This window comes from Vidua macroura, chromosome 4 (assembly GCF_024509145.1).
Source record: "Vidua macroura isolate BioBank_ID:100142 chromosome 4, ASM2450914v1, whole genome shotgun sequence".
In the NCBI taxonomy this organism is placed as follows: domain Eukaryota; kingdom Metazoa; phylum Chordata; class Aves; order Passeriformes; family Viduidae; genus Vidua; species Vidua macroura.
In genome coordinates this window covers 29,497,586-29,785,943 of record NC_071574.1, presented here as the reverse complement: position 1 = coordinate 29,785,943, position 288,358 = coordinate 29,497,586, and the positions used below count along the sequence as shown (strand labels likewise).

General features: G+C 43.3%; 5 protein-coding genes across 12 annotated transcripts; 2 read left to right on the top strand and 3 right to left on the bottom strand.

Moving 5' to 3' along the window:
* The first annotated feature begins 18,067 nt into the window (after nucleotides 1-18,067).
* Nucleotides 18,068-24,273, top strand: PPP1R3B (protein phosphatase 1 regulatory subunit 3B). 3 transcript variants are annotated; one of them, XM_053976612.1, is made up of 2 exons: nucleotides 18,068-18,120; nucleotides 20,869-24,273. In XM_053976612.1, exons 1-2 carry the CDS (start codon nucleotides 18,107-18,109, stop codon nucleotides 21,758-21,760), a joined length of 906 nt encoding a protein of 301 aa, XP_053832587.1. In that variant the 5' UTR covers nucleotides 18,068-18,106; the 3' UTR covers nucleotides 21,761-24,273. The 3 variants fall into 3 exon arrangements, with proteins under 3 accessions (XP_053832587.1, XP_053832588.1, XP_053832589.1); XM_053976613.1 differs by lacking the exon at nucleotides 18,068-18,120 and adding an exon at nucleotides 18,545-18,613; XM_053976614.1 differs by lacking the exon at nucleotides 18,068-18,120 and adding an exon at nucleotides 20,016-20,034.
* A 27,963-nt stretch (nucleotides 24,274-52,236) lies between these two features.
* ERI1 (exoribonuclease 1) lies at nucleotides 52,237-61,631 on the bottom strand. Of its 2 annotated transcripts, none has more exons than XM_053976342.1 (7): nucleotides 61,394-61,631; nucleotides 60,556-60,726; nucleotides 58,239-58,449; nucleotides 56,877-56,960; nucleotides 56,103-56,212; nucleotides 54,896-55,010; nucleotides 52,237-53,690 (listed from the first exon to the last, which is right to left on the bottom strand). In XM_053976342.1, exons 2-7 carry the CDS (start codon nucleotides 60,606-60,608, stop codon nucleotides 53,448-53,450), a joined length of 816 nt encoding a protein of 271 aa, XP_053832317.1. In that variant the 5' UTR covers nucleotides 60,609-60,726; nucleotides 61,394-61,631; the 3' UTR covers nucleotides 52,237-53,447. The 2 variants fall into 2 exon arrangements, with proteins under 2 accessions (XP_053832317.1, XP_053832316.1); XM_053976341.1 differs by having other exon boundaries at nucleotides 60,556-60,731; nucleotides 61,394-61,565.
* Nucleotides 61,632-63,536: 1,905 nt separating this feature from the next.
* Nucleotides 63,537-98,726, bottom strand: MFHAS1 (multifunctional ROCO family signaling regulator 1). 4 transcript variants are annotated; one of them, XR_008436738.1, is made up of 4 exons: nucleotides 95,540-98,726; nucleotides 69,192-69,318; nucleotides 67,259-67,698; nucleotides 63,537-65,749 (listed from the first exon to the last, which is right to left on the bottom strand). XR_008436738.1 is itself a non-coding variant. In XM_053975611.1 (3 exons), the coding sequence occupies exons 1-2, from the start codon at nucleotides 98,724-98,726 to the stop codon at nucleotides 69,188-69,190; spliced, it is 3,318 nt and encodes a 1,105-aa protein (XP_053831586.1). In that variant the 3' UTR covers nucleotides 63,537-67,698; nucleotides 69,163-69,187. The 4 variants fall into 4 exon arrangements, 2 of the variants coding, with proteins under 2 accessions (XP_053831586.1, XP_053831585.1); XR_008436739.1 differs by having other exon boundaries at nucleotides 67,534-67,698; XM_053975611.1 differs by having other exon boundaries at nucleotides 63,537-67,698; nucleotides 69,163-69,318.
* A 7,512-nt stretch (nucleotides 98,727-106,238) lies between these two features.
* Nucleotides 106,239-235,261, top strand: TNKS (tankyrase). 2 transcript variants are annotated; one of them, XM_053976851.1, is made up of 27 exons: nucleotides 106,239-106,763; nucleotides 113,911-114,135; nucleotides 134,766-134,861; nucleotides 171,932-171,968; nucleotides 172,832-172,907; nucleotides 190,815-190,909; nucleotides 193,926-193,992; nucleotides 194,421-194,607; nucleotides 196,584-196,705; nucleotides 199,204-199,295; nucleotides 199,387-199,465; nucleotides 208,776-208,947; nucleotides 210,139-210,218; nucleotides 211,230-211,375; nucleotides 212,330-212,495; nucleotides 215,150-215,369; nucleotides 215,637-215,746; nucleotides 218,247-218,435; nucleotides 219,750-220,023; nucleotides 220,663-220,745; nucleotides 222,188-222,308; nucleotides 222,949-223,046; nucleotides 224,424-224,498; nucleotides 225,740-225,845; nucleotides 226,709-226,895; nucleotides 227,660-227,816; nucleotides 229,838-235,261. In XM_053976851.1, exons 1-27 carry the CDS (start codon nucleotides 106,274-106,276, stop codon nucleotides 229,922-229,924), a joined length of 3,837 nt encoding a protein of 1,278 aa, XP_053832826.1. In that variant the 5' UTR covers nucleotides 106,239-106,273; the 3' UTR covers nucleotides 229,925-235,261. The 2 variants fall into 2 exon arrangements, with proteins under 2 accessions (XP_053832826.1, XP_053832827.1); XM_053976852.1 differs by having other exon boundaries at nucleotides 106,240-106,763; nucleotides 219,750-219,987.
* Nucleotides 235,262-235,332: 71 nt separating this feature from the next.
* On the bottom strand, nucleotides 235,333-240,993 carry DUSP4 (dual specificity phosphatase 4). The gene is made up of 4 exons (XM_053976853.1): nucleotides 240,600-240,993; nucleotides 237,720-237,856; nucleotides 237,084-237,303; nucleotides 235,333-236,946 (listed from the first exon to the last, which is right to left on the bottom strand). Exons 1-4 carry the CDS (start codon nucleotides 240,991-240,993, stop codon nucleotides 236,561-236,563), a joined length of 1,137 nt encoding a protein of 378 aa, XP_053832828.1. The 3' UTR covers nucleotides 235,333-236,560.
* Between the last annotated feature and the right edge of the window lie 47,365 nt (nucleotides 240,994-288,358).

Below are 288,358 nucleotides of genomic sequence, written 5' to 3'. Positions count from 1 at the left end.
CCAGGAGCCCAATTGGTGTCCTGGACCAGGATGTCCCCCTTGTCTCACGATGTTGCCCTGGAGCCACTGATTCCTGCTCTCAGTGTTTGCATTAAAGCCTCACCTACTTTGATTGCTCCAAGCCTGGGGTGAGAGTGCAGCCCACTGTGATGTGAAGCACATGCTGAAGCCACTCTTGAAGGAAGCAAACCTCATCCTCAGCCAATACTTTTCAGGGTCACTTCTTTAATGACTGAGTAGTACTGAGAGCTGCAGGGAGACAAAGGAGGCTATAAAACAGGCCAATCTGCCCTCCTCTCAGGCTATCACCAGTGATCTTACCTTACTGCCAGCAAGCAGTAAAGCCTTATAACCCTGGGACAGCCTGTGCTCCACATATTATCCCCTTTCTTGTTTCCCGAGGAGCTTTGAACAAAATTAAGGGGAAAAAAAAAAAAAGCCACAATGAAGAAGAAATTATGCTTAAGGAAGAGAGAACTGGGAAAAGATGCAGTTCTCTCTGAAACCTCACCCAAGGTTCAGTGATCAGCATTTCTTGAGCCAGACATGGTGTCTCCATCTAATAGCCCTTGATGGCTTTTTCTTCAAGGTATTCCTTTTTGAACTCTTGCAAACCTCAATATCCCACAGTGGAGACTTCCTCCTCTCAGTTCTGCACTGTGGAAAGAAACCAGCTCCCCTTGCTTCCTTAAAACAGGACACCCAAGAGCTTAACTGCGTGAAAGACAGTTCCTCCCTGCCTGCTCACGTCTGCCCTCTCAAGGCTGAATATACCTACTCTGTTCACGGTGTAGAAACCATCCCAGACCTTTAAAAATCCTTGGTGCTCTTTGGCTCTGGGGAGGCCATTGTTGTGCAGAGCATCTGAGACATGGGAACACCCTGGCTGCAGATAAACTGCAGCATTTCCATTTTGTCCCTTTCCTAGACATTCCAAAGGCCTGTCTCAGACAGGACAGGGGTTATTCCATGCCTTGACATCCCGAGAGCTGCAGCTAGCAGCCAGGTGCCTGTGAAATAGGGCATCCCTGCTGAAGCTGGCACATACTTGCATAGCTTCCTGTGGAACATCCTGCTGGGACATAGTGTGGCCAAGCCTCATTCTTCAGCCAGAAGAAGGTGCTTCTCATCAACCTGGGTCTGAGCCCAAGCCCAGTGCAAATCTCAGATGTAGGATTTCGTGTGTAGGAGAACTCCTTACATCCCTACCTGTGTGGACCTTACCTAGCAGATGGCAGGAAGGTGAGCAGTTGGAGCAAGAAGGGCACTAGCTCAGGCAACTGAGCTGTTTGCTACTGTAGGGTCGACATTTTGTGATGGGCTTGGTATGTGCTGCATTTAGTCTTTATTGTTGAGTGTCTGTTTGCCTTGAGCTTGGAACCAGCAGAGAAATCCCAATGTTCAAGCAAAAGGGAGGAGCACTCCATGAAAATTTGATGGGAGCGAGCAACATAAATAGACAGCATTTGTATTCCTCCCTGGAAAAACACTGCATAAATCCTTCTAAAAAGATTCCAAAAGTCTCATGCAGGACAGGCATTTTTGCTTTATTTCCTGATTCACAGCAGCTTTGTTTTTTGCCAGGTCAAACTGCACCACACACAGCTTCACACTGACTCGGCTTTTAGCCCCATGAAAAACACTGCTGCTGCCCAAAACACAGTACTGCCCAAAAACAGGCACCCAGGGAGCTGGGGCTGCATCCAGAGCATCTTGCTTAATCTCATGAATACCAGTCCCTACAAAAATAGAAACAATTGCCTAGTCACAGAGGAGCTTGCTGTATCAAGTTCCTAGTGCTCGCAGCAACCAAGTTAAATGAGTGTTATCTTTATGGCTGGTAGATTAAATTGTTTCTTTCCTGTAATGTTAAATAAATAAGGGACTTATTTTGTGATTTGGTGAGGTAGGAGGTTTGGATTATCTTCTTACCTTCATGACATACTGTGGCCACTTAATTTTTTGCATTGATTACATGGAAAGTGTGCTTGAAGCCAAAAATGGAGTGTTTTTGTTATACATAGCAAGTGTGTTGGCAGAGAGACTGGTTCAGCTAAGCAAGCAGCCCACATTATTTAAAACAATCCTAAAGTCTCCAGAGCTTAACATCTGGGACAACTCTGCCACTGCCATGTCAAACTCTCTGGGATGAGACTGGAAAACAAGTGGACGAGAGAGCCCTGTAGCCATGACTCTGACACTGCCTCAATTTCTCATAAGAAGTATTCAAATGGGCTTTCTGCTTAGAGGCTAATTCCGCATCTCAGGGCAGGGTTTTCATTTCCAAGATGTAGTCTTTCTTTCATTTAACTGCCAGAATTTTAATTTAATCAACTTTTAATGAATAAATGCAAAAGATTTTGCCTATACTACTGCTCACTCTGACTTTACCTTGTCTTGGGTGGCGTTGGTAAGATGCCCCACCAGCTCTCCCTGGAAAACCTGAGGGAAGATTTTTAAATCTCCTGTAATCTGACCTGTCTTTTCCAGTGAGATGCCCAGAAGCTACCAAGGTCCTGATTTTTTAAGTGTTCAAGGCTTTTCTTAGAGACTGTCAGTCTCCCAGGAGGTGCCCAAATGCATGGGGAAGTGCTGACATCCACCCTCCAGGGCACAGCCACCTTTCTGGAAGCAGTCTGTCTCTGCATTTTTCCTTCAGAGCAATGTAGGAGTGTCAGCATTGAACATTTGGTTGTTCCTTGCAGGGACTGTGCCACTAAATCCTGGGACATAAAGCACTGCACTAGTTTTCTTATTTCAGGGTGGCACCATGTTCCATTCTGTCTAGCTCACTCTGGTTTAACCCCTTTTCCTACATGCAGGGGTTGTTTGATACTGGCCAGTCAGTCTGAATCCCTTTCTCAAAACCTTTTAAACCCACAGGTCAACAGCCAGCCATAAGCCAGATTTAGACCCAAGCACAGGGTCTCCAAAATATCCTGCTTCCAGAAAGATCAAGCCCAGCAGAGGCAGCAGACCTCCTGGCAGAACCTCACCTCATCTCTGCAGTGCTATCAAACAAAGACATGGAGCATCAAGGCAATGAGTTGCTAGCTCTGCTTTCCAGGGGACCACTTGCTTTTCTCTTGCCCTGAGCACCCTTGGAATGTGCTCTTGCCATAGCAAAGGAAGAGCTTTGCAGAGAACAGTAGGCTTGAGACCTTCAGCATGGCTCTCCTGCAGTGAGTGGATGCTGCCAGTTCCTTTGGAAAGCCCTGGGGTTGGCTGTAGCAATATATCTACTGCAAACTAGAGCTTTGGGCAGCCACAGATTGCAGCACCTAGCACAAATACATGGCCCAGCTACATTCTTTTTCTGGGAAACAAAGATGTGTGAGCCTTAGGACTATGACTATTGGGCTCTAGCTTCATAGGCGTGTAGCTGTGCTGATCCAGCCAAATATGTTCCCTGTGGCCTTGTGGCTTTTTGGGAAGTACCAAGGGGCAGGTGACACCACCACGAGCAAACAGCACTGCCTGAGCTGGTTGGGAGGGAGATTGAGATGGCACATAGGATGCTGTCATACAGGAGATGCTGGGTGTGATTGTCATTGCATCCCTTGTGGCTGGGGTGAGACTCTGTCCTGAGCAGGCTGTGTGGTATGGATATACCAGGATAAAGAGAAGGCAGCCCAAATTTTCAGCATGTGTGAGCTGTCCACTCATCTAATATATGCTTCACCATAGTCTACAGCTTCCTCACACGGGGTAGAGGAGGAGCTGGCACTGATCTCTTCTCTGTTGTGACCAGTGGACAGAATCTGAGGGAACAGCATCTGAGGGGAGATTTAGATTGGATATTAGGAAAAGGTTCTTCACCCACAGGGTGAAGGCACTCTCAGGCACAGGGTGTGATTCTTGGGGCTGTCCTGTGCAGGGCAAGGAGATGGACTGGATAATCCTTTGTCATTGCTTTCCAACTCAGTATATTCTATGATTGTGTGATTCTAGCCAGGATATAAATTGCCTTATTCATGAAGAAAAAGCACATATTTAACCTTGCACCCACCAACAGGGCCCCCATCTCCAATTAAGGCATTCCCAGGCCTTTGGGGAGACAATAAAAGCAATAAAGGAGGCAGAAAGTAATTAGGAAAAGCTCAAGGGCTGAGAAACCTTCCCCCCTATTAGCTGCACTTGCATACAACCTGCCAGGCTCTTTGGTGTTTCAGAGATAACCCTGGGGTTACACACTCAGGAGCTCAGTCTGTCTGAGTCTGCCAGCACCTCCCAGTCTCAGTGAGAGCCCCAAACCCAGGCAGCCTCCAGGGCAGAGCACAGCACAGGCTCAGCAGGCATTCCAGAGGCCATGGTAAATAACTGTGTCTTATTAAAGCAGCCCCAGCCTGGCAGCAAAAAGTAAAACAGCAGGAGTGAGATTTTGGTCTTGCAGGACTACCATGAAACCAGCTGCCAGAGGTTTCCTCGAGTGTACCTGCCTAGCTCTGGAGGAAGGGATGAAGTACAATGCTCAGTCTCAGTGCAGACACTCGGGGTTTGGTGTTATGTAGCTGCTGCTGAGCCATACCAGCCCAGCAAGGCACAAACATTTCATCCTGATAGTACCTGAGAGACAATCAAGCACCTGCCAAGGCCTGGCCCCATCCCAGCAGGATGCCAGGGAAAAACATCTTCACAGAGGGGAGTCTGACCCCAGCCACCCAAGAAGGACATGAGATCTTGGTGGCTCCTCTCTCCAGCTGAAGCTGAATGTCTGGTAGGGGTCTGTGCTTACTTTGTGCTCCAGGGCTGCACAGGTACAGAGCTCACCACACTCTTCAGCAGCCCTGCTCAGCATAAATCTGGTACTTCTGGTACATCTGAGGCCTCGATATAAACTTGGAAAGTGTAGAGGCTCTTCCCAATCACTCTGCCTGACTTCAAAACACTGGCAAATAACATACCTCATTCGTGCAGTATGGACTGGATTAAAACATTGTAATATATGGTATTTCTGTGGGTGTTGGAATTAGTGGCATTTATCGAAAGCTTAATGTACTCCCTAACAATTCAATACCATTGAACATTATAGAATACAAGAGAATAGTTCTGGAAACTTCTGGAAAGAAATACTAGTCACATAGGGCCAGAGCTGCTAAAGAGCACAGTCACAGGCTCACCATCTCTATGTGATCAGCAGCAAGCACAAACTTCCTGCTCCCCATGCCATGAGGGAAGGGGATGCTCCAAACCAGGCAGGGAAAGGCCCCACTGGGTCTTGTACCACCTACCACAGGGGAGCCTCAAGACCCTTCTGCAGATCCCCTGTTTCACTGTCTCAATCCTACCACTGGGCAAAACAGAGGGACTTCTCCCATCAGCTCAGTGGACAGAGTTAAGGTGATTTAGTCTGAAATTCCTTAATGCTTCTTTTCCAGCTTTTGACCACACTCAGTTTCCTGCACTTCTGTGGAGTTAGAGAAGCTTTCTACTCCTTCATTCAGCCCTTGTTTCACTTTGGTCTTGAACACCACTACATGGGGAAGAGAGAATGGAAGCAAAGCAGACCAGGAGCAGATCTATATGCTGAGATACTGTTTGCAGTTGGTTTCCCAAAAATTTGAGTTTGTGGATAGGATTAATGGCAGAGAATTTTTGGCATGTTTACATTGTATCTCCACTGGATATGAAACAGGCACTTTACTCAATTGGACTCTTTGCCAGCCTTTCAGCCTCTGCTGAGCTGGGGCTCCCACGTTCCTCTTGCATTTGCAAGAAGGGAAATTTGGGTTTCTGCTGCCATCCTCCAGGCCTGCCTAGAGGAAAAGTCTGGTTTAGATTAAACTCTGCGGTGATAGAGAGCCTGAGGAAAGGGCTGCACAGAGGCACTTGCTTAAGGTACAGCTGCTTGTGCCTGAGGTGGATCAGCAGAGACCTCCCAGGAAGTCTAGACAGCCAAGGAAAAGGAAATCTTGCAGTCCCCAGAGGGATGACAAGGAAGCCACAGTGCTGCTTGCTGGAGGCACCTTCTGGAATGCATTTGCTCACCATGTTTGTTTGAAGCCTGGAGCTAAGACTGAACTAATCAGACATGAGCCCTGTGCACCTCAAAGAGCACCCACCACCAGCACAGGGGACTTGGCAACAATGCCCATGGAGCATTGTTTTTGTAGCCATCTTTCTTGGCTACAACTGCTCAGCGTGAGCACCCACTTGCTTTTTCCTCCAAGCTGAGTCCAGGCTGAGACTGAAAAGCATTAAACAACTTAAAAAAAAATTAGAGAGAGTTTGAATATCCTTTTTCATAAGATGAAAGGAAGAGCAAGATAAGGACAATGTTTACTTATAGGTTAGATAATAGTTTCCAATACTCACATGGCACATATTGGCTGGCTGTCACGTTGCTTGGTGCTGGGCTTATCTAACACACTGCTCCCAGATGTCAGCCCATGCCTGTCTCTTGCAGTCTCTAGATTGCTCGAGAAAGGAGTTTGCCTTACCTTATGCTGGGATATCTCAGACAACCAAGTAAAAAAACTCAGGAAAGCTCAGGAGCTTCTTTTGGATGATCTTTGGTCACTGTCAGACCTGGTCACTGAAACAGAAACTGGGTCACAACCTCTGGTAAAAGCAAAACCCATCCAGCATAGGAAAGACAAACCATGAGGGAACCTCCAGACACTGCTCCATGCTTTGGAGCTGAATTCTGACTTTGATCTTCCCCTGAATTTACACCTTGCTCTGATGGCAGTGTCTGGACTGGCTTTGGGTCAGACGCCTCAGCCCAAATTCCAGATTGCCTGTGGACAGGTCAATTATAAACAACACCACAGAGACCTGTGAGACACGGAAATGTAGAAAAACCATCTTTTCCCTCTCCCTGTGATGCTCCCCAAACTAGGCCAACAAAATAGCAACTCACAATGAGAATGCTATGGTTGGCTCAAATGCCAAAACCTCACCCAAAGAGGCAAAGACTGAGGCTGGGGAACTTGGAAGGGCAGCAGGGTGGGCTGTGCCTCATCACAGTCCTGGGACATCCCAGAGGGAGGCCAGGGAGGGCTGTGCACCTACTGGGGCTCTACTATGGTGGCCAGGCTTGGGGACCTCTCAGATGACAGTGACAGCAATGTTTTTGCATTTGACATGTGGGGCACATGCCACACAATTCAAAGGGCTGTGTGGTGTGCATGGCTGGGCAGGCAGGGCCACTCTTCATCACTCAAAGTTCCATGGAGGCCTGCTCAAGCTCTGGGAACTGCTGGGGAAAATGACCCCCCTGCTCCTGCAGCTCTGTGTAGGGCAGGCCAAGGGCAGTGTCCACAGTGCCTTTGAGACACAGCACATGTCACTCACCCCATGTGTCTCCTTGGGAGTGAAATGTGACACTGAGTGTGTGGGGCAGGTGTCATCTCCTTGCATACCAAGCCCCACTGCCCCAGCCCATGTATCCATATGAGGCTTTCCCCAGCTGCCCTTATTCCTATTTCAGGACCACTTGCATTCCTGGCTCTTATCAGGCTTTTTCTAGACACGTGAGCCCTCAAGCTCAAATACTACTAGCCACATCTGGGCCCTTCCCTGTCCAGGCGCTGAGCCAGCTGCACAGAAGTTGGGGTGCTAGTGTTGACAAAAGGGCAGCTTTTAGATGATAATTTGTTTTTTTTTTGCTCAAAGAATCACAGAAATCACAGACTCTTAGGCTGTTACTTCTCATGGCCCTGTGTCTTATCAAGCAGAGACTCATTTCACCTGCCACAGGGCAGGCACCTTTGAGTTTTATGCCAGTGCTGCTCACCAGTGCCTTTGCTGTTAGTTCCAGCTCTCCCGTTACAGGATGGTTGGAGTTACCAGAGCTTCCTGGGTTCCCCAACTGAAGCATGCAGGTGGGGAAGCATCAGGATGGCTGTCACTACTTGTATCCACAGGTGATTTCAAGTTATTTGGAAACCCCAAGGATTCGCTGAAAAACTGCCAGTTCAGCTTATGGCCAGACATACCAGAATGGTGCTGTTAATTTATTAGCTCCCTAGAAGCCTTGGTACTTTTAACACCAAATGGTCTAGTTTGTGATTGTCTCACCACCAAAATCAGAGACTATGGCTTTCACCTGCCTTAACATCTAGAGAATATTAAAAGACATGTAGATGTGGTGCTTAGGAACATGGTGTAGTGCTGGATTTGGCACTGCTGGCTTAAGGATTGGACTTGACAATCTTGAAGATCTTTTCCAACCTCAACTATTCTGTGATTCTACACAGGAGCCCTCAGGTAGGGAGGAGCTGGGCTGTCTTGCTCTGCTCTGCATCTGACCCTCTCTTCCCATAGAATTTTGCCTTCTGTGGAGATTTCTAGGGAGAAATTCCAATACACCTGTGACACTGAGTAAGCTTTTTTGTAAAACCTTAAGCTCAAGTGTTGTCCATCTCTCCCCTCACCCTATTTGGGAGAGAGGTATGGCAGACACCTAAGGAAAATAAATGCTGGGCAAGCCTGTAGTGATTTCTCTTGTGAGTACTTTCCCAGCCAAGCTGATTTGCAGATCAAGGATTTCCTGAAAAGGTGGGAGTGTCTTTGCAGGCAACAGTGGCATTTTGATTCTGTGAATATATATAGTCCCTTTTTGAACTCACATCAGTTTTTAGTATCCACAAGGTCCTGTGACAGGGAGTGGCACATTTTACATACACCTCCTTTACAAGTGGAAAAAGAGTGGTCTCTTGATAGCAGCTGATGGGTTGACAGGATCCCTGATATGATCTTCATTCATGTAGAATTCACTTCATTCAGAGTGAGCAGTGAAACAAACCAGCCAAACTTACTTAAGTCTGCAGTGCAGATGGCAGATGAGCATGTTGTGGGGAGCAGTGGTACCCAGCAGGAGCCCATCTGGGCTGCAGCGGGAGCTAAGACAGGCAGGAATCTCCAGAGGTGCAAGAGTCACATTGTGCACTGTGGGCAAAGGTCTGTGAGCCACTTCACTTGTGCACAGCCTGCAGAGAGGCTTAATTACTTCATGCAGAATAATATATCTCTATATTAGTAAGGGATGCACGTGTTTACCTTAGACTAGGATATCTTGCTGGATATTAAATGTTACATTAAATGCCATGCTGATACATGAGTTCTCCATGTCTTGTCTGCCTTTCATCAGACTGTATTTGCTCACTGTAGTACATACTCTTCATTTTAAGCACTATAGGGTTTTGCCTGCTCCTGTGAGAACATTGGTCCACTGAGATGAGTCTGTGAACTACCACAGACCGCATCAGGGGCCTCAGTAGCCATCAATGCTTTCAGGGGGCAACAGTTTCAAATGGGGAAATATAATCATTCAGTTGTGGATAGATATGTGCAGAATGGTGCTCTGGAGGTGTCTGTCCCATCCTCACTCCTTGCGTGAGGGACACTCACAGTCAGCACAGGATGTTTGGGCAAGACTGGTTCCCAAGGATGGAGGTGCAAGCACTGCTCTGGGCCATGTACTGCCATCCAGTTGTTCTGGAGCAGTGGTTTCCACCTGTCTTGTCAGAGGTCCCTGTGTTGCAGAAGTGCCTGTTGGCTCTTGTCCTTTCACTGGGTACTTCTGAGAAGGTTTGGCTCTGCATTCACTGTCTGCCTCTCACACAGAGTGGGGTACTATTTGTTGTTTCTCCTCTGGGCTGAAGAAGCCCATCTCCCTTGGTGTCTCCTTACATGCCACATGCTCCTGTCTGGTGGCAGCCACTGGGCTGAAGCCTGTCAACATTTATCTCACACTGGGGACACAAACTGGGCACAGTGCTCCACATACAGCCTTGGCAGTGCCTGGCAGCAGGGAACACAGCCCTGACAATGATTAAAGAGACTCACACTTTGGAATGACATGGAGAAGGCAATTAAACCTGGATGCTGTGCATATTGCAACCACGATGTCTGATCATAAGACAATAACACACTCTTAAGGGAGAGTGAGCTGCAAAACAAAGGAAGTCCGCTCAATAAATAGGATGTGTGCTCATGCAGATAAGAAATGCTGGGGGCAGTAGCACTTGGGTAGGCAGCGGTCAAACCCGTGACAGACTATGCACTGCAGCATCCATACCAGATGGGGACATTTCTGCCTTTGCAATGTTGGTGTCAAATGTCCTTCCCTCCCTGAGGCAGCTGCTTCCAACCCTTTATCAAGACATTTATTGTAATTATATTATTCACCTTTTGATATTACAGATTGCTTTGCACTTAAGTCCTAATTTGAAATTTATGCTTTATATTTTCAATTATGAATTGTATGTTGTAATTATGTACAAGCATTTTTATTGTCATATAATAGAAAAATAAATATTTTCATATTTGGAGGTGTTAAATGGAACACATTCCCACCCCTCCACACTACAAGGCAGCAACAAACCAGGAGCAGTGATGAGCTTGTCCCCCATTCGATGTGAGAGCTGAGGTTGTGAACAGCCAATGACTCATTCACTGAGCCAGTTCCACGATCAAAGCCCTTGGGTTAACCAGGGGCCACTGGTTGCTATTTGTAGCTGCTCTAGCTCATGTTTAAGCAGAGGCTTTAAAAATCTTGGAGGCAAGTTGAGTGCCAGGGTAACTCCATCCAGCACATGGTTCCCTGGACAGGAATGGTGCAAAGCCCCAGTCGTGCTGTTGCACAGACTGGATCAGCCCTGGCTGCCAGGGAAGTCACAAGCAGCTTGGGTTAAGCTTTTAATCAAACAGTACTTGGTAATTTAATTTGATTGAGCTAACTCTGCCTATCTCTTGGAGGACCAAAGCAAACTCCTTACTTGAGCAAACCCCACCAAAGGCACAACTCTAGAAGCTGTGGGACCAAGGGCTTTAAAGATTGTCCCAAAGCTGTCAAACAGCTCAAAACCACCTCATATCAGCCACAACCTGAGGTTCATTAGGCATTGTAAAGACTCCCAAGGAGAATCCACCCAACAGAGGGAGGGGAACCAACCAGAACTTGTAGGAAGCAAAGTCAGAAGACTGGAATTGAGTAATTTCAAGACTAAGCAATCAAAGAGAGCTGAGAAAGCTGGCAGGGTTTGAGGTGAGTCATTGCTCTGTGGGTCAGCCAGCTTAAATATACAGCCCATCTCCAGAATGTGATAGCAACTTCCTGTCTCTGGGACGTGCTCGTGAGGAGATCCAAAGCGCTCTGTGAGTCTCAGATGATAAGGTTACAGCCTCAGAAAATAGTGTTTGGTCTTTTCCGGGTCTTGCCTCACTGCGAGCCTGAATATCACAGAAGACTTTGTATTCTGAAGTAACCCTTAGATGAATGAAAATAATTAGAGCAGAGTATTTGGTAGTGTCTGCAGTTTTTCAGCACTGCACTATTAGTTTTGATGGCATGGTACTGCACAAAATGGCCTGTTGTGGTCTTTGGCTTTTGGGCAAAAACACCTAAGTTATCACTGCAGTTCCGGAGGTGAAAAAAAAATCAAAACCCAAGGTGTTTAGCTGCTATGCACTGTTTCACCTCTTCTAAATTTCTTTCTCCTTTAGTAGGAGTAGATAAGTCAGCAAATTCAATTCCCAGCCTATTTGTGCCGACTTTCAGAACCATAATATTTATTTCAACTTTGTGATTTTCCCGCAGCCCCTAGCTATTGCTGTTTTTTACAGTTTTGCTGGTGCCACTGGATTCAAATTGCTACAAGCTGGTCTCCTATTTACAAAGCCAAAGACCTTCTCTTTCTCTGCACCATCTTGACTCGCTTTCCAACACTTTAACTTCTGCTCAGGAATCAGTAGCATTCAGGGAAACTTGAGGGATACCACACCGTTTGCCTTACTTTTGGGAGGAGGTTGCATTTTCTTTACTCTGGTTTTCAGCCACAGCAGGGTCCCAGTAGCTGCTGATGAAGGGAAGCTGGGTAGATCAGTAATATGAGATGAGCAAACACTAGAAGAGGAGGAGAGCTGAAAAAGACAGATAGAAATGCTTGCAGGCTCCGTGGGCTTGGGACATGAGCTATTCCCAGCCATCAGCACTAGAACACTGCTTACTGTACCATTCAATGCCCTGACTCCCTCCTCCCCAGCCAGAGACAGAGGCAGCCTTCCTATGAATAGCTAGCCTGCTTTCCTGAGCCCGTTAGAGTTATTCCTGCCCTGGGTGTGCCTCTTGTCTGCAGGCACATTTCCTAAATTCTGCTTCATCCAATCCAAGTTTAGAAGTCCTTGCTGTGGTGCAAAGTTGCTGTGCATAATCCTGTTAGGTGGAGATGAGATTAGCTGGACCTTGTAAGATCAGGCAGGGAGAGAGCTGTCTCTGCAGGATCCTAAGTCCTCAGGAGACAAGGCAATGCCAAGGTACCTGCAGATATTGGAGGCATTTGTATGCTCCAAAACTGGGATCTCAAGTGATCTACTTAGTAGCATTTATTGTGCAACTTCAGAAGTACATGATCCCCAGAGAGGGGTAATTTTTGCTAGCAGTTAGTTTCTGCAAGAAGGAAACTTCAAGATTCTGGTTAATTGGGTAAAAATCTTTGAATAACTCCTGCCTACACAGGATTAAATTAAAACTTCCAAATAAAAAGGCCAGAGTACACTTGAAAAACATTTTCAAGAAATGCAAAGGCTGATGACAGGAGTAGCTTCAGATGACCTTCCCCAGTACCCTAAGCTTTTGCCTTAATCACAGACATTGCCTTTGCCACTTGCTCAGGTTACTGCTTAAAAGTCGGGCATCTTGATCCTGCTGATTTTCAAATTCTCTCAATAGTGAATGCACAAAGATAGGCAGGTCCAGAAAGCAACAGATCCCGTCTTTCATTGACACTAATCTTCAGATGAGACAAAATGCTTCATGGAGGGATGGACCAGCAGAGAGCCTGGATACTCAGAAAGACTCAGCTGAAGGGTATGAACCCCTAAAAGGAGCTTAGGATCATATTTATCATCAAGAACTACATGCACTCATCAGTCTGGCTTTTTCTCTCCCAGTCTTCATCAGCATACAAGTGGCTTTCAGGCAAAGCTCAGCCTCTTGCACAAAGATAAGCCCTCTGAGTCCCCAAGTCTAGATACATACAAGTTCCCAAGACAATTATTCCACCAAATAAGGTTTGCAAACTTTGTAGAGCACCAAAGTTAAAATATATATTGCTTCACCATAAGTTATGCATCTAGGACAGATCAAGTTCAGCCAGTTGGATACCTGTATGGTATAAAAAAGGCAAGCTGTCAATGTAGCTGGGCTGATTCAGCCTGCCTGAGAGGAGCTAAGCATTCCTCTGGAATTGCAATCACACGAGTGTATCCACTGAAACAGCCAAAATTCCTTTTCATATTCTTGCCACTCCAGCCCAGCCCTTGCTGTCTCTCTCCTGCAGGAGCACACGGAGAATTTGGAGGATTTGAGGTTCTAGTCCAAGCTGTAATTTTTATGCTCATTTCTTCCTTCCTGTTTACAGCTTTTTTTTTTTTTTTTTTTTTTTTACATATAGTATCTGCACAACCAGGTAGTCCTGAGTTCAAACAAACAGCAGAAGGGATGGAAAACCACCATGTTTCTCTGCAACAGCTGAAGCATAACAAAGAAATGTTTCTGTGAGGTCAAACCAGACATTTCCACAGTGCATGTTCACTAGAGGAAGGGAGACTCTCAAGAAAAAAAAAAGTAAGGATGTTGTGGCACCGCTTTATGCAATCTTGGGACAGACAACCAAACTCCTTTCTATTGTTATGATTTTTCCAGAACCATGCTCACGAGAATGAATTCTGTAGACTGCAAGAAGGCAAGGTCCTTGAGCAACTTTCTGAAAAGAACATTATATAAGTTGAAAAAGCAGGAGGTACCATTCTCTTCCTGCAAGGACTCACCCCCTCTTGGGTCCCAGTCTCTGGAGAAAAGATTTTTTTAACTTGGTACCCATCCTCACCTTAGCACTGATACAACATTTTCAACAAGCACATTGTATGTCAGGCCAAGGACTCATCTCTTTGTTGTTCCTGTCTGCCTGTCATTTGGTTTCAGTACTGTCATCTGCCCTTTGAGCTCTTCTTTTGCTGAAAGCCCATTCCCCTTTTTGTCTCTAAGTAGCAGCATTTGTTGTGGCTAATTTGCCTTCTTTCATTTCCCCATAATTTCCCTTTCTTTGCAACGATTTTAAAGGTCTTTCTTGTTGGGCATTTTGGATATTAAGAACCACAGTTTTGTAATACCCAGTCTTTCTCTACCACATACACTGGTACCAGGCCAGGCTTTGTATCTGGCCCACACCATCTTTGCTGTTGGCCTGGAAGGGCAGGTGCCATGGTGTTCAGTGGGCAGAGTACACATTCCTCAGAGTGTTTGACCATGGGTGCACACGAGATCCAAACGGAGTCATGCCAAGATAAATACCCCACCTCAGGCCTGCAGCCAGTATATTGTAGCAACTCCTCATTTCTGGATAGGAGAAGCAGGGGGGTCTCTGCCCTGGAGCACAGCTCCCCAAAACACAGTCAAGAGCCTTAGCCAAGACTGGGACTTTCTTTGATACTAGGGCACACTGAATGCTTTTTGCTTAATTGCCTGGGGCAGACACAGGAATTTGAGACCTACGGAAAAAAAAATCCCATCCCCCAACAGAACTTCTCAAGCCTGTCCTTTGGTGAAGCTATTTTCTATGTGATTTTCTATAGTGAAGCTGTTTTCTCTGACACTAGAGAAGCCGGACTGGGGCCTGAGGGGGCAAGGAGCTCCCAAGCAACACATCAGGCTTCAGCACATACTTACAGGTGATGGTGAGAGTTACCAAGTTGACTGCAGTTACCAAGTTGATGGTGAGGGAATCCATGTTTCCTACAGCTTTCTGTCATGTTAGCCATAGCTGGCCAAGGGGCTATCAGTGCTGGCTGGCCAGCAAGCACAGATTATTGATGAGTGGCCGCTGGCCAGCTAGCCTCTGCAGCCAAGCTCTGCTCTGCTTTTGCTCAGCAAGGATGCTCACTGCATCTGTCTCCATCAGCTGTTGAATCTCATGAAACCTAAAAGGAGTGGGAAGGGACTGCTGATGTGGGAGATGGCATGAGATATGGGATGGGGTGCGCCATGGCAGCAGCCTCTGCACAGCTCCCTATTACATCAGCCACTCCACTGGTTTACAGCCCTTGCCCTTGAGCCTTGGCCCTGTAGCCTGATGTGGTGTGGACACATTGCACAACACTCCTGGCCCCTCTCCCCTTTCCTGCTGGGGCTGCCCACTGGCCGGCTGCTGGGAAGTTGAGCTGTTGCAGCAGTCTGCAGAGTCCAAACATGGAGGAGAAGATGCTCCATCCACTCATGTCTCCAGCAGGGCACTGAGGAGGTGGCAGGATCAGGAAGGGTCCCTGAGGACCTACTCAAGCCTGCTGGTAGAGTGGCTCTTAAGGGAGCATGGCAAGGGAAGGAGGGCCCCTCTGGGGGATTGAAGCTCAGCCTCCCCTCAGGCAGCAAACCAGCAGGGCTGCATGCAAGAGGTGCAGGAGCCACCATGTCCTGTACCAGGATGTGCTGGGGTAAATACCCATCGAATGAGGAAGAAAAGCCAAGTGAGACGTGATGGGAGAATGGGACCCTCTTTCCAGAGCTGTCTGTCATGGATAGCACTAGTTCTTACAACACTCCCCCAAAGAGAAGCAATGTGCAGCTTCTTTCTCATGCCAGAGAGCAAGCTCTTCGCGTCCCTCTGCAAAGCAGTAGGGGCTTGGGGAAAGCTGTGGGGAAATCACAAAGATCACTGCCCAAGGCCATAGCACTGAGCTAAATATAGCCACTATCTTGGCTTCCCAAAGATAAGAGCATGTGTCCACAGTCTGCCACAATGCCCTGCCCAGACGTCCACCTACCTTTGCTTCAGGGGCAAACACGAGCCACAGTTGTGCAACACCCTGCCCTGCTTCACGACAAACAAGGGCAGAAATGCACCCTGGGCCACCTCATGTGCATTCCATGCCTGGCACTGCGGGCTGGCTGGGCAAAGCCCGCACAGCCCAGAGGCGATCCAGCATCTCCCTCGGCATCTCCATAGTGCCCAGCTGCCAGCAACACGCAGGAGAAACTTGTGGTGGACCAGAGTGACAAGTGTGTTTCAGGTCGGGGCTTCCATCAGTTTTGGGGCTCATCCCATTAAGTCCAACACTTCCACTCAAACCTCTCTGCACCAGTGACGCTGAGCCAGGATGTAGTGGCTCTGCCTGGAGAAGGGGCAGCAACACTGGAGGGGGGCCATGGGCCATGTTCACCTTATCCCACGTCTGTCTCCTGGGGAAATCTGAACATGGGTCCCTTCATCTATGCTGTAAGCCCTGTCATTAAGTAACACATGCTAAAATCCCACCATACCCTCAGCACATGAAATATTACTGTAAATCTGCAAAACTCCTTCAATGGGTACATCTTTCAGCTCTCTCTCCCCAGCTTTAAATGCTACCATTGATTTTATCAAAAAAGAGTTTACAAAACATAAAAAGCATGTTTTTTTTTCCCCCAACAAAACCCCTTTGCCTTGCAAAAGGGAATAAGGTTTTTAAATGGCAGCTTACAGCAGGAAGTCTCCAGCTTTAACAATAGCTGTCTGTGTTTCCACAAGTTAATGGAAAACAAATGTTGACACTTCAGTCCTGCTTTCTGCTTTGTAAGGAAGGTGAGAGAGAGCATTGCTTGCAGCTGTGTACTTAGAGGCCAGATGTGGCACAAAAGTATCCTCACTGGGGAGAAGGTAAATGCACCATTCCTACTTTCCAGCAGGTTTTACAGCCTCTGCTGCTTTCCAATTGGGGTGGCATTTGTCCACAGAGCCACTCCCCTGACAGGGAGGCCAGCTCCATGCACACTTTCCAAATTATTGAAGACACTGGGCTCTGTGCTGACATGGACTTGGGAGCACCCCAAAGGAGCAGAAATGGGAACTGGAGGCAGGAGGACACTTGGGAAGACCCCAAACCAGTCTATGACAGAGCATCGACTCACCTGGCAGATGTTTTCAGGATGTTGGAATCACCTTTCCAGCTCTGCACATGTGCTGGATAGGGATTCCCATGGAGCCAATTTGTTTGCCAGCCAGGCCCCCTTGGTGATTTTTCCTCATGGACAGAAGCCACCTCTACCAAAAAAAGGCATTTTTTTCCCCACTCCACATCGTAAATATTGTCTGGAAAGCAGGTTTTTGAGTATCCTCTGGAGATTTCTACCCAGGGCCAGCACAGCTCTGGCACTGTGGCCACAAGATAGGAGTGTGAGAATTGCCCTCCTCCCCACCTGGCCCTGAGCACCCAAACACCCTGGGCCAGCTCAGACAGGAAGACTGGTACCCCAAAAAGGCTTTCCTTTCTCAAGAGCACATTCCCGTGGGTTTAGCTGCTTACTTGTGGTACCTGGAAAGCCTCTGCCCTTCTCAGTTTTGGCCCCTCAGTTCAGGAAGGACACTGAGGTGCTGGAGCAGGTCCAGAGAAGGGCAACAAGGCAGGTGCTGGGTCTGGAACGTAAGTTCTTTGAGGAGCAGCTGAGGGAGCAGGGGCCGTTTAGTCCAGAGAAAAGAAGGCTCAGGGGAGATCTTAATCACTGTCAGCAAGTACCTGAAAGGAGCCTCTTCTCCCAGGTAGCCCCTGACAGGACAAGAGCACATAGTCTTAAGCTGCAGCAAAAGAAGTTTAGGTTGGACATTAGAAGGAATTTCTTCACAGAAAGGGTGGTTAGATATTGGAAATGGGCTGCCCAGGGAGTTGGTGGAGTCACCCTCCCCAAGTCTTTTCCCCAAGGAAAGACTGGAACTGGCATTTAGTGCTATGGTTTAGTTGGACATTGTTGGACTCAATGATCTCAGAGGTCTTTTCCAGCCAAATTCATTCTGTGATTCTGGACACAGGAACCGACGGATAGTGAGGGGCTGGAGGCAGCCGACGCCTGACACAGAGCTTGTCACTTTAGCACAAGGAGGTTGCCCTGCCGCGGGGAGGGAGCCCCGGCGCTGCCCAGGGAGCTGTCCCGCGGGGCGAGCCGCCGTCCCTGCGCGCTCCCTCAGGACCCGCCGCGGCCCCGCCCACCGCGCCGGCCACGCCCCCTCGCGTGCAGGGCGCCCGCGCTCGGAGCGCGCTGATTGGTTGCCGCCCAGCGGGGCGGGGCCTGACGCCCTTAAGAGGCCGGCGCGGGGCCCCGCGCGGTGCGAGGCGGTGCTGCCGGAGCGGCCCCATGCACTGCACCAGGTACGGGCGCGCCGCCGCGACCCCCGGCGTGGCCGCTGCTCCTCCTCCCCTCTGCCTTCCCCGCCTGCTCGGCTTCGCAGCCTCCTCGTGTGTGCGGGAGCGCTTCTGGCGCTCCCCGCCGCGGCCGTGCCGTTCTGGGGGAAAACGGAATCCTGCGGCTTGGCTCCTGCAGCCCCCCGGCTGAGCTGGCAGCGGTAGCCCCGGGGCGGCGGGGCTGCCTCTCCCGGGTCTGGGCGGCGCAGCTTGGCTGGTGGTGCGGAGGGGGCGGGCTGTAGCGAGTGAACACCGCCGGGCAGACGCCTGTGGGAAGCGGGCTGTGCCCGCGGGGAGGAGGCGGGGGGTGCGGAGCGACCCAGCGCTGCTTCGGCCCTGTCGCGGCTGCGAACTCTGCCTCTGCAAGTGCTGCACGCCCAGCCCTGTGCAAGGAGTCACCTGTCCCCAGGTAGCGTGGGAAGCAGAGCGGAGGCAACCGAAGGGGTTCGGTAAGAGAGGTGTAAGTAATTCCTTGGCTCTGGCTTAATTCTCCATCGTAGAATGGCAGGAGGGAGGAATGAGTGGCGACAGACATCCTCCTCCGGAGAGGGTAAAGCTACAGGAAGAAGTCCGGAGGCAGAGTCAATTTTGTTCTCCTTTAGAGGGGCGACGGAAAGGAAATGGCCCCTGTACCTGCATAGGGCTCTCTGCCTTGCACTTCTTGCTTCCTGGAGCTTTATTTCCTGAATGAGCTCTCAAAACTATATTCCTGCTCCCACCTCCAAAGCATCTGGAGTTCAAGGCAATCCTCCTCAGCCCCAAAAGGGGAAATCTACCTCTGGCTGAGAGCTAGGCATCAGCAGACTCTCCAGTGCAGAAAAAGTTGTCTGGGATATCAGATGAACTGGCAGTTCATAAAAGCACAGGGCTCACAGTTGATTATGAAAAGCTTTTGCTATAATTTTTAGCTTGGGAAAAAGCTCCAAGTTATGCAGCTGAGTGTTCTATGCCTCTGCATTCTAAAACTGAATAACCAAGGCTTACTATGAAACCTGGCTTCTCAGAAGTTACAGGAATTCAGCTGAATAAATTTCCCTGGGAAAACATGCAATGCAGATGAAACCGAAGTAAGAGAAGAAGCATTGGAAGCTGCATTAATTTAAAGGAGGAAATTACCTACATAAAGTGTGTATGAACAAAAACTTGGCAAAACCAGGTAGAGATGAGCAGAATAGTGTTAGCAGACAGGTGGATCTGAGGTGTCTGTTGTGCAGCTGCCCTTGAGCTGAAAGGAGGCACAGGAGAAGGAGTTGGCTGGTGGGTGTGTTGGGATGTGAGCCTTGGCACATGTGCTCTGAATAAACAGATGCCCTTGCTGAGTGGATGCTGTGAAAGGCTGCTCAGAGCTGCTGTGTTGGTGTTACAGGGTGGGGAGTTAAAGCACTGAATTGGAGAGTGTGGCTCTTGCTTTTTCTTGGCACGAGAGCAGCAATCAAGTACTAGAGCTGGCTGTGCATGGCTTTGGCAGCCAGAATTCTGCTGCATCACAAGGCCAGTGGTCACTGCTACTGTTGCTGCCTCATTCCTCTCTGTGTGGTGGGAGCAGCTTTTGAGCCTGGCCTGCTGCCAAGCAGGATTTTTATTAAGGGGGATGTGTGTAATAAATCCATCCAGCAGTTTATCCAGAGCCAGGCCAAAGAGAGTCTGCCAAAAGCATCCATCGGAATGTCAGTGGCAGGAGTGATAGGTGCAGTGTTCTGGGAGCTGCCTGCCTGCAGAGGTATCTCCAGGGCTACATCTGGCAGTGCCCTTTGGAGAGATGGTGCTGCATCCCTGGAGGCATGGGCTGGGTGCTGGAGAGGAGGCTGTAGTGGAGGGGCACATGGCCTGTGCCTTCTGGGAGAAGGACTTGCTTCCAAAGCCTCAGTGAACCTCGAGTAGGTGAGTTGTGTTTGGCAGATCCCTGTGGCTGTATGGATGTTTTCCAGGGGCTTAGGACAAACCCTATGGAGACTTGAGGCACAGATTCTGTGCTGGAGGTGAAACTGGCTGATGTGCCTTCTGAGCTGACACTTGTTTTAAAATGGAGTAGAGGGAAGGAAGAAAGCTCCAGAGCAGTGTTGGCTAAGCCTGTGCCCTGCTGCTGTGTCAGACTGTTGCTATCTTTACAATACTGCTTGGAGGCACTTTGGATGGAGCAGTTCTGGGGGACAGTGATGAGCAAAGTGTTTGGCTCAAGTGAGTGCTTTTTGGCTGACATCTGGGGTTTTATGAGAGGTGAAGTCAGTTTTGTATGGCAGCTTGGGACAAACTTGAGTTCCTATTCCTACAAAAGCTTGTGAAGCCCTGGGGAGAATCTCTCCTGGAGGGAGGAAAGCAAGCAGGGATACTGCTTTATGTAGCACTGAAATTTGGTAATCTGGGGATTTTGTGAGCATTGGCAGGATTGAGCCATGGGCTTTGCTTTGGATTGCAAATGCTCTGGAGCCTGCTATTGCTGGCCTAGTAGGACAGTGCCTGTGTGTGTGCCTTCAAAGGGTGACTCTGTCCCTGTAGCAATTGGAAGAGCTGTTCAAGGGCACAACAGGCTCTGGTCCTGCCACTTCTGTAGTGTTCTCACAGTGTCTGAAAATCACACCATGCAAGTACCTGCCTTTAATTAAGAAGCAAGCTTATTTGGGATGGCTTGGGGGGGAAGTGATATATCAACTGTCTGACAAAATTTGTATTAAAGTGCTTTTCTGGCATCAACTGACCCTTCTTCTTGTCTTCCAGGGTATTAGACTATTTCCCTCACAAGCAAGCAATGGCTGTGGACGTTGCAATGCAGCTGTACCTGTGCTCCCCACCCTTGCGAAGAGAGAAGTGTGCCTGCAAAATTGCTCCAAAGCCAAGCAAGCCACTGCGGCCCTGCATCCAGCTGAGCAGCAAGGCTGCGCTGAATGGCCCAGAAGAGGCAGCAGACTCCTTCACACACAACAAAGCGAAGAAGAGGGTGTCGTTTGCAGATAGCAGAGGCTTTGCTCTGACAATGGTGAAGGTGTTCTCGGAGTTTGAAGATCCACTAGATATTTCTTTCAACATCACAGAGCTGATAGACAACATCGTGGGTCTGACAACAGTGGAGAAGGACAGCTTTGTCCTGGATTTTGTTCAGCCCTCTGTAGACTACCTGGACTTCAGAAAGCGCCTCCAGACAGACTGTGTCTGTCTGGAAAACTGTATGCTAAAGGAGAAATCTATTGTGGGAACACTGAAGGTGAAGAACCTCGCTTTTGAAAAGACGGTGAAGATCCGGATGACGTTTGACACGTGGAAAAGCTTTGTAGATCACCCATGCCAGTATGTCAAGGATACGTATGGAGGGTCAGATCAGGACACGTTTTCCTTTGACATCAGCTTGCCTGAGGGAATTCAATCACATGAAAGAGTTGAGTTTGCCATTTCATTTGAGTGCAATGGGAAGGTGTACTGGGACAACAACAGGGGCACAAATTACAGGATCATACGGTCAGAACTGAAGTCTGCCCAGGAAGCTGTCCGTCCCCCACAGGCTCCTGACTTTGGCAGTGCATTTGACCGGTTTGGGAGCCCTCGGTGCTCCTATGGCCTCTTTCCTGAGTGGCCCAGTTACTCAGGCTACGAGAAACTCGGGCCCTACTACTGAGCCAAGGACAAAAGCCAGGCTGACTAGCAGTTGCTGGTGTGTCTGCAGGCCTTGGGGCTGGTCTGAACACAGGTGTATGAATAGGTGGAAGAAGTATGGCTCTGTGTAGCTTAGCATAAGCCTCCCAGCAAAACCAGATGTGCTCTGCTGGCAGGGGGCTTATAGTCAGTCTGGCTCTCCAGATGATCAGAGGACCAAGGACCGCTCATAGCTCTTCAGCACTTCTTCTTCCTCTTCAGTAAAGATGCCGGTGTCCAGGGAAGCACTACAGTGCTTACATTGCCTGTTCAAGCTGTGTAGTGGTGGCTGCTTTGTATTGCTTGCCTAGTATTAAAAGGCTCTTTCAAAATATTTCCTAGTATTATATTGTTAGTGGGCTCTACTACAGCTGCACGGTTCTCCTTGCAAAGCCAGCCTATGCCTGTCAGGAAATAGTGTGGTTGGATTGCTGGGAATGGAGTCCTCTCTTTGCACATATCCTTGTAGTGAGGCCCTTCCTACTGGAAGCAGAAAGCATGTTTTGGGAGTGAAAATGCAATGTGATGAGAGGAAGTGTGGCCCTGCAGCCTGCCGTATTAGGAGATGTGCGTGTGGCAGAGGATCTGATATGCTTAGTCACTGGTTGTTATATCAGATGATCTTGAAAATCTCTCATACCATCGGTGTTACCAAAAATAGAGATTAGCTGTAGCTGTGTGGTGCTTGTAACACAGCTGTGGGTTGACATCCTTGACTGCCTTCTTCAAAACCTTCCTGTTTGTTTAATCACAAGTGATCAATGATGCTTTTTCCCCTTGATGGATGTCTGAAGTTGGCTGTGCTGGACCCTGAAAATGCATTTCATCCTCCTGTGGACTGTAAACCAGAGTTCTGTCCAGCTGGGGCCCAGGGTCCTGTGCAGGAGACTCTGCTCAGGTATTACAGGAGCTAAACACAAACAGACCCCATGGTCATCTATGCTGTGTCCTGTAGAGGAAGGTTGTGCACCTACTGTGGTGGAAGTGCCTTGACTGAGAAAGGGGTGGTATGTGCAATCCCAGCAATGCTTTGGGATTAACAGGCTTTGGAACTGATGTTGCTTTTAAGATCTGGTAATGGTTTGTTACTCTGTGGCATGGACTGCTTGGCATATAAAGGCAGCACTCGCGTGCGAGGGTGCTGTGGCTGTCCTGGATGAACGTGCTGGGCTTCCGTCTCTGCTGAAGCAGTATCTGCCAGTTTGACCTGCAAATGCCCAGAGTTTGCATCTCTGACCATAAGAAGTGGCTCACCCCACCTATGCAAAGAACTGGCCATGAGGAGAGTGAGACGTGGGCTTATCCTGACAGCACCCCTGCATGTGAGACAAATCACAGATGTGAACCATCCCTGTGATTAAAGAGGTGGTTTGTCTTCTGGTTGTGTGCTGGGGTGGTGAGCTTGGCAGTGCCAAACAGCCTCACACAGCTTCTTGGGTGCTAGCCTAGCAGAATAACTTAATCCCTCAGCTCAAAGAGAGAGTGCTGAACAGTCTGTAGGAATAGAGGTCAAGGGAATGCTACTTTTTCTAGTGCATAAGCTTTACATAATTTTGGGTGCCTCTAGTAGCCTGTGGATGTGCTGGAGAGAAGCAACAGGCTAGACTACTTAGCTTTGTTAACATAGCTTTTAATTCTGGAGACTACTGTACAAATACTTAGAAGCTGTTTTACTCTAACCTAGAAGGGATACTGGGATCACTTGTTGGATATCAAAAGGGACAGGAGCTTGCAGGAAGAATAGCTGGCCTTCAACTGCTGCTTTTTCAAAATACAGAATCAGTATGTGTCTTCAGTGTGCCTGATCACTTAATTGAGGTGGTGAATCTACTTGCTAGCCCAGAACTCATCAAGTTTGGTTCCTCTGTTCAAACAGCTTCCCAAATCAGCCCTTAGAGCCTGCATCTGATCTCTCTGGAAGGGACTGTTACCTAGCTTGGCTTGGTTTTAAACGTAAGGCAAGTTTGTGTGACACTGATACTTTTTATTTATTTAGTGTATGGTGTTGATGTTGTAAGACACTGACTGTAGAAAAGTCATGTTCTCCTGGCACCTTCTTGTGCCCATGGAGAGCTATTTGTGAGCCAGAACAAGGCATGTGGGTCTGGGGTGCTGTGGATGGTGGTATCTCCTTATGGGCTTGTTTTCAGGCTGTGCCTTGGGTGTGCTTAGGGAGGAACATGGAAGATAAGCTAGAAGAGCAGTGCCATAAGTAAAAGCTAGGTTAGGAACTGACTATTTGATCAATAGCAGTTTAAAAAATTACTTGTGGCCTTTCCCCTTTTCCCTTTTTCCATTGCCAATGTGAACATAGAAGTGAGGGGGTTGCTCTCCTTGCTCTATGCCTGGAAGTGCCTTGTAGGATGTTTTGCATGTTTGTTTTTAAAAGATATTTTTGTACACAACATTCAAGTGGAAAATGCACTTTATAATTGCCATGTAATGACTCTTTTAAAAATATGGCTGTTTTTATCTGATTGTTAAAATAAAGGTGGAACAAAATGTTGGCTGTGTATCTTATTTAAGCACCCATGGGGCTGGGGAGGCGGTTTGGACACGGGTCCAGCTTCCTGCAAGTGGCCATTGGGAAGGAGGAGCACACATCCACCCTGAATTCTGCTGCCCGAAACAGGAAAGAGCTGCCTATTCCTGCTGCCTTCCTGCCAACACAAATGCTTCCATTGCCTCTGCAGCCCTGGGATGGGAGGAGCCCTGAACCTTTTCTCTGCTCCTAGGTTTCCCCACTAATCACTGTGTTCCCGAAGTACTCTTTACTCTTCCCCTGCTTGCAGTGCTAGGAACAGCCTTTTCGGGTTTCTCTGCTTTTGTTTTGAGTCAATCTCCATTCTCCCTCTTCTCCCCTTCCCCCACCACGGCTTGATCTGGGATCAGTGATTAACTCTGTCTGTGTACTGGGCTGTGATGGATGCTGGGAGAGGTGTTGCAGAAGAGGTGGGGGCAGACTCTTTTCTAATACCAGGATCAAGTGAAAATTGGACCCTTCGTAATGTCCACATACTTATCCCTGTTGTCACCACAATAAGAAGCACTAGCAGGAAACATGCCCCTTTGCAGAAAGAGAACAGCTGGTGTAAATGCCAGCCAGGGCCAGTTTTGCCATTTGAACTGGCTTTCACCACAAAGATTGAGCCTTGGTGATGCTCTGAAGGTGTTGTATTTCAATCAGCTACTGAGCTGGGTGGGATTTGCTGCTTACAGATAAGGTAAGATGGAAAGCAGTGGGGGAAGGGGAGGAAGATGTGTTTGTCTTGGTGTGTGCTGGTTTAAGCAGCTCTGTAGGCAGTGCTTCCCATCTTACCACAAAACCTTGCAGAGGGTGAGCTTGGCCTTTGCTCTATACGGCAATAAAACCGAGCACCTTCTGACTGTGGCTCTTTCCAAGTCTCCTGCTGTCATAAGATTACTTTTTTAACCACTGCGGTTCTTTTAATTAAGCATACAACACAGGGCTCTTTTAAAAGGTAATTGGATTGTTTTTCTGGCTGCATAAAAGAAAAAAAAAAACAAAACACCCTAAAATATATTTGTGTCCCTGCCTCAGGTGCTTGGGGTGGCTTGGCCAGGGCTGTTTTCACATCTGAATGCTGGCCCAAGCTCATGAATGAGAAAACTGCAGTCAGACATTTCCTGTAACAGCTTTGTGGTTGAAAACCCCATGTGAGGACAGTTTCAGTTTAGGATATAAGGGAAGTCCAAGCCATCTAGGGTAGCTGAGGAGATGGTGCAACATTAGAAAGGCCAAGGCAGCTCAGCTCTGGGGTTTCTCCCTAATGCCCAGGTGTTATATGCTAGATGATACAGATATTGCAATTGCTGTATTTATAAAGCCCTTGGTGGCAGGTGTGATTTTGTACTTGCTGGTTAATATACAAAGATTTCTTAGAATGCTCATGCCCTTGCACCCCCTCCTACAACCACTTTTCTCTCTGTATCCTGAGGGATTTCGATGCCACCTCTGGGTAGAGATAATTAAGCTGTGGTATCATGTTGGTCTTGGACGTGTTTGGAGGTTCAGGTTTCCAAAGTTTATGTTCCAGGGACAGTTTGGTTAAGGAGAGGATGGCAAATATTTCCCTTCTCCACATCCACCTCCCATTGGCCTGGGGATGCTGTCCTACAGGGGGGGCATCTCTGCTGAACCACTGCTGTCACAGCAGCCTCTAGGGCATTCTGGATTGCAGGTCCTGGGTTCAGTGACAAAGGTAGGATGTAGGCTCCCTACACTTACCTCCTGGCAGAGCAGAGTCTGAAACATTGTATGAGCACCCCACATTTTGCTTCAGATGTTTGCCAGGGGGACCCATGTGGGGATGCTCTGGGGGAAAACTGCCCAGAATGAGATAATATGCAGAGGGACATGTGTCTTCCAAATCATGGGAGTGTAAATGTGTTCAGATAGTACTTTGCTGCTGGACCAAATTTTTCCTTAAATGTTTAAATGTAGCTCTTAGAGTCACTTGCAGTGGAGAGTGACCTGTGGAAGATGCATCTGCCTTGGAACCAGAGGGCAGCATAAGAGGGGAGAAAACTAGAGCATGTAATTTCCCAACAGCAGTCAATGGTTCTTTGGTTTTCTCTCCAAAAAGCAGCAGCAAATTAGCCTCTCTAAGATACTGGGTCTTTGGGGGAAAGTCTCTTGACTACAAGGCAAGGGATAAATGGGATCAGCATGTTTCAGCATGTCCCCTGGAGCTCCCTACTGCTTTGTAGTGTCTCCCTTGCTCGGGCACTGCCCTTTTCTCTCTTACACACCATGATGCTGTTTCTGGTGTAACCATCACCAGACTCAAGCATCAACTTGATTTCACAATGTCTTCCACAAGCTAGTGAGTGGTCACTGGCAGGAAGGGCACTTGTGTGTAGTGGGAGGAGGCTGTGCTGAGGACACAGCTCTCAGCAGCACCAAGAGCACCCTGTACCCCTGGGAGCAGCACAGAGCTTTGCCAAAAAGCCAGCAGCATGGGGCTGGGTTGTGACACTCCCAAACTCCCCTGGTGTTTCCACAGACTTGTTCCTACTGGGCTCTAAACTATTGCAATAAACCATATTTATGTCCTTGGGGTCGTTTTTGATGGAACTAAGCTTCAAACCAGCTGCTCTGGCTCAGCAAGGTTCTACTGCTCTGCAGCCAGAGAAGCTGCCTAGCTTGTATTTATCCTCCCCCTTGGAGGGGTACCCTGCCAAACAGTTAGCTGTCTTTAAAGACTGGTTATTGACATTTACACAAGGCTTAAAGAAAGAAAAAGGGTGTCTTTGTGGAAAAATAATTGCAGCTGGCCTGTTCCTTTGGCACAGATAAGTCAGACCAGTCATCAGTTTAACTACTTTGGCTCCTGGAATGGGATTTGGGCAAACCCTCCCAGCCAATGCATTAGTCACAGATCTCTTCTCTGCTCTGATACTGCTATGCAGTCTCAGGAAGAGGGAAGACTCAAACTCCATAACTCAGGAGAAATATGTTTAAAAGGCGTAAGAAGAGGGTGAAACATGCATAAATGCTTTTATAGCTTCCACTGTTTCTGGTGTGGGAATCTTGTTGAGACCATGGTGGTGTCATCTACCTAGTGAATCCTTGACAGGCTCACGTGGGAGGTCTCCAAGATGTCTGCTCCAAGCAAAACCACTCTCACAGCTAACTGCAGTCATTCAAGGCCTCATCCATGTGGATGAACTCAATGATGGAGATGCCACCACATCTCTGTGCCCTGTCCCAGGGCTGCACTGCTCTCCTAGGGGAAAAGACTTGGTCCTCAGGAATCAAAGGACTCTGCACAATGTTGTAGTCTTGACAAAACACCTGGTTTCTTCCAGCTCCTGGTCACATTCAGATTCAGGCAAGTCCTAATACATGTAGTTTGGAGCAAGGGAGCAGCTACTATATGCATACAGCAAGTTACTTGCCATCCTCCAAGGCATCCAGCAGTAAAAGGCAGAGCCATATTCCCAATACAGTTGCTGGAAAACCCAGCTTCTAATCTAAGCAAAACAGAGCCCAGTTTCCCTCCCAACACTCAATATTTAGCAATTGGGAACTCATGATCTCTATACCTGCTTCCCATCATTATGGCCCCTGCCAGAACAAAACTGGAGCATTATCAGCTGAAGTCTAACTTCTCAGTGTTTGTGTGGTGACACCCCAGTGCTATGGAGACAGCCACTTTCACAGGCAGAAATATAACAGCGCTCTCCAGTCCACTGAGGGTTTTACGACCATTCCCCTTTTACATGGTGTTCCCTTGGACATCTGGCAGGTGTTGCTTCTCCTGCATTTCCCTACTTGCTGTGAGTTATTGCCATCTGAGTGGCCATCAGAAATGCAGTGTTTCTTTATCCATGAGCTTGGCAGAATGTGTCCTTGATGGTGTTGCAGGCCAGGCTTCAGGGTAGCTATAGGTGATGTAGCACCTTCCACCCCTCGTGCTACAGCACACTTGGTCATTGGGCTAGGACTCATTGGAATGGGTCTCCCTCTTGCACTGAGGACTGTCACAGTCCAGCTCCATTTTCTCCAAGAAGCTGTCTCTGAGCAGATCAAGTCACAAAAGGAGGCAAGCTAAAACCAAATAAATCTACCAAACCCTCTGCTTCTCCGCAGTGGCTTCGGCAGGAGAAGAGTTTCACTTCAGAGACCAGAACAATTGTCTCTTGAATGCTTTATAGCCATGCAAGCAATCATAGCAGACACACAATAACTTTTAAGTTGGTGGTCAACAAGATCTCTTAGACAACCAATGAATCTACACACAAATCTTTCAATTCTAAATGCCCTGCAATAACAGCCCAGTGCTGATAAACAGTGAGCCATAAAACCAGCAGGGATGCACTCCTGGGCGTTAACAGCAGGATGACTGAGCATTTTAGTAATTTTTCCTTTTTTTTTTTTTTTTTTTACAGGACAGCAATGCAGCAGCAAGGCAAGTTACAACAAACACTCAGAAATAATGCCTGGTCTAGTAGACATCCACAGGTGAATGATCCAGGCTGCAGGCCTCTACTGGAGTGCACAAGATGGTCTCACAATGTAGGGCTTGGGATAAGCCCCTCATACTGGTGTTATATGTGTATATGATAATTCGTGCAAAGAAAATTGTCGTATATTTTATAGTTATGTACTGTTAAGATATACTCTTATAAAAAGTTTTTTAAAACGCAGAAGTCAGCGATGGGGATTGCAACACAACGTCGAAACCACCTAGACAAGGGAGGGAGAACCTCATTTACAATCGAATGAACGTGGCCAGCCCGGAGATGGATCGTTCATCAAGGTGATCCGAGGAACTCCGGGACGATGAATACACGATAAGTATCTGAGATTGAGACAGCCAAAAAAACCGTATAAAAATCGCTCGGACAGAACAGTCGGTGTGAAGCATAGGGGACCCTCTCCTGTAGTGGTCAGACCTGTGTCTCACCCAGTGCCGATACCCGGGCGCAGCACTGACCCTTTTTGATTGGATAGTGGCTTTTCGTTGTTATTCTCTAAATTTTTATTTGGACCATTTAATAAATTTTCTTTAATTAATAAATTGGAGCATTAATTTATAACACTGGGTTACACAACCTGGCATCAGAAACACTCACTGCTCTTGCTTTCTGTGTGCTGGAAGGGCTAAATCTATCAAAGCTGTAGCTGGAGACAGCTTGGGAAAATCCTGCATCACATTTGAATGTCGGGGATGAAAAAGTGCCAGCATACTTGCACATCACGCCAAGCTGAGCCAGCAGAGGGTCTCAGGTTTCTTCTGTCTTTATACAATTAAGGTCACACTCAGCATTAAAGCACTGCCCAGATCCCCAGACTTTGCAGCTGCACTGCCACACTGAAGAAGGTGCAGCTCCTTTGAACACCTCTAAGCCACCTGTCAACTTAAGCCATGCTTTTCAAGGGGCTGGGAATTGGCTGCAGGTCACTCTTGACTGATCCCCTTGGTCTTCTGTGTCTCAGTGGTCCCTTTGCTGAGTGGAATCATGCTGGCATTCTAGCGCAGCACACACAGTTACTCATCTCTTCTTGCCATCAGCCAGCTCCCTACAGCAAAGCCCCCCCAGTGATGACAAGCATTTTCCCCCATCCTGGGTAGAAAGATCAAGGGAGAAAGACAATTAACAAAATGAGAGCTCTGCCAGAGTCTGGAAAAAGCGCCCATCTGGCAGGATCTCGCAGCTCCACCCTCAGGGAATCTGCATTTCTGACATTCAGTCTGCCTGCTTGAGGGAATACCCTCCTAGAATCAGCCACAACCAGAGAGACTTGTGAGCCAGTTCTGTACAACTTGGTCTAAGTAAGGGTCCTTCCAGCTCTATCTCCAGCCAAACAAAAGCAAAGGCTCTTCTCAAATATACAGGAGGTCATGAGCTAACCTGCAGCTGTATTTTCAGCTCTGCTGCTTGTGTTTGTGCTTGGCTGCTCCCTCCTTTCCAAATTCCAGAGGTGGGTTCGTTTCCTTAACAAAGAAGGAAGAAATTTGGATATGATCTTACAGGAAAAGATCAGATGCACCTTGCACCAAAGGAGCACTGAGAACAGCTAGAATCATCAAACTCATCTGAGCTTGAATCAGTAGCCAGATTTTTCGAAGGTGCAGGTGACCTAATAAGAGGAATGGGTGAGCAGTCACCAAGGTGGGTTCCCAGCTACAGTATAGACCCTGAGAACAGAAAATTTTGAATCCTGGAGACATCTCCGTAACTCAAACTTTTCCACTGATTGGAGAGAAAGATCTCTTCTCTGTTTGGTATGGAGCAGCTCTGCAGCCCAGCAGACCAAGCTGTAAACAGCGCCCCAGGGAACCAGACCACTCCAAACTGGTGCAGTTTTTGAACTGTAGGGATGAATCATCCAAATAACTTTCTTCAGGCTATACAGGGAAGAAATGTCACTAACCATTGAGATTGAAAATTGAGACCATATGCTTCCAGGATGTTTTTTGAAAGGAGTATCCTTGAGAAAGCTATTTGAGTGACTTCAAGGCTGGTTCCCAGGTCAGACCCCAGCAGAGCAGTCCCTCCTCTTCTGGTGCCAGGGGCTCTCTCTTGACTCTGGTCATTATTTTCACTGCAGTCAGTATCTGTCTTTTTCTGCACCACCTAGTGAAAGGCTGCAAGTCCTTCAAGGCCAAGACAGAGCTTGTGCTTTGTTTGTTTGGAAAAAAATGAATGCCAGAAAAAAACAGATGCCTGAGAACTGCCTCTGGCATCTCCCATCTGTGCATGAAGGCAACTCCTCCACAGCAGCAGCAGCCTCTCCTTCCACATGGCAGGTGTTGTCTGGAGCAGAGCCAGGTACAGGATCTATTTTCTGTTGAGCATGCAAAGGAGAGGTGGCTGCCTGGCACAGCCTTGTATTTCAACAGCTGATCTGATAACACAGAGGTGCTGGCCTCTGTTCTCTGTGCTTCATTCCCTGAAGAAACAGGGTGATCTTTACTTTTTCTTTCCATGAGGAAGCTGTTGGATATAACCTAGCACCTCAAAGGGGTTTTTTCACTGTGCAATTAGGAATTTGGGGATCTTTCACATTCTGAAAGGAGGCATTTTGCCCCTCTTGGGAGGCCTGTCCTCATCATGCAGCTCTCCATGTGCCATTAATGCAGCCACATGTGCCTGTGCCAGAGCCCCCCACAGCCTTGGCTACAGCACCCACATTTCCAAAGGACATGCACCAATGGCTGGGAATTTGGGAGAAGTCAAAGTGAGCCCTAATAAGGCAAAGCAGCTAGTTATTACTAAGCTGCTATTTCTACTGCAAGAAGCCCTGGAGCAGCAAAACTGTTCACTTCATATATGTTCATTAGCAGCATGGATAAGAGCAGCATTGATTGCAGGCTATAATTAGATCTCTGGGACCTTTTTGGACTGGCTTTCTCTGGTATTGTACTACTTTGAAAAGACTTCCAGTTTCTTTTCTGAATGGTTGGGATGGCATCTCCCTATTCAGCAGATTTGGGACCGTTTCTGTTTTCTCCATTGTGGCTCACAGAGCGCTCCCAACTTTGTGCCATAAGCCCCACGCCACAGAATTAGCAAAAGCTCCATTGTTTGACCACTCCTGGTCCCTTGAGTTGTAGAGTTGGCCAGACTACAGCTCTCTTCTTAGAACTGCATGGCCAAGCTGCCAGGCAGCCCTCCCTGCTTCACTTACCTTGCCAAGATGTAGTTTTGTGAGTACCTTCCTCTAGTGATGACTCTGATTCTCCTGGAATCATTTTCTTAGCATGTTCTGTGCAGCCAGCCTAAAGCATTCCCACAGGAAACGGATGCACTAAGCCAGCACTGAGCACGTACTCGGGGAATGGCGGCCTACATGGAAATTTTTACTCCTCTCTTGGAATGCTGGAAAACAGCCTCAGCATCCACTCTGAAAAAACAGGGGAGAAAGAGTCTAGGGAAAGATGCATCACATGAAGGGCTGGAGTTGAGATATCAACAGTTCATGGGGCAAATGGGACCCAAGGGTGTCTCTGCTTGTGGTTTCCCCTCCCAGTGCTGGTGTGCTGGAGACAACCACAGGGCCGGGCTTTGCCATGTTCACAGATCCTTCCTGTATCTTCTCGTGTGCTGCCCACTCAGCAGCTGGCAGGCAGGGGCAGAGGTGCCAGCAGCCCATCTGGGATTACAAAGCTAGAGGCAAACACGCACACGCCAGATCTTGGCTGACCTGTGTGCTGAAGGAGGGTATTTGAGGAAGGAAGTTTTTACCTCTGGTTTTGAACCCAGTACATCTGGTCCAGGCAGCTGCAGAACTGCAGATTGAGATGCAAATTGAGATCTGGGTAGGAGCCCAAGGAGACAAGAAGCCAAGAACTGCCAGGCTTTGGGATAACAAAAGGCACAAAGATGGATGGTGCCAGCCAGGTGAACGGACACTTGAGAGACACAGTGGGAGCCTGGAATTGCTGACCTTTTTGATAACAAAGGAGATAGAGAGGGGTGATGCCAGCAGGGAGGGGGCTAGGAGCAGGGACTCCTAGAGAGGAAGAGCAACACTTGCGTGAGGGTAGATTTTGAGGGTATAAAAGCCCAGGGATTCCATTGCTGGGGGTCCTTCTCAGAGGCACCAGCTCCAGGTGTTTCTGTGTTACTGTGCCATGAGTAAATGGCTTTATGGAACAAGACATCTGAGACTCTGCTGTGGGAAACCTGGGGTCAAGCCAGTGAGGAAACCTGGTCTGACTGTGTGTGAGTGAGGTGTGCAGGGAGTCACAGGGGGCACCTGTTGGGTCACTGGAGCCACCCACTGTGAAAGGGCTTCAGTCCCAGCAGTCTGGCCTTTGGGAGTGTGACTCTTGAGAGTCTCCTCTGAATGGTCGGACTGGGAACCTTCCTTAACACCCAAGGCCAAACCAACTGAGATTAAAGCATATTTTTGAGTGGCACTCTCTTTGAGGACAGAAATTCACCCAGGACTAAATGTTTTGGAGATGAGCCTTCTATAGTCTTCCTGCCTTGTCATCATAGATTTGTTGACCTCATGCTGATGTGTGACCTGAACCAGAAATGAGTGCCTGCCCCTTTGCAATACCTTCACGAAGCAGTACAAACTCTGACCCACCCAATACAAGTTAACTGTGCTATTTTCCGCAATGTCAACATGAATTTTATCTGTTGTTTATCCTTCAAAGCTATGCAAATCATTTGAAATAAGGTTATCTTTATGCCATAGCCTCCCCTTCCTTTCTCTCTCTATTCCCTGATCTTAAACTGCTGTTCTACCAGTTTAAAACTAAAGCAGTTTAATGTTAAAGCTCTGCTCTAACAAATGACTTTGTGAAACTATTTGCTTACGTTTTAAATTTGTTCTCTGTGTGAGATCTAAGCAGATCTGCTGAGGTTAGTGGCTCTCACAGGGGTTTATTGCCTGTTACTCCTCTGAACCCAGGAAGAACCAGTCCAGCAACAGGAGCAGGTGTTTTATTCTGGTGTTTTTTAAATTACCTGTATCAGCTGTTCACGTGCAAACCAGTGTCTAGCCACAAGGTCATCATTGGTAGAACACGGCTTGGCTGGACCTGAGAAACTTTATGCCTGATTTTCAGAGTCCAGCACAGGCTCTGACCCAGCTCATGCTGATTAGCAGCCAAAAATTTAACTAGCAGAGGCAACCTCTCTTCCAAGACAACCACGGGTTTTCGGCAAATTGATCTGTCAGGAGGAAGGGATGGCCACATCCATTTTGTTCCAAGGCATTTGACAAGGCAATGCTTAGTTTGCACTGGAGCCAAAGTCCATTAGTTTAGCAACAAAAAAGCTGGCAGCACCAGACTTTCTAAGGTAACCTGATAGCACTATTTAATGTCTACTGTGTCAATTATTAACAGAGTTCCACCCAATGCCTTATCACTGGGATGCTGGAAAAATTTACTTCCAAGGGCAGGTTTGATATGCTTTGCCTAACCTAGATTTTATAATTACCCCCCAATACCTTAGCCTTACTTACACTTTTAAATTGTCAAACATGATGTGGCTTACTGCCCTTCCATGAAAAGTAGAATGAGGGGAAGAAGGTCACTGCTCTGTGTCTGTTGGAAGAGAACAGGCTGAAGAGGAGGCAGAGAGGGCAGTTCCATTTTCTGTTGGTGTAGTTTGCACTGAAAATGCACACACCTGAAAATAAATTGAATGTTTGAAGGACATTTAGGCAGGGACATGTTTACAAGGTAAAGACAAATCCTTTTCTGGCCAGACAGTAACTCAGATTGTCTCTCTCATTCCCAGGCCACTCTCTCATACCATAAGACCATTCCTGTTCTCCTCTCCCTGCCTTGGTTTCTCTCTGGAAACCCACTGCTGCCAAAGAAGCACATCATACCCTCCTCACTTGTACTGGGGCAAGCCATGCTCTAGGTTGCTCCTGAGATGTCCACAGCTAAGTGGTACCCAAACATCTGGGTGCTCCTGCTGCCATGCAGGCTGAGCAGCCAATTATCCCTGACGTGAGAAACGTGACAGCCATGCTGCTCAAGGGCCTGGCTTCTCACCCAATAATTGGTTTGAAGAAGGAGAAAAAATTGTTTGCAAGAGTATCATGGAGAGACATCAGCACAGGGCTATTAATAACAGGCAAGACATAACCTGCAGGCCACATGTCACAGGGCTGCGTGGTGAGGCCATCGTGTGGGATGTGCAACTCGAAGTGCCTTCATGGAGAGGCAAACCTAACCCTCACTCCTGTGGACCTGCAGCTACTCAACCTTTACACTGAATATCCTGCTGCTTTGTGATGTCGTTTGGCTGCCTGACCCCTGTATCTGCTAACTCTTGGGGAAGTCCCTCTATCTTCAGGACTGCAGATCCAGGTGCTTTTTCCTCAGAATATACTGCATTTATTTGTGGCACCTCAAGAATTTTCCTTTCCCTGTTTTCTGGCCAGCTTCCTAATTTTTCCAGGGCAACTTAGGTTATTATTTCACACCATATTCAAAGTCCTAAGAAGTTACCTGAAGTGAGTGCGCTCACTTGCCATTGAGAGATGCCATCTCAAACTCCCCTTTGCAGAGCCCTCACCTTTGCATACAGACCACAGCTTTCTTTCCATGGGATCTGCTATCCAGCACCTCACATGTCGCTGGTGATATTATACCATTCCTCATAAATCATTCTCTCATGGAGTTCAAGTGTCTCCCTTTACTGCCAGCACTATGCTGGCTCCCACTTTACAGCAGTGAAAACAGATTTCTTAATTTCATTGTGTTACTAAGAAGTGGAATTTTTTCACAGTGTTTGCAAACTTCCCTTCTTCCCAGCTTTCACCATAACCAGGAAAGGGAGGAAGATATTACCCTAGTTTCATTTACTTGAAGAAGTGTTTGGCATGCAGCTAAAGAGCAGAACGTGGCACAGTTAAACAAGAACAGGGTATATCTATGGCCAGACTGCCTACAGGACCAAACAAATCTGCCTAGACAGACAGCCTCTTACTTTCCATGGGGTAGTTCCCAGGGAAGGCCCAACTGCCCATGTGGAAATCATCTTCCAGGACAGCTTCCTGTACTGGGGACATCCTCAGGGGTGACTCCATCCACATATCCACCCTGCTGAGACAAGATGCCCAGCACAGGGGCCCAACCAAACATCTACTCCTTTATGTAGAGGACATGGAAAGGGGCCAGTGATCTGGGAGGGACTGGCAGTCATGCTGAGGGACAGAAAAGAGAAGCCTAGGAGAGGCCAGAGAAGGCTGACAAGGAAAGGATTCTCCTTGGTGGTTTTGCTCTCCCTTCATGCCACTTCCAATGTACAATCACCAGGACAGCAGTGGTGGGTTGGTGAGGGGGTGTTCTTGTGGGCTGGTGGAGGAGGGGGGGACCTGGAGAAGGAGCCCCAAGGCCAAGAAGGTGGGTAGAGATGCCCCAGCACTATGGAATGGGAATTATGGGAGACTAAGGCTGAAGGAAATGGCAGTGAGAGGCCTTTTCTGTTTCCAGTGTGTGCCTTCACAAATCTGAGGAAGGACAGCACAGTTCACCAAGGCCATCCTACTCCACCACAGTGCTCCACATTAGAGGAGAGTGAGGAACTAGTGAGAGGTCACTCCTCTCCCCAAGACACAGCAGCAGCCACAGACAAGGATGCCTCAAGGTGAAGCAAGCTGCACATTTCTCACCTAACCAGCAAGCAGGACTGTCCATCAGAGTCCCCCAAGGAAAGGAGGAGAAAAATGCGTGTCACGCCCTGACCAGAAGCCAGCCAGCAGCTCTCAGTCACACCAGCTGTCATAGAACTGCAAAGTAACCCTGGGGCTTAGCTGAGCCAAACCCTGTTGCACCAAAATTATTTTAGTAAAGCATATGCAACTCTAAGTCAGAAGGTCCATGGGAAACACCCAGTGAGAGATGTAAAGTTTCCCCAAAGTTGCTTGTAGGGTGGGTTAACAAGCCTTTCCTCAGGTGGCCATGAATAGCCATCTAAACACAGGGTAGCAGAATCAGCTGTGGTTTTGCTGGAGCCAGCTTTTGCCTTTTTGGAGGCAAAAATTCTCCCAATGAACTAATATTAAGTTGCTTAGGACCAGAGTTTTCATGAAAACAGTCTGGGCCAAAGAATGGGTTGGTTAAGAGGAAAATTAAGATATTTAAAATGCCAAACATCAAGTGTTTGAAAACTGTGTGATGAAACATGTGGAGAAATCCAACCCAAAGTATCCCCTGAGTCTTGATTCACATTCTCTTTGACCTTCCATCCTGGTTTGGGGTGAGGAAAGAATACAAATATTGCCATTTTTGTGGTACAGGCAAATCCTTTCCCACAAGGGTGTTTGAATTCACCATGAGAGAGGCCTGAAGGCTTGTAGGGAGCAGTGTTGGCCTATTGCACAGCTATGGCTTTCTTCCCACTGAACCAAACCCAGGCACTGAACTTAGGCCTTTCATTCACTCTTCAGGGATTTTTTTAACCAAAAAGAAGGATTAGCATGGAAAAAATATTTCTGTGGGTACTGCATTGGAGTCTGGGGCTTCCTTGATTCATAGTGTTGGCAGAGCAAACCCTGGACTTCAAAGTTGGACCCATGCCTTGGAGTCTTTAAAATCCCACTGGAACTCAGGCCCCGCTTTCTGGAAAGGCTCCGTGCCAGGCTCTGAGCCTGCTGCTTCTTACCCAGGGCAGGGTTATTACTGCTTGTTGGCTCCAAACCTTTTCCCTGGTGAGGACAGTCATATTTTCCCCAGCTGCTGCAAGTTTCCTTTCCTCAATTAACCCTCACACCAGAGACAGCTGTGGACTCACAGGATACCTGTCCTCTCCCTCGGTGTGAATCCCCCAGAGGGAGATGGGGAGAAGACAGCCCTCCTTCTCACTGCTCCATGGCACAGGGTAACACGAGCATGTGCCAGTATTCCTCTCTCTGAGATAAAATGGACAGAGTCCATTGCAGACACAGAATGTATAGCCAGCCATGCCACCATTCTCCTGCCTCCAGCAGTGTCAGATCAGTGGTGCTGTTAAAGCACTGAAACCACTGTCTTGCATGGGAGTAACTAACTTCCATGCAAGATTCACAGGCCTTCACTATGAGAACTGATCCCAAGAATTCTGGCAGCGATCGGGGCTGAGACGCAGAGATGGGAAAAGCCTGGAAAGGTAAAGGAGGTGAGGTTTCCCAAGAGGCAAGGAAGAAATGGCATCTTTCTTCAGTGAGTTCGTGAGGTTGAGATGGCAGCCTGCAAAGACAGGCAAGGACACGCAGTGCTGGGCCTTGGTGTGGAGGATCTGTTCTGTGACCTTGCCAGGCACAGGGGTGAGGCTGACAGGTCAGTAATTCCCAGGGTCCTCCTTTCCACCCTTTCTAAAGATGGGTGCAATGTTCCCCTTTTCCTGTCACCTTCAGCTGCCTGCCATGACTCGTGGCAGGCGGATCGAGGGGTCAGTGCGGCTCCCAGCAGCCTTTGCACAAATGGTTTAATCCTGACAGAAGGAAGGTCAGACAGGAGACAGACAAGAGGGAAGCCTGGACAACTGCCCAAGACCACTGAGGAGCAGTCTGACTGGGAAAGATCAGCCCTACAAAGCTCTAAGGCCCAGCACTGCTTCTCTGGGTTTGGTCTTGCAGCAAGAGATGTGTGACAGTCTCCCAGCCCAGCTCACGCTGATGGACCTGAACGTGACCTCAGAGGAATGCTGCGAAGCAAAGGCATTCATAAGACACAAAGGCTATGGTGGACATTTTGGTGATGATCACCACGTTTTAAGCCTGTTTGCAATGTTTTCAGATTTGGCATTGTCCCCATGAAGTCGTCTAATGAGCCTGTGTTGGAGTGAGAATCTCACCATCTTCCATATAGGGAATCAAACCCCATGTCACTCCCTGCTCCCCTGCCCCTGTGTTTCTAAATCCCGTTTAAAAACAAGATGGTTCTGAGTTCAGACTTCCTTAGTGAAAGCCATATGAACTGTTGCTATCCAAAACAGTTTGTTTGAATTGCGTACACTGAAAGACTGTACAACTGGAATCAAAAAGCCAGTCACCTCAGGAGTGGTAAACCTGGCTGCAAAACTACTCCCTCTTCATTTCTGTTGCTTTCTTAACTAGTACCTGCCAAAGGAGACAAATGCTTTTTAATTACTAATTCCTCAGAGTTGCTAAGTAGACTAATACCAAGCTAGCTGAAGTCTGTCATATCTGCTTTTTAAAATATGTTTTTAAATAAGCACACTACATTTCCTTCAAAAAACATCTTTGCTGTGCAAAAGAGTAAAAGCCAGCAGTCTGTGTTTAATTGAGTCCCTCTATGTTTGGCTTGTGTGCACATTAGAAGACTGACAGAAGTATGCAAACATGGGAACAGGGCCAGCTTTTGCAAAGTTAATGAGGAAAAAAACCAACAGTCACCGCTTCCGCAGAAGCGCTGCCTCCCATGAACTGATACACAACCAACAAAGAGAAGAGAGAAGTGTGCTGACCTCTCCTTCCCTTCTCCCTCCAGCAGCACAGGGACATCGGGTCTGGGTAGTTTTTTAGCCCATGATGCTGTGAGATGGTTTGTTCAACTCTCCTGTAGCTATTTGTAGTCTTTCTGTCAGTCAGCTCTACCTTGGGCAAACATTGCTCCTGGGAAGGTCGGAAGTCTGCAGGAAGGTGAGAACTGCTGCAGTAGGCTGTCAGTCTGCTGTAGCAGAAAACAACTATGAAACTTCCCTTCCAAGGAAAAATCAAGGCTGAGCATATCAGTGGGAATTCTCCTCCAGGGACATCACACTCCATGAGACTTGGTGTAGGACCAATGGTGGTGAGAGATTCCTTGTTGCTCTGGCTCCTGAGAGCAGAAAAGCTAGACTGGAAGTGCAGAGATCAAGGATGTTTGTGTTGCTCTAAACACAAACACTTGACACTTGGCAAATCCGATGGCCCATTACAACAGTTTTCAGCCCTTTCCCAGGAAGAGGGCAGGGGAGGAAGTCTCAGTGCCAAATCTGAGATGACATGACCAAGTGCCAGAGCCCCACAGTGACTAGAGGTGAGAACAGGCTATCAGCTCCACAGGCAGGCATAGCAGTGTGGGACACAGCTGGGCTGCTCTGGTCAGGCACTTGTCCACCACGAGGCACCAGGGCTGCACAGGAGACCCCCAAGGAGGAGTCACTGTGCAGCTGACAGTGTGTCCAAGCTGTAAAACCAATGATTTGCCTCTGGCAGAATAAGTGTTCTCCACTCTCAGCTCTGAGCTCTTAAGCAAGGAGACCTCGCTGTGTTTCCCCGCTCAGAGTCCTTTTCTATGTTGCTGTGACGGTGAGCTAAAGACAGACCACCTTGCAGTCAAACACATGGCTATGAGCTGACCATATAAAGCAGAATTCAGTATGAGCACACCTACCAGCAACTGGAAGGCCTTCTCAAGCAGAAAAAGGCTCTCAAAAGCATTCAAAATCATCCAGAGCCCTACAGCCTTGTGTGGCAACACCAAGAAAAGAAATTCCAAAGAGAAGATTTACTATTGGACAAACACAGACAAGGGACTGGCCCTGAATTTCTTAACAACTCTGAAACTCAAAGCTTCATTCTCAGATGTTGTTTTCTCATGCACAGTCCTTAAACAGAGAGTTTTCAGCAGTACAAGCAGAAACTATTGCAGCTGGCTTAAGCAATTTGTCAGCATGGTGAAAATGCCTACAGAGAGACAAGGATCCAGTGGGATCTGTTTTCTGGAGGTTGCTGACCTCAGATATATCAGTGCTTTTCATCTCACACTGCTAGTTGTGCTTGCCTCTCCGTGAAAGATTGCCTGAACTTACTTCGCCAACATTTTGCTCCAGTTAGATCTGGAAAAAAGAGCGCCTGAATAAGCAATGACCTTTTTCAAGGTGAGACCTTCATTGCCACAGTGACATTTCCAGTTATTTGACATCTTGAGCAACAACAAAATGCATGCATTTATCCTCAGCTGATTCTTACAAAGTAAACAAACCAGAACAGAATGCTACTACAAAATTGCTACATCACAGGGGACTGCAAATATCTGAAAATTGAAATAAAGTGTAAGGTAAATGTGATTTCAATGCTTTCTGATATTTTCCTTGCTAGAGACCAAAAGACTTTCTGTATATTAACAAAGCAAAAATTCTCTGTTTCAGTAGTCCATAGACAAATCAAGAACCTGTGGTATCAAATATTAGCAAGTTTAAAAAAGAACCTAGGGCTGGGAAAAAAAAACAAAAAACTAGCAACTTGGAAAAAAATGGAATTTCAGGAATGATGAAAACTTGAAATTGGCCTGAGCATTTGCAGTGATGTTTATGGCTACACGTACTTTCCTGCTCTTTCTGGAGAATTGGCTACTAGCACTTCCATGACTTGGAAGCCTTTCCTCCAAGTCCTTGTTGGTTGACCTTGGAAATGTACTTGGAGTCATCTTGGACACCTAAGAAAGGGCCAGATATAGGCAGTGAACAAAACGATGAAGTTCCATGTCCTGCCTTGACTCTTTCCTCAATCCTTCCTCTCTCTGACCACAATCAGACCCTTCCTGCCTGACAGGACACTTCTCCCAGTGTCAAGAGCTCAGAAGCAGATTGAGTAAAAGATGAGAGCAGCATTATTTCCCCACACCTTGCCTGTAGCCATGGCTCAGAAGAAAGGCATGTCTCTCCATCACACATGCACCATTTATAACAGAAACCACCCTGTCCAAGGACTGTTCCTGCCTTACCAGTAAGGACTGTGGTTTTCTGCCAACTTGTATTTTTGGAGGCTGTTTACATATAATGACTGCTCAGATCACTCCAGTTTGTTGACATCTTTTTTTCTGGAGGTCCTCAAAGTGGACACTGTTCTTCTGAAACAAAGCTACAAACACCAAGCAGATGGAAACCAACCATCTCCTTTGCTCCCATCAACTGGGTGGGAGCTCATCAGAAGAAATCACCCTTGAGGGCAAACAACATATGGCTCTAGAACATCAAGGATACTTTCTGTCCCGTCCAAAAACAAGAGTGAGGCTGGATAAGCACCGCCAGGAATTGTCCTTAGAGGTGTGACCAGCTCTGCAGAAAACAGGGCAGCATCTGGGACAGAGGGTGTACCTGTGGACACCGAATCCATGGTAACATGGACTGCAGGAAAGGCTTAGTCACTGGCAAATATGTATCTGGGTTTAAGGTTTATGCTACAATTACATTTGCATAATATTTATTAATTTTCTTTTCCATCTTGTGCAATTTTGTTTTCTGAGTCCCTTAGCATTCAATGAACACTCCTTTTTATATTGAGCCTGCCAGTTTTGGGGTTAAGATGAACTGGAATGAATCCTATAGTGTTATATACAGAGGGTGTCCTACAGCCATCAGAAAAAGGCAAAGAGAAAGGAAGTGACACCTGGAGAAAACTTGCAATGATTCAGAGTCCAAGAAGTAGGTGCCAGCTAAGATCTCAGGGGACCCTGAGTGAATACCACCACCAGTGGCGAGATGGCATTGGGAAGAAAAATTGCTGAACTCCAGGAAGGTGTTTCAGATGTCCACCTGCAGCCAGCATCCATCCCCCCACCTCCAGTCTCCTCTAAAACAACATTGGCTGCTTTACTACTTTGGTATTAGCACCCTGGTGGAAGAATTTGTGCCTGATTTGCCAGGTAAAAAGGGAACCAGTTTGCAGTGATGCTGTCACACAAGGTCAAAGCCACCTGTGAAATAATGCAGGCCCCAGGCCAAACATAGAGACAAGTCCATAATGGCATTAGCTGCCAAATTTGCAAAGCCTTTGACTGCAGCACTATTATCTAAATTTAAGGGTAGCAGGACTGGTTGAATTATTCATTGCAAACAAACTCTCTGGCAAACCTTAGCCCTGCAACCTGTTCACAGATGTTTACAGGTTCTGTTATACAGAACAGTACAAACTGTCCACGCAAAACACATTGCAGCCTGGGAGCTGTCTGCCAGTCTTTACTTCTGTAACTCCCTGCCCCATGGGCTGTGCCAAGGGTGGTATCCCTGCTCCCTCTGGTACCTGTAAATCCTACCTATGGGCAGAAGAGAGATACAGCCTATAGGGAGGAGCAGGATTCTGCCTGTAAAGCACATGGCTGGGTTTCACCACTGTTTTCACAGATGCTTATGCAGGTGTTTGCTTGTATCCACTTTGCATTCTTTCTTGTTCTCCTCTGTGAGACCATCCTCTTTCTCTGGTGGGGCTTTTTAGCCTGTCTGAGGGACCAGACTGAAGACAGTGGAGAGTCCATTGTTAGATGCACTTCTCTTACTGCTGTCCCTCTATTTATAGCCAGCCCTCTGTCCCTTTCTGCCTTCAACAGTCTCATTGTCATTTCCAATTCTCCTGGTTAAATAATTAAAACAAAGCACTTCCATGCTTGTGGAAGAGGCTAGTGCTGTGCTACCAGTGTCGCATGCACATCCCTTTGAGGCCTTGCACTACCTTTTCCAGAGACAGGGCTCTGTTACCAGGAACAGTCTCTGGTGCAGAAAAACTGCTTTTTGAGAAGGAGGAGGGATGGAGCTGAAGGGAGTCCAGAAAGACTGGCTGCTCCAAGATTACAAAGGGGAAAATAAATAAATAATATAATAAATAATAACGAATTTTTTTCCTTCCATTTTTGAGGGCATTCTTTTTGCAGGGGAGGGACAGTTCCCTAGGCAACCCCTTTCACCTATCATCAGTTGTGTCTCAGTGTCTTGCAAGACTGGGTTCACTTCCCAGCACTCTGGTTTGCTTCACTTGTTTTCACACAGTTGCACAGAAATTAGCTCTGTCCTGCCCATGCAGAATGTACCTTTTCATGTTCCACCAAGAGAGACAATAGTCTCAGTCTTTGTGGTTTGTGCAGACAGCCACAGAGGTACTTTGGCAGGCAAAAGTTGGCCTGAGAGGGAGTGACACCTAACCCTGAAAGTATGAAGACCAGGCATCCCAAATGGGATTGAAAAAGAACCTTCAATCTTCAATCTAAGAAATCTGAAAAGCTGAAATCACTTCATCCTGGCTTAAACACTAGCACCAAGCCACTATCAAAAAATAAGCACCACACTTTCATCATTTCAGCAAGTACATCAGACTCTCCCCAACTTTGAAACAGTTCAAGACTTTCTAAAGGCCAATGGCTAAGCACCCCGACCTGTAGTTGAGGACTTTGGCAAGTAATTGACTTCCAGATCAGCTCCATTACCACCCCTGTGCAAAGTATAGTAGAACATGATCCCAACCTTAATCAGCAATTGAAGAGCAGTTGTCAGTATTGATTTTCATTGAAGAGCAGAAACAAAACACCTAAATCCAGATCTAGCTGTCTTCCTCCCATGCTTTTTGGGAAGGCTAGTGAGTGAGCTGAAAAGAAACACATTCCCATTTCTCAAAGCCTTTGATGTCTGGGAGATCATGTCTGGGTCTCACAATTGCATTCCCTCTCCTGGCTACCTGGAATCCCCATCTCTCTAGTGGAAGTTCTGTGGAAGCTTGGATGCTGCCCAGCACCAGGAACAGTTTCCACCTCCCAGCTGCCATATAAAGAGGCAGCAAAGACCAATGGGACAGTTCATCCTATGACAGTACATGCCTCTTCCTGTTAAGCTGACTGGGCCATGGAATTGCTCCAGGGACACCATTCCAGTGCCCTCACACAGGTATGAGCAGCAACGCTACTGGAAATGTCTCAGGCCTCCAAGCTGGCCTCCAGCTGCTGCTTCAGATGACAGGAAGTCTTGCAGGTCCCACATGCTTTGTGCAGACAGCTCAGATACCAGAGGGCACCAGACACCTATGTTTAGGTAGCTAAATCTTTCTCCTAGCAGGCCCTACAGGTCCAATTCTTAAAGAGCTTAAGATAGAGGGACTTACGTGTTGTTTGTGCCAAGCCGTTCTGAGACAGGAAGAAATAAAGTGGAATTGGAACAGGACTAGATTGAAAGCTATAACTCTATGGCAAATCCAGCAAGTGACAACCATTTCTAATCAACAGGCATCCTTCTGTCTTCTTGAAGAAACAACTCCCTAGTTGGTCTCCATTTACCATTAAACTCTGCTGAAAATGCATGTTCCATCATACTTCTGTACACCATATCTGGAAAGACTCAGAGACTCCTTTTCCATTTCAAAGCCTGTCATTTTAGGTTGTACCCTTCAGAGTGGATCAACAAAATTGTTTTGTAGTAGGACACTAAAGTCCCCTGCCATCTTTTGAGTTTTCTCTTGTGTTGGTAGATTCTGGAAGGATGGCTCCAAGCACAGCCACATGCCCTCTGTATTGTGTGGGATCTGAACAGTCCATCAGTGCCTTTACAGCATGTTAAATGGCCCACAGCCACCCTGCAGCCCAAGGATTTGTCTGCATATATGCTCCTAAGACAAATTTTCATGTTCTCATGAAACCAAAATAAATCAAACAATATGGATCGGAGGAGGATCCTGGCATAACTGTAATCCTGGGGTTTTCTTGTCCTGCCTCTGTGAATCATTAGGGTATACTCACTGTCTTTTGTCTCTTTTCTCTCAACAACTAATAGTTGCCAATCCCATTCCTTTATTAGCCAACCAGCATGTTTTTATGCCTTGAGATTTCAGATTTGCCTTGTCAGGGTTTAGGCTGTCCATTGTACATTCAATGTGATTATTCCTGGAAGTGTTCAAGGCCAGGTTGGATGGGTCTTTGAACAACCTGATCTAGCGGAAAGTGTCCCTGCCCATGGCAGAGGAGCTGAAACGAGATGATCTTTAAGGCCCCTTCCAATCCAAACCATTCTAGGATTCTATGAGCTGTAGGTGTGCTAATTTTGACAATCTGCTAACATATGTGCCATCAGCACCTGTCATTCTCAGACACCTCTAATTATTTCTTTGCGATGCACGCATGTCAGTGTGTCTTCCACTAATCTTTACAACTCCTGGCAGCATAAGAGGGTTGAAGAGCAATTGCTGATGTTCTTTGCAGTCATCACAAACACAGAGGGTTTTATGCTGTCAGCTGAAGTGACTGCATGCACTCAGAGCTCTTGGAAGTCTCAGTGGTAGAGCCAGGGCAGACTGCAATGCCCCATTGCTCAGGAAAGTGCTTGCAGAAGACACATCCTGCCTGTCCAGAGAGGACATGCAGAGCCAGCTGCTTTGGAGACCAGGAGCTTGTGTGGAATTCCCTTAGGCAAGGGCCTATCTTCAAGAGCTCAGCCAAAACTACAACAGCAGCGGCACAGCTTCTTCCTCTGGTGGCAGCCTATACTAAAATGTTGCCCACTGAAAAGAAACAGTAGAGGGTTTAGGGAAGATAGCAGCTGGGGAGACAAGGCAGCTGGTTTCCATTTCTAGCACTTTCCTTAGTCATTGCATAAACTTGAACAGCAATTTAATTCTATGCCTGGATGGATTTCCTCTTTAGAACAGGGCTAGTAACTTCCCTGTAAACCACGGTCAGTGTCAAAAAGTCACTATACTTGTCCATTTCCTTAAAGTAACCACTCAGCACACACTTTGGGAGGTTCTATGTCTGACAGCAAGGTAAGAGGCCATGGTCAGGACTACAGCATAGGGAAGCAGAGGAAAAAATAGGTAAAACAAAAGGAAAGCTGTATCCCAGACATGCAGAGCACAGCTGGTACAGGACAGAGTGGAAAGCTTGACCAGAAGAGCAAAAGTGGGACAGAAAGCAGACAGTTATACTTCAAGGTATGTATGTTACAGACTTTGTCCTGCCAAAAAAAACCCATAAATGAACAGAGCAGTGGTTGTCTGCCAGGTTGAAAGTTAGGTCTGGATAGAGGAACTGAGGTCAGCTAGAGTGCATGAACACAATTCAGTCCATTCTACACATACTCCAAAACTCAAAGATTAGGGGTGGGGGGAGCACTTTAAAGATTACAACTGCCTATATGGCTCTAGAGCACAAAGAGCTGGCTGAACTGCAGGATGTGCTCAAGGAGATTTTGCACAATTAAAAAAATATTCTGCAGATGGCAGAAGAGGAGGAACAGATGGAAAGCTCCCCACAGCAATGGCCATGTGGCTGCAGCCACCAGCTCAGTTGTTAAGATGTGAAGACATTTCATATCCAGTATGAACACAGTGGTATAAGCCAAGATCCATGCTCTTCATCTCTTGGACATAAAAGCTGATATTTCCACCTCAAAGCATTTTGCTCACTACCACAGCTACCAAGAGGGTCTGTGGCCTCTTGAGTCAAAAAACCAGCTCTACAGTCTTGAGCATGACTACCTTGGTTGAAGACAGAAGTTTCATCCAGTATGACCCATCTGCTACAACACCTACAGAAATGTTTTACGCACAGACTGAGCCAAGCACAGAGGAGTTCATTCACTCTCAGCCAAACCATGTCACTAAAAAACAAAAACTCCCGTGTCTATGTCAGTCAGCACCCACCAAGGTGAGGCAGGTCTCTTGGCAGGAGGACAGCATGGCAGCATTTCTTTTTTCTGCCTGAAAGGGAGGTAAATCATAGGTTTTTACAATGATTATGTTTTCATAGTGAAAGAGCACTGTCTGGAGATCATTCATTTTGGAAGCCTTGATCCAGCACTTGCAAGGATATCACCATCTCCCAGAATAGAGTGGAAAAAAACTTCCTCCTGCTATGTTGAAATCATATGTAGACCTCTTCATCTTCTCAATCCCTGAAATACAAAATTTTAAAGATTTTTATAAGTTTTAAAATGTTATTTTCCTCTTTCAAGGCCAACACAAAGTTTTCCATGCTTGAAGACTAATGACAATCTATCAGAAAAATCAAAGGCATTTGAACAGGTTTACTTGCAGAATCTAGTAAAGCATCACGCTACCTCCTCCACATGATGCTACACTTACCAATGCAGCTGTAGTGTGGAAACAAATACCAATCAGACAAATACCCACCACACATCTAATTTAACTGTCATTTAGTTTCAAAATGACCCTGTCCTTCCCATGATTTTTAATCTCTAACAGTGGCAGCACCTCCAGTGATGTGCATGTGATAGCATGCTTGAATAAAAGCGCCATTAAACCATGAGAATTTGCCACAATCTGTTTGCCATGACATGTGAAGGAAGGCAATAGAGTCTCCATTTACTTATACTGTCTTTATACTGTCTTCCCTACTGTTGGTGTCTGCAAAATGGCTGTGGCAGCATTCAGGAACCCCAGCACCACACTCCACAAGGCAGCAGTCCCTGATCTGATAAGGTTTCTGTAAAACCTGTGCATAACAGCAGGGCCAGCAGTGCAGACAGGATTGCAGCAGAGAGTACAGCTGCTTCCAGACATGGCTTGTTAAAAAAAAATCAGTACAGGCAGGGTCAGAGAAGGTCCATTTCATTTATGCAAAACAAGCAAGAACAAGGAGTGAACCGGCAAATTTCAGAGAAGCCAGCCCCAAAACCCAGCAAATGTGAAGTTTTTGAGAAGGGTCCAAAGAAGAAACATGCCCATGTGACTCTGAAAGGGAAAAATGAAGCATCAGCATAGCTGAAGAAAATGGCTCCCAGAGATCTGCAGCACACCAACAGATGTGCTTTGCAGGCACCACCACAATTCCCTCTGATGCAAGAAGCCTGATTTCTGCTTTAGCTGTGCCCCTCCCAGGCTTCACAGCTCAAATAAATGCTCCTTATCTTCAAGTCTGCCAGTTTACTGAAGTCTGCCGAGAGTGGTGTGACCCAGATTGTGCTTAAATACAGCCGAGCTCAGCACAGTAGCAGTCAGTCACCCTCTCTGGACACAGTGCTTGGCATCCCAAAGAGCCTGTTGTCAAAGTTCGGCTGTATCAAATGCTCAGACTATATGGACAGGTAATATCTGGCCTAGACTGCCTAGATCAACTAGTAAAATGTCACTTCTCCCATCTTTTTAGTCCTCTGTCATCTCAGTTCCTATATGCATTAATAGAAATGAATCACAAACGTAGGAGCGTTTTCAAGTGAGCAAAGGAGGGCACACTGAGTCTCACAGCTGGCTGTTACACCTGCCTCTAAATTACATATAAAATGCTTTCATGCTGCACAGAGCATAAGTATTCAACTTACTTACCAATTCAAGCTAGGAATTAATATGAAATAAATTTTGCTCAGCATGGGACTCTCTGGAAAGGTGTGTCATGCTCTGCAGCCCAGGTCCTGCATGCCACTCCAAACCTGAACACAACCACAATGAAGCAATTCCTGCTTATTGGGACATCCCTGGCTCATAGAGATCCATCTGGCTACATGTGCTCTTTAAAAATTAACATTGCTGAAACAGGGCAAATAAACAAAGGAGGTCAGAATCACCTGCAAGTACTTTACCAATGCAAGACCACTACTACCATTCACTTCAAACAGCAAAACCTTATAATTAGCACTAATTTAGCCAGGAAAGTAAGCAAAAATTCCACCATGATATATCTGCAAGCAGCACCACAAGATTTACAATTAAGATGTGCAGTCATGAGCACACCAAGTTAAGATCACAGGAGCAGGACATGGTGCTACCCATGGGCACTCCTGAACTGAGTGGCCAGAGAGGAGACAGATGCCTGACCCATGGAATCACATCCCCAATCAGAACACACCCAGGGGCCACCTCTGCCATAAAGAGGTGTTCAAGGCTCTTGCCATTCACTTGAAAAAGACTTTTTTCTATATGGGGCCGCTTTAGTGCAAAGCAATCACACTCCTTTAGTTTAAAGAGCACGCCTCTTAAGCTGCTTCAGGTTTTTCTCCCACAACACCAAGACTTCCAATTTAAAAAGGGCAAAAGCCAGTCAGCATTGGAGGCTGTGAATCTGAAAGGACTGAACTATAAGGAACCCAAGAGAGAAGCAACTGCTCAACCTCCAAAGCCGTGTCAGCATCCATACTTGCAGATCAGCACCCCGTTTTCTGCCGGAGGAAGGTGTTCTAGAACCAAGTGTTAGCCTGCTCCCAGCCATGGCTCTTCAGCTGAGGCCACAGCTCAGTACAAGGCAGAGCAGAAGCATGTACTGACCACACCCAGCTACCTCATGGATCTCCACCTAGGGAATCCTCCTGGTGAGATGTCACTGCCACCCCACGGGGCTGCCAAACATTAAGTCCTTGAGAAGAGGCTGGAATGGTCTTGGTTGCAGCAGAATGATGTTCTATACATCTAGCCCATCTCAAAAGCCTGCAGTCAGTAACTGGGTCTCCTCTACCCTCCACACATACGACTTCCAATTTCTTTATAAAGGGCCTGTCAGTTGTTATTAGAAAGAACATACACAGATCTTACCTGGCACAAACTTCTCTCCAGAAGAGAAAAATGTTCATTAGTGGAAGAAAAAGGGAAAAAGAGGAATTGAAAACAGCCATGGGAAGGGTGAGAGGGTGAGAGAAATGAGTGAAAAAACACTGCTTTCTCAAGGTCACCAAAGAGCAGTCAAGGCCTGCAGTGAAACGCCGAGAGCTCTCCAAGGGCATGAGAATGTAAGGTGAACTGAGGTTTTTACTTATTTCCACTGCTGAGAACAGCCCCCTCCTCACTGCAATGTTAATTTCCAACAAAATATGGAAACAAATACCTTGTTAGACCAAATTATTAAATTATCTTACTATTAGACAAGCTCAGGCAAAAGCAGTTTCTGTGGACAGCTGAGCTGCTGTGTGAGTGGCCCCTGTAGCCACACCCTGTAGCAACAAGGAGTTAATGGGAAGCTACAAACTGTTGTAACCTCTCTTTCCTATTTGCTCAGGCATTGGCTCACTGAGACAGAGAGGTTACTGCTCTTTAACCTGTCTGAGAAACCTTTTTTCCTAACATAACCCCAAGATTCTGTGAAGCCCTCTGACATTCATATAAATATATATTAAGAAATCTACTTGAAAGCAGTCATGTTGAAATTAGTCTGCAATCCCTTTGTTTAAAGTTGCTACTGTTCCACAAATACTGTCTGCAGTAGTAGTAGAATTGCTCAAGTACAGCTCCTGAAATGTGAAATAAAAAGCAACAGAACAAAGCCTCTAACTTGAACAAGGCAATCAATATCTGCATGCTTTTTTTCTGCATAAAAAAGAGATCAGATTGCTTTTTACATAGCTGTCAATTATTTTTTCCAGCATGGGAAGATTCCTCTAATAAATGAAAATATTCATTACAGCAGATGCTCTCAGCAAGCTTCTTTGGATGAACAAATGAGATCAACCTGAAAAAACACTGGCTGAATATGAGCATCACTAGTAAAATCACCAAACCATTTTTTTTTTTCCTTAAGTGCCTCCTTCCCCTGTGGTATGAAGTATCCAGGGAAATTTATTTCATTACTGAGTGTTGTGAACTAGTCACATGCATGGGATTTAAGCCATCCAGCCATGGCAATGTTGCTGGTCCACTAGAGAAGACAAATCATAAGCTGCGCTGATGCCAAGACCCCCAAGACTGTTGAAATAATCTCATGCTTTACAGACCAAATTCAGTACCTGACACGTTTAAAAATATGAAATTATTTTAGTAATTTTTTTTTTTACATTTCAAACAAATCAGCAAACATTGTTAAAATTCACTTCATCTCAAAATCACAGAATCAAATATTCTGTGAAAATACTTACACCTTACAGTTTTACATTAATCCATTAAAGATAAAATAGTATCTGGAATGATTCTACTGATTTCTGCTGCTCACTGATAGAAAACATCCAAACCTACTCAAGCAGTAAACAGAAAACAGTTATGATTTAACCCTTATCTCAAAATATATTTTTGAAGTTACTTAGCAAAAATAAACAACTCTGTACTTAAAATAAATTATGTACAATTACAACAGCTCTTAAGCTACCTATAGTATAATCTGTAAAAAAAAAGTTTCTCATTTGACTGTGAGCATGGTTCCAGACCTGTAAATAAAGAGTAGTGATAAAGTCTCTGGCTGCCACCATGCCCAGGGGAGATCTGCTGAACTAGACTCAATTTTGTCACAGAAACTTGCACAACAGTAAGTCAGACACAAAAAAGTAAATTACCACGGTACTTCAGAAAAAGAGGATACTACAGTTGCTACAGTGAAAAGCATGTATATAAGAATTTGCACAAAATAGGGGCTGACAGATAAATGGCATTTTAGAAGAAAGCATATCAGAGATTTATATTTTACCTTGTGAAAAACCATCAAGCAGGGCTACAAAAGGAAAAACAATTGTAAAGCTCAACAAAGTTCTCTACAAGAGAGAAACTATCTGCTTTCAGGAAAAAAAAAAACATTACAATAAAAAAACTTTCAGGGAAAAAAACAAAACATACCAAAAAACATAACTCTGAAGCAGTTATGACTGTCCAAATCTGTGACTCAAGAAAGAAATCATATGAAGCAACTGAGAATTGACTAATACTTCTCCCTCCTGCATGAATTTAAAATGGAAGTTTACACAGTTCCATTGATGCAGTTTAACAGTCAGAAGAGCAAAGCAGGGCTGGGAGGAGTTTGATCAGTCAAACAGTCAGTGTTCTTAACAAAGTTTATTAATTGGTTATTTTGTGTCCTGGATGTAGGTGGTAAAAAGGGTAAATTGTAATACAGGGATAGCAAATTTCTTTTTTTTTTTTCTTCAAACTTAGAGCAACCAAAATACATTATTCCACTTTTCAGAACAAGCCATTCTAATGCAAAGTTGATCACATTAATGGTGCACTTTGTAACAGCTCATGGAGACAAAGCAAATTTGGCCTCTTTTGTATATCATCTTATCTGAGGCCCGGGGAATAAGCAGAAGTTGCTAGCAATTAACTGTGGCCTTTCATAATAAAATTATATTAATCTTCCAATGCTAGATTTTGTAATAAAGGCATAACTTCATGGTGGCAGAAGCACAAGAAGATACCAAAAATAGCTGAACATGTCTTTAGCCATGAATGAGAAGCTTCTTGTTTCATTTTATGTAATAATCACAGAGCATGAAATTTTGACAACTTGGCATGTTTTGAACTTACTTTTACTTCACTCATTTTTAAGAGCAAATGGCTGATGATGTCTAAAAACAACATTAAATGAAGGGCAGCTATGTAGGAATAGGAGATGGGATCCTTAAAGTGAAAATCTAAAGAACCTTCTCTTTTGAAACAGAGGTTAGAGAAATACAATCATACTACATTAATGAAATTTTTATTCAACACCTAGCTCTTCCATTTGATGGGGAAATAGACAAACATATCCCTTAAAGAAGAACCCCAAACAACAGAGTACTCCTCTACTGCTTTAGAACTGATGAATGCACACCCATTTTTCCTAGACTTTGTAAAAAACCAAAAAATTGGTAGGAACCCTTAGCAGAGTGCCTTATCAGGAAGGGCCAGCCCAACCACTGCTCTTTCAGTTCTTCCAGGAATGGCTTATTTGTGTGCAATGAATAAGCAGATGCTAGATATCATTGGAGTACATCACAGTGAACAAATACTGCCCACAGGCTGGGGTGGAACAGCAGCACACAGGCCCAATCCCTCTTAGCAGGTGTTCAAATTACATGTTCTTAAAAGCTTAACACTTCATCTGGATTCCAGATATCAACCTCACTGCTAGCAAAGTTGGAAACAACAATGGAAATCATCAGTACAAAAAGAAATTGCTGTAATAGGCTTCAAAGAACAAACAGTTTCCATGCTCCTCTTTATTTCAACAGAGATGATTAGTTAAGGTGCTTTAGGATTCTGCATGGCAGACAAGCTGGCAGAGGTGGCCATTTAATAAGCTCTGGAGTCTTTAGCAGGTGTCTGAAGGCAGCTCCCGGGGCAGAGCCCTGAACTGCTAGTTTCTGTAGCGGGGCATCTGTGGAGCAGGGGCTCCCTCTAAGGGGACTGAGGAGGAGACTGTCATCAGCTGTCCACCGTGAATTCTCTCATTCACCCGCAGGTCACAGCCATCCTGAAGCATCCTTATAGCTATCCTTGCAATGTTTTTAGAGTCATCAAGTCCACTGTGAGGTCTCCCATCATAATTCATGCCCAGATTTTCAAGCATGATTGTCAGCTTGGTCTGGTTCCTAGGAACCTGATGGAGAAAGTGAGTAACATTCAAGGATTAGGTTTAGTACCAAGTCTTTTTAATCTAACACAGTGCAGTAGAAACACATGCAGATTTTAAGCCTACTTAAGTCACATATGACTTTCATGTTGCCTTCTGTCAGATCACTAACCATTTAACTTCAAAGCACCCTGGTGAGACAGACACTCTCATTTTTACAGAGAAGAAATAGTCAACAGGAGTTTGTCTAGACCTGGGATCATGTCAAGAGCCTCTGACCAGCATCAGCTCATGATACACTTGTGCTGGCAAGGGTGGAAGCCGTGACCTAGATAAGTTTAACTATCTTTATAAAAAACAAAAAACAGTGGCGTTGCAGAGGGAATCTGAGTTTGGTTTTCCTTTTAAATTCTAAGTGATTAAAGAAGCACCAAGTTCCTGATTCTCACTGGCATCAAGCTCCTGAATGCCTTCAACCTTCACAGGATCTGATCAGCAACCCTGATCAGCAACTTACAGCAACCCTGTAAGATTTGTCCAGCACAAAGTAAAGCTCTTCCCTTATTAAATGTTAATCTCTCTTTTATCTAGAGGTTACATTTACTATGAAAAGGCCCTTCAAAAGAAGACATTAGCTAGGCTGAAATCCCTTTAAAAAAATGTATTTTAGTGTAGGCTGATTGGGAATTTGCTAGAATCTCCAATAACTCATTTTATGGTAGTCTGACAGAAAGCAGCAAGATTCAGCACTTAGTATTACTTTTTAGTAATTAGTACTTATTATTTTTCTCTTGACAATTTGATTCCACTGTAGATACATGCTAATCTTTCTTTGCCTCCATTACACTGTCGAAAGTCAAGATTCTATGAGGGTAATGGTACAAATTAGTTTTGTAGTGTGTTGCATGAAAACAGGAAAAATAATCAAAAAATCAAGACTATTTTCAGCTGAACTGCTTGATCTAACAGGACTGGTATAACATTTTTAGACAATCCTTCAACGACCACAACCCGATTCTTAAAAACAAGATTAAAATCAAAATGCAGTAATTATATGATCTTCACTTAGTGGAGTGAGAGCTGCACATGAAACACATTTGAAAATCAGGCACCAGGTAACTAGTTTAAGTACTATAATTTTATACTACACAAGTAGAGATGACCAGCACAACATGTCATTCTAGATTTTTATATCAAAATTTCCCTTAAGAGAAACAGCAATTTGTACAAACCTTATAGAAGTTCCCATATGATTTGCGAATATTGATCCACTTTTTTGCAAAAGAAGGGTATTTGATACGGCTAATACGGCACTGGATGTTCAAAAATTTACTCATATCCCAAGATCTTAGAAAGTCAAAAGAGGAAAACATTAGTCATATATAATCCTCTGTTCTGCATATTGCACAGTGGTAGAACTAAAAGCTGTCTTGTCTCTGGTGATCAGTAGAATGAAAACAGTTTAGGAAAAGCTCGCTTGCTATAGTCCCGGTAAAGAATTTTTTGATATCAAATTGTTAATCATGGGGAAAAAAATAATGACAGGAGCAAGACTTTCACCAGGATAGTTTCAGGTCCACAACAGTTAGGACAAAAAATAGCAACAACGACTCCACCTACCACATCAACACTGAAAACTGCCAATAAATTAGATGCTTACACAGCCCTCGGGGAAGCAAGCGACACCTTAAATCTTCCTGATTATTTCAGTATGCATTTATCTCTCTACTTCAGGTAGGTTATTGAAACTAGACTGCACCTAGTTTTATGAGAAACCAGATCTCTATGAAAATATTAAGAAATCATAATCCTATTTATTTAGCAGCCTGCCTTCCTGAATGGAACCACCCCAACAAGTTTGTAAGCTGCAAGCTAAAGTACAGCTTTCTTTCCCCATCTCTTCTAGCTGTCTATGCAATCTCATCTACAGAGACTGCATATACACCTATACAACAGAGATTTCAATGCACCTATTTTCCTTAAGGAATTCACTGAGGGGATTCCTCTGGAGGGGAATTCCAGAGACGTTTAGGCCCAGTAATATAACCAGTCTTGGGTCAGCTTCGCTTTAGCATTTTCTTTTTTTAATTCACTGTTGCTTCCAAAGATAGCAATGTAATTATAGGTTAAAAATTAAAAATTGCAGAGTGTTGTTTTCAGGTATTATGTGCTGGATATAAATGGAGAATTACAGCAACAACAAAGTATAAAGTCTTCAGCAACACTCTGTTGCATACAGACCACTAGGAAAGAAACGGCGCCATCTGATGGATTTCATTTTGAATTGTTCAGTTGAGCTTTACCAATTTTACCAAAAGCTTCAAATCAAATAAAACCAGCAAAATGGCAATGTCCTGATTCATCTTTAGCAGTGCTCTCACAAATATTAAACATGGTTTTGCAGTTTTAGATTGGGCTGAAGGCTGCATAAGGACATACCCATCAGTCAACATGGAATAGCTGTACTTTGTTCCCAGTTCTCGTTGTCTCATCCACTCTATGACATTCTGCAGAACTTGAGAAAAAATATCAGCTTTATCAACAATGTCCTATGAGAACAGAAAAAAAAAACAAACAACAAAACAAAAAACCAACAAAGTAAGGAACATTTTTTCAGAAAAAAAAATCCCTCAGCATTAAGTGTATAAACTGTATCGGTATATGGGCAATTGAAAACTTGGCCTCATCAAAATCTTTATAAAACCAGATTACACATTAACAGATGACTGGACAGGTTTTTCTAAACTGAAAAAATAGCACCACAAAAGCACTGCTACAAGAGCCAACCTCCTAATAGCTTCTGTAAAGGTAACAATGTTAGTCCATAGTTGAACCTGGATTAAAACCTTTGAGATTGTTTCCCAGGCTCCTTCTTAAATTGCTTATCACAAGCCATTGCTATCCTCAGACTCTAAACTCTTCAGAACAAAAATATTAGGAGAGGAACTGATGCAATTCAAAAGGTGCTTTGCCCTACTAAAGATTAAATTTCTCCACATGAATTAAAAAGAGAATACTTTTCCCCACAAAATGACCAACTTAGTGAAATCAGCTCTGTGATAACTGGAAGAGGAAAAAAGCAAGGATTAAGAGAATAGGCCTTACAGAAAAATAACCATGAAAGACTACCATTTAAGGTTAGTAGTCTGAAAACATCAACAACACACCCCTTTTATTTCTATCTCTTCCTGAAGAAACAAAAGTGCAAATTACCTGGGTTATTCCTGTCAGACTGATGCAGAAGTCTGAAAGCTTGGGATTAATCTCTGGCTTCACGTATTGCTGAAAGGTATCCTCCTGTAACAGGAGAATCAATCTCTCAGCTGCAGCACACTATGCAGCCTGCAAGGCAACTTCTCTGGCTCACCTGCAGCCCAAAGGTGACAGCAGCTACTTGTCCTGCTGCAGGCAAAAAGGAGTGTGCATCTCCTGAGCCAGTAGGAGCCTCCTGACTGGCCATCATCAGATTCCTAATAGGACAGATAGCTTTCCAACCAGAACATGGCCTTCCTCTCAGCCAGTAGGCACCAAAGAGTGGGAATGTGGATTTAAGAGGGAAAAAGGACAGACTGCAAAAAAACAGAGGATTTGGGAAGAGTGAAAGTACGGAAAAAATAAGTGAGAGGCATGAGCAAAGCCTTATGTATTTTAGGTGGTATCTCTAAATGTTCACCTGCAATTCAAGGAAAGCAACCAGCCACACACCTCAGAAGCTTCAGGCAAGTCCTACACCTCTGGATGCCAGCCAGGCAGAGACAAACAAAATCTCACTCTGGGAAACTGAGCAACACAAGAGTGAAGACTGAAGGCAAATTCCATGGAAAAAATAAAGCCCCAAATCCCTGCAATCCTTTTTCTGCTGTTAAGTCATACATGCAGCTATACTTTATTGTAGCATCACAATGATTACTGGAAATCCTCTTCCCATTAAGAGTTCTTCATAAATGAACCATTAGGCAGAGGTGTGTGCACATCCTCTGTTTCACTTGGGTCACCCAATTTCAGTTAAGCAGCAGGTAGTTTATCCTAAAAGAAAGCTGGACTGGAACGGAGCACTTGAGGCTACCAAATGCTGGTAAGTATGTTTAAAATCAGGTTACACAGCTGTCAGTCTGTTTGGTACAATGTGGAAACAGCTGAGCCTGACAAGAAGTGGAGTTCACTCAACCTCACTTTCTAGACCTCTGCATTAGTGTCTTCTAGATTGCCTCACACAGGACCACAGAAATTGATCATTTTTGATTATGATGAATGCCTTGAGTCCTAGAAATAGATTTGTGGGCCTTAAAGCAGGGAAAGAAAGGGCAGGTGGGAACATACATGGACAACTGAGAAACTCTTATCAATAGAGGGGTCAACAGCAAGAGAATGATCTGCTTGGATGATCATTTGGAAAATGCTTTCAGAAGAGAAAGTTTTGTTTGTACCTTAGAGGCACAGAGGATAAACCCATATGAAAATAAAGTATGCTATTTTAATGAAGTTCAACATCTACTTAAAAACTAATCTAGACTTTCTGATGCAAACAAGTTGCTTCAAAGAATAGCAGACCAACACAGCCATTAGATCACTTACTATTTCCAGGGTACGCGTGTTTACTAAGACAACAGGAAATTCAATTATTTCATGTACAAATTCAGGCGGATTTCCTTCTTCACATGTTGCTTCAAAGTCAACGACACAGATGTAGTCATAGCAGCTGTCTCCACTAATGTGTTCCTTCTGCATCAGCTTCTGTTTCTTATAATAATTTTTCAATCTCTTTTTCAGTACATCTTTCACTCCTCTAAAGAAATAGGGAAAGTGACAAAGATCACACTCTTGTTTAATTATTTCCTTGTTGTAAAACTGAAGCTATATTTAACATTTGAAAGCTCAGCACTTATTAACCTCATTTTGAACACCAGCACATATGAAGCCTGATTTCCACTTTATCATAGAGGAGTGTTAGCCCCATTATCTACACTACATTAAACCCATTTTCTGGGATAACACAGAGGCTGTGATACCCCCCACAATACAATACCAGAGACAGACTGGGAAGCATAGTACAGAGACACTCTGCAGTCACCTCTGCTTCAGCCTTTCCAAAGCTCAGGTCTTTGGATATTACTCCTGGTTGACTTGTGGCCCTGGAAGAAGTACTGCTTCACCTGTATTCCCCTGTGTCCTCTATCTGAAGTGATTGATGCCCAAGGCCTTTCTGCATCAGTGGCATAGACAACACAGAATCCATCTTAAATGTGCACATTTTACATCTTTCTCAATTTAAATTTAAAATTGAGCTTGAATAACTCAATTAAAATAAAGTATTTGAGATTTCAGTTGTCAGAAAAACCTCCTGGTCAAGATCCTGCTTTTCAGGAGGTTTGTGGCTATAAATAAATTCACATGGCAAGCGATTGAAATTACTTACTGTGTCCTTTTAATATAAACATTTTAATATATGAGTGCATCTGCCAGAACTGCCATGTACCAAACCAGAGCCGAATAAATGAGGATAATTTACCCTTCCAAAGAAGTTATTTTCAAAATTATTCATTGCAAATGAAATCACAGAAGCTGTAAGAGATATGTGTAGCAAGTGGTATTATCAGAAAAGCAGCCCAGTGATCCATAAAGAAGAATTGAAATCAAACTACTAAACATGCATTTGAGAACATCAGCTGCTTCTGCAGAGATAACTCTTCTTCACTCTGGTTTATTGGTCTAGTTTAAGCCAATGACCAGTTCATTAAAAGTTGAGACAATATGGGAGCTGATGGAGGGGGAAATTACCTCTTTCTTCACCAAACTTATAAAAAAAGTTGAAATTAGGAAATTATTGTCTATCACAATAACCTCAAAGGAAAGGACGGTGTATGGTAATCTGCTCACATTAGAACTGATGCACTATTTGTTTAGAGATAAGACATAGTTATAACGACTAGTACATACGACTTGACTAACTTGAATATATTGACAAAAGAAACCTAGCTTTGGTAAAAGAGAAATTTTAAGCTTTCAGCGTTTACAACTAAATTAAAAAACTCATATAGAAAAATTATAACCTAAGAGAAGACCACAAACACAACACATACTATTTGAATTCTGCTTTCAAATTTTAAATCAGAGCAACTGCTAAATAGCTATAGAAATCTAATGTGTTTTACCAAAAATTTTCTCAAAAATTTTAAGATTTTCTCCTCATGAGACATTCAATTAATTTAACCAACCAACTCCCCACCACTACTTCCTCATTCCTGCTGCCTACAGAAACAACACACTATTTTTCTCAGCTGACCTTCTTCACAATATCTCAATATGTTGCCTGGCCACAGAATTATTAATTTTGCAGGTCATTTCCAGTACAGCAGGAACTACACTATACTCCCTTGCCTCTGCCCCAGTGAACACAAATACAGCTTATAATACATTCATTTTTTTTTTCACATTTTTCTAGCACATGTATTCAGAGTAGCAAACTCTCCATCTAAAGGTAGTTCTCCTCTGCAGTGATTAAATCCTCAGCCCCATGACCAGAGTTTGTAGCAAGTATCAGATCTGACAGGTACACTAAATAAAAATATGGATGTTCTGAAGCAAGTATGATGAGGGTCTGCAGCACCACCTGAGAACCACTGCAGTTCTTCTTTCCCCCTTGACCAAAAATTGATGAGAAGTACCTTACAGTTATGTATTCAAGCATTTCTTTGGGTTGCCAGTTGAGACAGCACACATTAAGCAGTGTACATTAATCCTACAACAAAAACTGCAACAAGATTGCACATAAAACAATTGGTGTCTGGTGCTGTGTCTGCTTTTCACTTTGTGCTGAGTTTTTAAACTTTAAAATAATCATCCCTCATGACTCTACTGCTCTCAAAGATAAATCAACATATTTACAAATAACCTGGTTTCAAGCTTGAACTCTGCGAGTTTACTTCTGAGCTCTTCTCTGGTCATTCTGTTGATATAACCATTGGTTATAGCGATTTCTTTGTAAATCGGATCACTGAAGTCGTTTGAACTGGCAGCTGAAGTTTTGCCATTAGTTTCTTGATCACCGATCTTATAATGCTGTCTACCCTAGAAGAAAGAGAAATCAGGAAGTCATTTAAGAAGCTCAAAACAAGATGCTTGCATGCGAGTATTTCACAGCTCGTTTTGCCACCAGAACGCAGTAAAGCGTCACACTGTTACACTTGTGATCAAACTGAGTGAACTAGCTTATAGAAAGGTAAGAGAATCAATACTGAAGCCTGCTCTGAAACAATATTTCCTAAACAGCAACAGAATAAAGGGACAGTAATGCCCGTGTCCTGAGCCATGTCGAATAGCAGCTCTTGGAGACAAAACTTGAATACGCATCCTAATCTCAACAGAAAGAGTTCTCTGGTGCAAACGGGCAAAGCCCTCACGAGCAGCGAGATTTCTCTCGATGACTGAATTAACCAGAATCCGCACTGACTGGGACACGCGGGCCGGTGCCCAATGCGTGCAAGATAAACAAAGCAATAAACGAGAGGAAAAACTACGGGCACTTCCCGGCTCCCGACTGCCGCTCGCGGCCTTCGCGGGGCCCACACACAGCGCGGCCGCGGGCGGGCCCGTGGCACCGGCGGCGCCCCTCGGGAGGGCGAGCCCCGGGCAGGGCCGGGCGGGCCGAGGCCCGAGGCGGGCGGGCAGCCGGGCCGCGGCCTCGGGCAGCACCGCCCGGCCGCACCGCCCCCGCCGCCCCGCGCACTCACCGGCGGCCGGGCTGCTGGAGCAGCCGCCGCCTCGTCCCGGGCGGCCTGCGGGCGGTTCTCTTTCTGCTCCTCCATGGCGGCGGCGGCGGCGGCGGGAACCGCGGCGGGGACGGCGGCCCGTCGGGGGCGGGAGAGCGCGCAGCCCGCCCCTGGGCGGAGCAGCGGCCCCGCCGCCGCCGCCGCGCTCGTGCGGCTCCGTGAGACCCGAGCAGCTGCGGCCGCGGCTCCCGGCGTTCCCGTCTGGCATCCAGCACTGTGGTGAGCATGTGCCACGCGTGCCCGGGCCGCCTCAGCCCCCGCTGTCCCGCCGGCCCTCGGCCCTGCCCCTCTGCAGCAGCACCGCCGCCTCCTGCGCCTGCCTCAGCCCTCCAGGGCTTCTGCCCAGCTGTCCCCCCGGGGCTTGGGCTCACGGCAGCTCTCTGGAACCTCTCTCCGTTTTACGGGAAACGTACATTGGGCAGACACATCATTTATGCCTCCGTCCTCCTTCTCATGGCACTGATTTTGCACAGAGCACCCAAAACACGAATCTGGAACACCCGTGGCGTGTTGGGTGCCAGGTCACAGCCAGGTCCCAGGATGTAGTTGACCCCCAGCCCCTTCCTGCCACGGAATTTGCCGTGCCTGCTGTTCCCCATATCCCTTTAATCCACAGTCAACGAGCAGGGTGAGGTGGGCTACACGAGACGTGTAAAGCTCTCTGGATCTTCTTGACCAGGAGGTGAAGGCAAAGCAGTGAAATCTCTCTGTCCATCACAGGTCAGTTTATTTTCTGCTGCTGCTTCGCATAATCCTGAAATGCCGTCCAGTATCCCTCAGTGATGGAGGCTGATGTGTATTGGCACCCAGCTAAAGCAAGCACGGAAACACCTCCACATCTGCCAGTCACTAAACAGCCCAGAATCTTCTCTCTGCCCTGCTGTGGCTGGGGCCCCAGTACCCACCCTCAGTCGGACCTCCCGTCTCACTCTGGCACACCAGCATCTCCTTGCAGATGATGACATCCCGTCCCCTAGACCTGCTGTGCAGCATTTGTCATCGTCGGGTGGGTGTGCCACAGAGGTCTGTCTCCTCCACACTGAGTGATGACAGAAGTGAGATCACACACAAGTGCTTGGGGCTATATGTGCATGTCCTGCTTTTCACTGGGATAGTTAGCTTTCTTGGAAGCTGGTGCAGCGCTGTGGTTTTTTTGGATTTAGTATGAGAATATTGTGGATAATACACTGATGATTTAGTTGTTGCTCAGTAGTGCTCACTCTAAGTCAAAGCCTTTCAGTTTCTCGTGCTCTGCCAGTGAGAAGGTGCACAAGCTGGGAGGGAGCATGGCCAGGACAGCTGACCTGAACTGGCCAAAGGGATATTCCATACTATGGAACATTTTGCTCAGTATATAAATGGAGGGGAGGAGGAGGAGTTGATTGGGAGCTGCTGATGCTCATCCCCCATCACTGGGGGAGGGGCTGGGCATCAGTCAGTGAGTTGTGTGCAACTGTACTGTGCATCACTCATCTTTCTTGGGTTTTATTTATCTCTCTTTCATTGCAATTACTATCATTAGTATTACTATATTTACTTTGCTTCCGTTATTAAACTGCTTTTAACCCATGGGTTTTACTTTTTTCCTATTTTCCTTCCTACCAGGAGGTGGTGGTGAGTGAGCAGCTGTGATGATGCTTAATTGCCAGACGGAGTCAAACTGCAGCAGTGGGAAGGGATTTGCTCCTATTTTTAATTCATCCTCCTGGTGCTGCCACAAATGCTCCTGTTGCCAAACGGAGGACCACCTACCTTACCACTCTGCCTCCAAAACCTGCTCTGAACATAAGCAGGAAACCAAGCTTTTCACAAATGCAAACAACATGGTACCAATGAGAGCCATTGAGCTGGCCTCACAAACCCATAAAACACCTTAAAAGGCAGTGGGTAAAAAAGCTGTTCCCCAGAAATCACCTGCCTTGCTAAAGTGGGCAGTGATTCACAGATACTAAATAAGGGACTCCATGCTCAGATTCACTCAACAGCAAATCTCTCCATGACTTAGCTACAGCACAGATCTACAGCTAGTGCAGACCCTTCCAGAGCTAGAGCCCAAGGAGGCACTGCAAGAGGAAAAACAAATCACACAGCCAGGACTCTCCTGGAGATTGAGATCACTTTTATTTTCAGTCATTTTGGCGAGGACATGTGGGCAAGTGGGGGTGTGGTGCGTGTATGTCTGGGCATGCATGTGTGTGTGTGTGCAGAGTCCTGCCCAGTGATGTAGATTATATGAATACCTGCAGTTACAGTCCATGAACTGAGCCATGAAGCTTGTGATGAGTGCTACACTGAGGCCCACTTGCTTGCCTCTTCTTGTGCTTACTGCAGTGCAGCATCTCCACCTCCCGGCACAGCTGTTCCAAGGATGCCAGCTCAAGATCCCATCCAAAGGGCGCGAGAGGAACTGAGCTCCGGGATCTGGCTCTGCAGGAGTGAGCCAGTGGATTTTCATCTCACTTAGTGAGCTCCTAAGTAACATTTGCAGTTCCATTTGACACAACCGTGTCTAACTCCTCACAGTGAGAAGCCTCAACTGCTTGGACAAACTTTAGCTGCCTCAGAGGTACAATGGGAAAGAGAACAGGGACCCCACATAAGTTTCAGTGCTACAGTACAGCCAAGCACATCTTGAGTTCCTGGGAAAGCAGCATCCAAATACACTACTGAGTTTTTACAGCCATCATGAAACTGTGGTATGGGGGATGCTGCAAGGGAGATGACCCATGCTTCTGCAGCCCCAGTCTCTTCTATCTGATCTGAGAGACCATAAGCCAGGGTAAATCCCAAACTAGCCTCTATTTCAGTTTAACTTTCTAAAGCTAAATCCCCCAAACTCAGAGCAGAGACAATGCAGAAAGAACAGCACTGCCATGAAAAGGAGACTAGTCAAAGGGATCCTGGCCCTGTGGCAGACTGGAAACAATCTTACTTCTCTGACCTTTTTGCTTATAGCAAAGTTAAAACAGAGGTGTCCCATCACCCAAGACCCTCTGCAGCTACCAGAAGTCTCAAAGTACTCCTGTAAGCCCTAAAATGACCTAGGTGTGCAGCATCACCCTTTGGGCTAACTCTCACCTCTACCTATTTGTATGCTGCTTAGGGACATGCAATTCCTCACATTACACAGACCCAGAAGGCGGCAAGGCTGCTATCCTGGGAGTTTGACTTGGACGGATGCAGTTTTGAATCCCAGGTTTTGCTTCAGAGTGTAACACAAGGTACTCCAGGACATATTCCAGCTGCTGAAAGTCCTGGAGTGCAAAGCAGCTCGCTAGATCTGCTTCCAAATCTGTCTGAACCAGTTTCAGCAGGAAATCAAAAACCGGTCAAGCAAGAGTTTGCAAACCAATAAGCAAAACCAGTACAATCATCTTGGGTGAAGTAGGCATCTAGTAGAATGCCAGGAGATTCTCCTCCTATTCCAAAGGAGTTAAATTCAGTGTCAGCTCCAGAGGGAGACAGCTGATGCCCCAATCCTTTCTGACCTCTTTATAATACATCTTCAGTAAAGGCTGCACAGTGCTCCACACAGAGGCCTTAGTCATTTCTAACAGTTTGGTAACTCCCTGAGCAGGGACAAGAACTGGAACACAATATATACTCTGAACTTAGGTATCTGCTCTTAGGGCACTGCATTCAAGCCCTCTTTCCTTGTGGCTTGATTCATGAAAAATGACAGATCCTTCAAAAATACAGGGCCCTCATCCCTGGGGCTGAGGGATATTAAGTGGGGTCTGAGGCAGGAGCTCAGCAAAGGGACGCTGTATGAGGATCCAAGGGTGCATCCTTAAAAGACAGCAACAGCAAAATCAAAAGTACTGTGAGTCGCTTGGTTTGGTTCTCCTGCATGGATCTCCCACCTGGCAACTGCAAAGGCGAGATGTTTCTGAACTGCATAGAAAATTAAATGGCTTTTGCATATTAAAAAAATTTGGATGAAAACACAGTTACACCAGTTACTAAACAGTGGGTGGATGAGCAATCACCGTTTCGCATTAAATAGACCCAACTAGACTGATCTCCATACTGCCACACTCCCGGCATTACGGCTTCAGTGCACAGCAGCAGCCCGAGTGCCTGCAAAGGCCAGGGAATGCTCCCACGGAGGTGGCACACCCTGGCAGGAGGGCTGCGGTCCCAAGGAGCAGGCTGTAAGATGTCTGCTCTGTCCTCTCACTCCTTCAATGCTCACGCATCCCAGACCAGATGGGCACACTGGGAAATAGGCATCCGGCTGGAAAAGGATTCCAGTTTGTGGTTTCTTTACAATGTGGTTTCCACGCAACTTCACAGCAACAAATCGCTAGTTTCTTCCTATGGAGAACGGAAAGAGAGGTGAGTAGCAGCACAACAGGAGGAGAAGGCCACCCAGCACAGGAGGTGACAGAAGGGAATGCTCTAACACAAGTTCTGCCTGTACCAGGCATGTTTCATGGGCAGCAAGACTCAGGACAAGGGAGTTTCCTAGCATTATTCCTGAGCACCATTCAAAGATCTCACCTCCCTTTCACCTCCTCCAGCCACCACAGACAATTCTGAGTCTCCAGTTTATCCACAGCAACACGGAAGCACAATCAATTAATGATTCTCACTGACGTAAGAAGGTTCATTGCCAGAGATAGCAGGTCAACACAGGAAATCTGAGCCCAAGCTACCCTCCCAAGCTGGAACGATACCCTGACGAGACAGGAAGCTGACGGAGCTGCCAGCTTTTATTTGGCAGTTTTTCCCCTTAAAGTAAGGTATATGGCTTGATTTCTTCCACCTGGCCTCTGGATCTCCTGCTGGAGTGGATTCTGCCCTGCTTTCCCAGCATTAAGTTCTTGCCAATGGGAAGATTTATGGCCTTGCACATAAGGCTGGTATTTGAAGGATCAGAAACCCGGAAATATCATCTGTGCAACTGCAGCAGGTCCCAACAGGACACATCACTCTTTTGCAGTGGTTGCAGGCCTGGCCAGCTCACATCCTGGTGGGCACTGCCTGCTGACCTGTATCACCCATCCCAGGTCTGCCATCACAGCCCAAAGGGTTAAGAGCTGTACATTAACACAAGTATTTTAAGTCCCTCATCTCTCAGACCTCCCCCACCATCTGATGAAGGGATCCTGGCTCTGGAAATGTCTGCCTCCTACTGATTTACATTAAATTAATATTTGCATGGAGCAGGACTCAGCACAGTTATCAGGGCTCAGCTGCAGGGCACAAACTAACAGCAACATCTTACAAGTCCTCAAAGCCACACAGTTGGGGGAGAAACCAGAACTTTGGTACCAGTGCTCAGCCTGCCCTTTCCCACATCTGGAGAGGGAAGATGGCTGCTCATGAAGCATAGATGCCAAGGTGAGCCCAAGGGGATTCGGGATCAGTTTGTACCACACAGCCACGCACTGCTTCACCAGATCTCTGCACAAAGATGCCTGTGGCTTTCCTAGGAGGATGACCAAGATCTAGATTTTTAGTGCTCCAGTGGACACAATGCACAGAGTACCACAATGGCAGTACCAGAGCACCCAGACATGGCAGACCAGCAGCTGTTCAGAGATAATGGTAACACTAGGGATAAGAAATAGCATGTGCCAGAGGCACACTGACTGCCCGGCTTTTGTCCCTGCATGATCACAGCACATCCTCACCACTTCATGGCACAACATATGTGAACGCACAGGGCAGGAAACATTTCCCAGCCTGCTTCTCTGCCAGCCTCCACTCAAGATTGCTGCATGGGACACAGCCAATTGTTTTGTGGTGGAGCAATTTTAAAGGCTTCACAGTACCAACCCACTCCCCAGCAAAGCTTTGGCCAACTGCCACAAAACTCACTTGTTCAGGAACAAATCCAGGGAATCCCGCTACAGCTCATTTCAAGAGACTTTCCTCCAAGCAGGTCTGAATTAAATGGTATACCAAGAACATTTTTACATTCATCATGAGATCCAAATGGGTTTTCAACACGCAATCAATGGGTCCACAGAAACCTATCCCCAGTGTTTTCCCTCTGGCCAGCGGCCCTGCCATCTGCAGCAAGCATTTTCCTTCATGCCTTGTCATCCCCAACCTCCAGATGACTTCATCCACTCCAGCCATGAGGCCCCCACCTGGGAGCTGCCCCTGCCCCACAGCATTTCTTTCAGGGTCCAAAGTCCAAAGTCCCGTTGATCCCTGTCAGCATCAACTCCACAACTGGAAAGATGGGAGCACTGCAGAGCATCAGCCATGTTCTGCCCGGTGGAAAACCTTTGGCACCAGCACTGACAGTTTATCTGGAAGAGAAAAGGATAAAGAAAAAGTAATATAGCAGGGTTAATAGTGCTTGTGATGAATAACCTAAGACACACGATTTTCTCTAGGTTTCTAAATAGGGAGGGTGAAATGAAGTAAAAGTAACACAGGCCTTTTTGAGAACACAAGTTTCCTGCCAGCAGAGTGACTGTGAAACTGGGACACAGTTAACAGACGTGGAAGGCAGACTAGAGGACAAGGAGGATTGGAGGCGTAGCCTGATAGCACAGTACAATAAAAATGGCACCTGCAGGTTAGAAATGTGCTGTGCCAAGTACACACAAAGGAGAACCAAATGAACAGGCAGTAATGACCTGTGGCTCAGGGGTATCTTTGTTTTCTGTCCCAGTGGGCACTTCAACCTCACCTTCACACACAGCTCAACAACCACCCATCACTGGAGCTATTCTCTGCCAGGAGTGGTATTTTGGAATGGGAGGGTACTGAACAGAGAGAACAGCATCTAAAGCTACTGTCAAGACACTGAAGTGAAAGTAACAGGCATTCACAGACAGTACAGCAGCACACACCAGCAAGACACTCAGCTGCTCCTATAAGCTCCCTACCAAACTCCCTTGTGCCACTCCAATTAGACAGACCACGGCTGAATTTCTGTTTTTCTGGAAAACCCATGCATCAAAAAGCCAAGGCATTGGCTGCTTTCATGAGTGTTGTTCCACATATTTTCCCATCACAATACAGCTCTGTTTTCTAAGCACATTCCCACTCTATGGAGTGAAGTACATATAATCTATAGATAGATATACACAAGAGGGTAGGGCTCCTCTCCAGGGGGACCTCACCAAGTTGGAGGACTGAACCAATAACAGTGCAGTAAAATTCAACAAGGACAAGTGTATAACTCTACTCCTACAACAGGACAACCCCATGCACCACCATAGCCTGGAGTCCTGCTGGCTTGAGATCTGGTGGAGAACATGTTGAACACAAGCCAGTAATGCATCTTATGGCAATGAAGCAAATAAAATAAAACAAAAATAAAATAAAAATAAAAAAATAAAAATAAATAAAATAAAATACTCAGATGGAACAAAAGGAAAGAAGTTCTGTCCCAGAATAAAGTCTGGAGAGATGGTAGCACCTCCATCCTTGTCATCCAAGGATGACACCCTCACCTATACAAGGTCCCAAGGAACCTGACCTGCCTGTGCGAGTGGTCCTGCTTGAGAAGGGGGTGTACAGAAATCTCTTGAGGTCCCATCCTACCAAAACCCACCTATGACTGCATTATCTCCTGATCTTACATCTGCCACAACACAGCTCAGAGAACACCTCAGCCCATTTCACTGTACTTCTTATCTTCTGAGTGGGCTGCCTATAGCCACAAATAATTAGAACAGTCCCCAGGTTGTGGGGCTGCTACCTTCCAGAAAGAAGTGCTTAGTGAGGGCATGTTTTACGTAGGCTTTCTGGTGTCTACTGACAGGGGAATAGGTCTGCTTTCTGGTCTCACTTGGAACAAGGGCTGATCACAGTAGGAGTGGGGGGGTAAACCAAGGCAACATTAACTCGCTCGCTGCCGTTCTTGGGACAGATGATCTCCGTCAGTCCCTCTGGTCTTGGCTGACTCAGCAGTTCTCCTGTGAATAAAGGAAAAGAGTGAAAAATTTTAAGCATCAGCAAGGCAATTTTTGCATTTAGTATGCCCTTCCTCACCCCCTCACCTGCTAAACATCCATGAGTGATGCAGGTGAGCACTGCAAGAGGGCTTACTGGTCCTGCAACACAAGCAGGTCCCATACATATAACCATGGTGAGTGTCCTGAGTACAGCTTGGAGACAGGCTGCTCCCCACACACATAACATCTCCCATCTTTCCAGTCTCTGCTTTGAATCACTGCACACAGCCTCAAGAGCTCCTTAGGGATTCATAGCATCTAGATGGAAGACTCCCTAATGCCTCTCTCCCTGGGTACATTTACCACAACTCCTATGGGACTGCTGCTGCATCCTGTCAGGACCCTTGGCTATGCTATACTCTGCTGAGCATGCAAATTCCAGCTCCCAGCTGTCAGCTCTTCCATAATGGAGGCAATACGAGCTCTGTATTGAGTCAGTAGCAATGGGGGGCTCTCACAACGCCTGGTATCCCTCTGTGAAACGAGTTGCATCAGCTCCGCTGTTCAAGTGCCAAGTTGGCAGCTCCTCACTGCTGGCACCCTTGCAGAATGTAGTTCAGGGCAAGACACAGGTCAGCACAGTGAGAGGGGAAAGCCAGTTGCTGAGATGTGCCCAGCCCTGGGGAACACTCCCCAACAGCTTGCTCAGAGCAAATCAAGTTTCCTCCTGGCTCTATTCTACACATGACTGGCCCCAGTAAGGCAGATCCCCCAGCCATCAACATGCCATCTCCTCAGAGTAGTCCACCTACAGCTTAGACACCCAACAGCACCAGAAACACCTCTTGATACCTGTCTGGGAGGTAGGGTTGGCTCTCAAAGGCAATATGGGATGACTAGCAAGGGCTCAATTCTTCTGAGTTTGCCTGCATGGGTGCCAAACAGACCTACCCAAAGCAGAGGCACCAGGTCACATCCGGCTTGATCAGTGACTTTCTTTACAGAGGCAGGCCAGCTGTAAGTGGGCTGCAGCCATAGGTCCACACAAAACTCTCTGGACCCATCAATCAAGCAGCCACTGCAAGCTGTCCCCATTTCCACTAAAACACTCAAGACAGATGGTCCTTGGACTCCTCTATTTTTAAATGCACTTGCAATAAATTCCTCTACTGTTAAAGAACATCAGAAAATGTCTCTTTCTGTCTAGTGACTATTGCCAGGCACTCCTGGAAAAACAGAAAAGAAATCACACTTTAAAGTACTGCTCAGCCTGTGCAGCAATAGCATAACAGGCTGCCCCATCACGGGGCATGAAGCCCTACAAATGGTGCTTTCCTCTTCTCCTTCCCTGTTCTGCTTCTCTTCTCACTTTCAGAAAACAGCATGTCATTTCATATCGTGAAAACAGAGGGAAGGGCTTGGCAAGGAATACGCACAGCTCCCCATGAGAGATACTTGTAGGGCCAGCAATTCCAGTTTGCTCCCATAGTCTGCAGTCTGAATTCACATTAGTTTGAGTATCTCCCCTCACCTCACACCTACACTTAAACCTGAACTGGCAGAGCAGCTTTTAAGTGAGGAAGATGCATCTTCCAAACCAGAAGAAATGTGATGGCATTTGCAATTCAAAGTCTACAAGGCAGCGTCTTCAATTACATGAGCTGTCATATTTTGAAAACAGCATTGCACCCCATCAAGCATGTACACCACAGGGCTCCAGCTCCCAACAATTCCCAGGTTTCCAACCCTAGGCTGACTTCCAAACTGCAGTACTGATAACTGTACTGAAAGCACTATCTCTGAAAAACGAGTCACAAAATCAGTGCACCATTATGCACTTTAAAGACAGGGCTAATATCCACTAGATCTTAAATCAGAGGAGTGCAATAAGACTGGTCTGTCTGCTTGAGCCTTCATTCTATTTCCATCTTCTCACTTCAGAAATACTTAGATGGTGATCTCTCACACACAGGAGACTGCTGTAGGGTAAAATAGATGTCTGATTTGCAGGCAAAACCCTTGCCATGGCTCTTCAGTCACCCTCCTTTTCTTCATGGCTTTACCTTCCTCTCTAGGCTGTCTTTGGGATAAAGCTCACCTTACCCTGTACCCAGCCCCAACGAAATCTCTTCCAGCCCCACTCCCATTTCCTGCTGACATACATGCTGCTCCCCAGTAGAAAGACTCTTCTTACAATTTCTCAGTAAGACATATCACGCACCAAATGGACAGAGGTCACCTGTGCATCCTTACTATTCATCCCCCTTTCAGATAAAAGGTATCCTGCTGCTTTTATCCCCTTTTATCCTACTATTCTTATCCCCTTCTCACTGCAAACTGGTCATCTTTGCTGCACAAATTCATCACAATACTAAACTAGGTATAACTATCTAAATCACACCTCATATCACTACTGAATAAAAGCCAGTGCAAATGCCATTATAATATGCACTGTAATGTATGCTATAACAAACTAACATTGAGACACCCTACTTGGATACAACCCTCCAGGCCCAGAATCTCTTAGAGGTTTCAGAAACCTTGTATTTCTATTCAGAAATTATTCAATCTGTAGGAGATTTGGGCCACAGCAGGATGGGAAAGAGGAGATCCAATGAGGTATTGGACTGATTGATACAAAAGGTGGTTGGCATGGGGAGGTGTTTGCTTGGCTTAATTGCTAAGTTTAAGTGTAGTTTAAATGTAGCACCTTGTGTCTGCAGAACTTGCAGACAACTTGTTCAACATACAGACTGTATTTTGCACATTCCTCTGTAAGCATGTCACAAATTTTACTGGAAACCTCAATTCTCTCTGCCCTCTCTGAAAGATTGCCTGCAATAGCACACACACAACCACAAAGCTTATCTTAGTCTCAACATGGACTTAGTTTTAATGTTAATTTCCACAGAAGCCAATAAGGTTTTAACCAAAACTCCAACTACTTTGTCTTAAGGCTAATGACAGTCAAGTGTGTGAAGAACAACTTCCATTTTTCAGTAGACAAATCTGCATGACTAAGATTATTAATCTGATTTAAGAGTATGAGCCCTATTTTTAAGGGCACTTTAAGGCTGGGTACTTGATGATAAAAGCCTGATGTTTAGATGCATCTAAATCCCAGATCAGTTGATAGTAGAGAGGCACCTGCCAAGCCTGGTTAAAAGCACCTGCAAACAGAGAGCAAATGCTTGAGAAGATGCTCCTTTGCTGCCTCTCATTTGCAATGGCACAAATGGTGCAGAAAAGTTGTATCTGTCCCATGACCACTCTCCTGGTGTTTTGGCACAGAAATTGGTCTCCACAACTTGGTAAAACATGCTGCCCAGCAAGTTAAGGTTGAGGCACAAACCAAGATCCTGTCATGAAACTACCATGGTCAGTTTGGCTGCTGCCATAAGTTGGTTTGTAAACTCCCCCAGGCAGATGGGCTGAGCGAGTCATGCTGCCCACATCATTTAAAGGAAATGTGCTACACCTGGGCAGTTGCAGGGAAAGGCAGGAACAAACCTTCACCCTTTCTCAGAGCTCTTCCAGAAAGGCCTGTTTCCTTTCAGCATTAGACAGCTCACCTGAAGCAGTTATTTCTATGTCAGCAAGATGTTCTTCACTGCCACTGTTTTATGCCAGAACACACACAGGCACAGGCTCACTCAAAGCTCATGTCAGTGATCAGACTCATGCATACTGCAAAGCACACTTCTCTGGCCTTTAGAAAATACCCGTGAAATGCCAGATACCCGTGACAAATCAGAGAGCTAGGAGAGAGGCTGACAGCAAGAAAAGCGAGTACTTGTAGCAGTGTTTGGTTACTCCATGCTGGCAGCCAGACAGTGTCAGCTGTAAGCCTACTTGGCTGCCTAACAGAGAGGAAGGTTTGCATGCAGGAAGAAAATCCCACCTAGACCACCTGCCTTCATGCAGTTCCCACTGCAGTGGCTGTGATAAGTGGCCCAAGGTTCCCCATTCAAGTATCAAGAATCTGCTGCAAGGGCATAGGGATGAGATACTCTAATCCAGCCTATCATGCCATCTCTTTCTCAGAGCTCCCAGGACAGTACATTTGCACAGTATCAGCCTGATGATATTTATCATTTTCATGCCGTCAGGATCTGGGCCCCATTGGGACAAACAGCCAGCAGTGGATGAGCAAGACCTGACCCCAGCTCTATGGTGCTGCTCCTCTCTCTCCAGTCTGGCAGGGACCTTGAGGATATATTGCTCATGCTTTACAACAAGGGCATGACAGCCAAAACCAAGCTGTTCCTACATCTTGCCCTGCTTCAGCACTGACCTACTTACTCCATCATATATCCTAGAGCTGCTCCAACCAAGGACCTACTGGATTTTGCAGCCTCATATGTTCTCTTACCCTAAATCCTTTCTCACTCTTCCTCCTTGCTGAAGGCCTTCCAAGACAAACCACTGCAAGTGAGGTTGACTGGAGATAGACTTTACATCACAGCCTCAAATGCTTCTCTGTCAAGCCTCCTTTGACTAATCTTTGCTTGTGACATCTCTCAGCATCACGTTCAGCAGTCATGCCTTCAGAAGAATAGAGAATAGAACACTTCAACACTGCCTGCATACCCAAAGCACATGCCTCATGCTTGGTTTCCAACAGCAGTCAGAAAACAGGGCTCACATGAGGGCCCTGGCTCTCACAACACCCCTCTGCATTGCATGCAGTCCCATCCACTTTCATCCATACAACTGCAAAGAAATTGGGGCTGGAGAAGCTACAGCTTCTGTGTCTGGCTGTTTGTTGTTTTAAGGTTCAATAGCTGGAGCACTTACACAATTACATCAAAGCTGTCACAGAGGCAGGGTGAGATGAATACCCATGTGCACAGATTTCCCCTTCTGCTTTAAGTGCAGGAAACGCCCTCACACACTGGGACTTTGCAGCCAGCTCTAGAAGAAATCTTCCAGGAGTTTTGGCAGAAGGGAAGGAGATGGTGTCTCACAACGAGCTTGCATCTACTCCACACTGTTTAAATATTCTTTGCTTAGATGAAACTAATTACTTGCTTCATACAAATGTTGCTGTGCATGACACACAAGCTTATTCTCAAGCACTGTGCACAGAAAATACTGCTCTGCACTGGTATGAATTTTTAATATGCTCCTTCCAGCACTGGCTGCATGTCACGCACAAAAATATTCCCCAGAAAGACAGAACACTGCACTTGATTTATTTCTGGAGTCCTGAGCGGCCTGATCTACCCAGCCTGCTTGAGACAGAGGGCTGGATAAAGACCTCCAAGTTAGGATTTAATATTTTTTCTCACTGAAGGTCATTCTCCTGAAAAGAGCAAAGCAGGGTGAAATGCACATTATGAACAAAAGTTTCATAGCCTCATGTTGCAGTCCCCAGTCAGAGGAGCTTAGAACTAGCAAACAAAATCAACAACAACAAAAGAAAAAAAAAAAAAAACAAAAAAAAAAAAAAAAAAAAAAAAAAAACAAAAAAACAAAACATCCCCATCTGTTGAAGAGCCCTACTGGGAGAGACTGCTGGGCAAAATAGGCAACAGAGGAGAAAAACTGTGTTGGTAAGTAATGATCACAATAGCAGGCTGGTGAGCAGAACCACCCATCAGGTAAAGCACATGCCTAGGTACAAATGAGCCTGGGATTTGATATAGTTTTAAAAGAAAAGGAAGGCTTGAAAACAAAAAGAAAGATTGCTCTGGAGATGTGAAGTGGGAAGGGCAGCCAGTTGCAAGACAAAGGACTAGCCTACAGAGGTGAGTCCCCCAAGACCAGAAGCTGATAGCACAGAGAAAAGGGTGCAGAGAGGAAGGGTCAGAGCTTTACACAATATGCAACAGGAACCAATTTCTCCTTTGAAGGGTTCAAGACCAAAAATATTAACAGCTTCCTTAAGCACAGAGCAGTCTCCTGTGGCTGCCCAGCTCCAATCTAGAGCATTACAACTGCTAGAGGGGCAGGCTCAGCCTTGGCTGATCCAAGCACTGGACAACTTTCTAGCCCCTGCATTCACAGCATCAGCTGTCTCTTGAGACAGCACCGCATCTCTAGGCCTCACAGCTCTGACTGTGGACATATATATGGCTCACCTTGCATACTTTCCCCAAAATGGCTGCACAAGAAATTGTTTTCTCAAGGCTCTTAGGTCATGTGAGGTGAAGGAAACACAAAACAAGCTTTGGAAACAGACAGCATGCTTCTCAGCTTGGAGCTGACAGGTCAAGCTTCAGAACCCAGAGCTGCATTTCCCCAGGCCCGGAACCCTGGAGGTGCTGCAGAAGCTGGGCTCTGCTCAGCTCAAGCCTAGGCAGCTTTTCCCCCAGCAGCTGAGATCACCCTGCACTTTACCTCCTACCTAAGGAGCTACCACGCTAATTACCCTGGCAGGAAGCCCAGGGCTGTGCCAAAGGCTAAGGTGCTCTGCAAGGCCTGTCCAGGAGACACAGGCAGACAGATGCTGTACCTGGCAATCACTAACTCTATTTTCTGCCACTCAGGAAATGGGAGAGTCACACAAACACCAGCTATGGTCAGAAAGGCTTAAGGGAGTTAAATACACTCCATGTTCCCCAAGTCATTATAGGGTCAGCTAGCTCTTAACGCATCACTGTCACAGCAAAAGAGGACATTGACACACCTGAGCATTTGCAAAAGCTCTGGGGAAACCCTTGGCACTGGACTGAGCACATCTCTGGGGGAAGAACTTGAGTGGAAAGTGTTCTGGATATTCCACTCAACAGCTACAGGGGGTTAATTATTCAAATTCAAAATACCAAATTACAACTCCCACACTAGTTTTTCCCTCATAAGTTATTTGAGATAATCCCTTACCAGTGTGGCCGTACAAGGCTTCCAAGTACAAAACTTGGAAAACTCTATGTTTTCCCAAAACATTAGTTAATGATATTTTTCTCAGGCACATAGAAATTAACTATAGTTATAAATGGAATTCAATTAAAATCAAATTTAAAATCCCCTTACATTCCCCAAACCACACAATTTAGTACTTCCCATCTGCAGACTCACAAACAAATGCAGAGAGCAGTAAATGATCAAAACAGCTCCATCAAAATAACTCCAGGAGCAGTCGCGAAAGTTGGAGCCTTCCGTCTCCTGCTGGCAGTGGGAAATAAGCAGTTCTGAGGAATAAAAGATGGTTGCCATCTAACCTGCTCCTAAGCCAGTGTGGGTAAGTGACTGACCATCAATGTGGCTGCACAATGAATGCAACTTCTCTCTCCTCCTTCTGCAGTCCATGAGATACTGAGTGCAGACAGAATGTATGCCAGGTAACAGTGACATCTCAGCAAATTGCCATGAGGAGAGAGGGCTGTGACTTTTGACACTACTGCGCCTTCCAAAAAGATGAGGAAAGGGGATGAATGAGATGCCGTTTCTCCACTCTGTTCCATCAAACTCAATATATTTCAAATAGTATTTCACAATGAGTAGCCTCCCATGTCCAGCTTCATCTCTATCTCTTCTGTTAGGCACTCCATCTCTCTTCTCCCTGTGCACTAGGAAAGGTGGGAACAAGCCATCTCTTCCCATTAGTGACCAGAGGAGCCAATGGAGAAAGGACGTGACCAAAGGGGACAAGAAAACAGCACAGCATAAAGTCTTAGAAAAATGAGAGGGGGCACTGAGAAAAGATTGAGAAAATAAAACATCCTTCAAATTGCTGAATGTTTTGCTGTCCTAATATCTGAAAAGCTTTTTGAATTGTCAGGCTGCAACACAGCACTTTCTGACAACTGCAATACAAAGCCATGAAAAATTGATTTGCTTCATTAACATTTTAGGACCTTATTAGCTGGAACGAAATTGACTGTCAAGGCATTTTAAGGGAGAGTCATGGTGTAATGAGCTCAGTGCGAATTATCCTCATCCCAGAATAGAAACAGGCCTGGTCACTGGGTAACCAAGTCCAGAATCTACCTTTTGGTTATTTTTAATTCCACCCCTTCAGCCATATCTGCCATAAGCACTTTTTCAGTTTGCCAAGGCAAGGCACCAGCTGAAGAGAAAGCTGCAGCCAGCCCCAACCTGTCTATTCTCACCCAGTAACAGTGAGGGACAACTGCACACAGAGTGTTCCATCTAATGCCTGAACACTAGACACCACTGGCTGCAGACAGACCAGACAGCAACAATTCCCACCAGTCTCAGCCCATCTTTCCAAACAGTAGTTTCAAAGCTATTACTCCTCCATCACAAAGGAGATGCTGACCCTTTTTTCATGTGGATGATCAACACACTGCAGGTCCAACTAAATGGAAAAAAAAAAAAAAAAAGCAGTTTAAAGGAGTTCTCAAAGCCATTACTATTGATAAACAGTTAACAGGCAGGGTCCACTGAAGTCTGCAGGGAGTACCAGGACTTGTCTCCATCCTGCTACCTCTGTCTCTCTGTGTTTAGGTCACAACACATTAATAGGTAGCCATGTGAAAAGCCAGCCCCCAGAGCAGGCTGTACAAGACTCAGTCCCACGGACTTCCAGCCTTATGCAAATGATGAGACAGAGCCAAGACTCCGCCTGCCCTTTTGCTAAATTCAGAGAATTAGTCAAGTCTGCGAGACATATTTCCTCACAATCGTCTAGCTACTAATATTGCACCCAGAACTGGCTGATTGGTTTCTGCCTGCTCCAATACAAAAACTAGAAAGCCTTAATGCAGGTACTACATGGTGCACTTGAGGAAAAGCAAAAGGAAGCACCTGATGCAGACTGCTGCAACACAAGGGTTCACAAGCAGACCAGACTATTAACTGGCAAAGTGTCCTTAAGCATTACTAAAGAGACAAATCCATGTGCTGATGTCATCTGCTGATGACAGACTAAGGCTGGGAGAGCGCTTGAGACAAGTTTTTTCCCCTGTTGGCTTGCTCCTTCCTCGCAAGATGTCCATGCATGCCATGGTTGAAGGTAGGATCCTGGCTAGGAAGCCCCTCTTCTGGAAGTTGACAGGTGTCCAGCTGGTAAGTGAAAATTTTTGAGTTTTTCCTTGTAGCAACTTTTTACACTCTGCCACAGCATCCTTTCTTTTCTTCTCTTCCTTCCCCCCCCCCCCCCCCCACCATTTACTTACCTTTTGCCAGCCAAGAAAAAGGAGAACAAACCAAAACACACATGCAAGACTTGCATCTACGTGTTCTGCCCAACAGTTTTCTCTGAGAAAGTAAACTCCTTTCTGGGTAAAAGTAACTTGACTCCATGAGTTGCTGTTGCCTTAGGGCCATTCCAAGGTTTTAGTGTGTTTTGCAAACTGAACTGGCAGGAACTGTATTTTCAGACCTGTGGTAGTAAGTATTCTCTTAGATCACTTAAGGTCAGATGTATGCGCAATATTCCTCTGTAAAGCTGTTTTGGTCACCCTAAAACACTCGCTGTTCATCAGGACAACCACAGAGCCCACTTAAACACAGGAACATTTTTTTTTTTTACCCTTCAACATTGACTGGTCTAAGGAAAAAAGTCTTTACACAAAGGTCCTGCTCATATTCAAACGTTAAATCAAGTGTTTTACCTGCTTATTGAACCAACTTGAGCTCATCCCTGTTCTAATCTATCAACATGACTTCATATTGAAGTCACTTTACTGGGGAATTTGGTCTATGCACATACATCACAAAATTTATTCTAGAACAAAATGCCTCCTTGGCATTTTTCCTTCAAAGCTATCCACTTTCTACATAATAATAACTAACCCCATATTACAGGCTGTCCACAGGTATAGCTTTAGCTGACCACGAAGCTGCAGGATCAGAGGTTTCCTTAATTACAAGGACATTAGATATAACTTCCTTCTTTGCATATATTTGTTTCATTTACGCTCTAGTTTGTTAAGTACATCCTTAGTTCAAGTGTTTCTTCCTTGTGAAACAAAGTGTGATGTAGATTTGCATCAAGACATATGGCTAAAATCAGAGGGAGCAGAGCACCAAGACCAGTAGCCAATTCTCCTTTTGGAGGAGAATTGCATACAGCCACTATAAAAGCATTGCTGGTGCACATGGAAGTACCCAAGCAGCACTCCAGAGAGCTCAGAGTCTGAGTCTCCCTATGCCAACAGAGGTGGAAACCTGATTTTTGTTTCAAATCTGCTCTATTTGTTTGGTTTAAAGTATCTTTTGTTATTACCAAAATTGCAGTCTTCAAAGTTTGAGTGACGTGCTGGCTTTCTCTTGCTCGATGATAGAAAAAAGCTCTGTCTGTCCTTTTACTATTAACAGCTTTTACTTGCTCCCTTTTCCAGAGGGGATAAGAACTAATCTTTTAACTTTTCTTTTTGTGTTGATTTGTGTTTCCTCAACATCTTCAATAATTTAACCACTCTTTTCTGAACCCTCTCATTCCCTAATATCCAAGTAGATGACAGACAACTAATTGCCATAAATCAATGCAATACCTAGCTTTTTCTTACAAATACCTTTTTCCCAATGAAAAGTGCTTGTTTATGAACTTATAATATTATTATCTCTGCTGAGACCAGTGCTTATTGCTTTTTATTCTACCGTCGGAATGCCTCCCATTCCGACGGTAGAATAAGTGATGGGAATACAGAAACAATAGCTTTGTTACTTAACTCTTACAGAGTTCATTGCCTGCTAAATGCCATCTGGTCTGGGTTCTCCGTGACCAAAAGTCACCTGCAGCATCTATCTTTGCTGTTTAAAAATCACTTCTATGGTAGTCACATTTGTTACTGTACCAGGAAGGAGCTCCGGGGCCTCAGAGCTGAATTCATCAGCCTCCCAGGGAAGCAGCAGTGCTGCCAGGAGAACATTTAACTCCTCCACCATTTCCTCTACACTCCCTTGCACCTTTCTCTCACAGGGAATTCTGTCCTAGAGCTGAGCTCTCTCCTGGTCCCCTATTTGTGCTGCAAACCAGTATTACTTCTAGGTTTCCACCAGGTGGGTAACTCTAGGGTACTTACTCACCAGTGTAATTGTAACACAGCCCTGATCCCCCCCTCCTTCAGATGTTTTATTGACTCACCTGAACTGCAAGCTTACTGGCTCTCCTCTGGATGGATGTGTCTTTGGGAGGAACCACCTTAAAACTTCCCAGTCATCAACTTACACTCATCAAAGAAGAGGCTCAGGGATATCTTAAGCATACACTGGAGGTATCCCAAGAGTGAGGACTACTGGGATTGAAAAAACCAGGAAGCAGCAGAATGCTTGCTCTCAAACACCAAGTGCCAGAGTTCAAGTCCCCAGTCAGGCTTTCTCTGAGGGGAGGTGAAGCAGGTATAGCAGCTCAAGAGGTGGCTACTGCCAGAAAAGTGGGAAGAGAATACATTTCAGAGCTACATAAGAGTTCACACACTGTTCTAGTGAGTGCACTTTCCACAATACAGTAGTGGAGCAACAGCCAAAGAAATAAGGTCAATTACACACACTGTATGCCATTGCCATTACAAGAGAAGTAAATGCTGCCCTTTGTCCAGGACCACAGCTTGTTTTGAGATGCAGGAGGCTCTAGAGGACTACCAGTGTTTTGGACACAGAGGGTTAAAGAGGAAGAGAAGTCAGACTGGACTAGATCAAGCCTTTCCTTCTCTCCACCACCAGAAGTCTGCTCTGTGAGTGAAAAATTCTGAGAACACACACACCTACAAGCTGTCTCTATCTGGGCACATAAGGATTTTGCATGCTTGGTGCTACTGGAAATGCGTCCCACAGTTCTGGACTTCACCAGCAACCGCCTGGGTGCCAGACAGAGGCACCTGTCTCCCTCCTCCCTGAGCTGGTTCCCTCCCACCTCCCTCAGTCGCCTGCATTTTGTTCTTAAACACTCAAGCCAGGGGAACAGTCCTCCAAGCAAGGCAAAGCTTTATTAAAAATGACTTCCGATATTAAAAAAGGGTTTAAAATCCTTTTGTAACAATGACTGGATTATCCGCATCACGCTGCATTATGCAACTGAGAACAAAGCAGCACAGAGCAAGGGGTAAAAGTGCTGTCTCCAGCAGAACCATAACTTTGTAGGCAGCTCTCAGTTCCAATGCTCACCTGAAAGATTCAGATGGGACCGGGTGCACTTGGTACATGCCAGAGAAGCAGAATCATGCACAAAACTTGTATGATGCAGCAGATGCAGAACAGAGGCTGTTTTGCCACACGGCTTTCAACCAAAGGTGGTATTTCAGGAAAATACTGATGCTAAATGCTTCAGGAAGCACAGCTAAGAGTAATAAACTCAGACCTGAAGCCTGGGCATGGGTCTGCCATAAAACGTGACAACTTGTGATCTCATACTGGTGATAAACCAGAGGCTGGTCAAGAACTGCCTTCAAGGTACCCAACCTTGCTACAAGGACCACGCTGCCAGTATTCACCCTGGTGTCCAGGAGCAGGAGCAGCCATGCAGTAAGTGAACAGCCACACTGCTCAGCTTCCCTTAGCCAAAGACACCTGGCCACACTTGCACACCTGGCAGCTTTTAATGGGAAGCACTGCAAAGTGCTGGGCCAGAAGTCCAAGTCACAGATTCAGAGCCAACGTACCACACTTCCCAAAACAGCCCACTAAGCATCTCCTCTCATCATACCCTCTTCAGCCCAGTGGTTGGTTGGGGGGGTTTCTTTACTTATTTTAACTTTTTTTCCTTTTTTAAAATCAGATCCTGTCTGAATTACTAAACTGAATATGATCTTGCCATATTCGGCAACATTTTCTTAACATTGTGTTAAACTTCACTGCAGGCACTCAAAAAATGTGCATGTGTGTATGTACATAATATGCTAAACTCTTTTGCCAGAGAAGATGTGATTTATTTCAAAGAAGGACAAAAGACAAGTTAAAACTAACAGGCAGCTTCAAAAGCTTTGTGGTAGCTTTCCATTACAAAAGACACAGAAAGGTAATTTTGTTTTTTCTGATCCCAACAGAAGGCTCCCAAACTTTTCTTTCATCCAAGGAAGTCTTTAGTTTGGCTGAGCCTTTGAGGTACAAACATATTGCTTAGGAGAAGACGCACACAAGACTCAACTCTTGATTGTTTATTTCAGCGCCTCACCCTAGGAAGGCTCCAAGCTGACCACAGCAGCCACTTGCTGAGCTGAATTATTTGCCTATGCAAGCATGACTTAAGATATTTCCAAAATCCAGTAATGATCACCTCAGAGCCTGTAGGGCTCCCTCTGGGCACACACATGCTCCTTTGAAAAACTACAAACTTCTTGCTTACTCAAGCTGCCATGAAAATGTCACCAATGCTAGATCACAGCATGATCTTTCGCATTACAGCATGAGCAAGACTCCCTGCCCAAAACTCCTGACAGTACAGGTTCAGGTATGCAGATCTGGCTGGACCTTTTAGTGAGAACAAGGCACACTGGAGTTTCACTCCCTACATAGCCCTCTGGCACCACCATGAACCTGAACAAAAGCACTTGAAGATGATAAAAGTTCCAGAGTGAGTCTCATATTGCCTCCATTTTCACCCGCTGAACATTTCTAAACAATTATCCACCAGAAGCTTAAAATGATGATAAAGTAAGAAATAAATTCTTGCTCAGCAGATTTCTGGGATATTGAGGTCAACAAGAAAAACCATCTCTTCCCAACATCCCAGCTGTCTTCCTTCACTCCATCTCAATATGAAAGCAGGCGTGGGATGTGCAGAAACAAGTCAGAAGGCTGTTAAAGCAGAACAGTTAGCTATAATGAAATATGAGCTTGAACCTCCATAGAGAAAGTTTTAACAAAAGAGATGGCTTAAAACCCAAATAAATAAAAAACCCAAACCAAAATGAGTAAGAAAGTTTGAAAGCTTGAATAACATATTCCTGATATCAAGAGCTAAAGGTGCTCAGCAGGGCATGATTCTACCAGTGCATTTTCCAGGCATGGATGGCTCAGTCCTAACAGTGGTCCTTAGAGTGTACAGTGAAAGATCCATGTATTAAAGAGATTTGTGAAACCAGAGGCATGACTAGGTCCCACGTAAACTCCCATTGCATCTTCTACTTTGCTGCCAGTCAAACATCTTTCTTATACTGTCCTCCTTGAATTTGGAGGATGAGTGAAGTACTGGGCAGTGTGTGTGTGTGTGGTGGGGGCTGCGTGTGTATTAAAATCCATCACCACTGCCACTCACTACATCTACAAGATGTTGAAGAAGTTCACAGCCAGTAGCCACCGTGGCTACTCCCGGGTGCATCTGCAATTTGCAAGACGCCTTCTGTAGAGCAGATCTCTCAAAGGTGTGCAGAGCAGCCTACTGCCACTTCTGCTCCAGCTCCTGTGTGTCCCATCATGACTAAATCCCCCTACTAAGGAAGGTCATTGCTCCTCTGAGCCCCAGAGACCCTCTACTGAGCAGGCAGGGCTTGAGAAAGCTGAGCAGGGCTGTAAGTGAGCCCCAACACAGCACTGGCACATGCTCAGCATGAGCAGGCTGCCCTCAGAGCCCTGAAGCTGCACCATGGCCGCCTGACTTCACAGAAACAAATTTCTTCTTTCACACTGTAGCCATCACTTACTGCCCAACCAAAATAGATTTAAGCTGTTCCGTAGTAAAAATAACAGCGACCAAGAAACATGATGTCAGATCACAGGATGGGGAAGCTCTTTTTTGTTAGATTTTCTAAATTTAGCCACTTTGATATACAAGAGTCATATGGATATGAGACTTTTCCAAATCTAGTGCATGCATCACTGTCTGAAATAAGAACACGAAAATCTCTCGGACAAAGAAAGAAGCTGTTCAAAAAGAAGATTTAGAGAAATGCACAGGGAGCTGAAAACTCATTTGATTATGCAACGAGTGTAAGTAGGCCTGGTGCTTGCTGCTGACTCCCTGGTTTGGAAACCTGCCACCAAGCACCCTCTGCTTCAGCACATTCAACCTCATCCAGCAGTTCTGCCTATAAAATTGTGGTGGGTTAACCCTGGCTGGATGCTACATGCCCACCAAAGCCACTCTATCACTCCCTTCCTCAATGGGAACAGGGGAGAGAAAATACAATGAAAGACTCATTGAGATAAGAGCAGGGAGAGATCACTCACCAGTTTCTGTCATGGGCAAAATTGACTCAACTTTGAAAAATTACTTAAATTTTTTTACCAATCAAATCAGAGAAGGATAATGAGAAATAAACCTAAATCTTAAAACACCTCTGCCCTATCCAGTCCTTCTTCCTGGGCTCAACTTCACTCCTGACTTTTTCCTCCTAATTTTGTCTACCTCCTCCTTCTCCAGTGGCACAGAGGGTAAGTAATGGGGTCTGCAGTCAGTTCATCACAGATTGCCTCTGCTGCTCCTTCCTCCTAAGAGAAGGACTCCTCACACTCTTCCCCTGCTGCAGTGTGGGGCCCCATCCCACAGACTGCAGTTCTTCATGGACTGGGGTCCCTCATTGGGTCATAAATCCTGACAGCAAACCTACTCTAGTGTGGGCTCCTCTCTCCATGGGTCCACAGGTCCTGTCTGAAGTCTGCTCCAGCACAGGCTTCTCACAGGATCACAGCCTCCTTCGAGCATCTACCTGCTCCAGCTGCAATTGCTGCTCAGAGGGGTTTTGGTTTTGCTCCCCTTCTTGTATGTTATCCCAAAGGTACTACCACCATTGCTGATGGGCTTGGCCTTGGCCAGTGGTGAGTCCATGTTGAAGCCATCTGGCATTGGCTGTCAGAGAGATGGGAAGTGTCCAGCAGCTTCTTACAGGAGCAAACTGTAGGGCCCCATTCCTGCTACCAAAACCTTGCCATGCAAACACAATACAAAAATACAGCCACACACAGCAAGGGCGTAAGAAGCAGCATGCAGACCAGGAGAGGAAATAAAATCCTTCATCTCTTCTTCTCACTGCAGTAGCACAGACATATAAAAAGGATAAGTTTGTCCATCTGGAATGTCCTGGAAATGTGGAGAGGTCCACCTGCTTGTTTCTCTCTGAACATGGCATGCTGGCTTCCTGAAGATACAGTCCAGATGAGGCTTCCCCAAGAAAGCCAACCCATCCAAAGGACTACCCAGGGAATACTTTGAGCCAGAACTGATTATTCCAGCTCTCACTGCTTGTTCCTAGTTGGACTGCTCAGCAGTACAGTGGTGCAAAATGGAGTGACCCAAGAAGTTCAACAGAGGGACAGAGGCCGGCTAGCTCAAAGCCCACATTAAGGCAGTAGAGGCCAAGCCAGCAGCTGTTCTCTCAACCTACAGCACACTTTAAAAAAACATTTTAGACTGAGAAACAGCTCTCTATCATTAAGTGAGAGCTTGTCACCACACAGCTGTTGCTGAGTCAGACACCAGTTTGTCTGGATTTGCAATTTCCCATGCCCCGTGGCTACTCCCAGGTGCGTCTGCAATTTGCAAGATGCCTTCTGTAGAGCAGATCTCTCAAAGGTGTGCAGAGCAGCCTACTGCCACTTCTGCTCCAGCTCCTGTGTGTCCCATCATGACTAAATCCCCCTACTAAGGAAGGTCATTGCTCCTGTGAGCCACTCACAGCTTCACAGATGAAGAATTCCAAAAGTAAGGAAACAGCTAAGTTATGTAGTTGCCTCAAGTCCCACTTTGGTCCCATATAAACATGGTCCCAGCTGTTCAGCTCTTTTTGGAAAAAAAAAAAAAGAATTCTACATAAACAACTCGAACTATTCCCTGTTATGCATCACAATAAATACAGCTGCATATTCTTATACATTGAGGATGTAATCCTGAAAAGTGCAAAGATCAGCAATTTGACAATCATGCTATTTTCCCCATACTGTAGTAAAAGAGAACATGTGTACAGACTGGTGAGTTAGACAGGATATAAATATATAGAGAGGGTGGAAAGATAAAAATTCAAGTGTCAGGAACATCAATATGAGATGACTACTTCTCAGAATGGATCTTTATCACCAGCCATTACACCATCTTTTGGTACTTCCTTTATTGATCTCAATTTATCTGAGAATTTTAATGAGAGATGAAAATGCAACTGTTCGGACATGGGCAACAGGAATATTTAGAGTACAAGACTGATGTCAGCCAGCCTCAGACAGAGGTCCCTGCCTCTCCATCCTCCACACTGTCCAGCCTGTGCATTTCAGCTCTGCACATTGCTAAGTTCTTGCTTTCTAACACTATCTGTTCAGAGAAAAACTGTTTGCCATCCATACCTGATTGCTGCTTTTAGGAAAGAGGCCACAGGGAGTGGAGAGAGGTACTAAATAGCCAGCAACAGAGTTCCACAACAACAGCTAAAGATGCAGCAGGCAGCTGCTGCACCATGCAGATTCAAGGTCTGTACTGCAGGACAATTTTGCAGTTCTGCTGTGACCATCATAAACTTTCAGAAACAGCATGACAAAGATGCCTTTTTTTTTTCTGCTGCAAGAAGCTCTCCCTCTGTATGTTAGCCACGCAGCAAGTGGGGGGAGTCTTCCTAAATGTGAGAACACTTGTTTTGGGATAGCCTAGGGAAAAATCAGCCCTTCTAGCAGTCCTCTGCTGCCAACCTTGCACTGATACAGAAGGCACTGCACATGTCTCTCAAAGTCAAGCAAGACCAAATCACTGTACACCTTCAGTATTTTTCCACTGTGTGGTTTCATGGGGCAGAAACTGCTAGATGCATTGGAAGCAAATTAGGTCAAGCACCTCTGTCTCAAATCAAACCCTGCAGATTTTGATGCTGTGGAAACCACAGCCAATTAATTTTTCAGGAAGTTCATAAACAACCCTACCCTGCTGTATGGCAGGATCTGTGCCTTATCAGATACCACTGCTCACTGGGTATTGCTGGAGAGAAAAACACCTGCTAAAAATGTAAAGAACATGCTCCAAGAGGAATTCAGCACACAGACTAGAAAGTTATTATGTACACATCATTCAAGAAACAAGTCTTGAGTGAAGTGTGCCATAATTTGGTATTCTATTAGGACAAAAGCCTAGAATATTAATTTTATCATGAGTCATTTGTGGGCATTAGGCATATAAATCTCTGTCCTACCACTGTTGTATCTTTGTTTTGTTCCTGGCACACTGTAACAGGAAGAGACTGAAAACTCTACAGAAAGCAATGGGTACCATGAATGAAGGAGGAAGCAGCTTTCCCAGAACACTGTAGGTTCCCTCAGATAACACAAATAAAAATGCTTCTCTAAACTGGACTCTTGGCAAACATCATCCTAAAACTGGATAAAAGAGATGTCCTGGTATTACTGCCATAAAGAGTCTTGCAGAAATGCACTTGGAAAAGCTTGCAAAATCCCACCAATAAAAGCCCAGCAGAAGTCTCACATCATCTTATCCACACAACTCAATGTATCCTAGATCAACAACAATACAGCTACTTCCCGGAGTGTTCAAGCACCAAATCCGAGTCAGCACTTGGCAGTACAAGGCAGGTCTGAACAGGATTTGAGACTGAACTTTATTTTGTGCTGAAGGTTACTTGCCCTCAGCGTTCAGTCTAGTCTGATCTTCACGAAGCGCTCAGTTTAATGGCCTTCCCAACTGAAGCACCTTGCTCATCTCAAAGCTGTTGTTTGGTTCATGCAGAGCTTGCCATGCTCAACTGCCAATTCAAAATTAATGCTACCATGTAAAGTCCATAGGTCCTAGGCCATTTTCACACTCATCCCCCAGGAATCCACAGCTAAAACCAGTAAGGAGTGTACTCGGTACACCTTTGGGTAAAGCTCAGAGCTCTTGAAAATGACCACTGGGAAAACAAAAAAACAAATCTGAAATTAAGGTCTTGCTTTAAACCGCAACCAACTCCAGCAGGCAAGCACTCCAGCAGTCACAGCCCAGTCTGAGCACAGCCTCCATCCACTGGCCACAGACAAGTTACCCCTAGCCACAGAACCTGCCTAAGTCTGAAACCACAGTACCACTGACCATGTTGGCAACCCCAATCAGCGTTGCCACCAAGCTTTAGCCAGGAAAATACCACAAGTGCAATATGTCTTCAGCCTCCAGCAGCCTCCTGGGGAAGAACCATTAAGCCCTCCAAGGTGGGGATGTTCAGTCCATCTGAACACCCCAAATTAAATTTCTAAAAAAGCCACCAGCCATTTTTTTTTCCACAGGTCTCTTACCCCCGATCTCAGTTCTTACATCCAGTTTCCCATAAAGGAAGTGCTAGAGGAAAAAACTCTCCCAGCTGATCTAGCTGGAACAAAGGCCACATTCACACAGGTGACCTTGCCATCCAAGACTGTAAACTTCATCCATGCAACAGCTTCCAAAAATACCACGGCCTCCTCATCTTCTGTATAAGGCAGCTCCTTCATGCTGTGGTCACCAGAATCTCATCAGCTCTCCTGATGTAGGCAAGACCAACATATAACACACCATGGAGGCAGGCTGAGACTCCTGTAACCCAAGTGCATTACTTTCTTAGACATAGGTAAGTTCTTAGCTAGTCAAAAGCACTGACACATTTTGTTTGCAGCAGAGGAATTTGGTTATAATTCACACAGTACTTTAGGCACTCCCTTCCCACTCCTTCTCCCTACAAGGAGCTCCCTGAAATAGGTATCCCACAAGCTTCAAAGCACCTGAGAAGAGGTGATCTTACTTGGCACCAGCCTGCTTACTCTCACAGTTGTCCACATCTGTGTGACAAGCACAGGTTCCACAAATAAGGAGAAAGAGTTAAAAGGACATAACTGATGATCTTGTACTTAACCCCCAGAACACGATTTTATTTACATATCTACAGAGGTTATTCTTCCTCTATTCACGATATGGGTGAGGTAGGAAAAAAAATTGTACACTGATGACTTCCAAGAATTCAAACCCCACACAGGGCTTTTCACTACATAAATTTTTTCCCCTTCTTCCCTAGAAAATTGCTTTCAAGAGCCAAGCAAGTAGCCTGCACTATTACTAGCACATTCCTAATTTGAGAGCACCCTAGGCTATCACAGTTGCCTGCTTAATACTGCAAAAACAATTGACACCACAGCATACAGGAGAATTACCTACCAGATGCACTCTTATTTTGTTTTTAAACTGATAATGGCTTTTTACATCTCTATCCCAATGTTAAGTAACATGTTCACATCCCCAAATGACAAAGATTCAGCACTGTTGGTGATTTCCCACCATCCTCTCCTGAGATGCATGAGGAGTAGACCCTGTAATACACCTGCATGTGGATCGTTCACGCGCTAAATCTCAACTAAACTTACACAGGAAAACTTTTCCCACTTCAGTGCTTGTAGAAGCAGGTATCATATCACCAGATGTGTGAGCACACAAGACAATGCAAAGCATGTTTCATGACACCTGAAAGCATGTGAAGCAGCACACAAATCAGTCCTCACATAATCAACTGACTCCAGAGGGGAAAACCTCCAACAACAGCTTATCTCACCATCACAGTCAGTAGCTTTTAAACAGATCTCACGCAATGCCACAAAGAATCATTTGGTAGCCAGCAACTCTTTTATAGGTCATTTCCTGCAGAGACAAATTTCAACAACTGTAATAAAAAACACAAACGAACAAAAACAAAACAAAACAAAACAAAAAAACAAAAAAAAACCAAACAAACAAAAAAAAAAACAAAACAAAAAAAAAACCAAAAAACCAAACAACAACAACAACCAAAAAACCCACAAAAAAAGTAATGCACTGAAGGCCAAGAACTCTGCTCTGCTTTGCTTCACTAACCAAACCAAAAAGATCCACTCAACCAAATCTAGCATCTCCCTGGTTCAGTGGTGGCAGATCAAAATCCAGAGGCTCAATGCCCAGAGATGACCCTCATGGGGAACAGGTCAGGGCAAGACAAGTTGTTAAGGGACAAACCAGAAGAGCTTCCCTGTACCAGAGCTGATATAACAGGAAAGCTTTCTTTTATCACAAATGCATAGGAATTTCTGGAGTAAGGAAGAGGATTTCTTCAAGCAAGAAAGAGGATTTTTTCAAGCAGTCTTAAGTGTGCACGTTGCCATTCTAATTTCAAGTAATTTTAGCAAGTTCTTTATTAAGAGCTTAAAAAAAAGCGCCCCCAAACACACACAATATGAGGTAACCAGACACTGCAGGACAGCTGTAAGGCCTTTCTTCTGGTAACCACATTCCCTCCTGTTCCTGCATCCTCCCGAGCCAGACTGTCAGGCACAAGCCCAGGTCTGCACTGACTACTTCAGTTCTCTCCAAAGACTGATTCCCACATCCATACCCCACCAGGGACAGTCCCATGGCAGCCACCCACTCTGCATACCACACTCTTCCTCTGGCAATTCCTCAGCTTCCTCCAAGACCACAGAAATATTTGTTGTCCTTTTTAATATGTTGTTTAAATTAGAGGACGCCTCAGACACCAAACAAGAGGACTTCAAATACTGACCTTGCAGCACACAGGTTAATATGAAGGAAATCTCTAAAAATCTGTGGCATATAGGCTACTACTGTGTTTCTACACTGTTACCTACAGCAAGTCACACCAGTCAAGTTTGTCACTTCAACAGCACAGAAATCAGCTCTAGTCAATAAACTTAATTATCCATGCTAGAGCCACAGAATGACAGTAGCTTCCCCAAGTCAAACAACCAATCTCTGCTGTTCTTCTCTTGAACCACAGGGCCATGTTCAGCTTCATCCTGCCACCCAGATCATCCACATCCAAAGCTCACATGGTGCTGAAGTCTTGTCCCACTGTCTCCAATTAGTACTCTGCTGAAGCCACAGCCTGCAGGATAGTGTGACAACAGCCCCAAAACAGCCACAGCATCTACTTTGAAAATCAAGCAAAAAGATTCCACCTGCAAACAGGGAAAATAGAAGGCTGCCTAATGTTAGCACCAGGTTCTGTAACAAGCAGGTGTTGCTCTACTGCAATTGTCTGTGAAAAGAACCCCAGCTACTTAAAGCATGACTACAAAGTGGAATTAGATACCTGACATGAGCCCTCCACCAAGCAGCAGCTCAGATTTTGAAGCAACTTCAGAGCCCTTCTGACAAAACCAGTCTTACCTGCTCTCGGCTCACCTTGCATGGGGTGACTTGACAGCATGACACACCACAGGATCTTCCACCTCTCAGTCTCCTGACTCCATCCCAGCCACCAAGGGAGGTCATGATAGCTTTTGACTCCAACTCAGGGCTGGTGAGCATGGTTCACTTTGAAGCATGTGCATAAGGTGGCCTAGTTAGCCCTGCTCTAGCCAAGACAGAGAGACTCACAAGGGAACTACACTATGATACCTCCATCTGTACCCCTTAATGGACTGGCAGTATAACCCCTGCTTCTGCTCACCCTCCGTGTGGGGGACAGGCAGAGTAGAGCCTTGTGATTTCCTCCCTGCTCTGATACCTCAAGAAGGGGTTAGCAAGGCAGGTGGCAGACGTGCACTTTCTCTCCAAAAGAGACCTCCTGCTAGTCCTCCAGAGCCTTTCAAAGCTCCCCAATAGCTCTGGAGCATCCTTTTGGACAGGGGCTGCTAGGCTCACACAGTATCTTTGCCCATGGCTTTCGATGTGTTGTCATGTTTTTACTCTGTGAAAACCCACATCACCTTATCTTACTTGTGACAGCATTTTGGCTGTCTTCTGCGATGGACACAGACACCGACTTTCTTATGTCTACACTCATACAGCCCCTTCACAAGGCAGGAATAAAGGAAAACCAACGGAAACATAACTCCTCCCAGCCCAAACACCAGAAGAATCACGCATAGGACATGAGGACACCTTGTACAAAAGATGGTCTGGAAGAGGCCGTGGTGACCCAGACCCAGCCTAGAACAGGGCAAGGGGAAACAGCAGCAGGGCAGTTAGCAGGTGCATATAAACACAAGCTTGGAAAATCCAGTCACATTTGTCCAAACAAAGCACACATGTCTACTATCAGACAGATGGCAAGCCACCTCTACCCCCCAATCTCAAGTCACTTAATAGCTTACAGGACATGAATAACGTAAAAGCTCTTCAGTCCAGGGGCTAAAAGAACATCACATAGAAATGAGAGCATTTCACAATGCCTGTTATGACCCAGCTGAGGTCTTACTGTCTTGGAGAGGTGAACCATTCCTGTTGGTCACTCAAAGACAGATATGACCTTCTTAGCCTGGTAGGGACACTTTCATTTACATACAGTGCAAATATAAAAGAAAAAAAAAACAAAAACAGTCTAACACACTGAGTTGTTATCAGCCAAGTGGATGACTGCAGCCTCAAAGCACACTGAGATTCCAGCTCAGATGCCAATTCAGTTACTATTTCACCCAGCTACAAAACGGTTTCAAACACAAAAACTTCCTTAAAAGGACCCCAACAAGACATTTTTATATCACTTTCATTCACTCTTTGCAATAAACCCTTAGAAAACTGAATCCAGAATCTCAATTTTTATTTACCATTTCTACGCACAATATCCCTGTTCCTAGAGTATTTCTGTGTGTATTATCAGTGGAAGCTATAGTGTGCAGGACAGAGAGGAAAGGAAGGAGAGGAAAAGCAAAGATTAATCCTCAACTCGTGAACTCCCTTTTTGAAAGGGATTCTAATAAAAATTTTGGATGACCAAAGAATGCACCATCAGTTTCATGAATGACGACACAGATTGCACAACCACACAGAGAGCCAGACTGCACTTCCATTTTTGAGCACAAATTTGGCAGTGTCTACACAGAAATATTTCCCTTATTAAGGTCAACTGGCTGCAAAGAACTTCTTCAGTGCAGTCCTAAAAAGCCCACAGACCTATTTAAATATTAGGAGCACTGTAATTGCCAATGATTTCCACTAAAAGAGCTTGGAAAGAAACACAGACATCTCCCTCACTACATATTTTCCTAACATTAGACCCCTCTCTTTCCTACACCTTGTCAAAAATGACACCAATCATGATTCACTTGCATGACAGCAAGCTTGGCAGCATGACTTAAACATGCACGCCTCCTGATCAACAAAATCGGGAGGAAAAAAAGTCTTGAGCTTCACAATTGCCAATTAGGGGCTCCTAAACGGTCTTTTATTCATAGAGCAGATACACAGCAAGGAATATTTTAGATTAAATGCAGACATACAGGCCTCCCAAGTCAAATCACAGTTCACACTTTTCATATAGTCCAGATCAAACCTGGGCTAGATTTAAGTATCATCCATGACAACAAGCAGGCTTCTCAATATATTAATTTCATTACTCTTCAGCATTTCCACAGATCAGCCTTGCCTTTTATCTGCTGTTCTCCCAGCTAGAGTCTCATAGTATCCATGTTTAAGAGAGCCATTCCCTGCCCCAAGGCAGGGTCACACCTGGGATGCTATTCTGTGTCCCTGATAGCAGAGCCTAAATTCCCTGCTGGAGCGCCTCAAAAATGCTGCAACCCCCTTTCCACAGGCAGCATCACCCAGCTGTCATTTGGAGACCTGGCACACAAGCCCCAGCTCCTCCCGTGCTCAGCACACAGCTTACCTGAGCCTTCCCTTCCCAGCACACCTGGCCTGGCTCCCAGGTGAGACAAATCCTTTCCCACCTCTAAGAAAACATACGTGGCACAGCCAAGTCCAAAGCAAAAGGCCCTTCAATGCCCCTCTCATGCTTCTGAACCTGCTCTGACCATCACTGGGGTCAGCAACAACACCAACTGCCTGCAGACAGTCTGGCTCCTCTTCAAATTTCCATTTTAAAGCATCATCTACTCAGAGGGAGAAAAGGGACAGCCACAAAGCATTCACCAGTTAAAAAAAAATAAAAGAGATGCATGACTGGAACTGGAATTTACAAGCTAAATCTTCAATAGGTGCCCATCACACTGCACGTTCACATGTCTGCTGTCTTGACTAATTTTGGCAGGTTTCTGGGGAGGGTTGTTGGGGGTTTTTTCAGGGGTTCTGTGGCAGGTTTGTTTTTTTCAGTTTCCAGAGGTTTTGGGTTTTTTTTTTTTTTTTTTGGGAAAGCAGATCACATTGCCCTATGCACCATGTCAGCAACAAGATATCACTCAGCATGTCTCACAGCATGGGTTCACCCCCCCAGTCCAATGGCTCTTACATAAGTGAGCAGTTGGAGGGAGATACGGCTGATGGAGCCAGGACTCAGGCTGAGAAGTAAACTGCACCTCCTTATTCTAAGCGTCCAGAGGAAAAAAAAAACAAAAAGCAAACAAAAAAAAAGAAATCAAATCCCAAAAAATCCACACCTTATTCATCACATCTGCTTATGAACAAATTCAGCACCACTCACTGCTTGGTCTATGTCAAATCATGTTACAGTTCCCTGCACAATTTTGGGCTACCTCTTAATAATGTTCCAACACACCTCCAACATGGTTGTTAAAATGCAGATTTCTGGAGCATTGCTCACAGTCCAGAGTGTGTTTTGATTTCATGCAGATTTACACATCAAAGCACATTTCCCATGGCACCCTGCAAGCTGCAGAGCAAACCCAAGCCGAGCAGGGAGGACACCAGTTAGGAGGCAGTACCTGCACACACAAAGTAAAACAGATGCTGCTGGAAAACAACACCAATAAAAATCACAACTTTAGAGGTGACAGCTTTAAAAAGCACCATGATCAGTCATGTTCCAGAGGAGAGAGGTTATGCTTTTTTATTTAAGGAAGGAAAATAAAATGCGCTTGAGAACAGCTCCAAAAGGCACAGTTTGGGAATCAGTTCTAGGTGAGACACTAAAACAAAAAGATGGAGTATCCTTCTCTCTTCAGTGAGAAATGCTTCCCACTAGAGACAGGGTTCAAAGAATGCTCAGAAAAAGCTCTTTTTACATATGGCTTTGGAGACCAACACACCCATTGTCTACCGGGAGGAGCTTTCCTGCATTCAGAGAGACTGCAGCATAGGCCAGGTTTTGGGGGTGGAGGTTTGAAGGGGGGAACAGGGGATACCTGCAATGTTTTAGGCATCTCTATTCGTGTTTACAAATAGCTCCAAGGAAGTGAGAGCTGCAGGGTAAAAGGAACTAGGGAGAAAAAAAACACAACACCACAGTCCCAAAGGAATCAAAACAAGGAGGACAGGTCAGAGACTTCTCAACAATGGTACTGCCAACCCTCAGGCGAAAACCCAAAAAGCAGAGAGAAAAGGCACAGACAAAGGGGGATATAACACCCCCCTCCCCTGAGAATAGGGTTATTTTAAGCCTGTCTCCTTGGAGCTACCCTAATATTTTCTCTCATGACTCAAACCACCAGGGAAAGGAGTTAGAGCAGAGAAGAAAAAAAAAACAAAAAAACTGAGCTAGGGCTGACCTCATAAGACACCTTTCTAGAAGGGGCAAAGCTCCCAAAGTGATGAAAGGCAAGCTGGGCTGTGCCTTACCTGGAAAAGTGTGTGGGTTGGGTGACCCTCTTTTAAGGCACTTTGAACAGAGGACATGAACAGTGTAGTACAGGCCCGGCCATTCCTGGAGCAGGACATTCAGTTCTTCCACTAAAGGCGTAATAGCTTGCCAAGCTGTCCAGATATTTGGTAGGGACGCATGACTAGCGATAGACAGAGTGTCTGGCTGCAGAGCTCCCCTGGCAGGCCGGTAACTCACCACCACAGGCACCTTTCCCCGGTAGGCATAAATCTGGTATTTGCCATCTGACCGCTGAACCACGTGGCTGTTAATCTGGACACTGTAGCGTGCAAACAAGCCGGGTGGGAAAATGAATGGAAAGCTATATTCAATCTGCAGCTGCTCGACCACGAAGGACTGTCCGCTCAGATTGGTGCCGTTGATCCATGCCTCTGCATGGGGCACCTCGTTTTTCACGTAGCAGGGAAACTTGTACCAAGCAGCTGCCCCATTTAAGGGCTTGCATTTGGGTTTGTTGACACAGTAACATAGCCCCATCTTCTCCAGCAGCTCCAGAATGAGCTGCAGATCCTCCCGACTCTGGACATGGGGCTTAAGAAGGAGACGAATAACATGGGCAGGAAGGAGGCCATGCAGCAAGAAGCCCTCCACGTAATGATGGAGCTGAGTGGTCCTCAGTTCATCAATCTGGGTGTCGCTGAGCAGTTTCTGGAGCAGCACAGTGGCATCCCGCTGGCAAAAGACATTGAGGATGTCTATGAGCCGCGGCAGGTTGTGGAACACATACTCCCGCAAGGTGAGATGCTCCTCAAAGTAGAGCAGCTTTCCACTCTCATGCAGGTAGGACAGGGCACTCTGCAGCCGATCCTCTGTCAGGCCTGCCTGCAAGCCCAGCCGGGCAGAGTCCCACCAGCTAAGCCACAACTGCTGAGCTTGAGGCTGGAAGTGCAGCTCCTCCAGCACTTGCCAGGACTTGGGCAACACCCGGTGCAGGTTTGGGAAGATATCCCGGTGCTCAGCCACCGAGAGGAGCTTGTCCCGCAGGCGACGTACCTGGCAACGGTCCTGGCAGCTGAAAGGCAGCACTGGAGACAGGATCTGTGGGCGGTGGTTGAGAAGATACTGAAACTGGGCTTTCTTTCGCCGCAAGTTCTTGTCTGACACCCCATAAAAGGCAGCATGTGGGCTGGAGCAGCGCAGGTCAAAGTCCTGTCCCAGAGCCTCATCCACCTGCTGGACTAAGCTCTGGAGTCCCTCAGCATCCCTCTTCTCCTGCTGAGCGATCTGGTGATGGATGTCCAGGCACTTCTCTTCCAACTCCCGCTCTGCACAGAGGTCAGCATGGGTTCCCACCATGCACACTACAGCATGGGGCACCTTGGAACTGAGCCAGTGTAAGAAATAGCCCACAGAGGGGTAGAAGTGCTGAGGGACGTAGGCACTCAAATTCACCACCAGCACATACAAGGCTCCAGGGGAGAGGAAGAAAGACTGGATCACATCATAGCTCGGATCCCCTGCCAGTTCATACACAATGAATGTCAGGCCCCTCTCTGCATCTGCTGTCCAGTCCATCACCTCGATGCCCTTACTGCCTCCTGACAGTCCTCGTCCCAGTGGTACTCGGGGCACATTGGGTGGCAGTGACGGTGCAGGGGATGTTGTGTCCCCTTTTGCTCGGTGAGAGGGCACACGAGAAGGGATGTCCTGCCGCTCAACAGGGAGATGGTCTACCTGCTGCATGACAGGTACCCGAGTTGAAGAATTGTTTTGAGGCTCTGGAAAAGGACAACACCCAACTGCCACCCTCCCAATGTCCTGCTGTTGCCCAGGAAACCCTCTGTGCTGGGTATTCCCCGCCTCCAGGCTTCCCATGTCCTCTCTCTGCTCATTCTCCTCCATGAGGCACCGTCTCAGCAGAGTCTTTCCTGCATCCTTTAGGCCCATGAGGACTAGTTTGAGGCGAGGTTTGAGGGCAGGCTGAGAGTGGGCCAGCTCCTGCTGGTAAGCTGCGATGTAGGGGATGCCTTTCATGCACACCTCATAGGGGGGCTGGATGAGGGGGTTGTCTTTGATCTTCCAAAGGGTGACACGGGAAAGCTGCCCGAAGCCCTCAGGCAGGATGGCGATCTGGTTGCCTTGCAGGACCAGCTCCTCTAGGCTGTGGAGGAGCACAATGGAGTCAGGCAGGTAGCGGATGTGGTTGTTGTCCAGCCAGAGAGTGCGGAGCTGGTGGAGCTGACAGAGGTGAGGGGGCAGCACGGTGAGCTGGTTGCGGCTCAGGTAGAGCTCCTCCAGACTGGGCAGTGCCAAGATCGCAGAGGGGAACTCCTCCAGCAGGTTGGATGAGAGGTTCAGCATCTTGAGCCGCTGCAGTCTGCCGAAGCCAGCGGGCAGCGCCTGCAGCCGGTTGCCGTCCAGCATGAGGCTCTCGAGGGCACTCAGCTGGCAGAGACCCTCGGGAAGGGATGCCAGCCCGGTGCCGCTGAGCCAGAGGATCTTAAGGCGGCGGAGAGCAGCAATGCCCTCGGGCAGGGCCCCGAGGTGGCGGTTGCCGGAACAGTCGAGTTCCTCCAGGGCGGCCAGCTCCAGCAGCGGGGCAGGGAAGGAGGGCAGCAGGTTGTGGTCGACGTCGAGGGTGCGGAGGTGCCGCAGACGGCCCAGGCCCTCGGGCAGGCGGCGCAGGCGGTTGAAGCTGAGGTCGAGCTCCTCGAGGCAGCCCAGCTCGGCGAGGCGGGGGGGCAGCCCCGGGCCCTCGGCGCCCAGTTCGTTGTGGCTGAGGCTGAGCTTGCGCAGGCCCCGCAGCCCCGCCAGCGCCCCGCCGTCCCCCAGGCCCCGCAGCCGGTTGTGGCTGAGGTCGAGCTCGGCCAGGCGGCCCAGGTGGCGCAGGGCGGCGGCGGGCAGGCGGCCCAGCCGGTTGCGCCGCAGGCTGAGCACCCGCAGCCCGCTCAGGGCGGCACCCACCTCCTCGGGCAGCTCCTCCAGCCCCCGTCCGCTCAGGTTCAGCGCCTCCAGCTCCCCCAGCGCCGCCGCCGCCAGGGACGGGCGGCGAGGAGCGGCGGCACCGGGGGGCGGCGGCGGCCCCCCCGGCGGCCCCGCGTCCGGCTCGGGCTCGGGCTCGCCGGGGCCGCCCCGCAGCTTCCGTGCGCGCAGGGCGGCGTCGCGCCACAGCCGCACCGCCTTCGGGGGCTCCGTCTGAGCCATGGCCGGGGGAGCGGGTCCCCGCCCCGCCCGACCCTACCTGCCGCCGCCGCCTCCGCCGCCGCTCGCCATGGGCGCGGCCGCGCTGCGCGTCGCCGCCGCCGCGACGGGCTCGGGGCTCCGCGCCGGCACTGCTGCCGCGCCGCCCCGCGCACGTACCGCCGCCGCCGCCGCCACCGCCCCGCCGGGGGCGGGACGCGGTCACGGCCCGGCCCCGGCAGCGCCGCGCCGCCCTCGCGCCGGGGAGAGCCGGCCTTGCCTCTGGGGGACACCCCGCCCCTGCCTGCCGGGCACCGGCCCCTTCTCCCCGGGAAGGAAGGGTCCGCGTGCTGGCCTGAGACTCCTGGCCTGCGGCTTCTACCCCCGGCAACGCCGAGAGAGCGGCCTTTCGGGTGCCCCGGTGGGGTGAGCCCTCCTGGCCCCGGAGGCGGTGGAGCGGCAGCGGTGGCGGTGCTGGTGGCGGTGCCGGCGCTTCGCCGGGACCCGGTGTGTGACAGCCGCCGCCCCGGGTCACGCCCTGCGCCTGGGCTCGCTGAGAGCTTTGCGAGCCGCCCGACTCACCACGGAGTTACGGCAGAAGCTGCTGTGTTGCCTCCTGTCATTTTTTCTCGAGGCAAGGCTGGATTTTTCATCCAGCCCTGCAAGAAACCGAGGTTAACCTTTCTTCCCATTCAGTAAATGTTCTTCCGTGTTGAGAGAGTGCGAAAGCCTGCAGCCCTCTGGTTAATCGGAGCAACTCTGCCACCTTCCTGCCGTGCTTTGTTTCCTGTGCTGCATCCGTCTGGCCAGACCCTAAACACTGCCTTCTTCAGGTTCCTCAGTCAAGCTTCGTTCCAGGGGGTCGGAGAAATAGGCGTGGAAATTTCCACCTCTGCTATCGAGGGGGAATAGAGCCCTTTACAGCGGAGCCGCGAATCAGGGCGACGGAGGCTGTGGGCACTCAGTTTTGCCGAGATGTGTGACCTTACCCTTACAAATGTCAGCGACGCACCGTGGCCAAAGGTTCACAGATTTTAAAACGTCATTGTCTTTGTTCAGCACTGGACACTCCAGCATGCCTTGGGGGCTTTGGTGCTTCCTTTCACCGTGGAAGTAACCTTTCACCTTGTTTTAACAGCTACCATTGAACTATGCTATAAATTATTATTTCAGACCCATGAAAAGAAAAAAAAGGGATTTGAAATGAAAAGTAGTCCACAGGGCAACCAGGTTCACAGCCTTCATTGTCTTCCTTATTGTGGAATGCCCTCACAAGAATGACACCTTTCTTTTTGGGTGACCCTGTGCATCTAACTGCCTGGAGAGGAGCAGAGAGCTCAACCAACTTTGTGTGGAGCCATAGTCACTGCACTAAATTATTGCATTTACAAATTACTAAAACTACAAGATTGCAAAGGCTCAGATTCAGTTTCTGTGTCTCGTATCATTAGCAGGCAAGCAGGGACAAAATAATTTTTCAGGCCCTCTGAGTTCTAGCAAACCTTCACCAGGTTTCTGCTAAATGCCTGAGGAATGACATCACTCTGTGTAGGGAAAATCTTCCTGTGTTGGCTGGTAAAGCCAGACAAAGGACACAAAGGACAGAGAGGAAAGTCTATGCTGAGAGAAAGTGTGAATGTATGAAGGTAAAACTCATCTCCAAGTAGAATTCAGGAGCTGCCCAAAGCCAGCAGAGGTAGTCCTGAGGGCTGGGCTCACGTTTTGGCTCTAGGGCCACTGCCTGACTTCTGCTGGAGAACAAGTATGCAGGGATACAGATGATCCATGAGGCTCTGCTGAGAAGTCCTAAACCTGGGGATAAAATTCTTCCAGATCCTGGCCCTGGGAAACAGAAATACTTCATGGCTTCTTGCTAAATTGTGGCCATCTAGAAGTAGTTTCCAAGCTTGCACTCATTTATTTTCAGAGCATCCCTGCCGAGGGTCAGTACATCTTTTATTTGGGGTAACCTAGTTTTTGCTTTTCTGAAGGTCACGTGGGAAGTAGCCCTTCACTGTACTCCATAAGAAGCACTCTCCTTCCTCATTTCAAAAGTGGCACATTCAATTCCTACTGGGGAAAGAGTCATTCTCTTTCCCACCCTCTTGCCCAATAGCTCTCGTTGAAATGAAACCAGGTTGATGGTTTAATTTCCAGCCTTCTACATGCAAAACCACCCAACCTGTTGCTATCAAAATTACATTTTTAAATCAAGACAGTGTTTCCAGAAACAAAAGATCTCTGCTGGGAAAATTGACCCTGGCTTCAAATTTGTAGCAAATTTTCTTCTTTCCAATGCCTTGTGCAGGTAAAGACAACAAAAGCAGCATCATTCTTGAGGGCCACCCACCCCATGATTCCTGTGGACACTGCAGATCCTCTCTGAGGCCAGGGCAGGCTTCCAGTTGCTATATGACCTGCAGCAAGTGAACTCAAAAGGCTGCCACTTCATTTTCCTCTTGTTTCCCATGGGAAAACTGGAGGAGCATCTCCACTGGGGATGCTCCAAGCAGCTGCTTGGCTCAGCCAGCAGAAAAACACCAGGGAGAGAAGTGCTTATCTCCATCTGCCTGCTATTAGAGGTCATAGCCTGTATTAAGCATATCTTTCTGGCAGCATGCAAGGACAGACAGGGTAAGTTCCTTTCACTAAGCAGGGAAAGTTTTGACTGTCAACCTTCCTATCAAAATATGCAAAGCAGCAGGAGCTGAATTCCTCCCCATCGAGAGGGAGAAGCCATGCAGCAGTATTCAAACTTTGATCACCTGATGATGTAGGTGATGAATGAAGCTAAGGCAGAAGAAACATGATGAACAGCATGCTGACACAAAGACATCCCAGAGCTGCTTGAAGGTTGTCCAAAGAGGAAAGCTCTGGTGCTTTCCTATGAACCTTACACTTTATCCCATTATACTTGCATGAGTGTGCAAATCCATAATGGTGTCAGCCAGGGATGGTTTCTCTTGGCTTTTTCAACACATTCACCACAGTCAAAGCTGCCAATAGGGAATGAGATAGGTAGTTTCTGGGGAAAAGGAAGATTTTATTTCTTAGGAAATGTTGCTTTTGGTACAGACCTAGATGATCCCTTATCTTCCCATCTTCTTAGGCAGAGGAGACATATTTTTCCAAACATGACTTCCTCATTTCCTCTCAATTTACTCATCAGCTTACTAGAGGTCCATTAAACATGAGCATCAGCATGCTGGATGTTGGTTTTGGAGCCATTTCCTAATTTTTGGAGGTTAAAAATATTCAGAAACCACACCAAACCCCTCTCTTGCTGCTCAGGATCAGCTGGGACTTACAGCCAGGTGGCTGTAAAATTGCCAGGAAATCTATAAAGCATTTTATATATAAAAAAAAAAATCCCATTTCAGTGGGTTCCATTATATGTCAGAATTGCATTTGCAGTTATTAATTTTAAATAGTAGTCCTGCAAAATCCTATTGATGGAATTTAATTATTCAGATGAAATCTGAAGTGCTTCCACTTTACTGAGCCCTGCACCTGCATCATTAATAAGATTTCTATGTAAAGCACCTTCTTCCTGGGTCAGGCAAAAGGCACTGACTAATCAACAATATTTTAGGCCCTTGCAGGACGAGAGATGCAAATGTAACCAGCTGCTTGTGACAGGACATGAACTTAGCTCAACAGAAGCACCAAGCTGCTGTGGTAAGCAGATGCAGGGTGTGCTGTGGGCCAGTGCAAAGCTCACAGACTCTGGCACCAGCGGCGAACAAGGCTGGCAGGCCCTTGGGAGACTGCATGCCCTCTGCACCACCAGACACACAGCCCACTTATTAAAAACCCCAGGGTCCTGCTTTGGCACCAATTCTTGTTTCCAAGGGCTCAGTGGCTGGCTGGGGAACAAGCAATGGGTTGACTGATTGCTTTCAAAGATCCTCCACATGTTCCTCCTCAACCTTAAGTAGAAATCCCGTGAGGATAAAATTTTGCCCAGAACTGCATCCTCCACACTATTTTGCCCACCATTTCTGCAGGAGTGCTATGAATCTACCCCAAGGCTTAACAAGCCATATACAAATGGTGTTGGCAGCACTTGAAGAGATCCTGGACATGCTCTGGGTAGGGTAAAGAGAAGGACTGGGGTGAATAGCACTGCTGTTTGTCTCAGCTTTCTGCAGGGGAGCAGTGGGGCTGTACTTGTGGGGCAGGAAGACTAAGGAGAAATTTGGGAATGCAATAGGATAGGGACCCCCACCCAAATGTGGGAGTCTGAAGAGGAGGTGCATCCCCAGAACTGCCCTATGTAACCCACAACCAGGTCCCACTTCCCCATAGGTAGGTCCCATACTGTGAATCCTAATTGCTTTGCTTGTTTCTTCCTAGGCACAGGAATTCCTTTCATAGAATCACAGGAAGGTTTGTGTTGGAAGGAACCTTTAAAGATGATCAAATCCAACCCCCTTGCCTTGGGCAGGGACATCTTCAACTAGGTCAGGTTGCTCAAAGCCCCATCTCACCTAGACTTGAACACTTCTGGAGGCGGCGCATCCATAACTCCTCTCGGCAACCTGTTCCAGTGCTTCACTACCCTCATGGTAAAGAATCTCTCCCTAACATCTAATCTAAATCTCTCCTCTTTTAGTTTAAAACTGTTCCCCCTTGTTCTGTTACTACATGCCTGTGTAAAAGTCCTTCTCCCCTTTTTCTTATAAGCCTGCTTTAAGTACTGGAAGGATACAATGAGGTCTCCCTGGAGGTTTCTCTTCTCCAGGCTGAACAACCCAGCTCTCAGTCTGTCTTAATAGGAGAGGTGCTTCAGCCCTCTGATCATCTTTGTAGCCCTTGTCTGGACCTGCTTCAACAGGTCTAGAGGACCCCAGAGCTGGATATAGTACTCCAGGTAGGGTCTCACGGGAGAGGATTAGAGGGGAAGAATCTCCCTTGACCTGCTGGCCATGCTTCATTTTATGCAGCCCAGTACACAACTGGCTTTCTAGGCCAATGTGAGTACACATTGTTGGCTTATGTCCCATTTTTCATCCTCCAATACCTCTCTAGCCTTCTTTTGAAGGTTGACCCAGAGTATAGCATTCCTTACTCAATCCTACAACCAACATTTTAAGGCCACCGTGGATCCCCAATGTTAAAAATACTACTTGTATTTTTAAAAGTCTTTTGGGAAGTAGAATAAATGTTTGCATACCTATTCATTTCATAAAAGTGATGCCTTGGTTTATGGGAAATACAGAGAGAGCAAAGGAATATGAGTTTTTTTGCCACTGATGCCACAAAAGCAATTGGAGGGTGACATATAAATTGTGGGAATCCAGTGGTGAGCTGAACAAGTGCATGCTGATGCTCTGGCCTCTTAAATATCTTACAAAGCTTGGTTCTGACAAAGGGGGATGTTGCAATTAGCTTGCAAAGTTCTTTTGGAATTTTGAAATGAAAACCAGCTGTGAAGCAGCAGCTGTACAGATTCAGGTGCCAGGGAGGTCCTGCTGAGCTCTCTCAGTGCCTGGTCAAGGCCCATGCCTTCTGTTATGAGACAAACAAGAACTGAAGTGGGCACATTCAAATGGATCTTCATTTACTTCTCCACTAGTCATGGGGACTGATTTAATGTCTCCCTTCTCATTACCAGCAGAAAGGTACTTAGTAGCACTAGACCAGATCCCAATTTCTTCTGAATTCCTATTTTCTGATTTTCTGTGCTCCCAGCACTAGACCTATCAGTGCTTCTTCAGCACATCACATGGTGCTATGCAAACACTTCCTAAAGTCCTTTTGCTACCAAACAGCTAAGGCAGACGTATTTAGTAGGGTGAGGTTGGATGGCCTTGGCCATATTCACTCCTTTTAACAGGAATTCCTCATCATTCTTCCCATTCTCTGACCTGTGGCTGCTGCCCCACAAGGTGTACTGAGAATTTTCCAGAAATTGTTGCTGTTGACATTACTCCTGTCAATGGAATCTCCCTTTTCTCACAGATTAATGTTAAGTGATCTCTCAGTAACAACTGTTGGAGCTTTCTGACTTAAACCGTAATTGGTGTTTATATCCTCCCTAGATATCAGAAAGCCAGGAGAACTGTGATCTCAGCTTTCTTCTGCTTTCCAAATCCAAACCAAAATCATTATTTAAATCCTTCTGCTTCTGCCCATGTTGTTCAGATCTGCTCATTCAGAGGGCATCTTTTGATCCCTGATATCCCTAGATTTCTCTTCCTTACCTTTTAGCACTGGTTACCCCTGGTAACCTTCTGCCTGGCTGCCCCAGCTTCCTGTTCCAGCTCTCCTCACTGTGTTGTTTCTGAGCAGATGGAGTGTTCCCCACTTGGCCTTTCTCCACCATTTGCTCCATGTAGCTTTTTAGTGACTGCCTTGCTCTGGCTAATGGGCTCTGCGCCAGTGCTGCTTTCCGCCCTGGAATGAGTGAAGAAGTGGCCTTTCAGCTTAGCTAAACAACTTTTAAAGAACTGCCAGGCTCCACTTAGGTTTCTTCATCAGCTTTCTCTCCTAGTCTCACTCCATCATTTCCTGGCTTTAGGAAAGGAGCTGTACAGGAATGAAGCAGTGTTCAAAGCCAGGTTGGATAAAACCTTGAACGGCCTTGAGGAAGGTGTTCTCTGCCTATGGCATGGGATGTCGGGACTACATGATCTTTAAGGTCCATCCCAAGCCCATAACATTCTACATTTCTGTGATTCTACGAAGCCACGCTGCCGGCTGGATCGCCTGCAGGGGAAGGGAGGTGAGCGCCGGGCCAAGCGCCGGCTACCCATCATGGGGGCCGGGTAACCCACCCACCTCTGGTGTGACCAGTAAAGGAATGTGATTTGTTTGTCACTGATGCCACAAAAGCACCTGGATGGTGAAACGTGAATTGTGGAAAGCCGGCAGTGAGCTGAACAAGTTCATACCGACGCCTCGTAAGTATCTCGCAAAGCCTGGATCTGACCATGGGGTGTTAAAACTATCTTGCAAAGTCCTTCTGGAGTTTTGACACGAACGGCGGCTGTGAAGAAGCAGCTGCCCAGATTCTGCCGTCGCAGCCGGACCGTGCCGTGGAGGCGGAAGAAAGCTGACTCGCCCCTACAGCGGGCTCCGCAGGGGAACACCGCCCCTCGCCCTACCCTCCGAGGTCACGCCTGAGGAGTTGCCGTCCCGCCCCTCTCCCGGCCCACTCCCTCTCCCCTCTGCGGAGGGGACGCGGTTCCCGGGCAGCGCCGGCCCCACCCGGGGCTCCGCCCGGGGCTCCGCCCGCCCCACCCGGGCTCGGCCCCACCCGTGGCTCCGCCCTCCCTGCCCGCCCCTCCCCGGGCTCCGCCCCTCCCCGGGCTCCGCCCCTCCCCGGGCTCCGCCCCTCCCCGGGCTCCGCCCCTCCCCGGGCTCCGCCCCGTCCCGCCCGCCGCGGCCGGCAGGGGGCAGGCGCGCCCCGCGCGGGGCGGTGCCGGGACGGCGCGGCCGCGCCCCGCGGGTTCCGCGCGGGCGTCACGTCCGTGCGCGGCGCTCGGGGTTGGCGGGCGGGCGGAAGCGCGGGCGGGGCGGCGCCGTTGCCGCAGTGACGGGGCCGGGAGGGGCGGAGCGGCGCGAAGATGGCGGCGGTGCCGCCGCGTCGCTCCCAGCACCATCATCACCACCACCACCCGCCGCCCGGCCCGGCCTCCCCGCCGCCCACCGCCGCCTCGCCGCCGCGCAGCCCCAGCCTGGCACCGGCCGCGCAGCGCCACAGCCTGGCCGGCCCCGAGGGCGAGGCGCCCCCCGACGCGGACCGGCCCCCGGCCGCGGAGTGCGCGGAGGGTTCGGGCGCCGCCGCGCCCGCCCCGCCGCCGGGCTCGGGCAGCAGCTCCAGCGGCTCTTCCTCGTCTTCGTCGTCCTCGTCCGCGTCGTCGTCGGCGGCGTCGAGCCCGGCGGCGGAGAGTCCAGAAGCGGCGGGGCCGGGCGCGGCGAGCGGGGCGTTCCGCGAGCTGCTGGAGGCCTGCAGGAATGGGGACGTGACGCGCGTGAAGCGCCTGGTGGACACGGGCAACGTGAACGCCAAGGACATGGCGGGGCGCAAGTCCACGCCGCTCCACTTCGCCGCCGGTGGGTACCGGGGCCTCCCGTGCCCGGCCGGGGCAGTGACAGCGAGCGGGACAGGCAGGGTTCCCCTGGAATAACTTCGGGCAGGGGGCCTTCAGCGCCTCGGTGATTCGGGAGTGGGCAAGCCTAAGCTGGAAGAGTGTGAGCACACTCTCTTCCCCGGCGGCGTTTCGCTACAGGCTGTTGGGAGATGGCTGTTAAGTCCCCTTCCTCTGGGTGAGACAGTGGGAGAGGAGATCCTGGGAGCGTAAAGAGACTCTAAGATCTAAAAGTATGGACAGTGATCTCTGTGTTTGATATCCACGGGCTGCTGCAAACTTGTGCAGTGGACTTAGGAAGCAAGAAACTGAAATTCAGGACAGAGGTGACTTGAAGTAATGGTTTCACCTGTATTGTAACAGCTCAGGGACTCCTGTGTTGCACATGCACTTTCATGGGAATCAGTTTTGATGCCTTGTACTTTGTAACTTCTTTCATTTCAGCATGATTACTGGTTGATATCTGCATCTCTTGTGGTCTGGATAGGCTGGGGAAAGGGATCAAGTGGAACAGCTGAACTGTATAAGTTACAGATGTGTCCAGGAAAGAATATACCTCTTTGTGCAGAAAAGAGATGTCATTGTGATTAGAGCTAATGTTATAAATTTAGCAGTAAGGTCCAACAATGTAGACTAACTGGAAGTAAATGTTACCTTTTGGCAAATAGAGCAGTAACAGATTACTGCAGTTCATAACAAAAATATTTCTTACAGGCTGTATTATTCACTGGGGGCACAAGGCACACAAAATTCATGATAAAAGTAAAATGAAGAAAGTCTTTTAAATCATTATTCCTAACTCAGGACTTGTACAATTGCTAGGTCTGTGGTCAGTCTGAGAGCTCTCGGAGGTGTGCCACAGTGTTACAGAACTGGACCTTATATAGTGAAGTGCACAGATCTAGCTTGAGCTTTGTGGTGCACTGGTACACGTAAATTAAGATAATTAACCAGTCTGTATCGAATCATCAGTGTTTAAATGCTGGCATGTGGCTCTAAATCACTGTTGAAATCAGTGGCACAATGTTGTCTAGCACTCTGAATAGTGCTGTACAATTTATCAGTTAGATAACACACCCTGAGATTGTACGGGTTTGTTTTCATTTTCAAAGTACAAGAGGTATTTGACAATGCCCCTAAGGGAACTTTTGGTCCTGAGAGGTTTTCTTCCCTTTCTTCTCTGATCCCTGAGCTCTACTGCTGAGATGGGGCTTAAGCAAGTGGAGTTTAAAACACAGCAAACTTCTGGGTATGGAGATGGACTTAATTTTGATGAACCCTGAACGTAATGCTGGTACCAACTGCATGTATGCTTATGAAGTTCTTAATATTTTGGAAGGCTTGGGTTTACTCTGCTAATTTTGGATTCAGACTTAAAGTTAGATCTTGCTGCTTCCCCTAAAACTCTGAGATCTCAGCTTGTAACTTCAGTGCCTGTATAAACTAGTGCTGAAGCAGCAGCGGGTAATGTCTGCTCTGATTAGAGAAGAAAGTAACAAAACTTACTTGAGGGGGTAAGGTTTTGAAAGTTGGTAATGTTATTAAGATGTTACTGTAATAGCAGTGGAAGGTGATTTGTTGTAGCATGAGGAAAATAGCAGATGAAGTTCTTGTATCTAACAAATTCCCTTATCTATTTTTCTAGATTTAAAGGCTTTCCTTAGATACCATACCTACTTTATCTCAAATTGCTTCTTGTCTGGTGCCAGTGGATTAGACGTGTGTAAGAGCATTAGGGAGACTTCTTATCGCATAGATCTTGAGATTGTGCATTTTGGAAAGGCCTGTAAGCAAGCATGTTGTTTGAATGCAGCTGATCTTAAGCAGTGTATACCTGCCAGTGATGCAGTATGTTGATTTGATCTCCTTTGTGGGCCAAAAGTAAAATAAAACTTGTTTGCTTATGAGCATATCAGTCTGCTGTGTATAGGAAGCTGTGTTTTGGATAATAACCCATGTTTATGAGCCATGCATAGGTGTGAATTGTATGGCCTTCAGTAGGAAATGGGTGGATGAGAGTGCAGGATGTAGTGTTTTAAACTGCTTTTTCCAAACTTCTTGAAGCCTAACTCTTAGGTGAACAGAGTTTCACTTCTGATGTTGTGATTTGTGAAAGAGGAATTCTTCTAATTTCATCTTCATTTCCCGTTTTTAGTACTGATTTTTTTTTTCCTTCCCCCTCTCACAGGGTACTCGACTTCTCCCCAGCTCAGTCTGTTTTTTCAGATGTCTATCTTGGCAGCAATGCCAGGCAGTTAAGTTCTTTTACTGTAATAGGGAAGGATAACTTCCCCAGTTATAGTTCCCTGTAAAAAGTATTAAGTTTGGGTTTCCTTAGGCTTTGTAAGGTTTCTAATTTGAAAATCACCTTTATGTCCTTTCTCGTGGCAGGACTATAAAGAGAGGAACTTCTGAGAGCACTCAGAATCCTTGACATAGGTGTAAGCTGGAGAGCTGAAATCTGTTACCAATTATTTTAAAAGCTGGGGATAGGTCTGAATCTGTTTCTAGGAGTTGGAGTCACCTGTCCATTATTCACTTCCAGATAAATTGTGCATGGCTGCATCAAATTGGATGCAGTTTTATTCACATTTTCTCTGTTTGGGATACCTGAACTGCCAATTGAACTGAATAAAGGGGAAGTTGTTCTTCAGTTCTGTGTTGATGTGTCAAGTAGTATGCTGAATAAATCTGACCTGCTTTAGTTAGCTATTAATGAAGGAGAAATTAATACTGAGGCGATATCACAGTTATAGAGGCCTCTCTTGCAAGCAGGAAGAGGTTGAGCAAAGCATAATTTTCCTTTCATTCTCCTTGCTTGGAAAGGGGAAAACTCAGTACTGTTTCAACTGCTGTGTGGATTGGCAGATATTTGGGTCTCTGGTACTAGTGCAGGCTTTGGATATTGGCCAGCAGCACCCAAAAAGCAGGTTTTAAAGACTTGAAAGTGATTGAGTGACTTTAAAACGTACAAAAAAAGAAATTAAGTGGAGGTATTAATGTATGCATAGCTTTTACATTCAGTTTATTTCAGTAAAGACTAGCTTGCTAAAAAATTTAAAAAGCAGCTGTGCTAAGCATGGAATACCTAGAGAAGAGTTATACACTTATTCTCTTCATATGATACTTCTCTGAGTACTCTTCTTGCAGTTTGTAGCTTAGCAATTGTCTGAACAAAACCCAGGTTTTAAATGTTATTACAGGATCATCCAATGCCAAGGAGTTCATTAAATAATTGAACTCTTAACTTGTGTTAGAAGTAACGTGTTTTCTCTTGTACTTTGCACCCTCTTCATTGGAAAGTTCTGTGTTCTGCTTAGCGATTTTCTTCTTCAAACTGGGTTGAATGAGACAGACTTTGCCACTCATTTTTCTACTGCATTCTTTTGATCTAAACATGTTACCTCTTTTTCTTGAGAAAGATCTCAACTGTCATTGTTTATTTCACCAAAATAAGAACATCTTTACTGTACTGTATGCCCTTCAGTGGCTGAAAATACTTGTAACAACAGTGTTTTCTGTTCTTGTAAACTGGCCTGACAATTCTGCATTTGATGGTGTTGTTGACACATAGTTGATAAAATACCTCTTTTGCCAGCACGACCAAATGATTTGGTTTTTCTGTGTGTATGTGTGGGAGGATGGGTTGTAGGAGAATAGAGATAGTGCTGAAGGCAATCTTACCCCTGAGGAGTTGCAGCTGTACTAATGACCAAAGAGTAGGAACAGCCTTGCCTTTAATAGGTCACAGCTGTGTCCAGTAAGGATGGTCCAGCAAGGATGGGTGTTCTAAAAGAGTGGGTTAGCTGGTTGAGAGGAGAGTTTAAGTTAGTTGGCTCTGCTGCTGTGAGGAGCAAGGGTCAGGTATTCATGATAGGGACAGTAAGGGTTAGCATGTGCTGCTAGGGACAGAAAGGGTCAGGCAGTCATGATAGGGACAGGTAGGAGTCAGTCAGCTGTGCAGAAGAAAGAGAAAAGGAGTCAGTGCTGTGAGAGCTGCCTGTGAGAGCTCACAGAGAGAAGGTATGAAAGTCTTACAAGTAAGACAATAAACAGTGACAGTTCCCATCCACTTTGATTGGTGCCAAGCACCAACACCAACAATTGGTGGCCTGTATGGGGATGGATCCTGACATGTATGTGAGAGGTAGATTTTTTTTCCTGTTGGGAATGCTGTTGACTTTTTTTTAATAGTTGGGTGATTTTAGTCTGTGATGAGGTGTCATGTTTTAGGTACAATTTGTATGGGATATAGTCTGACTTTACTTCAAGCCTAAGATACATCCTGTGCATCATTATGTGGTTTGTGAGTTGAAGTACCTGTGTTGGTTCATTATGTTTGAAGCAGGCTGACTGTGATGCATTCATGGCTCTGTGTGTATCATCCTCCATGCAGAGCGCTCACACACCAAAGTTGATTTTCTGTGACTTTTTTACCATTAATATACCTGGATGTGGAGGACTCCTGTCAGCGTTTGTCTAAAATCTGAGCTTTTTCCTAGAGCCACCTTGGTAACAGACTTGCTTTTTCCCTTTTGAAACAACATTGGGCCCTACAAAGAGATACATATGTATTTCCTGCTGACACCTTGGTTCATATGTTTTTAGACCTAGTCCTTGCTGGTAAGTAATTAATAATAGCGCCTCTTTCAGAAGTGACTAGGTGGATGGACCTGGTAGAAATAAGCTGAGTCCTACTCAGTTTCTTCATATAGGCAGAGTCATAAGCCTGTCCAGTTCCACACCCATTTAAGGGGAAGTTAAACTTTTTTTTGATCAGGAAGTTAGTTCCTCACAAACTTGTGCAACACATTCTTTTAGCTTTACAGGTGTTCTCTTTCTAGTGTTTTACCCAGGGATATAGAGAGTACTACTAATGATTGCTGAACTGTGGCTTAATGCCCACTTCTGTACCAAGAAGAGGTAGAAGCTTCCAGGAATGGCTTTTGGAAGTTATGGAACTGGGATCATAGAGTGGAATGTTCTTGGTCTCACTGAAGCTCAGGCTTGGAGAAACCTGATTTAAGGTGACTTGTTAAAGCATCAGTGATACAGCTTGTTTTCTTTCTGCTTATGTGTGTAAGTAATGGTAAAAAGCTGTTGAGGGAAAGCAGTTTTGTTCTAAGCATGCCTTTGATATCACTAATAATAACTGTTGGAAGTCTAATCACTTGGTGAAGGCTAGCATAAATAACTATGCTCTAGAAAATTTCTGGAGTATACAGCTTTAATCTTGAAGGCAAAAGGATCTCACTTGGGTTGGGAAGCAGTCAGTGGTCAGAGTTTAAGAGAGCTGATCAAGCTGGTTTGTCAGCTAGCAAGCTGTTAATCATAAAAATACAAGCTGCTTTGACATATATGAGTAAGATAAGCAACTGCAGAGGCAGAGCTGATCTAAGTAGTGACTGAGTGTTCCTTGAGGGAGAGCCAGGAAATGGCAAGAGGTAGTTGGTAACTTGTGACACACTTCCACTCTGCACAGAGACACCTGAATCAACCACTCCACCTGTGCTGCAGTGTAGAGCAAATTAGATTACATTGCTCTGGAAAGCTTTGCTTGAGACATCATTCTGAAACTACTCTGACTCAACTTGTTGCAAGTGTCCCCTATGTCCTTGTCATAGAGATGTCTGACCTGACACAGGTGTTTGTAAAGCCAAGTCACTGTTTAATTCTGTCTTGTGTGACTTAAAATGGGGTTAATATTTTTCATCTGGATTCATATGGATACAATGAAGAATGCAAATTACATAGTCAATTAGGAAGCATCCTGGCAGTCTTACAGCCTCAGAGACAACAAAATGCACACATTTTAATGTAAAAAAAGAGATTAATCAATAAATTACTGGCCTTGAGATTGAAATTTTTTCTTTTATGTTTCTGGTAGCATTTGTGGTACATGAACTTTGTTAGGGTCACAAGTGTATTACTTAGTTGAAAGTTTCAACTTGCTTTCTTTGTGACTAGTAACTTGTTCTCTTGAATTATCTTTTAATACTTTGTGCAATATGTCTCCTTCCCATTTAAAATGTTTTTGAATGAATTTACAAGAGAATATAAATGCAAAATCTTAGACCTTCAGTAATATTGAACCATGTGTACTTTTTCCCAGCTTGAAAACTTTTCAGTTTACTTAGTTAAATCACTCAGTTTAATTGTTTTCTGTCTAGTGAAGTGGGAGAAGTGCTTGGGAAAGTCTTAGGGAAAAGGTCTGATCCTGGTGTGTGCAGTAGTAAAGCAGTGACACAGTGACTTAGCTTGGATTTCCTTCACCATTTGCTTATAGCATAAAACCATTTTGAAAAGATCGTGTGTCTAAGAGTGCTCCTCTACCTCAAGGGCTTCTATGCCCATATAAACTGTGTTTAGTGCTCTAACAAGTGGGATTACTTGTGCACATAGCAAAGGAGGAGGAAAAACACCTAATGAGAATCATAAGTCTTCTATGTCATAAGTCAAACTGTGCCCATAGCAGCTTTGCAGAGATTGGAATTGGCATTTGGAGGAGTTCTTGCTATGTTGAGTTAAAGTGTCATTAATTGGGTGGTGGGTGAAACAGTTCAGCTGTACTTAAACTGATCAAACGGACTGCTTGATGTATTGTACTCACCAGGCAAAGCATTATTCCAGCTCTTCATGGAAGTCAGTTGATTTTTTACCAAACCTCATGAAAATTTGGCAGAGAATTATGTGTCTTTCGTGAATATTAGTAATTAGGTTGTCTATAAACTATGACCACGTGAAAGCTTTTGACTAACTGAAGGGAGGTTTTAAGTGGAAACCCTAGCTGGGTGTATGCAACAGCGAGTACAACTGATGCTCCTGTTACTTTCCTTGCATCCCTCTCATCATTTAGCATGCTCAGCCTTGTAGACCTTCTTAATGAGATAGAGTGGCAGGCTCTGGTAGAACACAGTTCTGTTCTGTCATGACTGTAAGTGAATTGTCCAGCTGTTGTTTGAGCAGGTGAACAGAGTCTGAGTTTATGGTGAAATGAAGTAAGAAGTAGATGAGGGACATGAATAATGTACACTGAACCAAGAGTGACCAGTTTTAGGTACTAAATCATGTTGTTTTGCCAGACAAATGAACAGAAATATGTTCTTTTGCAGGTTTTGGAAGGAAGGATGTTGTAGAGCACTTGCTGCAGACAGGAGCCAATGTTCATGCTCGTGACGACGGAGGACTGATACCCCTGCACAACGCCTGCTCCTTTGGGCATGCGGAAGTGGTCAGTCTGCTGCTGTGTCAGGGGGCAGACCCAAACGCTAGGGACAACTGGAACTACACTCCTTTGCATGAGGCTGCTATCAAGGGGAAAATAGATGTGTGTATTGGTAAGTGTCTGTCACTTGTTAGGTTGAAATTTTACCTGATTGTTTTGTGAGCTGTAATTGTTTATGTACTGTACTTGGGATGAAAGATATTGCTTGTTTTAAAAGTGAACTGCTTCTAATCTAGCAGGTAGGTATAGTGATAGTAATTTAACATTTTCTTGGTCTGTAATACAAAGTTTGCAGAACTTACATCAGAAAAACTATCCTGGAGAGATTGGATGAAGTCTCCTTGTTTGTTAAATTACAGTATCTAAAATCTGAATATGTAGGTTTGTCTTTCTTGGTTGATGTCAAGAAAACTAGCTTTACTAGATAGTCTTTGTTTTTTTGGCTGCTCTATGTGTTGTAGTAGTGGTTAAGAAGATGGTAAACCTTTCATTCCATGCAGTATGGAGGAACAACTTGGTCCTTTGGCGCTTTCCAGAACAATTTACAGCACACCATTGTTCAGTGGTGTTCTATTTTCAGTATGTGTTTTTTAGCCTGGAGCCAAAGCAATTTCAAATAAAATTGAACACTTCAACTGTTTAAAATTTGTTCAGAACATGTAAAGAGCTTTTCAGTCAGGATGTCTTTAACTTCTGTGGTTTTTTCCTGTACTTAGTAGTACTTTGTTTCTAAGTAGGAACTTCTGTTTTTATTTTTTTACACTTGGAGCAGTTTCTTGAGCTTGCACTGTTTTAACATCTACAAACGTGAATAAAGTTATCTGTTCACCATTTCTTTTTAATCAAACGTGTAAAGGAAAGCCTGACTTTTGGCCGCTTCAGTTAAGATTATGAACTATACATTCTATGTGTTATCCAGATGACAAGACACAATTATCGGACTTTCAGATAATGTCTTTTTTTCTGAAAGTTTTATTACATAGAATTCCTTCACAGAAAACTACAAAACTTACCAAATGAAATCTTGTGTTAGCTTTATTGCAATATTTAAGTCATTACTTAAAAATAAACACCAGAAATTTAGCGAAAGAATATTGGCAGGAATGCCATAATATAATTTTTCAGTCTGTTTCTTCTTTTTACAAGCAATGTGATTTTATCTCTTTATGCAAGGTAAAACATGGAGAATATTCTATAGAAATTGAATATAGTTGATTATGCACCAGTATGTGGGAAGAGATCCATTGATATAGTAGGTTCCAGTAACAATCTACTGTGACAGTGTTGGATAGAAAAGTAAGTTGAATTCCAGTCAGTAACTGGAGTCTAGTATGGGACTTAAAGGAAGTAATTACTTTGGTCTGTTTTGTGCTGGAGTCAGCCTGATTTTGGCAACTGCTGACTGAAAATCCAAATAAAATAGAAGAAAGTTTGACAGTAAGAGGCTGAATAGAAAATTGATCTTTTGCTTTGGAAAAGATTTGTCTTTTTCAGTTTTTGAAACCTTGTATTAGAGAAAGAAAGGGTGCAGAAGCCTGTGTTTATAGATTGGTTGTGACAGAGGTTTTAGGATTTGGCAGGGCAAGGCAGCATGGGTAGTGTTGCTTTGGGTGATTTGTCTAAAAACTTTGATGCTCAGGAGGAGTTGGGCTAGGTCAGATGAAGAGGCAGATTGTGATACATCAATTTTGATGTACAATACTGGTAGAAATTTAAGATATTTGGATTTAATTTCTGTAGTCATTGAACTGATGGTACCTTTAAAATTCACTCTTAATTCAGCAAGAGGTTGTGGACTTGGTGAAAGGAAGTACAGGATTAAATTTATGGCTTGCATTACACAGAACTTCATTATGTATTCTGTGCACAGGTTAGATCTGTAACTCTAAATGTTGATGCTAGACTTAGGGTATGATCCATGTATATGTAAATGTTCAGCATGTAGTACTTGCTGATCAAATCCCAAAGCTCTTCTGCTGTCTGGAGCAGTTTTAGAGTTCCTTGGAAGCAGTGAGCAGGCTTCTAGCACTACACACAGTTCTCCCATCTGCCTGCAAGTAGCTCTGGAGAAATTTTGGGGCATTTTTAAATAATTTATTTTAAGCAAGCAAGCATGATGCTGTTGTGCTTGGTTTAGTTACAGTTATCCACCTATTTTGTACTTCAGTCAGATATTTCATTTGTCAGGGTGAGAGTTCCTACTAAAGGCAGTGTCACCAGGCACCAGATTATTATGTATTGTAGTATGATGCTGCTTTGGGATTGACTTGATTCTATAAAACTGATAGGACATGAGTCTAGACAAAGAAGCCTGTTCTTTCATGTTGGTAGCGATTTTGCAATTTATATCTAGTGGGCAAGCATGTTTTGCTGTCTTCAACAGAATTCCTGTTTCTTTCTAGCAGTTTTATATAAAACTTGTATTTTAAGGTCTTCAGCTTTAATTTCAAAGTCTTTTGAAGGAACATGTTTTACACCAGGATAATGCAACAATGTTTTTAGGGCATTAATTCTGACTAGGAATATTTTAATGGGTTTTTGGAATACATTGTACAGTACTGCTGTTTACGCCTTAAGTGTATGCTGTTGCAACTGATATGATGGAAGAAACTGGTCTGTTTAAAAAAAATTAAAATTCAAAGAACAGATCCTTGGAGCACTTATTTTTAAACAAGCAGGGCATGCTTTTTAAAAAGCATTGTTTGAAGAACGGGAAAACCTGACATAACTGGAATTTTTTGCTGAATTCGGATATCTGTTTGAGAAGTGATAGACTGTGTAGAAATTAGTCATCTAACCTCATTTTTGGCGACCTACTCTTGGCATCTTCTTCCAAATGATAAAATGAGTGAGAATTTTCCTCTTTACCTTCTCTCCTTTGCTTCTTCTTTTCCACCCCAGCCTGCATGTTTTCTGTATCACATCTAGCATGAACACTTTTTTTGGTCACTTTACATGTCAAAAAGGGAAAAAGTGATAACTGAACAAAGCGTGGAGATGCCGCATATTCATGAATAATGATTTTTCAGAGAAAAATTCGAGACATTGAAGCCTAGTAGGAAGACCAGCAAAAGACACGTAGTGGCTCCGGCAGTAGAACACTCTTGTGTCTAGCACAAGTGTTGGAATGGAGTGTCTATATTTGTCCTAAAGGTACTGTAGGTGCTCAGCTTTTGTGCTGAGTTTAGAGTAATAGGTACAAACCCTGCCACTGGAGGAAGCTTGTGTAGAAATAAGTATACATGAACTGATGAAAACTCACCAGACTGTGCACCCAGGAAACTGTTAAGACAGCAAATAGCTCACGTGAGTTCTTTTTCTTCTGTTTTACTGATTGCATATTGCAGTTGTAGGACAGTGTAGGGAGAGGTGCTGAGTATGGGAGGAGTATTGGCTCTCCTAGGTGGCAGTTGCTTTTGTGTTCTGTTCTGGAAGTGGTACTTGGTAAGCAGTACTCGGCTGGTTTGCTGACCATCTCTTGCAATGTATTCAGTCACTGGGATCTGTTTAGTTGCCAAGTAGTTACACTTGAAAACACTGTTTGCTTTATGTAATCAGTTTTTGGACTAAATTTATTGAAGCATTGGAACCAATCATTAGCATCCTCCAGTATTTATGACTTCTAGGATTGCTTTATCTGTCAGAAAGATGCATTTTCCGTGTCTGTGAACTGCTTCTAGAGCTAATGAAAAGTGGTTTTGTAACTCAGTGTTTTATTTTGTCCGGGAATAGTGGATGAGTGTTGAACTCTGCAATGTGCATTTGGAGGAATGCTGTGATGTCAGGGTAGTGACTGTTCTGCATTATTGGGCTGTGGAGAAAGAATTATCTGTTTCTTCAGTCTGACTGCAGCATAGACTTTGACATGAAGATCCACGTATCTCATTTTTTTTCCAGAAATGAAGCTCATGATCTCAGACTGTAAAAGCCTTGAATGTATCCTTTCCCATGGCAGTCATCAATTTAGGAATTTGATAAAGAGACTGCATTTGAACAGTGTTGCATAGCAATTCGTGTACAAAATACTTGAAAGCTCTAATTCACTTTTTAAATGCTGTCATACTTTGGCTTTGAAGGTGTTCTGTGGCAAAAGAATTTTACAGTTTAAAAGTCTTGCTGAAAGAAAACAACCTTTCCTTTTTATGAAAAGAAAATTATTTTTGATTTCTTGGTGACTTTATTGCAAGCTGTTCAGGACTTTAATGAGAATTAGTGAGCAGTCATTTCTGTTTGCAGTTTGCATGTCCTTTGTGATTTTACAGATATCTTTTTTTCTTCTATCAAATGTCTCTTTTCCAAGCTGAAAAACATAGTCTTCTGTTAAGTCATCCTGTTGAATATTCTGTTTTTTCTGCCTCCTGCCTTCCTCCACCCCCAGCCATTTTTTTAGGGGTGAGGGGTTGGTATGGGGGATATGGACACCAAAAACTGGTGAAGTAGATTTATAGGGTAACCTAATTTTCTTCCTGGTTTGGTTTTCTGCTTGCTGAGCACTGCATGGGAGTAGTTCAAGGTAGTTCCTGTGTACTAACAGCTCCTTTAAAACTATTTGCGTAGCACAGTTGTGTTTTGTTCTTGTTAAAAAAAAAAAAAAAGAAAAGAAAAAAAACTAGGCTAAAAATAACCTTAGAGAAGCTGTGCCTATACAGTTTGTCTGGGTTTGCTTTGCCCTCCAGTGCATTTGTTTCTACAGAAGCTGTAGCTGTTCTTGCAGAGATTTTTTTTTTTTTTCCCTGTATGGATCTCCAATTAAGTGTTGATATCTATAGGACTGCTAGGCTCAGTATTATCTCAGATGTCATACACCTGGTTAGTTTTTAAGGGCATCCTTCAAAATATGCAAACACAAGCATATATATGGTGATGCCATGAATTATGGATCTGAACATGCAGAGTACTGTAGTAATGTTAGGGAAATAAAAAATTATATCTACTGAAAAGCTCCCTTCATCACTGTACAAAGCTGTAAAAGTTTTTAAAAATCACTTTTAGCCCATGCAGTGTTAAAAGGATCCACCCAGAATTACTTAATGTGACTTGAGACTAGTGTTTTTACTGGCTTCCTCAGGCTAGTTATAAAATCTACTGCAAAGATCCTGTGGCATGATGAATTTACTGTTCCAGTGCTATGAAGTGACCTCTAATGGTACTGTCAATGTGCATTTGTCTCTTTTTGACCAGAGAATTTCTGTGTAAGTTGATTTTTTCTTCTTTACCCTTTTTGCACTTGAAAGATAGAACAAGCAAGCAAACTAAAACATTTTTAAGCTAACAGCTTTTCTGATGTATTGGTCTTGCCCTTAATATAGGGATCACTATTATTTAAATGCCTCTTTGTAAGCATGTCAAAACATTCCTCATCCTGCTGTGCTTCCTCGCAAATAAGGAAGGAGAAGAATTCATTAGTTAATACCTACTGCTAGTATACATGTTTTGACTGAAAGATGTGGAGGGAGTATTATGTGACCCCTTTCTGCAGGCCAAATAAACCTTCTGTTAGGATTTAAAAAAAAAAATCTATGGAAGGTATTTTGTGAGTAGAAGCAGCTCACAGTGAACCTTAAAGGAATTGTAGAAATGGTAAAATCATTGAACTACAAAAATCTTTGAACTACTCATTTGTTTGGTCACCTTGCAAAGAAGGCATGTACAGCCAATAGTGACATTATTGCAGTTTATGGTAACTTTGTCTTAAGAGATTTTAGAATGCTCAGTGTGTTTCCAAGGAAAGGAACTGTATTACTGTAAAACTTAAAGCAGTGTCTGATTTTACTACCTGAAAAACAGTAATTAAAAAAAAAGAAAATCATAAGAAGCGCTGTCAAGGAGCAAAACTGTATAGTAGCCAGTTCTTTTTAGAGGTGGGGTGACAGGGATAAGACTTGGTATCTTAACTGAAAATTAATTAAACTGACTTAGATTTATCCGCTGGATAGACAGAAGCCTGTAAGAAGACTAGTAGCTCCTTAATAAGAATTAGAGGGGAGGTTGGTAATTGAGGTCCATTGGGATCTGGTTATGCATGCTGTTTGTGGGAGAGATGTACTGAATTCCTGAAGACTCTCTTGGAGAACTCGTGTTCTAGAAGGAAGCTTAGATTCAGAGTCATCCTGGATATCTGATGTTCAGAGGCTTGTAAAATCATTGGAAAATGCTCTCAAGTAAGTACTTTAAAATGTAAAATGTCTTAACTGTTGCTGTGTATATCAGAATATTCTTAAGATTGTTACTTATTCCTGCTTTGACTTTTGAACTACTGGGGTACTACTGTTGCTGACTGTTCATAGTGTGTTGTGGGGATACAGTGACTTATATTTGAACTTTAAGTTGCAGAAAAGTTTAAAGAGCTTTAGGCTGTTCTTGTGTACCAGAATTGTGAGTTTTGCTCTATTAGGAGGACATGAATTAATCCCTACAGTGTGGAGCTTTGGTATCTGTTAGCTGCAGTTATTGTTGATATGAGAGGAAAGATACTTTGTATTTGACAAGCTTAACCACAAGCAGTCCTTTATTAACAGCATCTATAGCTTATATATCCCAGTATGCAAAAATAAAAATCCTAGCTATTCTTAATAGTATTTATTATTCAGATACTGATCAAAGCCAAATCAGTTGTTGTGGAAGCAGACTCATCAGACTGTAAGGAATTTTGGTCTGTTTCTGCTGTGTAAGTTACAGCCTTTGTTTGGAACCCTGCTTCTTTGAGTAGCAAAGTAATTTTAAATTGGTGCATACCTAGTGACTCAAACACCTAATATGCTTCTCATGCTGTTTCTTCATGGGGCCTTTCTTAAAGGAACCTTGCATGATAGCAGACACAGGATGAAAATTTCATGTTTTAGCTTGAGTGGAAGAATACTTTTGTTGTCTCAATCAAGTACTTGTTCCAGGTTTTAAATAGTTTCACGTCCTCTAGCCGCTTCTTTAAGCTATGCTAGCTTCTAAATGTTAATATTCATCACAGATATGAAAGCCTCGAGGGCCGAGTCTCACATTTTTTGCATGTACAGTGTAGTTAAGTCGTCTGTAGTTTGGACTTGGTCTATTGAAAGAGACCTGAGAATAAGGCTGCCTTCTCTGTGAGCTGTTGGGGGTGGAGGAATCCACGACTGAAATACATTGTTTATTGGGAGGCATTGTAATACTATTGTCATAGTAACAATGGACTGGAGTGTGAGACAACAGGGCTTTTGTCAAAAGTGACAACAGACAATGGTTTGGGGCATTCTGCCATGGCATGTACAACTGCAGTGCTCCCTGGTGGACTTGGGCAGAAGGACATGAGGGAAATGGATCAATTCCTGTATGAGAAGGATACCTCTCCAGTGTGTGACATCTGTGTGCAGATGGGTCTGTTACGGAGTGTCGTCTCCAGGAGTTTCTGTACTCTGGTACCTGCACATGTGTAGCTGTGATAGACACTTTTGGAAAAAATCTCTCTGAGCAGTGTCAGTCACACATATGTACCCAACAAAGAAAGGTCTTGGAGTGCAAGGAACCTTAAAATAAGTGGATCATTGATGCAAGGTGGAAGTGCCAAGCTACAGCATTTTTTTACAAGGACCAAACATTGAGCTGAATTAATCCTCAGGTTAAATCCTCTTCAGGAACAAACTCAACAGTAAACTTTATAGCAGAGAGGATGATGCACAAATCAGGTGCCTTGTCTGGGATTTAATGCAATGCATAATTTGAAAACTGTCTTTCTTTCTGTTAGGTTTAAATTGTATTGATAGTTAATATGTTAGGACCTATCTAGGTTATAGACTTTTTCCCAGTCTTGTTTTCTTTTTCAAAATTCAGGTGTCAAGAAAACTACTTTTTTCCTTGTTTGCTTGCTTGGCACAGGAGGATCTGTGGAGGACAAAGAAAAGAGTAATTTATTTTATGATGTTTCTTTACAAGTGTTTGTCAAATCAGAATCTGATTTCTTGCAGTGAAGGAGGTGGTATGATAATATGCAAACATGACTGGAAAATTTGCTACAGGGTCTTTCTGGGAAGTTAAGGTCTTCAAAAGTACTGATGTTAGCTATTTGCAAATTGAGAGGGAGGGGAAGAAGTTGCATATCATTTGGAACAGAGTAATGGAACAGATGGTCCTCTTGCAGACACTGAAACTGCTTTCAGATGTCCAGTATGAGTTTAGAATGGCTTTCTAAATATCTTGGAGAAATAATTAATGTTATGGGACAATGCTTCTGATTACTGTAGCAATATCCGCTTTTAGCTTCTTAGTGGAACCATGTGGTCCTTAATGCAGTTCATATGTGGTTTAAAAACAATCTGTAGATATATGTGTAGATGTTAAGGGCAGAAATGAGTGGAGCGCATTCTAGCAGAGGTCTCAGGTACTTTCTTGGGCTAATGGAAAACATTGATTAAAGTATTACTACAGGATATAAAAGTCTTGCTTTTAAAAATGTGTAGGCAAATAAATCTTTGTCATATAGTAAATAAAGGAAGGTATCTCTTTTTAAGTGTTTGGTTTTTCTGTAAAGCAAGTGTGCAAAATAAACTGTGGGTGCTTGAAGCCTACTGGAAATACTGAGCTCTTGCCTCTTGTTCTGGGTGATCTTCAGTTCAGCTATTCGTGCAGCTAGGACTCATGATTGATAAGCACAGACTCCTGTAATTCATTGTTTCACTGTGTTTATACAAATGTACCATGCAGCAGCAAGGCTGAGATGTCTGATGTGAATCCTGCTCTTCATGCTGCTGTGTTTAGTCTTCATGTTTTGCTGATGTCTTGTCCAAGCAAGCAATGCTGAGCAGTTCCTTGGTTAGCCACAGTACTCTTGACCTAACTGCAGTATTATAGTTTAGGATACTGAATGTATGTGATGAGGGATGCAAGGAGAACATTTTGGTTTTTTATTCTTGTTTGGGGTGATAGAAGGTACATGGGTGACCCAGGAGAAGAACTCACTCAGACTGATGTAACATGCATTGTTCCCTAGAGTGAGACCTATAGCATTGACGCTATCTCACCTGACAGACTGAGATTTTTGCATTGTAGTATATTTGTTTGTCAAGGACCTAATATTAAATACACTAAGATTTGCACTGCTCTATATCAAGAGGCCATGGTGGTGAGCAGTTCTAGAACTGCAGGAAAAAATTGGATATAGCACTGGACTTTAAAAAATTGACAGCAATCTTACTGTTTTACTTAATAATGTGATCTAAGATAGTTGCTGGAGAAAGTTTACAATTCTGATAGGTGTAGTCAGTTGCTAGTAGAGTAAGCATGTTTTCATGGACTGGACAACTTGCTATTCCTAAGATTTTATATGTTACTTGTATCTCTTAAACATGTGATAGCTATGTTGTGGACTAACAATGAGTTTACAAAATTGACATAAGGTTCAATTTATGCAAAACATGCAAAAGTTATTTTACATTTTGGGGCTTCTTTAATCTAAAGAGTTTCAGGTCTTAATAACATCAAAATAGCACTCTGTGTCCCGTAGGGTGTGTATCAAAGACACTATCTGTGGACTGTTGGACGCTGGTAGGCACTGAAATTCATCTCTGGAAAAGGAGGAATGTGCTTGTGGAATATGACAGTTGTTCTGGGGTTTGATGGTTGTTTTTTTCCCCATCTTGTGCTTGCATCACTGAATGATGGCATGAGAGCTGCTGCTAGAATTTAAAGCCTTTCAATTAATGTTTTTTCAGGTCCTTTTCTGTTTTGGAAAAATGATAGATCCAGGACGGGTTCTCAAACTTCTAAGATCTCTTTGTTCATGTTGGTTCTCAGGTGTTAGATTTTGGTTCACTGGCAAATAGTGCCTTCAGATAGCCACACAGCTAATTTCACATGCAATCTCTAATTTGACTTCCACCAAGACTTTTTTCCTCCTCAAACTTCATTGGGAAGAGTACCATGCCATAATTCTCTCTTATGCAGGAGATTGGAATTAATCTTTGGTTTCTCTTAACTCTTTTCAATTCCTTTTCCTCCTGGGGTGTTCTTTGTTGACCTAATTTGCCTCAGTGGTGACTGCTTTTGCTTTTCAAGGACTCTGAAAGCAGGGCTCTTAATCTGTCAAGTGGGATGTCAGGATTATAGTTGACATTTCTTTAAATAAAACTTGAAGTAAAAAGGTGAATTTGTTCAGAGAAAAGTTAAATTGGGACCAAGCAATGAAGAATTGTCCTTAAAGCAGCTTTCAGCTTGGGATATAGTTGAAAACATAAATTGCTCAGACAGTAGGACAGCAGTTCAGATTTCTGGCTGTTCAGTATGGTATATTAAACCAATTGCGTGAAGCTTAAGTAGTTGCTAAACTGCTGCTTGCAAGAAAAAGGGGTTGTGATTTCACATAGTGAGTCCTCAATCCATACCATCTACAAATGAGCTAAATGGTTTTTGTTACTTTTTTTTGGACCTCTTTTGATGAAAGGGTCTTCTATTCCATTTTGCACACTTGACAGTTTATATGTTCCAGGTGACTACTCAAACATACTGAGATGTGATTCTTAAGCGCTTTTGTGAAATGGCCATAAATCAAAACGTGGGAGGTTCCTTCTGAATACCAGGAAACACATTTTGCCATCAGGACAAGTAATCAGTGGTTGGCCAGAGAAGTTGTGGAATCTCCTTCCTTGGAGATACTGAAAAGCCATTTGGACAGTGTCCTGGGCAACTGAGTCTAGGTGGCTCAGGTGCAGCAGGGAGGATAATCTACACAAGTCTCTTTGACCACAACTGTTCCATGATTCAGTGTTAAAGGAGTGCATGTACGTGGCTGCAAATAAATGGGATTAAATAAATGCTTAGTGTTCTGTCTTTCATTGCTTGTTAGCTCAATGAAAGATTTTTCTTTTTTTCTTTTTTTTTTCATTTTCTTTTTTTTTCCCCTAGCTGAAGCTTCTAGAGTGTTTGTATTTTGCAGATTCATTGTGGAACTCCCAAAACTTCCTTTACACTACACAGCTTTTTGTGCAGATAGTGTTCTTAGGGGAAGTGTTTTGGAATGGCAGCACTGTCTCTTACATGATGTAAAAGAACCACAAACAAAAGAACTTAGCAATTGCACTTAGGTTTTGAGGTGGCTTTCTAGAAGACCACATTCTACATAATCTGCATATACTTTTGTTCTCACTCTTAGCTGGAATGGAAAATTTTAGCCTGAAAACTGTTACATCAGAAAAATGAAACAGGGATATTTTGTTCATGAAATTGAGGCAAGATCAAGGCTTTGAATTGCTGTTCATGTAGGCTGAGCAATCTACTCTGGCTCTTTCTCTGAGGGCAGAAGGATAATATGAGCCTCTGCTGTGCTGCCTACGGACTCTGGAACCTTCTGCATGTTCTTTCTTTCTATGCATATTTAATCACAGGTAGGCAGAACTGGCATACCAGGGAGCAATTTCATAGTGCTTCCTACATACAGAAAACTAATCATAGCTAAAATCACAGAATGAGTAAGGTTGGTAAGAACCATTGGAGGTGATCCAGTCCAACTTCCCTACTCAAGCAGGATTCCCTAGAGCATCTTACTCAGGATTGTGTAACTCAGGATGCATCTACTTATGGGGCAAGACTTGAAAGCAATCACAGAGGGAGGAGGGAGTCTTTCAAAAAAGTATCTTCTTCCCCTTCTGGAAGAACTCTTGTTGTGGTAGTGATACTTGTGGTTTTGGTTGTCTGGGTCAGATTCCTTCCCCTTACCTTGCTTTGATTAGATGAATCTGATCTCTGGAACATCTAGTGCCAACTTCAGTCTAGAATGCATTGAAGTCTTGCAGTACATTGAGAAGAGAGGTTTATGGTATGTAGATACAGACAGGAAGTTAGGTTGTCTTGCTAAGAGGTTGAAACTTCATTGAGCAAAGTCTGAAAGTACCTCTGGGGCAAGCAGTGACTGAGACAGAAGAGTCTTTCTGAAAAATTAGGAGTTAAAATAAGTTAAGATGCTTTCAAAGTAATGCTGTGTATTTTTTTTTTTTTTTTTTGTCTAGATCCCTTTTTCTCTTCAAAACAAACAAGCAAAAAGGTGGTACTGAGAGACCTTGTTCACGATGCTTCTTTTCTTACTGCTGCCTTGAAGCCTCTTTCTGTGGATTGCTCAAATAAGCTGAAGGAACCTGATCTCCAAGTGTTGTTTCCACTTAATCTTTTACTGGGCCTCTGCTTGGTTTGGTATTGCATTTTGTTGCTGTAGGAACTAGTGCAGTTTCTGCAGTGTGTGGAGTCATGAGAAGCTGCCTTTCAAAGATCAGATCTATGTCAATAAAGGGAGATACTTGATATGGCTGTCCTCTGAGCCTGCCTGGACCAAACAGGCATTTTAGCTGTAAAGCAAGAAATGCCTCTGCTAGGAGAGCCATATTCTGAGTTGCCTGTGTGTATTGTCTCCTCCTACATACTGATTGATGCCCCAACAGTTGCTGCAATAATGTATCTAATGACACAGTAACAGAAACATGCAAGCAGGTGCTGTATTTTTCCAGATCACATCACATTTGGTCCAAGTAGCATATTTAAATGAGAGCTTGCTTTCTTTTACTTGAAAATGACCATTTAACACCATCTATCTGTATAAATTTTAAAACTGTGGCTCTCCAGGAACTGGCCTGCAGGATTACAATCAAAGAATGGTTTGAGCTGCAAGGGACCTGTAAAGATCACGTAGGTCATATCCCCTGCCATGGGTAGGGATAGTGTTCACCAGATCGTGTTGCTCAAAACCCTGGGCAGCTTGATCTTGAACAATTCCAGTGATGGGTATCCACACCTTCTCTGGGTGTTCCAGCTTTGCAAGAAGTTCAGGTGGATGACATCTGTAGCTTTTCCTTTGTTGACTGATGGAATCATTTCATTGTGGGAGGCTACCAAATGAGTCAGGCATGATCTTCTCTTTCTGTCTCTGAACAGCTCCCTGTCTTCCACATGTTCTGATGTATCTTCCAGGAGAATCTTCCATGACTTTACTGGATGTGGAGTGAGGCTGCTTGATTGGTAGTTCCCAGGATCTTCCTGTTTACCTTTTTTCAAATTGGGTCTAACATTTTTCCAGTCTGGAGATTTGCCTTACTGCTAAGACTTCTCAGATATGATTGAAAATTGCTTGGCCATTTCAGCCTATGCCTTCAGAACCCTGGGATACGTCTCACTGGGTCCTATGGACTGATGTATGTTCAGGTATATCAAGTAGTCTTCAATCTGAGCTTCACTTAGAGTGGAGGGAACTGCAGTCTGCAGTCCCAGCCTTGAGGTTCAGGGAACTGAGAGATGTGGGAAGAGAGATTCATATTGAAAGCTGAAGTGAAAAACTGTTGAATAGCTCAGCCTTCTCCATATCACTGGTTCTCATGTCTTATTTATCGAGAAGGGGGCATGTTTACTTTAATCTTCCTTTTTCTAGCCAGTGTTCTGTAGAACTGTGCATTTCCTTCTTACACTTAGTTTGATCAGGAGGCCCTTAGTTAGTCATGTTTATCTCTTGTTTCCCTTGGCTATTTTCTTACACATGGTAATTGAGAGCTCCTGGACTCTATGAAAAATGTTCTTAAAGGGCTGCCAGTTCTGTTCAGCTCCTTTGTCCCCGAGGGCAGCTCCTGGGGGATCACATCCATTAATTCATTCAGCAACTGAAAGTGTGCTCTGAAAACTTGGAGTCCTTACTCCATTCTTCACTGGGTCTGCAAGGATCTCCTGGACTGCTTACAGTTTATTGTGCTGCTTTTCCAGCAGATGTCAGGGTGATTGGAGACCCCAGCAGGATCAGAGCCTGCAAACATGACACCTCCTGTCGCTGAAGGATTAACTCATTATCAACAAGCTTCCCTTGATGACATTGACTGTAGTAAACACCAGCCACAAGGTTTCCTTTGTTGGCTTAGCCCCTAATTTTTAGCCATAAGCTCTCAACTTTTTCACTGCTGTTTTTCCAAGGCAGCTCTCTAGAGTCAATGCTTTTTTGTTGTTGTTTTTTTCTTGGAGGGCAGCCACCTGGTTGCTTTTCCTTCTTGCCTGCAACTTCTGAAAATTTTCTAGATGTCTATATTGCAGTGTTCCAGCTTTGTGGTCCTTCACATGATGTTTCAATGATAGTGATTAGATTGTACCTTTCTAGCTGACAAGTGGCTTCCAGCTCTTCCTGTTTGCTACCCGTGCTGTGTGCATTGGTATGGAGACACTTCAGCTGTGTTACTGACCTCACCATCTTCTTAGAGGACCAAGCCATAATTCCTTTGAGGCATTTCACAGGTGTTTCCCTCCTAGTTCCTAATATATTAGCAGTTCCTGATTTTTCTCTGTTGCTCAGAACTTTTTCACTTTTTCTCTGCTACTTGTCTGCTGCTCCCTCCTTCTGTCAGAACTCGTTTCTGTCTAGGCTATTGGGGAACACCAACTAATTCCCTTTAAAATTTTTTATTTCAACATAGTGGAGCCTAATGTTGCTTTTGTAAGCTTCTGCTTTATACTACTGTAGTTGGTGTGTTTGTCTCTTGCTCTGTCTGGCCCCAACAAAGAACAAAACCAACATGCTGGTTCATTGGGAACAAACCCATGTCTGGGACAATGGGAAACTGGAATGCCCTGGACAAGGGAAGTAGAGAAGGCAAAATGATGGGAAGTGTTAAGCAGCTCCCACTGACCCAGCAGGACTTTGGCTGGTAACGTTTAAACTAGAAACACAAAATTACTCTTTTCAACTCCTATCACTGGCATGTGTCCCTGTGCTGTCCTTGTTTGTGCCAACCAGAGCATGTTATGTTGTTGCATGAGGATTGGGCAAGCAATTGCTTCTCTAATCTGCCTTGTTGCCTGACCAAATGTTTGAAGCTGCAGCTCCCCAAAGCAGGGTGGGCAGCACAGGCCTAGGTGTGACAATTCTGCCATGTGGTCTAGGTGAAACAGATTGCCCAGAGAGGTTGTGAAGTTTCCATCTCTGGAGATATTAAAAAACTTTCTAGACACTCCTGTCCCTGATCTGCCACCAGGTTATTGTGTCTTCTTGCCAATGATCTACCTGCAGTGTTTCCAGATACATCTAGTTATTGCCTCTCTCCTATCCTGACTCCGAGCTGTGCTTTAGTGTGCTTAGCCTTTCTGCTCCATAATCCTATCTTCATTCAACTTGGATGGCATTCACTATAGAGGGGCAGCCAAGAGCATAGGACCTGTCTCTCCTTTTTTTCCAACTGCTCTTGACTGAGTTGGCAGTGGTATTTGAGGCTGTGGATGTCATCAGGTCCAGTAGCAATACTTAAATCCTTAGAGCTCTGTGCAGCCTCTGTAGTGATACTGTCCCTCATGTTTTTTCCTTGTAGTTCCAATGGCTGATGAGTACTACACCTTGTTTCTCCATGACATGGACAAGAATGAGTTTGCTCACAGAGGTGGAAGTTAATCTGTGATACAGTGGTGGTTGATGTTATTAGCCATATCTTATATATTCAATTTTGTAAAGCTAAGAGTAGCGTGCTACATTTTTTGTTATATATGGTCATTTAGCAAAAAGGCTTATGTATCTGCTAACTTGCCAAAATTGAATTATTTGCTCTAAATCACAGAAGTGTAATATCTAGGCAAGAAACTGGTGTTCTTGTAACATGAGAAGCTTCAAAACTTTAGTGGTTTGATTGACATGTACTGGTAGTTTGATTTACATGTATTGGTAGTTAGGGGAGAAAAGTTAATACTTTGAATTCCAGTGTGTTGTCTAAATGTTTTCAGAATGTAGAGGTAAATAACCTTGTTATGTTTCTTGTCAGCTTGGAAACATCCTACACAAGACTTAGACTGAGAAGTGTGTGTGTTCCTGGGACCTAAAGTTAGTGAGAGACTGGCCAGCTCTAGTGGTGTCATTTAGAGAAATGGAAGATAGTGCCTGTGTTGTAAATCAAAAAGAGGCCTTTTTCTTAGGCTGTGTCCTCTGTACCTTGATTCTTTAGGAGTAAGTAGATAAAGCTAAAGTAATATAGTTTGAAAAGAACCTCTGGAGATTGTCTCCCGAAGTTGAATTTAAAAAGGGGGAAAAAAGAATATATGGAGTAAATCTGGGGTAGCTAGAAGGGATCCCAAGCACAAGGCAGTGGGACAGAGATAAAAAACTGGTGGGGAGAGAGTAGGCAATGGTAGAGCTGTGAGAAACTCTTGAAATATAATTAAAAGCAGTAGGCAGCTTGCAGTATAGATACTGTTGGGAGGTCTGCCTGTTGTTCTTGCATTTTTCACTCAACAGTCAAAAATTTGGATGTGCTCTTTTTTTTGTACTTGTATTCATCTGATTTGAAACCAAATGTGAACTTTTCCTTCAGCATTCCCGCAGGGACAGGCAGGAAGATGTGGAATTTGGGCTTAGAGAAGTCATATCTGAACTGTACTGATCTTTGTGCTAATATGAACAAACACATATAATTTTATCCCTATTCCCTTTCCATTGTATTTATGTCTTTCAATCAAAAGTGTTTTCATTTGGTGCACTTTCAGCTGTGGGAAGTAAGAAGTAGGAAGGACTAAGTACTTGGGTGATGGTTTCGATGTAGACAAACTTCTTCCCCCCACCTCAGTAAAAACACACTTGTTGCTTGTTGATAGCTTCCAGGGAAGTTTTTGCCAAACTTTGAAATGTGAAGTGAAAATGTGAAGGTTGAAATTAACAAAAGTAAAAATGTTTGTTCTTGACAGCCAAGTGATGTGTTGGTTAACTTCACAGTTCAATATACCTATGCCAGAAGGCTGTGGGCCAAGTGTGTCATTTTAGGAGTCATCCTGCTGTAGTGAGTTGACAGTAATGTGAAATCATTAGTGCTTGTAGTATATGCTCTATGCAATACAGTAGCTTTTAAAAAAAATATAGTAAGACTTATGGTCTTCCTTTTCTCTAGTACTGATTTGATATAATAGCAGCGTAATTAAATAAGGTATTTCAGATAGTATGTGAAAATCAGAACCTAAACCTGAAGTATTTTAGCAGTTGTAGTGAGGGTAAAAAATAGAACTCCAGACCAGTCTATGTTTGTACTATAGTTAATGTTACAGGGTTTTGACATCTATATGCAATATGAAGGTTCAGTAAAAAGACCTTCTTTATACTGTTTGTACAATATGGTCTGTAGAAAAGGCAGGGCTAGTCTGCTAGTGGTATTGCTAGATTATTAAGGGCACCGCCTCCAATACAGTAAAATAATACACCCCAATGTCCCCATTGTCCAGAGGAATTAAACCAGCATATCCAAGTATGCCAATTAATGAAGTTTCAGGAGTTAATTTTTGTGTACAACATCCTTACAATTGCCTGTTAAGTGTACAGAATTGGAACAAAAGTTTCTTGATAGAAACTTATTTCCACATTCCCTTTTCAGGCTACTCAGAAACCATCCTCTAAAACCAGTGTGCACTGTTTGAAATCCAAAATAACTACAATTATCTAGAATGGCTTGTTCTGTTGTATTTCTTTATAGAGGAAATGTTTTTTCCCCACAGAGGAGATCTATCTTGAAATTTTTACACATCCCTGGCATATTGAAAAGAAAATCTAGAGAGACACACTGTGTCTAGATCTCAAATGCCCTGTTGTTAGAAGAGACTTTGTCTCTTCTTTGTTAAAGTGCTAAAGTTTTGAACATGGAGGAGAACATTCAATTAGAAGCTACCTGGGGTTTGCCAGGTATTGAAGTACAGCTGTGTTATAATGATAGACTAAACATCAAATGCTGTATTTCTCTTGTTAATTCCTGTTGATGACAACATTGCTCACTGGGATATCTTTTTGTGAGGTTATGTACTTAAAAGGTATGGAGATGTTAGAATAAAATAGTCAATAAGAATAAGATGGCCTTTGTGACCCATTTGCTTTCTTTGTTCATATGCATTCTAATGAAGTATTTATTTATATAATTGGTTCTTTTTTCCAAGATGCTATTGCCTTAATTCCATGGTATAGATGTGTTTCTAGGACTGAATAAAGGACCATACCCCTGCCTGTTGGAGAACTGGAAGATGAGTGGGATGAATGATTGCAGAGACAAGAAGAATGAGTCTCATGGTTACAGCAACTGAGTTTTGATAGGTTATTTTTCTGAATTTCATTTGGCCACTTTGAATGCGTGTTCCACAGGCAGTCAATAATTCCAGGGTTTTCAAACAACCAGCTTAAGCCTTGTTAGTGAATTTTTAATGTATTTGCCTAGGTTTTAAAAAGGCTAAAAACTGTACGCAGAAATTTTATGTTGGCCAAATCTTTTATGGTTCATTAGCATGACTGAACAGGTTAGACATACTGCATCATCCTTTGTCATTTTACCAGGAGAGGAGCTGGAAGCAGTATAATGTGTGTCGTCATCTGCTGTGTGCACCAGCAGAAGTAGCAGGGAAGCACTTTGATTGGCTTTCATAGGATGGAACAATCGAGAGACTAGAAAATCTGCTTCTGTTTTAACACCGAGCTCAGGCAGTTGCAGATGCCTTTGAGAGTTCTACATCTGTTACTGGCATTTTTTAAAGTCACCTTTCTTGCCCTAACCCGCCTCAATTTGATGTCACATGCTAGTCCAAACCTCGGAATGGGTCAGTTCCCAATCATTCCTCTCTCTTGGTCTTTCTTTGTGGACTTTTTTTCTGGGCTGTTATCTTTTCCCCTGCCACATCATCTTTTTCTTCTTCCGACACTCCCCTAGCTCTTTGTCTGAGGCTTTTTGCCATGTGAATCCTTTGTTGCTTTCTGGTCTGGTCAGTGCTGTGTTTCATTGTTTCGTACTGCCTGCTTTCTCTTGACAATCAGTTGCTGGTAATGTCTTTCAGGCTACTACTCTTACACTGGTGCCTCTTGGGACAAATACCTTCCCTCTTCCCAGGTATATAGAGTCACTATAGGGTCCAAGGGAAGAGAGATGGGACATACAGAATCTGTCTTTCCATACTTAGTTCCTATACTGCTTGTTGTGTTTAAAAAAATCTGCAAAAGGTCTTGTTTGCCTGTTCCTACTGGAGTGTGCCTGAGTGGCTTGAGAGGCTGGCTCAGTCTCAAACCTGTCCGTGAGTAAGATCTCTCAGTGGGTGGTAGCACGTATGGCACAGATGGTGTCTTCAGAGATGTAGGTGCTAAATCCTATCAAGATTCGGTGAGCACGTGCTAGCTGTTTTTTTTCCTCTCCCCCCCCCCCCCCATTTTGGTGTTTTTGTCTTGACACGGGGGGGGAAAAAAAACCCACCACCAAACAAAAAAAGCTTAGATTTTTTCATAGGCTTCCTACTTGAGTCTTCTTTCAAAAATATAAAAATATCAGGCAATTGTGCATTCCTGTCAAAGCGTAAGATAAGTCAATTTACTTCACTGAAGCACTAGGCTTCTGCAAAAATTCAGCTTGGGGGCAAGCATATAGCATTGCACCCTGTAAGTTAAAATATATGAAGTTTGGCAATGTTTAAAGAATTTGAAGTCAGAAATATATAAGAAAAGAGGATTGAATAAAAATAATACTATCAGTTAAATTTTTAATTTAGAAAAAAAGGTTTTCTGAAAAGTGTTTCCTGGTTAAAGTTTTTTAAAAATATATGTGTGTGTATATATATACGCAGTATCAGTAATTATTTTTGTTCTGAATTGGATTATGTTTTTTTCTGGAGAATTCTGTCTGTGAAATATTTTTATACCCTTAGTTACAAAAACTGTTTGCAACTATTTCTTTGTCTTGACTTCTTCAGTCCAGCTATATCTCAACAAATGTTGTTACATGAGCAACCATAAATGTCAGCTGGTTTTTATTACTCATCTCCTTGACCTGAGTTTCTTTATAATGTCCTGTTATTCACACTTGTACAAAATAAGTGTGTTGCTCTGAATTTGTAATATGTTGTGCTTATTTTGTGTGACATTTGGGGCCTTTTTGTCAGGCCTCTAATGTTGCCATGGGCTTTGTTTTCCAGTTGTGTACAAAATATCTTGATGTTGAGAGGTGGTGATCTGTATTGCATTATGTTGTTTCTGATCAAAAGGGTTCACAGGTGAAATACTGTGATTTTTTTAATGAACTTTAGTGAACTTTCTAGTTGATAGTTTACTGTATCAATGCCTTCCTAGCCTTATGGTTGTATATTGTATTCTAAGTGTTTTCATGTACTTGAACTTTCACGTGTTTATAGGCTTAGTAGGGAAAAGAAATACCAGTGTATAACAGCCTCTGAGCATCCAATCTGCAGGGTATCAGGTTAAAAATCTTACCCTATTTGTTACACTTCTTGAAGGTGAGATGATACGCCGAGGTTAAGGTTTCCTACGCAGATGATGAGCCACTGAAAGGCTGGAATATTGCTGATTTATAGAGGCGGGGTAACTTGGAATATTCAGCTGGAAAAGGAACAGGAGTGGTAACAAGCAGCAATAGTGGTAGTAAAGGCACAAGCAGGTTCCACAGCAGACTTTGCAGTGTGAGTCAGTGAATGCACAGCATACCAGCTAGCTGTCAGGAGGAACCCAAACCCGACTATTCCAAGACAGTCGGGGTTCATGTTTATCATGCAAGGTCATGTGGTCTTACTATATCTTAACTTGCCAACTTAGCCTTAGTCTGGAGAAGATCCTTTGCTGCAGTGCTTAACAAAAAAAAAAAAAAAAAAAAAAAAAAAAAAAAAAAAAAAGAGAGAGAGGGAGAAAAAACAGAAGGAAAAATAAAGAAAATTGTGCAATGTTTGTTTATGCCTTCATCATGCCGAGGAGACACTTAACAGTAAATAACCTGTGTATACCTGAGGTAAGATACTGTTTCTGCTTTCCCTGCACAGTGCTGCTGCAGCACGGAGCTGATCCAAACATTCGGAACACCGATGGGAAATCTGCACTGGATCTGGCAGACCCTTCAGCAAAAGCTGTACTCACGGGTAAGATGCATACATCTCTCAGCAATGTAACCTGAGTTTATTTTGTGTGTATAAGTTCAGCATCAGAAGAGCCTTCTGCCTTTCCAAATTTTCTGTTGTGTAAGAGCATTTTAAAAACTGTCTTTTACCAGATTTCATGTTGATGTAATTGTTGTTAATCTGCTGTGCTGCTGTAGGTTTGCTTATTCTTCTTATGCTAATGCTGTAATTTTCTGTTACAATATCATTTGTTATTTACTGTGTTTCTCTGGGTTTTTTCTTTTTAATTGATACCCAATAGACAGTTTGAACAGGATCCCCTAGCTCCTGAAGAAAAAATAGGAAAAAAATCAGGTCAATTGTTTTAAGACCTTCACTGTTAGGCAAGCAAGGACGTTTGTGTAACTATAAAAGTTCCTGTGGTCTGAAAGACAACCTGCTACTGATTGCAGAGATCAATACTTACATTAGATTTTGCTGCAGATTCACATGCTGCACTTTCCTTCTTCTTCCTTGTTAGTCATTTTGGGTTGAACCCTTTCTTATCTACCAGTTCTTTTCTTTTTTAGGGGCTATCAGCTGCAAAACAATGTTTCATGAAAATATCCTACAGATACAACTTTGTTTTTACAGAGCTTTGATTTTTTAAAAAATTAGATGTTGTGGCATACCAGTGAGCATGAAAAGTATAATATAGTTGCCTGTCAAATCGGTATCAGGAAATACATGGTCCTCTGTGCTGATTTTGTCATCTAGGAAATAATGCTTAAAACAAAATAATACTGGATTTTAAAATATATACAATTAGATTTATAGAAAGGGATTCAGCAGCTGAGGTTCATTTGAAGGAATAGCTGTTTTTCTTTTTCCTTTATTTCCCCTATTCTGTCTCTCTTTTTATTGACAGCTTAATTTATAGGTTATGTGCTATGAAACACCCATATTCTTTCTTCAGATTATGTTCAGAGCACACCAGCTCCCTTCACTTTGTCAAGAACATTTCCTCATCGTCTTTCTTCAGTGCGCTGAGTGCTATACATAATTATCTACAGCGCTGCAGTGATTTGAGAGTGCCTTTGGAATAGTGTACTTTAAATACATATGATTTACTTTAATTACTCTGTGTCAAATTTAAACTGTTCCTACAGTGTTAACACTAATGTTAGATGTGCTAAGCAGGTTAAGCTGACTTTTGGCTGTTAATGGGTACAGTTGTACAGATGCTGCAGATAGGGCAACAGGGAGTCAGTGTACCTCAGAAGTGTTAAAGGATATGTGCCATTTACTTGTGGGGAACTTGATATACCTACATGTGAGGGTTACAAGGCCCAAGCTGTTCTTCAGGCTATGCATCTTCAGAGGATAGTAGAAGATTAGGAAAGTCTGTGACCTCATGTCTGCTCCAATGATTTCTCTGGGCACTGGATCACCTTGTGCTTTAGGCAGAGGAGAGGGCAATGTGTCATAGCAGACAAGTGGAGATGAATTTGAAGCAGCCCTCTGAGAACATCCTGTGAAATGCAGCCAGTGCCTGTCTCTGGGCTCACCCCAATGCCTCACACACAACATCAGTGACTGAAGCTGTCTGCAGCCAATGAATGTTACCAGGTTGTGCATGCAGACACACATGGTGCTATAGATGTGTTTAGTTTCATAAGAAAGCATCATTTTTGTATGTGTTTGTTATTCCCAGCAAGAAAATCAGCTTTTGTTTTATCAGCTTTGTCCTCAAGGTGGCTCCTGGCTACGCAGGGCTCTGTGCTGTGCACCTGAGTTCCAGGCTGTGCAAACAGGGCTGGAGCTGCCATGTGATGCACAATAACTGAAAAACCTAACACTGGAGATGTCATTTAAATGGAGGCTAGCTATTAAGAGCTGCATTTGTCTGGGTGTTGCCCTGTTTTATACTGTCTCTGTTAGGCTGCTATTTCTTTTGCATTTTCCATATGTTGTTACCTTCAGGTTTTGCTTCATCCCTCTGGAAGAAGGAGGCTTAAGGGATTTCTTAGGATGTATCTGACTGGGGATAATCTTTAGCTACAGCAATGCTTTGCAATTAGGTGCATCAGAACTTAAAGGTATTACTGGATAAAGGATGAGAAGGATATATTAACTTGATTTTCAGTATTTAGTATTGAATGGTGGGATTTTAGGAATGCTCATATTTAGAGCTTTTGGAAGTGGAGCACAGTCTGTAATTTGTTACTGTATTTGCATCTTTAAGCAGCATGCATGTCAAGGCTGCTCTCATTGTCATTTTTGATTCCTTTTTTTGTCTGTGTCTATCATAGAATGTCCTGGGATTGGAAGGGACCTTAAAGACTATCTAGTTCCAACCCCCCTGCTGTGGGCAGGAGGCACCTTTAATTAAACCAGGTTGCTCAGAGCTCCATCCATCCTGGCATTAAACACTTCCAGGGACGGGGCATCCACAGCTTCTCTGGGCAATGTGTTCCAGTTTCCCAGTAAAGAATTTCTTCCTAACATCCAACTTCAACCTACCCTTTTTCAGTTTGAATCCATTTCCCTTTGTCCTATACCTACCCTCTCTTGTAAGAAGTCTCTTACCATCTTTCTTGTAGGCTCACTTCAGGTACTAGAAGACCACAATTAAGTCACCCCAAAGCCTTCTCATCTCCAGGCTGAACTGTTCCAGTTCTCTCAGCCTTTCCTCATAGGAATCATGATAGATCATATGACCATAGTAGACTTTTCCACATTGCTGCTGTATTGGTTGTTGAAGAGCACGGGTTCTTCTTAAAACTTTTTTTGACCAAGTATTTGCATAGGTTCGTGCATCTGTGTTAATTGCTTTGTGAATGAACTGTGATTACAGTGTCCCTTTGACCTCCAACACAGGAAAAGTAAACAGAAAACTTCTTGGTAATTGATTAAACCTTTTCAAATTGACAAAGAATTCTGTATGTGTTTTAAAAGGGGAATTCCTGCTGCATAAAAAGCATTTCTGCTGTTCTGGCAGCAAATGCTCAATCCACAATGACTTGTTCTTTTCTGTCTTCCAGACTAGAATAATGTATACTCTCCTTTTCACCTAGATTGCAGAAAGGACATGTAATGCAGTAGTTCTGGCATGACTTCCAGCCATTTTCCTGCAACATCTTCTTAAAATATGTGTTTTATAAGGATACATAATGCCGATGCAAGGCTAATATTTTGATCAAAATGGACTTGGAAAATTTCTTTGTAGAATAAAGGGAATGATACAGAAATTAAAGACCAAGTACCATCTTCTTTAAAAAAAGTTACATAATTGAGGAATCTGCTTTTTACTACCTAGAAAGTAGCCTATTTTCCTCCTTTTGCAGGATAGGCAGCATTTGTGTGAATCAAGCACTTCATGTCTGAGAGGGTGAATATTTTGTTTCTTCTTAGCATCCCATACTGTTCCTGAATTGTGTTGTCAGGAAAAGGATTGGAATTCTCTTTTTCTCTAGGCTGAAGTGGTACTACAGGCTCCAAAACCATATCACATCTAAGAACTGTTAAACACACCAGATTAATATCCTAGCTTTTTTTTTTTTTTTTTTTTTTGTTTAATTGTCCTTGGGGTGTGTGGTTTCTGAGATGGGAACTCATCTTTGTTGCTGTACATTGCTCTGTGGCACTCCCATCCAAAACAAGGCTTTTGGGAGCTTTTGCACTGCTAGTCATATTAATCTTCATTATTTTCTTACCCTGATTATCACCTCTTTAACTATTAACATACTTTTATATTTTCTCTGTACAGTATATGATGAGCCAAGATTGTTGTTAATGATTTATGTGAATGATATTTTTGTTTGGTTTTTTTCCACACAGTGGAAAAATAAGTGCCACTTATTCCCCATATTATCTGCTATTCAGAAATGCTTTCTTTATGTGAATAGCTGTTCTTTGTACTTGAGCAGTTTCCAAAGAGCTGTTAGCAGAAGCTGAAGGCATTTTTGTTGGATAATATATTTTTGTCTGCTTCATGCCAGTGTTTTGTGGGGTTGGTTTTTGTTGGTTTCAAGCATTACTCCCTTGAAAAGATCAAAATGAAAAAAGTCTGAAAACTGCTGCATCTCTAGATTAAAGGAAGATTTCTTAGTTATGAAATAATGTCTTGTTTGTTAATAGAATCAATTTTCATAGTTAAACAAGACTCTGATCTTCCTGCTTACTATGGAAATAATGTCTTTTACACACAAAGTGCTTTAGGTCCTATTGAGCATTTCTCACTTCAGTTTTTTGGAGGTGAAGGACAGCTTGATGAGTGAAAGTATAGCTGGGCTAAGGTTACTAGAGGTGTTAATGAGGATTCATGTTTTCAGCTATTTGTCATGTCAACTTTTTAATTTAAGCAGGAAGCATAGTTCATGTATTGAAATATATTTGCACAATTCTTTTTGAAGTGAACTGCCATTTATGTGTAATTTACCTGCAAGGAAGAGAAAAATATGATATTTCATTACAATAAGTTTACTGAACTTCAGAGAATGGAAAATGGATTTTAGGTATAACTTAGCCATTTTAAAAACAGCAGTAAGAGAAGTTTTAGTTTAATTTTGTTTTTCCTGTGGCACCTTTACAGCTTGACTGTCTCAAATCCTAAACTATTTCCTTCTGGGCTGGTGTTATCCTTCTAGGTACTCTTACGATATTGAAGGCCTTCTGGATAGACAATAGCACTTAATTTTGGGAGGTGCTAACTGTCTCCCATTTTCCTCTAATTGATCTAATTCATACATAGTGCGTTCTAAATCAGATCATTTGGACAAGGTTTAGCTTCTGTCTTTACAAAACTGTATAATAAACATCAATACAAAAGAAAAAGTGACTTCATGGTAAGGAGGACAGGTGCTTGATAGAATGGTTTGGGCCCCTCACTTGTCCAGGCCAATGTCCTCTCTGACAGTAACACTGGATCTGCTGCCTTACAGAAAAGAGCAAGAAATCCCACAGTTGAGGAATATCGTTGACCTGCAGAAAACGTTCACCTTATTTCATATAAGCCATTGATACACATCTTGAAGTAAGAGGTCTGAAGAGCCTTTTCCAGAACATGTTTGAGCTTTGAATATATGTTTTTGTGATTGTTACTTGTTTAGCATTTGGGTAGGTTTACTCTTCCTTTTTACCAAGACCTAAGAGGAGGAAATAAACCATATTCTCTAGTTCACTGGTATGAATATCATATGATGATTTTACATTTGAAGTCCATGGTGGTCTGTTACATTTATTTCCTGGAGCATTATGAGCAGTATCAGCTTTCCTTTGGGAATGCTGGGGCCATTGCTCTTCCAGTCTTTGGAAAGATATGGGAAAAAGGTACTTGTGCCACAAACCTGGAACATAAAGTCTACTATTTTGCTGGCCCTCATCTAGAAACTCTAGTTCTATCAATTTTAAATCTTGTTTTGTTTTTTTAGGGAATATTATAATGATAACTATCTTGATGCATTTATAAATTTATATTTTTAAAAATCTCATTTAGTATGTGGTCTAGTTGCCACTTTCCTCTTTGAAGAAAGTGTACAGGTTGCTTAGCAAGCCAGGAGTTAAATACCATCTTCTCTCAGTTCTGGCATGGTAACATTTCAATTCTAAAACTGAAAAAAAAAAAACAACAAAACCAACATTTCCTTTTTTTCTCATTGAGAGGAATGTGGAAGAAACAGTCCTCTCTTTGTTCTAGACGTTGTGCCATACTTGGTGTGTACTTCTGCTATATTTCTTCTTTGAGAAGAGCATTTCTTAACTTCAGAATTTGGACATAGGAAGTTTCACCTCAGTGAAAAGGAAGTTGTGCTTTGGTGGTACTGCTGGAATCACTGATTCTCTTTCTGCTTTCCAGCACTGCATTATTATTTCAAGATAATGTATCTTGATTTGAGCACTGTGCTCTGGTACAGCATCCCATTGACTTCTGGAGTGATGATTTAATAGCTTTCATGGCATTTTGTTATTCCAGGTTTTATTCAGGCTAAGTTTGTTTTTTATTACCTCTTTGATTGCAGAAGAGCTAAATGGTTTATGGGAGTCTCTAAAGCAATTCCGAATTCTGAAGTTTGTGGTTTATATACCAGTATAATTCTAGGTGATTTATATTATGCATGCAGTGTTTATTGCTTTGTCAGTACTCCATTTTGTTGCTCATTCCCTTGGTTTCTTTTAGATCCTTTTAGCTTCTACTGTTTTTCCTTTGGTAATTAAATAATTTAAACATTTCCTTCAGTGTGGTAGGTTATTTAACACAAATTGCAGTGTATTTTATCCTAAAGGAAACAAGTTATTCCGGTTTTTAAGTGTCTGAAGTGTTTTGGTTCTGACTCTATAAATGTGTAATTTGTTTGATCTCTTATTGAGGGACTTTTGCAGGGCTTTGTGTGAGCTGATGTGTGTGTTCTGCTGCCTAAAGTCCGTTTCCATGCCTTAATGTGCTTAGATTTCTTCCTATTGTAACTTCAGCTCTGGATGCTTGTTTCATAGTGCTTAATTTTAGGATAATGAGAGCTTCTCTCTCTCTCTTCCTGCTCCATGTTTTAGAGTTAAGTGCTATTATCCTTGTCTTTTTTTTAAGCTTAGATGTGTATCTTGAAGTGGCTTCTTTGGAATGTGGGTGTCAGCCTAGATCAGGCAGCTTTTCATTCTTTGTAACCTCAATTTAGGCAAGGAGTTCGAAGTCTATGGTCTGTTGTGTAGGTAGAGAAGTAAGAAGAGGCACTGTGGGATTTAAGATTGGTGCTTTTATGAAAAGCATGGTTTTGATTTACACCATCCCCCTGGCAAGGATTTTCACTCTTTTTTAGTTTTTACTGTTATAACAGTTCAGTAGTATTTACTCTTCAGATGGAATCAAACTCTAACGTAGTCAAAGAAACAAATTATCTTTTCAGAGTTTTCACAGAACACCTAAATCAGGTGTTTTGGTTTTCTGTTTTTCAGTTTTCCTGTTATATAGAGTTGTGGATGTTTTGAAAGCTTTCAGAAACCTAATGTACAGAAATCTATTTAGCCTATACTTCACACTGAAATTTTATAACATCAAACTGAAAAAAAGCATTTCTTCCCAGGGTTTGTTGTTATTCATATGGACAGAATAACAAGTAAGATATCCGTAGCTTGTAAGTAAAGAATACAAAATACATTTTTCATGCTGCCCTAGGAAAAATACTAGTAGAAATGTATAAGAAGCCTTTCTGTTTCCATAGTACATCAGAGCACTCTTCTTTTTGTTGCTCTGCCTTGAGCACTGACCTGTCTTATACTTTATTTTTTTTGAATTCTCTAAATGTTGATTAGGTAATTTACTTTGTTGCTAAGTTTAAGCTTTTTTTTTTTTTTTTTTTTAATATTCTATGTTGTACATTTCTGATTTTCATAGCAATTTCTGCCAGTCTTAAGACCAAATACAGTGTTGATCTCTACCACATGTTTTCATTGTCCATGGATAACCTTCCTGGATTATTGTACCAAAATGGCCTTTTCACACTGTATACTGCAGGTGATAATGAGCCAGGTGCAGTGGTAAGAATTAAGTGGATGGAGAATGTTATGTCATGTAGCTTCTCATTTATTTAGTTCTATTTGTAAGTAGGATAGTCATGCTGCAATTTTAACTATTTTAATGTAGTTTTTGTGTATGCTAGATTCTAATATGTAATTTAGCCTGTAAGCAAGCATAGAACTCTTAGGAAAGAATTTTTAGCTAGCAGGACAGTTCCTGCATACAAAAACTCCCATTGCTTTTATATCTCGTACTGCAGCTTCTCAAACAGTCTTTGATACTTCTTTTCTTTGTTTAAACATTGAAAGCGATGAGCCTCATCTGTGGGGTCTGTTTAATTCATACACAAAACATTTAAGATGATGTTTCTCCAGGTTTAACAGATAAATCTAAAAGAATGGTAATGTTGTGTAAGGAAAATATATGGACTAGGAAATTGGAGAGGAAGACAATCTTAATTTTGCCTTTTAATGCATGTGTTAGGACACAGCCTGCTTATAAGACTGTACTGTTCCCTACTGCCTCATTCAGCAGGATGGATGACCGTGCTCTGGGGAGGAATCAAGACTGCACAGTGTAGCTGTGCTGGGCACTCCTTCTGTACAGAGCTGCTGCACCAAATTTGTTGTGGCGAGAGTGGGTGTGTTCTTGCCATCGGAGAGGTGCTCCTGCTATCATGAGTCATGTGCACAGGATGCAATTCACGTTCTCTGCAGCATAGGGCACTGTGTTGGGTCAGAAACTGTCCCCCCTTTAACTTCACTACACACGTGCTTGATGTAATTTAAGTTCAAGTGTAGGATTTTGCCAAGGAGTTAATAGTCTTGAAATTTAAAGGGACTTGAAAATTCTCTTGTAGATCAGACAATTTGTACTGAATACAGTAACAGTGCTCTGTGGGTTTGTTTGAAGCTCTTTGCAACTTCCATGCCCCAGCTTCTGTATTGCTCTTTTGCTGGGTTTGAAGCACACCCATGTGTATTTGTCTTGGATATCCCATTTCACCTTAGCAGCAGAATCCAGTGCACATCCACAATCAGTTTATGACAGAGCATTCTTAGTTGCTCCTTCCAGCAGTTTCTATGTGGTTTCCCATTTATAAATAAAGCAGGTGTCCTGCAGATAAGATTTAGTTAGTTGTGCTGTCATTATTCATGATACTGAATGCAGAGAGTCAGTCAGGGGTCCTGTGAAAGTAGTATGGTCATAGTGGAATGCACTTACAGACAGGTTGAGTTTAGCATGTGTGGAAAGCCAACCAGATATTAGAGGGGAATGTGTTTTAATATAGACTTCTGTAGCATCACCTTTTTTAGACTTTACCCAGCACTCTCCTTTATTCCTGTACCTTATTTATGTAGGTATTTACTCACTTTTCCCTGGATCTGTGTAATCCTAGCTGTAGTGTTCAACAGTTTAGACATATGGATTTGGATTTATCAGGTTGGCCTTAGTAGGCATTTCTTCTAAGTCTGAAATGTGACAGAACTCTTGGGTCAATCAAGTCTCCCCTCTAAAATATCTAGATATTGAAGTTTCTTCTCAAAGAGAGTAGAAGAGTTCTATATTGTATTCAAATACATAAACCATTATGTATGAGCTTTATGGATAGCACAAACACTCTTTGTCTTACAGATGTTGTGAATTTATAATTAAAAAAAATACTAGATTGAGATAAGCAAGGAATTCAGCCTGAAGGATTCAAAGTTGGCAGCATTATGATTGGGAACTAGTGTTTATATCATAGTTGTCAAGTAACCTTTAGTTTCCTAGCAGCTATCAAAAATGCTACCAGCTCTCTCTACAACTGATTTATTGTAAAGAATAATTTCTTGAGTGAAGCTTGTTTTGCTTTCATGTGGTGCTGTGCTTAGACCACCTACCTTTAAGTCTTTCAAAATTAATTGGCACAGAGAACTTTTATAATTGTAGGAATATATAATGAAAATGGAATTGACCTGACTTATTTGATGAGATGATCTGATTCAGCAGGCTCAGATGCAGTTTAAATTTCATCTGGCCATGGGTTAGATATTTCTGTGATATATAAAACTTTCCAGAGATGAAGGAGGTAGGAGAAGTTTATTCTTAGTGTCATGTTACTTATACTCTCACACAGGCCAAGCACCACAGGTCTGATGTGCATCTTTTGTGCCACGACACAAGCCTGATGTCCAAACACTTGAGGCCATTCACACAACTTGTTCTGTTGAAGGGGCAGTACATGGAAAAGGGAAGGGGAGGAAGGTAATCTAAAGCAAATGGCTGTGACCTCTTCCTTGTTGGACAGGTTGCAGAGAATAGTTAGAACCTGTAAGAGACTCTGTTATCTTTCTAGAAATATTCCAGAAACCCCTCTAAAGCTGACTATGGCATCATATGGACTGTTCATGTGGAGTCTTGAAACATCTATCTCTACTTAAAGAGTGGCCCGCTTGTAAGAATGAAATAGAACTGCATTGCTTCTGTTGTATTTTACATATGTTTTTAACTCTGGAGAGAGTTTGTTGTTTTAGTGGGGCTGTAGTGTGTGGGAGTGTTGCAATTCTCATGTGCATACATGTGTGTGTATTTATATTGTCAACAAAAATGAGGCACTTCAGGGGTTAGGTAATGACAGTATTGTTTTTACATAGTTGCAGTCACAAGTGTTGTTTTTCATTGGTGTATGAAGAGGCTTCTAGAAATACGCTTCTCTCTGAACAGGTATTTCAGTGGTACAAGTTTATGAATAAACTAAGAATTTTCTGTTAAATTAAGGAGCCATTTCACTGACTGATTCATTCACGCTATCACAAATAATATAAATATTGACTACTAGGTTTGAAGTCACAAGGTTTGGAGTCTGGGGAACTTTGGCTTGTTTTATCTTTCCTTTTTGCAGGGGTGAAAGAAAAAGTAGTCTTGATGACTGAGTATTTTAAAAAATATTAAATTGTTTAATTAATTGTTAAAATGATTTAATTGTCAAATAAAAATCATCCCCAGCTTACCTGTACTTAGAATAGAATGTAGCTTAAAAATGCTAAAACCTAAACAAACCAAACTGCATTTATATCCTAGGAGGCTGCAATAAGAAAGACAAACCCTACAGAAGAAAGTTTTTTCCTAATTTCCTAATTTATCATTTAAAGGCAAACAGATACTGTGGTGGATAGTGCTGATGCATGAACTTGAACTTTGTAGAATACAATGTATTTTATATTGTATAGGTAGCACTGAAATGAAATATTTTAAAAAATTGTTCAAGTAGCTGGGTGTTTCAGTTTAGTTTGTGCGGTGCCAATATGTGGATCTGTAACTGAAGAACATGGAAAATTTAGTCTAAAATGAAGAAAATTGGATGGAACTGTTTTTGAGAACTTTGAGTTCTTTTGTTTGTTGAAAATGTCAGGCTCAACAGAAGATTTATTAGCTTCATTTCATGCTTTCTAACTATTCGTTGTGATCATTAAATAACAATCAAGGCTTTTTCTGTGTGCTGAGAGATCACTTGTTATACTTCAATTTTCACTGGGAAGAGTAAGTATTAGCATTTAAATGGAAATGGCTGATTTCTTCTTGCATATCCTTAGGTCTCAATCCTGCCAGATGCTGAGCCACTCTAGCTATGATCCAAGAAAGATGTAGGGTTAAGCTGAGCTTTATTCAGAACATACTGAAGCAGGGCTACAATGCTCACCATATTGGGAAGGGAGATGGTGACCATTCCAATGAAGGTGTCAGTGGGTGCTGTTTTCCTCTGGGGTAGAATGGGCAACATGAAGGCAATGGTAGTAGTCCCCATCTTGTGAGGAGACAAAGCCTTTTTCCAGATTTTATAAAATGCAGCAAATTACTTGTAAAAGGTTGTGTTTTTTTTTTTGTTTTTTTTTTTTTTTTTCTGCGTGCAATTATTTAGAAGTATGATATGTGGGTATAAAGGAAAAATGCGAGTCAAAGCAGTATTTCCCATCAGAGTAATGAACATCCAGATCCATTATTTTGCATTTTCTATTTTTATTGTCTTCATGAACAAAGAAACAGGGTGGGTTTTTTCTTTAAAAATGGAAGTTAAATTTCTGAGCTGTAGAGGGTGTGGTTGAGATTTTAACTAATTTTGAGCATTATCCATGATGGTTGTTTATGAAAGTGTTGTGTTAAGGTATGAAAAGGCAGAACTTGCTCTTCAAACCGTATGTGTTGATGTGAGTCAGCTTCTTTTTGTGTCTGTCGAACATACCTCTTAGCTGCAAGATGTTTGGCTTGGTGCTCCCTGTGGAAATGGTGCCTCACATGTCAAATCCTGGGATTAACATAAGATCTCTTTCCTCTTTAGTTTTCTCCCACAGCCTCCTGCAGTCACTGCAGTGCAGTCTTCCACTTCGGACATGAGGTTCTTCGTGGTAGCATTGGCAGGAACCTTTGATAATTTAAGGGCATAGCACAAGCCTTGAAAATCTTCCTATGTTTATTTCTCCTCACTCCAAGCAGCATAAGGGGGACAAGGAACAATAGCCTTTTTTTCTCACCCTTTCTTTGATGTCTTTTTATAAGAGATTACAAATGAACATCGCTGCTTTTTATTTTCAAAGTTCAAGAGTTCTTTTTTTTTATTTTTTTCTTATCTCATGAGTAGAGTTGTTATATCTAGGTGGCAGATGAGATTTCTTCTCATACTTACTGTTCATCCCTTTTTACTTGATGAGGCTATTTGCTGCACTTTTTTTTCTTCCCGTTTCTTTTTCCTGTTTTTTTTTTTTTGGTGAAGTTTTTTGTTTGGTTGGTTTGGGGTTTTTTTTTTGTTTGTTTGTTTTGTGTGGGTTTTGTTTTTTTTTTTACTGGTTTTCCAAGGTAGGGAAGTATTTTACTAGGTAGGGGGGCTATTGTCAGTCTCTTGGATGTATGATGAAGATTGTTTCTGATATATAGGAGTTTTCTCTAAAATTAGGCTGAATTTGTCATTTGTACATGGCTGCTTATCAGACTTGCATGAAGGTTCAAAATTCGTAATATAGCAAAAATTAACTTACTATCAAGCTTTATGCTGAACCTCTCTATGTAATGTTTTTTGAGGTGATGTTTAAAAACCTCACTGGGAAGTAAGAAGTAATCTGTGTCTTTGAAAATGCAACAGGTGTTGTCTTCTTTTATCTTTACATAGTCCATACATGAAAGAGAGACTCTGCAAAAAAGACTGTTTTTTTTAATGTCTCACAAGCCCATTTGTTTCCAGTGTGCTTTAGAGATATTTCAAAATTACTTTTTTTTGGTGGTTTTTACCCAATTTAGTTGCATTTAATCATATGCTTCATAACTTCCTCCTGTGGTGCAATGCAACTGTTCTTATGCTTAAAAGAACTGTGTGATTAAGTGTTTTACTTGCTTGGTAGCCTGGAAGAGTTTCTAATTTTAACATAATAGTTAATGTATTGTCAGTCTTGCATGAAGACACAAAATTTAGAATTGGTACCACATTATTAATGGAAATCTTTCATGCATCTGGCAAGCTATATTGTAAGTTAAGTAAAACCCTTTTGTTTTGGAAACGCATTGATAAATCATACTCTGTCATGTTGCAACACTTGCAGAGAACTAGAATTATAAAACAGTAGACCATAAAGTATGTGTGCTATGCTATTGATTATCTCTCCTAAATAGTTAGTATGTATCTGAAACCTTTGTTTTCCACAATGCTTTTTCCCGTCCCACAAAGACAGCTACACTTTGTTCAGAGTAGAATAGTAGTTTTCAATGCTGATATAGAGTCAGGGTCCTGAGACTTGTTACAGGTGTTACGGACATTGGAGGTATTTTTACTTACCCTTGCAACAGCTTACAAGCTCAAAACTTGGACAAAAGCAGTTTTATCCTGTGTTTCAATTCTTGTAGTTTAATAATTTCCTTTTTATAACAAAAGTGGGCTGTCTGATATTTTATTAGTCTGAAATGTTTTAAGATTAGGCTTCCCTCTTTATGGATAAGAAGCTTATTTCTCTGCTGCTTTGTTTCAGACTCCACAGATCCTGCTGCTTTGGGTGATAAGTGTTTCCATAATGTTAAGCGCTCATTAGACCATAGGTGGTTCATGTATTTTTCATTGTTGCATGTATCAGTCCTTTAAACAGCTTGGGAAATTAATTTTGGCAACAGAAATTGTGGGATTAGGTCAGCTAAGTTTGATCTTTGAGAGTTGACCACAAGAAGCAAGTTGCAGAGTTAGGGCCTACATAGAAGTGAGAAACGCAAACTGTCTCAGTGAACAAGAACTATTTCATAAAATAAAATATAAAATCAGCTCCCTCACACCTATCTAGTAGATAAAAAGGATATATATATAAAAATATATATAAAAATATATAAAATACTTTCCCCTTTCTCTTTGAGAGCATGGAAGAGAACCTGTGAGTTAAGTCTTTCCTCCTCAGATTTCCCATGCTTCTGTGCATGTATAAATGGGGAGTGCCATGTATAATTAGCTGAAGAGCACTATGTCAATGAGCAAGCTGGTTTTAGCTATCTTCTATTAGCAATTCTTTGGGAAATTGTTTTCATATCCCCAAGCTTATTCCTTTGGAAATGGCAATTTATATAGCTATGTCTGTGAGAGGAAAACTTAGGTGTTGGCAGGGGTACCCTAGGCAGAACATGGGGCCACAATACTGGTGTTAAGTCTGGACAAAGTGTTTAGAAGTAGAAATGAAAGAGCATTGGTATTTAATTGATCCATAAACGTAATGGGCCATCTCTGCAAACCAGCTTGCATCTTCCCTTACTAAAACCTCTGGTCAGTTATCTTTTATGCAGTTATTCCAAGGAAGTTTCTACAAAATTTTGCTTGTCAGTAAAAAGTTGTGCCCATAGTAATTAAACTTGCAAGCACTGATCATCCTAACAAAGTCTAGACCTTGGAAGGAAGAAACTGACAGCAAAGTTCATGTCACTGTGTCTCTCCCCCTGCACTTTCCTCAGTTCCCTACAGTACCTTTATGGTTTTCACAGCTTTCACTTGGTTAGAAATGGAACAGGGCCCCGAGAGTATTCCCTTCATCCCTTCTTTTTATTCTCTTCGCTTGTCTGTTTGATACACCTTGTTCCTAGAGAATGTTCTCAATGGATTGCAGTGTGCATGGAGATCTGCTCTGGCTGTGGGGGGAATCTCTTCTCTGGCACCTGCAGCACCTCCTCCCTCTTCTTTCTCTGACCTGTGTGTCTGCAGGACAGTTTTTTTTCACATGTTCTCACTCCTATTTCACAGCTGCTGTGCAATGTTTTTAACCCTTTCTTAAATACATTAGCACAGAGGCACCACCAGTGCCACTGCTGGGCTCAGCTTTGGCCAGCGTTGGGTCTGTCAGAGCCAGCTCTGAGTGGCTGTGTCCAGCACAGGACAAGCCCATAGCCCTTCTCAGCGGGGCCACCCCAGCAGCACCTCCTGCTACTCAAACCTTGACACCTGCACACAGTGCACTCTGGAAGCTAGACAGTCTCCTACTGACCACATTGAGACTCAAGCTTGTTAAAAGCACTGCGAACTTCAGCTTCCCAAATGAGCCTCTGTTGTAATGATTGACATCTGCTGTGTGCCATGTATACATTGCTGTCAGGCTAATTTGAAATACAGCCATCTGGAGTTTAACCTCAGTTACTTAATACTGCCCGCTCCAGAAATAAAATACTGCCCTTGGATCTGTGATGTGAATGTATCAGTCATTCTGCTTCTATCCAGAACGTGATTCTTCTGCAATGTATTTGTCATTAAAAAAAAAAAAAAAAACAATAAATATATTGCTGTGCAGAAAGGTTCTCATCCCTTCTTTTTCACATTAAAACAGCCTAAATTTGAAAATGCCTATCTTCATATTAAAACTTATAGTAATTGGAGATAGTGCAAAAATGGTTAGACCTCCACTGACACCAAACTGCGCGATTTACCTTTTGACATTTTACATGTAGTCTTTTGGTAACATTTTTACAACATGAATTTTGGATTTTCCATTTTACATTCTTAACTGTTCTGGAAAATACTTTGCCTCTACAGAAGTAAGACATGAAATATTATTAAATTTCTGTGATTCGAGCTTTCAAAAGAATGAATACTGAATGCAGTTAATGATACTATTTACTCAGGCTTTATCTCTCCTTGGAAGAAACATATATTACTCTAAAAAATTTAAATAGATCCTTTCTGCAATAATTCATGAGATTTTCTTGAGAGTTTTAGCTGTAATTAAAGACACAGCCTATGTCATTATAAGTAGCATGATCTTTCAGCTCCTCAAAAATGGTATTAATGTAGAATGTAATAGTAATTTGTCAGTGTGCATGAAGAGGAGCTGTAATTTTACATTTAGCATTCAGCACGTACACATTTTGACTATTGTGAATTTTAGTTATTTTTATTGCATTATGCTTTACAGTCTGGTAATAATTTAAAAATATATCTAGATTTCATTTGGCATTGCTGCAGTGACGGTTGTTAGTACTTATGTAAGCAAAAACATCTATAATGTTAAAAGCAGAATTTTATGCTAATTAGGATAGCACTTTCTATTCTAAAGAAAGCATTTAGTCCTCCACATAGAGCAAATATAAATAAAGCTGAGGATATTAAGTATTGCATTTAATGGGTACGGAAAATGTCATGCTGTATGACTACTTACCAGAGTTTTATTTCCTGGTATTCATCCTGTCCCAATAAGTCTCTTAACATTTTCCAGAGGCTTCACAGCTAGTACTTCAGCTAACAGTTTTTGGATCTTGGTATCACAGCCAGAATAATAATTTAGAAGTTCACAAATATGCTTTTAAAATGTCCCTCACCTCCCTTTGTCCAAGAGCAGTCACTAGGAGGCACACAGTCCCCTGTCTGTTGTGGTTTTTCTACATCCATTCTGTTTTTCAGGATTAGTATGTATAGAGCTGTTCATCATGGGTTTATACTGTGATGGAGAAAGCACAGAAGGATCCACCTGTGCCTTTTTCTGGTGCAAGAAGAAACCAGTGTATTTGCAGTGAAGGTGGGATCTTTTAAAATATTATATACCAGTGTGTCAAAAGAAATCCTGTCCTGAGAAGAAAACTGTCATCTGAATACCTCAGATATCATTCCAAGTGCTGAAAGTGAAGGTTTTTTCCAAGGTCCAGCTACCAGGGCTTAATGTGATGTTGCCACTTTTGTTTTTCCTTTTTGCTGGAGTATCTTGTGTTTTTTTCTACAGTGGCATGCTTTACCAGGAGGTTACTCCTTTGCCTAGTGTTAATGGTGTTCTGTTAGGTATGGTAAATTTGTTTCAAAGATACTCAAAAGTGTTAAGTCTAGGAAGATTGGTACAGGGGAGGTTTTTCTGCCTACCTTTGGTGTAGGCAATTTAGTCTTGCTGCAGGCCATGTGCACAAACCAGTAAATTTGAATATTCACTACAAGACAGTTGTAGTCAGTTTTTAAATCCGACTTAGGTGAGCTAACTCTTACCCAGGGTGGTCCTTCTGAGAACATCATGGGCATGTCAAAGACATGATTTGGCATGACACTGCTGCATTGTATTTATGCCAGCATGCTGCATGACCTACAGAGGTATGTTTTTTGAAAGGCTGCTGAAAAATGCTTTCTCAGTTTGGGCCTGCCTGTCTTGTTCTTCTGTAATGTTCTTCTTGTTTCTGATTGTTGATCCCATAAATGCTTGTCCTAGTTTCCCATATTTGAAAGGAAAAGCAAGGAAGTGTTGTCAGGCTGTGCAGTTTAAATAGAAATTTGCTATAGGTCTGTTCAGAAAAGTCTGCTTAAATTGAAGCACTGAAATTACTTCAAAAATTCTGCTTGATCTCATTTCTTCCTTCTTAGTTGTCACTTGCCCTTGGGTTTAACAGACATATTAAATTGCCTGGACGCCAGAAATACCTGAGATTCATTTATTGCTGAGATGCATTCATTTCATTTAAGCCTACTATTAAAGTTAATGGGTTTATTACCTTTTGGTACTGTATAGTTTGACTATCTGAGATCTAAAATCTGGTCTGGTGTCACAGAATTGCAGAAGCTCTGGAGCTGGAAGGGACCCCTGAAGATAATCAAGTCCAACCCACCTGCTCAAAGCAGGGTTGACTGGAGCAGATTCCAATACCTGACCATGTCTGGTCAGGTATTGGAAAGCTCCAAGGGTGGAGACTCTGCAAGTTCTCTTGCCAACCTGATCTAGTGTTTGATCATTCTTGCAGTTGAAAAAAAGTTAAAAAGGTTTAGTGGCAGCTCAATAAGAACAAGTCATTTTCTCAGTGTCTAAAATCAAATATTTCTGTTGAATTGTTTTAATATATCCATGGTTGATGCAGAAACTTCAAATTTGGCAGGTGTCTGTGCTGGGTTCAGAGGTGTACCTTTAGCTGCCCCAAAGGAAGTCCACCTTAGTGTGAGTGACGTTAAGTTTCTGAAAATTTTCATTTACAAAATCTCCAAAGAATTTATTATCAGGTTATGGCCAGAAGGTGTATGCTTTATTGCTGCTGGAAGTATTTGTTCTCGTTGACTTCCTGAAGGTACCAGCTATGCTCTACAATATGCTGGCAGGTATCAAAATGGTGGGAAATTGAGGAAACAATGCAAATACACACTAGCAAGCTTGACCATGAGTTGTTAAAGAGCTGTTCAAATGATGCAGTCATTCAATGTAAATAGGGTGAATAGAGTTAAGTAGTTGTTAGTGAACTCCTTTGACCATTTAACAAGGTGACAAAGCGGTTAACAATGATGATTTTTAAAAAATTGCTGTTGTCAGAGGCATATTAATTTCAAATTAAGGAAGCAATTAACATGAAGCAATTAGTATGCTGTAGCATGTGCTTTGTAAACTCACACTGGGTTTTAGTTGCATTTACTTTGCATTTCTTTCCTGATAACAGCTATGATCTTTGCTCTTCAAAAAACAAAATAAGCTGTGTAAGTTATATTTCTACGATTTCCTGATTCCTCCAAATAAAAACTCCAAATGTTGCAAATGACAGTTGGTCAGTCACAGCATTTAGTAACACTTCTCCCAGACTGCTGCTTCTTGTTTCACTTCTGCTCTGGAAAATGTGTAATCTGCTGTTGGGAAACTACATGATTAAAAGTTTGTCTGTAGCTTTGCTTGAATTGAACCAAACTCAAACTTAGTGAAGTGCATATAGGAATGGGGGGAGGTAGGAAAATTGCAGAAATATCTTAAGGCTGACAGCCAGATGAGAACATACTCAGAAATGTCAGAATTGAAGTTGCACAGGTAACCTGGGTCCAGGTCTTGGTATTTTTTTCTGTCCTAGCCAGTAATTGGGGCTCCTTATATGCTGATAGCTCCAGATCTTAATTAAGGTAGAAGGACTTGTGTCTAGAGCATAAATCAACTGGTGAATTGTAAGTTGTAGGATTTTCACTTTGATTTAAGACATAGCTGAAGTAAGAGCTACAGTGGGAAGCATCACCACCTTTTTAAAGTAGCTAGACTTTATAATTATGCTATTGACAAAGGCTATTGCAATGTCAAGGCTCCTGCTTTTGTGTCAGGCATTTTGTTTACAAATGCTGGTTTCAGCATTTAGAAGCATTAGATTCTTCCCAGTCCTTGCTCCAGGAGGTTTATTGAACTGCATTAGGATGGGCAGGGAGGGGCAGCTAAATATTGCTAGACTTCTCACACTGATATGCTGAGTGCAATTATACTGTGGGGGAGTGTGGGATAAAGGTTAAATTTCTTAGTGCTGGGAGACAACTTTGAAACAGTCCCTTAGCATTCTCTGCTGTTAGCCTTCTGGAATGTGTCAGAAAAGCTGGCTTTAAGCAGGCAATACCATTCCTCTCTATATACTGGTGAAGTCTAATTTTAGCCTCCTCTACTAATAAAGTGCTTATATGCCTGGAAACAATTTTCTTTATTTTTTCCCTGATTCATGTTCCTTCACCATTTATCTTCTTTCTGTTTTCTCCTCTGCTATATTTGGTTTTTTTTTTTCAAGTTAGATTTTAAAATACTGAGATTGGGTGTTGCTGGGCATAAGAGGTTCAGTTCCCTGCTTTGGAAACAGAAAACCTTAGAGGCCTTTGTTATCTCTCCTGTCAACAGCTTATTAAATATAAGGTTTTTTGGGTTTTTTTCAGCGTAGGGTAACTCTGGTCTGGTTCAGCCCTGTGGACTTGGCACATGCACTAGCAGTTACTAAGTAAGGGTCTATAGTGTATTCTTTTGAAAACTTCCTGAAGCATCAATGTGGTGCCCTCCAGGACTGCTATGGCATATGCACAAAACTGCAGTAAGTCAGGATTATGATTACTTTGAAAGCCCTCTCTAGATGTAGAATTAAATGCTTATGTAGATAGGCCAGAGTTCAGAAGTATTGGAGACACATTTGGCAGCCTGTCTTGTTACAACCCTCTGCTTAAACTCTTGGTCGTTGAACTAACCCAGACTTTTACATTCATTGTATGGATTGGCATTGCCTTTGGCAGAAATAAGGGGAAGTCTTTCTATGTGTGACCAAAGATACTTTCTCCTTAGAGGATTAGGTTTTTTCAGTCACTTTTTCATTCTGTTAATGCCAGATTTATTGTCCCTAATTAATTTGTTCCTGCCATGCTAGATTTAATGCTATTCTTTGTTATTGAAGCAGTCAAAGCTTTTTTAACAAATTGAAGAACGGCATCAGTATGAATTTGCTGGCCTTTGTGTATTGCATAAGCACAGCTGTATGCTGCATGTTGCAGCACAGCTGTTGCTCTCATTCCTTTGGTCTTTGCAGGTGTTTGCTAAGCAAATGGAGTATGGAGGTGTGATGGCTCTTGCTGTTGTTTTGAAGGGTGAAGACTTTGAGGAATGTCACCAGGTCCTGAATATATTCACCTTACCATCTTGTTTGCATGTATCATAGCTGTCAGGTGAATATGTTTTAAAAGCCCTGCTTCTCAGTACAGTCTTGGGAGAGAAAGACTGCCTTGAGCAGGGCCTTACTACTGGTGAAGGTAGTTTGAAGAGCTGTATCTGTAACAAGGCAGTATGTCAGTGGTCAGTGTTTTATAACTACAGTCCAGGGTGCCTTAAATATTTGGAATAGATTTAGATGCAAAATCCCTACTTTTACTATTTCTTCTGTTTGTATATATGCTCATGGTATCCAGTGAGGTGTGCTATGCACCAAGGAAATATTTACACACCTTAATTCACCTGGAGGATTCTTAATGTCTCTCTTGATATTAAAGTAGTTCCTGTCTGTAACTCTTCTTTCTGTTGTCTGGGACCAGCTCTGTCTTTTTCCTGTTTTGTTTCTGTTCCCTGACTTATCTCTAGAACAGCTTCTTTCTCTGTTTGTAAGTACCTATATACTTTGAGAAAGTCATGTCTGAAACAAGTCCTTATTTTTTCCCTTGTTTTCCTCCTCCTCTAGTGGTCTCCAGAGGGTTGAAGTATACCTCCCCCAGCTTGGCATTCAAGGAGAGGTTGGAGAGGTTTGAAATGAAACTGTCTGAATGAATTGAGTCTGTATCATACAGAGTTGAAAGCTAGCTTTTGCTAGCTTGTCAGAAGAGGAGAGGATTTGGTACTTGATGCAAATGCAGGAAGAGTCCAAATTTTCATAATTCAGTACTCAGAGTTGCTTATTCTTCCTATAGACTACTGAATGCTTTAGAGAGACTGATAACTCTATTATTGTTATTGTGCTCCTCCACCACTATACAATGCATGTGTAAAACATTCGAGGAAGGAAGGCTGGCTGTGATAATAGCACCAGACAGAGCAATTGATTATGTGCTTGAGCTGAAGAGTAAGGCACTTATTTTTTTTGTGGTGAAGAAACATGATAGCTTGTCTTTGTAGCTGCAGTTCACCAAAGTTTGTTAGACATGAGAATATCAAGGTCAGTAGGGCTGCTCACATGCATGTTTAAAGTTAAGCATACTTTAGAGTGTTCTAACTATATTATTTTGCGGACCTAGAATAGTCATCAATACTAAGCTTCTCAGTAGTGGAAAAATATAAATACAATTTAAAAAGTTCAGATGAAAAGGAAAAGAACTGAATTTAGCTTGGAGGACTGAAGGTAAAGGGTGCAAGTAAATGCAGAGTGAATTGATATTTAATTTGTTTAAAATCATCTTGTTACTACTTTGGTGGCCTACAAGATCACAAATCTGACCTTGATTCTTTCACACTGGCAGAGCAGAGTATTTTTTTTTTTTTCAGAAAGGAAAAAGATGTTGGCACTCAGTATAAATATGCAAAAGATGCAAGGACTAGTAAAGAATTGTGATGTACAAAAGGCTTCCTGGCTTCCTGCATGTTTGAAGAAATATTGAATGAAGTAATGTTGTAGTTGGATATCCCTGGAGCAGAATTCCCTAACCTTATCTGGCCTGTTTGAGTTCCTTCCATAGGCACAGAGAATGTGGTTGTTGATGGCTCTGGATTACCTGTCTGTCCTTTGTCACATCATGACTTTATGGATTTGATTGTGTTCACAATGTTTGGTTTTTTTTTTTTTTTTTTTTTTTTTTACCTTGGTCTTTTAATTCAGTTTAATGGCAGCCTTGATATTGCCATAACTATTGAAGTGATCAGCCTTGCCAGAGCACTGCATGGACTGGCACTGAATTTAAGTTAGTGGGAATAAGTAATTCAAATCAGAGAGTAGTCTGCCCCCTACTTTTGAACTCAGTGCTTTGTTTGGTGTTTTTTTTTTTTTTTTTTTTTTTTTGTGTGTGTGTGTGTTTTTTTTTTAACGATAACAGGATTTGTCTGCCATTCAGGTTCTTTGTTGTTCTTGTAATACTTGTATTAATCCCCATCTGAACTAATTATTCCCCAGTTATCTGCATGGATAACGTGTCCTGTGTTTTGCTTTAAACCATTGCATCAAAGATTTGATAGGGGTAATTTACCTTTCTGATGCTGTCACATATTGTGTCTGTCATCTTTCATTGAGAATTGTTTTTGACCTGTGTACTTGCTCTTGAGGTTGAGCATGAGGATCTGCAGGTGCTTGAATTGCTCTCCCCCTGCTTAAGAGGAGGCACTGAACTAGCAATGTCACCTGTCGTGGTGAATTTATGGCATTTTCTTGCCAGGTCTTCAATAAAAATGATGTACTGGTTTCTTCAGTGTTCTTGGGGGGTGCACAGATAGGTAGGTGCATGTTCAAATCTCTTTTACTTTAGTGATGTTGTGGAGTTTCCATTTTTTCATAGTACTATTTTTATTTTGTCTCCACATTCTGTATTACCATCCTGATTAAAAATCGAGGCAAAGCTGGTGTGGAGAAAGCCAGTGCTGCCAAGCAGAGAAGGATGTTGTGTCTTCAGATAGTGTTCAAGGCAAGAATTAGTAAAACATTAAAATCACATTATTTATGCACAAAGGAGTATGTCTTTTCTATCCATAAATTGCAACTGGTTGTCTGCAGTAATGAAATGTCTGTAGAGCTTCACAGGTAAAGCATCTTCTAAGAGCAAAATGAAGGTGGTGAGGTACCAGTCTAGAGTAAGTAAATGAGCCAAGGGAAGTTGAAAAGCTGACTGGTGGTTGATGGCTTCTGTTTTGGCAGAAGAGCAAAGTGTTATGTTCCAGAGAGAATATAATAATTTTTCAGGGATTGGGAAAGTACAGGCATGGAATTTTACTCTGCAAAGAGTACAAGCAGTGATTTGAGGCTTTTTAGAGAATGCAGGGAAGAGGACTGGTTATATAAATGTCTCAGTATAAGAGGACATTTCAAATAATTTACAAACAGAAAAAAAGTTCTCAAAGATATCTCCAGGAGACTTATTCATAGATAAGGTTCTTTTTTTGTCAAGTATCTATTCTTTTGAATAGAAGCTTCATTCTGTGTAGTACTGCACTGCACACTGCATTGAGATAAAAGGATTGATGCTATAACGTTTTCAGGCATTTATTTTGAAATGTTGTCTTCAGAACATATTTTAAATAGCTACCTGTTCTGTAGGGTACAGACTTTGGAATGGCACGTTTCCTTTCTCTAGACCTGTATTTTCCTTTGGCCACCTTAAAAAGTAACCACTTTACTCTTTTGAAGGCATTCCCTTATGTTTTGAAATTAAACCTTCTGTATTGTTTGCTGTTTCAGTAGCATTTTCAGTTCATAACTTAATTTGATTATTTATTGGCCATAGAACATCATGGTCTGTATTTGCTCTGCAAATTTGTTTTTGCTTGCCTTTTGGGAATACAATGTTGTACTTGTCTGTTTGATGTTTATTTTATATAATGGCGGAAACATTTTGGCATAAATTCAGAATTCAGTTTGTTCATTCAGTCCGGGCAGGCAAACAGCTCTGTCCTTACACAAGTAGCAAACTCATGGCAACTTTCATCTGACTGCCACCTTCAACAAAGTCATTACCTCTTGCTATGTGGATGTGTCTGGCATAGCCAACCCAGGTCATACAAGTGACTGATAAGGCTGCCAGTTGTTCTCAGGAATAAACCTAATAGACTTGATAGAGGAGCTTTTTCTTACCTGAAAATTCAAACTCCTGTAATGCGTACCAGTACCTTTAAATACCTCTCAGATCCTCACATCTACCACTGTCAGCCCTAAAGTAGGAGCTTCTCATGACAAATGACTGATTCTGTAAAGAATTCCTTCATTTTCTGTATGCAGTCTACTTTTACTTTCAGGAAGGTAACATGGGAGGGGGCATAAGTAACAAAACCTGAACATGTGATGTCATCAAATCCAGGGAAATTGGGCTATTAATCTCTAAAAAGCTTTTGAATAGATTCATGTAGTGAGCTGGACTCAATAAAATATGCACATTGCCTTTACAAGCTCTGTTCCTACAAACAGTGGAAAAGGAGAGCAGAGCCTTAAGAATCTTCCTTCTGAGTAGCTGAGAACTGAGAATCTATCTTTTTGATTAATAAAATCCAACCTTTAGTAATATTTTTGTAACTAATTTTGGATGATCACATTACTTCTGCTACTTCCTTATATTAATAATTACTACTCTAAAAGACTCTACTTAGAGGATTAAGCACCATGACTTCTGTAGCTAAATACTCCTTTGCAGTCACTGACTTGCCCAAAGTCATAAGGCAGGTTGGTGTGTGTTCTGCTCCTGCCTGATCTCCTGCTGTGGGCTTCCCTGGAGTGGTAGGCTCTCAGTAGTCTGCTCAGGAGTGAGGCAGGCTGTAGGCTGCCCTGGCACCTTGACTTCCATCCACTGTTAAACAGGGCAGTAAAGGGCTCACTTCAGTGTATGGTCAGTCTGAGTTAACCTTCTTCAGGACAGACTTCCTGCTGTGGCCAGGCCTATTGCAGGAATGAATGCAGGGAGTCTACATTTCAGCTACCTTTGCCTGCAAGGTAAATCTCGCATGTTAAAGGCAATTTTGTGCTGCAGTTGAACAGATAGTCTGATGCTGACTGCTGCCAGTTTGCAGAACCATCCTGGGTGTCCATTTTGCCATTGTAAACAAACTTAGTTTTTTGTTCTTGTTAAAATGTGTATAAGGCAGACCTGTGTGAAGAGGCATTATTTTCTCAGTTATATATTGTGTCATATGTGGCTCTGCTGGTTAGTCTCTTGTCATCTATTTCCCTGGAAGTGAAGGATTTATTCTATCTGGCAGAACAGACAAAAATAACCTTTACTTTGAAAGGAGATGTGCAGATTTTACTTACTTTCTAGCAGTGATAGCTAAAAATCTTTTGTGAGCAGCCTTTCCAGTAGAGAAAGACAAATTTCTTTCCTATATGCACAAGAAAAAGGAATTGATTATAAAATTAGAGGAATGGAAAGAGCAAAAACCCAAACCACCATTGTACGTAAGTAGAAGATTAAATATACTTGTCTAAGAATGGAGAGAGTAACATTTCTGTGTTTGCATTGCTGATCTTCCCCACAAATCGAAAAGGTAAATATTTTAAGTGATGCCTTTTCAAATGGTGCATTATCTTCAGGGAGCTAGATGAGAACTCTGATCAGTATTCTAGAAATTGTTGGTCTAATTATCCAGTAAATCATCTTTCATGGATCTCTCTTCTCTTGAAATCATGTTGAGCTATGCAGGGAAACCTGTCCCTGCTCACTGGCAGGGCAAATGTAGCTCCATCTCCAGAATCTGCCTACTTTTGTCTGCCTGCACTTAGCAAGACAGTAAGTAAGTGTTTTTCTCCTGAACAGCTAGCAGATCAGAAGGAAAATAATTTATGACTTGCTTGCATTGTGGCTTCTTGCTGTATGTGGCTGTAATTTCTATAGAGGATATTCTGTCTTTGCTGAGGCTGGGAGCAGCATCTTGGAGAAGGTAAGTAAAAGGGGAAGGAAAAAAGGAGTATGGCTGTTTGTTGGGATCCTTCTTAACTGCTGGCTAGGAGTCCTCCTGCCCAGAATCTGAAAGTATCATACTTCCAAGTGTGGTTTGAGTTGCTGAAGGACACCACTGAGGGAAATTTTCTTGTGAAGCGCCATTTGTATGCTCAAGAGTTATGTGGGCTTCTATATCCAAGTATAACTTTCTCTGTGGACCAAAATGGTAACTGTAAAATCTGCCTGACAAAAACCAGAGGCAGACTGACATCTTAGACTGTTGGACTCCTGAGAGCCCACTGCCAAGGGTCGGGGCTGCTGGTGTGACTGTTGAACGGAAAAAGAGAATCCAGAAAATTTTTGTGCTCCCTCTCTTTGAATATTTCCTTGCCTGTTCCTTTCCTTGTGTCCTTTATCTAAATCCAAAACCATTTTGATTGCAGTAAAGGATGTTATGGCTAGAACTGTTTTAATGGCACAGTGTGATCCAGCAAGAGCTGTCCTTTCTCTGGGTGTTTGTTCTTCCTCCCTGCAGTTTTCGTTGTGCTGCTCTCTGAAGACCCAATTCTCTTATAACCTGTCTTTGCTCTGCTAAAGGATGCTCAGAGGATGGCAAAAAGGAGAGTCAGCATCAGGAAGCAAGTTCTGTCAGTAATAATCTCACCATTTCCTGCTTCAGTAACTGGGCTTTTCTAGAAAGGGATAGGCAGGAATCCTAAACTGGTGTGGGGAAGGTACAGTATGATTTCTTCTTGATGGTATGTTCTCTCTGGGAGGAGTGGTAATACTGAGTTAGCTCCTGCTGAACTAACACACCTAGGGCACAGTAGAGAGAACCTGTGTCAACTCTTGCATAGTCTTTCCTTTTAGGTTAAATGGAGATTTAATATACTACTTTTTTGAAAGATAACAATGAACTGTATCTTTGAATAACTTTGAAATAAAGTTATTGGAAAAATAGGCTGGTTTAGGAACTGCTGGTAATTACATTACCTAAATAAGAGGATCACTTAAACATATTTTCCTTAGTATTTTTAAAATCATTAATGGTTGTGAGGAATGAGGAATGTAGAAATACTTTCTGGCCAATTATATTTTGTATTATTTGAGGTACGCAGAGTCTTTAAATCTAGTGAGATTTCTGAAAGTGAGTGAGAAAGCAGTATTTTCTCCTACTTCATGCAGAACACAATAAAACTGTCTTTTACTGCAGATTTACACAGAAACCTACAGAGTTGTCGTGATGAGGATATGTGCAGTTTACGTATTTCCTTTCTGTCCAGCAATAGAGGGAGCACCTGTTTTGGAAGATGCTTTATTTATGGATATACCTGTGACAGTAGAGTTCTTGCACGTAATTTTCCCATAGCAGTAAAGTGTATATGGTGTATCATTAGTTTCCATTTGGGCAGGACTGATGACTGGTGTCCACGGTCACCTTGTACAGGGTCTGTCTTGACCAGGCAGCCCTGTACTGCATCTGATGAAACTTGCTGGGCATGGAGTTGAAGAAGGAATGTCCTCCTTATAATGACAGCAGTCTGGTAAACTGAAGCTCTTTAATTAACGAGCTACTGTCTCTTGCCTTCTCTCAGACTTTTTTCCTGTGGTGCTATTTTGTTTCTAGTCTTTATCATGAACTATACTGTCATTTAGGGCAATAAATTATTCTTTTGAAGAAATTGTATGTGTAATCCTCTTACCTTTGAGGAGCAGGTAAGGAAGTTGGGTTTGTATAGTTCAAAGAAGAGGGGGCTGAGGGATGCCCTCACTGCTCTCTCAAGTTTCCTAAGGAGGGGAGGTGCACAGGAAGGTTCTGAGCTCTTCTCCCAGAGATCCAGTGACAGGAAGCATGGGAATGGTTCAAAGGTGTGCCTGGGGAGGTTTTTAGAGTGCATGTTAGCATTTTTTACTGAGAGGGTGGTCATACACTAGAACAGGCCTCTGCAAGACATGGTCAATGCCCCGAGCCTGCCACCGCGTAGGAGGCATTTGGACAATGCTCTTAACCACAGGCTTTAGCTTTTGGTCAGCCCTGAAGTGGTCAGGCAGTTGAACTACAAGATCACTGTAGGTCCCGTCAAACTGAAATAGTTTGTTCTATTATGCATTTAACCAGTAAAGCATTTAAAATAATGAGGTTGATAGAAGGAACTGAAAATGTTTACAGAACTTGAGTTGTGTGTAGTATTTAATTATTCTGTCATTGCTGGTAAATAATGTAACATTTCTCAGACCTCCAGGACATTGGAAGTAGATACTTTTATTGCCATATTTCTGTCTTGTGGTATGTTATTCCAACAGGAATAGCAGAAAGTGCCTGAGTGTAAATAGAAAATTCATTTTTTCCCCAGCTGGTGTTTTAATAGTTATTTTTTAATGAGGATAGCAGTTTGCAGATTTAGATTTCAATAATTTTCTGTAAACTGCAGCTTTCTTTCATCTTGGAATGTGCTCTTAGTCACATTAGGGCACAGAACTGCTCTTTGCCTAAGTGAATATGTGGAGACCCTACCATGACTCAGATCAGGAGAAGCTTGAGTTGAGTTACTGTGACTGTGCACTGCTACTGCAAACATCTTCAGAAAAGGTGTTAAAAGGTTACTTTTAAAAATGAGACAAAACAAATGGAACCATTGTATGTAAGTAAATAATATCTATATCATAAAATCTGATGGGGAGAATAAGGGAGGGGAAGAATGTTCCAAGCTAAGCAGCTATTTTTTACTCTGGGATACCAGTACTAGTCTTTGATATCAATCCACATATCCTCTTTCCAGTCAGGGCATTGTCTCCTTTCTTCCCCTGATTTATACCAAACTTTCCTTTATTTTCCAACTGTCTTTTGACTCTTAGCTAGCAAATAAAAATCATGAGGAGGGAAAATTTGACCACAGCAGGAAGGCAAATGGGTTAATTTTGGGGAGTTATTTTGTTGCTGTCTTTTTGTTGCCCAGATATGCATGTTTTCCAAAATGTTTAAACTGAATTGTTGACAGATCAGTTTTGTGTTTTTTGCTGTGACAAAATGGTTCATTATAACAAAATCTATTGCCTCTGTTTTGTTATTCTGTTATTAAGCATTTACTTGCTGTACTTTGCTTAAGTGTTTCATAAATATATGTTGGCTCTTTCATTGCTGTGTGTTTGACAGGTTTGCCCCATTTCCTCCAGTTATAAAAGAGTTCCTCCCTTCTGCTCGCTACTCTGGGGCCCAGCAGGCAAAGGAAATGTTTTGTATTTTTGTCTAGGAGCTAGAGGAGTGATTTAACTGGAGTCGAGTTCCTTCCAGGATGTGTGCTGCAGGGCAAGCATGGCAACACGTGCATTTTTTATGAGGTGGCAGCCTGTGTTTCCTCAAGGTTGTAGAGTAAGTTTAGATACACAGGGCAGCTTCAGACATACAGAGGAATGATTGTACTCTTCAGTAAAAAAAAAAACTTTGGCACAAATATACATTTTATGTCTCCTGTTCATTTTCTAGCAAACATTAAAACCCCCCACTTCTTTAAATCTGTACAATTTGTTAATATAAAATCTGTCATGTTTGCTGTAGCTAAGAGAATATAGATTTTTTGGTTAAAATAAATGCTTCAGTTTTAAATCTAGCTGTGGATTTTCAGACACACTGTCCCCACCTTGCTAGCATGTTTTATCTACAGTGGGAAAATTGGAGAAATGGCAGAATTTAGTCTGCCTGTATTTACTCTAGAGTTCTTTTCAGAGAAAGATGAGGTGATGAAGCATAATTTTGGAGCTTGCCTTTATACAGTATGGCTTTCCTGAGAGTTACATTTTATATTTTTCTTGCTAGTTTTTTTTCCATGCTTTATGTAAGTTATTACAGGTATTTCTGTGGTTTCTCTTTAGAGAATATTCTGGGGAATTGAGTGATTTACTTGTTTGTGGATATTGTTTGGAAAGGGAGGGTAAGGAGCTGGCTTTTGAAAAAGATGCAGTAATATGAGAGCAGCTTGGCTATCTATCCACCTGTACTGTACTCAAGTCTTTGACAAAGAGTTTCTTAGTCTTTTGTCTTCCTCCAGAAAGTTTTCCTTGAAATCCTGGAGAGAAAATGCATATGCAGAGATGTTACAGAAATGAGAAAGTAATTCTGGCTGAAAAATGGAGCAGTTTATTAGTTATTAATACTGAGCATGGCTAAAGTAGTGGGAATTACAGTGGATGATTGTTTTTGCTGATAGCAGGAATTAATATAAGAAATGAAGGGGAGAGCCATGGGAATGTTGCTTTTGGTATAAGCATGAAGGGGTGGATAATGGGGAAGGATCTGGAAAAAAACTGGTCAGATTTCTTTTCCATATGTAATTTCACAAAAGATGTAATGAGTATTGAACTTTCGTAAAAAGATGAGCCTGAATCCCTTCAATTTTTTCATCACACCAGTGTGTTTTGAATTGCTGAAGGTTTGGGTTTTCCTCCCAGTCACTTGACATGATATTCTGCAATCTTTTTAAGTTTTTCAATCTCAGTCTGAAAACATGACAGATGAGTGGTGGTGTCTTCAAGACAAGTACAGCATTCTAAAATAGTATAGTTGTAGTGAAAATACTAATTTTTCACACTAAGAATAAAAAGTGGATGTGTGTGTGGTGTTTATATGAGTAGCATGCACTAAAACTACTTGTACAGGTCCACTAAAGAGAACAGATTCTAGAATGTTTGTCAGATCTATTATTTCAGAAGAAACTATATTGTAGCATGTGGTAGCATTGTTGAAAGTAAAATTTGTATGGATTATCACAAGGTTTTTTTTGGTTTTGGCTTAATTTTTGATTTTATCTAATGATTTAAGAGCTAAGACACTTAATATCCTCTGACAAAGGGACTTTTTTTCGTCAATCTACTACTATATAGGAAATGTGGTAGCATTGTTTTAACAAATAGGCCATCACCTCTGAAGAAAGGCATTCTGAGAAACAGAATTGGTTTGTGTCAAACATGAACTTACTGGTGCTATAACTGCACATGCGCTGAAGACCCATTTTGATACACCACCTAATCCTTCTCAGTGACCAAGACCCTAATGTGCAATGTGTGTAATTTATGCCTCGATATGAAGACAGCATTTGGTAACTGCAGTGTCTTGTATATGCTTATGTAATAGATGTGCTTTGAACTGATGGCTTAATAGACAAGAATGTCTTCTATCAGTTAAGACCTGGCAGAGGTTTTGCCAATCTGTACTATATAAAACTGCAGATTTTTTGATGTAGTGCTTTTCTGCCAGGCCTTAGAAGAGGCTTTTTTCTCATGAGCTGTAAATCAGGACTGCTCTGCATTTGAGCTCTGTCCACTTAACTGAAAGATGTTCCAGGTAGGATGCTGCTAGTTCAGTGGTTTGGTAGAGATGTGGCCAAAACCAAATGATGTTTGCTTATTTCTATAACTTGCACACTCCCTCTTAAAATATATCCCTGAAAGATGTCACTATTAGCCGAGTTATTTTCAGTTTTTGAATTTCAGTTACAAATGCCTAATTTGAGCCCACATGCACAGTGCCTGACTCTCTCATAGAAGAGCCAGAGGTAAGGCACCAGATCTTTCCTCCTTGGCAACATTCCTCCTTGCTGGAACTTGTTCTTGAAGGCATTATCTTCTGAGTTGCTTTTCTGTCACTTGCATATGATAGTGTTGCTTTAGTGTTTTTCATCCATGACAAGAGCTTAAAATTAGGGTATTGCTGTGTTTTTGGTTGAGCCTATTTAGACAGCTTAGGAAATCAGCCCATTTACTTGTGAGAGACTGCTGAGCAGAGAAGTGCAAGAGGCATAAAGAAATTAACCCAAAACAAGTGGGAAGTAAAGTATAATAAAATTATTAATAAAACCTGAAATTGTTATTTTTTGCTCCTCTTTATTCTCATGTGTTTCTCGGAGTACTTAGTTACAAATGCCTTTTCCCAAACAATATTATTTCAACATATCTTTGTTTTTTTCATTGACTCTTTTTTTTTGGGCAGTTATTCCCTCAACCTTGTGCTATTTGGATGATTAAAAATCTTCTTGCTCTGATTTAACTCCATATTTTAGTGTCACCTGCTGGTTTACATATAATAAAAGTTAAATGGGGAAGAAGGAATTGATGAATATTTTAATGGTATTTTTGGACCCTCCCAAAGCAGCCATGTTGAAAATAAAATTTAAGTTTGCTAAAAAAATTTTTAAATGTACTAAACCCCAAACCCAAAAAACTCATCCCCTCCCAATAAACCTAGCAGTCTGTCAGAGGCACAAAAAGCCTTGTGCTCTGATTATAACTTGAATATCTGTTTTAAATACTGAAATATTACTCCAAAGACCTCAGAGGATTAAAAAGGATGGTATATGTGGATGTGTATCGTTGATCACTCATAAGTCTGTGCAATCCTGGAGTATCAGGGAAAAGGTGTATTTCAATTTACTTCTATGGAGTTTATTTCTTTACTAAACTCTGGATTGCTTTCTTTGTATCAGTGGCAGCCCAAATGCAGAGTTTCCATTACCCTCCCTCTTGTTGCAGCACCATCCTTGTTCAAGGTCTTCATTCTCAGGGACCTGTTTGGGTCCCTGGCCATGGACTGAGCTGGATGAAGTAACAAATCTGATAGAAAAACAAGTTCTCAGCCCTCCCAGATGCATCAGGACTCTGTTTTCCCAACAACCCCATGCATTCCTGTGCTCTTAGAGTATATGGTTGGAAAGGCACCAGAAACACTTCTAAATGAAGAAAAATGGGATATTTTGACACCTGCTGTCTCTACTACTGTGGTGGAGAGCCTGTGTCCTCTGTGTTGCTGGGTAATTGTGAATACTTGTTTGAAAAAAAAAGAAAATAATCTGCTGGACTGTTCACAAAGATCTTGTCAATCTCCTTGTGGGATGTATATTTTGAAGAATGGAAGTTCAAGTTTTCAGGGCAGGCAACCAATAACAAGTGTTAGGTCTGCACACAGTCAAAAGTCAAACGTAGAGCTGCCATGTTTTCTAACGGAACAAGATTTCTCCCCTGACTTCCAGTGGTGATAGACCTGAGCTGCCAAGAGAGAACAGGAAGTCCTGAGGAGATTACCTGAGATTACCATGAAACTTAAGGTGTTGAGCTCAGTGGGACCAAACACTGGCACAGATTGCCCAAAGAACTGGTGGAGTCTCCATCCTTGGAGAGATGTAAAAGCCACCTGGACACAGTCCTGAGCAGGGTGCTCTTAGGTACCCTGCTTGAGTCGAAAGGTTGGATGAGAGACCTCCAGAGGTCTCTCAATCTCAAACATGCTGTGATACTAATGAATTTTCCCTCCCCAGACTGTGGCTGTGGTTGCATGTTCATAAGACTCATGATCTTTTGTCACATGTCAGAAGCAGGGGACCATTGGCTGGAGTAAAAATTTTCACTGTGTTTAAGTATTCTGGGGATTTAAATTTATAATTGTGTTTCCATATAATGTACAACTTCATATGGAAAAACCTCTTTAGGTTTTCAGTTTGGTTTAGAATCCATTTTGTTCCCATTATATGGTGCCATTGGATAATAATGTCTTGGTTTAATTTATGATGTTATTTTTTAGGAAATTGTCTTCACTGCGGAAAGCTGACATGATATTATGGTGAAGCAAAACCTGCTTTGTCCAGCTTGACATTTTAGGTCTGGCTGTTTTCTGTATTTGCTGATGTGTATGGAGGGATAGGAAAGGAATTCACCTTGGTTTTGAGTGTAGATGCATTGAAAAAGCACAGTTGATTTTTGCCATGCATTCAGATAGGTTTTTCAGTATTCTGTTGAAATTTCAAGACTTTTAGGAGAGAGTGAAATAGGGTTATTTGTCTGTAAAGATAGATTCATTATGTTATTTTTTCCCAGCTTCCCGCTACTGATCTGTTCAACCACCAGGTGCAAGCAGCCACTGATGTCTGATAGTTAATAAGCATTTGCTAATTTGCTAATCAGCTACTGCAGAATGCAGCTAGAGCCAGACACAGCAGTGACAGCATAGCAGCAGCTGATCAGGAGTCTTGGAGGTAACTGGATTTCTCCTGGGAGTGGAACAGAAAGAGAGCTGGTTAGCTGCCTGATGGTAGCTGTGATCTGAGACACTGATTATCTATGGTTAACAGTGGTGACTTTCTAGTTCCAGCATAAATGGAGCAGCAGTGGTGTGATCTGGAGCTGGGATCAAGTAGAGAACTTCATTTAAAGAATTCTGAGCAAGCTGTAGACAATGAACTCCATCAGATGCAGTGAATACCACTGAGTGGTTTCTGCTTCCCTATTAGCTTTTGTCTGATGAGATAGGAACAGGGACACTGCTTTGCTATGATGCTCTCTGCTCCCCATTTCACACCTTGTCTTTGCCTTAAGAAATTCCCAGGCCAGCTGTCTCTGGGCTACCTGGCATGCTGATGCCCTTTTGCAAAACTATAAATTTTAACCCGCTCAGAGGAGCTCTTTAATAGATGTTATTAGCTTAAAGTCAGTTTGACGTTTTTTGAACAGAAGTATTATGTGAGGTTGATGGTCTGTATTCGTGTACTTCTGCTTAGAACTTGAAATTCATCTCTGCCCATGCACGCATGGTTTGTTTTCAAATGCTTGCAAATGAATATTTGATGAGGTAGCTGTGGCCAGTTGCTGCAGGATGGCCTTTGATAAGCTGTGTAGCCAAGCGGTGTTAGCTGTGTTGGCAGAGCCCTCTGGTGGGAGCACAGCCTGTGCCAGCAGCAGTCGGTCCTGCGGCCAGTGCCACCCACTTCTCCCAAATGCCATCAGCCAGACCCCTCTCGGCTCTGTGGTATCCCACCAGCTGCCTGCTCCAATGGCCAAGGGGTTCCTCTTCATCCCACAGAGCCTGCGGATCTCACTTGACCTTTTATTTTTTTTTTTTTTAACAGACCTGGTGGTGTGCTGTAAGTGCTTATATGATTTTAGGTTTTGATTTGCAAAATACAGTGGCTCTTTGAGAGTAATAAAGTTAGCCAATTACAAGATAATATTTTCCTAATTCTAATCAGTGTAGAACCATGATGAATTTCAAAAACTGCATGAATTCCAACCCTGTCTGTAAATACCTTTTTTAAAAAATACTGCTTAGTAAAACTAACTGATCTAATTGGGCATACAGGGGGGACATGCCTAAATCAAGAGCCACAGCTTTCCTTTTTCATTGGACAGTAATGCTTCTGCTATTCAAAGTATTAGAGGAAACAGCTTTTGTGTGATAAAATACTAACTTACTGAGCACAAAGGAAAAATGTTATTACTCTTCTCTAACCTAGTATGTTCAAAAGCCTGGTTAGGACTACTAGATGCATTGCCAAACCAGAATGTGCAAAGAGGTATTTTAATCTGGTTATGTCTCTAAAGTGTTGATATAATACAGGCCAATAACTCTACTGCAGGAAATCCAGCTGTTTGAGATTGTTGCATAAACAATGCAGTAGTAATAAAGGATCTTTTTTTCTTCCTCACATGCTGGCCAGAGCTTTTCACTTACCATTGATTTGAAACACTCACATCTGTGCCCAGTATTTTATCATCATTAAAATAAAAAAAGAGGAACATGTACCATGGCTTAGAAAAGGCTGTTGCCTGTGATGGACAGGCCCCTCTTCTGACGAAGCTGGAGAGTGGTAGCAAGTCAAAGGCAGTCATATTTCCGTGTCATTTGCTTTGTCTCATAAGGAAGCTTTCCTTAACATAGACATAAGTTCTTTCAAAAGCTAGATTAACCTTCCTGGCCTATATTTGAAATAACCAGTTACACCTTTGCTTTGAACTTATTTACTCCATTGCTGGGGTTCACAGAACAGCTCTCTTACAAGACCCATCATGTGAGTAGCATGATGGAACTTCTTGCTGCAGGTTGTTTTGAATTCCCAAAGCTGAATATCATTCAAAAAGCAATTAAACACACCTGTGAAAGGAAAAATCAGCAGTATGATGAGATGTAGATACTGCTTTAAAAAATTCCCCATCTACATCCAAGGAAATAGGCAGGAAGTACATGGCTGTGTGTACTCACCCTCCTTCTTACCCTTGTGTGAAGGCAAGATGCTGAAGTAAAGGGGACTCCTTGAGGAAAGGTCTGGTTTTGTTGTGGTTCCTGTCACCCTCTGCCATTAGCTGGAGAAGCCACGGTGGGGGGAGGACCAAGCTCTTGGTGGTGGATGGGGACTCCAACCCTCCTCCTGCACCTTACAGCAGTTCTTTAAGGGATGTTTTCAGATGAACCTTCCATCTTACCTGCCATCTGATCTGGCATTTTCCATGGCCCAGTGTCCTTCCTCACTGGAGGCTTATTAAAATTACACATAGGAGGCAGCACAAAGGGTTTTTTTTCTTTTTTGTGACTGCTTCTTCTTCCTGTTTTTCTTACAGCATTGTGGTTAGAGGCTTTAATTCTCTGGCAGATGGTATACAGTATGTTTTTCAAACCCTCTACCTTTTGGGTCTAGGATACACTCTGGCTGCATAAAGCTGCTAAAAAGCTATTTTTTCTAATTTCTGACTTGAAATTCCATTCCATTTGTATTGCACAATGTCATAATGATTCAGATTTGTAGAATTCTGTCTTACTTCTATAGGTTATCTTGTCTCATGATCTTTTTAAAATACTAACATGCAGTTTTAATGCTGTGCTGCAGCAACCCTTGTGAGTTGTCTATTTTAACTTGGGATTTCAAATATAAATGTTGCTTTAACATTACTCGTGGTTATCTCTAATCTCAGAGTCTCATAGCAAAATCTGTTGCAGAGTTCATCCTCTTTTGTCTGTGCCTTTTATTTCAAACACATATTTTGTTGGGAAGTGGCTGATGATATAATACCTGATTTTTTTTTTTTAATAATCCATGCTTTTCTAAAGAACTTAGTGAAGTGTAATATTACCATTCAAATAGGCAGGTGAGAGCCTTGGAGATCAGTAATTTGTACCTTTTCAAAAGCCGCACTGCCTTGCTTTGTCTTGGAATTTATTATGCTTCCCAAGTATAATGTGACATACTGAATAGGGCAGGGGGTGGGGACATTGTCTTCAGCTGACATGCTGTTATCAGCGGGACTGTGTTTCTGGACACAAGATTTCACAGTCATTGGTTGTCCAAAGAAAGCCTTTCCATCTGAGGATTGGACAAGAAGATGCGTCAATTTGCTGCCCGTCTCCAAGGTACTGGTGATGCTGCCTCCACAAGCTGGCTAACGTCACAGCTCCATCACCCAGCGGGGTGTGGGCTTTTTTCTCCTCTTCTCTGTTTTAATTCTGTATTTGCTTCCTACTGCATTTCTTAATCTGTCTTCTGCCAAATGCTAACAGCATGATATTTTGCAATCATTTAGGTGAATACAAGAAGGACGAACTCCTGGAAGCTGCTAGGTGAGTGCTGCTTAGAATATAAACCATATTTTGGGGGTGGAAGCAGGCGAGGAAAAGGGGTTTTTAAAATAGTACTGTTTTGTCATTGCCTTTCCATGAAATGCTGCAAGCAAACCACTTAATTAGCATAAATCTCTTCAGACTTTAGTCTGGTACAAATATAAAAGCCTGTTTATGTAATTGAAATCCCCCACTATGGTGGTTATAAGGTTAATATTGAGTTTTTGCCTTAAGCTGCTTAAATCCTCTTTATTGTTTTGTGACTGTTCTTTTTAGGGGCAATTTAAATATTGGAATCTTTCTTTTCTTTGGGTTTTTACTGCTACCGTAGGATGTATTTTGAAAATAGGTTTTATCAGAACAGAGCATAAGGAAGCCTATACAAAAGATGTAAAGTTGAATTGTATATTGCAAAGATGCTTTTCATCCTTCCTTCTGACTGCACAAGACCAATTTATATAGACTGTTAACCCTTCTAAAAAAAATTCTGGGTATTGGTATATAGTTGTTTCAAATGTTATGGGCCATGTGCTATGAAAATATGTTACATTCAGTTAATTTATTTTGACAAATGGCTTTCAGAGGATCTGTAAAATTAGAAAAAGGAAATATGAGGTTAAGGAGACAAATTGAGGTGTTTTTGTATGATCTTTTGCAACACATTTAACTGCAAATGTATATTCTTTTTTGTATTTACCCTTGGTTTTGAAATGTTCTTGTAAAGAAGATTCTTTAGCCATCCAACATTCTTCCTGCCACAGTACAAATTTCAATATACTATACTTTGCAGAATACTAAGGAGATGGATATCAAAGAGCTCTGCCCTTTTCCCACCCTTTCTATAATATTCTCCTCATTTACAGGAGTGGTAATGAAGAAAAGCTGATGGCTTTATTGACTCCTTTAAATGTGAACTGCCATGCAAGCGATGGGCGTAAGGTAAGTTAATACCTGCTTTATATTTCAATTATTTAAGAAGGGCCAATTTAAACATACTGGTAAGCATAGATTATAAACCAAGAGAATATATGGGGGGGGGGGGAACCTATGATGCATTTTCACCATAAAATTAAATGCTGGTATACTTGACACTGGCAGTTGTGACAGATTAAGTTGGCAGACATAGGTTTTGTGTATGTCTTTTAAATATCAAACCCTGGTCTACATGTAAAAGAAACTTTAAGACCTTTTGTAAGAAAAGCAAAATGTACTGTTGCAGATGGATAAAATAGCTAAGGGAAGAAAGTTATTATTTGTATTTGAACATTGGGTGAGGTGCTTGTTATTCAGTTTAGCTCCTAATACACTGCCACGTAGACTGGCACTGTATTGCTGTGTTTAACACCTTCTGCATTTTCTTAAATTTAACATTATTGTTTTGACTTTCTCTGGCAGAGATGTCTGAATGAGTTAAATTAAGAATTAGGCTGAAACTGGAGGAGGGAAGACCATACGGAGTGAGAAGTAGATCCTATGATTTTTGATGTTTTAGACTTCGAGATGATAGTCTGTCTAGACTGTTGATTTACAAATGTTGGGTGGCGGGGTTTTATTGGTTTGATTTGTTGGTTTGTTTTTTTGGTATTTTTTAACTGTGTACCAGAATGTTTTTAATATTTATCTGTTAAAGTCTTTCACCTGTAACAGTACATCTTATTTTTGGAGAGAAAAGCATGGGAGTGTTTTCTTTTATAGTTTTTTTTTTTTTTTTCCCCAATGGAGTGTGTTAAAGCATAGTATAAACCTCTGCTCATCCTGGACCTGTTGTGGAACAGCCCAGTTCCACTGAAATCAGTAAAGATAGGCCAGTTTACACTTTTGATTAAAAGGTATGTTGTTACTGAATATAAAAAAAAAATACAGCTCCATTGTACAAAAATTCCTGAATTTTATACACATTTTAAAATGTTTCTCAATTGTAATGTCTACCATACACACTATGTGATGGAAAACCCAGACAGTTTTTTGCTTATTTACATTTATCACCGATTGAAAGTTGATGCTTCTTCCAGGTTTCGAAAACAATTGATTTTATGAACTGAGGACAGGCAATTGAACAAGGGCTTTATTTAATTTAGCAGTGTTGGAATTGATTAAAGACTCCCCACAGTTTAAGATGAAACATATTGCCCATATTTCTTGAATTTCCTTTTCTTTTTTTAAGACTTTGCTGTTTGAGTAGAAATGTGTTTAGGTATTAATAGTGCCCTGTGTTATAATTAAATGGGGTGGTGTATAGCAGTGCATTACTGAATAATTGAGCCCCCATCACTATTGATCTAAGGCCAAATGCAGAGTTATGACTTCTGTCAGGAGGGCAATGAATGAGCCCTTGCAGATGTTTTCTTGAACATTTATCACTTCAAAGTAAAAAAAAAAATTACAAAAAAATTACAAAGCTTTTAAAATTCATATTGAGATAGCAGAAAGTATTTATGTATTATTGCAGCCTCTGAATTAGAAAATTTATGCCCAAAGCTTGAAAAGCATATTGCAGTTAAAGCTCCTGTGTGTGGACACTTTGAAAATATGTTTGGTTGGTTGGTTTTTGGTAAGTGCACTAATTTTTAAAATTCCTTTTAAGATGCCTTGCTGTTGATATTAATTAGCTTTTTAAAAATTGTCTAACAGATATATTTTTTTCTACCACCACGTATGTACAGGCTATGGAAGGTTTACTAATGGTTTGTAGTAAGTGTGCTATATAACTGTTAAGTATTTAATTTGTAAAGCAAAGCTTTCAGGTCCTGTTCTAGTGCAAGTTCACTTGGGGTTTGATCATTTTAAGCAATGCAAATTAAGAGAGCTTGTAAATGGAAGTCTCCACTGGTGTAGCTGCCTGTTATTGATCTGTGGTGATTTACACTAGCTGAGAATTTGTGCATTTTGGAAGTTGCTTTTCGCATTCCGTGATGCTTTTAGTAATTATGTTTTGCAGATCTTCTGAGCATTCAAGCCTCAAACTTAGGACAGCGTAAGGCCACAATTTAAATGCAGCTCTCAGGGCCAGGAATGCAGACTCTGCGGATTGGCCCGAGATTCTCAGCATCATGCTTATTCTGCAGTACAGCTGTATCCACAAACTCTTCCCTCAGTCTGTGCATTCCTTGATTTTTCTGAGATGTCCAGCTCTAGTCTAGTGATAAGGGAACACTTAGCTGTGTGGGTGAAGAAACTGAGTTCCAGTACTGAATGGGTAATTATTTTTTCTGTATTAGGAGATGATAGTATTTTTTTCCCATACTTGGGGGTGCAACTGTATGCAGTTTACCTTTTCCCCTCTGGGGGATTTTTCTGTGTCCCATGCATACTAACATCTGTGGTTCTGGATTTCTCTAACACCACATGTGCTGTGAAGTTGTGCTTTATAGAATGGATAAAAGGAGTGGAAAACTCTGACAGTATCTTGCTGGTTTGAAACCAGCTAAGGGGTTGAAAATAAAAAATATTTATTGCATTCTGGGTGCTGCTTGCAGCCTTTTTGAAAAGTATTGACAGCCAGAGTCTGATTCCTACTGGACAGGATTCCATGATTCTAAAACAGTTACATCTGGTGATATCACGATAACCATTGCTCCATCTGTTTATTTAGGATAGAGGTCAAGACAAATAGGAATGAAAACTGAACCTCCTTCTTCCCCTCCAAAGTCACAGTTTAGGTAGGTTATGGTCATTGCAGAAACATTCACATTATTGAAGCTTTTGAGCTGTTGTCTGAAGAGGGAATATATTCTGTGTGGCTTCTCTTGCCATTATCTTCTGGAGGGAAAAATGAAGGAGTGTGCAAAACAAAGAGCAATTTTAAACATCAGCTGAAGCGTTTCTGCATACCAAGGATCGCGGTAGTTTTTGAGGGTTTTGATGACCAAAGAAAATCAGCAATAATATCTCAGGAACTGCAATTTCATTGAGCTAGGTAATGATTGATTTTTGTGCAAGTACTGGCTTATGTGCCTATTGAGTGTCTATGAGGGCACAAATAATGAGCTGTATAGTGCAGAACTATATATGGTACTGTGTAAGCAAATGAGTATTACACAAGGGTAAATTTCACAAAACCTGTGTTTTTAAAGCTGTCTTATTTGTTTGCTTTTTTAAAAGCAATGCTTGAGCTGAAATATAATTGTGATTTTTCATGGCAATAAATCCTGCTTTGATGTTGGTGTTTTTTAACAGGAGACTGGAAATTTGCACAATTGTTACGATGTGGTGTTGTGTGTAAGGCAATATTTACATGTTGCATCATTTCAGTTCACATTGCCTCACCAAGTATCGGAACAGAACTTGGATACAGTGCACAGCACCTGCATATTGCTGTGGATCTGAAATTTCCCTGCATTCTGCCTTTGAGTTCTGCTGGTCTCCTTGGTCTTTACGTTATCTGTAGAAGTAATGACTGCTAGAAGACAAGCCTATGGTGTTGGTAGGTGTTAGCAGATGGTACTGAATTTCACACTGTTAAGAAGCCAAGGCATCTATTTATGTGTTTATCTATGTAAAGGTGCGTAGGCTTTAGAGCCCCTGTTATTTTCCCTCAAATATTTATTTTCCTCTGGGGTTGTCTTTTTCAAGACTTAGTTATGAGTGAATTTCATAAAAATCTTTTTTGACTATTTTAAATCACCAGCTTCCTCTGCTGGAAATTAACGCTGTCTTACTTTATCATGGAAGCTGGATTTCTGACTTGTTACAACAGTCTCTGCTTACCTAAAGCAGTGGCAAGAGACAGGTTTAAAATTACACATACAATGGTTGCAGGTTAAGTAGAAGCACTTAGTCCACTTATTTCCTTCTGGAAGCTGATGTGAACACTTGAAAGCTGTTTAAAGAAGAAATTGATGTTGCCTCAATTTTAAAAATGCAGAAGTATCTGAGCTGATAAGAAAGCATTAGTTTCAGCAATTCAGATAAGAACTCTTTTCTACAAAACACTTCCTACATGACTAATCATAGCTTTCCAAAGTGATCTGCATCCAGCTGACATGGTAGCTGTTAGCAATAGGAGGTTGAATTTTTGGTTGTACATAATGTCCTGCTCCTGCACTGCATTATACATGCTCAGATCATGCTGGCACTAAAATACTCAGGTGTTGGTTGAATAAAACCTTTTCTTATGCAAAGGAATCAAACTCCTCTGGTAAGGAGTTATCCAAAAACCAATTTGTTGGGTGGTCTTCTCGAGGTCCATCTCTTGAAGTAGACCAAATATGTAATATTTTGAGCTCTTAGGACCATAGAAAAGTCATTAACTAAAAAATAAAATTATTGCTTTGTACTTCGAAGTAAAGTTTCTGTTGCAGCTGCATTTTGTATTTACATTTTGTATCAACCATATGAAAAACAGAGAATACAGTGGCATTACCTATGACAGCATGATCTCAGGTATTAGTTCAACTTGAGGCAGGAATTGCTACCAGAGGGCAGCACAGAATGCAGTTCCTCCACAGCTACATTTTTTTCTCTCCTGTACCTTCCCTCTCTACTTCCTTCCTTGGAAACTAGAAATGTTATTTTTGCAACAGGTGAATCAGGGATCCTGCAAACAATGCAGTTTTTCCTTGCATGGGACCATCCAGTACTGTGGATAATGTAGTGATCCCATGTGAAAAAAAATAAGCAATTAATTAAAATGCTATTTCTATCGTGCACATGATTCTGCCTCACTTATTGGCACTGTTGTCTTCTGACTTGTAGTGTCCCATTGTTTATTCCCAGTTTTCAGTCCTTAAGATCTCCCACTACCAGTCTTTGGTATTTTGCTTCTGCAATGCCTTTGTTGTTACACCTTTCCAAACTAGCTGTTGACAACCCTGGATCCAAAATACCAGTAACAAGCCTCTTCATTAAACTTTGTGAGTCATACGAGACATACTTGCCTCTTGGTTTTGACTAAAGCTGTTGCTTAAGCCTGTTCTTTACTGCTATAGGGGTGTTGGTTTTTCTCATGCATGGCCTCATTCTGGTTCATTGGCACAGGGTTCAGATGCAAGAAATCCAAGTGTGAGAAGGTCTGCAATGCAGTGCTGAGTAGCAGCATCCTTGGCCTGAGGTAACCACTGCAAAAGATCTTAAGAAAAAAAATGCCCCTCAGCTTTTGCTGTGTGACATCCCTGGCACCAGGTAGCATTGGTAGTAAGTAGTAGTTGGATGAATTGCAGATTCTTTCCCTTGTTTCCTCTGCGTCTTTCTCTCTGTTGAGAGATCAGCCTGTAAACAAAGGGCTGGTAAAGAGAAATTAAATTCTAACAGGATCAGCTGAGTTATGTCTCCTCTTACCAGGGAGTCTCCAACTTGCTGCTGATAAGCGAATTTGCGAACCCCTGTTCCACAACTCTGGTTGTTTGCAGCCATTTTCAAGAAAAATCCTGCAATTGGAAAGAAAATTGGTATACCTTCCAATTTCTGAGTCTGTATGGAACAATCAATCCACATTTTCACAAGCTTTCCCTTTACAGTTATTAAGCCTACAGACTTGGGTAGAGGCTTAAATTCCCTTGCAATATTCTTGGCTCTAGGAGCTGGGGGTTGAAGAAAAATGCCATGTACTGCAAGATGTGAATGCATTGTGTGCTGGTGAAACTGTAAACCTTCAAAATTGTGTGTATTTTTCTTGTGCTGTAGAATAAAAATCAAAATGAATACTGCATAAATCCATAGGTCTGTTTGTTCTGTAAATCTGTGTAATAGATATTATATTCAGATGTGTGTGGAATATATTTTGGAAGAAACTATTTCACATACAATAAAAAAGTATTGTTTGAGTATTGGGAAAATCTACTTTTCTACAGAAAAAAATTGTTTATTTGAGCAAAAGACTTCTGAACAGATGGCCAGTGGAAGGCCTTGTCATGCCCAAGGGTATATCTGAATGTCAGCGTGGACTTTACATGTTTGGAGTTTTTTGTCATATGTAGTATCTTACCTAGTTTCACAATTTGCATTTCATCTTTCTCAAAGTTTTATGAACTCTTCTGCTGGTATACATTGTTTGTTTATGTGGCTTGTAAATACAGTCTCTACTCTTACGGCTTATCTACATCAAAAAAACAACTAACTAGTGCGAAGGAGAGGAGCAATGGAATAATGCAGAATAATAGTTAACTGTATTATTCTCGGTTCAGAATGAGCGCCATCTCCTTCATTAATTTAATAAAATGAAAAGATCAAAAATTTTTTCATGAAATGTCATTTTGTTTCAGAAAAAAGACAGCTCCACAAATCCAAAACAGTTATTTCAGAATAACTGGATAGACAAGCCCTTGCTAAATCTACTCACTTGCTGCTTACTAGCATAAATGTCAGTCTGGTTTTGATGAAATGCTATAGACTCAGTTTTTTGGGTGGGGAATGTGCAGATTTTGGGTTCTACATTTGTGGTCCTGCAAAGATTTGCCAGAAGTTTACTGATGTGCAATTACAGCACTGTGGAACTGCAGTTATCAAAATAAGCAATAACCACACAGGTTGTTAGCTGATGTTGGCTTGTGTAATGCTCTGGCTGATGGTTTATAGACACTGCAGTCTTTGTTGGCACTGATCTTGTGTGTGTTTCATGAAACACTTGTGTATCAAGGTTATATCTAGGGGTGTGAGCTGGTAGATTGATAAATAGAATCACAGAATGTCCTGGCTTGGATGGGACCTTAAAGATCATCTAGTTCCAGCCTCCCTGCTATGGGCAGGGATACCTTTCATTAGACCAGGTCAAATATTTGAGTCAAATATTTTAAATCAAATCCTGCACACAAAATTTAAGGTATTTTCTGGATTTAGTTAATGGTATAATGTTAAAAAAAAAAGTAACATTTCCAACATTACAAGAACATTACAAAGCAATTGTCATAAGGTTTGTGTTGTGCTTTGGGCAGAAGTGCCCAATGCCATATACGTACAAAGAACATTAAAAAATGGTCACAACTGTGTTTTGCCTTTAAAACACTATTTTATTTGTTATAAAAAGATAGTTCCCAGGCTTTATGTGTTAGAAAAAGTGACAAGTTACATACTTTCTTATGCTGTGATCCTATCTTACTTCATCTGCCAAGCATGATCAAAGTGGGTAACACAAGAATGCCTCTGCAGACTTTCTATGGTATAGATGACTTGGCTTAATTTCTATCCCTGATGTCACTTAAAACCTTTTACATCCAAAGATGATACCTTTTGAATAAAATGTAAAACTGATCTATTTGCCTTTAAGTTTCTGTTACAAGATCTTAAATATTTTCCCTTAAACATTTCAGTGAGTATCCCTTCACGTATTATTTGAAGTGTACTCTGTCATGTCCACAAATAGAAATTGGGCACTAAAGGACTAGAAAGAAATTGTTTACTCTGATGTCATTCTCTTTGAATTGTTCTCTAAAATTCAGGAAATCTCATTTGTTAGATCTTAATTAATGTGCTCTTCAGGAAGCCTCAAATGTGTTGAAGGCATGGGGGATTTTTATACCTGAATTGTTTTCCCCTTGATGATTAGCTTCACACAGGAGATGACTTCCCGCATTAGGCTATTATCCATCTCTTGTCAAGAGAAAACAAGTCAAACTGGCAGATTTGGGCAGAGCTGCCATGTAATATTTTATGCACATTAACTAAAAGCTGTGTTCTGGTTTTGGCTCCTAAGAGCTCACAGAGCATCCAGAAGCCGAGTACTGATAATATTTCTTCTACTGTGATCTCAGGAGTGGAGCTCTTTCCTTCACAGAGCTTGCTGAGATTGTTTTAAATTGAAATGCAGCAGCTCAATCCAGGGACTGAGTGAATTTGTTTTCTGTATATGGTTGACTGTAGTGAATACTGTAGGTGATATTTCCATGCTTGGTGTCACTTTCCTCTCAAAATCCCTGCATATGAGTATTAGAAGTACTGAGAAGTAAACAATCTGCTTTCTTGTTTTTTTATCTCTAACCTACTGGAGTTTGTAGTCCTTCTGTTTTTCTCCAGCCTGTAAATTCAGCTTTTTGAATGTCCTCTTAATTCTAGTAAACTTTTAACTTGCTGTTGGTCATACCTGGCTTCTTTCACTATATCAAGCCCTTCCCAATAGAACGTATGCATTAGCAAAGCATCTCCAGTATTATCTTCACTAGTAGTTTCTGTGCTGTCTGCAAGGACATAATTTTCTTACCTACCAATTCTAGTTTAGTTTTAAAAACTTGCCATTTTTTTCATAGCTCCACTTTATGAAGGTTGGTGCCTCATGTTGAATTATTTTAGCAAGCATTTCCCCCGTAGATTAGTTGAATCTGAGTGTGTTATAGCTGCTATTAAAGACGGCTTCTACTGAAGGTTTTGCTTCAGGTGTCACTTGGTACCATCCCAGTAGTTACATTTACCTATGTGGTGTTTAAAGCCACTTTCTCTGTAGAAGAATCACTGATAGCACCCAAAGACTCTTAGGTCACCCAAAGCCCTTGTGTTTTCTGCCCTTGCTGCCTCTCTGATTTCTCCCAGCACATCAGTTATCACTTGCTCATACAACCCCATCATTGACTTCAGAGGTTGTATGGATAATTTAGTTCTAAATGAAAAGAACTGCAAATACTTACGTGCAAGGAGAGATGTATTTACATAACAATTTTTAAAAGTATTGTTTAAGTTGACTGAGCAGGCAGCAGATGATAAAAGGGAATGGAAAAGCCAAATGCATTGTCATTGATGAACGAGAAAATTGAGGAGATTTGATTAGTCTTTACCAAGTAATATTATATGTGACTACTTATCAAAGAAACTGATTTCTTACAAGTGAAATACTTTAGAATATTCATATTCTAGTAACCATTGCTTTTCAGTTAGAATTACAAGATAAATTCTCTGCCTTCTTCCCTGTATTTTGCAAGACTGCTGTTCAAAAGGAATAGTGAAGGCTATTTGATTGGATTATAAAGTAATTTAGTTCTAAAATTTGCAAATTACCACTGTAATGCAAAAAGACCATTTTGTGTATTTAGTTTTATTAATTATTTTATATTTCATGTTTTAATTAAATTCCAAAATATAAGGTATGCTTATTTCATACTCAGCACTGGAGCTGAAATGCAGTCAATATGCAAGTGTTGCTCATAACAGTTTATTCTGACCCAAGTTTCAATAAAATGAGTGAAGTGCTGATTTGACAGAGAGAATAGTCAAATTAATTAATTCCTTCTTAATAATATGAAGATATTATGAACTGAAGCCTGGAAAGTTTCTAGTTGGAAGGGGAAGATGGGGAAGCAAAGTAAATACATAGAGGAGAGAAATAGTAAAAATAATAAGATAGGTAAAAAGAAAAGGGAAATAAAGGATTGTTAGTTGACTGTAGTAGGAAAAACATTGATGTACATACAGACTGGGGAACGAGAGGCTGGGGAGCAGCGCTGCAGAAAGGGAGCTGGGGGTCCTGGTCCATGGCAATTGAATGTGAGTCATTGTGCCCTGGCAGCCAGGAGGGCCAACCCTGTCCTGGGGGACATCAGGCACAGCCAGACAAGGGAGGGGATTGTCCTGCTCTGCTCTGCACTGGGGCAGCCTCACCTCAAGTGCTGGGGGCAGTTCTGGGTGCCACAACATAAGGAAGACACTGAGCTGTCAGAGAGTGTCCAGAGGAGGGCAACAAGGATGGTGAAGGGCCTTGAGGGGAAGCCATATGAGGAGTGGCTGAGGTCACTTGGTGTGTTCAGCCTGGAGGAGAGGAGACTGAGGGGAGACCTCATTGCAGTTATGATTTCCTGGTGAGAGGAAGAGGAAGGGCAGACACTGATCTCTTCTCTGTGGTGACCAATGACAGGACCTGAGGGAATGGCCTGAAGTTGTGTCAGGGGAGGTTTAGGTTGGATATCAGGAAAAGGTTCTTCACCCCGAGGGTGGTTGGGCACTAGAACAGCTCCCCAGAGAAGTGGTCACAGCACCAAGCCTGACAGAGCTCAACAAGTGTTTGGACAACACTCTCGGGCACATGGTGTGACTCTTGGGGTGGCCTGTGCAGGGCCAGGAGTTGGATTCAATGATCCTTGATGGGTCTCTTTTAACTCAGGCTATTCTATGACTCTATGAAAGATTTTGACAGCAAGTGGTAAAAGAAGAGAATGCAACAGCAAAAAAAACCCAGCAGTTTTGGTTCTCTGGTGATTCAGTGTGCATCTTCTTCAGATTGCTAAAAATGGCTATGCTGGGCACAATGATACTGTGAGTAGTTTCTGTGTAGTGTTCAGCCATATCTTCAAGTCAGCATATATCTCCTTTCAGTGTTAAATAACATCAACCACATTCCTTTAGGAGAAGAGAGTGGATCTTTAGTGTAATTTTTCCTTATGTAGCTCAGCAAGCCATTATTCCCTCAGCTGTCATTATCTATCACCAAAGAAACAACATATACTCTTCTCCTCTGATAATCCATCTCAAAGTTCATCTCCCTGTGTCATTGAGTGCTGCCAGAGATGTATTCTGTGCTTCTGAATCTGGGAAAACTACAAATGCTGCTTCATGGTGAAACCCTCAGAATTTCTTTCTCATTCTGCAGTTCCATTCCCAGCTACACCTTCATCATATGCATGTAGAAATGGAAGAGATTCTTGTAAAGATCAGTTTTCTGAGAATACTATGGTGTTGTGAGAAGTGTTACTCAATTTTTCTGACACATCCTCTGTGGAACTGTTTTGCCAAATGGTGTTTGAGATACATGCATATACAGCAGAGTTTCAGGGAAGGGAGGAGGTGTTGCATTTTAATTCTTGTTTAGGAAGAGGTCAAAGATTACTAGTGCCCCATTTATGGGATCTGCTGTTTGTGAAATTCTTCAGAGATCAGTGGTGTTCTTATTTAAAGGCTGAAGTGTCTCTCCTAGCCCTTTACATTGTTCCTCTTAGTCAGTGTTTCCAGGTTTATTTCTGAAAGTAGTGACAAACCCCTGCAGTGCTACAGGCTGAGGACAGAGTGGCTGGACAGCAGCCAGGCAGAAAAGGACTTGGAGGTGCTGGTTGAGAGCAGCTGAACGTGAGCCAGCAGAGTACCCAGGTGGCCAGGGCCAGTGGCATCGTGGCCTGTATCAGCAGCAGGACAAGGGAGGTCATTCTTCCCCTGCACTCGTCACTGGTGAGGCCACGCCTTGAGTGCTGTGTCCAGTTCTGGGCCCCTCAGTTTAGGAAGAATGTTGAGGAGCTGGAGCAGGTCCAGAGAAGGGCAACAAGGCTGGTGAAGGGTCTAGAGCACAAGTCCTGTGAGGAGCAGCTGAGGGAGCTGGAGTTGTTTAGCCTGGAGAAGAGGAGGCTCACAAGAGACCATATCACTGTACAGCTGCCTGAAAGGAGGCTGTAGCCAGGTGGAGGTCAGTCTCTTCTCCCAGGCAACCAGCAACAGGACAAGAGGACAAAGCCTTAAGCTGCACCAGGGGAGGTTTAGATAGGACATTAGGAAGAATTTATTCACAAAAGGAGTGATTGGTCATTGGAATGGGCTGCCCAGGGAGCTAGTGGAGTCACCATCCTTGGAGCTGTTTAGGAGGAAACTAGATGTGGCACTCAGTGCCATGGTCTAGTTGACAAGGTGATGTTCAGTCATAGGTTGGACTCAATCTCAAAGGTCTTTTCCAACCTAGTTGATTCTGTGATTTCCTGTTCTACCTTATTTTAACCTTGAGATGAAGACACTCCAATTATTTCTTTATCTACCCCTGTACAAGATCACACTTGTTATTCTGTTGGTCCTTCCCTACACTAGGCACGTAGGTGATTGAAAAAGCTTTTCTCTCATAAATCTCCTGCCCCCTTATTTGTCAACACTTAGCCCAAGTTGCAGAGCAACAGAGTCACTGTGTTTATGTGTGGAACTGATGCCAACCCTTGTCATGTGGTCTTCAAGGTTCAGACATACAATCAGAAAATTGTGTTGTCTCTCAAAGGTCAGATCTACTAGAGAAGCATTCAGTAGTCAGTCATTTGGACAGTACATTCCCCTGAGAAGGAATAGATTTGAATACTCACTGGATATGAGGATCTGGTCTGTCACCCAAGCAGTCTCTTCCAAATGAGGCCTTACTCTGTCAGTGTATGCAGTATTTTTAGTCTTCTCTTTCTGTGTTTTTTAACTCTTTTCCTTGAGTTTATGGACATTCTTGCCCATTGATGCTCTGCCCTAGCACTGCTGTGTCTGTGCAATCAAGCTGGTTTTGTCTTTGCTGGTTTACAGCTCAAAACAGTTGGTTCCTCACCACCACCACCCCCCACCTGCCAAGAGATCATCTGATATACCAGACCTTTAAATTAAGATACTGTTTGACTTGCAAATTCTGAATTGGTGAGCTGTTAAGTTCATTTTCCCTGTCATTAGCTGTTAGAAAGCAGTATATGAAATCTGTGACATGATGTTTTTTGGAATTTTACTATACTAAGCCTGTCCAGTTCCATAGTCTAATTAGTTACTACTGTCTTTATTCTGAAGATGAAGCAGTTAAATTACCACTGAAAACAGTGGAGTGAGAAATGTTTTCCTTCAGCATTTTGTAATTCTTATCTTTAGGAATTTTGTTTGTTTGTAGGGGTGTTAGTTTGTTTCTTGTTTATTATGTTTTTTAACATAAGAAAAGTAGTTTAAGCGCTTCACCTCTGTACTTATCTCCAGAGTTGCAGCTAGCTCATCTATAGTCAGCAGTCTGACATGACCTGTTTTCCTGAAGCAGCATCTATAAGTTTGTCTCTAAAGCATAATTGTCAACCATGAATTTAAATAACTCAGTACTGCTATAAAATGACCAAGGAAGCTGTATGATTAGGGTGACAAGTCATGTGGCTGGTGAACAGAAGCATGGACCCTGTCCTGCTCATTAAAAGCATAATTATTCAGTCAGGGATAGGGAAATTTATTTCTTTTGTACCAAATGTATAAGAGCATTATAGCAGGAATATAAAATAATTAGTTATTTGAAATATGTGTTTATAGAAGGAAATATTTTGTATGTAAGTCCAGTCTTGGCACAATACAAACAACTGTTAATGAGCTATTTCCCAAGAAAGCTTCCAAATTCATTTAAAATGAAGGTGTAAGATGGGTGCACTGTTTAAGATTAGAATGAAAGTTGATATCTGAGCAGCAAAGGAAAAGCTTCATCATTTCCACAGTGGAAAAGTTTAGGAATGTGTCTGCAAGATTGTGGTGTTGTTGCAACTTGTTTTCTTACCCCATTTATCAGAATGATAAAGTGGTGACAGGAGGTACTCTGCTTGCATCCGGAATGTCTTCCTGATATGCCCTCATGATTGATGTGGTTCATTTTAGAGATGTCTGCAAGAGAGCAGCATCAAGGACAGACCACTGTGATTGGAAAGAAAGATTCTGTCATAAATTCTAACACAGTAAAGAGAAAGTTGTTTGCTTTGCCAAGAGTCAGGACATCTTTCGAAACATTTTTATGCAAAACTATAAAACAAAGGTCTCTTCTCTGATTAGAAACCTCTGTGCTCTTCTCTTAATTCAAAAGAGGTGAAACTTCTCTTGAGGGAGTTTGTAGGACAAACTACAAGAGTTTTAAGACATTTTATTGCTGTTTTCTAAGGGCAGTATGATCTGAATACAATAAACTGGGGGTTTTTTAACTACATTTGTTAAATGGGAGTTTGCTGCATACCTGCAATTTCCAAATCTACTAAACCTGAAGATAATTAGACACGATATAAAAAGTCACAAATATTAAAGTCTGCATGAAACATTTTAAAATCCCTCTTTTTTTTTTTTTTTTTTTTTTTTTTTTTTTTTTTTTTTTTTGTGTGTCCTCTGTCCAGCAGGAGCAGACAAGTATCCTTAGGTATTTTTTTGCCAAGCTTTACTTGTTTCCCCATCTGTGTAAGAGCCACCCTTACTGGTGCATATCCCTGTGGGGACCTTCTGAGCATGAGAGTAGCCATATGTCAAGGTCGGATTTGGCCATCAAAATCAGAGTGTGGCCTCTTTATTTTGACAATGCCCTTCCTGTACACAATTACATGAATTTATGATAATTCTGAATCACTGTATATTGATGTAAATAAGATGTGTGATGAGACCTTATTACGTAATAAGATAGTTGATTTTAATAGCCTTTGGGATGGCAAATTAAGAATGAGAGAAACACATAGATTAAGATTTTTATAGATAGCCTTATATAAAGATTTTGGCAGTAGGAAACAAGAACAGGAGATATTAGTTTTCAAAGCAGTTCCTGCAGCTGTATTAATCATGCAGATAATGCATAATATAAGATGGTTACATAAGATCCCTTGGTTTAAAGTTGCCCTTAAAATATGTAATTTGAATCTGAAATGAAACTTTCTTCTGAGGCAGTGGCAGCATTACCGTCTGAGGGCTGCTGAAGACTCTTGAGCAAGATAAGGGAAACGGATGGTGCTTGGAGCTGGAACTCCCACGCTGCCTCTGGACAGCTTGTTGAAACAAATCTTAAGATTTTAGCAGATGCTGCTCAGAGCCTGCAGCTCTGGAGATCCCTCAGGGCCCCTTTTGTTTGATGCAGGTGAACAGGGGATGGCAAGTCCAAGGCAGCTGACCTTGAGTAGGGATCATCAAATTAGCTCTTGGTAACAAAGCAGTGCAAAAATACCTAAGGCTCACTGAGAACAGTATCAAGTCTAAAAAATGCATTTCTTGTATTCCCAGGCAACACATTATCAAAAAGCCTGCAGGCAAAAACACCTACCTTAGTATAAATAGTAGGTATATATGTTGACAGCAATTGCCATCTTGTGTACAGTGATGTTCCTTAAAGTGCTCTCAGTACCTGCTTTGGCTCAGTTACAGCTGCCATAAAATTTTCAAATAATATGAGCATCTTGTATGATGGTCTACTTTACTTAGTAAAAATTGAATTATACTCTTTTTAATTATACTAGCAAGTAAGCCAGTGTGATTGGCCTGGTAACTGTGAATGTGAGTCTTGGAAGGTAAGTGCCCTCTAATGATTTTTGTTAGTAAGTCTTGCCAAGTTTTCTAAGATATGGGAGGAGAAGTTAATTAATAGCTTTATTGAATCTGTTTTCTTAATATTAAGTAATTAATTTGATATACCTTTCAGGTGCAGTAGACATTGCTGTCAATGGTATTTAGTTTTTACTTTCCTGATGCTATACAAATAGCATGTTAATTTTAAGAATCACTCTCAACTGACATAGTTCACTTTTTTTTTGAGGGCTCACATCATCTAATGAGTAGTTCTTGTAGCACAATATTACCTTTTAGTTACCTAGATTCTGTAATTAGCATACAAAGTTGTAACTCCAGATTAGTATTTTTACCTATTAAATCTATAGTATGGATGAATGCTCTTTCTTATGAGAAAGGAAAATAAGTTTTTAAGAATCATGGAGACAGCTTCTCCCTGCTTTCTCCTTCCTGAAGCATATGTAAACACAGCTTTTTTAAGAGTAATTTAGCCAAACTAATGAGCAACTGGCTTGTGGACACAGGGGGAGCAGCACTCCAGGTTGTCTGCTCCTGCACCTGTGTGTGTGTTCACTTGTCCTTGGCCATCAGTTAAGTCGTCTCTCTGGTCCTGTGACTCCCTGCCTCTCCAGCGCTGGGTGTTTGCAGTTGCAGAGTTGAAGCATGCTGCCTGGTGGAGATCTCAGCCCCATCTCCAGGGATGGGCACAGGGAGCATCAGCTGATCCTCCTTGGAGAGGGGCCGCAGCACGGCACACAGCTTCACTGAAGCTGCTGTGGGCCACAAGGCAAGCACACCAAATGTCTGGTGCCTGGCTGCAGATAAATAATTCCTGGTATGCTGAGCAAGACAAGATACTCTGTATTTCAGTCATGGGAATGGGGTGTCTGTATGCCCTTGCTCGAGAGGAGAAAGAAGTAGCTCACCTTTCTGAAAGACAGGGATATAAGTTGTCTAAAGATTTGGGTTAATGCTGATTTGCTTAATTTATGCCATTTGTTGTGCAGCTATAGACTTGAAAAGTTTTGTGTTTCTTCTCTAATGAAGTTATTTGGCAAATGCAGATCTATTAACCCTAGAAATGCAAAGTGCACAGTCCCAACCTGACTTTCTTTTGATTTTAAGGAGTGAGCAAGACTCTGGGGTTATGTGTCTTTATTGAGAATATCTCTGTTAATAATGTTTCCTATTAGTAAAGTATAATTTTGGAAATCTGCCATAATTGTTTTAGAAGTGGCACACAGACAAGAAGGAATGAGGTTTTAATTGTTGTGAGGTTAAAGCATCCTGCAGTGTTCCAAACATTTAATGCTTGGCTCTAATTTTTCTGGAATCTAGACCAGTGGACAGACTTCTCTGTGGTCCATTTCAAATTAATTTTAGGTTTTCTGAGTTACTAATTCAATTGATAAAACTGGATTTAGTAACCAAACCAAGGTAACTGTCAGAATAAATAGTACTGAAGTATTCTGCTAGTGTCAATAGCAGCATCATCCTTATCCACAATTTCATTAATGTTTAGTAATGTAGAAGACAATTATTTTATAATAGGGGTAGATATAAAAAGAATATATTGCCTTCTAGATTAGTCTAAATTGTTAATTCAGTAGTAGAATCCTTAAACAGAGTAATATATCCTAATAATTTGCATGGTCAAATGACTTAAAGGTTGGAGATTTTTATTGTTACTGGTACTTTGTATCTTGGAAACACTCTGGAGATCTTCATTTTAGGAATGTTAGAGGTCCTTATCTTCAGTATAGATAATTCTGAAGACAGGTCTTATGGAAACTTGTATAACTGCTTCCCTAAATTTACTGAGTTTCCCAGGTGTTTTTCGAAGAGATACCCTGTGCTGTCATTTCTGTGTACAACCTGTGTCCTCAGTATGATACACAGAACTTCGACAGCTTGATAGTTGTCAAAGTGGTTACTCTTTCTGAAGCCAAGTAGCAAAGTGTTGAGACTTTAGTAAAATACAATACAGACTGCTCCCAAGTTATGGACATATTAAATATGTGTTCCTGGAAATCCATACTGTTTATGGATATATAGTACTTCTGTTTATCACAGATGAGACCATTTGTCTTGATTTTTTTGTTTTTTTAACATCTTGATAATAGTGAAATGTGACATCTCCCCTTGTAATACTGTTTAACGATGTTTTAATGCTGACACTAAATCTATACTTGGCACAATACAGTGAGATATGTACATTTTCCCATGTTTCAAGCTGCTTTATGTGTGGGGGTTTACTGTGAGAAAATTGTATCATTTGGTTGCATGCCACAAAATAAATTGCAACAAAGATCCCTTTAAAATCCTCTGCTTCTCAGCCTTGGGAAGGAGGAAACAACATCATCCATTTCTGTAGGAAAGCAGTCCCCTCAGGCTGAGACAGCACACAAAATTAGTTTCATAATAAAAAGCTTTAAAAAATAAACTTCAAGGGGAATTACTGTTGTCAACTCAACTCAAAAGCTTCCAGTTAAAATTCATATGAGTTAGCTATGGAGAAAGGTGTTATTACTCTGTTATTGTGCAGCAAGGTGCATTACTGATGAAGACCTGTATTTTGCAGGAAACTGCAACCTGCATACAATTTTGTCTTACCACAGCACAGTACAAAACACATATAGATACTTTTTTGGTGCAGAGATGATGATGATGATAATGGTTTTTTAAATTAGCTTTAAATTAAGAAGCTGTTATTGCCTTAGCGGTGCCTGTATTCTTACCCACCTTAAGGCACATTTTTTTGGTTTGACAACAGGAGAGGCCTGCACGTGCTGTGTATTTGTTAATTGAGTTAATCACAGAAGGATACTCTAACTTATCTTGATGCAATGTATAAGAGTTAACTAAGAGTATTTCAATGGCAGGAAGTACAGGACTTCAGATTGATGTGGTTCCCATTCTTCATCTTCTTTTGTTTTGCAGTCCACTCCTTTACACTTAGCAGCTGGCTACAACAGAGTTCGGATAGTCCAGCTTCTGCTTCAGCATGGTGCAGATGTACATGCAAAGGACAAAGGGTATGTAAAATTAATTGATTTATTAGTCAAGATAAAGAACGATTTCTTTGGTTCATGTTACGGCACAATCTCAAATAGTTGTCTAAGAATGTGATATTTGCTTCCAGAATCTGAGTGTGCTTCAGATTAGTTGTGGTTACACTTGTTTCAAGGCTTCTTTTACACCTTTAAAATTTTTTCCAAACTTTGAGCTTTGCTTCCATTCACAGACTACCCTTTAAAATTATGGACTAACAGCATTATTTTTAGAAAGGCAATGGGGAGAAGATACAAGGCCTTAGTGAAAGATGTGGATTGAAAAACTTATCTATGGTCTCATTAGCCTGTTTCACAAATATGGATGTAATTCCAAGTAACATCAATAATGCTCTTGCACTCACAACTAGTGGTCCTCATAGGTCTATCTTCATTGAAGCTGACAGCAAAAATCAAGATATAGTAGAGGTTAACTATTCTATTTTTGCATTAAGGGTTGTTGTTATGTAAGATCAGCAAAGTGCACAGCAGTCAGAAATCTGAAATGATAAATCTGAAATCTGTGCATTGTTCTCAGCCATACACTTCTGATCTCTAAGATGATGATTTTTATGATGGTTGGATTGGAAGGCTTAGTCCTAACATGGTAGAAATTGGGGCCCAAGTTAAAGGCATACATTTTGTATTCAGAATCCATAGAAGTAAAGATATGTGTGTGTGCTGTCTTCAGTAGCAAATCTGAGGTACTTTCTGTATTTTCATCTTCTGCTGAGTCCAGCCTAGTGTTAGAAGAGATTTTAAATTTTCATAGGTTCTTTCCTTTTTTCCATTTCTCTCCAAAACAGTCCAAAGTGTACTTAAACTCTTAAAGTTTCACTAACTGTAGCTCTTTCATTTGTCCATTTACCCCAATGGCTTTTTTAAACAGTATTGTTGTTAAATGCATAATGACATACTGTGCAAGTCAAAAACCAAAAATACACCCAAAAACGCCCACAGAAACCACAGAAAAACAAAACATACCACCCCCCACAAAAAAAACCCCAAAAAACCCAAAAAACAAACAAAAAAAAAAAAAACCCACCCCAGAAAACACAACAAAACACCTTCGTCCCACCCCTCAAAAGAACCCCACAAAAAATAAACCACAAAAGTCCTATAGTAAAGCTCCATATAATACCTATTTAGGTAGATCCAGCATTATTTAAGCAGGTTGAAAGTCTTTATACCTTTCCAAAATTTCAGGATCAGTTGGTAGAAACTCACAGTGTAGGTGCTGTAATGAGTTTTGAACAATTTGCTTGGAATGTATGAGAGGTAATTAAGTTGAACTTGAACTTGGGGCTGGAGCAGGAGGGGAAGGAAAGCAAACAAAGAAAGGAAAACCTTTCAGTACTTACTCTGTACTGAACTTCAAAACAACCCAAGCATATTTAGAAACATCTAACATCCTAGTAAGCTCCCACTTTTTTTTTAGTGGCACCACACATTTAGAATCAGTGGTGTTTTGTTTTACCTTGCTGTTTCTTATTTCTACATAATTTATAAGTAAATAGGCTATAAATAACTGTCACTTTTCATTTAAGGAGCTAAATTAGGCTACATTGATTTTATAGAACTCTTTGGTTCTCTTCAATGGAGTCAATTCAGAGAAAGTGCTTAGGAATTGTTTTGTATTTTCAAAATGGTCACCATTTCTAGTTACTCCCAAGGAGAAGCCCAGGCTAGGAAGCAGCTCTTTCTCCACTGGTCTTTCCTTTCCCTTACAGCTGTTGTGCTGGAAGAGGGAAGGGGAGGGGATGCTGCAGAAGTGGCCAAGTGCATTGCTGCAGGATTATCTTTGCTGACAGGCCTTGAAGCCCTCAGTCCTCTGAGATGACCATCATTTATTTTGGAAGGGGGCAGGTTTTTTGAGTGCTCTGTGGAATGGATAGTGTCTCTCTGTCTCAGATATGCACCCATAAGTTGCAATTAAGAAAAGTAATGATGGAAAAACCAGTCTTCTTCTGATGGAAAAACAGATGGAAAAAATTTTCCCCAAACAAATTTTCCTCTCCTGTGACAAATATGTTGCTGCTTCTGAGAGCATCCACCTTAAAATTAAGTTTATTTAATTGCTGTCTACTGCTTGCTGTCCTAATTATCTGAGTTGGTTTTGCAGTCCTGGGAATTGCCCCCTGTATTTTTCATAGGTATTATGGGGTTAATTGTGGTTTTCATGTATTATGTGTACTGATCTGTTGAGCCATAACTAGCCTGTCATGCTTGGCTCGAATTAAACTCATTTTGTCCTCTGCAGTAATTGCCCATCTCACATCTCCTTTTCAATGCATGACTTTTATTACATCTTGTGCTTGTGACTAAATCCCTGTTTTTACTTTGCTAGTGTCATTTTAAAGTATGGCCTGCAGTAATATAACACTACAAAAATTACAGGGACTCTTTTAGAAGTATCTTGAACAGTTAAATAGGTTGTACTATAAAAAAATGGAGGAAAATCAGGTCATTCCACAGTCTAGAGTAGCAATTTGAGTCTGCTTTCTATGGATATTTGTACATCATCATAAAATACCCAGGAGTTAAGTTAGTGTTATCTGGGGAGTTTTGCCTTTCACATAGCATTTTAAACAGGAGTTCCTATTTAGGCAGAAGCAGAACACTGTTGAGGAAATTGAACATGGAATGGGACTTTCCCCCTCCTTAATAGCTTCAAGAAAGATCACGTCAAAGCCAGTTAATGCTAGTCTTAATGGTAGATTAAATATCTGTGGCCTGTTAAGGCAAAAAAAAAACCCACAACAAAAGAACCCTCTGAAAACCAAGCAACAAAACCCCAAGTTTTAATGCCACTCTTAAATAATGTGTTGTTTGGGGAAGTCAGATTTTCTCATTAGATTGTAAATCCTAATTTTTAAATGCTTAACTACTTAAAATATTTTAACTTTAATTTGATAGTTTCATCTCAGTAAGGAGAAAATTGTTTCTCCCTTAAAAATGCCACTTTAAAGAAATTTGTCATTTGCCTTCTTCTTCCATGCAGTGGTCTTGTGCCTCTTCATAACGCCTGTTCCTATGGACACTATGAGGTTACAGAGCTGCTGCTTAAGGTAAGCAGAAGGATGGAAAGTAATAAGTGTTGATTTAGATGTGTTAAATGAACTGGTTATATCAGAGTTGAAAAGTAAGATTTTTTTTTTTCCTGATAGTAACAGGTTTCAAATATCATATTGTCATTTCAGAAGCCTGCAAGTGTAGGTCTTTGAAACAGTATATGTGTTTTTTTCTTGATCTAATTTCTTTGGATTGATAGTAGAGTTGAATCTTTCTGTTCAAAAATTAGCTGACATAAAAGTTCCAATTATTTTTTGCAGATTCAACGGTATTTTTGTGTATGCTGGTAATTTTAATTTAATTTTGTGTGTGTGTTCATACATGAGTGATTTGAACCAATTTTTATAATAAAATGAAAATTTGTAAGCTTTTTAGTTGTTGAAGATGATTTCTTCCTAATCCAAGGCTTTTTTTGCTGTGCTAGCATGGTGCTTGTGTGAATGCTATGGACCTCTGGCAATTCACCCCGTTGCACGAGGCTGCTTCCAAGAACCGTGTGGAGGTCTGCTCCCTCCTGCTGAGCCACGGCGCCGATCCCACCTTGGTCAACTGCCACGGCAAGAGTGCGGTTGACATGGCTCCAACGCCTGAGCTCAGGGAGAGACTGACCTGTAAGTGTTTCCAGACTGAAAACACTTGGTTGTGGGTGGAAAGGGATGCTTTCCTTTCAGGCCACCTTCCTCAAGCTTCAGAAGTGGACGCAAAGCAGCAGAGCAGCAGCAGCTGTGCATGTGCTTTGAAGTGCACAGGTACCTCTGATACGTCGTTTGTCATATTGCCTGGTTTTCTGAAGCTTAGAATTATTAAGGCACTGCTGAATCAGTGACTTCGGCTTTTTTTTTTTTTATGTTTAAAGTCCAGTTCAGTCACACAGGAGCCTCTATGTTGAGGCTCTAATTGCATTTAGAAACTTAGAAAAGGTAGGTAGCTTTGGTGTGCAACCTTGGAGATGGAAATTCCATCACCTTCTTTTGTAGCACTCCTTATGCTGTTTACAAACCAATATTTCATCTCAAATTTTAATTTGTATGCCATTGCTTTCCCTCTTTGGGGGATTTTGTTTTCTGACTCTTATTAAATGTAAAAAATAATTAAATGAGACATATATGGAAACAGAGCATTATAAAGTTACAGAAAACTTGAGAATTAGAATCACAATTTTAAATAAGTTTTTGGTTTTATCTCTCACCTTTCAGGTATAGCAGAAGCCCCCAGACACTAATAATGTGATCCTGCACTACTCACAATCACAGCTAGTTAGGTTTTAGTCTAGTCACTATTTTTGCAGGGGAAGATGGTGAGATCATGTGCAGCAGAAAGCTTTGGTCTAGAAGAAAAGAGAAGGGCATTAGTATCTTTTAGGTACTTCTCTACTCTGAGTCCTGGGCTATAGCTTCTGGCTCTGAGGAAGGTTAATTTAGCATTTATTTAAATTAACAAGCAAAAAAAAAAAAATTTAAACTTCAGTTTATTTGTGTATTTAGAGTTCTTCAAGAGCAATGAGGAAAGATTAATGTCCGTTAATATCCACTGAAATTTGTAAACAAATGTGAGCATTATGTCAAATTTGACAGTATCTTGATGGGATAGCTTGTATTTGCGTCTCAAAATATCATGTTTTTATGTTCTTGAGTTATTTCATCTTATACTTGGGGAATAAAGTTACATTATATTTGTTATTTCAAGATTTATTTGCATTTGTGCTTTGAGTAGTGCTTTGCTTACAAAGAAATTTAAACCAGACATTAAAACAAACGTGGGAGAAGAAAGCCCTTAGGTTAACAAACCTAGGATTTCAAGCTTACTTATGAAACAAAAATATTTATATTTTTACTGAAATTGAGGTATTTTTTTTCTAGTTCCCAGGCTCAGATAAATTTTTGCTAACCTGTCTTTTGTCTGAACATTTTGAGAGAAACACTTCTTTTCAAATTCAAAGTTATTTAAAACTGAAATAGTTGCTGAGCTAAACAAGATTTGGAAATAATGAAATGAGCGATCTGTACTTGCAAAGATACACCTGCTATCAACACTTGTTTCATTTTTGGAGCAGACTGGCTTCAAATGCTTAGCTAGTTAGTTTTCTTTAAGACCAATAGTTTAGTATTTTATATTTAAATTTTATATATGTATTATTGTTGGTTTTGTTGTTATTTATAATTTTATAGAAATTATATATATACTTAATATACTTTACATTGAATTATTTGTCTTGCAAATACAATAAAGTTTTTGAAAAACAACTGTAAAGCTTTATTTCCTTAAGAATAGCTCATATTATTGTGCTTATTTGAACACAGACGTGGGTAATGTAGAGGTCACATATACATTTAATGTCAAGTGGGTGGAGGATAAAAGGGGGAAAAGCTATAAGGATTTAACTCAAGGAATAGCTTCCCCTATCCTTTAGCACATTCCTTTGGTTTCAGCAAAGCTTCTTTCATGTTCTGTGTCCCAGGTCAGCTGCCACCCGAAGACATGCAGAAGCACTCCTCTTTCCTCTTACTGAGTATAGCTGTCTTTCTGCAATAACATTTATAAATGTGACATTTTGTTGAATATTAAATGTGTCTTTTTCCTCTAACAGATGAATTCAAAGGACACTCTCTCCTGCAAGCAGCCAGAGAGGCAGACCTAGCCAAAGTGAAAAAGACACTTGCTTTGGAGATCATTAATTTTAAGCAGCCACAGTCGCATGAGACTGCACTGGTGAGATTATAGAGTCAATCCATTTGTTTTATGATAAATGTGCTGGGAGCCTGGAGTCAAAGAGTTTTATTTCTGCACTATGAAAATACATTCATCATCTGAGATAGAGAATTTGGCATTGAACACTTTCTATACTTAAATAAAATCACCATATAGAAAAAACATCATATAATTTATTTTATCACTTTTTTCCTTCCTTCTGGTATATTACAGAAGTCCAGTCACTCTTCACCTTTTCATTTTTCACTTCTCTTGCATTTTTTCCTATAAACCTCTTTTTTTTGTTGGACTGTTGCTGTGGTTTTTTATGGTGTTAAGTTTTATTTCAGTAGCCCAGTGCTTCCTTCATGTTTTATGTGAGCAAACTTGGATTACAAATTTTTTTCATAGGATATGTAAAATTGTGGTGAAAATAGGTGTATATCATGGAGTCTTACAGGTTTGGAATAGCACTGACAGGTTTGGAATAGTCACATTAGCTGTAGAAACAGGGCTCTTTTGAGACTTTCATAGCATTATCCTGCTCTTAATTAATTGTTTAAAGAAGCAGTGGAAGCAAAGAACACAACCAGTATCCCAGATATAGTGAAAACTTTGAAGCTGAGACTGATGGTATTATTAAAACCACTAGAGTTATGATATTTTGTTCCAATGGAACATTTTCTTCCCAGTGGCAGGTCTCAGCTGCAGGCATGCAACTGCATATTTAGTATTGGAAACATTGTGATCAGAACATTGTGTGTTGGGTACCAAGCATCCATATGCTCTGTTTCCTCTGTGGAGGACTCAGCATCCTCGCCTGAAGCTAGAAGCATGATAGAGAATAGAGCTTTATAGGCTGAATGTGAAGACAGTATGAAATTTGGGATTATGTTATCCTTTTCTTTCTGAGTGTATCAGCTGCCGCTATGTGGCATCTCTTTAGCTGTGTAATGATCACTTCATAGTCCTCTGATGTTCTTTGCTCTTTTCTGCCTGCTGATTCTGCAGAGACAGCTGGACCAAATGGAATATTTTAGTTCTATTGATGTATTTGGTTCACTGTTCACTAAGCGCTTGAGTGTGATTTTTCAGTTTTTGGCTGCTATATATGAGATTTCCAAATTGTCACCAGTCCAAATGAAAGGACTTAGCTTCCAGGATCAGATGAGGTTATGTGTAATCTAACTGAGCTATTTCTGCCCTAAGCATGACAACATTTTCCATGGGCCACGGGGGTCTCTGCTGTATTAGCCAAAAGGCCAAAGCAAGCACCTGACATAGGTTTTAGTGTTGCTTTGAGGTGTGGCAATACTTCAGCATTTGTGTGTTTTAGGGCTTGTTTATCATATAGACAGGAAAAAGAGAGAGGATATTATCTGCAAAGACTTAAAAATGCTGCTTCACATCACAGCAAAACTTGATCTTAATGGTTATTTAGAAAGCTTGCCTTTGCAAAATTTGGATGTGCCTTGCTGATTAACAGCAGTATGGAAGCTGGAGTGAAAGTTACTTCGTAATGAAGGCTAAAACTGGATAAAAGATGGTTATTGGTACTAGTGCTACCTATTAGCATTGGGTTTGGGGTCTGTCTAATTGTAAAGGCTATTGTTTTGCTATTGGAAAGTTAGAGAACTCTTCCAGGAGACTTTCCACCTTTTATGGGTTACTGGTTTAAAATGTGGGTAAAGGTATAAACAGAAAAATCCAAAAGTTTCTCCTATTTCTCATAGTCTGTTATCTTGAGATGTCCAAACTTGAAATAAGCATTTCTGGACTTGATTTTAAAACTGGGTATTTAATCTTAGCTGGAACCATGCTGGTAATTCCAGGCTTCAGGAATACATTGATAAGGCCACTGTTGAGGAGTCAACAGATGCCAGCCACATTTAGGACAGTAATTACATCTAGCAAAGGGCTGTGTGGTCCCACAAGGGCAGGCATGAGCATTGAGAAGCTCTGTATTGAAGGCTGTATCTTTCTCGTAGCATGGGAAGAAAGATACTCTAAGAGAAGTGTATTGCCTCTTTGCTTATTGCATAATCTGTAGTTGGGTGCATGACACAAATGGCCATTAACAAGGTCAGTATGCATTGGAACAGAAAAAGAACATAAGTGACGTTCAAGTCATAAGTGACGTTGTCAACTTGACAACTGCAGCAGAATCCTTACAGACCCCTTTGGAGACCCTCTGTAAAAAGTTAGGCTGTTTCAAACTCTTTGTCTTTCCCTCCTTTGTTCATTGTGTGACAGTTTTGTCCTGATAGCTGGTTAATGTAGTTGGGACCATACTGCTTTTTTCCTAAGTGACAAATAGCTTTAAAATTAAAATTGTTTTTCTGAGTAGAATAATTTAGCATTGATCACTAAACCTGTATTTTGTTCACTATGATGAATTCTGTTTGTAAATTTTGTAGCCTGTTTTTAGCAGAATAATTAAGTGATGAAGTAATGTATTTTTAAAGTTCTTTATCATCTGTGTAGTTGAAATAGACTTTATATTTACTTTTTTTTTGCAGCACTGTGCTGTTGCTGCCGTGCATCCGAAGAGGAAACAAGTTACAGAACTATTGCTCAGGAAAGGAGCAAATGTAAACGAGAAAAACAAAGAGTAGGTTTCTGAAATGTTTGAGTTTTCCAAAGGCCTCTGTCATACTAGAAATGTAAAAAACTAATACATCACTTTTCTTTCTCTCCTCTAGTTTCATGACACCTTTACATGTTGCAGCTGAAAAAGCTCATAATGATGTCATGGAAGTTCTGCATAAACATGGAGCAAAGGTAAATATACTTGCATGTATTTTATTTAAGACAAAGGGCAAGAAGAAGGGTTATGTTGATTATATACCATGTAAGTTTTGTGGTAGTTGTTGCTTTTTATTCTGTATGCCTTGTGCTTCTTTTGTTAACCTTGAAGTGTGTTTTATCTGAAATAAGTACAGGATCCTCACGAATCCTATTTGAAAATTACTTCTCTCCAAGTAACTGATTATAGGCTTTAGGAGCCTACCTTACTCATTTTTAATGAACCTTGATATAATTTCTAATAAATGTTGTTATCTCAGTTCCTCATGTTACTTTATCTTGTTGACTTGAAAATATCCAATGGCTGAGGGTAATAACACTGAGTTTAGTATCCTAACACTGAGTATTCCTTAGCCCTTGCTTGCTTCTTATTCTCAGGGTCAGATTGTTCTGCTGTGCCCTTTAGCTATTGATAGGTGCTGACCTAAGTAATTTGTGAGCTTGTGAACACATTGTTCAGCAAGTTATTAAAGGCAGAGGAAGGTATAACTAACTTTATTTAGAATGTGGTTTAACCATCTTTCAAAAGTGTTTCAGAATGATCGTTCTCCAAGTTTTAGCAGCAAACTTAATATTCATGGTAATGATATACATCACTACTTAATTTTCTCAGAAACTCTTCTTGATGGATACTTTATTTGCATTGGCTAAAATATAAAAGTTCTCCTTGTTTTTGCTTTGAATGGGGCTCAGATTACTCGTTTTAACTCTTCCTCTCCATTCAGGGAGCTTGAAATGAAGAGCTCATTGTTACGAATTATTACCTGTTGTATTATGTTATTGCCTGTAATAGCGATCAAGTGTCACTCTTGCTGTGATAGAAGGTATGAGCAATGTAGTTGTATGCACAGTTAAGTGTTTTTATTTTAAAACAATGAATTTTAATTTATAAGTCTGTATAAGAGCTCACTGCCAGATTTCTTATTCACTTCCACACTACTTTAACAGCATCATAAAATAGCTTAACAACAATTCCACAGCAGAGTTGATCGTATTTGACAGTCTTAATGCAGTGGTGACTACTAAGTTTTGCCTAAGGGGGAAAGCAGGGCCAAAGTTCTTGATTATAATAATTAAAATTATTGGTTATTATTCTCCCAGATTCACTCTTAGTAGCATACCTATACACTGAAATAAAAAAAAATCATTTTGCTGTAGGAATAGATATACCTCATAACTTTTATGGATCTGCTTTTGCGCAGGAATTCAGTACTGATGGTATTTGGGTAGGCACTGAACTGGACATGCTGGAGTTTCAAATGTACTGATACCAAAGTACTACCTGCTTTGAAATACAAGGAGCTTCTGTGTGCTGCTGCTGTACTCTCCTTATTTAAATTAGTGCTCCCTTGAAAATCTATCTCAGTTGTAGGCAGGCTTAGGAGTAAGCTCAAAGATGGCATCCTTACTAGAATGGACCCATTTTGTTTTGTCACTAGCACATTCTGATGATAGCTTGTAATTCTTTTATCTCATTAAGCAGGGATTCATAAATCGTGATCCATGAGTCACTTGTGAACTGATTAATGGTGCTGAGCGGTGCACAGTTATCTACAAAATGATGCTGAGTGGTGTGTTCTGTCATTTATTCCATCAACAGTATGCAAATAGAGGTACCTAGTGATCATTAAACCTCCTTCTTCATTCATATCCCATATCCTATGTTATTCTGAGGATAGGCCATTCACATTTATGATCTAGCAAAGCACTTAAGTGCATGGCAGGAGACTAATCAAAGTTAATATTAAGTGCATATTTCCATAGTGCAGTGGATCAGCGTCCAAAGTTTCTTAGCTGTAAAACAGTAAATAATGCACCCATAATTTTAATGAAAGGTAGATCATTAAGGCTTTATGAGGCACTTTGAAGTTCCCGGATGGGATATGCTCAAGAGTATTAGTTAGTTAACTAGGCATATTTAATCACTCTAAAATGTTTGTCTTGCTTGTATATTATCGTTTGACCTCTTGCTCATGCTTTGACTGTGGGCATTCGGTTCATCAGATGTTCTTGACATTGGGATTTCTTTGTTTCTGGCTATTGTGACACGGCAGCTTTCATTCCTGAATCATGATACAGGTTTTGATGTTTTTCTTTTGTTGTGTGTTTGGAAGTTTTTCATTCATGTTTTCTCTTTTTGTGTCTTAAATTTTAGTTACTTAATAAGATGTAATCAGATCTAATAAGCTCGTTGACCATGTCTGGTTATATTTTTTACAAGAGAGGGTTCTCATGAGCTGGTGAATCTAGTCTCCCTGTGAAAGCAGCCTCCCAGTGAAGATCCATTTGTTCTTTGAACGGCACCCTCCTGCTTTTTAAATACCTGTCTTCTTATTTGATGCTTCCTTTAGTGAGGTGTTTGCATTGAACAAACTGTTTCTTCTTAGCCTTTGTTTTGGTAGGCTAAAAGCCTCAAACACCTAATAAGGGAATGTTGCCTTTCCTATTAATCCTTATAACCCCTTCTCTTTACTAGCACCAGAGGAAATCTTGGCATTCAGGCAACAAGAATAGAATTTATTCCACCACTGCCTTCCATGATGGCACTTCCATACCTCTATTGTAAGTGCCTGACTGATGCATACTGGGATCATATTTGCCTTTTTAATAGACATGAGACAGTAGTACTCAGATCTTTTCTGAAATCTTGCAGTGCAGAGAGAATCTTGATTTTGCTAATATTTTATATTTGTGCCCTTTAGCACAATTCTCCTGTGCCACAGTCATTAATGCAAATAGTAAAACAAAATTATCCCACAACCAGACACCAAGCAGCCTTCCCCTTTTCAAAATGTTCAGTTCTTCCATCAAACTCTATTTTTTCAATATAAAATAAAAATTTCCACTGTGATCTCTTACAAAATGCTTACTGAAGTGTGTATGGATGACACCTACAATGTAGGGCTTTTTCACTTTGCAGCTGTTTCTTCTGTCAAATGAGAGGTACTGTTAAAGCCAGCTTTAATCCCCCTTCTGAAAACCACTACTGATTACTGAGAGAGTAACAATTTGAAAAAGATGTGTAGTTAGGGCTTCAAAGAAAGCAGAACTTTCTTCTTCTGAAATACCATGACAGAAGGCAGACAGCTGATTCACAAAATAACCAGCAATAATAGCTCTAGGAGACAATGTCATATAAAGTTCTGTAGATAGAAAATAATTTAGGATTGTTTTAGCATTTTATAGGAAATTCTTCTGTTTTCATGAGGAGCAGCTGTGTCAGAAAAGTGAGTTCACGTACAGTGAAGTTTGTATGCGTAGCCTTTTTCTGTTCTATGGAAAGGGCTAAAGCATGATAAAGACTGCTTTAGGGAATTTGGGATGAAGAGGGGATGGTTTGTGTCTTGGAGCTGGATTTAATTATCCATAATGTTATCACTATGTAAATTTGCTGTTTGAAGTATGTTAGATAATAATAAACAGTGAAGGACTGCTTGAATAACATGTGCTTGATCGAGACTTATTTTACAGAAAGAACATCTGAGAACATCAATCTCTTCACTCTGGTGACCAGTGACAGAACCTGATGGAACAGCATGAAGTTGTGTCAGGGGAGGCTTAGGTTAGATATCAGGAAAGTGTTCTTCACCCAGAGGGTGGTTGGGCACTGGAACAGGCTCCCCAGGGAAGTGGTCACAGCACCAAGGCTGACAGAATTCAATAAGTGTTTGGACACTTGTGCTCTTGGGCACATGGTGTGACTCTTGAGGTGTCCTGTGCAGACAGGATCATTGATAATCCTGATGGGTCCTTTCCAACTCAGGATATTCTGTGATTTGTATTGGCAAGAATTAACCTACTGGCAAGCAATTAACCATAAATTGCTTTTTTTGGTGTGTCTTGCTGGCCCTTGTTGACAGGACAGACTAGGTTCCCAATTTGAGTTGTGAAGAAGTCCTTGTGCATGTTAGTTGCACGTCAGCATATTATGTCTAATCAACACACATTCCATGGAAGATGTTTTCATTAGCTTGGTACTTGAGTTTGCAGAAGTTGACTGTCAATGAAAAGAGCAGGTGAGAAACCTTGGGATTTCTTAGACTTGTCTTCAAGAATGTTGATCATAAATATTTGTGGTTTTAAATGCCAGTTTTTCCTTGTTTGCCTGCCCTGTTTGTGTGAGACAGCATTTCACACCACTGCTTATTTGATGTGGAATACTCTCAAAGTACCATATGAAAAATAAAAGCAGAGCATCTTCAAAGAATCCTCAAACATAAACAATTTTTATTAGACCCATAATCAAATCTTCAAATGCTATGATTTTATCTTTGAAGATGATCAAAATCTTTAATTTAAAAATTAATTCGAAAGTGGTGAACTAGTGAAAAAGTGCATTTCGTCCTGTTTTCTTGTATTTCTAGATAGTTGAATATTTCATATGACTTAAGTTGTTGTCCAAATTTATAGACACATGGGAAAATAATGTATTCAGAAAGACACTCAGCTTTCTAGCAGTGCAGAAGTAAAGGATTAGAGTATTTTCTGAACTGGAAGGATTGTTGGAAAGAAAGACCTGAAAGCATGTGAGTTCACTGGTATCTTGGGCAAATGCAGAGATGATGATGTGACGGGGCTCACCCCCAGATTGGGGTGACCCCGAGAGGTGGAAAAGTCTCTCCTCCAACCCATGCCTTCAAAGAAAGACTCAGCAGTCTTCAGTTGTCCAGTCTCAAGGTAGATTATTGTATGTTATCTAAAAGATTTTCTTCCTGAACTGCTGCGGTCCATTCAGCAGGTCAGACAAAGGCGCACACACACACTCTCTGACACACTCTCTGACTGCCCAGGGGGCTGGTGCCATCTTTTATATCACACATTACATGTTAAATGTTTATGGTTTTCCCTAATGCCTATTACCTATATTGAGTGGTGACTTTCTACTCTAAACCAATCTGTGAGTGCCAACATCACCATGAACATGGAGGTTAGGAAGGAGAAAGAAGGAGGACAGGGCACGCCCAAATCCCTCCATCTTAGAACCTCTGAGCCCCATGTACAAAACTCAGACCCCTCTGTACAAGGCCTAAAACCCCCCTGTACAGCACTCAAAGATTCTTCCTTTCACTTTGTGACTACTTCTACTATAATATCTAAACTTTTGTGATTTCTTGTTTTTCCTGCAAGGTTGGTAAATTGTTCCATGGATCGGATTCAAAGCCACAGGGGTTTCTGGCTGCATGCCAGGGTCTCAAATGCTTCTGACCTGGGCCCGGAACATCCAAGAGTGTCTGAGGGACACCTTGGGTTCCGACAATGATGAATGCTCTTTAATTATGATATGCCTCTCTTCTGCAAGAGAAAATGAGCCTTTGTAAGGTCATGTCAGGGAGCTAGTGTCCCTATTCATGATGGTAGCAGAAATTAATTCATTCTGCTCTGCTGGGAGGGTCTTGCTTTATTCATCTTTGCATAATGCAGTTATTTCTGTGCATTGGAATATCATGTTGCCAGCCTTTCGAGATCATGGATTTGCAAATGTTCACCATCTATCTAGACCCACACAACAAACTGAAATGTTTCTGAATAACCTTGTTGTGTAACATATTCACTTCCAACATTTCAGGGAGAGGTATGATTTTCTCAGGGAACAGTAAGAATTGAAAAATTAAATTGCCTTTCAGAAATGTAGCAGGTTGTAGACTATGATGGCTAACAACTTAAAGATCTGTGTGGTCTGTTGTGATTGACTGGTTTAACTTTTCACATCCAAATGTCCTGACCTTAATCTTAAGCTTTTATACAGAAGAGGTAATTGTGGAACATCTGACAGAATCCTATCGGAGCTTTCAGAGTAAAACTGACCATCTTTCCACCTGCCTTTTTTTGCTGACTGAGATTGAAATTGTCACCAATGCTGCTTCACTCCTATGTTTATTCTTAGACAATGTCCTGGTTTAGGGCAAATTTTGGAGGAGACCTCTGTTCTTCTTTTCTCCCCTGCTTTGCTCTTGGAACCAATCTTAAAGGTGCAAAACTTGTTGCTGGGTTAAACAAATGAATGGGGATAAAAGCATCATAAAGTCACCCCAGGACAGAAAACAAGACACAAGACATACTGCAAGCTTGTCTTCAGAATTAATGCAGCAGAAGAGCAGTTAAAGCACTTGCATTGCAGGGAAGGATACTGTGATATGGAACTGCTGGCAGAGCACAAGTTTCACATGTGATTTTTAGAATGTACATATTTTAGAAAGATTTTACAGAGAAAATCACAGTGCTTAGAAGCTGTTGCTTTTTGTGCTGCTATGTGCAGTGTCAAGGAGCAGGAGGGATATTTAGGACATTTGATCTTGATAGAAGGCTGATATGATTATGAAGTCTTGCAAAAAATGTTTCCTGAACAGATCTGAGCTGTTGAGCTGCCACAAGTGCCTGGCAGCCGAGGGAATATTGCCGTAACTGTGTACACTGCTCCAAGAGAGCAGCAGTGAGGGAAGGGGAAATCTCACTAGTTTCTGATGATATGTGACCATTTCCATTTCTCTACTGTGTCTGTTCAAGATGGAGAAAAGGAAATTAATGGAGAAAGAGGAGAGAACAGAAGGAAGTCTGCATTGGCTACTACTGAATAGATCAGTATCTTTCTCTGAAACCACTTATTTAAAAACTCTTTTCAATTGATAACTGTATTCTACTTTTACATTGCATTTTGAGCAATGTAATGACTGCTTCCATGCTAAAAGGTGAAGAAATTGGATCCAGAGCCAGTGTGCTGTGGAATAAAACTGTCAAACCTGTCATTTTTAACTCTTTGCAGAAAACTTGTCTGTAAGATAATTCAGAGCTACAGCCTTCTAATTTCAGACTGCCTATAAAGGGGACCAAATTGATATTTATCTTTTTTTTAATAAGTGCAGCTGGAACAATCTGGCTACTCAGGGCACAGTTAAAGCAGTACACATTGCATATTTCACATTTTTGTTAAACAGAGTTTAGACTTAACTTTGAATTTGAAGGGGCACATGGTTTTGGACCTGGTGTTGAACATTGTTTAACCCAGGCATATTTCTTATGAGGTCTGATTTTTATAAGACTTTAATCTCAGTTTTGTACTTCAATTTGTTGTGCTTAAGTTGATTTTCATTTGGAAGTAAGTCCTTTTGCTTTAAGCCTTATTGGAATATATTCTTTGGTTGGTTTTAGAGAAGTGGTGCAATATTGATGAGAGAAGATCTGCCCCAAAGTGAATATATTCCCAATGAAATTGTCCTGCAAAGCCTAACTCTGCTGCTGAGGTAAAGAGCAGCTGCATTTGGTGCATGCATCCCTCAGTCAGCTGCAGCCTTTTTTGTCTCAGATGGAAGCAGGTATTTCTTCAAATGGCCAGTGTTCTTCTGCCAGAAGAATTGACTGTTGGGAAAGATAATGGTTTAGAGGTGAAATGAGACCTGGATCAGATATATGAGATGATGGCTCTGATGACTCTGACAGTGTTCTTTTCAAATGAATATTAACATTTTTTCCAGGGACGTAGTCAGTATCGAATTGTGCACAGTGAATGCCTTGCTGCTATTGCTTCTACAGTTTGTTCAGTACAGGCCTGTTTAACACAGGAAGTCAGCATTAAAGAATACATTATTTATAATTTTCTTTTTTTGGATGAACAGATCATTATCAGCTACTTTGAGAATCCACAAATTTCATTCTGCTTTTACCATCACTAAATGTGTGTAGCCCCAGAGTTCTGTTTACCTCTGTGCCCTTATCAGTGAAAGGTATCCAGTGTCCTGAAACAGATGAGGATCATCATCTGAACAAAATGATGTATTTGGGACATTCAGCATTTAGTTAATATTTATGATAACAGTAAGTTTTTTATTTAAAACAAAACTTTTAGGGCAATCCCATTAGAGTGGCATGAGCTGAGTGCAGTTAGAAGAAAGCAGACCTATTCTCCTGTCCATCTTGCTGCAAGAAAGGTTTGTGATCTGAGAAATTCTTACCCTATCGGTTTGTAAAATAATTTCAGACAATATTGAATCACATTCCTCTTGTTTGGTTGTTCTTTGTTCTTTTTTGTGACTTGATATTGCAGTATTGCAGGTATTTTACTTATTTTTTCCCCTATCTGGTAGTAGATCTTTGCATAGTTAATTTCATTTAGTTTTAGTTAAATTTTATTTAGTTATAGAATAAATGTCTTAACTAAAATACTTTTTCACTGGTTTCATGGAAGGGTAGTAGCGTCTGCATGCTGAATTTTAGGTGAGAAATAACAAGCAAAACCTTTGTTTGCTGTCACCACAAAGATTTTGAGAAGGTAAAAAGGTGGATTTTATAGAGTAACAAAGTTTATTATGCATGCAGGTGACAGCCTGAAATCTGTAGGCTTGGAAACAGATAACAGGTTCTGAGTTGCTTGCAGAGACTATAGAGTAGTTCTGTATATCATAAAGTGGTAAAAAAGCTGTTGGGCATTTGCATTTAAATTTGTCATGAATCGCTGCTAGGTACAGAGAAGGTACAGAGTATCTTCTTGAAAGGTTATTTTCATGGGGGTGTTTTTCTGCTTTTTAAAGCCTCTCTATTATTCTCTTCCTTTTTTTGATAGTGCACTGGGAAAGATGCTTCTAGTTATTTAGCTGCTCTGCTAGATCTTGACAGACGGATGTGTTTCCATTATATCATACTCTTGGAAAATTATACTCCATTTTGCCTGTTTATACAGCCTTGTATTGAGAAGAATTATATCCAGTTATTCTTAACATTCATGTAAAGGCACAAAAAGTGAGGAGGAAATGTTTGCATCCAACTTCTCCTCCACCTCCCAACTCCTTCATAGAATTCTTCATTTGACATCTTTGTTTTGCATTAATTCTTAGTACTGGGTAATGTTGAGTTATTCTCCTTCTGACAATGACAGATGGTAATTTCCTTAAAGCTGTAAGATCTTTGAATTGTTTGGTAACAATTTATGTCAAGTTACCTCTTTCTCCTGCTGTGATAGTGTTTCTTTTCTTGCACAAGGTTGATCTTCATCAAATTTGTCAAAAGCTTGATCACGATTTGAAGTATGGTTCTGGGGATCCTATATTGTTTGTTAGCCATGCAAACAAATAACCTTGTTGTTAAAAGACAGGAAAACATTTGTGGTAAAATATTTTTCCTTTAGAGTGTTTGTCTGTTTTGTCATTTGGTTTTGTTTAATTGCAGTGCAGAAGAATTGATAGGTAAATTTGTGTGCCAGAAAATTCTTCTTATTGCTCTTTTTGTTAAGGACAGGGACCGGTGCGGCCTTTTAATTACAACAGTGTTTTATTTTATATTGCTGCTGCTTTTTCAGATGAATGCACTGGACACACTTGGTCAAACAGCATTGCACAGGGCTGCGTTAGCAGGGCACTTGCAAACCTGCCGGTTGTTGCTGAGCTATGGCTCTGATCCCTCCATCATCTCTTTGCAAGGCTTCACAGCAGCACAGATGGGAAATGAAGCAGTGCAACAGATCTTAAGTGGTGAGTAAAAGTAAAGGCTTGTGTCTTTGAACTTCAGTTTGTCTCTTTACAGCTTTGAATCTTGTTTCTTTCTTGATGCAAGGGACTTAAGTATTTTGCTCATCTCTCCTTTCTGCCATCAAGTGCACACAACTACAGTATGTATTGTGTGACACTTGTCAGAAAATAAATAAACAGCTCTGCTCAGTTCAGTGATTTTGTGCAAATCAGAAAGAAAATAACCATCTTGTAGATCTAGAATATGCTCCTGTACAAGGAGATTGTAGGAAGGCACATGTGTAGGGAGTTTTGGGATTCTTTTGACAGCAAGTTATAAGGCAACTGGAATATTGCTGAGCATGTAAGAAACCTTTTTCCTTGCATCAGCCAGCCTGTTAGGTGCTCTGTACTTCAGCAGTCACAAGCACAGTGTTACTGGCAGAAAAACACTGATTGTTGCTAAACTGTTTGAACTTCTACTTGAAATCTCTTGCTTGTCCAGTAGAGAAAGATTTTATGGTGAAAGTGCTCTAGATAGTGCTTAGGTAATAATTTCTTTATATCTTCCATTAAAAAGATGAATAGATGTTTGAAGAGGGTGCCACTATTTTTCATATAAGTCCATAAGAGTTTGCATCCTCTTACCCACATTACATTTGAATTTTTGCAAGTACAGAGAATAATAATGGCATCAATAGCTACTAAAGAGCAAATAACTCACCTTACAGTGAGACGTGCAGGTAGTCAAACAAAGGCAGATATCCAGATAGATGAGAAGACACATGGTAGCTAGAAACTCCATTTCCTCTAGTGTTTTCAACAATATTGCCTTAAAACAGGACAAAACAAGGAAAAAGCATTTTACAGCAGTGCAAGGAAGGACTGTTTTGAAGTGTTCCCACTCCTGAGATATAGCTGGTTACATGGGTAGTGTTACCTGTTAAAATGTGCACATGAATGTATGTATGTAGATTCAGAGAGAAGAATGTTGGCAGAATCATGTCAGCCTTAGAGTTGAAATCTGACTGATTTGCTCTAAAACTAAAGCTCCTTATTCAGACATGTTGGCAATATGAACTTGAACATCACAACCCCAGCTGCATTTTCACAAGTAACCACACTTCACCCCCCAGCTTTGGACAATATGTTAAGCACAAGTTAATACAACTTATGTATCCTACGTAATCCTAAGCCATCTTTTTCCCTATGTAGAAAGTACACCTGTGCGCACATCCGATGTGGATTATCGGTTGTTGGAAGCATCCAAAGCTGGAGACTTGGAAACTGTGAAGGTAGGTTTGAACAGTTCATGTGAATTTTCTACTTGACATTGCTGTGCAAGGCCTGTGGAAGCCTCTGCTACATGAGTTGTGGAAGCAGTGTCCAATGAATGGTAAATCGTAAAAAATGGGAGTCATGGATCTTTTTTATTTTCTTCTAGAAGGTAGTACATTAAGATGTACTGAGGTGTGTTTCTCTTGGGTTTCTGCTTGTTTATTCTGCCAGTCCTTCACACAGTCCTTCACAGTCTTCGATGGACTCAGATGTAGCCATAATTCTTTGAAGTGGACTCCGTGATTCTCAGAATCACAGTTTAGTAGAAACAAGCCCTCAGGTGCATGATTCAATCGATGGCAAGCAAATACTGTTAACAGGTAGCAGACTTAATATTTTAAATCATCCTTAATCTGAAGGTGAAGGGTCAGGCCATGGAATCCCACTATCACAGGAAGGTTTGATCTTGTTTTTTTGTATTTGGTTTGTGGACAAAACAGCCTGCAGATGGACTGTTGTGCAACTTTCTCACCTTGAACTTCAACATGATATACATTAATGTTCAGACAGTAGCACTTCTGTGCACCAGCAGCTTCTTTGACTGCTAAGCTAAATATTTCTGATTTTCCTGAAGACAATATAGGCCAGAAATGGTAATATATCTGGAGAAGGTTACATGGCCTTGAACCTGGTACTTGATGATGTAGAGGTTCACCCTTTCTTATACATTAGGCACATCTTCACACTGCTTCCATCATTTAAGTCTTGTTTGTTATAGAAGTATATTCAGCTGTAAATTTAGAACTGCTATTTTTTTAACTTTACATAAGTGGAAAGAAATTTCCTGATACTTAAAAGATTTGTATAAGTGGATCAAATTTTGTCTTGGGGTCTTTAAAGGTGCTCGTTCAGTTATTTTCTTTTGGGTTTGTTTGTTTCATGTTTTGTTGTTGCTCTTTGGTTTTGGGGAGTTCCTTATTTGTTAGTTTTAGTTCTGTACTAGATTTTGTGTTCTTTTGTCTTCACAGCAACTTTGCAGCCCTCAGAATGTGAATTGCAGAGATCTGGAAGGCCGTCATTCAACACCACTGCACTTTGCTGCAGGATATAACCGTGTGTCAGTGGTGGAGTATCTCTTGCACCATGGAGCAGATGTGCATGCCAAAGATAAAGGGTATATTTCATTCCTTGATATGTTCTGCTGTTCTCTATTAGTGTGAGATTTATATCCCACCTATTCATTTTCACTTCAAATTTCAGTGACCATGGTGTTTTTCTCTTGAAAATTTTTCTCTTTCCTCCTTGTTCTGCATTGTTCCTGTGCTGTAGGGAGGTTTATAGACCATTACCGCATACTTGCCTTTCTGGAAAAGCCATTATCAAGTACATAGCTGGCACTGTAATACATGATGCTTCTATTCCCCTTTTTGCCCATTTTGGAGACTTTGTTTTGTGTAAAAGCAGCCTTTAACTTGTTTTAGGTGATCTAAAATTGGTTTTGAATAAAATGGGGTAAAATACCAGGGTTATCTATGGACATTTTTCTAATCATGTTAGCTTTTATTATTAAGTTAATTATTTTTACAGTTAATATTCAGTTAAATTATATAAAGCATTTACATTTTTTTCCATTAGTTGTGAAGCAGCATGGTTATGTTCACTCTTTTACTCCCTATATTAGTTCACGGTGGGGGTCCAATACTGTATTTTCAGGCTTACCCTGGAAGAAGTGTTTGGGTATTTTTCTGTATCTGTCAGATGTGCAGTACTTACTAATAACTGCACTTCAAACATATTATATAGTGTTATGTCTTTCTTGAGATTTACACTCAAATATCCAAACTCAGAACAACTGTGAGTCTTGCAATTTAGTTTTTGTCTGTTATTAACAGCATTGAAGTTGCTTGTGGAAGCTGTAACATTGGAGCTTGCTAAGTATTTAAAAGTCTTGTGGATGAGACTAAAGGAGGATAATTAAGTTTTAATTGATTTTTTTACTAGAGAAATAAAACCATGAAAACTGGAAAGACTGAAAGATAACAATAATGTCTTGTGAAAGTGGGAGTTTTATCTACTGATTGCATGTAGGATTTTATTCTCTAGCTATTAATGCTTTCTCTTTGATTAGTGGCTTGGTACCCCTGCACAATGCCTGTTCTTATGGACACTACGAAGTAGCTGAACTCCTAGTGAGGCACGGTGCTTCTGTCAACGTGGCAGACCTGTGGAAATTCACTCCTCTACATGAAGCAGCAGCAAAAGGAAAATATGAAATCTGCAAACTGCTTTTAAAAGTAAGTGCTGGAGATCTCAGATGTGTCTTTAAATGCTTATATATTTATTTTTTCTGAAGATTAATTAATGCAAAGTTAATTGCATTCAGTGAATTCTTTGTGGTATCTTTGAATCAATTTTTATCTTGCAATTTTCACATTGTTTCTTGTGTAATATCATTGACTTAAAAAGAATCATCAGTACAAGTACAGTACAAGCACATGGATCAATACTGTTAGCCAAGCAGGACAATACTCTGAAACCAGAAAAAACAGCTGAATTCATATAAAAATGAGAACTCCCTACCTTGTCCTATCCACCCCTTTCTGAAATAGTTACTGCATTTAAGTAAGTTCTGTTACTACTTATGCAAGCTTGTGTTACAGAGCAATAGCGGAAGGTGGGTCCTAAATGCTGTTTGGTATGAGAGAAATTTTAAACTGTTATGTTAATGTATAATTTATCAAGCTCCTGGAGGAAATGCATGTTAATATATTGTGGCATAAATATTCATTATACTTAGAGGAAGAACCTCTAAAAAGCATGAGGTAATGCAAAGATATTTTCAGTTAGAAGCATGAGTTTGAGAAACTTCTTAACATAACGTCAGATCCTACCCTGAGAGGATGAAAGGGGTGCTAGAGAAGAATTTCTTGACAATCCCATTTCCTCTTTCAGCATTGCCTACTTATGTCCCGCTGAAGCACAACATTTAAAATAGGAGAAAGTCAGAATATGGATAGTCTTAAAATAATGAGGATCTACCCCAGCCACTACTCATTTGCTGCTGCAAAGCCCCACTATTTCCCTCCTATATCATTAATTATTTCACTTGATTACCAAAACAGCAGTCAGAGAGAAAAGAATGATAGTTTGAAGCACATCTACAGCAGAAACCAGGAGATATTAAGAGATGTCTGTGGAGTAGGCATGGTGGTGGCCTGGAAGGAACACCCTAATAGAGATGTTAGCTCAAGCTATAGGAACACTTGTAATCTCTCAAGCACAGTGTTGCATTATAGACACTGGAGATCTCTGTCCTTTTCTGGTCATTCCACAGGGAATTTACCCATATTTTGTCTTCAGAGGATCCTGAATGGATGTACAACAGGAAATAGAAAAGTGCTGAAATTTAGTTTTTTAAAATTATTCTTTCACAAGATAAGAGCTAAACATGCCCTTAAGGTGACACAGATGTAAAGTCTCTGGGAGTCTGTGGATATGTGCTCACACTGCAGTTTACTCAGGATTTCTCCTGCTGTGTCTCCTATGCCAGCTGGCAGTGTTGTCAGTTCTGCTGAGTTGTGGATGTTGAGCTTGACCCCTCCTGACTTGTGCTCCTTCTCTCCTGATCTGCTTGAAGAAGGAAACAAAAATAAACAGGCATTTTGGAGACAGTGCCTTTTTTAATCAGCCTTCATTGAAACGACCACTTTCATTTGTTTCTATGCCTCGGAAGGGGTCTCAGAAGACACTGCTTCTTCTTTTAGATATTTATTTTGGGTTATATTTGAATAGTTCCAATCTTGATGAGTTTTAAATGAAGGTCATGTGTTAGAGAAGTCATTACAGTCTAAAAAGCTTTGCACAAAGAGTGCTCTCTTACTAGAAGAACCATATATGTAGAAACTGGTTCTGTGTAATCAATACTCTGTCCTTTCTACCCCTTGCTCTTCATCCTTTGCACCATGAGCATAGTTGTACTGCTTCCAAATACAAAGCAGTTAATTCCCTCTGTTCTCCCATTGCTGTTCTCTCATTCCCAGTCCAATGGGAAATGGCAGGGATTGGACCACTGTGATTGACTATTCTGAAGAGGTCAGCCAGAAAACTCTAGCACCAGCAGCTGCCTCTGCTTTATCTATCTTTGTTTTTTCCCACTGCTGCTGAGAATGAATAGGGAAGGAGCTGTCCTCCCACAAAACTGAATGTGGACGTGACTCACACCATATGCTCTACATAGTTGTATGTTCCCCTTCTCATCCCCCAGTGCTCCAGTACTGTGTTCTTATCACTGCCTGATCTACATGTTTTACCAGCACAGATACACTCCAGCAGTCATCCAACTCCATTTGTCCACCAACATTTTTTTCACTTCTCCAAAGACCTGTAAACTGCTTAAGATGGTGCTGTTGTCTATTGGAAAGTGTAGAGAAGAGTATTTTGCTAGTTCCCTTCTGAAACAAGTGTCTTTCAATATCAGGGTGACGTTTAGCAAAACTCAGAGCCTGGTTTTGCTAGCTCAGAAGGTTGTGCTCAGGATATGCCTCTGCCAGCCATTTGATTCCTGCCAGCTTTCAGGAGAAGGGGAGGACTGGCAGCAAGATACTTGCAGTTGGCTTTCCTTTCATGCTGCTGTGACAGTAAGAAATAGCTATATGCAGGAAATGCTCCTGAACATACTTCAGCTGCAAGTAGAGCAGGTACAGCTCTTGCAAAGGGCTGCCATTCTTGGCTGTGGAATTGAGATTCACACAGCTGTGTTTCAGACTAGTGCTCTTAGGCCTCAGACTTCTGAATTTATTTTCTTGTGCCTACTAATCTATACAATTATTACTTAATTATGGTAGGTCTGCAAAATCCCATTTTATTTGGGATTTTGTCACAAAATAGTGCCACACGTGCACTGCTCTGTGCATGATTGTGACACTAGAATTCCATTTGCTCTTTGCAGCACGGAGCTGATCCAACCAAAAAGAACCGAGATGGGAACACTCCTTTAGATTTGGTGAAGGAAGGGGACACAGATATCCAGGACTTACTGCGAGGAGATGCTGCCTTGCTAGATGCTGCCAAGAAGGGGTGCCTGGCACGAGTGCAGAAGCTGTGTACGCAAGAAAATATCAATTGCAGAGACACCCAGGGAAGAAATTCAACACCACTACATCTTGCAGGTGGGTAACATGCCAGGTTTTCAAGGCTTGTATATTTATGGTAGGCCTACAGATGTAATTTGCCAAAATCAGGATTGGTATAGAAGAGTTTCGCAGAGAATTGTCCTGTACAAAGAGTTAACTATGGTGCCATATTTCAGGAGGTAATACAATTACTAGGGAAGAGGAACTTTTGCAGTTGAAAAATTGCCTTAGCTTTCTGTCAAATATTTTTCTTCAGTTTAGCTCTCCTAATACCTAATTTCTTTTCCTGTGCTTTTTCTACAGCTGGTTACAACAATTTGGAAGTAGCTGAATACCTTCTTGAGCATGGTGCTGATGTTAATGCCCAGGACAAAGGAGGATTAATTCCCCTACACAATGCAGCATCCTATGGGGTAGGTGCAGGCAGTCTTGCCATGATTAGAGCAGCAAGGGACTCTTTGAAGTCATATCCAAAGCCAGTTATTTTGCAGCTGTTTTGTTGTGAACACACAGGTTTTGATGAAGCATTTGTTGGGTTAAGTTGCTGTTGTGAGAGCTATTTGCAGTCCTACACATTAAATAGGACACAGATTCAGGTGTGCTGTAGCAGTTAAATGCTGCAGTTTGGGGAGATCACTACAATGTAGCTTTTATGCAGGCAAGTAGATGCACAGGGTTGAACAGTTTGGGGTGATATTCGAAACAGAAGAGACCTGAAGTTGTCTCTGAAAGACTTAGATGGAAGGAAGAGAAAAATACGAGGGGATCGTGTGCAGATGATGATAGGATGTGGAGGTGTGTTACAGCTGGTGTTTGGTAGGAATCTGTTGCTAGAGTTGAAGGACTACTGTGTTTGTAATGTGGTTGTCCTCCAGGGCAGGCCATCTGCTGCAGGGGGTGCAGTGACAGATTCAAACCATTTTAGATGAGACAGGCCCTCTTTCATCCATATAGGAGTAAGCATCTGTGTCCCAATTACACAGATGCCTAATAGATTGCTTATAAGCAGTTGTTAGTTGTGGATTGGGTGAGAAAGAAGTCTCTTGCAAATAATTATACAAAGACAGTGCTTGAGAAGCTCTTAGCACTGTGCTTACAGTCAGAGAGGATCATAATGTACTGGGTTTGATGGTCTCATTATATGCTTTGTCTGTTACTTACCTGGCCCTGGCACAAGTACAGCAAAATCTGGAACAGGTGACCCTAACAGAACCATGCTTGCTTTTGTTTGAGAGCAAATGAAATAAAAGGTGCAGTGTTCACCTTGTTTTTAAAAAGAGCATCAATGGAGCTCAGTCTATGCCTTTTGTATTGGTTCTTTACATCACTGTAGGATCCCAGTGTCCCAAAGAGCAAAAAGCCCCAAATCCTGATGAAAGATTAGAAAGCAGCACAGAATTCTTTTATGTTACAGGGTCTTAATACCAAGTAATATTGATTATCAGCATCTGCCTTTAAACATTCATTCTCAGGATGTTTCTAAGATCTAGAGATAAATTCTTTTGGAAAGACTGTATTCTTTTCTGTGGTGTGAGAAAACAAAACACACATTTTACACAAACCCAAACCATTTTTTATTGGCATAGAGAAATGTCAGAGATTGGTTTTAGCCAATTATCATTTTTAAAAATCATAATGCCAATCTAACCTGATTGCACTGCTTCCTCTAGGAAACATTAAAAAGGCAGTGTTTGGTGCTTTTCCATCAGCTTATTTAGTTAAGAGTTGCTTCATACCTTTCCTGGCATCCCACACTTCTCTCTGAGCTGTCATCAGCCTGTTCAGATCTCTGTGATGGGAGGTAGAGAAGAGAGGAGTAGTGGTTTCACAAGTTCATAGCTGGCAAGATTCACAGGCTCTGCCTTTTCCTCACAAAGTTTCTTCAGTTCTCCCACCCAGTACTTCATGCTGTGTGTCCCTCAATAGGACTTTCTGTGACAGAAAAATCATAGGAACAGCAATTGCTTTAAAAGTTTGACAGAGAGGAAAAATAAAGTTGGCAGTATTTTCAATCCACACTTGTTCAGAGACCAAGCTGTTTTATGAGAGCTGCAAAGAGTCATTTAATTGCCATTGAGGGGAAAAAGGAAATCCATTGGCAATTCTTTGTGCCTCTACTTAAAATTTCAGTGTTTCATGCTCCCACCCATTCATTTTCACTACCTGCTTTTTTTTCTTTGCTGTCTTGCACAAGAAAGATCTACTGGTTAGAGGCAGGCAAAATTTTCATTTATCAGGTTTCTCTTATTTTTGCTTGCGAGACTTCAAGGACAGTATATTGATGGAAGCATGGGGTTATAAGTTCATTACTTTTACAACCCATGTAAAACAGCTGTTCCTTGTGACAGTCATAATATATTTTATCAATTTCAGCTCTCATAAAGTATGACTGAAGATAGAACAGATCCGTGATGCCACAGATGAGTTCAAAGTCTTACAAGAAAGAAAGTACAACAAAGACTTCTGTTTATATATGGGAGTGGCTCAGTAGCACAACACATTGATCTTCAGAGCTTCTAGTATTGTGTCACAAAAGTTGCAGCCCAGTAAATTCACCAGTTCAGATTTGTCCACAAATAATTTTTTTATGCAGGGTTAAGTGTCGTGTCTGCTCCTGCAGCTGGCACAAACCTCATGCTATGTACTTGGGGTGATTTGACAGAAATTACTTCTGTACCTGATCCCAATTCTTCTGTGCTGGTGAATGATCTGGTAGTGCACAGACACAGATGATTGTGGACTGCAGTATGAATTGGTATCTGGAGAAGTGTGCTGCTCCTGTGACACAGGAAGCAGAATGAATTACAGGAAAGAGAAACCACAAGAGTCTCTAGGCACCATTATCTCCAGCATAAAAAAGGAATGTATGTTTTACCAGTGTCATGTTGATTAAGATGTTCTTGTGTTTTCCAGCATGTGGACATAGCAGCACTGTTGATCAAATATAATACATGTGTAAATGCAACAGATAAATGGGCATTCACACCTTTGCATGAAGCTGCACAAAAAGGAAGGACACAGCTCTGTGCTCTGCTGTTAGCTCATGGAGCAGATCCAACCATGAAGAACCAAGAGGGTCAGACACCACTAGACCTGGCAACAGTAAGTTCATGTTAGCCAGCCACAGGCTGCTCTGGAGGATGTACTCTGCATATTAAATTAATTTCTATGGCTCCATGGCATCAGCAGTCCTCAGCTTCCATTGTGCTGAGGTGGAGAGAGAAGGGCATCTCCTGAGTGCCTCTTTGTGGCTTTTTTTCCATGGGACCAGGCATTTTCCTTTGGCTGAAATCTTAGCATGGCTTGTGATTTAAGGTTTGCTTCTCCTTAAGTATTCACTCCTGGGATCAATCTCCTCATTCCCAGAAATAAAACTCTCTGAAATGTCTCTGATGATGGTCAGTCTGTGTTCTGTTGGTGATTATTTCTTTGAACCTAGGAGGAACACCAGGCGGGCCTTTAGAGGAATGGGAACATTTGGTGAATTATTACGCTTAGTGCCTCCGTATTATCTCAGTTCCTTTTTTAAAAATTAACTCCAAAAGAACATTCCAAAGAATTCATTCTACCTCCAAAATTGGTGGCTATCAAACTTTTTCTAAAACTGGCTGCTGTAAACTTGTAAATGGTTTAAAAGCCTAATAAGGTTATATGAGCATGTATACCCCAGCTTAAACAATCTTGATGGAATAGATAATGCAACCAAATTGGATGCTGTGTCTGGTCTCAGTGCAAGTATCTTTTAGGGTTATTGATTTATTTATGGAGAGTTCAAGAAATATCCTCCAGAGTAATCTGAGCTCTAGAAAACTTGCTTTGTGGTGAAGGATATGAAAATTATTTGATTTCTCCGGGGGAAAATAAGGGTGTCTTAATCATGTTCTACAAGAATTTTTAAGGAGGAAGTTCTTGAAGATGAGGGTGTTGCTTAATTTAGTCAATAAAGGCTAAATCCAGCTGTTAACTAAGATCATAGTTCTCCTGAGCTCCTGTCCTTATTTTTTCTATTCTCAACCAAGAGATGTGATTATAACAAAGGCAGTGGTAGTCTTTCCACTGAAACCTTGTTCCAGTGCACCTGAGGTTAAGCATGACAGTGGCATTTCCTGTCCTAGGTTCTGAAGGATTTCAAGTAAAGTTGCTGAATTGTTCTCCCTGGCTTTAGCACTTATAAAGTCATTCTGCCAGAAAAAAAATAGATGTAGCTTTTTACAGACCTTTAGAAATGGGGAGAACCTGATTCACCTATGTCTTGAGTGGTGAATCAAAATGCTCTTGCAACCGTGAATTCCCCTGTAACAGAAGCTGTCAGTTTTCTTTCTAATAGGACCTAGAACAATCAAATAAAACAATTAAAAATTATTTCCATAGATCAGTGACTTGTGATAGTAGGAGCTTATTCTTTCTGTTTTTCAGGCTGATGATATCCGAGCTTTGCTGATAGATGCGATGCCTCCAGAAGCTTTACCTACATGCTTCAAGCCTCAAGCTACTGTTGTTAGTGCCTCTGTGATCTCGCCAGCATCCACACCATCCTGCCTCTCTGCTGCCAGCAGCATAGATAACCTCACAGGGCCACTGGCAGAACTGGCTGTAGGAGGGGCATCAAATGCTGGGGATGGAGCAGCAGGAACTGACAGGAAGGAAGGAGAAGGTGCATTTGCTGCTGGACAAGTTTACATTGCCAGAAGTACAGTAGTTTAGTATCAAAATAGGCCTTGGTTTATCTGAAAAGCATTTGATTGGCCAGAAAATACTGTGCAGTTTGAACTGTTACCTGTGTTCTAAAGTGTCTGATACTTGTTAACTGTTCATCTGTGTTTGCTATCAGTCATTAGGTCTGACTACAAATGCAGATCTGATTAGTTGCTCAGATGTTCATTGACTTTATAAAGAAAATCCAATGAGAATTATTTTGATGAAAGAGTTATGATTGTGATGGCTGGGGATTTTGCCAAGGCTTTTTAAACCCTTTGATTAGTATCTGGAGTTCATGCTTTAGGTCAGAATCTAAGGAGGTCACATAGCAAAAATATACCCACCCTTTTCCTTCTCTTTGCAGTACGAGCCTGTATTTGTCACAGATGGTTTGTGCTTTTAAATAGTTGATTCTGAAAGGAGAACGGTGATGAGCTTTGCACAGAGCTTTGACACAATGGAAGTAGATTGTTTATTACAGACATAGACCAATTGATTGTAAAAAGAATCAGAGTTTGGGATTTTAAGAGAATCAGTGGTATTGCTTGATTTTTTTTTTTTTAAGGTGGTTGGTTTGGTTTTTTGTTACTTCAGATGTATAGGATGTAAAGGCTTGTTTCTTCTCTTACAGTTTCTGGTCTTGACATGAACATTACCCAGTTCCTAAAAAGCCTGGGTCTTGAACACCTTCGGGACATCTTTGAGACAGAACAGGTAAGTGGCAAGCCTCATCTCTATTTCTGTGTTTAGGAGATAAACTAAAGTAATACATTTGAATGACATTTTCATTTTCTAACTGAAAAAGGGAAGGAAAAAGCCCACACTTCACATCTACAGAAAAACAAGTGTGTTCAAGTTTTCTTTCAGTTTTCTGCAAATGAATTACTAGATACAATATGATGAAGTTGCAAAACCTATGAAAATATCTTTTCTTGTTGGATTCAGGTGTCAAGTAGCTTTCACTTACACATACACTGTGACTGCCAATTTGGCTTGTATTCTGAGAGTTATTTTGAACCTTGTGAACTTCGAATATGATGACTATAGTGAAGTTAGGTTCAAATGTCACCTGTGTTTGTCCTTCAGCAGTCTTGACAGCCAAACAAGCCTTTCACCACCTGTAATGCTACATGTGATACTTTGGTTAGATCTAGGAAACACCCTCCACTTTGACTATATGCTGAAATAAAAAGATACATGTGGAAGTGAAAGGTACAGGTGCAAGAGACTGGATTTGATGATTATTTTTTCCTTTGGCCTCTGCTGCTAATCTTTTATTGAGGAATCAGGAAACAGAGGTTTGAAATATAATGTGTTTTTTTACAGTTCCAGCTGTTTCTATAAAATGTTCAAAGATAAAATACCATAGAATTTTTTCCCTTCTGATATATGAAGCATAAGCTCTTCTCTTTAATTTGGAACTCCTGTTCAGAAGGAAACCAACCTTAAACCAAGCTATACGCTTCTCTGGTTTTCTTATTATTTTTCACGGCTTTCTGTTGCCTAGCTGGTCTTGTTCTACTTTTGCTTCCTTAACTCCTAACCTGTTCAGATCTTTCCCTGCTAATAAGATTTAACAATGCAAATCGGATTCAATACATTCATCATTTTGAATCATCTAGCTCTTCTTGTAAGTTTCTTTGTAGAAAAAACAAGCTCATCTTCTTTAAGCTTATTATTTTAAGCTGTTTTTTCCAAGCACTACCTTCACATGCACTTTTTCACCTTGGCTTGTTATCAGTAAGCTTGTAGAATATTAATTTCTGCTTGTCTAATGAAAGTAACAAATTGTACAATGCTGTGAAACGTTGAATGCTTCAAGAGCACTCTCATATTTGTGCCAGCATTTCAGTGCATCCCCCTTCTACCTAAGTAAAAATGTTTGTGAGAACCTTCTTAGAGAACCAGCTCTTGTTAATTGGTGTGAAAGAACTGAAAGTTTTGTGCAACTTCAGGCTGTAGTACCTGGGTATGGTCCTGTGATAGGGAGAGGTTTGCCAGAAGGTGGCAGCAAGTAGAAGTGAAGCAAAACATTATCTACCTTTATGCTGTTGGTTGCAACATGAATACTTTCCAATTTCTGAAGTGATAAGTCTCCAGCCTTGAAAGTCAGGCCAGGTTTGACAAGTGATTTCTGTGATCTTTCACTTTTCCAGATAACCCTGGATGTGTTGGCTGACATGGGGCATGAGGAACTTAAAGAAATTGGGATCAATGCGTATGGACATCGCCACAAATTAATAAAGGGTGTGGAGAGACTTCTAGGAGGTCAGCAAGGTAAATATGACACTTTTACTGGCTAGTCTAAGTGTAGCACACAACAGGCTCCCATAAGTCACTTTCTCTAAATGTAGGCATTGTCACCAGACTTGAAAGAATCTGAATGTCAGGAAAGTGTATTTGCTGCAGACATGGTGGCTGAGTGGGTTCTGATAGCTAAAGAATTTATTAAGGAGATACCAGACAAAGTGATCACTTGCCTTTTCAGACAATGGATACCCCTGAGGCAGCTTTGGAAGCTGTTCCCATGTCTCAGGACTCTATTTCACCCAGAGAGGAGCTTTTGTATTGATTTGCCCTCTGTACCTACCCACAGGCAAGTTATATCCTGAAGGATAAGCCTGATAGGGTTTTAGCTGCCCCATGCTTCTGAAATGTTTCTATGGAAAGAGGAAGCAATAAAGGGCATTACATCCCACATGCATTTTTCTTCTCTCTTTTAAAGCCTCTAATTTAAAAGCTAAAAGTGCTAAAGAAAGCACTTTTATCTTTTTGAGGTTGTGCTTATGCCTTGTGTTTATTTTGCATTTCCTGTACTGGGGTTGTTTAAGAAGAACAATAATGATGATGGATACAAATAGAGCCAGTATTGGTTTTTCCTGTTGATTTTTGCTCCTTGTCATCCTTCTCTTTGCAGGTACCAATCCTTATTTGACTTTCCACTGTGTGAGTCAGGGGACCATTCTCCTTGACCTTGCTCCTGATGATAAGGAGTATCAGTCTGTAGAAGAGGAGGTAATCCAAGTCCCTTTCTTAATGCTTCAGGGGCCATATATTTTTCTTTCCACTGATAACCTGTCAGAGCTGAAGTGTGCAATACGTGTTGAAAGTGCTAAAATAGGTTTTGGTGTATGAATTGCATAGATCTGATACGAAGTTTAGGGTTCTTCATTTGTTCTTTCATATAGAACAATGATAGAAATTATTTTTCTATATCCTGCCATTTTTTTTAATTCTGTTCACTTAGTGTTATTCCAGTTTTATTTTGTTTGCTACAGCCTGAAGTTGTCCCGTTTGTTGTTGTGTTTTGGATCTTGTGTTGGATATTGTCTCATAGAGAGAGTTTGCACAGCTTTCTGTAGATAGGTGGACCTGTGAAAATTAAAAGCTGTGTGTGAAACCAAGGCATCAAGGCCATGCAATTCTCTAAGCATTTTCAGTGAACCAGCTTGTTTTCTCTTGTCTCTGGCTTAGTTAATCTGTAACCCAGATAAACAGCTCTTGGATAATTGAGAATTGACTGTAATTTTGCCTCCCACACACACACATGCTCTTTTATTTAAGTAAACTACAGGCACATACCATTTTGAAAGCAAAAATCATAACAGAAAAAAGACTTCCTGAAGAAACTCTATTTTACTGTGCATTTGCTATTTGTGTCATGTTCCTACACTATAGCACAGAAGTGTTTGGAGTTGTTTAAAAAGTCTAGATAATCAGGATTGCTGCCAGCTTAGATGGGTGTATTTTTATTAGTAACTTCATAAAGTGGAGTTTGTGCAGATCTTTTTTATAAACTTCTCTGAAAGAAAGGGTCACTTGTCTGCCATAGTAAATTGGAATGTTTATTTGAACTGTTACAAAATATTGTTGCTGTAGCTATAAATACTTCTCTAAAAGACGAAATGAAACTATTTCTGAGGGAATGTGAAATGCTCTGCTAATGACATAGGAGAATTTTCAGTGCAGGTATTTCCCTAATACCAAGAAATGCAAACTAAACTTATTAAAATCACATTTGTTATTACTATGAAGTGATCCTTTTGTATATTAATTTTCAAAGACTTTTTTTTTCTAATTTAAAGAAGGTTTTCTAGTTGTATATCATTTTGATAGCAAGTACCATTATTCTCTTTTTTCTTATGTGGATTTTTATTACAAGATTGGATAATTGCATCATCCAGCTTCCCTGTTGTGGGACAGCATGTGTTTGCTGCTTGAGAAATTAGGGTATACCTCAATTTAAAATAGAGATTGTTTTTTTATTTACACCTTTTAATTCATTTTCCATCAAGATTGTTGTTGCCAGTGATACACTGAGACATTGCGTGGATACTTTGCTTTGCTAGCAAGGTTTATGTGCTGAACATTCAATTTTGGTTTTCTGTATAGATGCAAAGTACAATCCGGGAGCATCGGGATGGTGGAAATGCTGGTGGGATCTTCAACAGATACAATGTCATCAGGGTAAGTTTCAAAACCTCTCAGTTTTATGTGGTAAAGTATGTTAGTAGTTACACCAGCAGGCAGAATCAGTTTAATGGTTTGCCCTTCTATATTTAAAGTTCTTTGTTGAAATGATACTCAGGCATAGAGTTAACACAAGTGCTAAAATGAATGCATGCTCTGCACAGGGCATGAGGGAAAAGTGTCCGCTTGGGCTGAAGGATTGATGTTGAAGACAGAGGTGGTGAAGAACCTGATTGAATTTCAGAGGACTAGAACTTCTGTGTTTGACCCTTGCAACACAGAATTATCTTTTTTCTCAGTGTAGTCTTTTCTTGCAGTTTTAAAGGCAATTTGGGGTATGTGTGTGAAAGGATGAACATGATTTCTAATAAGAAGTTTCTATCTCCCTATGCAACTTTCCAGCTTGACACCACCTCCTTTGCCCTTGCCAGCTAGAAGAATGCATTTTCCAAGCCATGCTGTTCCAGAAAATAGTGGTGTCTTTCTGAGGGAAAGTACACTTTCTGGTTTCTTGTTCTGGGGAGAATGAAATAGAGGGAATCAGAACAGAACTTGGTTTCTGAGCTTCAGCAAACCTACCAGTGCTGCCTAGCTCTTTGAGAAGTAAGCCTGTGCAGAGCCTTTGCAACTTGATCCAATAGATACACATCCTGAAGTAAACTCTTCTTCTATCCTACTCCCAACCAGTGGTGAAGTCCTTTACAGAAACCACAGTGGTATTAGAGCATGTGGCTGAAATTATATAGATAGATTAAACAGCACATCTCGTTATTTTTTATGAAAAGAACCAAAAGTTCTTTCATATAAAATAAAAAGTTCTTTCATATAAAATAAGCCTAAACTAGACAGCAAGTTTCAAAGAGCTAGACAGGATCAGTCAGCAGGGCTCAAAGCAGAGTGGGAAGGAGTTTCAGACAGTTTGTAGTTCTTTGTGGTTTTGAAGGTCCTGTGAGAAGAAGCCTGAAAGTTGTCCTTAAACCTGAAGACTTAGGCTGCTGTTTCATAGTAGCTTCAACTATTTGTAAGTGTGGGCTACGGAGTTGTTGGAGAGACTTCAGCCTTGTGTGCAGGACAGCCATGGGGTTTCTTGATAGTATTCACATGTCTTCCCGTCAGTTTCCCAGTCAAATTAATGTGAACTCCGTGAAACTAGATTTCATTTCAATTGCAATTCAAATACGTGTGAGAGATTGAAATGTTATGGTAACAGCATGGTTGGATCTGTTGTTCTGCTGTAGATTCAAAAGGTAGTGAACAAGAAGTTGCGGGAGAGATTCTGTCACAGACAGAAGGAGGTCTCAGAGGAGAATCATAATCATCACAATGAGCGCATGTTGTTTCACGGTAAGGAAGTAGTATCTTTTTGTATGCATTGGTATTTAACAGAAAAACCCCAAACCTTTCGAAGACCCACAGGCAATGTTATTGTTGCTGTGTCACCATCCTATGGAAGTAATTGTGTTTCTACACTAGAAATGCAGGGGGTGCATTGGGGATGTGGGGGTGGTGGAGTTACTCTGTGTGATTACTGCAGTCCAAAAAGCTACTCTAGATAAGAAATACTTCTATCATGTTTCAGATTTTTAAGAAAGAGGAAGGTTTTTTGCTAAGCTGTATCTTAGTCATTTCCAGTAAAGCTGCTGGGATGGTGTTACATTGCTGTGAGAAAGACATGCTGTCTTCTAAATGAGAGGAGCAGCACACAATAAAAGTGTTTTACTCTGGTGCTTCAGGCAAGCATCGGGGAAAGGAATCAAAACCAACCATGAGTTTCAGCAAGATTTCTCTAGAAATGCCTGCAAATGACAATTGCCTGAAGGTCCTTCTGTCCTAGATTCTTCTGTGGATTCTGTATAGGAAATTGGTTTTGGGTATGATTGTCCTGACACCTTGCCCCACTTTAACCAGTGCTGACTCCTGGAGAGGGTGTGCATTGACAGATAAATTGCACTGAAATTTGAGTGGGGGGAAAGCCATTTAATGAGATCTGTGAAATGAGTAAGAAATGAGTCACACGTGGGATTTTGGTATATAATGATAAATCCCACACATCACTGCATCCTGCTGGGTATCGCCCCCTTCCAGCTGACTGAGCACACTTTCTGGTATTTAATGGTCTATTTGAGGCAGATAAACACCTCTTGACATTGAGTCTTGTATTACTATACAACTTAACCAGTATGTGTCTTTTTGTGTCACTGTTCTAGGGTCTCCTTTTATTAACGCTATCATTCACAAAGGATTTGATGAAAGGCATGCATACATTGGAGGAATGTTTGGAGCTGGAATTTACTTTGCTGAGAACTCCTCGAAAAGCAACCAATATGTGTATGGAATAGGGGGAGGAACTGGCTGTCCCACACACAAAGACAGGTCCTGTTACATCTGCCACAGGTAGGAATCCAGCAGAGTTCCCCACACATAATTCTGGCTGTCCTAGTTTTTATGATCCTGGCACAGGGTGACATGCAGGCAAAGAATGGCCACTTGAGCTTGGTCATGGCAGGAAAAATGCAGTTTTCTGTTTTCAAGGTTGAACAAAAACGAATATAAATGCAGCAGGTCCCGCAGGAAGGTCAAAAATTACATCTAAGCGTGCAGTGAGTATAAATCAAAGTGAGCTGTGGCTCAGGAAAGAGGCTTGAAACAGCAAGTTTGAAAATGAAGAGTCAGGAGAAAATAGCAATTAAACTCCAGGCACTCTCAGGATTAAACTGCAGTACAAAGTGGTGGTCAGCAGTACAGTGTGGTACTGTGGATCAGATAATTTTGGAGGTAGATAATTTTGGAACAGGACTTAATCACAGCTTTGTTTTGTCCTGGAGTAGACCACTGTGTTTCTCACACTCTGACATCTGTCCATTCCCTGCTGGTAGGAACACAGAGAGTTTCAGCTTCTTTCAACAGCTTTATATAAAATGAACTAGAACAGGCTTCTATGTCAGGGCTAAACAAACTGTGTGTTTTCCATTCTGTGTGTCACGAAAGGTTTTTGTGACAGGTTTTATACAGTCTTAGAACTCGTTTCTTAAAGTGTTTCTCTAAGAAGCTGTGAGAAATTAATTGTAATGAAATGAACTCAAAAGACTGAAGTCCTCCTGGAAGTATACAACTCCTAGTAAGATATTTGAAAATGATGCTCTCTTTTTTTGTTTTAGGCAAATGCTCTTCTGTAGAGTGACCCTTGGCAAATCCTTTCTTCAGTTCAGCACAATGAAGATGGCTCACGCCCCTCCCGGGCACCATTCTGTTATCGGCAGGCCAAGCGTGAATGGACTTGCTTACGCCGAGTATGTTATCTACAGAGGGGAACAGGTAGGTGGGTTAGCAGGCACTGGCTTTATACAAGGACAGAGCTTGGAGCTGGACATGGGGCGTAGCTGCTTTCCAGACCAAGTGTGCTGTGATAACGCTGCTGATTAGGTTGTTGGGTTTTCTTTCATTTAAATGGGGACATAAACAGTGAACTGTATCTAGACGGCAAATGCTACTCCTATCCACTGATCTGCTCTGATTTATACTGTGCAGAATTGCCTAATTTCCCCTGTGCAGCACTGATGGAGTCTATTAAGAATTGTAGCTTCTCTCAGTAAGCTGTCTTTCTCCCACTGCATTTTAGTGGCATTACTGCAGTATCAAGGTCACATGCATTTTTGGAGCTCTAGCACATCTTGAGGATTCTGGGCTTTTTACCTGTAGATTTCCATCAGTGACAGAGACTACTCTTAAATGGCAGCTGGAGTAGTACAGGAGTCTTCAAAACTTGATTTTTAATCTGAGTAACTCAGCTAGACCTTGACTCTATAAAAGTGTTTTGCTTACTGCCATGGATGGCTCCCAGATCACTTGATCAAACTGAATAACCACAAATTTGTGGGGCCTGATGACAAACATCCCCGGTCCTGAGGGAGCTGGCTGATGGTGTTGCCAAACCACTCTCCAACATACCCTCAGATTATCTTGGGTGGTTGGAACGTGCTGCTAATAATACCAAGATCATGGCCATTCGCTGTATGGTCCATTGACTTAAGAGTTGGACTTGGTAGTGTCCTTGCAGGTCCTTTCTAACTCAGAATGTTCTGTTAGTTCTGTGATGTTTGAAAAGTCATAGCAGTCAGGCAAGGACCCCAGTGAATGGAAAAAGGGAGACATCACTCAGATTTTTTAAAAAGGGAGAAAAGTAGACACAAGGGAACTACAGATAGGTGACCCTCACCTCTGAGTCTGGGAATATCATGGAAAAGATCCTCATGGAAGGCACATACCAGACCAGGAAGTGATTCAAGACAGCCAGCAGAGCTTCAGTAAGCACAGACTGTGCCTGACCAGTCAGGTGACCTTCTATGGTAGAGTGACAATTATGGTCCTACAAAGCCTTCCCTTTTTTGATCAAACAAGCCCATCTCTCTCTCAGCATCTTCTTTATCCTGTGCTCTCTGCCCCTGACTATGTTATTGGTCCTTTGCTGAACTTGGCTCCAGCTTGTTGGCATCTTTCTTGTATTGGAGAACCTAAAAGTTTTTGGTTTTCTAGATGTGGTTGAGGGAGTAGTGAATAAACAGCAGTCGCTGCTGCACCTGGTGATTTACCACAGGATGGTAATTTACCACAGGATGCTTGCAGCATTTATTGCTGCCAGGACACACTATTGTTTCTGCTTGAGCTTGCTGTCACCCAAGGACCCCATCACCTTTTCAGCTGAGTGGCTTCTCATCCTGCAGTGTTACAAGGAATTCATCTCAGGTGCCTTTGCCCTTGCTGGATTACATGAGGCTTCTATAGGCCCAGTCTCCTCTCATCTGTCGATGTTCCTCCAAATGGGGCCCTGCTCTCCATCAACTCTAGCTTTGTTCTGAGACTGAACTGGCTACCAGCTGTCTCCAGGAAACACTGGACAGATGACATACTGGGTTATGTGCTTTGGGTGGGCCAAATATTTTACTGCCAGTAAAGGCTTTTTTCAGGTTACATCGCAAGCTATTGACCCTTTTGAGGTCAGACTTCATCAGTCATCCGAGATTTTTGAGTAACTTAACAGGCACTGACCAATTTGTAGGATTAGCTAACAAGGAGAGTAACTGTTGCACACAATTTCTGGCAGTGACTATGTGGAAGAAACATCTTTCTATTTGTGTATTAACCAAGGTGTTAAGTACATCCAGTAGTTCCGCATAGTGCTGGCTAGGTTTGACAAATCTACTTGTTCTTGCATGCTGTGAACATAGAGCTGGTTTTTGTGCTGTCCTTCTTGGTCTCTGTTTAGTGAATTGCAAAAACTGGAACTTGCTGAGTTACCCTTGCATAAACCAGGGTTTTTTTTCTTATTTTACTTTCAGGCATACCCAGAATATCTCATTACATACCAGATTGTGAAACCAGAAGCTCCTTCACAGACAGCAACAGCAGCAGAACAAAAGACCTAGTAGCTTCAGAACAGTGGAGAAGGATGTGACTTCAATCTTGGACTGGATGGATACATGTTTCAGAAAATCAGTATCACATAAAATTCTTAACAACCTGGAAATAAGCTGTATGTCTTTTATAAAGTATTGCTGTCTTGATGAATATGATAATGAGTAACTCTTGCATACTCAACTGCTACTGTTCCTCTTGAGGAAAGTTTACAAGGGACTGCCTTTTAATAACATATCTCAGGCTCCTAGTCTCTGCAGATACCATGTGTAAAATAATATTGTTTTGATCTAGACCTTGGGAACATTATTGTGCAAATGGAAATCTTTATTGCTGCCATCTCACATGCTAAAATTTCAGACACTACTTTTCTAGTTATTTTATTTGCAGATAAATTACATAAAGCCCATCATTTTCTTTTCAGCATACACCATTCATTTCCTGTTTTCAAGTGATCCTATTTATTCTCCTTTTGTATTCTGAAGTTGAGCCAGAACTTTCTTGAAGATATTTTGCACAAAGTCAAGTCGACTAAAATCGTTAACAATGCAATATAAATTTCATCTGAGGAGGGGCTAGGTCAAGTTATTCAATATAGGGTATTTTTTGCACACCTCTGAGCAAACGATAACATGAGTGAGTGTAACTTTAGAGTGGAAACAAACAATGTCAGTTTGCTGCCTGGTCTGTGTGAGTTTTCTGGGGGAAGCCCTAGGAAGTGTTTGCAAGGGTAAAACCAGCTCTTGTGCTTAGAAGAACTTCATGAAACAGGTCCATGCCCTGTCCTGGCATCTCTAAAAGGGCATTTTCTAAGGCTCCTGTTAAGTACATGCAGGAGATGTGAAATGTTCTCCAGTTACAGCAGGGTATGGTTTTGCTGGGAGAAGCAGGTGAAAAGTCAGAAGGTCAGAAGATTTCATACAGGAGGGCGTATCTGGTTCATGTCCCTCTGTAAGATGAAACCCAGGAAATGGGTTTCAGGCTGGTAAGGGAAAGTGTATTACAGCAGTTTCCTGTCATATCTTTGTGTGTGACATCACAGTTGAAGAGCTTAAAGGATTTACAAAAGTAATAATTTTTTTAAATATCAATTTTACATTTTGATGAGAACAAAATTTTAAAGTATCAGTTGGCAAGCGGATTTGTTTGCAGGTATATCAGAGAACAAAGTTAGGATTTATTCACTTAATACCCTTCTTCCCAAATTCCCAGGTTTATTTTACTGGGTAGAAGAAAGTTATTTTTAAACATTGCATAGCACAGCATCAAACAGTTTCAAAAGTCCCCCTCATGATGGATATGAATTTAACAAAAGTAGAAACTGTTTCTTTTTTGTGGTGTTTTACAGTTTTAGAGAAGGTTGAAGATCAAGACCTGTTAATTTTTTTCCTAACAACTAATACCAGGAGATATGCTTCAGTGTTGACCATGTAAAAACTGGAGGAAAAAAATGTTCCTGTGGACACAACATGTGGTACATTACCCTATCAACCAGCACTATTTAGTATCTGATGATCCAGTTCATGCATTCAGGTTTGATTCCCTTTAAAGCAAGAAAGCAACAGAATAGTGTGCTCTTAGTTCATAAAAATATACGTGCTTCCCACAAGTGGGATTTTGCTAACATGTTTGTATAAAACAGACTTAATCCTGAAGAGCATTTCACTTTCAGCATTAAGACACAACATTTTTATTTTTGATGTTAAGGCATTAATGTTGAAGCAAGTCATCCTCACAAGAAATATCACCCACTGTAAAATCAGTCATTTGATGCAATATGGCTACCTGAACATCATCTCTTTGTAATGTCTCTAAAGGAAACCTTAGAAATAGCAATACTCCAACAGAACTTGAAATCTGAGTTTTACTTTTCTCGAGCTGATAGTGGATATATGGTTCTCGCTTCATTTTGTGACCTGATTAAATATGTAGCTTTGAAGTCCCAGCCAGGCTCTAGCCTAGTTGTCCTTTTAAACAAGTTTCATTGATAAATTGGGTGCTTGTATTTTGGCTACTTGTTTCATAGTGTTAGAGGATTGCAAGGATCACCACTAGGCTTTGAAGCTTTGTATTCACCATTTAAGTTTGGGGTTTGTTTTTCATTTAGTTAATAATGGAATGAGGGGATGTGCCTATCTGCTCTAGGGTTTCAGATAGCGAACAGAGTGAGTGCTGCTCTCCATCCCCAGTTAGACATAGTTTTAAATGGTGAAACAGCTGTGCTGCTTAAGTGAGCAAAATGGTTAATGTGGGCGTGAAAGTTAAAAGCTTTACATCTTTCAAAACCAAGAACAAATCTAAAAAGGAAAACCCCACCAAGCCCACACCGGATGCTGTTCTTGCTTGTTGTTTCCTATGTGCTGGTTCAACTAATGGCTAGTCTGGATTCGTTTTGCAGCCTGAAACTTCTAGAGGATAAAAATAGCCTGGAGGAGATTGAGGGGAGACCTCATTGAGGTTTTCAACATCCTCACGAGAGGAAGTGGAGGGGCAGGTATCAATGTCTTCACCCCCATGACCAGTAAGAAGACTGGAGGAAACAACATGAAGCTGAATCAGGGGAGATTTAGGTTGGATACTAGGAGAAAGGATTTTCACCCAGAGGGACCCCAGGGAAGTGGTCATAGCACCAAGCCTGATAGAGTTCAAGAAGGTTTTGGATGACACTCTCAGGCACATGGTGTGACTCCTGGGCTGTCTTGCACAGAGCCAGGAGCTGGACTCAATGATCCTGATGGGTCCCTTCCAACTCAGCATATTCTGTGATTCTACTTTCCAGTATCTTTGAACTGCCAGTGTTAATGTTTCTGATGTTCTGTGCAGAGTAAAGGTGCTGTGTGAGGAAATCATTTTGCAGTGGTTTTTGTCTCGTAATGGCGTGATCTCATATCCGTTTGTGGCCAGACACAGAGGAATACCCAGGCCTGATGATGCATCTGTGTGTTATAGACACCTGTGCAGGAGTAGCATATGTTGTCATAGCTGCTCTTACAGTTCAAAACAAAGTGAGGATCTGCCCATCAATATCAAAGTTACCCGTTAAAAACCCAGTCGTGGTTGTGGTGCATTTGGCAGGCTGTTAACGGTACAGACGCTGCTGCTTTAGCTGGGGGAGTTAACTACAATGGGACCTTAAACATGCTGTGACCCCATAACCAGGCAGTTGCTGTCTCCTGAGAAATGAAGTTTTTCACCTCCTGAGAAGAGCAGTCCCCTGATACAGGGATACTCATTTTGCAGCATTGGCTCACCAGTGGGAGGCACAGTAGGAGCTGAGGATGTAAGAAAGCTGGGCTGGGCCCTCCTAGGCTTGGGAGACCAGGGACAGAACTTGGTGTCTGCTGGCACAAGGGACAATGTGTCTCTCAGGCCTGTTGATTTTTGTCAGTGTCCCTTTGAGGCAGCATTTTGAAACTTCTGTGTAGTTTCGCAACAGGACCTTAATAGGCAAACAGAAAGAAAAGTCACCACCTAACAAAGGAAGGAGGGTTCTGCTCTCCATTGCTGAAACTGTTTCTGTGAGACTGATGACTTAGATACTTGGTGCAGAGTGACACTGCATTCTGATTGCTGTCAACAAAACTTTTGTTAGGATTAAAAGCAGACAGTACAGTACCTTAATAAGGTATATTTTAGTTTTTAATTCTTATTTTTATCTATCAGTTGTGTTTGACCCCAGCTCCACAGAGACCGTTACAAACCTCTTATACTAATTCCACCATGTTGCAGTCACTATTGGTTTTCTAAACTCTGTTTTGAGTGTTTGCATGTGATGCAATTGAATCCCACTGCATTATGTAGCAGGAATTTATTTTGCCTGCAAACTTAAACTTTGCTTGTTTGTTATGGGAGTACCCCAAAAGAAAGTTCTACATTGAAGCAGAGAGAAAACCCTGCAAAATGTTCTGCACTGTTGGCTGTGGTGGCCAGCAGACACAGAAAAGGCATGTGATATATGGGAGGGAGTAGCTCCTGGAGAAAGGCACTTTCTTGGCTCTGGAAACCTCCTTGCTCCTACTGTTTGTTCTAGGTTAGAGGAGGTGTCTGCTCCCTGTGAATGTGTGAGGTACTGAGGGATGCAAACATGTGCCACTGCATGGCCTGTGAAGGCTACTTAAGACAGTGACAAATCTCAAAAAAGCCTCCCTACAATGACATCAGTTTCTGCACAGTTCATGCACTGCCTGCAATTTCCTTATGGGACTGTTAACAGAAATTGCCCTGAACAGGATTTTTCAAGATGGGTAAATGGAAGGGTCCAGCCACAAAACAGATTCGTTTGAACATTGCTTATCATTCTCAGAAGCTGAATGTCAGGAAATATGTGAATTTATTTTCAGTGGGATTTCTCTGTTTCCATGCTGCTTTGCCACAAAGTCCAGCTCAGAAATCCAAGAGGACATGCATCAGTTATGTTAAGCTGAATATTTGCGCAGCAATGTGAGCTATGCTGTAGCCTGCATAGGGAAGACCTAGGAAAATATATATTCAGTTCTTGCCTCACATAGCAACTGGCTTGTGAACCTCCACAGACTTGAATCCAGTGGTGATCAGAGGTGGTGGCTGGGCACAGTCCAGAGCATGTTCTCCTGGTCTTCCCAGGAGTGGCAGGACAGATGTGCAGAGAGGGAGTGGCAGTGTTCCCACCTCTCTAAACACAGAGTAGATGTGAAACCCAGGGGATTGGGGAACATTGTATGTGTGTTAAAATCTCTGAAGCAAGGTGAATGAGCCTGGGAATCTGTAGGGGACATGGGAAGCAGATGCATTTCCATTACACTGACACATATGCCTGTCAAGTCACATTATCTGACTGGTTTTGATGTATTGGTCTTGCTGAACCTGTTGGTGGCAAGTTTTAGTGCTAGTCCCATTAATTACTAATGTAGATTATTAGAATCTCTGTTATTACAAGATAATTTTGACACTTTCTTAACATCTGCAGAACTTGCTTCAGCTTTGGAAATTGAAATGGGGATTTTCTGTGCTGCGGTCCCATGAGCTTGTGCTTTGTCATTCCTAATTGCTTTCTCTGGCAACCCAGATGGCAATGTAGCTAGGGGTTGAATTTCTAGACCTTTTTTGTGTAACTTGTTTTCATAACTAGCCCTGTGTTTGTCCTCTCTTGGTTGCCGATTACCTGGAGCTGGGATATCATTTATTTATTTCTTCTTTTACCTTCTCTCTCAAAGTTGAAGACGATGGGCAGTTTCTCAGCCTACCTACATGGCGGACTTTAGGTAACATCTCTGTAACAACTGAGTTTGATCTATAAGTGTGCTTGGCTAAATGTCTGATCTGCAATACTTGTAATAGTTTAAAAGTCAATAAATACATTTTTAACAGTTGCTCTGTGAAAATGGAATATGTGCACAACCTGCTGTTCTGTCTTGGTCTTAAGACAAATTTGCTCCAGCCAAACTGTTGAAAACAGTTTTATTTTTATTTTCTCCAAACAATGTTTTCTCCCTCCCTCAGGCAATAAATAAAAAGTTAATTTCTAGAAAAAAAAAAAAAGAACAAAACCATACATATGTACATCAGCCACACAGGCATCTTGTGTGTTGGACTGGACTGGAGGGAAGGACAGAGGTAGGGTGGGAAATAAGGCTCCAGGTGGGTTGAAGATGAGGCATTTTCAAGGCTTGGACCAAAAGCTGCAGAAATGTTGCACAGGTGAACAAGACTCAGCACAGGAAAAGGGCTGGTCATGACGTGGGAGAAGCTTGAAAATGCTGGATGAATGACACCTCTGGGTCAGCCTGTCCTCCACCCCACAGCTTCTCTCTTCCATTATAGCCCACCCATGTCCCGTCCTGCTTCTTTTGGAAGAAGAGCAGCAGTGGGACTGGTGGAGAGGAAGCTGAGCAGAGTAATCAAAAGCAGCCCAGACTGCTGCCCCAACCCCTTCTTTCTCATCTTAAAGCCACAGGAGATTGGACCTAAGTTTTCTAGAAACCAGTGATCCACAGAGGCAAGAAAAGAGGCATTTCAGACTACATCTCTCCCTCCAAACCACTTCCCAACCACAGAGATTGCTCTCCCCCCTGGAATAGACTCAGATGGTGACTTGGCAGGTGCCTGCCAGCTCCTGCCTCATCTCCCCAGCCACTGGCAGGGCTGAGGTTGAGTGCAGGCAGCCCTGTGCCACCACTCCTGCTCGCCCCAAGGCCCTGCCTGCAGCTCTGCTTGTCCAAAGTGTACCTGGCTCAGGTAAGCAGCACCCACCACACACACAGAGGTGTCTCTGCAAGGGGGAAGGCTGCTGCACAATAAAAACAGGGTAGGCTCCCTTGTCAACCTAATGAGCAGGGGGCAGAAACATGGGGAGAAGGGGAGGTGTAAAAAAACAAGACAATAAAATGGGGATGGAAACACGTGAAGACCAGGCACTTGAGGAAACCCAGTATACTATCTTGTTCCTCCCCCAAAGAGCCTGGACAATGTCAAGGTTTGTGGCTTTTACAACTTCGTGCTTTCAAAACAACAATAAAAAGCAAACAAACCAAGATGAGGTAAGAAATTTCTCTACGAAAAAGATGGCGAGTCCAGGGTGAATGGCAGTGTCCGGCACTATTGCTTAACATCACAGGGCTCCACGCCCCTGCACGCCTGGCACTACCTGCCCGGCTGGCCTCAGCCCTGAGCTAACAGCTGGGTGACGTGGTGATGGGGCTGTGCAGGTAGGGGAGGCTGCTGGGGGTGGCATGGACACCGACAGACACCGGGAAGCTGAAGACAAACTGCGAGGTGGGAGTGGAGGTGGCCTTGCCCCGCTCCCGCAGCGTCCCCGAGGGGCTGACAGCCTCCACTGCATATGAAGTGGCCAACACCTGCGACTCAAACTGCAGCAGCTGCCCCATGAAGCTGAAGTTGGGGGAGATGATGCTCCGGCGCTGCTTGACAAACTCAAAGGCCTCCTCTAGCTTGACACGCTTCTTCATCATCAGGTACGCCAAGCAGATGGTGGCTGAGCGGGAGATGCCAGCCTGGCAGTGCACCAGGACCCGGCCACAGCACTCCTTCACTGAGTCTGGAGGGCAACAGGGTGAGACATGAGACCCACACCCTGCCACCACAGCCCAGCCCCTCACCAAACCTGCAGGTGGTGGCTGACCTCCCTCCCACCAGTGCCACCAACGGACACAACATCTCTGCACAGGCACTCACCAATGTACTCAATTGCCTCCATGAACCAGGAGCTGATGTCAGCTTTGTGGTTATCCTCCACAGGGATACACTTGTACTGGTAGTGCCCCTCAAAGTGGTTTGGGCAATCTGAGGAGACGTTCAGCAGGGCTGTGATGCCCAGCGCATCAAGCATGTCCCGCCGGGCTGCGTGGTAGGCGCTGCCAAGGTAGAGGAAGGGAAGGATCTCCACAGGCCCACCCTGTGACAGAGGAAAACAACAGGTTGACCAGGGGACAGTGGGAGGCAGGACACACATCCAGATGGCTTGGAAACGTCGAGCTGTGCAGCAACCTGGCACCTGATCCAGGGCCCTCAGAAGAGGGAGCAGAGGCTGCCGTCCTGAGGTATTAACCTGTTTCAGCCCTTTCTCTCCCTCTCTTTGTCCTGTTCAGAAACAGGCAGGTGTGGGTTAACAGGATTTGGGCGTGTCCACTCAGTGGGGCACACAAACACCCTGGGCTTAGGAGGACCACCATGCTTTCCCATGAGAGGAAAGGAAGCAGGGCTTTGGCTCCACAAGCCCCAGCTAAGGGAGAGCAGAAAGACTCCTGTTGGAGCAGGTTGCAATGCTGGAAGGGCAGACAAGATAGCTAAGCACCGGGCTTTTAGACATACCTGGTCATGGAAAGGGGTCCCACAGGAACTGCAGCCCAGATCCAGGGGCTCAGCACTGGTGGGGGGTGACACATTGCTGAGGGACTTGGTTTTTGCGCAGAATTCAGGGTACTCCGAGGAGAAGCGCTCATAGCCCCCTGCAAGAAGAGAGGCACAAAGTGTTATCCCAGACCGCATTCACAGGACTGCAGAACGGCACAGCCGGAGATGCCCTTGGCCACTAGATGATGCTACAGCGATGGAGAGTGGTCTCCTGCCCCAGGAGGAGCAGTCAGGCTTTCAGCAGGAAGCGGGGGGAATCCCTGAGGCCCCACCATTCCCTTGGAGCAAGAGCACCAAGAGCAATGATCTTGGCCACCCAAAGTCTCTGGTCCAGGGTTCGGTTCCCTGCATACTGCCAGCCAAAACTCCAGACTGAGGCCAAGGTTGCTCTCTGAGATAACGAAGAGAGGATTTATTTCTAGCATACTCAGACTTAAATGGGAAAAGCTGCTCCGAGGCCAAAGTCTGTTCAGTTCTCATCTTCCCTTGACACATCATTTTGTCACAAAAGACAGGCAGGTCTCCCATTCCCAGCTTGACCCTCCAGCTCAGAGCTCCCAAAACAACAGACCAGGAAAGCCCTGGCTCTGGCCAGCTACAGCCACGCTGACCCCACAGTCAAGCTGCCACCCAAGAGAGGTGTCTGCTGCTTCCCAAGGACACAGGTGCAAGCTGAACATGGAGCAGCTTGCTCCTCTGACCTGCTGCCAAGGGGATAAGCACAGGGGATGTCAGGGCTTCCTCATGGCCGGTGAAACGAGCAAATCCCACTGAGTTCCCAGGACAGGGAAACTGCAGTGTTGAACTGCCAATAAACACTTCTGGTGAGATTTCCTTCTCTCATTCAAATCAAATCAACAACCCTGACATCCTTGAAGGGTCTGACTTTGAGCATCAAAATCAATGAAAATCAAGTATTTTACTCTCACCACAGGACTCCAGCTAGATCAAGCCCTGATTCCCAGGATGGTTCCTGAAGACTCAAACCAACAGCAGGACCTTTGCCTGCAGATTTCGGCTTACCAGAGCATACAGCAGGACACTTCTTATCCAGCCTTAGCTCTGAGACTGCCCTGAACAAGGCTGGATATTCAAAAAAATGGATGAAAGCTTCTCAAGCAGCCCAGGAATCCCTGGGCAGCTAGAGCCCGATACTGCCAGCATCCCAGTGTCCTTTGTGGTTTCCTCCCCCTAGAAAAGGAAGGGCTCTAGTACCTTAAAGCAGAACCGTGCAGATTTATCATTGCATTTGCATTGTCCCTCCCACGCAGCCAGGACAGTTTGCAGAAGCTTCATTTCCCTAGCCTGACATCCCTTTACAGTCCTACTACTTCGATTTGAAGGAGCATCCAAAACCAAGAGCCTTTGTTAGACAAGTTCCAGGGATCTGGTCCTAAAATCCCTGGATCTACTACCTCACACTCCAGTGGTCATCATACCATGAGACGGAAAAGCTGCCCAGGGTGATGGGCAGAAATATCTTGGAAAGAAAAAGAGACCTTTTCAAATGCTTCTGTTCAATGAATCCCATCAGATTCATTGATCCAGCAGCTCCTGGCTGTTCACATCAGCCCTGCCTGGTGCAGGAGCCAGGCAGAGCAGATGCCCATGGCCAAGCAACCCCCAGCCAGGCTGCTTCACAGGGAACCTGGCAGCAGCCTGACCTGCACAAAACACTTCAGGATCTTCATTGAGACCTGCACCCAACAAATGTGCACTTGGGCATGCACAGCTCTGGGTTAGTGTAGCTCTCATGGAATCAGATTATTTCAGTGGTTCTGTGGAACAGAAAAAGAAGACTGTAGTGCTGAGACTGAGTCTCTTAGAGCCCATTCTTTAAAAGAGCTCCCATTCCTACCAGCCTCCCACGAGAACCACAGAGGCACCAGAAGCTCTCAGCTGACAAAGGCCACCCTTGAAGCAGAGCAGCATTTCCTGCCACATGCGTGGCTCCAGCAGCACGCTGGCTCACGGTGAAGGAGCCTGCTCCTGAGTGAGCCCTTGCTGTGCAGGCACTCCCGCAGCAGCACATCGTATCGCATCCCTGGAACAGCTCCTGCTGCTTTTACTGTATCTAGTACAACCGAAGTGCTAGCTCCTCCATCTATCAAGCCTCTTAATGGATTTGCTACTCTGCATACACATCCTCACCCCTGCTGTAAGTAAGCCAAGGAATAAATTGACTCTCAGGCTGTAAACAAAAAAGAAAAAGCCCCACAGAGCTCATTCAGGAACCCCAGCTGAGCATCCCCCGCCCCTAAATCATCTCACGGCAATTCTCAGGACCAGCAGCTCCAAATGTGCACAGCTTCCCATTTAACACACGGCAGAGGGGGGCAGCCCTGATCCCTATTGTAGTCGCAAAAGGAGCACAGAGGCATCCCCGGGTTTTCTGCCCGCTGCAAGGGGAAATCGCCGTGACAGCAGGTATGTGACCCTGCACAAATTCCTCCTCTGCACCGTGGGGCTGGGGATGGACTCAAACAAAGCGTGGGGGGATTTCCCCCCCCACACACACACTCACTTCCCTCAGGTCCCGGGCAGGGCCACGGGGCGGGCTCGATGCCCCTGAGCCGGCTCAGACCGCCCGGGCACCCACGCTCGGGGCTGATGGCCGCGCCGCGACGGTCCCGGGACCCCAGCTCCGTGCGGCCGCCCAGCCCTCCCGCCGGCTCCCAACTTCTGCAGGACAGCCGGAGGCGGGAGAAGGCAGCGCCCTGCCCGGGGCGCGGCGAGCCCGGACCCCCCCCGGTCCCCGGGCGGGGGCGGCTGTCCGCGGCCGGTTCCCCCCACCCGGCATTCCCGGTGTCCCCGCCGCCCGCTCCCCGCCGGCGGTACCTGCCAGGAGGCGGATGTCGGCGCGCGCCGTGTCGCGACGGAGCGCGCGCACCACGAGCGCCACGGTGCTGTCCTCGCGCAGGGCCTCCGCGCGCGGGCTGCGCTCGTCGTACACCACGACGGCGGAGTAGAGCCCGGCCCGCAGCCGCGCCCGCACCTCGCCCTCGGCCGGCAGGATCTGCTCCAGGCTCACGGCGCCCTTGGCCCGCCGCCGCACGATCGTGTTGCAGCGCACGTTGAGCGCCCCGCGGATGTGCCCGGCGCTGTGCGCCAGGAAGGGGCGGCAGTCCAGCACCAGGCACCGCGCGGCGCCGCCGGCCCCGGCCTCGTCGCGGCCCACGAGCCGCCGCAGCGCGCTGCCCTCCATCTCGCGCAGCCCCTCGGTGGCCACCATGGCGGGGGGAGCGAGCGCCCGCCGGGCCCCGCGCCCGCCGCCCGCGCCGCTCGCGCACCCCCGCGCGCGCCGCGCGCAGCCTTTACTACCCGGCGGCGGCCGGCGCGCGCCCCCGCCCCGCCCCGCCCCGCCCCGCCCATTCGCGGCGCGCCGGGGCCGCATGAATGGAGGGGAGGCGGCGCGCGGGCGCGGCGACGTCACCGCCTCCATTCACAAAAAAAAAAAAAAAAAAAAAAGAAAATCCGTCCGCGCCGCCCGCCGGCCGCGGGTTGTGAATGGGGGAGAGCGGCGAGCCGCGCCGCGCCTTTGTCACCGCGGGGTAGCGCGGTGTCACCCCCGCCCGGACCTCTCCGGGTCCCGCACGCTGCGGGGCACACGCCCACGTGCACAGGCTGCGGGGCACGCGCCCGTCTGCATAGACACACAGACACGCACACACACACACACATTCACACACTCACACACACACACTCACTCAGGCACACGCACACGGCAGGCCGGGCACACGCTGCGCACATTCCTCTTCCTTTGTCCCCTTGCTACTGTTTCGCTTGGACTGCTTGCCGCGGCGGGGGCAGTGAGCAGGGCCCGCTGTCAGCTCTGCAGGGTCCCTCTGGGTCCTTCTGACTACGTATCTTTCACGGCCACGCTTACCCTGTCAGAAAACGGCATCTCATTAGCTGCAGAGCCCTGAAAACGCTACAGCACCCTGCCTGGCTTCATTCCTCACATAGAGGAATTCAATTTTCCACTAAAAGCCTAAGGAGTAAATGCACAACCCTGAAGTGTCCCAGGAGGGTGTCCCCATAACCACCACCCAAACAACGAACAATCATTGCACCCCGAAGTCCTCTTTCGGACTGCTTTCAAACAGAAGCAGCATCGCAAACCACAATGCCAGCAACCGTGCTCAGGGCATTTCCTGCAAACTGATGCCGGCCAGTCCCAGGTGAGTCTGCTTCAGAGACCTAAAGGTGTTCAGCTATCCCGATGTGGACTTGGATGTGGTTGGGTGTAAGGTTAGGGGCACAATGGTTACTCAAGGCCATCTGCCATGTCACTGCTTTTCACAGAGGGCAGCTCTTGGAGAAGCAGCTTGACTTCCCCTCCCCTGCGTGCCCGGTCGCTGTTTACCCGGGCACGGCAGGGTAACACCTTGCTGTGTGTGCCTACCTGGGAGGAATCCAGCCTAGCACGCACGTGCAGGACCTACAGCTGGCGACACTCCTGCATCCTTTACACTCTGCTCTCTGACCGCTGCTGGATTCTCCCCTCGGCCTGAGTCAGACCGATCTTTGCACCTGTGGCTTTTGTGTGCCGTGCCAATCTTTCACCAGCCAAGCCAAATCAGATGAGCTGTGGGGGAAACACAGCTGCCATTTGTGTAATACACCCCACTCCAGGGTGCATTAGAGCCTGTTGCCTAATACAACAGGGGTGGAAGGCTAATTGTCTCCCATTCTAACCTGCATCAAACACAAGAATAGCAAAACCCTATTCTGCTGAAGTAAAGCAGACTCTGGGTGGCCAGTGACATACCAGAGACATTCTTTCTTCCTTTAGAGAAAGCTGTCAGAGACAAAAAACTCAAACTGAGAATTTGATTACAAATTAATGGAAAATGACGCTCTCATACCAATAGTAGTTGAACTCAAGTTGGATCATCAAAGCATCTTAAAAAGTTTTGGGCAAGGCCTGATGCCAAAATATGTTGTTTCTTTGTTCCTCTTGGGCAGATGTTGGCCACCAGCACAGGATGAGCTAGCCTGGTGTCTTCAATACCCTCTGCACTATTCAATCCAGCTTTTACGCTAAAATTGGATAACCAAGGGCACAGAGTGTATGTCCTTGGAGGCAGGCCTATCATCCTAATTTTTCCCTCTATCATCCAGTGTGTGACTGGGACAAACTGATTTGAGGTGGGAGAGGAGGGCAGTATTGTCATGGGTGCAGGAAGGGGCATTTGGGCTGATGTTCCTGGATGTTTGCAAGAACACTGATGGAGGACATTATTTCAGGGTGGAGTGTGGAAGGATGTGTGCGCATGTGCATCTGGTGGAGATTTTCAAGTATTTCCATGTGCCTGATCCCTTTCCCCACTCTTCATCCCTTCCTGCTGCCTATCTAGATGTGGCAGGTTCTTGCTATTTCTTCCTGGAAAATAAGCTGCACCCAGCCAGGCTGTGCACAGGCCAGACTGTGCACCCACACTGGGCATTGTCACGTCTGTGCTCCTGGCTGGTCACCTCTGGAGCTGGTGCTGTGCTGGGGCTGGTGGCTCACAGACATGTGAGACATGTGGAGAAATTGAACCCAAAGGCAAGAGTGCCCAAAATGAACCAAGGCAAGGCCATGATACACCGCTGGAAGAGAAGAGGGATCTCCCTCACTGCAGTCAGCTCAAGAGGAGATCTAATTAACTTTATTTATAGAGGTATTAAGATGAGAGTCACCAAAAATGCTTGCAAGGCAGAAGCCACAAGTCAAAAGAAGAAGCACAGCTATGTGGGGTGGAGGGGCAGGGCGTATGGAAAGGACTGGGGAAAGGGGGTGGGGATTGGAGAAGACCACACGGCTCCATGCCTGACTTTGTAAACCCAGAGAAGTGTGAAAGCTAATATTCCTGTCAAACTGCATCCATATGATGCAAACTGAAGTATATCCCACTGGAAAACAAACAACCAAAAGAAAAGAGAGAGAAAGCAAGATACATTCATTTCCTTTGCAGCAGAGTCAAGGAATCATCTTTTATAGGGCCCTGGCCAGAAGAGGCAATTGTTGAAAGGGTTGAAGGGAAATGAATTGTCAAAGGAGCCACATATTTGGATGATTAAATGTCAATATGTACCTTGAATTAAGAAAAAGGAATTTACACCTCATCTCACCGTGGCAGTGAAAACCAAATTAGAGTCAGACTGTAAATTTGCCAGCCAATAGATACCCATTTGTTGGGCTATCTAAAGGTTTTTTCTGCCCAGAGAAATGCCAAAGCATAAGTTCCCCTGTATGGACAATAGTTGCTGTGGGCAGCTCTTAAATTGCTAAGCTCTGCGAGCCCTCTGGGCTCCTCCAGGTTTCCTGGCTCTGCTCCCCTGGCTCCTGGCCCCAGTGTGCACTCATGGAGTCCTGATGTGCTGTCTCACACTGCAGGTCTCAGCTACCTGACAGATGTGCCTGCCTCTGTGCCACTGGGCAGGAGCACTGGCCCGGACTTTGTTATGCTGGAGTTTTCCCAAGAGCTTGACTCCCTCCACCCTCCTGGTCAGCCAGTGCAGTCGTGGATGGACAAAGCACAGAGGTACACCCTCACTACTCTTGGCACGTGGCAGAAGCTGCAGTGTAAAGATGCTGCCACCTTTCCCTGGCTGCTGCCAACGGCTGGCCAAAGGGTTGAGTGGTTTGCCCTGGCATGTGCAGGAGGCCTTTGGCAGAAATGGAAGGCAGAATCAAGGTCTTAGCAACTTGCAAGTCTGCACTTACCAACAAAACCTGACCCTCCCAGAGTGCCACAGGGGCATGGTTCCCTTCTGTCCTCTTGGAGCACCTTACAGTTCTCCTTTCATGCAATCTCCCTTCCTCACAGCTTTCCAGGCTGGGGAATGTACCCTCCTGTCCAGAAAGGGAAGTGCAGCAGTGAAAGAGTTAAAAGATTCATGTTAATAAATTCAGGCTGTCTTTTCCTCTAGGGCATATTTACATATTAATGGCTGGGAATTGTAATGAACCTGTCTAGGGAGGCTAAAGGGGAAATTATGCAAGGTTGGCTGAGAAGGTGGAGGAGGGGAAAATGTTCATTTTCAGTGCTTTCCAACCCCTCAGCTGCAAAAACATGTGACCAGCCTAGGCTCCAGGGCAGCGCCTTGCCTAGCATGGGACACCCCTGGAGTGAATGCAGAACCAGAGGGCAGGTAGCTGTTCAGGCCCACCTGCATCCCTCCTGCACTGGCTTCTCATAGCTAAGCTTCACACTGTCCCAGATGTTATTTTAAGCTCAAGGTCACAACAGCATATTTCAGCAAGCATGTCCCAAATCATCACTCCATCCTCCAAGGCAGCCGGAGAAAATGCAGCTCTTGGTGGGCAGTCACAAGAGCAGCTCAACCACAACTAGTTTTCAGCAGACAGTGTCTTGGGGCTTTTCAACAACACTGTGTATATTTGGAGCAAGAGGCAAGGGAGCCAGGAAGAGGATTTGTTCCAGGCTGGGCTGAAGTGCTTCCCTATCCCATCTTTGCTCCTTCACACCAGGCTGCTTGAACCCTGCCACAGTCTTTGTTGCCTCAAGCCCCAAAGCTCTCCACATGTGAACCCAAAAGCCTTTGACAGCACATGAAAAATGCCAGGAGCTTTGCCAGGTCTGCTTTCTCTGCTCGCTGCTGAGGCCTCGGTGTGTAATCCCCACTCCAGCCCTACAGATTTTATCTCAAGAAGAACAAATAATCTGTTGCTTTTGTCCTGCAATATCAGATAGAGCTATAAATCACTAGATAGGAGACTAATTACTGGGCCTCTGATCTGATTTAGATTGGAACATGGAAAAAGCAGCCTTTATTCCTAAAAGCAAAGGAGCACTTCCTCAGAACATCGATGGGTCCTCCATGTATCAATAGCTACAAATGGTTTATGCCCATGCAAATGAGATCAGGGCAGGACCCTCTCAAATTAGCAGGATACAAAGTGGCCTGCAGATTTTCTGCTGCAGATTTGGTTTCTCCCCCCTCTCTCTCTCTCTCTCAACCCCCTGCTTTTTGCCACTGCTTTTATCTCTGCTTGTAAAAATCAGCGCAGCTCCAGTTACTCTGGGTGAGAAACGTGAGGTCTGATCCAGCATGGTCAGTGAATGGGAGGAAGATCTTATGATCAATGGCTTCTGCTAGGTGAGGGTTGTTCTACAACAGGTCTAAAGGCTGCCTGCAGAAACAAGGAGCCTTCCAAAATCCTGTGCTGTTTCTTTTTGACCTGCCTGGTTTTGGTGGGAAGTGTGAGGGGACACCAACTGCAGGGTTTGGAGGTTCGCTGCTGGTGGGACTCCTGAGGACTGGACAGTAGGTAAGGGCACGCAGAACTCATGCATCCATCACTCCTGCTCTGAAGGACTTGGGTGCCCAATGTTCCCACAGGTGTGGCAGACATGCCCCTCAATATCCCCCCTCGATAGCACCAGAACCCAGAGATCAGCCCTGATTCGGGTCCCGGCAGGTGCAGAGCCAGCCTGGCTGTCCCCTGAGCACAGTATCTTCCAGTGCTTCAGACTGGGGGGTGGGTGGTTGGTTGGTTGGTGGTTGGGGGTGGTTGGATGCAGGGTGATTGCTGAATGTTTCTGCAGCCTTGGTGCACCAGGGTAGCCCACACTGGGAAGCTTCTTCCTGACATAAGAATCTGCACAGGCTATGCTTTACATTTTGTCATTATTTTATACAAATGTGGTGCTGTCAGACCCCATCAGCATCCTCTGCCAATCCCCTTCCATCTCCTGCCTTCCACAAAAACCCTGAAGCTTTCCCCATTCCAGGTGTCAGGACACACATGCTCTGTGGTCATGTTATTACAACGAAGGATTATAAAGCAGATGTATGTGAGGTGGATAAAACAGGCACATGGGTCTCTTAATCCCAGAATTTTAAGTGCCATGGGGATTAGTCTTATATCTTTGGCTGCAGGATTTGAGGATGCAGCAGAGCCACAGAAGTGAATCTGTGAAAGCAAGTTGATCCCCTCCTCTCAGTTTCATGTAAGACAAATGCAGTGTAAAGGATCTGCTTTGAGAACTAGATTGAAGCCGGTAAGGGATGTGGCATTTTAACCTTTAACATAGCCTGTGACATTTTGCCTTTAACACACATTATATCCCCCATGGCTGTGAAGCCAGGGATCACTCCTGAAAACTCTCCAGCACTGGTGCAGTATTTAATCATGGGCATAGAGATCCTAGCAGCTGCCTTCTTTGGGGACATCACTGTTTGCAAGTTGAAAGAGAAATGCCTCGCTTGAATTTCCCAGTGTTTGGTTAAGCATCCAGCCTCAGTGATAGGATTGAAGCTGAGCTTTGAATGACGTTTTTTGCTAGGAAGAAAGGGCTGGGGAAGAGACATTTCTCCCTTGGGCTTAAGATCATAAATAAGGCAGCGTTATGTAAGTGTGACTATAACCTATTTATACATAGTGTCAGACTCATACACTCAGGCTATGAATGACAAATCTCCCACTAATTTTTATGAATGTAGCAGTGGTACCTGTATGAGTTTTGAAACAGCAGTGGAAATGCAGGTTGTTCTGTGCCAGCAGTAACTGGGACACCCCTCCAAGTTACACTGAGGGAGGGATGACTTGTGTCTGGCACTTCTTTTACAGACACAGGGGCTTCAATTGGCTTCAGGCAGCTCCCTTGTACCCGTTCCTGATCCCAAGGCCCAAGTGGCAGGCACCAGGTGAATGGAAACCTGTCGCTTTTCCTGGGACAAACCCGGTCTCTTGTCCCTCAAGCAGTGGGCCAGGAAGGAGCTGGGCTCCTCAGAGGCTCTTTCAACAGGACTGTGCCCTCTTGTGAGGCGTGAAGATGCTGAGGGTTCACCCAGGTGGCAGGACATGGGAACCAAAAGTGCCGTCTGTCAAGGTCAAACCCACATAAGGAGCACCAGCTCACACGAGCTGTTAACCAGGGAAACCTTGCTGCAGGCCCTGTGCATGCTCAGAATTTACAGAGCATCAAAAGTAAAAGGATACTTTTCCTGGAAGTAAAGCACATGGGTGGTTACTAAAGATGGGGAGATTGCTGAGCTGGAACTGTTCAGAGGCCAGAAGTGTAGCTAACTCCTCCTGGCACACACTTGTGCTTTTTCTGTGTACCTGTGCCTCATACTGGTGTTGCTCAGTGTGAAGTTGCTAAGCAGAGGGGTTAGAACCAAAGTGGCCTCACGCAGGCCAATGCAGCCTTAGCTCTGTGTGTCTAACTTGGCTGGCATGGACTGATGCCTGCCTGGGACCAAGACAATGGCAAATGTATATTAAAAAAAAAATCAAAGGAAGATTTATACACAGAAATTACTCCTGAGGCACAGAGAGTCAATCATCGTAATTGTGACAAGACAAAACCCCAAATCAGCTTCAAGTTTAAAGACAGGCTTTTTCCTTCTCCACTGCCTTCCAGTCTGGGCTCTGCCTTGGGCGCTGTCTCAGCACAGCAAACAATCACACATCCCTCCCATGGGCCCTGTGCCAGCAGCCGTGGACCCCAGAGACCTGAGCGTCACAGCCATCCACAGGAGGCTGTGACAAGAGGAGAAAGTCTGAAATCCCTCTGGGGCTTCTTTGTGCCTCTGGTTAATCTCCCTTCTCTGCTCCACAGATGATCTCAGCTCCCGCTGCGACCTGATCACACGAATCTGGCAGGGACACGTGGCCCTGCCTTGTCATGTCCTGCTGTCCCCTGCCGGAGATGAGGCAGCAATGGGGCCAAGTGTGGATGGCCCAGGGGGTCAGAAGTGACCACAGCTGCCGTGATTTTTTCCTAGACACCCCCAGCAGAGCCCTGTGACTGATTCACCTCCTGTCTTGGTGCATCAGGCATTGACTCACACCAAAAGTACGTCAGATGATTGTGTCCGTGAAGGTCTTCATGGACTTTGCCCCAGGCGTCCCCACTGAACTTTAAAGCTGGGCCTTCTTTGAGAGGTGGAACAGATGGGAGACCTTTGCTGGCAATGCTCTGTGCCTCCGGAGGAACGTGAAATGAGGCTGGACAACTGTCCCAGCCTCCTTCAATTGGCTTCTCGGTGGTTTCCTGTGCCAGTGTGAGGTCTCTCTTCTTAAAACAAATTAAAAAAAAAGACCTTATCTAAGAAAGGCCTGATCCTGCTGCCTTTGCCTTGGTAGTTCCATCGGGGGCAGAGGGAAGCAGCAGAGACCTCAGGCTCTCAGGCTGCTGCCAAACATATGCTCTCAGGGCTGAAATCCACTTCTGCAGCAGTTGGCAGGCAGACAGATAGGCACATGCCACAGCCTTGTTGGCAAGAGTTTATGCCCTTGCCCTTGAAAATCTCTCCCAGAAGCTTCACTTTTTCTGTGCTCTGCTTTGCCCAGTGTGTTCAATAAAGGGAAAAGAAAACCCTAGCAGAATAGGAAACACTCTGACAGACTACTTGCCAGCCAGAACCCACCACTGACTTGGTGACTTTCTGAGCAGCCCTTTCAAAGGTCTTAAGCTACTCCAGGAGTGCTGTCAAGCACCAGCAGCAGAAATACAGAAAAAACCCAGCAAAGACAGTAAGTAGTACAACAGCAGGAATAGCAAAACCAGTAAAACCGTGTGCTCAATCGTAGATGTCCCATGAACTCTAATAACGTGGGGAGCACTCAAATGATGTTCATACTCCAGCCATAATAAAGAGATATAAAAAGTCCAGCTGGACCAATGACTGGGCTGCAAGGGCAGCTAACCTGCTTCAGGCAATTTGGAAACAGCATGAACCTGGGCAAGTGAGCCAGTGCTTCCCAGGCAACTCTTCCCATCCTGTGCAATGTGCCTGGGGGACTTCCTGAGCCAGCGCTGGGATCTGTGCCCCTAATAACCCCTAATAGGTATTTCCTCCATGAATAGGCCTGGGTGCTTTTTGAACTCATGCAAATGTTCAGCATCCACAGCATCCTGCAGTGAGGAGTTCCACTGCTTCATTATGCCAGAGCCATTTCCTTGGGCTGGCTTTGAACCTGCCACCCCCTTGTTTCACTGCTCCTCTCCATTTCTGTCCTGGAAGAGATGGTCATCTCAGACCCATCTCCTCTCAGATATGGGAGCAGAAGAAATGGCATCTTGCCACCCTACTTGGGGACATAACAGTATGGCACTGAACTACCTAATAAAATCAAAGTGTAATTCTGCCCAAGAGATTGAAAAATACTGCTCTTTTTGCAGGGCAACTCTCTTTTTCACACGAAGGATGCATTGACCTGTTTCAACTCAGCATTTTTAGACTGCTCTTCTCCATCAAGGTCTGCCACATAATTGTGTCAGGAGATCATCTTTGAGGCTGACAGTGTAGAGCACCACTCTCTTCTCAGGATATGAAAATTATTTATGCTGGGGCTCCCCAGGTTGCCGGGGCTCCCCAAGCTCTGTCATTCTGGGCTCTGAGCTCCAGCTCAGTGAGCTCATGGGGTGCAACACAACTAGCAGAGAGGAAGTTGTGTTTTTGTAGAGTGTGGCATGACATGGGAGCCCATGCACATTTGTGCTGGTCTGTGCTGCCAGTACATCTCACCAGTGGCTGATATTAAAGGGAGATGTGGTCAAACAAGCCCCTCTGAAAGCAAAGATGAATGAAAAGATAGGCTCTAGCAGGCTTTGCATAGGAGGCAAAATAAAAGGGTGTGACAAGTCACAAACATACACAAATGGGTATGTCAGGTCTGGGGGTTGTTCTCACCTGTTTTCAGCATTGCTGCTGAGAGCCTTCAATACACAGCTCCAAAGACAGGGCCATCTGTTTTGCCACGACAGCTGGCAGCTAGCACAGGCCACTGTGAATAATCTGCCTCCTCTGGAGTCAAACTTGCTAGGAAAAGCAATTTCAGCCATGTCAGATGAAAGCCACCTGCTGCCCCAGCCAAAGGCATGGCAAGTGTGGGCACCATGGCACCAGGTTCTCCCAGCTTCCCACCACATCCCTCTTGCTGGAACAGAAGAGGTTCCCAGCAACATCTCTTTTCACCCTTGCATTTTAGCAGGGAGAAGCTACAGTAGAGCTGTTTGCCCTGGCTGAACTTTCCTTGTTTCTTTGGGGTTAAAAAAAATTTCTTTTGAAAAATGTAGCGTTTTCTTCCCTCTCTCTTTTCCAGAATCCCTGGTGTGAGCATTGCTCAGTAGTTGAGAGAGTGTGGTGAGTAATGGTACTGGGCATGAGGAAAGACTGACATAGGAAATGAAATGTGGAGAAGGAAGGGGTGCAGACAGTGTGGCCCCACAGGCTCTCCAAAGGGCAGAGCAATGGTGATAAAGTGCACGAAAGAGGAAGCAAAAGAAAAAATGGGGAACTGCCAGCCCTTGACTGGGCATCCTCTGGGGAAGATATGCAAGACAAAGTCCCCAAAGTGAGTTATGCAGCAATGTGGGGCCAGCTGGTGGCTATAGCTGCCACAGCTGCCTGCTCCAGTGCTGCGCCACCTCTGAAAGACTTCTAGGGAGACACTGGCCTTGCTATATCATAAACCTGAAGCCCCCTTTGGCCGGTGTTGATTCCACATGCCTCGCTGCAAGGGGAGAGGGGTGGTCTGTAATCACAGGGACCCCTGGGGATGGCCCCCTCCTTCCCAATATTTGCTAGGCTTCCTCATGCAGAGAAAGGACCTGGCACCCATTCTGGGAGACACAGCTCCAGCTGCTGCCTTTGCAGCCTCCTACAATCCTCTGAGCATCCTTGAGAGTCTCCTGAATAGAGGAACATCCAGCTGGTGGGCATGGCCCAGGTCTGAATGCACTGCTTGAAGAATTAATCTGAACTATAATTTAAAATGTTGCCATAAAAAGATGGCCAGATACTTTTTAAGAGAAGTAGCCTTGAGACAATCCCAATGGAAATAGGATATTTTGTGAGGAAGGGATGGGCCCATTTGTCAGCACCAGTGATGCCACCAGGAAGCTTTGAAGATGGGAAACTGAAACAATTTTCCCAGAAGCAAGGACCTCAACCAAGTTACCACCACATTAAGGGAACCTCATTAATCAGGAATAGTGCCTGGGGTCTCCTGATGAGGTAAATCCAGAGATGCAATTGCAACCCATGGCAGTCCATGCAGCCCTTTTGCACCATGTCTTGGTTTCAGTTCCACCCAAACTCCTGGGCTGACGTGTGTCATGTAAGCCAGAAGAAGAAAGGAAAATTTCCAACACAAGGGTTTTTCAGAGCTGTCCCTTGTGTTTGTTTGGCTTTGTAAAAACTCACTTTTATCTGCAAGGAAAACTTCTGTAAATGTGGTCACAGAACTACTTTGCAGAAAAACTTTGAGGGCCACAATGGCATCTCTCCTGCAGACCTCCTGGGCCAAGGGAAAACCTGCCTGGCTTCCCTTCCCTGCATTTGGAGAGCAAATTAGCATACTTCCTTGCATGAGGGCTGGCCTCCCTCTTTCTGTGTGCATGGAACAATCTGTAAAGGCCTCAGGACAAAGCTGAGCTTTCTAATTCTCATCAAATCTGTTGTGATAATTTTCACCTTTTCCTCCCTGAGTTACTCATGTCCCTATCAGCTTTGCTGTCCTGTTGGTCAGGACATTTCTTATACCACTCATTCTCTTTTGCTGAACTTCCTTGATTGAGGCTGTTGGAAGAAAAACAGTTGTGCCAAAGCATTAGGGACTGTAAAGAGCTTGGAAACACCAGAACCGTGAGGGTGGAGCATCCTTCTCCCCAGCAAAGTGCAACTTGGGCATGCAGCAAGCACTGACATTCACGTGCCCACTGTGGCGGGGTCTCATGGGGAAAGGGACTGGGATGAAGGAGTAGTTTTAATTGTGCACACAACTTTTTGCCCCAGTCTCACCAACTGAGTGCTGGTTTGGGGCACACACATGCTTAAGCATCGCCAGCGCCTGTTGCATGGGGAGCAAAGGAACACTTAGCCGGCATGGATTGGTTTTGCATTAGTCCATTTCCTTTTCCCTGACACAGGAGAAATTTGTCTTGCATTAGTGTTGTTTCCTACCCACTTGGAAAGGAAGAAGTGGGTGGTGGCCACATCCCCTTCCCTGAAGGCCGTCCCTGGTGCAGGGGGCCCTGGGCTGGAGAGGAGGGAGCAGAGGGGGCCCAGTTCCTCATGGCATCCGCTCAAAGTGTCTCAGACTCAGCTTTTTACCTGTCATCACACAGCCAAGGGTCAGCTCTCTCTGCCACACACCCTCTTCATCCTCATCTGACTATCACAGCAGCACAGATTGCTTGTCACTGCCCAGCGACGCTGGCTGCAGACCTGCTCCCCCACCACAGCATCTCTTCCTTAGTATGAAATCCCTGGCAGGCAAAATGTCCTCTTTGTCCCTTTCTCCCCCCGAAGCTATGCCATCCTGCATTGTTCATTGCTCAGTGGGAAGTTTTCTGGCGTGACTGCAGGCACCAGCAGGGAGGTTGTGTAGCTGCTGTGGCTGCTGGCCATGAGACACAAAGTCCCAGCAGGGAAGGCTGGCCAGGCTCATGAATGACCGCTGCTTGCTCGATGTAATGAGCAAATATTGTTAACAAGCAGCTGTAATCTCCTGGCTTTGTGTGCGCTCCCCCCTGCTGTTGTACACACAGAGGTGATGTCAGGGTGTCAGGGAAGACATATCCCTCCTTGACATCCTGTGTGCTCCCTCCCTGGGATCAGCAGAGGTGTTCTCCAGAACTACACCAGCAGTAGTCCCTTTCCACCTTCCCTTGGTGCTGCAGCCTCTGGGCCAGCATGTGATGGTGTGAGGATGCATTTATTTGTGCCCAGACACCCACTCACCCGGCCCAACTGAATGCTCCTCCCACTCAAGTGTGGGGTAGGGGTGAAGGGGGCAAACCCTTCAGCTCAAACAGATATTCAGCCTTGCTAGCATATTGAGATGCTCCCTCTGAGGGACAGTGCTCTTTGGCATTAAGGACTGACTACAGCATTATCATTTTGTTGACGGGAGAGATGTTAGGATTAGGGGCAGAGGAAAGAAAGGGATGGAAATGTGCTCCATTTCCTAGAGACAGCCGCTTTTTTCTCCTCCCAAATTGCCCAGCCAACCACAAGATGAGTCACTGGTCTCCCGCATTTCCACCTGACCCACTTTTGGCTTGTCGAGGCTGACTGCAGAGCTTTTGTTTCTGCGATGCACATATGCACAGCCATGCAACTGTGATGCTTTGGGCTTCTCCTGTGTGAAATAACCTGGAAGCAGGGAAGCTTTTCAGCCCTGGGCCTCCCTTGAAGGCACAAAAGTATGTCTATCCCAGGCCACCATCATCCAGGCTCTACTAGGAAGGTCTTGGAGGCCTTGCCTGAGCTCTGCAGGGAGCTTTGATCCCAGCAGCTCCAAGCTGAGCCTGGGGGTCCGGTGCTGCGAAGCCGTTATCCCATAGTTAGGTTTCCCTCTGGGAAAAGCTGAAAGGAATAAACAGCAGATGGGACAGCTTGTTCTGCTTGCCTGCTAATGGGTTTCAGTAGGCTGTTCCCGATTTTCATGCTCCTGTCTGTGAAAAGGTACTATGATGAGTCAGGACACTCACACAGCTCAAAATAAAAGCACCTCAGAGGTGCCCAGGTAACTGTGCCCACCAGGTCACTGTTTGCCTCCTCAGTGCTGTGCCTGGCATGGACCTCTTCTTTTCCAAAACCAAGAGCAGCACTGTGTCGAACTACAGTTGAATAGGAGAGATGAGAAACACAGATTAGTGGCAGAAAGCAGAAATGGCATTCCAGGCATAGGAACAGCCCTGGGCAGCAGTATAAATAGTTAGATGCTTGCTCCATTTTGTGCATGGTGGTGTCATTTTTTTCCGCCACCCGAGGGAAATTCCCAGGGGCGAAATGTCCATCCCAATTGTATTTTCCATGTCCAACTCATTGTACTTCCTCAGCCTTCGCATCTTGAAGAATGTTGCAGGGGACTTGCCTTGCAACCAGATCATGTCTTGCTTTCACCTCCCTTTGCTGGCCAAAGGGATGGCTTGTTGCTCTGTCCTGAACTATATTTGTGTGCCTGTCTCTCTCTGGCTCCTGGTGCAGAACCTCTGTGGCTGCTTGAAAGGGCCCCTGCCCAGCCTCTGGTACCTGCAGCCAGTCCCTGGCTTACTTGCCTCTCACCATGCTTTGTTGCAGTGTTTTAGGATCCCAGATTCAGCTAAGTGTCTCAACACCTCTAGCCAATGGCTATGGCCCTCATGGCTCAGGTGCAGGGCAGCAAAAAAGTCCAAGCCTACCCACAGGGCATGGTGGGATCTCAGGAAAAATCCACTAAGAGAGGCAGCAAAGGGGAAGGTTGTGCTTATTTGGCTGCCAAAGGTACAAGGAACAGTCCTTCTACCTTAGGGCTGCAAAAGCCCCATTTGACTCAGGACCTATCCCTCACATGGCAACATCCAGGTTATCCCAGATCCAGTTCTAGCTCCACTTGTTCTGAATGGAGGACATTTAAGGTTAGACTGAAAAACCTTCCTTAGCTAGCTGCCAACAGCTGAAGGAGGTCCATGTGCATGCACTGTCTGTTGTGTACCACAAAGACGTTCACAGCCCCGCTACAGCAGGACAGATATAAAGTGGCACCTTCTTTTGGCTGTCCCCCACCCCTGGCAAACCCTGAGAGCAATGGAGCCAGCAAAAGAATCATGCTGTCCCTGCCCACAGGCTGTAAAACGTGGGAGAAGGTGCCCACACATCCCAGCGAGCGGCTTCCCAGGCATCTGACCACAGCAAGGGCTGAGGGCTGGGTGCTGATGAAATGGCCTGTTTATGTTTTCAGTGCACATGGCTCTAATTACTGGTGTCTGTGCTGTAATCCATGCTCTGCGGGCAAGCCAGGAGGTGAGGCTGGGCACACCTGCCTGGTGTGTGGGACCCAGCCCTGGCAGGGTCCGGCTGGGTGGTGAAGTGTCCGTGCTCTGCATGTGCAAGGCACCTGTCCTCTGCCTGGGCCCTGGTCATGTCCACCATCCCATGCAGCAAAGCCATGCTGCCCGGCATGAAACCATCCAGAGCCACCTAAAAGTCTTGCCAAGCCCTGTCTCCCAGGGTCTGGAAGGATTTGGGGTGCCAGGGGTTTGCCTGTGCTGGAAACGTGCTGATCAAGGCAGGGCTGTGGCTAAACCCGTGCCGGAGTTGGCTGCACCCTGGCTCCCATCTGAAGAGGTGGCTCCCTTGGCCAAGGTACACTCCTCCACAAATGCTTATAATATTTGGCACTGGCTAGGTCCCTGACTCTCTGCGCCAAGATTTTGGGTGGTGTGGCAGCTATTTGTTACACCCTGGAAAAGTGGGAGACTGCATTTGTTTGGAAATCAGGGGTTGTTTATTCAACTCTTCCCATGATCGTCTCTGACAAATGAGAAGCTGTTTCATGAGGCTTTTTCTCCTTTTTTTTTTTTAATGGGAACTACAACTTCTGACATGACATTTCTCAAATGTCAGATTTCTCAACCTAGTACCTATGATAAACTGCAGCTACTTGCAGCCTCATAAACCAAAAAGAACCAGATCCTTTTCATGCCTTTCCCTCTGACCCCAAGATCAGCTTGTGTTAGAGTCCTATCACATCCATTCTATTAAGTTTCTTTCCACTCCAGAGCAGGGCACACAGACTGCTGACCGTGTTTCCGTCCCAGCCACAGCCTAACACCATGCCCAGTTGCTGATGTCCACATCTGGGGAACTCCTTCCCAGGTGACTTGCAAGGATAAAACCCACTCCTTGTTTCAGAATCTGAAAGTACATAGCAGAGTGTTTGCAGGAGGTGCAGATATAACTAGGGTCACTAACATACAAGCCACTGCATTCAGCCAAGTCTGGGAGCATTAATGAGTGCCTGAATTTACACTGGCACAGCAGAGCAAAATTTAGGCTTTGATTAAAAAAGAAAGAAATAAAGGAAATCCCACATAAATATTTTAGGTTTCAAAGGAAGATGATGGTTTTTCAGTGGTGAGAAAGATAAAATTGTACTGAAAGTCAATTAAGCGAGCAAGTCGTATGCTTTTCTCCAGGCTTCAATTTGTGAATCACATAAATTCGCTAAATCTCTCTTTGGAAATGACTTTTAGCTTCACTGTTAAATAGCATTACTGGAATTGCAATGAGAAGAAATCAGAGGAATTCACTGATATACGGACCTGGCAGAAGAGAATGGGGTTCATCTGAAAATGTGGTCATAATTCTTTGCATTATTTCCCACTTCCTGCACTTTCCTGCTTCTCCCTTTGTACATTAGTGGTCCAGGCTGAAACCCTCAGCTCAGCTCAGCTCCCTTGATTGCAGCAGGAGTGGGGTGTCTCCAACAGAGGCAAGTCAAAGGGACACCTGTGAGGGGGACTGAGCAAAATTTGGGCTGAAGTCAACTCCCAGGGCTCTCCTCAGTCCATAGCTGTGGAATAGCTAGCACAGCCCCCAGACCCTGAAGTGCACCCTGCCTGCCAGTGTCTCAGCTCACTCCACTCACCCCATCCTCGGGATGATGCCTGTAACACGCAGCTATTACTCATTTTTGGCAAGTAATTTAGAAGCCCCTGGTTGCTCGTAGTGCAGCGAACATCCTGTGAGTGCCAGAGGCGAGGGGGAGACCACAGGATGTGAAGAGCAGAGCTTATCAGAAATGCCCCCACAGGAAACGCAGTGATGAATATAGAAACCTGATCAAACCGCAGCCGGAAATGGGCTGCTGAAGGCTCGGGGAGATGCTGAGCTCTCCTGTGACCTGCCAAATAGCTGTCTGCTTCCTTCCAACAAAATTAAAGGAGGGGTAGCGTTATCTGAGGAGGAAAGTTGAACACACATGGGAAGAAGGTGTCCGGCCCAGCAGAAATGTCTGCGTGTGCTTTTGCAGGAGCCTGCTGAATTTTAACCTTCCCTTGTATACAAACCAACTGTGCTTCTTCACTAGTTGCTGGGTCAGGTCCCCAAAATGGGAGGCTATGAGAACATCTCCAGGGCTGGCCCCAGACCCAAGGTGCTACACCCCACTCCCACCCATCTCCCACAGCCCATGCAGCCACCTGAGCTCCTCCACGTGCCTGGGGCAGGACCCACTCATGTTTGGCAGGGATGCTTGGAGCTGGTTCTGCCCCACAGTGGGTGTCAGCTGGTGACCTTCCAAGGCCAGTGCCTCGACAGACTCCAACAGGTGCATGAAACACGAAGAGTGGAACTGCCTGCAGGAATAACAGCCTCAGCTGGCAGGCTGGAGAGCTCTGCTACTGTGCCCCTGCTTGCTGAGTCTCTGCCTGACTCCACAAGTGGGATCTCCATCACAGCACCTTCAGTCCCAGTGGCTGCCATTGAACCAACCCATCTCATTCACCCTGAGAGCCCTGGACTAGAAAGCAAGGGGGAAAGAGACATCCTGGGAGTCTGAGCTCACAGGAGTCCATAATATGTCGCTTTAAATGTCCCCCTCCCTGGAGATAGTCTGTTGGTGTTGAAATTCATTTGTGTTAGCTATTTTACATGCTGGCCTCTTTCTCCAAAAAGCCCTGGAGCTGGAAAGCTTCTTGAGTTACCTCATGCACTGCTCCTCTCTGGCTCATGCCAGTTCCTAATACTTTCTTCCTCTCCAGTAAAACAAACAGGTTTTGCCTGCAGATCCCAACTTATCCATTGCATGCCACACAAACAGGTTGGCATTCGTCTTGCTCGCAGTGTTGTCTCTGCTTCAGCCATGGAGAGCCATGTTGTGAGCCCCCACACTTATTCACCTGGGCCTAGTCATGAATCAGCTCGTAAGGGCAATGGTTAAATGGCACTCAGTACCATACACAGGCACATAATGGTTCAATTAAATCTCCTGAATAGATGTCAAATTGCTTCCTTAAGGTAGCTGCTAAGCTCAGGCAGTTCAGAGAGTATTTAATACCAGATGCTAATGGGCTGTGCTCAAATATAAGCCTGGGTTAATTAAATCGTGCCATATCAATCAAGAACGAACGCAGCCTAGTTGGCATTTCCAGTTTATTGTTAATATGTGACCCCCAATAGGCCCAGAATTAATCAGTACAACCAATTATTCTGCGTCTGCCAGTGACACCAGTGCTCACCAGGCCTCCTCATGGCAGGCACAGACCAAACACAGGCTGCCTGGTCAGCGGGTGCTGCCTCTCTGCCCGACAAAAGCAGAGTGAGACCCTGCAGGGCTCACCCTCATTTCAGCCACCAACAGGTGGGGAGGACCTAGAGCATGCTTTGGAGACAGGCCCTTCTGCAGTGGGGAGGGGCTGGAGGGAGCCTGCCTCACCTGGAGGAGCAACAGGGGAGGAGAGCGACCCAGGGAATGCAGCAGAGATGGGCGAAGGCTGTGTTCTGCCAGAGGATTTGAAGCCACGTGTCAGCAGGCCTTTCCACACGTTTGTTTCCCCATGTTTCCCCATTAATAAGTAAAATAGCACTTAGTTGCCTCATAGGGTGTGTGAGCTGTACTTAATTGATACGTGCAACCGATTTAAAGGTTCTGGGAACCCGGGAGCATTGAGAGGAGCTAAATGGTGCTCCTGCTCCTGCTGTGTCCTTGTGTACTGCACCCTTCAAAGGGTGAAGTGTGCCATGTACCACTTCCCTTTAGCAGTAACCCCCACTTTGAAGCCAGGCAGAGACAACCTGCCCTGTCTTGTCTTGAAACACAAGATCCCTTTGTAACCTTGACACATTGATCATCAACATGCAAGGGTCTGTCCTGACCCAGGGAGAGAGGTGAGCTTTTTGAATGCACAAAAACACTGCAGGCTAAGTTGTATTTCAAAACAAAGGACCTCAAGGCACCAGAGCAGGGGGTTTGAGATGAACCAAGAGAAAGTTGGAAGGAACCTGGGCTTACAGAGTGCTGCTACTCTCTGCTCTGCACGGGTGTCATGAGATAGTACAAATATATCACCATTTCTGGGACGTGGCTTTTAGTTTCCTTTGCACTGATGCACTGGTAATGTTATTCAAGAGTAATTCAAAATACAAAATAAGAACTCTTTTTCAGGTGCCATGGTATTCAGCCTGTTTGCTATCACTGTCTTGGGCTGCACTCTGAAGTGTGTTAGGACACCTTCTTTTTCCATGTGCTCCATCTCCCTGCCTCTTTGGATGATATCAAAGTTTAATTTTCCTTTGATTTTGCCTCATCCTGGCCTCCACCATGAGCACCAAGTCCTCCCAGCATAGGCTGTCTAAGCCACCAGAGTTGCTGGCTGCAGGCACACCTTCACAAGGCATTCCTTGAACACATCAGCACCAGGTCTATCTGCAGCAGAGCAGGCTCTGGTGTGCCTTTGTGACCAGGTAAGATGTGCACAGAAATGTGTGCACAGGGACACATTTTCAGGGTCCTTGCTTTCGGGGGTCCTTGCTGCCACGGCTGTTCCTGCCCAAAGGAAAACACTTGTAGTGATAGACACTCTGTGAGAGTCACTGGAATAGTCTCACTGGGATGATGGGAGAGCTGCTCTGAGGGCTGGATAAAGTAATGACTGTAAGAGAATCCTGTAACGAGCTAATGGGCCAAATGAACCAGCATTGCATCTGCCAGCTCCTTATGCAGCACGGAGCCACAGAGTGACACAGGCTCCTCACGGAGCAGCTGTGAACCTCAGAAGAAAGACAGAAGAGAGAAAAGAAAGAGAAGGTGATGAACAAAAATAAAATCAGCTGATTCAACTTGGGCCATCCACAGGCAGAGTCAGTCCCTGCCACAACACTGACTCAAAGATGAACAAGTGAAGGGACAGGGCTCCTGCCAATGCTCTCCCACACCCAGCCAGTAATCAAACTCGGGCAGGATACTCTTTTTATACATATGCAGGTAATTAACTCAGACCTCTGAAAAAAGTCACTGGAGAATTACTGCTCACTTAATTAAAGAAAATAAAATGCTAAGCCATGTCTAGAGATGTGCAGGCACTGGTAAAGGCCCTGCAAATAGAGAGCCCTCTCAGTCCTGTGAACTGTTGGTATAGGAGTCAATTAATCTCCGATGTTATGCTTCCTTCCCTTTAAACCCTGCAGTGTGCTATCCCTCTGTACCCTAGGATGGAAAAGACAGCATGGGAAGAGATCTCAAGGCAGTACCCAGAAATCAGTGATGGCTGGTACCTCTAGGCTGCTGTTGTCTTCCAGGGCAGCAAAGCACAGGTAGTTCAGCCTGTGTCTCAGGACACCAGCAAAGCCCCATCAGTGGACATGGGGGACACTGAAGGCCACCTCACAGGTCATCTCACAGGCAAGATAAAGAGACCCAACAACTGCCAGCCAGTGACTCATCCTCCTAAGACTGCTCAGATGAATCATCTGATGCAGATATCTGCTCCTCTGCATCAGCCACAACAGGACTTCAGCCATCCTGTTTTGAGACACTGGCTCTTTGGTATTACCCATCTTATGTGAGACCTTTAGCAAGATCAAGTCTAGATTTACTAAGCATCTGAGGAGCTACTGAAACCTGACCTTCCCCACAGGCCTTCACACCACTTTAAGGGTGTTGAGCCCTGGGCTGGGACAGAGGGTTTCTGATGTTAAAACAGCTTAGCTGAAGGTTTGCCTTTAGCATATCCCAGTTAAGCACCACCACTCTTCAGTGAAAGAGGGCTGCATAGTGGATGGGGCCTGGGCTGGAGGTGTTACTCAAGTTACAAGCCACATTGACCTGCCAGGGAAGATGGGCCAGGAAGAGGTGGCTAATTTAGCATCCTTCAGACCAGAAGAAAATTAATTCACTAAACCAACACTTCGCTTTCCATGCAAACCTTCTTTGAAAGTTTATCAGTAATGCAATTAAGCTGGCTTCTCTGGCTACAGTTGGGGTATCACTACCACTGGTCTGTGTTGCTTTGGGTTAGATAACAATATAAATAGCCAGAGTTGGCAGAAATTAGAAGTCTTGGCTTGTTTGAGGGCAGCAGTGTGGCTTGCTGGGTGTTTTCTGGAAAGTCATACCCTGAGTCTTTACTAGATATTCCCCAGCTGTCCAGTAAGGGCTCCTGTTCCAACTTCAGAATTGCACAGAGGCTGAGGGTTGTTCTCACATAAGGATTGTCTTTTGCCCTGCCCTTAACAAGAAAAAATTTCCAAACACTGGTTTTAAATTTCAGTGGGAGTTAGGCAGGAGCTCAGGAGAGCAGGATTCTCCTTGAGGTGCAAAGTGGGCACATCAGCCTGGCCAGGGTACAAGAATAGGAAATTCCCAAACTGAACATCTCTTGTTCTCCCTGCTATAGCTCATTCCATCTGTGACACTGTTTAGTCAGCACAGCACTCACAAACCTATTGGAAAAACAACTGAGTCATAAAAAAGAGAACCTAAAATCCCTAAAACTCAAGGCCACAAAATGCAGTTATCCTTGCACAGCTCTCTCAGGCTTTGGTAAAGGGCCTTGTGCCCATCAGATTTAACAGGAAGCTAAGATCAGCAATGCCTGTGGAGAAAATAAACAACCTGTTTAGGCATTTAAAATGGGGAAAAACCCACCGCTGTTCCCACAGCTAATGCCATTGTTAAATAAAAAAATAAATGTTTAAATATCTATTGTGCAGGTCACCATACAGTGGAACAAGTTGTTTAGAGAATTAGTGGAGCCTCCCTCACTGGGGATATTCAAGAACAGTCTGGACACAATCCTGTGCCATGTGCTCTAGGATGACCCTGTTTGAGCAGATGACCCACTGTGGTCCCTTTCAATCTGACCTGTCTGTGGTTCTGTGAAAATGCAGAGCAGCTGATACATACATAATGCAACCAGTTAGAAAACCTCACAGAAGTTTTTGCCATTTAGGACATTCATCACGGAAGATACTACAGACACATTCAGCTGTATGAATCCACTCTTTCCTCTGCAGCTAAGAGAAATAAAAAAGTGCAGGTAAACAGGGCCTGATCCTTGAAGGTGTCCACACAAAGCCCCAAAAAGCCCATGTGGTCAATGAATCATCTTCAGTGATATGATAAAGGCTTCTGAATTGTGCAAATTGATTAGGATTTACAACAATTTTTTTTTTAAACCATGCAACAGTTTATAAAATAACGAAAGGGCAGAGGAACTGTGTGGAGAGGAATCCAGGGACATGGAGGACATCAACGTATTTAATAAAGGCTACCTGTGAATGCCAGGCTGATCCTTTTAACTGCATTAAAAAACTACCTTTTCCAAAGAGAATGGATATTTAGGCTTTTTGAGAAACCTCCTTCTTAGGCAGGTCTTTCCCTTTGTCTGATCCTACTCCTGATGAGAACAGGACAGGGTATTGCAGCAGCTCAGCTGTGCAATTGACACACAGTGCATTGCAGGCAATGTCCAGGGGCTGCTTATAGCTGATGGCACCAATAATGTGTGAGGTTTAGTCTGCAAAAGAGGATTAATCCATAATCATTATCTTTATCAATGATTTCAAATTGCCTACCACGTACCTTTTCAATCTGCCATCAGCAAGCCATAGATGTGACAACTCTGACTCATGTTATAGCTATGGTTATGGAGTCTGCAAGTGCAGTGACCTAAGAGGAGTCTCTGTATGGTCCCAGACACATGGCCCAGGAGCAGGGCTTCCTTCAGAAGGGATTGTTCTTAATAAAATGTTCCATCGGAATTCAATTTCCCCTTCATGGCTCAAAGAGTGCCTCTTCTAGTACCTATAAATATTCTGGTGATCCCGTCCTTGACAAGCTCATTCCACAAACTGATTGCTGTTGCAAAAGCTGACTTAGGCAGCAAGACCACAAAAGGAAAAATTTTAAACTCAGAGCTATGCACAGTCTTAGCACTTGACTGAATCACACCCACAATGGTGTCCAGTTCCAAAGCTGGCAAAACTGATCAATTCTCTTAAATTGACTTTCCCTGCCATATAAAAATTTATCTTGGATGCAGCAGAGTTTCTTGTGTGTGTGCTTGTGGCTAATCTCTTAAAGCAGAGTAGGCAGAAGGAGTGCCACAGGGAGGAGCAGGCCTGGGCCTGTGCTCCTTGGCTCACATGTTGATGAGCCGGATGGTGCAGGGGTCGGGAGAAGCAAATGACACCAGCTGGCAGTTCCCAAAGTAGGGACAACTTTGCACAGCACATATTTAGAGCATGGACACACTGAACCACAGGATGTTGTGTGTGCTAAAAGCTCACACAAGTTCAAAGAGCAATTAGACAAATTCATGACAGAAAAATCCATCAAGAGCTATTAATTGCAAAGACAGAGCCTCTGCTTCAGTAACTCCCTCAGTTGCACACACCTGGAGGCCAGGACAGTACCCTGGGATAGCACAAAAACATGCTAGGCCCATGCTTTTACTCCTTGCCAGGCATTTGTTTTCCAGCCCTTAGTAGAGAGGGGATGGTTGGGCTGAGCAGTGCAGCTCTCATGCCAATTGTGTGGCCATGAGGTATTGGCCTGGGAATACCACACACCTACACAGGACTTCCTGCCTGAAAAGAAAAAAGGTAGCAATATTGTTAGACTACAAACAAAATTGCGCAGGAAAAAAAAAATATTGTTTTCTTGGAGCATATCTGTGAGCTCTATGGAAGTCCCCAGGAGCAAGATCTACTGCAATGGGAAAAGGCAGAAAGCTATGCCATTTTGGCCAAACTGCCCCTCTGACTGGAAGGTACCACCCCTACCTCATGTTGATTTTTTCTTCCCGGAGGCTAAAATGCACATGAATCACTAACAAGCTCGTGGAGTCCATGTGTGCTATCATAGCTTGCGTAATTAATCCTGAGCCAATGTGATTTGGTGAATTAATAAAGCTGCTGTTGCTGGGGTGGAAATTCCTGTTACCTGCAGCAGGGCTGGATTTGCTGTTCATCTGCATCTGCACATTTGCAGATGCCTGTGATCACAGCAGCAGGAGTTACATACAGGGTACATTGACGGGGGAAATATGCACAGAGCAGAAGAGAATGGGAAGAAATGCATCATGATCCATGGTTTTAGTGTCTCTGCTTTCCAAGAAAGAGGGTTCATCATCACTCCTGCGCAGGAGATCAGGTTTGTCATGAGGAGCTTGGGTGTCCATGCACCACTTTCAGAGCCTCAGAAGAAATCTCCAACACTTTGGTCTTTTGCTCTTTCTAGCTATTCCAGCATGTTTTTTTACTTAGCATCTTGTTGTAATCACCTTTATCTCAGAGATCCTTCTTGAGCGGGGTAGAGAAAACTAGTCTGGATAAAAGGGAGTAACTCTGTAATCCTAGGCAGGAGAGAAGTCCATGTCCTCTCATCTCCCTCCATTGTCCATCCAGCAAGTAGATGAGATGTTCAGGTTTTAGCTGAGTTCCAGAACTTGGTTTGATTTCAGAATATTCAGCTGTGGAAGCAAGTTGCACATGCTCCAGTCCCTAAGCCTTGTGCACACCCCTCTTCAACACCTGGCCTGTGATTCCTCCAATACCATTGTCCAGGTGAGCTGTCTGAATTTGGCCTGAATTTAGGACACTCCTGTTGTCGAATCCAAAAATCTGTCCACATCCATGGACATCAAGACCCTGCTGACCATCTTGTCCTGGAGGGTAATTTTGTTTTTCCTGCTTGGTAGCTGCTAAGGTGCAAGTCCTGGTCCTGCCAGTGATCTAGCCAGATATGAAAGGTCTCAGTAAAATGCTGAGGATCTGGAATGGAAATGTTGAATTTGATGATACCCCTTTCTCCCCATAGATATAGGACATTAGGTTAAATGTCTGTAGCTTTTACTGATCTTTTGTTTGCTCTTTCTTGAGAGTCAGCAGGCAATTATCCATGCAGCCAGAAAGTGTGTCTGGCACAGGCCGAGCTGCTCTCCTGCCTCCCTGGGTGCAGAGCCCAACTGTACAACATGAGCCATCCCTGCTTTTCACACCAAGGCAGCTCTTCTGTGTCAAGAAGATGTTGTGTTTTCAGTAAGTGAGCAAGAAAGGAGTCATATAAATACAGTCACACAGATTCCTTTCCCAACACAGGTTTCACAGACTCCTCGATCACCATTTGCCAGATATGGTCTGTCTAGTCAAGCAGGAAAGTCTGAGTATACACAACTCTTTTCCCTTTCTTTTTTCTTTCTTTTTTTTTTTTTTAATACGTTTTGGTTTCTTTTACAGTCAAAGTGAAACCTGGGCTTGAAGTATTGAAAAAACAGCACAGAAATAGAGAGTTTACAAAAAAAGAGAGTGGTGAATTTTCTATCTGTGCTAGACTTCACACTGGTATCTGGTAAGTGATAGAAAAACTCCACAACATGTCCTGAGCAGGCTTTTGCTCACCATCAAATGAAGGAAAACAGAGATGTGGTAAAAATAGAAATCAAATCCTAGGCCATATTTAGCATTTCAATTAAATGACCTCATTTTTAACAAGCGTACCTAGATGATTCACATTTTAGAAAAATCAGGCTATATGCAGAGCTGTCCAAATGGGAAAATTTAGCCTGTCCAGATAGAATTGGAAGATTAAATGCATCCTGGGATCTTCACTCCACTGACCATGGATTTCTCTGCCATTCCTTGCTTCTGATTTTCCAATAGATATGGACTACAATCTACCTTGTGCTATGACACCTTCATAGCTCCTCTTCCCAAAGTTAAGAGGAAGGAGTTGAAAGGCAGCCCAGCCAGACTTGCTAGATCTAGAAGAAAAAAGAACAGCATATGCTTGAGAGGCTAGCTGAGATCAGGGCAAAAACATGAAGTAAGTCAAACACTGACAAGGTAGGAGGAAATAAATCTGCTGCAGGAGAGCAGGACAGTCCTGGATTGGGGCCTGGAGGCATGGTGGCATCTCCATCCTTGGGGACCATACACCATCAGACCTGACCTGGCTGTGAGGGTGTGAGGGAGTGAAGGGCAGAGAGATCCCCAGACCTCCCTTCCCACCTAAACCCTCTGTAATTTTACAAACCTGTGTATTGCCCCCATCTATCCCAAAGGCTGGGGTGGAATGCACCAGAAAATGAAACCTAGGAAGCAAAACTTTGGCCCTAAAATTATCACGGAAGTGAGCTGTGGAAACAAAATGATTGTATTAGCAGACTGGCATGAGCTGCAGTATAAGCCTATCATTCTGTCAGAATGGACAAATATTTCCTGCAGAGTTAATAAAGCTCTACTGGGTTGCTCCTAATAGTTGTTTCTTTTATTTTTCACTGTTCATAATAAACCTATGTGCATCTGAAAATAGTTCTCTCTAATTACTGTGTGAGTACCTGTGCATTATCAGTGTGCATGGGTGCGTTTGTGTGTGCTGATGACAATTCAGGTATGTGTAGAGAGTTACTCAGTTTCACTGAAAAATGTATATTTACTAAGAAATCTGAAATGTTCCTGGTTCACAAGAGTTTCACCAAATCCAAAACTGGGTTAGCACATGATTGAAAACCTTGGCAGTCACTGCCAGACATGGGACAGTTGAATAGAAAAATCAAAAAATTAGGGGGAAAAAAAGGCTTGCTGTGATTCATACCAAAATCAATTGTCAGAAAAAATTATGTTTCCCCTAAACATGAAGTCTTGCTGTTCTTTTACAGAAAGACTCCACTCATATGGTCTGCCACCTTTCTCTTGAGATTTTTGTCTCAAATTGCCCTCCTGATAAGATTCAAGATCCTGACATGTAAAATGAGACAAAGAAGATGGATATGGTGGGCTGGTGATTTCCAGCAATAAATCTTGGTGCAACATGAAAGTGTTAAGTAAAATATGGCATGTCTTCTTAATGAACAAGTTGTTTTTCATTTTGGTTAAGGCATTTCAGTTCATCGAGCACCTGGATAACAGCTGGGTTGACTTAGAAGTAACATGTGCTCAAAAGCGGGATTCAACTCAAAAGTGGTCAGGGGGTGGGATGACCTGAGTGACAACAGACAAATTTGACTCAAAGTTTTGCACAGAGTTTGGTCCATGTAGAGAAAAACAATGCTGGGGAAGGAAGATGGGTGAATGCTCATCAGTGGACAACAGGGAGCATGGGTGTTTAACTGAACAGGGACAGATATTTTTAAAGGGAGCCTGGCTGAACCCCACACCTTTATTTTTGCCTGGTTGAGTGCAGCTGAAAAAGTAGTCATGGACAGATTTGCACCTCATGAATGCCTAGACTACACCAATGACTGTCCCCATTCTGGGTAAAAGCAAATTAAAAGAAGCCAGGGCCAATTTACTTAAAGATCTTTTCCAAGTCCAGCACTGTCTTTGGATTTTATCTCTAAGCCCACCTTAAAGCTAGACTACCCCCTCAAAGCTAGACTATCCATTGCATAGCATTAGATGTGCTTCTTTCTTTCCACTGCCTTTTTACAGATGACTTGTCTCTGGAGTGACCATCTATGCTGGGGTGTACTGCCACCTCTTTATTTTATCCAGGGCTGTCAGCTGCAGCATGTTTTCATGCTCTTGAGCTCTTCAAAATGAAGTCCAGAACTGGAAACAATGATGCCTGCTGAGAAATGTGGGACCAGCTGACTACATTGTTCAATGTGCTCTTCATTGTCTTTTTTTTTTCCCTCGGAATTAGGAATGTGAGGGTAATGTCAAAATGGATGACTTTTTCATGGGATAATTCTATCCAGCTCTGAAACACCCTTATTTCTGTCCAAAATATCTCTGGCCTTTGAGCTGTAGCATCAACATTTCCTTCCCACTGGAAATATTCAGGATTTTTTTTTTGGAATTGCATGCATGGGATTGAGCATGTGGGTCATATGTGCTGTCATTTGGTGATGGGGCAAGTCTGACAATGCCAGGGACATTGTTTCCTGCTCAACAAGTTTCTGTGTGTGCACTAGTGTACCTGTGAGAGAAAAGACAGAAAAGTGATCCTAACTGTGGTGGGGCTGGACACCTTCCACCTCTGTAGCAGGCTGCAGTGTGGGTCACAGGCTGCTGTACATAATCCGTCACTTGCACTGTCTTTTCTCTGGCTGATGTGCTTTAAGCACCACCACTGCCAGATCACATTCTCTAAAGGAAGCAGAGAAATGTCAGGTCTGTGCAGCCAGCTCAGCATTCAGGATAGGTAACAGCATCCTTGTTCTGACTAGACTTAGGCAACTGAAAGCCAGAAAAGTAAAAAATAAAGTAAATGCCATCCAAGTCCCAATGATTTGCAGGCAGACACGGTTCAGTGCCACTGTGCTGCTGGCAGGGCAGCACAGGACCCACAATTTTGCCCCAAAACCTTGACTAGGAAATCAGCAAAAGTGCAGGATGCTCAGCTAATGGCTCTACAAGGACTGCGTACCTGAAAAGAAAGGGCCTTTCAAAACAAAACCAGGAGCATTTGCCTAATGTGAGATAACAGGAAGGTTTCTAAGTTTTGAAGGATGCAAATGGACAGAAAGAAAATCACACCATCTGCAGGAGTGGTTCTTCTGTGCCCAGCAAGAAGGCTAAACCTTGCTTGGTGTGATGTTTCTCTTCCTTCTCACCAAACAAAAGAAGTTGAGATGGTGTCAGTCAATGCTGTGTACATGTCTTGGGTCTCCTGCACAGCCTGGAAGGGGCTGGCAGAGGAAACCCAGGGTCAGTTTCTTGCTTTCTCTCTCTCCCCCCCATCCCAGTGCTGAGAAACCTGTCATCTTTTCAGGAAAGCCACTGAATGGAGATGAGGTGTTTGAAAGAGACTGCCAGGGCAGCACTAAACCCACTGAGATACAGAAGCTGGCTTGTTTTCATGTACACTAACAGCCACACAGGAGGTGACTGATGAGATTGTAGGCATCTTGGAAATCCTCTTAGAACCTGCCTACCAATCTGGTCTCCTGAAATCCAGCTGGCTGGAAGCACCCCCAAGCACTGCCCCACTTCCCATGGTGAACTGCTGCCACTGCCAGAGCACAGGTCAGAGCAGCAGCCTTGCCCCAGCCCCAGGAATAAGGTGTTGGGGAGGCAAAGTGGAGATGAAATTTCCCCTGACCCAGTCATGTTCACTGCGAGTGAGGGGAAACCCAGCCCTTTGCAAGCAGCTCCCCAACAATCCCAGCTTCTCAGATTTCATCCCTTGGGATCTACCAGTCCAAGGACTGCACACAAAGATACAAATATGCAAACAAGTGACATGACCCAGCTCACAGCTGGTACAGCACCTTGCTCTGTCCTGCACTTCCTTGAAGGGCCAGGTAAGCACCATTTCTCCTTTGTAAGTCTGTGCAGATTTCTCCTGACCACCTTCTTGTCCTTCATGAGCCTGGAAATTATTTCCAGGATTAGTTGAGGTGATACTGGCTGGCCTGTAGCTCGCCATATCTTCCTGAGGACAGGAGTAACACTTGCTTTCTTCCAGTCTTGAGCAAATGCTCCCACTTGCCATGATAGCTGACACACTAAAGGTGGGGGAAGCAGTAGACAGGCCCTGGATGTCATGCTCAGCAGTTCCTCACCTCTTCACTGGTATTTCCTCAGCCAAATTACACTAAAAACCAGAGCTGCTGAGATCTTACACAGTTTTGACCTCTGATACTGAGGATTTTCTTGCCCTGTGTGCTGCTTTCTCTGGAAAGCAGAGAGCCATGTGACTTGCCACTCCAAGCACTGCTGGGACAGGGAAGCTCATTAGAGCATGGCTTTATCTTTAATTGACCAAGATGCTTAAATTTAAACTCATAGTTAAGGACATTACTGGATCTGGATCTAAAGGAGTGAGAGACATTGCTGCTGTAAATGATCCCACTGCTTCTCCTGGCCACTTCTATGGTCTCTGTTCTGACCCACATTCCTGTCTGCCCCTGCACATATGTGTGGCCCCCTCTGCAGAAATAAGAGCAGCACTTTAAACCTTTAAGGTAATTATTGGTTTAGCTTCAAAGCATATACACCCTGCCTAAAAGAATAGTTTTGCACTCACACCCAAAGCAAGAAAAGCTACACTGGGATCTCCGGAAGAGCTGAAGGAAAATCTCTTTAAAAGCCTTGGGTTTTGAGAAGATGAATAAACATAGGAAGTCAGCCGTTTGGCATTCACTCTGGGCTCTCTTTGTGTTTTCTAAGTGCCTACCAGCCCCTGAGGATGGAGCAAAGGCTGACGCATCTGGAGGGGTTGCTGAAATGACGAAGCTTTTACTTCTGCAGAGAATTACAAAGCCGTGGCCATGGGGAAAACAAACATGGGAAGTCTAAAGAACAGGAAAAAACCCCACAAAATTTGACAAGGAAGTCCCCTTCTATTTTATATTTTCCGTGAGCCATGATCCTACATATTAGTGGTTCTTTAATATATCCTCTTGGTCCCATTTTTGGCATCTACACGTTTCTGATTGATGTTACAATCCTCACTCCTCCTGTTGAACCAAATCAAAGACCAAATCCCAGTCTTACTCCCCCAGAATTCCTGGATTGGACAGATATTTTGGATCTGAAAGCAGATCCATGGGCCATGGCGCTTGGCAGGCATTGGCGGATCACCTCTGCACGCAGGGCAACATGTGAGGAACACCAGGGCCCTGCCAGGGCTGGGCGAGAGGGAAGGCATGTGGCAGAAAGACAGTCTCCGTGACCCATGTGGGTGGATTTGGCTCCTTTCTTTGGAAATGCTATCAACAGAGGCAGACACTCCCTCTAGATGCTACCAAACCACCCTCACATGTGCAACGTGGCTCTCTCTGCTTCTGCCAGCCAGAGGCTCCCATGGGCAATTCTCCAAGTATGGAAGGGACAGGAAGCAAAGGTGGCATTAGGGTCTTCAGTATTGGCTCTAGTCTATGGGGCAGTAACTTCATAAAACGTGGGAAAAGAAAGATTTGGAGCTACTTTTTGCTCCATTCCCCACTGGCAGATGATCTTTAAGGGATTTTGTACCCTCTTGCCAAAGAACTGGGAAGACTTTGGGAAATATCCCTGCACTACACTGCAGTGTCCAGATGCACAATGTTCAGAGCAGCATCTGCCAGGCTGAAGGTCCCTCATGCCCCTCTGATCCCCCAGCTAGGATGTGACCTCAACTTGGTGATAGAGCCAGCAACACTTGTGTTGAAAAGCCCCAGCAATTTCACCCGTGGGAGACAGCAGTGATCACCTGGGACAGGTGAGTGCATCCTTGTGTATTTGCTTTCTTTCTGAAACTAGTCATTAGAGAGGGTGTCACTTGCTTTCAGCTGACAGCAAGCAAGGCGTTGTTACAGGAGTCTTCTTTGCATGTCAGAACTTTCTCACGGTCAGAAATGCTTCTGGGCATGGGAAGGGTAGAGGAGGGAGTGGTGTTGCCCTCTGAATGTATGTCTCATGCATTGAGGAAACACTCACACAAGCCAGGAGGGACAGGAACTCTGCTGAGGTGATTATCAAGTCTTTTACATCAGGATCGCACCAAAGCAGCCATTTCTGTATGTCTTTCTCTATCTTAACTTTCTTGTCTTACAGTGAGGCAGGTTTTCCTGCGGATTTTCCAAGCTCTGCTCCCTGCTTAAAGGGCACCTTGTGTTTTGACTTGAATGAGCCTGCCAGACCCCATGGCACCCTGGGAGCTGGTCTGCCTCTAGGTATTTCTGACATTTCAGAGCAATGGGAGCACCTTACAGCTGATCTGGAGAGGGCAACTCCAAGGTACAAATTACTGTACTTGCCTCCACCACATGCAGCTCTCCCACTTAAGGGTACCACAGACTTAGTCCTCCTCCAATAGCTCTTCTTGTTGCTCTGCTGTGAGTCCTGACAAGCTGTCTCTCTGTGGAAGCAACTCTTCTTTCCAAATTCTGCTGCATTGCTCCCAGGCTCTCCTCCCACCTTCCTTCAGCACAGCACACCTTTCTGGCCAGAATCCACCCAGCATCATCATTAGAATGTTTGTTGATCCCCAGAATAACACCTGCACGTTCTTTAGCAAGCACTGAATTTAGTTCATGGCTGTCTTGCCCTACGTGTATTTTCCCTGAGTCACACACTGCTTGCTGACTCACAGAAAGCATTGAGGTGGAAAGTGTCAAGAATGGTAGAATGCAGGTTAGATAGACTCTCTCCCAGTGGGAGGTGGATGAGGCTCATCTTTTAAGCTTAGAAAGAGACCACACACCTCTACATGCATCCAGATCAAATGGAGGTTTCTCACATTTGAAATTTATAATTTTATAGGCAAACACGTAACAGAATCTGGAGGTTGGACATGGACAATGGACAAATGCCGGCTGAAAGAAAGGAGAAAGGTACACAATGTATGAAATATCAGAAGCTGCCCTGCCATTTAATTCTAATTAAATCTTTTTCCTTCCTTGTGTTCTGGTCGAACATTGCTGTTTTACCAGAGACATGGTTCCTGTGCTCTAAACCACTCCCAGAAGGGATAAGGCACTTGCAGGACTCAGGGTACACCAACCCTACCAGGAATGAAGAAGGAAAACACCTCTGTCCATTCACACGTACAGAATGGACTGGCAGACTTCTTGTGGGGTATGTCTGTGACACTCCAACAGGGACAGACCAGTCTGGTGCTGCTACTGTTCCCATAGTGCTCAGTCTGGGACTTTAGCACTGTAGCATCTCTTGCAAGTTCCTTTCTGACAGGGTTTTGACAAGATAGGACAGCCTCCACCAGAAAGAAGGCTGGATTACCAGATAAAGCAGGTGGAGTGATTTATCAAGCTGGAATAGCTATTTCATAGTTCCTAGTTCAGCCCCTTTGCGTGGTGTGCAGATATTCACTGTGGGTGTGTGTTCCAAAGTCCCTTGTGCCTGCAGAATATCCATGCAGCTTTAAGAAGGTCCTTAATCAAAACATCAGAAGCAAAGCAGATGTAATTTCCCTGGCTAATAGTGTTGGACCATGAGGCCTCTGCAAAACTGTAGTGAAGTCCCTACAGCTTGTGGATGAGTGAGGACCACGTAAGTGGCACTGAAGGGGTGACAGCAAACTGTGAGACTTGCTGGCTGCACGTGTGTTTACCTCATTCATTCACATCTCACATGTAGGGAGCTGTGGATCCAATTAGAAAATAATACCCATTTGCAGTTGATTGCCTGAGACATCAGCTTTAATAGCAGCTGGAGAGAGTTAGACGCCTGAATTGGTTCTGAGCTGCACTTCCTAGCTATTATGCTTCTAATTATGGCAAACCTGCTATTTGTCAACAATGTTTTATCAAAGGTGGGGAGACATGACAGTCATCTTTTGGGAGGTGGCTCAGACTTTCTATTAGATATTACGCAAGATGGAGTCTGCCATATACTTGTTTGCCTTTCAAAGAAGCATCTGAACCTTTCTTTTTGTGGCAATGCGGGTGTGCAGAGAGCCCGCGAGCTGTCAGAGAGTTTCTCTTCTGATATGTTTTTCTTCTGATAAACACATGATCCAACATATTTTTCACTCCATCTGGACCAAATCTGTGAGAAGATCTGTTCTAGAAACCATTAAAATTTTCATTCCAATCAGGTCAGCAGACAGCTGTGAAATGGTCTAGAGCCCAGGACAGAACTTTGCTGATAGGTTATATGTGTGTAATGAGGGAACAAACAGTACTTCTTGCTCCTGCTGCAGCAGCTCAGCAAGGACTGGTCAGTGGATCTTGGTAGCTTGGTCCTGGGGATGCCCCAAGACTCAACGTTTTCGGGTGGAACTTGATTCAGAAGAGCTGCACTTGTCCATGATACAGGAGTCTGATACACACTGCTTGGTTTGATGTAGAATGTACAGCAGGCGGCTACAGAGCAATTCCAATGCTCTTAAGCTTGTCTACCAAACAGACCCATCCCATACTCCAGGAAGACAGCAAGATGAAGGTTTTTGCCAGTGTCCTTGCTGCCTGCAAGGGAGAGAAATTTGCTAAGTGGAATTCCCATGGATGCCTAGTAAACAGACCACATCCCTGTAGCAGAAAGCAAAACAACAACTAACTCAGCCCTGCTTTTGCTATCCAATTTACTTCAAATTCCTTCCTGACTCCACATTTGATTGTCTGCTTAACTCTAGTCAAGACACAGCAGCTGGACACTTGGGAAACTTGCTAGCATCCATAGATGCATCATCATCCTCCATACTTAGCTGCGGTCAATCTCCAATGTTCAAGCAATGTGTGTTCCACATCTTTCTTTCCAGCACTGTCTCTGTTGGCCTTTTTCCTGCAGCAGTCCTAATATGGCCAGTGCCTCAGACATTGACAAAGCATATCTCTGGACATGCAAACACAATTCCTTTTGGAGTATCCTTGGTAGTGTATCCATTATTAACTTAATGATGAACAAGCATCTCACTTTTGCAGAGGGATTTGAACAAGTCCATTGGTGATACTAGACTCTTTCAGAAAAAAGAGACCAAAGATCCTCAGGAACTGGAGCTTCAAAATAGCAGCACTGACATTCCCCAGAAAGCTCTTCCATGGAGAAAAAAGTGCCCTTCCTGTGAAAATCACAGGAACTACTTCTGGTCAGGGCAGAGGCATAGTAAACAGCTTTCACCTTCCTGTGACCCTACTGCACATCACTGTAGCCCATGTGCAATATATTTGGGATCTATAGTAATCCCACAAAGAGCAGATGACTATAAAACCAGAAAATAGCAAAAGGCATGTAGTTAAACTATAAGCTTAATTGTTAACATGTAATGAGGTCTCATGGTATTTCCTACAACATCTGAAACCCTGAGGCCTCAGAATCCTGTGGCTCTAAAAAAATCTTAATACTTTACTTAAAATATGTCCAGAAGATAGATATTTCTTCCCACTTCATGAAAAAAAACTTGAGTTTGTTCTGAAGGCTATTGTAACCTCTTTTAGATCTGATTTTTTAGGGGATAGTAATATATAAGCCATCTTGTTCATCAGCTGGATTTATGAGACTGAGCATGCTCTCTCCAGTTTCAAGGATGACTCCGAATTGGGGGAAGCAGCTGATGTTGGCAAGAATGCAGGGTTGTGATTCAGGGGGACTGCAGTGGGCTGGAATACTGTGCCAGAAGGAACCTTACAAAGTTTAATCAAGGCAAGGGCAGACTCCTACACCTGGGATGAAGTGGCCTTTTGCACCAGGACAGGCTGGGGACTGGATAACTGGGAAGTAGCTCTGCAGAAAAGGGCCTGAGGGTCCTGACGAACAAGGCATTGAATGTGAGTCAGCAGTGTGCTTCCACAACAACGAAACCCAACTGCTCCCTAGTTAACATTAGCTAAAGCACAGCCAGCAGACAGAGAGAAATTATTATTCCTCTGTGCTTCACACTTACAAAGGTGCATCCAAAATGCTGTGTCAAGAGTGCTGTCTTGAGTGCAAGAGAAGTTTGAATAAAGTGGAGCAAGTCTGGCAGAGGTCACCAAGATGGTCAGGGCCTGGAGCACATGCCATAGGAGGAGAGAAGCTCAAGAGCTGAGACACTTGTCCTTGTTAAGCATGGAAAAGAATCTGACTCTATCTTTCTTGTAATTCCCCATTCAGCAGAGATGGACAGCAGCTAGATCCCTCCCCTACACACATATTTCTCTTCTCCAGGTTGAGCATACCCAGTTCCCTCTGCACCTCCTTGAACATTATCTGCTTCTTCTCATCTCCCAGTGGACTTCCCCTGCCCTGCTTGTGAGAGCTGCCAGCACTGAGTTTGTGAATGTCTCCACGGGGCAAAAAGCTGGGGACTAAGGTACAAGGGGAAGAGGAACAAATGAAATCATCAAGGAAGGCTGATGATAGTCTTGCACCAGGGTCCCTTTGCTTTGCAGAAGTTGAGAGTTATGACTAAAAGAGTCAGAGAACCCACACTGATTCCTCCAGCCCCATCACTGATGTGCACCCACACAAGTTACCTTTCAGAAGACAGTGAGGGTGTTTTTTCACTGTACTTCAGGCACACCATGAGCTATGAGCAATCATTTGGACTGGAAGGCTGTTCTGCAATCCACTGCCTACTCTGGGGGATTAGAGTACCTAATGAATCTCCTGCCTCTTCTAATTGTTGCCCCTATACAATTACTGAAAAACCTGCCTCAACATGACCCAATATTCTCTCCCCGCACTTGCTAATTGCCACAGGTCCTTAGTGTTGTGCACGTGGCTGTAGCTACTGGGAAATGTTCCCTTGCTCAGATAAAAATTGTAACACAGGTATTTAAACTGGGTGGCTTTGTTTATTCATTCAGATAGAAAAAAAAAAAAAAAAACAGCTGAAGGAAGAGCCAGCTAAGCAAACAGCATTAGATGAGCTGAGACACCGATGTTTTGTTTAGGTCTATGCCATGCAGCAGGGTCTAGAAGACATGTTCCTAGCGAGGGACCCCAAAGGAAATCAGTCCTAATTAACCTATCTGTGGTCTAAGAAGTGGCCCAGTTTGAGATCCTGAGTATGGACTGTCTCCAAGAGAGCAACAAAACTGTAGGTGTTAAGTGCCTCTGAATGAGCCCAAGGGATGGCTGAATCTACTTGTGGCTGAGAGCATTGGCATGACTGAGAGAAGTTGGAATAAATCCTTGAGGTCCAACATAGGTACCCCATTCACATAGGTACCTCTATTAGGAATTGTTTGCCACGGCTCATTTCCATTCTACTTTGTCTACTGATCCCCCTGCCCAAATTACTTAAACCTGGCTCTGACCAGTTGCTCCCCAAGGCTGAGAAGTGAGAAGCCACCTGAGATACATCCTCTCTCAGAATCCTCAGATGCTTCTGCAGCCCTAGAGCTGCGTTAGGGGATTGAAACAGGGATGAGGTTCTTTGGTTTATACGTTTAATTTTACTGAGGACAGTGATGAGAAAGGACAAGGACAGTAAATTCTTCATCTACAACAGATTTGCTGTTGGGGTGAGCCAAGTTCCTGAAAAGATGGAAGTTTACAGACACCACATCCTACAATGCCCTCTTCTCACCAGTAGTTATGTTGGCACCAAGCAGCAACCTTAGACTGCACACCCCTGAAGCCAGGTAGGATGACCTCCCCTCTCCTGGACCTGCATCATGAGATTTATGTGAAACTGAATCCATCTCCTGTCTCTTTTGTTTTGTTTTGTTTTGTTTTGTTTTGTTTTAATTTCATTCAAGCTTTCAAAGGAAAAACAGTCAACTCAGGTGTACCACCAGGTACCAAATATGTTTGTAGTGCACCATCATGGAATCTTGCACTGATTCATCTGAAAATTTCTTCTAATCCCCTAATAATCTGGATACCAATCAGATTTGGTAGTACAAGTATGTGCAGAAGCACATATGTTTCAGATACTAAGAGGAAACAACCAAAAGGTGCCTATAAGAGGAATCACTGAATCTCCATCACACATGGATATGAATCTCCCCTCTTTCTACTTCAAAGGATTGGCAACTTTTACACAACAGCCCACAAGCTCACAACGTGCTGCACCTTGAAAAGCAGGATAAAAGGTACCCATTTTTGATCTATATGAGCCATATTGAACACTTCAGTGCATGCTGGCCACCCATGTATCTCAGCAACGACTGTTCAAATTACACCTTGAAGAGAAAGTAGAGCCAGAGAGTATGACTCCTACATTGAACAGGCTGCATCTAAACACAGTAATTAAGGTATTGTGCAACCTCTCTGGTACTTAAGTATCTGTAATAATTATGCACCAGGAAAGTAAGCCCAACACATGTTCACAGTCTTCTCCTAGCATATGGATTGTTTACACATTCAAGTTCCCATCCGATCTTGATAGGTTAGGAAAAGCAGAAGCTGAATATGAGGCCACGGATGATGCCATTTAATTCATAGCTTTTAAAAAGGAAACAGGAAGCTGGGTTCAAGATTCAGATATGAGTTTCTGTACTTGTACATTCCACTAACTACCACCATTCTATGTACACCAGCATCAACATCTCTTGCTGGTGTTTTAGTCCAAGTCTTGTGCTCTTGTTTCCCCAGTGATTGTCACACTTGCATTCTCAAGTGAGAAGTCCCAAGAATCTGTCTTGCAGACTCCAAGATCCTGCTATGAATCAAGTCTGGAAAAGATGGAAAAATCTTGCCTTCCTGTGAGAAGGCTCAGTCATGGAGAAAGAGCAGCCAAGAGGATATAGAGACTGGGCTTTTATTCAAGCTCTGCTGTGGGAAAGCAGAAGAGCCATAACTAGCACAAACCAACTGTGACTGTCAACTGAAGTCTGCTCAGATAGCTGGTCAGGGTTAGCCAAGGAATCCTAAGATAGCCTGGAAGCTGACAGCTGGTACAAACAAAATTTCTTCCTTGTTTTAAGCCTGTAGTTACTAAGGCCCTCCCATTATCAACTCTCTCTCCTGTTTGTGATTTCGAGGTCCAAGATTTAACACACAATTTTAACATGGGAACACATCCAAAAAGATCACTAAGAAAAGATTGCTGTATACTGCATCAAAATACAGAAGGCTTCGAATGACAAATACTCCCTAAGGCCCTTATACTGATCTTTAAACATTGTTCTTTCCTTCACACACTAGCTATTTAAATCGAATTTCTTATGAATCTTTTTCCATTTCTTTTTCAAGACTCTTTCACATAGGTGGATTTACGCAATGCAGTGAGCAGGGCAGAAGGCAAACACATGAAACATGGACTGCACTGTTTAATTAATCAGGCAGACAAGGAATGGGGCTTGCTGAATTCCTTATGGTGTAATTTCACCAATTTACTGCTTGCAAATGACCTACAAAACTGTCTTTTTCTTCAGCCCAGTATCTGCTGGATCTGTGTCTGCCAGTGGACCCTCAACTTCATCTGAGTGCCAGTGCACTTGTTATTGAGCCGTATGACTGGTCACTGAAGTAGTTTCATAATTTCTTCCAGCTCACTGCATAGTAATAAACCACAAATAAGAGCAGTTCCTGCTGAAACAACCTGAGCTTGCCCACAGACCTGAGGTTTTTCGAATAAGACAGCCTCTCCTCGGGGGATACTTGGTAAGCTATGACCAAACTCTTGCAAGCTGAACACTGAGTATTTTGATTTTCCACAGTGGTAATGCCATGAGCCTGAGCCACAAGATTATACAGGAGCAGAAGGAAACCCTTCCTGGAGAAGTGGTCTCTGAGGAGATGATAAGGAGATGAACCCATGTCATGCCAAAAAATGTGCCTGTTATTTAGAAGAACACGGCTTTTTCTGGGCTAATATTTTGTGAAAGTTTGGGCTTAACTGTGAAGTCTGGAGCTCAAAGGTACACTTATACTTAGCTATCTCTTCAGTCTCTTGGTTATTAAGAAGGAAGGAGAATATTTATGTTGTCTGGATTTTCATATTCTTGTACCATTATTATTATATATAAAATAGGAAAGATTTCATTATGATTTTCTCTGTTCATTTCAGCTGTTTATGACACCAGTGGCAAGCTGGAGGAAAGGTATTGCAATATTGCATCAATTTGGTGAATTCAAGATCAACTCAATGTCCCTGGGATGGCTGCTACCACCCTCTTTACTTGCTGCATGTTCCATGCTATGTGCTGCCTCGAAAGCAAGATGGATTGGCCACACAGAGAGGATGCAAGGTGTCCCAGACAAATCCAGATAAACTACCAAATTTGGGAATGCCTCATGGAGCCCAGCCCACATTCCAGAACTTGTTGAGGTGCACTCCTCTTGACTCATAGCGCAAAGTTGACAAACTACCCACAAAGGGCTCTGAATTCTCTCTGTAATTAATTGCCACAGGAAAACCTCAGAGAAGGGAGAAGGGAGCAATTTAACACAGCTCTCAGGATGACACAGGATGCTGAAATGCTGAAGAATTAACCTGTCCCTTCTTCTCACCAATCCACCTCTTAATAAGGTGTCCCAAAGGCCATCCCTCTGAAGGGGAAGGTCCCTACTCCAGAGCAGATGGTGATTCTGTGGTTAGTTTTCCAAGTCATGAGAATGGCTTCCTTCCAACCTTACAGGTTTTATACTGTAGATGACACAAACAAGCAGCATTACTCGGTGGAAATCTTCCCACTAACTTCCATGGCAATTGAAAGAGGCCTCATCCTACTGCTGATCTTCCTGAGATGCCACTGCTGAGATATGGTCTGTCCCTTGGCTGCTTCAAACACCTCCTGATGTCTTAAGATCCAGATCTAGATAACAACATGTCTTGTGTGCTAGACTCCCTGCTTTTCCCTCCTGCCTCCATCCCATGACTTTATTCATGATACTTGTTTAGGACATAAAAGCAGAGCTTCTCTTAAACAATTCACGGGCATCTTTGATCACATGATCCTATTTGGCTGGTATTTTCCCCAAAAACATCTGCTTAGAGGGTTTGAGAATAGTTTAAGTCTGCTGACTGAAGAGGAAATACTAAAATGAGGGGAATTCCGCCTCTCCCCTTCAGCCTGTCTCTAGTGAGTGAGTCCACCTCATTCTGGGTTTTCATTTGTAACCATCTGTGACATTTAAGGAAAAGCTGAATGAATTCATCATCACAACATGGTATGCAGCAAAGAGCTCATAATTTCCCAGTCATTTACTTAAATTACTACAGAATAAGTGAACTAAACTAAATTACAATGCAGAGAAATGAGAAAAAGCCTTGTTGTCTTTCATTTCAATACTCCACCTAAGTGCCAAATTTACTACCTCAATATATTTTCTGCTGTGTTCAAGAAACAGGAAGGAGAGCGACATGCATACACTTTAATCACTTATCTAATCAAAGTTTCTGCTACTTTTAGAGTGGGAAGGTTGGGAAAGAAAAGATACATTTCCCCTCCCAAACTTGTACTGCTAAAATGGCACTTAGTGTACACTTCCCTCCTGCCCTAGACCATTCTCCTGTCACCCAGGTGTAAGCCTCTTCTCCATGGGTGTGTAAGTCATCCTTCAGCACACTGTCCTGCCATGGTGAGGAAGCCCAGTTCAACCAGACATCCACCTGTGCCTTGGCTGCCTGTGAAACCAGCCTCCAGAAGAAAAGGCACCAGGACAGATGTGGCCTTGCTGCCTGGGCTGTGAACATAAAACTTCTGAGACATGGCTCAGGTGTGGAAATTGAGAACTGCAGCCAACCCACTGCAGAACAAACATCAGGGTCTTCACCCTGGATGGTTTCTTCTAAATTTCCTGTGTACAGCCCTTGTTTGCAGCACTGTTTGATTCCCCTGTCTCACTCAAGTCACTCCGACTCTCCTACTGTCCTCACATGCAACAGCTGTGTGGACACCCAGCAGGTTTAATAGTGGTGGATTATTCCAGACCTTTGCCAATATATTGCTCGGAGCCAACCTAGTCTCAGCTGCCTTTGTAGAATCTACAGACTTCTGCAATTGTGTAGTGCAGCTTAAAGGGCCAAACTAGAAGGGCACATCTGCTTGCTGATTTCCCAGAGCCCTCTGGTGGCAATGAGGGAGAGCCAAGGAAAGGCCCTTGCCTCCCTGAAAAACAAGAGGATTTTGGGAGGTGCCCTGCATGGGTTTTGCCATCCTACAATGGCACACCAAGGGTTGAACGCAGAGCTGACCTCAGAAGACACATCTTTGCTTGGCTGGAGCAGAAATGTTTACACCACAGGCTGGCTGATGCAAGACCCCATACAGTCTGTTCTGGGTATCTGTTGCTGTCCCTTTCTTGCTTTGGCAGGGAAGACGTTCTAGATGATGTTGCCAATGTCTTTTCATGGCTTCACACTACAAAAGGTGAAGCAATCCAGTAATTTTGAATGGGTTGGGAGCTTAAAGAGGCTCATAAATTTTAACAGAAATGCCTCATCCACTAAGTATGGATTGTTTGCATTTGCAGGTTGACTTACGTGTCAGCACAGCCAACCAGGACTCAAAGTTTACTTCAGCCAACAAACCTAAACTACATCCCAGATTTTCATCCAGATCCTTTCTACAGACTGAGATGTGGCATACCATACCTCAGGTGAAAAGCAGATCCAAGACTCTGACATCAGTTCCTGGAGCTGGAACCAGAGTGATATTGTACAGCAGCCCAGGTGATGTCGCTGAGAGCATCCTACTGCTCCTGCACCGTGCCTAGGAGCCTCACAGGTCTGGTTCTCGAGGAAGGTATCGATTCATAGCTCTTCCCCACCTCAAGACACGTCTGCATCCTGCTTTTCTGCAGCTTACGCTAAAGTGGCCGTGGGTTTTTTTTAAAGGTTTATCACTGCCGTCAAAAGAGGCAAATTCTCCATTGCTAGGCAAATAAAGCAGAAAGCAGTGGACTTACAACACACCTTTTGCCCCAAAATGCAAAATGTCAGCGTCACAGGAATTCCTGCTCTGCCTCATTATTATATCTATGTAATGCCAACCAAGAAAAACATCTTTAGCACAGTGGTCCAGAAAAAAACTTATGTGATCAAAAAATACCCTCACAGCTGAAGTACCACAAACCTTCAATTTTTGTACACAGAAAATTTTGATTTGCCAGGAAAGGTACACACAGTGTACACAAGCGTTATCCTTGCACTAGGTTCTGAAGAAATCTCCACTGCAGGAAGATCAGAATCTTCAGCTGGAGCCAGAGATAAATTCTGTTTGGTCTTGACTCAAAAAGTCTACAGGATGAAGTGTCCTGTACTGGTGGAGTCTTCCTGTGAGTATTTAAATACCTATGCTCTTAAAGATGCAGGTTTGCATTTATTTTTATTGTGCCCATGATTTTTAAAATAGGATTCTTGTGATTTTATATTGAAAGACTGGAGAGATGTGAAGACATCCTTAGTTTATTTAGATCAACCTCTGTAAGCCAAAGAAATCCCATCATCATCTGACCTTGGGAGGAGGGAAATTTTACATTTAATGGATAAATTTTCTGAGCAACATATTACATTCTTCCTCCCAAATGATACTTTCTCTTTCCTTTGCCTCTTCAGAAACACTAGGTAGAAGACAGACAATGATGCTGTTAAAGCATCTCTGAGTTCTGCCTTGTTTTTACAGCAGGATCACACAGACAGCTCACATTCAGTCTGTGTTCTTCTACAACCCCCACATGTTTTTCTGAAGTACTGCTCAGACAGTTATTTTCCATTCATATAAAGATCATAGCTCACATGTTCACAAGGCTTTTAACTCTGTCCAGCTAGCATGGCATTGGGAATTCAACTTCTAAAGTGCAGTGTTCACCTGTCTTTTATCACACTTTATCTCACTGATTGCAGATCTTCTCTCCAGTTCAAGAGATCATGCTAAAATCATTGCTGTCAAAGCTCTTGTAATTTGGCCCCACAAATTAAATAGCATGCCACTTGCTATTTAATGTCCTATTTAGTAACATCTTAATCCTTGAAGCCCTACCAGTTTGACAGTTGCCAGCAAATTACTCTTTTTATTTTATTTTTTTAATAAAGATGCATAAGGAAGGCATATCCAGTAAGGAGTGGCTTTGGGTTAGCCTAGTTTAGAGAAAAGGAGGCTGGAGGGTGACCTCATTGCTCTCTACAGCTTCCTGAGGAGGGGAAGTGGAAAGGGAGGTGCTGAGCTCTTTTGCCTAGTACCCAGTGACAGGAAATGTGGGAATGGTTCAATGCTGCACCAGGGGAGGTTCAGACTGGATGTTAGGAAGCATTTCCTTACCAAGACAGCAGCCAAACAAGCAGTGGTCAATGCCCTAAGCCTGTCAGTGGTTAAGAGGCATTTGGACAATGACCTTAACAACATGCTTTAGCTTTTGGTCAGCCCTGAAGTAGTCAGACAGTTGGCCCAGATGATCATTGTAGGTCCCTTCAAACTGAACTAGTCTGGTCTGTTCTGTTTTGTTCTATTCTATTTTATTCTATTCTATGCTATTCTGTATTTTTAACAATAGTCTAACCTGTGCTATCATTCCCGACTTGATTGTGAGTCTGTCGCCTGGGGCAGCATCACAACATCTTCTATTAAGGCATATCACACTAATGATGTGCCCTGATTTAAAGGGCACCTGACCTACTATAGGAGAAAGTTTGGTTTAACTTGATATAATCTCCCAAACTAGCCACAAATGTATTGGCAGCACTGAAATGTCTCCACAGAATTTCGGTTTCATGCAGCATTTGCTGTTGATGGCTTTTGGTAGTCAGACTGCTTTTCAGTGAATGCTTTGGTGGAAGCACAGTTTTGGATTTTGACCATGTCCATTCTATAGGTGCATTAAATGGTAGGACAGAGCCAGAGAAAAACACATTATGCATTTGGTTGTCCACGCGATATCCACTCGTTCTCACTCCTCATCTCAGGGGCCACCAACAAGAATGTCCCCACAGAAAGGTGAGCAGCTGTCCTGTACAACATCTGTGGCTACTGCAGGCCAGCAATGAGCACAGTGATTCTCATCCCAACATTCTTCAACCTCACATCAAAACCCACCAAGAAAATATGTCTGAAAAAAATGTAAGCTTGGTTTTTTTTCCCATGCTGCACCACTTAAAGACAAAATTATTTTCCTTTCCCGTAACAGATGGAAATAATTCCTATGGCTTCCATCTGTTAGTGAGTGATACTGCCTTGATAATGCACAAAACCATTCCAAGACAGAGGCATCAATTGCACTGAGAAGCACTTCTTAGAAAATAAATATAAAAAATGTTTCCCATTTTTACGATATAATTAGAACGTGAGAGGAAGTGGTTTCTAGTCCTGTTCTGTGAATTAGATTTTTCCATTTTCTGCTAGATTCATGGAGGCTTGGGAAGCTGTTAGCATGCAGATAACTAAAAAGACAGCAATTCCAATTTGATTCAATCTGATGCCTAATTCTCAGAGAAGGAAGAAGCTGCTGAGAGCTTTCCCAGATGTCAAGTTGCCATTTTTCCTGCCCACATATTTTGAAACCCTTATGACAACTGTTTCAGATGTTTGCAATAACAAAGCCAAGGCCAATAATAAATTCAGCCATTGGCTAGTGTTAAAACACTCCAGACTCTCTTCTGAAAATTCCACCCACCTGGTTATACTTTCATTCCTTCTGCCCCAGCTCATGGTGTTACTGAAGTTGATCGAAGGGTTTGCTGGCCAAATCTAGACTTGTTTCTAAGTGGAGACTAGGAGAAGAAAGTTCTTTCTGAGCACTTGAGCACAGAGGTCTCCCAGCAGTTTATACATCCACTTATTTTTGGATGTTTTTTTTTCACTACCTTCGTTAGAAAGTGCAAATTGCAGCAAAAACCTTGGAAGTTTTTCATTTGCTTTTTAGCTGAGGAAAGACAGATTTTTCCCTGAGGGGGTCACAGGTCCTGATAGCAAAACTGCTCCAGTGTGGGTTTCCCACAGGGTCACAGCCTCCTTTGGACATCCGCCTCTTCAGCAAGGGGTCCTCCAGGAGCTGCAGGAGTATCTCTGCTCCCCTGTGCACCTACATGGGCTGCAGGGAGACAGCTCCTTCATCATGATCATCACTAGGGCTGCAGGGGAACCTCAGCTCCAGCACCTGCCCCTCCTTCTGTGCTGACCTGGGTGTCAGCAGTCTGCTCCTCTCACGTATCCTCACTCCTCTCTCTGCTGCTGCTCTGCAGAAGTTTTTTTCCCCATTCTTAAATATGTTATCTCAGAGTGACTACCAGTATCACCGCTTGGGCTCAGCTGTGCATCCATCCTGGAACTGGCTGGCATTGGCTCTGTCAGACATGGGAGAAGTTTCTGGCAGCTTCTTACAGAAGCCACCTCTGTAGCCTCTCGTCACTACCAAAGCCCGACCTTAAAAACCAAATACGCTCTTTGTGGGCATACCTTTTTTCTTTTGAAAATATGCAAAATATTTTTCTAGTAATTTGCTCTCAATTTTTCTTAAGTGGGGATTTACTGAGAAGGAATTTAAAAGACAGTTCAACTCTCAGTGATCAAAAGCTGGCCTCATGACCCCCACACTGCATTTGGAGCTCATGGCAGCCTCATGGGATCACATAACATGTAGGCACCATAGGGACAGTCCCCATTCACTTTGTGCACAATGTGGGCAAGATCTGATCCACTTTACTTGGGAAACAGTTGCTGAAAGTGTGCCTTCAGTCTCTGCCAGCAGGTACCCAATGCCCCATCTGCTCATGAAGCTCAGCCTGTCTTCAGTTGCACCACTTTTTCATCACCTGCTCTTTCGTCATTGCCTTTTCCATGAGCAATTTCCAGTCTTTCCAGGGAGCTATTTGGTCTGTTTGCCATCTGTCCTTCTCCTTCCCCCGAGAACACTTGGACAATGTTTCATTTACTGTTGGGTTTTTTTAAGTAAGTTGAACATCTTTTGATAATAAATTGCTCTTGGTGTCCCTTGGAGCCACTTACTTCTCCTTTGGTGACCTCTTGCTCTTTCTGTGCATTACCATGTCTTTATGTAGACTTTTGCCATTTCATTGGTCCACATCTGACACCAGAACAAGTCATGATCCTGAGTCATGACCCTATTATTCTTCTGGAGAGTGCTTACTACTACCCAGGATTATTTTTCCCCTTAGCATTACTCTTTTCTCATTTGCATTCTTTTTTCTATGTGTACGTCTCTGTGTGTGCATGTGTGTGTTCTCCATTTCATTCCTTGATGTTTCACATTTTTACTTCTGGCACTCCCCTTTCTTTTGCCCTTCAAAAACAAAGATAAAAAGCCTTTTGCAGCTTTCTAGATAAGATTTTTTCCTAACTAACTTTTTATTGTTTTTGTTTGATCGAATAAAAAGTATTTGTGTATACCGAACACAGAAAGGAATAAATATGGATAAACTTAAAGACCCATCTAGGTTAAGTTAAGGGAAGAGGTAGACAAAACTGTATTAAGGTGATGCACAGAGAAAGAGAGAACAAGAGCAAATGAAAGCAGAATCTGGGAGTGTTTTCACTTAGCCGATTTTTACAGACAAAAATAAAGTTCTTCTAATCGGATTTAAAAAATAGAATTGGGTAAAATATATAATCTCATCTAAGACTGAAATTTGCCTCTCTTTTTTTTCCACATTGGGATTGACAGAATTTTCCAAGTGTCTTTTAAAATATTATTTACTTAAAAACCAAACAGACAAACAAAACCCAGCCCACTAACCAACCAGCCAACCACCAGGTGAGATGTTCTCCATGGATGCTAGCAGTATACAAACAGGAAGAAGTCTCATGAGATTTCCAAACTCCTCCTGGTTCCTGGACTGACCCCTTCCATCTTCCACTTTCTTTCCTTCAGAGGCCTGCTCCTAGATTATTTTTAATGGAGCTAGTGAGAGCTATGTGGCTCGAGTCTCTGGGGGCCTCCAATGTCCATGCTGTCCACTCCCCTGGGCAAACCTCTTGCCACTGAGAGCTGATATCTCCTCAAACGGCAAGCAAAATTGAAGCGGGCTGCCCAGACAACTCTCCCAGCCCCCTACACCAACACAGCCAAAACTGTTTCCCAGCTATTGCATTTCAGTAGGGAATCCCAATTGTACCTTGCATTTTTTGTTTGGGATTGTGAGAGGGTGAGTTTTTTACAGGGTGAGGGAATACACCCTGTAATTGTGTATTAGTGTTCAAGCACTGAGCTGGTGAACTCCTTCTGGCTCAGGTGAGTGACAGAAAAATTCTGACTCATTTGCAACCAGGAAGGAAGCAGAGTATACTGTGTGCTCAGAATTAGGGACAGCCAGCGAGATTATAGCTGGAAAGGCTGCCTGCTGAGAGCACAGTGTATTTAGAAGCATCTAAAATTATTTGTGTGACTCAGTACTGTTTTCCTAACACTGGCAGCAGCATGTGGTAACTCTCCCCCTTAGGATGCTCTTTTTATCCTCCTTGGTTTTTAACTTGTGGATGAGGAGGAGGAAGAAAAATGAAGAAGAGAGAGACTTTCTCTGCTGTTTTTCAAAAACAAACAACACTTGGGATTTCTCCAGCAATTCAAGGGGATTTGCAGATGAACTTAGAGGTGTTGGACTTGGACCTGGGTCAGTATCACATAGTATCTGCTGTTGTGTACAAGAGCAG

Excerpts from the sequence above, each read along its gene's own strand:
- DUSP4 (XM_053976853.1), bottom strand. The coding sequence starts at position 240,993 with ATGGTGGCCACCGAGGGGCTGCGCGAGATGGAGGGCAGCGCGCTGCGG. Across the intron at positions 237,857-240,599 it reads CGACATCCGCCTCCTGGCAG|GGGGCTATGAGCGCTTCTCC; the intron begins GTACCGCCGGCG and ends CTCTTCTTGCAG. Across the intron at positions 237,304-237,719 it reads GGACCCCTTTCCATGACCAG|GGTGGGCCTGTGGAGATCCT; the intron begins GTATGTCTAAAA and ends CCTCTGTCACAG.
- MFHAS1 (XM_053975611.1), bottom strand. The coding sequence starts at position 98,726 with ATGGCTCAGACGGAGCCCCCGAAGGCGGTGCGGCTGTGGCGCGACGCC. Across the intron at positions 69,319-95,539 it reads CAACCCACACACTTTTCCAG|GAGAACTGCTGAGTCAGCCA; the intron begins GTAAGGCACAGC and ends CTTTATTCACAG.
- TNKS (XM_053976851.1), top strand. The coding sequence starts at position 106,274 with ATGGCGGCGGTGCCGCCGCGTCGCTCCCAGCACCATCATCACCACCAC. Across the intron at positions 193,993-194,420 it reads TTACAGAGCTGCTGCTTAAG|CATGGTGCTTGTGTGAATGC; the intron begins GTAAGCAGAAGG and ends TTGCTGTGCTAG. Across the intron at positions 226,896-227,659 it reads TCCTGTTACATCTGCCACAG|GCAAATGCTCTTCTGTAGAG; the intron begins GTAGGAATCCAG and ends TTTTTGTTTTAG.
- ERI1 (XM_053976341.1), bottom strand. The coding sequence starts at position 61,468 with ATGGAGGAGCAGAAAGAGAACCGCCCGCAGGCCGCCCGGGACGAGGCG. Across the intron at positions 60,732-61,393 it reads CTCCAGCAGCCCGGCCGCCG|GGTAGACAGCATTATAAGAT; the intron begins GTGAGTGCGCGG and ends TCTTTCTTCTAG. Across the intron at positions 58,450-60,555 it reads GAGTTCAAGCTTGAAACCAG|AGGAGTGAAAGATGTACTGA; the intron begins GTTATTTGTAAA and ends CTATTTCTTTAG.